The 264,040-nt window shown below is 39.7% G+C and overlaps 2 protein-coding genes and 1 long non-coding RNA gene across 3 annotated transcripts; all 3 read right to left on the bottom strand.

Moving 5' to 3' along the window:
* Positions 1 to 20,635: 20,635 nt before the first annotated feature.
* Positions 20,636 to 24,373, bottom strand: FAM110B (family with sequence similarity 110 member B). The gene has a single exon (XM_064387036.1). It carries the CDS (start codon positions 24,208 to 24,210, stop codon positions 23,098 to 23,100), a length of 1,113 nt encoding a protein of 370 aa, XP_064243106.1. The 5' UTR covers positions 24,211 to 24,373; the 3' UTR covers positions 20,636 to 23,097.
* Positions 24,374 to 24,381: 8 nt separating this feature from the next.
* On the bottom strand, positions 24,382 to 148,071 carry LOC135304222 (uncharacterized). Its single transcript, XM_064426801.1, has 5 exons — positions 148,025 to 148,071; positions 135,171 to 135,670; positions 103,832 to 103,959; positions 39,758 to 39,826; positions 24,382 to 24,516 (listed from the first exon to the last, which is right to left on the bottom strand). The coding sequence occupies exons 1-5, from the start codon at positions 148,069 to 148,071 to the stop codon at positions 24,382 to 24,384; spliced, it is 879 nt and encodes a 292-aa protein (XP_064282871.1).
* On the bottom strand, positions 120,508 to 135,163 carry LOC135279574 (uncharacterized). Its single transcript, XR_010346789.1, has 4 exons — positions 134,658 to 135,163; positions 125,047 to 125,126; positions 124,233 to 124,362; positions 120,508 to 121,019 (listed from the first exon to the last, which is right to left on the bottom strand). It is a non-coding gene; the product is annotated as an uncharacterized LOC135279574 (long non-coding RNA).
* Positions 148,072 to 264,040: the final 115,969 nt, after the last annotated feature.

Below are 264,040 nucleotides of genomic sequence, written 5' to 3'. Positions count from 1 at the left end.
ACATTTCCCCAAAGATAAACATCAGTGGTCTCCAGCTGTTCGGTGCTGCAGTAGTTCTCATGAGTGCAGCCCACTGTTTTTGTTCCAAGTCTGGCTCTCCCTTTACCATGACCTGGCTATTGTCATGTGTGGGAGAAGGAAAACAGGTCGTGCTGCCAGCAGCTTCCCCCACCATTCTGTCCCTGGACAGGTTCCAGGGGTTTCACACACACCACCATGCCAGCTGGGCTGGCCAGGCTCCAGCTGTGGCTGCTTCTCTGCCTTTCTTCATGTCTGGTGTATTCTCACAAGAATTTCTGGCAAGCAAGAGGCACAGAGAGTCTAAATTCATCACAGAAGTTGTTTGCAGAGAGCAGCTTGGAGATCTACATCTTCTCATGCAACTCAGCTGCTGAGAAGAAATACAGACCTTTGAGGAAGACCTGGCTTTAGCCATTCTCCCTCTTTCTTGTCTGGTATTGCACATTCATTCCCAAAATGCTGTCTGCCCTCCCACATGGTGGGGAAGAGAGCCACAGCAGTCAGTGCCATGCAAGGATGTGGGCACAGGTGACACAGCTGGGGAGAGACATCCATGCTCACCAGACATGCTGCTCCCCAAGGCTGTCAGCAGAGCAGGGACCTGCAGGCAATGGCTCTTGGAGACATCTTCAGAAAGAGAGGAGACTGTAATTTATAAAGATTGTGGGCCTTAGTGAGAGGAGGGGGACATCCAGCTTACACCAACCTTCCCCAGGAAAGTAGTGCACAAGTAAGTTTATAACGTAATAGTGCATTTTATGTTTCCTGTCTTGACTGGGCCATAAAAAAGAATAAATACAAGATAGAAGAAGGTGTGTATTTTGTCTTCACTTTACAAGCTATATATTGGTCTAAGGCAGCCACTATTCAATTTCAACTCAGAATTCAATTGATAAGAAACAACCTTTTAAAACCTTGTCATCTACAGAGGCATATTTTACCTTAGGAAAAATATTCTGTAGTGTCTTTAAGCCATCTGCAGGCAGACAAGAAAGCAAGATGAAGGACTTCCTCCTGAAATGAGAGGTCTGCTCAGACCTTGCAGTGGGAGTGAGACCTGTTCCTCTGAGCTGGCAGAGGCATACTATATTCCACTTCTATTTAAAACCCCAACATAATATCCACCCAGTGATAATCTCTTGGATATTATACAGATGTGACTCTGCTAAATCTTCTAAGCACTGATGCAGTTCTCCCATCCTCTGAAACCACAGCAAATTAGTACTACCTCAGCCTCTTACAGGTGAAACATGGTCCTCCCCATTTCAGATATAAAGCACAGAGACAATGAGTGGCTTCACATCCACAAAATAATCTCTGTCACACACCTAGACTTTGAACCCAAATTAAAGGTGTCCCAGGTGAAAGCCTCTCCCCAGAATGAGATACTGGTGAAATAGTTCCTATGCACATATCCTGAAGCTGGATGCTGTGCTATTAAGGGCAGTTCATTGCTCAGAGGGATGGTAAGGACTGCTGCAAAAATACTCTCCTGGGGTTCAGAATAACCAGACTAACAACTATTACTTTCTACACTAGAGTTGTTCAAGAGTAAGGGACCCTGAGGCCAAACCCATGAAAAACATGGAAAAAGGAAAACAAAGACCTGGGAAGAGCTGTTTGCATTCATACTAAATATCATGAAGGTGTCTCAAATTCTTGGGGTTTATACACGCTGAAGAACCATTGCAGATCTTACTCTCCCCTCCCCCTTAGTAAAAGCCCAATGTAAAAAATATAATTGAGAGATTAAAAAGACCTCACCTTACATTTTCTCATGCATCTGTACTAGGCTTTGGCTAACTTAAGCTGTCTCTTAACAAATATCTTAGCTCCAGCTGATCAGAGGCTCTCTGTGAGCTCAGTGGGATGGCAGAACAATGCTTTTTCTTAAGAGCAAAACCTTTTCACGTCTGGATGCTGGCTTTACTGTAAAGCCTTTCAAGAAGGTTTACAGCTGTGCCATGGCACTTCTGCTCTGAGAGGTTTGTGCTCATTTGATGGCAATCTGATAGGTTTGGTACCTGTTCCCAAGGCTGACCTCTCCTTGTTTAATTTAGAACACATGCTGGCATGCATGGAAGGTCCATAGTCACTTGGACCACGTGGTTTTTTTTGGGAATAAGGCTATCTGCCTCCCCTAAACAACCTTTTGGAAAAGAAGAACTTACCTGACCTCAGCTCTGGTGTCCTCAGTGGTCTCCATCCCACTTTCTTGACAATCACCAGTGTGGAGCAAAAGGTGATTGAAGGAGCAGTAGTTCAGCTTCTCTGCTTTCCAGTCTTTGGAAATCCTACTTTTGTTCTCTAGGATATAGTTATTCATCAATCTAGCTCTGAAAAGATGTGAGGATTAATTTAGATGTGTTCTCTTTCACATACCAAAAGCAAAGTTGTGGGGATTTTGTTATTTCACAGTTAGTTTCCCAGACAAAATTATGATTGAAATCTTTTGGGTTTATTACAGTTATGATAATAATGCAGTGTATTTCTTTAAAGAAAGAATTCTTTTAAACAAATGTCTTTCTGCCAACACCTAATTCTAGAAGTGGTACACTGCTATTAATCTTATCCTCATGCTACCAAGCTTTGGTTAATTCAGACTTTGCTTTAGAAAAAGGTTTTCCTTTGATGAGTCATTATCCCTGGAGGTATTTAGAAGATGTGTAGTTATGGCACTTGGGGACATGATTTAGTGGTGACTTGGCAGTGCTGGGTTTATGGTTGGACTCAAGGATTTTAAAGGTCTTTTCCAACATGAATGATTTTATGGGTCTTCTGATGCTGCTTCACTTCAACTGCCACATTGTGTGAGCTGCAGTGACCTGAATATACCTAATTCCCAGGGTTAGCCAGCAGGTTTTCTCAGTGTGTTTCTTCTAGCTCTTTTCCTTCCCAATACAGCTTAGAAGTCTAACAACAGACAAGGCAGGAGTAAGAAGTAGATAAAGGGACTGGAAGAGGACAGAGCTGATCTGGCATTGTCTTGTGGCAGAGCTCAGCAGGGGGAGAAGGGAAGAGCACTGCAGTCTCTCCATCCATCTTCTACTTTGCTGCCTTCCCAGCAGTTTTAGGAAACTCTCCTGGAGGAGGTCAGAAAGTTTCTGCAGTAGGAAGAAATAAAAATATTTATAAATTTTACTTCATTAATATGTACTTTCTCTCCCTCTTTTTTTTTTTTAAATGTAATCTGTTGCCTAAACATTTCTGTGCCTTTGTCTCCGGTTTCTATTCTCTTACTTGAAGGCAGCAATTTTGCTCAAGAGATTCATAACAATGGAAAATAGAAGACAGAAATCTCATTGATATTTTACACAACAAAGGAAAAACTGAACAAGAAGGTAATTAAAGTAAAATCATGAAAGCTCTTCATTCTGCAAAATAAAAAATTGTCTCTAAATCCCAGTTTAATTTTTCTTGTCGTGTTGACTATCCAGCTCCAATGAGCAGACAAAATGTTCTAGTGTATCTTTCTTTATGTACATATTTTAAATTCTTTTTCCTGTACTTATATTACAAAAGGTTGAGAAGCTGGAAGTCATTATGTACACAAAAGAAGAGTATTTGCTCTGCAGTCTGATGCTTATTAGGTTTTAAATCTGTTTGAAATAGTGAATTGCAATCTACTGTAATTAAATATAAAACATTTAGTGTTATTAACTAAGCAAACCAAGAACAATTTGTAAAGTTTGTATTTTTTTCCACAGATATTTCCCTGCAAAGAAGAACTCTAACCCTTAAACACTCTATGTCAATCAGAAAAGACATTTTTCATTTTCAGATGGGAGATGGGAGAATTTCATTTTTTAATTCAAAGTAACATTATATTATTTGAAGTTCAGAATTATTGTATGAAAAGCTTATGCAATAATTTTAGCAGTAAGCTCCATATTTCTCTCATTGGAGATATTTTGCTCTGCATCAGTTCCAGCAGAAAGATTAATATTGATGGTATCATTGAATTACTTGAATACACAGAATATACATTGCTTGATAATTTGGCTCTGAAAAGTCACACCACAGACTATTATCTTGAGCACTCTGACACTAAGGAGATTCCTACTTACATCAAATAGTCCATACAGGAGCAAGTAGTTGAATTTATTTCATGTAGCTCAGATTCTAATCCTTAAGAGTTAATTGATTCTGTCCCATATATTACTTTAAAGGGCAGTTGATGAAAATTCCTTTGGGGAAGAAGGTGCCGGCCTTTGGGAGACCTCAATGAACCTAAAGGCTTCTTCAAATTGGAGAAGCACAACATTGCCCAGGATAGGGGTATTATAGCAGATGATTACATAAGCAAAACATCTTTGGTTGCATGGCATTATGTACCTCCTTTTTTTTTTTTTTTTTTTTTCTTTTTTGCTATCTCCCCGGATACCTGCTCACTCCAATATATCACTGAGTTGCATGATGTGCCTTGCAGGATCCAGCAAGGTACAAACCCAGGTAAAATTTCTCTTTCCCTTTTTACTCACATTAAAGGCAAACAGTTTCCCAGCACACCAAAGGAAATAAAACAGTTCCTGAAAACTCAGTAGCTGCTGGGCTTTTGAAAGAAAAACATTGTGAGGGAAAATTTTCCTTCCAGGCTCTGAGGGGAGAGAATGGCTGCAGTGTACAATGGGGATTTGCCTTCAGCAGCATCCAGATGCCAGTATTTCACCATCAGTGCAAACCTTTCCTGCAACTTGAGACAAGCCCAAGCTAATTGTTAAAGTAGGTATTTTTATCAGGACTTGTGACAGCACACCCTGTAAAAGTAAGGAGGCTCCACAGCCTCCAGCTTGCTGAGAGAGCAGCACCAGCTGTACTCTACCTAGCTGTATGCAGAATGAGGTCCTTTACTCCCTCCCAAGGAGGGTTTTTACAGGATTTCCTCCCCTTGTTAGTTTTAATTCTGTGACATGGATTAGGAGTAAAGCTGAAGCTCTGCAATCCCTTTAGCCCATTACCTCCCAGCTTCTCAAGACCCAGTGTCAGTAAAAGATAGATGGGTTCAGGTTTACGTCTTCAGCTCCCTGTCCTTCTAAGTGCAGGGGAGTGTTTGCATGGGTTTTGTGTAGCTATCCTTAACCAAACCTCAGTGTTCAACCTGGTTAATCCTCGTGACTTCTCTGTGCACTCATAATCCAAACAGCCATCTTTCCCAATATTTTACTTTCTTATTTTCTGTTTGTATAACTCCTGTGAGATTTGCAGGCTGCATCTAGTTCCCTCGGGGAGGTGGCAAAATCACAGCAAATCAGGCTCTTTGCTCTAAAATTTCCCAAAGATCAAAGTTTAGTTATCATTAGAATGTAAATGTCACAATATTATGGAACTGGTGCATCAAGAAAGAACATATCTTCCTCTTTGAAAATGTTTCTATGTGATGTGACATTTTGGTAACATTTGAGGTTGGACTTTTTTTGCTTTTAATGATCTTTTCCTTTTTTTTTTTTTTTTTTTTGGCCGTTATAAGTATGCTGCTCCCACCTGCTAAAATAACATTTAAAATACAGTATTTCACAAAACCTTTCTCTCTTTCAAACTGGCTCCAACATGCACCTTATTGTTTTATTTAATGATTTTTTCAAGGCTAGTGAAATACAAATGAATTCATAAATATTAAGAAAGCATGACTCCTAATCTTTTCATAAATATACTCAGCTTAACAATATACCACAGCAAGAAATGAGTTGCTGGGTGTTTGGGAGCAGGGCACTCACTTGAAAAAATATTGATGAAGAAACAGAAAACGTGAGATGATAACATGCTATCTCTCACACTGGAGGTGCTCTATGCCAGTCAGGATTGTAGCATCTCACAAAAGCAGCCATCAAAGTCACTAAACTAATGGGACAGAGATTTCCAAGGATGTATTGCATAAAGCAATAATACGTGTGTATCTGTAGGAACTGTGCAGTGATTATATGAGGAAATGTTGATACATCAAGTCATTACTTTATGCCAGTAGCCTGAAAATATTCATCCACACAGCATCCAGCTTTAATAAATTACTAGTGATGTTAGTCAGTTCAGCCTGAAATCAGCATTTATTACTAATATTATTTTATCTCAGGCCCTGGAGGTGCTGGTCAGCCAGTGCTGGGCTGCAGAGGGACATCTCACCTGCCAGTCCCTTCAAGGTGCCATGGGTCCCCCTCCAGAGCACAGCCAGACACCTCTCACCTAGCATGGCCTTCATGTGTGCAGGGAGAGGTGGAAGCAGCTCCCAACTACTTTCTAGTGCATTAAGTTCAAGTAAATAATTGTTAACTGGTGGATTTCTCCAGTCATAATAAATATGAAAGCAAAAATTGAGAAGGTCAGTGCAAGTGGTTTGGTTGACTGATGATTTTCTTTATTCCACAAGCATTAAAAACCATCTCTATTTTGAATTATACCCTTTTGAAGATCAAAACTTGCAACTGTTGAGTCTTGGCCTGGAAGTTTTAGTGGAGTTGCCCCTGAAAGATTCTAACTCCTGAAGACCAACAGCACATTTTGGTTTTTAACTTTACCACTCAGAGACTTCTGCAAGTCAGGAGACATTCCATAGCTGTTTTAATACAAAAACCTTTAATGGAAATGGTAATGGCTATTAAAGAAAAATTTATTAGAGAGTGGATCTTGTAAAGAAGAAAACAAGCCCAGACTATATTTATTTGTACGTTTCAGCTTGGACATCTTAAGGAATACTTGCACTCTTAACTGGCTTAGGTGTTTCATTGTTTGATTTGGTTTTTTTGTTTGGTTTTTTTTATTTTTTTATTTTAGTGCAGCCAGAATTATACCCTGTAACAACTCTGATAAGACTTGGAAGGGAAACATATATTCAAAGAGTTTTATTTTGGCTTGCTTTATTTTCCCTTTTCAAAAATAGCATTTTTCAGATTATGCTTATATTTCTAGGGGTTTTTTCCCCTCTCTAGATAAACACTATCAGCTTACACCATCATATCATTTTTAGGGTGCAGCAGGCTACTTAAGTAAATTCTGTTTTTCAGCCTCTGTTGTTACAAACCCATTTTTGTTTTAATATGACTAAATTGGCGTGCAAAGGTAGGAATATTGCCTGTTATTGCAATGCTGTAAATACATTGTGTATGGAAAACCTAAGTGATAAAGAGCTTAATTAACTGTGATTTATATGGATCTATATGATCATGAAATCACCAGAGTTTGCAGCATCTTAATTTATTTTTAATAAGTGTTGCCTGAAAGACTAGTAATTACAGTCATAAACCAATTACTGAAATAAAGCATAATAAATTTAAAAAACAAAAGCAGTCACAAGATATTTCATTAGGAATCCTACTAAGTTAAAACAAAAGTTACTTCATGTTTATATGGAACTGCAGTAGTACCTGTGATAGGTGAATTTTCAAGCAGTTTCCCACTCTAAATTTACATTTTTGAGGTTTACAGAAGTATTTATGCTTGACTTAACAGTTGTAAGCATAGTCCCAAAGCTGTCTTGTTGATTTAAGTGGATGCTGTTATTATTATTTCTGTGCTGTGTGTGAGTAAGAAGCCCTGAGTAGACCCAGAAGTTGGCAAGCTGGGTGAGGCCACAGTGAAGGACTCTGGAGAGCAAGCTTGTGGATTAACAGAGCAAGAGTCGCCCTTGGCAAAGCCAATTGTTGACTGATATATGAGCTAGACTAGTAAGAAGCAAAGCCATTATTTTCACTCTTTCAAGTCAAATACAGTTCAGCAGGAATAAACCAACATGCAGAGGTCAGGCTGTCTGAGAGATGATGGCAGCCCCACCCTCAGCAACTGGACACTTACACACATGTAGCACTGTGTTTCATCTCTCTTCTGCTGAAAATAACTTCTTTTTTAAATTAACATATTTCTAAGGAACCTGAGAGGAAGCTTAAAGTGTGATGGCAAAAGGATAATGAAGACACAACCGTACTAAAATTTCCCCTGTGGTGACACTTCATGGTGCCTGTTGTAAGAATCAGTTGCTAGAGGAGACACAAGTCCTTCTGAAAGCTTGTGCTCCAGGCACAAGCTCCAGACACTGGGGCTCCATGTCGGAGGGAATGGAAGAGAAAAGGGAGTCACCAGGAGAAAGTAACTGCTCCACGTGGTGAATGGAGACTGATGAACACTGCAGCTGTCTTTATGTGATCTCTGAAGACAACATTGAGGGTTATATGTCAGCAACCCTCACAGGTTCCCACAAGTGTGTCAGTGGGGTTCCTCATTAAAATTTGGCAAGGACTTACAACAATAACTCACTGAAAGAGAAAACTATAAAACATTATTAGTAATAGATCATCAATCTTGAGAACTGCAACTGCTTAAGAGCTTTGAAGAACCGTAGCCTTTTTATTTTACAGATAAAAGAATTAATGAAATTTGGAAATGGAGCAAAATTGTTTGGTTATGCCAGAGCAAGCAAAGAGCCTGACAAATGCTGCACACTCTAACACAGTGAGGTGCCTGCTCAGAACGATGTCTGGTGAGCTTAACCATCAGCAAATACAAGGCCATGAGTATTGAAGGGTCAGGGCACAGCTGGGTACTAAGATAGGTGTAAATATTCCAGAAAAAGTGGGTCCTGAGAAGGGCTGTTCAATGGAATGTGCAGGTGACCCAGGGCAGCTGCTGATGCAATCGCTCCCCAGCCCCATTCTGTCACTGGGATCTGGGTTAGCCTCAACACTTAGGGCAATGTGCTGCTTTTTTCCTGTTGGTTTATGAATTGTTTCTTTGACATGGACCATTGCAGCTGAAGTGGGTTAGGGAGAAATGGCATGAGGTGTTGTTCTAGCAGGTCTGGTGACTTTCTGCTTTGTGAATGGCAGGAAGGGGGAAGGCTCTGATCAAGCAGGGAGGGGTAACTTCAGACACGGCCTGTGAAGCTCAGCCATCGCTCCAACACGAGCAAAGAATGCACAAAGACAAGAGAATATCAGTAACACTAGATCCTTGGTGCATGCAGGGTTTTCTTGGCTGTGCTAGTCACTTCTGCTAGGACACCTTGGAATAGGTAGGATGAAAATTTCTTCATCTGACAGCTGTTTAGTGTACCCAAGAAAAAGTTAAAGGCAGACACACTCACAATCTCTGTGCAGTGAGCAAAGCTGTGGTAGTGGGCTCTTCAACCTCAGCAGCAAATGTACTGCACTATCTTGGGGCTGCTCTTTGGAGCTGGACAAATTCAGACTGCAAAGGAAATTACAATTTATCTAAGCAGGGGGTTATTAACCACTGAAATGATTTAGTAAAGGCTGTTGTGGGTTCTCCATCACTGCCTTTGTTCAAATCAAAATAGGATTTCTCAACTGAAATACTGTGTAATTCAAATGGGAAATAATTCATGCCTGGATATAATTGGTATTAGAGAGAAAGGCAAAACAATTAAAGTGATCTCATCTGGCCTAAAAATTGATGAGTCTGTTTAAAAGGGGAAAAAAACCCAAACCAAGTGCAGCAAAACTGACTCACAGGGAATTAATTTCTAGAGGCTGCATTTCACAATGGAGCATCTCTTTCCACCAGCACAAATCCATACCTTGGGTGATAGTGCTGCATTTATTAAAAAAACTGTTTAAGGAAACAAGTTACTTCTTAAAGGAAGTCACAGTTGCAATTCTTGGGTGAAATGAGAGCCTCAGTGACAGAAATAACAGGAGTTTCATTTCTACAGGAGGTCAGAATTTTATCTGCTTTTTCCCTCCTTTCACAGCCATAAGCGTGTCTCATTCTGAAGGATTTTATAGAAGGATACAGGGGATTTTCTGCTCTGCAAGTTGTGGTATTTCTTTTGGAAATAAAGAAAACCCAGCATACGCTGGCTGAGTGGTTTGCTTTGATCTGATGATGTCTTGAAATCAAGGATTAGACGACTAGAAGAATGTCACTGTTATTTTTCAGCTATAGAGGGTTGCATTTATATCAGTGTGGCATCCTTAGAAGTAATGATCTGGTGGCTTTTATAGTTTATTGTTAGGAAGGTCTCAAAATCAAAGTGAAAATGCAGCATACATGCCAAGAATCACTGTTTAGCAGCCCAGAAATTTAACTACAAATGAAAATGCAAAGGATGCATTTTAAACACATTGAAAAAAAGCCAGATTAGGTGAAAGAGATAATGGACAAAGTTTCCAAAACAAAGGAAAGACAATAACCCTCTTTAGAGCAAGGCTACCAGGAGAGGAGAGGTCGGGAAAATGTTGGATCCTCAATGCAAAACCTGTTGCATTTTGATATGCTGACATGTTATCTCTGTGCACAAACTGAATTGTCAGAGACATTTCACTCAGTGTCCAAGGACTCCAAAGAAGCCTCCTGTTCAAATTCTGACCAGGGCTGACTGCCAAGCTGAAATGCAGCATTTTGTTTCTCACGTTTTCATTCTGAGGTGGCACTTTGTTTGAGAAGGCAGCCAATCCAATCCCACCTCTCAGTGGTTGCCAACTTGCAGCTGTTTTGCAGTCTGTAACCCAATCTGCATAAAGAAAAACCTGTAGCCTCTGTTTATTTAGGTTTTCAGTGGTTTACATGTGACAAATGTACATATTTTAGAATATTTGGTATGAGCACAGACCCTTTTCATGAACACTATTGGAAAGCCTCAGAAAAGGAGGTTTTATTCCTACATTTTCCTACAGAGAACACATCTCTATGTTTTTTCACATTTGTTTTGGAAAGAACTGGAAAAAGGAGGGACTGTAATTGCCATAAATGCCTGCTTCACCCTACAAATTAGCCTGAAAAAACACCTGGCAGACGTGCCGACAAAAGCAACGCTGTCTCAGGGAAGAATTCTCTCCAGAAAAGACTGAGATCTCAAAATTCAATTTCCAAATAATTTTAAAAGCTCACAAAGAGCAGAAAACATCAGCCTTTGTGGTACAGAAGAGTAGGGTCTCAGAGCAGAGGTGACTTGACCAAAGGACACATTGATTTTGATGTCTGTGAATTCTCCATACTCTAAAGGTCCTCCCAGTTTAGACATGAGTTGCCAGATGTGAGCTGGTACATCGTGGGACACCAGCTGCCTCGCTGTCCATCACCAGTTGTGATGTGATGTTGTGAAAATACCTTCACACCATGCCAAGTGTGTGCTCTTACAGTGCATGTTAAACAATCCATGGTGGTGCAAGGGCTGCTCATGTTTTTTGAAGGAAATCAATCTTTGGGAAGCAGGGCAGAGAGAACTTGGTAAAGCCACTGGCATCTTAGAGCAGCATCTCAGACAATAAACTCACTCAGCTTAAAGCTGGAGCCAGCTCCACGTGTGAGCAGCAGCCTCTGAGCACTGGGGTGGGCTGAGGGCAGGGCCCTTCCACTGCTTAAAGTCCACACATCCCTGGGAGCAGAGGTTTACTGCTCTTTCATGGCTCACTTGTCAATCAAATTCTTTGCTAGAAATAACGCAGAACTGTTTCAACTGAATTATTTGATTTGGAGTTCCTACAACTTGAAGGTGGCTTTTTTATTTCCCCTGTTCCACATAAAATTTTCTCAATGTCAGCTCTATTATACACTTTTGAAAAATAAGCAGGGCTCAAAATGAGCTATTTCTTATGGGAAAATGGTCTGTTGGGAACACATTACACATTCCATTTACTAATCAGAATCTTCTGATAATTTTTACTGTGCATTGCAAATGCAGACAGCCTGCATTACATCTGCAGTGCTCAGATAGACTGGAACTGCTCCAAACTGCTCCTCAAAAATTTATTTTTAAAATTTTCCATGAACTTGCTGTTCCTTCATCCTGGTCACAAATGCATATTTATGCAATGGAGTAACTACATGCATGAAATAGTTTAGCAAAGTAACATGTACCATAGTGTTAAAAAATAGACTCTCTCTCAAAGAATGTAGAAACTATTGCCTAAAGAAATAAATGCTTCAACCTGAGGAAGCTGAAAGACTGAAAACATGAGCAAGAAAGATAAATGGCTTTATCTCAAAGTAAAAAAAAAAAAAGCAACAGGAAAACTAAAATTTTAGTGATATGCTTCACGAAACAGTTTCATATGGCTGGTCATAAATAAAGTGGAGACCCAGGTTGTTGTCAGAAAAATTTCAAGGATAAGCCAAACAGTTGCAGCCCTGGCTTCTGGTTTCACCACTCAACATCAGAATAATAAGGTCCAGGAGCAAGGATTCAGCTCCTGGGTAGAACTATCCTTAGAAATAATGATCTGGTGGCTTTTATAGTTTATTGTTAGGAAGGTCTCAAAATCAAGATGAAAATGCAGAGTACATGCCAAGAATCACTGCTAGCAGCCCAGAAATTGTAGAACCAAGATGTGGAAATATGGGGCTGGGAAAGAAACAGCAGTGGTGAAATGCAGGGCAAACAGAGACTGCCGGGGTCGGCTGTTGCTTGTCTCTGCCCCAGCACGGGAAAAAGTGGTTCTGGGTAGGCCGCGCTCTCGAAGAAGGAGTCTGGACTCTTGCTTTCGGTCTTCAGTCGAGTTTATTATTTCTTATCTACAAAGATTTTCTGTCTGTCCAGCCGAGGTCTGATCAGCAAGACAGCCAAAGGCACTCTCTCCCGCCCACGAGGCGGTTGTCTCTTTTATAATGAAAATTACGTATTCAATATTTACCTTTACTTCCCAATACTTTCTGCCCTTGTTGGCAAGTGCACTCTCTCTATGAACCAATCCACACATGCCAACATCATCCTGAACATGGATGCCAAGGAGAAGAAAGAAGAAGGACAGGGCACGCCCAAATTCCTCCATCTTGGGACTCCTGATCCATGTACAGAATTCTAGACCCCCCTGTACAATACATAAAACCCCCCTGTACAGTGCATTCTAACTTAAGTTCTAACAAGTGAATAACATCCCCTCACCATTTAGACATGAAATTCTCTCATCTCCTCATCTTCAGGTGTCATTTCTTTAAAAGGATCAAAGTCAAGCCACCAGGTACTTTTGGCAACATTCCAGGGCCTCCGAGCCCCCCAAGGGTTGTCTCGGTAGCTCTGGACATCCGGAGTGATGTACTGAGCTCCCACAAGAGACAAGCAGCATTGCTCTGCAGAAGGATGACTTCCTACACCATGGTGGGAAGGGACATGTGAGCCTGAGTGTGTCATTTCTCCCCACACCTACTAAATCACTGTAGAAATGCTGCTTATTTGTGGCAGCAAAAATGTGGTGGCGTGCAGGGCAGGACTGAAAACAGTTGCAATTTGTTTTCAGCAGAAGCTCTGAGGGTGCCTGGATTTAGCACCTTGTTCAACGAGGTGGGCAATTCCTTTCCAAAACCTTTAAAGGCTGCAGCTCCTGCCTCCACTGTTGCAGTGCCTCCCCCAAAGGAGGCGGGTTCTGAAGGGAACCAACTGAGGAAAACGTCCCGGTCCTTTCCTATTGCTCTTTTCTCTCTGTTCTTCACTGCTGAGAGTATGAAGACCTCCAGTATTCTTATCCTGGTATTCCCCACTTAGAGGAATGAGAGAAGCATTACAAATGAGTCTGTAGGGATGTATTGTGAAAGCAGTAATAAAAACTAAAAAGCCAGCATCGGTGGCCGTAGCCAGTCAGATCCTTTGGGAGCCCTGGGCAGTGAAACTGTTCCACACCCCTGCTCTGAAATGCCTGGCATTTAAACCTGGTGACAAGCTCTGCTCCTGCAGACTGTTCATGAAGAAGATCTTATGGTCAGACTGTCACAGTTAATATTATTTTCAGGTCACATTTCTATTCTCCCTTCTACTCTCCTGCAGTCCATGTGCTAAAGCAGCCATCTCTTCCCTTGCTGTCCCCCCATACCAGACACAACATGATCAGCATACACTAACATCAAGGTTGCTCTAAAAATTCATGCTCTCTTTCCTACTTTCTCATTTAATGGTTTTAAAGACAGCAAGACAATCTACATTTTTGGAGCCTTATAACTTGTAGCTGTTGGGAAAGACACATGCAATAGTCAGCATCAGTCAGGAAAATAGTCTCTATGTTTTATTTTTAACATTTTTCTGAAGTGGTTAATCTTCATAACTTATCTATTCATCACTTACTAACACCCCACATTATTATCTACATGACCTGCTCTCATCTGGCCCAGTAAAAAAAAGGTCCTGTGTGTCAATAACTGCCAGGGGTTCATATTGAACTACTCCTTTAACTTAATATAAAAAACCAAAAAAGCACCACTATTCACAAATACATTTAGAAAATGGATTAGATTTACGGCATGTTAATGTGAGCTTATAAATTATTCTTTAAAATACTTTTTTTAAAACATAATTAATTGGCTAAGCCTGGCTGGTGGCATGGCTTTGTAGAGCTAATCCTTCCTTCCAGTGCTCTCTCTTCCCCATACAAAGCATGTTGTGCTGCATCACAGAAGGGGTTGATGCAGCTGCAGGACTTCATCACTCCTGAAGTCACATGAGCTCTGCCCTTCAGTAAGCCCATCAGACCACTGACTTTTGCCCAGTATCTACTGAATGAGTGCTCTGCTAAGATTTCAACCATGGGAAATGCCATTTTTTACTCAGCAAAACATGGTCAGGAAACCCCTTTCCATAAGTTTTCAACACATTGCACAATTTCATGGCATTACACATCTGCTCACTCAGCACCCCCTGAACACATGACCCTAAGCATCAGGTCTGTGTGGAACTGGTGTGGGAATGAGCCCATGAGAAAAATCTTCAATTTCACACCACAGCTGCTTTTGGGTATCACACCATCCATGTCTCTGAGCGATGACAGCACATGGATGTCCTGCACATGGTGGGAGAATAGCCAGAACAGAGTTCTTCTCGCTTGCTGTTGTGTAGCAGAGCTGGAAATAGGATAATGACAAAAGTAAATGCTTTTCCGTGGTGACCTCCAAGGAACAGGGTTCATCCCATAAAATTAATAAATTATCTCTCAAATAAATAATGGCCCATAAAGGTTTTTGACATCACAGCTGACTACATAAATGTGGTTTGGAGTAGAGCAAATTTGTTTTCAAATAGCAGTGGTCATACACTGATCCTGTAAGACCTCTTTGGTGGTTAGAGATGAGCAGCAGGGGCACCCCTGAGGCTTGATATGAATATTCATGATGGCTTATTAGTTTGTAGGTTTCCCATAATCTGCTCATTAGCTGTTCAGTAAAAATTCAGAAAACAAATATGTGCTACTTATGTGTAGAGACACACCCTGTGCTGGACGGGTAGGTCCTGACCTTCTCCTCACACCAGTACTGTGCTTCACCAAACCTTTGTGCTTCACCAAACCTTTTATTTGCCTCGTCTCTGCAAGGTTTTGCTCCTCCCATGGCTCCTCCATGCTCCTCCCACCTGCAGTGTCTGGAGGGATTTCCCCCTTGTACTTTTTGAGATGACAGAATAATGGAGAGAAAGTGATAGAAAAATAGTGTATGATATTCACAACAGAGAGAAAGAAACCCCATCCCCATGTAGGCCAAAATATTAAGTTCTCACAGTGGGTGAAATGCTGTCTGCCCCACTAAAGATCAGTAAAGTTCCCACTGACTTCAATGGGGCTAAAATTTGGGTATTCATTTTTCCATGGTCTTCCCAGATAAAGTGTCCAGAGATGTTTCAAGGTTTCCTTATGCCAAACAAATTTTAAGGTTTCCTGTGGGGAAAACCCAGAATCATGGAATGACTTGGGTTACAAGAGACCTTCAGAGGCCATCTCGTCCAATCCCCCTGCAATGAGCAGGGACATCTTCAGCTAGACCAGGCTGCTCACAGCCTAGTCCAATCTGTCTCTATGTACGGGGCATCCACTGCCTCTCTGGGCAACCCTTTCCAATATTTTAGCACATACAGCAAAAAATTTCCTCCAAATATCTAGTCTGACTCTACCTTCTTTCAGCTTAAAACCATTATACCTTGTCCTATTGCTGCTGGCCCTGTGATATGTTTTTGCACTTTATAAGTGCAAACACACACACACACTTTATTAGCTTCCTTGGCTGTTTGACTGTACAGCATCTTGGAGGAAAAAAAAAAACCACCAAACCTGTAATTTCATTACAAAAAAACAAAACCAACAAAAAAATTTGTTTTATGCTTTGGCTCAATACCTGTTCTCTACCTCCTGAATTCAATACCAGAGAATACATATACTGATAAAAAGCTCCTATTTTCACTCCATCTGTAGGAGAGGAGGAGGATGAACATGCTAGAAACAAAACCAGGTGAAATTGAAAGAATTTTGACAGCTCTTTGTTCAGAGGCATTAAACACAAAACAATCACAGAATCTATTATGTTGGAAAAGACCTTTAGGATCACCCAGTGCAACCATTAACTCAGCACACAAGAACAAAAAACCAAGCCCCTGAGTGCCACATGTTCACATCTTTTAGATACCTCCAGGGGTGGTGACTCTACCATACAAGGCCTTTTCCCCTTATTTCCCCTTATCCTGTCACTTGTTATTTAGGAAAAGTTAGTGACTCCCACCTGGCTACAACCTCCTTCCAGGCAGTCCTAGAGAGCAATAAGGTCTCCCCCCAAGCCTCCTTTTCTCCAGGCTAAACAGACCCAGCTCCCTCAGCTGCTCCTCACGAGACTTGTGCTCCAGACCCTTCACCAGCTCCATTGCCCTTCTCTAGAAATGTTCCAGCACCTCAGTGTCTGTCTTGGAGAAAATACACCAGGTGGACACAAACCCATAAGTTTTCAGATGGGATGATTGAGTTTTGTGCCAGTTTTGTGTAAGCTGATACGCTGCGAGGTGTGCAAAACAATGATGAAAATCAAGTCTCTGCCAAAACCTAATACTGTAATTTTCATGCAGACACATTAATCTGTACTTCACAGCCTTATTTGCAGGAGGTTAATAAATAAGACTGTGTTACTTTTCTATTGCCCCTACAAGAATTTTAAAATTAAGAAGAAAACCCCCACCATCCAAAATTTTAGTAAAATGAGGTTCACATTCAGCTAAGCACCCTGTTATTTTAGTCACTCCAAATCACTGTTGGTACATTTCTAAATGCTGTGTGCTGAGAGTAGCAAAGCTTTTGCAGTTCAGAATGGCAAGACAGACTTCATAAAAAATTAATATACTTGAAAAGCAGGTCATTTATTAAAAGATCTTTTAAAAGCTTCCTTTCTTAAAAAGCAAAACTATCTGCCCACCTCCGCATCTCGTCTGAAAGCATTTGCATACACAGCTGTTCTCCAAATTTCAACCATGTTCCTTTTTCGTCTTCATGTTTTAAGACACGAATAACAGGCATTTAGTGAAACAGTAGCATGCTTCAGCAAGTGCCTTCTGCTTCCACACACTGATTTATCCTGTCTCCCAGACACTCAGGTACCCTTCTCTCATACACAGGATTGAAGTCTCAGACCTTTAGCCCCAGGGCTGCGTGAGATGGCAGTTTGGGGACTTCACCTTCTCTTACCACAGCTGAAAGTTTTCCATAATAGTCAGGGTGAGGAGAGACTTTGTTCCTCATGGATCTTCCATTGCCCTTTGGTTTTACAAGTCCTTTTAGGCAGTGCTCTCTGACCAGCTGCCTGGGAACTCCACATGCAGCACAAGTGGTCTGGATGCCAAAGGTGCAAGACACACAGGTACCCTGTTACCAAACAGCAGAAGGCAAAACAATAAATATTTCTTGGACAGTGGGCCCATAGCATTCTGCTCACTGGAAACTGTACCACCTTTGCACACTGCTGTCCTCAAGCCAGCAGTTTATTTGGAGTCAAAGAGATAGCAGGACTATGCATGGAGTGAGATATGACAGAGAAAAAAAATTTGGACCAAGAAGTCGATACTTGTGAGATACGTTTGACATCCTGCTCTTCATGAGTGTTTTCAATCCCTGCATCTGCCTGAAGAGGCACTTCTCACTGTTTCATCTTGCCTGCAAATAACACCCCAGAAAATTAAAAAGAATCTATTAAAAAAGATTGCTATCTTTTCAGGACATGGCAGCTCAACTGTGGCCACAGAGTTACTCTCTTGGGAACAGGCTGTCATAAATACAGTGGTTATAAAAGACAGAACAAGTTGCGGGAAAGTTGCTTTGAAAGGAGGTTAAGCGAGGAGAATATGATGACCTTGGTCGTAAGTTTCAAAGAAGAGATGATGTAAAAGTCAGACACCACAAGGGAAGACACAGAAAACAAGAAGAAAGCTGAGAAAACTCAGAAAGGGCAAGATACCAAGAAGGTGGAGACGACTTGCTGTGCCAAAAGCAAGAAACAGTAATAGCACAGATACTAACACTCTCTTACTCTTGTCATAAGATCATTATGAAAATGACTTTAAATTTAGAAGAATGACATTCAAGAGACTACTTTTTTGATCTAATCTATAAATGATTGTTTTTCGTGATTTTTTTTAAAGTCACTGGTTATTATTAATCAGTTTTGATGGGCAGCCACAACCAAGTTCCTAAGTAATCAAATGTAGAATATGTTTGAAGGCTGTTCATACCTACCAGGGCAAGACAGATGGTGTAGTGTAGGTGTCTCCACTTTAGATTGCACTGCAGCCCAATGGGTATCAACTGAGTATTGAGCAATAATGTAGTAACTGTAACAAATGGTAGGACTCAGCTATTGATCATGATTTGGGCTTTCGGGGAGAAAAATAAAATGCATTTATGGGTTAATACTTCTGACTGAAATATGCTTATTTAGAGGTTCACTTAATAGATGCCATCATCAGGAGATAAAACTCCTTACACTGAACAGACAATTTTAATGGCCTTTCCCATTAAGCTATGGATGACATATTTCAAAGGGCAGGTTATTGCAGTCTTTCCGCTGACAGCAAGGAATGTCAAATGAATTCAGAATATCAGTGAATATTGAAGCCTTGGTAACAAGGATTTTAATATAGAGCTATCTTATAATTCAGGACAAAACACCTTGACCAATTTATTCTCCTGTATAGCACATTTATATCCACATTTATATTAAAATAGGCAATGGATCCCTTACTGTTCATGGGAACAAAACTCCAGATGCTCTTATATTCTAAGCTTAATGTGTTCAGTTAGTGGTCTAGCAGCATTAATCACAATGAACAAGAGTGTTATGGCCTTGGAAAAATGAAACCTCACAGATTTGTTAAGACTACTTTGCTCAATAAAAGGTTTCCTATAAACAAATGAGCTCTGAATATAATGTACTAAACATTATCACCCCATAATCAATAGGTATCAGGAAGACTGTTTTTAAGGTTTAGTTCCCTTTCCGTTCTCCTGCAGACTGCAATTATTCAGCTCTGTACTGCAGAGCTCCATTAAGCACTTTGTTTTTCATTCAATGACTAGAATCAAGTGCGTATGGCCTCCACGGATGGATAAAGTGCTGTAAAAAGAGATAAGTCAGCACTACTGATTGGCTCTGTTGCCTGAGCATGCCTTTTGATTTTTGAATTACTGCCAAAAGCATCATCATTCTGTGTTTCCCCTTCAAAAGCCCTCGGTCACTTAGATGGTGCATACACTCACAGCACAGAGCTCTCCTTTGCAGAAACAGTATTCATAAAAAACAAGACAATTTCTGTACTTGTATTTGTTGAATGTAAATTTGTGGCACAGATGTTTTATCTCTGATCTTTCATGACATTGTTACTATATAATATGAAGTGATCTAAAGACCAGTTTTACATTGATGCCCACCTCTTTGACTCAGATAAATGGTTTACCTCTGTGCAAAGCTGTAGGTAGCTTTCAAAGTGTAATTGGTCACACTGTTTTTCCTCTTCCCTTCCCTCTCTGGCAAGTCAAAGTAACAGAACCACCATAAACCTCTGTGGTGGTTTCTTTTGTCTGTCTGTATGTGTGTATGTATGAGTTCACCCCAATCACTGAAGACACACTGCATTTTTCTTCACTGCTGTGCCCAGTGCTGTCAGTACAGGCTATCACAGGACAGGCTTGCATTTTCCTCCAGAGCTGCAACAAGTTCTGTTGTTTAGCTGTGAACGCCTGCTGTGCACTTTGTACCAGGGTAAATGCCTGCTGGACACAGCAGGAACATGACCAGAACAGATCCCTGGTGAAGCATTTCAGCTGGTTACAACTCTTTGTGAATTCAGCATTCAGCACTGAGGAATCTAAGCCAGAGACAAGTAATGCACTCTTGACATGACAGGATTACCTGTCTGCAAAGGCATGTAATATATAATATTATATTGTATAGAATGGTTATTCCCATTTGAATACAAAACCAATCAGACACCAACGATTTGGATTTTATGCAAGTGTACAGGTAAAAACAAGACCATTGGTCCTGGGGTGACTAATAATTAAATAATATCTGCCTAAATGGCAATAAAGCAACAAATAAAGGCAATTGTTACCTGCTTGTTCAAAGCCTTGTGAACATTCTGCAATCCCTTGATTTCTATTACTGCAATCTCACCACAGTTGCAAGTCCAGCTGACTGTGAAGTTCTAGGCCCTGTAAAATCTTACCCATGTGCACATGGTAGGAAGCAGGGACAGCGAAAGCACATCAGCATCTGTGCTGTTCCAAAGGTGCTGCCTAAGATTTTGGGTGAGGAAAGCCCCCTCTTACAGATAGCTTGCAACCCCTATTGTGATTAAAAGGCAATGAATTTGATTTCTCAAGAGCTTATGGCTTCCATAACAAACCTTGGGAAACAAATTCAGAATACTAGCATATGCTCTAATCCATTTTCTAGTTATAAAAGCTTCTTTATTACTGTTTTTGGCTGACAACACTTGAGATAGCATGTTTATCATCATTTTTAAAACACTTGAGAGAGAACAATGTGGGTGCATTTTTTATTTCAGTTTTAACTTCTTTATTTCATTGCTGTACAGCTGCATTACACTTGGCTTTAATCCCTCAAGCATTATTTTCCTTGGCAAAACAGTCACTGAACTGAGTAGAACTTACTATTGGAAAAATATGCTTGAAAAACCAGTGTGATGTCAATGCCAACTGAAACCCATGGAGCTTAAAATGTCACAAATGGGCCTGTAGCTGAAATACAGAGCTCCTCTTTTTTTTTTTTGTTTTTTTCTGTCTGAGCTAGGAATGTTGTACGTCTTAGGTTGTGAAGTCAACTGTAAAAATCACAAAGTAGCCTCCTGAAGCTGAATGTGTGCTGAAACTGAATGTGTGCTTCCCTCCCTCCATAAACAAACATTTAGAGAACAATTATATAAAACTGGATGTAGGATAATTCCATAGGAAACAAATGATCGCATGGCTCCGCTTCCAGTCTTGCCTGCATTAACTGTAGCTATCTGTTATAAGTTGGGCTACAGGCTTCTCAGAGAAAAGAGAGAACCCGACTTTGTAAAACATCTTTAATATTCAAATATATAAATATGCACTACTGAAGAATAATTCAGAAGACTGCGGTGATTCATTACGAACAGATGCTATAAACGGGAACAGTAACATTGCTAGGTAAGGAAGAAGCAAGCTATTTTAGGAGTCTTGAAAATCTCTTCTAGTTCTTCAGACAGATCATGCTGCTATAGTTATTTTATAAAAAATTATATTCTGAAAAGCACTTTAGTAAAAGAAACCTTTTACTGGAACTATTATTTAACCAAGACCTTCTACAGCACTAAAACACACTGCAATTGAGTTCCTGATACAGTTTTAAGAATGGGAGGGGTGAAAATAAGAACGAAAAAACCCTACCATACCTGCACCAGGAGCTATTTATTAGCATAACACTCTTCCTTTTAAAGATTTTGTAACAACTGAAGTATATACAAAGTCTTACAGCATTTACACAATAAAAAAGTTTCCTATTAGCTGATGTAGTATAAGGTAGTGCTGCAATTTACTTCAAAGCATGAATACAATAATAATGAAGCAGACCACTGTACTTTCAACTTCTCCACAGCCACACCACCACTGTCAGTTGAAATGACAGGTAATTAAACCACTGGGAAGACAGATTGTTGAAAGATTTGTAACAGGTTGATTCGCAGCACTAACCATCTTGAGGAAAAAAAAAAAGAAAAGAAAAGCTACATACTGTCATGTTTCTACACTTTCCTAGAGCTGGAACAAACTTTCACAGCCTTAGATATAACATATGCAAGACAACATAATCACATTTTTTCAGATATAGTTTAGCTACTGAGTGTATTTACTTCTGAATAGGAGGCGTTATATTGATATGGCTGTGTGTTTCCATTTTTGTTCATTAATTCTTCAAATAGGTCTACAAAAAAAAATTAAGACAGCATGGAGTTTGTAGTCATGATGTGTTTTGACTAATAAAGGCATTCAATATCAGCTATAGGATCTAATTATTCCTGTCAAAAGTTTAAGACCAGGAATCTTTGAGTAAAAATCAAACCCACAAAATCCTGCACCTGCGCCATTTTCATCTGTTGACTCCAACCTTCTTTAAGCTTTTCCAACTGGTATAATACAAAACCATTAAAATGCTTACACCAACCCAAATGCAAGACTCATTTAGTTTATGAGAGGTCAAGCAGATTCACTAGACTACTTCTGCTGTAAAACAGAGGGAGCTTACCTAGGAAAAATAAACTTTTACTGAACAGTGCCTTACTACAAGTAGGGATATATAGTTTAACAATGATACATAATTTAAGAACATAGCATTCTTTGCCTTTTAGAAATAGCTTTCATGTGCCAATAATGCACTTTCTACAAGTGATAAGGCTGTTTTGCCTATCGTTGTATGCCTAAACATCATATTTCGGCCAATTCCACTTTTCTTCCCCACAAAGGGATTCTGTTTCAACTTGGAAACGAGTAACGTCAGTTGACAATATCTGTATTAAGACAAAAAGTGACATATATAAAATCCACAAGGAACCACATAAATACCAAAGAAGTCATATAACCTTTCCATGTAAACACTTTGATTATACTGAAGCCCTAATCAGATTCTTGTCTTAAACTTTTGGCAGATAATGTGTATGCTCAGCCAGGCTTTGTAGTTAGTTACTGTTCAAGTGGAAGCCAGGTCAGCTCACATGTTGACAGGCATGCAACTTGGAAACATTGCACAACAAGCAACACAAAGAGATTTGAGAAGGGTACAAGACTTCAAGTAGACTTCACAACCCTTCACAAACTGAATATTCACAGACAAAGATACAGTCCTTGCTTTTTTCTACGGTGGATTTCTCTCTCACACATGGGACACTTTCTGTGACTCTCTAGCTTGCTTGATGCTATATAACCACTTGATGATTCTGGCATTCCTTTCAATGGCAGAAATGCCGTATGGCACACGGTCATTGGCACTGTCATCATTTCTAAGGTCACTGTTGCTGTCCTGAGACTGTTCACAGTCTGAGCTAATCATACTTGCACTGCGAAAGTTGAGGGATATAATATCAGAGTTAGCCCTTGCAAAGTTTTCCATCCCAAGGTTTTCAAGCTCTTCAGGATCCAGTCCGCAGTAGTTAAAGAATCGTTCAACATCTGCATCAACACGAAAGTACCTGTCGCTTAAGTCTGATTTTGATCGCTGTAGGGAGGGTCTTCTACTAACTCCGCATCCAGACTCGACTGCCTCAATCTCTGGGGATTTCAGGGTGGCAATGGCAGCGATTTTGGGCTTTGGAGGCAGAGGTGGGGCTGAACTACTGCAGGGTATTGCTTTTAAGGGCTTTGCGCTATTTACTTTCCTAATGTCTGAAGAGCTGTGAGAGACATGCAAGAAAGTCTCTGCTGACTGATCTAGGAGCCTTCTGCTGACATTGGAGCTGCTCTCCTGTGGGCTGCTCCGGCCCTGCGTGGGGTAAACCTTCAAGGATTCGGCAAACGAGTGTCGGTTCAGCTCTGTCGAATCGGCCCTGTGGGGTGGCCAGTTTCGGGGACCGTGCTTATGCCCTGAACCTGAGCTGGAGCCTTCAGAGCTGTTGATGATGTTCTTCAAAATCTCAAGTTTTAGATTTTCTCTCTGGACTCCACTCTCAGTCTTTGCATTGTTGCTGAAGACTTTCAAGGTGGGGCTCCCCAGCGCTCGCTTGGCTGCAGGACAGACCGGCGGCTTCGCCAGCACCGCCGGCTTCACAGGCTCCTGCTTGGCATTGATGACCTCCTGGCTCTTGACATATTTCGCCTTGTCGGCTTCGAGCCTCTCCACTGCACTCAGTCTTTTTGGATTAGGCTCCGCCTGCCTGCGAAAATAGTCAGGTCCTTTGTTCAGGATGCGGAGAGGAACGGCAGATGTGAAAGTCACGGCAGGGCTGACCGGCTTCACCATGCTACCTGTCGGTAATGTTTCTGTAGGCATGTTTGGTGGTCTTTCCCCCGCAGCCGTTTTGGATTCTTCTCTGGGATCTCCTAAATGCACGGTGCAGAAACATGTACATTAAGCACAATGAATAGCCGATGAATCCTGGGATCTGAGCGTTAGCAGCAGTGCCTCATCTCACAGCTCATTAAATAGCACTGCGTTTCTCTTTTAAAGGCAGCCTTTGTAGGGCAAGGGCACCCGACACAAGTCCCTATTAGTCTGCTCCGCTGGCTCCTTTCTTCTCGCTGAAAGATGTGGGAGTCTCGCCGTCCCCTCTGCGCTCCACGAGCGAGCGGCAGCGATCTGAAAGGCAGAATAACCAACCACACGTTAGCGGGAGCGCCTGACATCAGAGCGATAGCAACAGCCGCCTCCCGGCCCTCCTCTCCACCGCCGCCCGCCCGGGAGGCTGCCGCTCACGGTGCCACTGCCCCGCTCCTGCCCAGCACCCCTCTGCGTCTCACAAGTCGTGTATCGTTTGATATTTACGCTCTGAGCTTGGATTTTACAAAATTACATTGGGGAAAAAAAATTTCTAAAAAAATTAAGCCTCATCACAATACAGCCATGCATTTCTAGAGGGAGAAAGGGAAGCGAATGAAACAATTCAGAGACTTGAAGCCACACATCTCCCAGTAAAAAAGCACTTCCTATTAGTATATTTGGCTTAGTTAAGTATATTTGTGAACATGTTTTATCTCTAACCCCCAAAGATTTTTCTCCGTACAGGCAACATACTGTGTAAATCTCAGCAATCAAGTGTATTTTCCTTGCTCATTAAATTGTCCAGAAAACAATCTGGTCTAAAAAGCACAGAGTAAACAGAGACATGTAGTGTTTTAAGTGCAACGCACATCTTTCATTGCTAATCAAATATAGAATCAACAAAGAAAACCAGGAGATGTCACTAAATCCACCAATTCCAATTCCTAGTCTGTTTGAACATTAGTATCCATAGCACTGGTGCTCCAGCAATAAAAGAAGGCCTTCCAAGCTCTCATGATCACCTTACAGGCTTAACAGAACAACAAAAAAGTCTGGTTTTTTATGTAAGATTTTGGGAACAGGAAAAACCATTGTGACTGGGTTTGAAAAAGAAGAACTTGTCTTCAACATGTAGATAAAATAACTCAGGTTTTCCATCAAGCAGTAAGTACAAATAAAAATTATCTTCCTTGAAATTATTTTAAGGTTTTATCACTGAGATTGTCACAACAGTCTAAAATCCAACACTATGGATGATATTACAAGTGCTGAAACAATTTTTCCTAAACGAGGCTCTGAAGGGCACTTACCATGGAATCTACTTTTCAAGCAGTGATTTCGCTAATGGGTCTCATTTGTTTTATTACTGCCCCATTAATCTATGCTGCCCTCTTTAATATCCCATTTCTATTATCACTGTGATCTTCAGGGACAGAAAGAAAAGCAGCTACTGCTTCTTCACTCTATCCTAAAGAACACAGAGCAGCATCCTTCCCTGGGATGATTTGCTTTCATGTTGCTGTCATTCTATGTGTTCTCATCTATCAATACTCAACTTGAAATTCCAGCTGAAGTTACATTAACAGTAAAAACAAAACAACCTCAATCACTGATGACCAGAAACATGTGATCTATATACATTAAATACTTTCTACATATTATCCAAGGTCAAAGCAAGTAAATAAAATATACAAATGCTATAATGAGATTACAGGAAAAAGCTGAGCTTTCTCCTGAAGGCTCACTGTCACAAGCATTCTTCAAATACAAACTAACGTATTTAGGTGGGTGATAAACCAGACACAAATTCAGTGCAATTGAAAGGGTAGTGAAATGTTAATTAAGCTTCTCTTCCAATGCTGTTTCATAAATCCTAGTGTTAACTCCTCAGCAGTTTGACTTCCTGAATTTAAACTAAGTCCCCCTGAAAGAGAAAAAGCTTTCCTCATTTGAATCAACATATTTATTGGTACTGTTTTAAAATTAAGTATGAAACTTCCAAATGTGCAGAAGGCAATTCCAACTTGCATCTGCACACACGTTTCTCTTCCGTACACACAAAGCAAAGCTTTCCACATTGCCAGCTCAGAGCTGGATGGCTAAGTGCCCAAATAAATACCCCATTGATGCACATATTTAATACTTGTGTGCGGAAATCAAATCTGCGTGAGAGCAGGAGGTTTGTCAAGAGGAAGAAAACCGCACAAACAACCGAGCTCTTTGTACTTAACACTGTCACCCAACTGAGTTAATACTACTTGAGTAAGCAAGACAGCTCTCCTGCTTGACCACTGTCATTAAAGGTGACCATGGTCCTGCCCCTGAGGACAGCTGCCAGCTCCATTCTCCTCCTGGTGAGTGGCTCTGCACACTGCTACAGATCAGAGCTACGGGAACTGAGGCCTCCAGCTTGAGGCTGCTGTTGGAAGTCTTTTCCCGGCATTTAACCACTTCCTCACTTTGGATAGCCTTCATCAATGTCAGCAAGCATTGCCCAGTAGGCTGAGCATCCACATTAGCTTCAACACCATACTTAAAAGGAAAAACAAAGAAGAAAAATAAATCCCACCATGCATGCGTGTTTATCTGAGAGAACAAGTGTGCTTGTTTGCAAGCACGTATGGAGCCAAGTGCCCCGGAGTCAATGGAAATATGCTACAACTAGTAACGTGCTTCAGGCACGTCTAGAAACAAAAGCAAGGACCTGCTGAGGAGCCAGGACAGAAATGTCCACCTGAGCCAGCACAGGGTGCCTGAGGGGTAACAGCCAAGAGGTTACGTGCCAGCCACAGAGGCTTTGTACCTGTGGGGCTGCTGCTATAAATTAAGGAACACTATGAAAAGGGACCAACTTTCTGTGTATTGTTTAAATTGCTCCATTTCACTGAAGCGCTGCATTTGAATATCACCAGAAAACTTATTCAGTATTCTCATCTCAGAGAGATAAAAATTACAGATTTAGCCAGATACAGTTAAAAAAGAAAGTGTGATGAAAGAAAGGTGGATGAATGTAAAATCTAATGAAACTTCTGCCTGTGCTGATGATGGCTGCAGCCCGATCCTACTGCTAACTGGGAAAATGAGTTCTATTCCTACCAGCCTCTCTTCTGTCCATGGGCACCTGAAGCACCACAGTGACAGTACAGAACCTTGCTACTTATTAATTTTATTGTTAAGGATACAGGCTGAGAGCAGCAGTAGAGTGCAGTCTCAGGAAGACTTAAATTCCAGTTGGAAAATCATCATCGCAGCAGCCAGGACATAGAAATGGCTTTTTTTTGGCTTAAACTCCAAAGAAACTAATGGCTTAGGCATCTGAATTCCCTGTTGGGTACATCTCTAGTAACAGCAACACCCTCAAAGGCAAACAGGTTTTCTTCACCCACTCCCAGAAAATGTGTGAAATATACCTAGGGACCCAAGAAATGTTCCTCTCTCTTTGTTAACATCCAGAAGTGTAATCATATAGGTGTAATCCTTTTATGGACTGAACTGTGTTTTTCAGGATTTACTCTGGATTGCCATTACTGCTCTTCCTTACTAAAACTACTAGACTTCAGAAATTATTTCAAGAAAAACAAAGACAAAAAACGTTATCCACGCAGTCAAACATAGTTCTATTTAATATCATTTACACATTAATAAAACCTTTCTGAAAGGCCTTACTGAGCTCCTCTAATAGCCCACAAATATTGCATACCTGCTGAATAGAATAAAAAATGCACAAAGTTTTGGGTTTTTAAAGCTGCATTTTCAGCCAGACACTTCAACCCAGGATTCCTTTGTGGCAGAGGCAGAGATTCAAAGCACTTAATTCATTCTAGGCATCATAGTTTAATCACTCTTGAGTCTGTAATAGGTTTGTCAGATATTCATATTTAAATAACCAATGCACTATCTGCATGATTTAGGGGAACACAACACAGCCTAGAGCAGCAATAGCTACATGACTAACATTAACTACAAATAAATCTCCTATAAAATATTCTTTCCTTACTTTAAAACCAAAGCAGTAGGAAGAGATAAACTATGCAGAAACTTTGGAATCCCAGGTTCATATATTCTAAATATGCAGTTTCTTGAAATGTATGAGAAATTTATGAACAGGCCCCATTGTGACAAGTATTTATTTCTAGCACTATTATGAACACAATAGTATTGTACAATAACAGAGCTCATTTTTTCCTCTCATACCTAAAACTGCATTCTAAACACAGACTGAATGGTGCTAACTGACAGCAAATGACACACTTCCCTCCTCGGTTCTGTGGTGTCCTGTAGCTCCTACGCATTTGGCCATGTTTCACCCAGTCTTTGTCTAAAAGTATCCACAGAAAGGCATGACATATTTTAGCAGTGTTCAAGTTACAGAAAAAGCAGCAAAAAAGCCATGTGAAAATGTGGTCCAAATGAAATGAGTGAAATTTCTGTCCTTGACTTTGGTGAGGACATTGCTTCACCTGACAAAGTCACAATGAAGCTCATTCTCCTAATTCATCCCTCTGGGACAGCAGATGAAGGGATTGCACAGAAGGGAGGATGATGTACAGTGGATAAATATAATAAAGGCTGGCAGCCTTTACTCTGCCTTCCTTGATATTTAAAGGCCTGTGTCAATTTTTTTTTTCCAGGTGATAAAATATAACTACCACTACCTCAAGATGAACCATAAACATGACATAAATTCCAGTATAAGTAATCAAGAAGTGGCTGCAACAGGACTCACTCAAAGAGATCACAAAACAAAACCTACACAGAAGATGTTCAGGACAAATGTCAGGTTCCTCTAACACCTGGGTGTACTTCAGAGCTGCAGACCCCATTATGAAGATACTGTTTATTTAACAGTCACTGCAAAGCCTACAAATGACAGCTTCACTGAGAATGACCTGCTACAGGTCTGTGTGCTAAGTTACACTAATATGTATGCCTACAACTGATACAAGTTATTCTGTGGATAATTGTCACTGTAAACCTCACATACATATGTAACTAAGTTTAAAAAAACAGGCAAAGCCTAAGTAAACTTGGCTGAAATTGATAAAAAGGTCATCCATATCAAGAATGGCAGCAGTATTTAATTTTTTAAACCAATTTTAGATAAAGATGTGCATGCTGTGTAGTCTTGGTCTCATATAATATTAACTGTCAAGATAAAGCATGAGGAGATTAAATAGTCTTTCAGATCTACCATGACTCAAAATACTAATGAAAGTGCCTATTTTCTACTCTGTTCTTCCCTAAAACATGATACAGTGAACAGTAAGAGCAATATGCATCTGTTCAAATATACATTTAAAACTTCAAAAGGTCATGAATAATGTGAACTACAGTGACCTGAAACTAAAAGTGGCAGAATTATGTAGGCAAGAGAAATTTCCACCAAGTGGGAAGGTAGTAACTTTGGCAAAGGCAGTCACTTTTCACTGCTGATGTGTTACTTCCAACCAAAAAAACCCAAACTACAACTAGCATTGTTTGCAACAGCTTCCATAGCTGAGCATAATACAGGCTGATAAATTTATGCTAATTCTGCTTTGCCTTACATCAAAGGCTTTTAAGACAAAACTCTCCATAAATACAACAGTGTCACCACTGAGCATTCTTTCTTTCTCAATGTGCAGTGAAAATGATGAGGCTTAAAGCAGGACGTTGTCATAACCAGAAATGCTAACACTGTTAAGCTGAAATTGCTGCTGGGAAATCCATGGAGGTGTAAACATCTGGAAAGCAGGAAAGCAACCTAGCAGCTGTACTTACATACTAACCCTGTGATGTATGCCTAGATCTCACTGGGAGCTGGATAGAGATGCCTCTTTGAAAGAAAAAACTTTGGAAACTATTTTGCTTCTTTTTAGTTCTGAAATCCATCACTGTTACATCTCCTACCCAGTAGCAGTAATCCACTCTCTGATGCTTCTGGGTTAAACACTGCCCTATACATACCTCACAATGATGAAAACTCTGATTTCTTTCAACAGGCTGCATAGATGCAGAAGAAAGCCCAGAAATGAAATTCCCCTTTCTTCCAATGAGACAATACAAACCAAAATAAAATGTCTTATTATTTGGAGCAATACTACAGGCTGTGTTTAGAAAAGCTGTGTTTTAAATCAGTTTTGTTTTCTTTGGACCCCTATGTTGCTTAGACAGCACTGTGTTCTTTGCAATAATTTCAGTTGCTCATTAAAAAAAAATAAACAAAACAGAGAAGGGTCTAAAAAATTATAAGGAATATTTTACTGGATTTATAGCCTTATGTGAATATTTCTATTTCAGTGCGCATTTTATGAGAATGATACTCTAAACACTTCAAAAAGTTTTAGAAAACACCCTTACTGCTTGTTCATCAGCCAGTGTCAATGGTATCAAATCTAAACTGCTGTTATACTTTTAATTCTACATCTATCCGTCACCATCATGTTTTAAATTTACATCCTCCTCCTGACAGCAAGGCCACATTTCCCAGTTCATCTTGTGGTCTCCTGAGCCTACACAGTTTTCCTAGGATCTTTTATGCACTTTTAGAGATCAACACAATCCCCTTCTTCAATACAGGATACTTGGTTCTGGTGTTCAGTTACATTTCAGAGGTTCATCAAACCCTGATATAGGTTTGGTTGCTGTACCAAGTCCCACCTGTTTGGTCCCTCTTCTCTGGAAAAAGGGAGGTTTTTACTTCTCTCCTGCTTCTGCAAAATGCAGTAACTCCTTGTCTGCTTTGATGGAAGGAGCAGTGCTATCTGCACTACATTTTTCCTTTTTTCTACTGATAGGAAAAGGTAGCATCTCATCTTCTTGCTCCTGGTAGATGTCTTTCACAGCCAGGTTTAGATTTGGCATCCTGGTAAACCACCTTTTTCACTTTTTTTTCCTGGTGGTAGTGCTTCCAATGTATGGGGGAAAAAAAAAAAGTTAATTGGGGAGTTCACTGCTGCAAAGTGGGGGAAAACAGAGGGAGGCAGAACAACAAAATAATTTCAATTATGCAGCTCAGCAAAAATGTTTTAAATAGAAAACCTTTCATTTTAGTTCTATCTCAAGTCCATGGTAATTCTTAACAATCCCAATTTCAGAGTGAGACATATTTTAAGCTACCAAAATCTTTATGGCAGTTTCTGTAGAAATCATATGCGCTTGCAAAGAAGGAAATAAAAATCTATCTGCAAAAATGTGGAGATACATCTGCAAAACACCCTCCTTGTAATATTACCACAGACACATCACCTCACTAGCAGGATTCTCAGGCTCCATCACCCATGTGGTCTGCCCAACAACACTACCAAGCCTGGTCCTCAACAAGAGAAGCACAAGTCTCATCAGCAATCAGGCAGCTGGGAAACTGATCAGTAACTTCTGCAGCCTCCCTCACCAAAAAAATTATAGTTATTAACTCACCTACAGAACATACATCTTGATAGCAGTATTTTCAAAATGTCAATTCTGAGCAATTTGTCACACTGGGATAAATTAAACATAGTCCTAAATCCTTTAAATGTTTGAAAACTTGTATGAATGTTAAAGCACTCTACTGTGGCATAGCAGTGCAGCTATGGGATTAGACTAGATTAGGCCTATGGAGTACACCCTAAAACATAAACCACTTTGGCTTCGAAGAACTTTTTATCCTGGAAATACCAACAAATCAAGCCAGATTTAAATGGGTAAAGTGCAAGTATAGATTTTCAAAATGTATGTTTATATTAAATGTGCAGTGTGCCTAGCAACACAGCCTTGCAGTCAAAGACTTAAGGACCCGTGACCAGAAGACTTCTGTAGGATCATCTCCTTCATAGCTACTGCTGCACAACAACATCAAGCTGAGCACTGAAACACACAGACCTAAAATGGCATATTCTGTGGGGAAACAGTCTATGCACCATTTAAATGACAGCAGTAGTCATAATATCTTGGGTAGCTGATATTTAAGCTTGGATCTCGCCACAAAGCATGTGCTCCTCTGCCAGTACTTTTCTTCCTCAACTAATACACTGAGAATCACTTCTGAGCTCTTCTGCCTGCCTGCAAGGCCTCAGCTACATCCTGAATATCAAACCAAGTCAAAACCTGGACACTTTCCCCATCTCCCATATGACTTCTATGGCTGCCCATCTCTCCTACTTCACTTCTATGGAAGGGAGCTGTGAAAAACCTGGAATGATCATGAGCATGTAGGACAGAAGGCATGTTCAAGGCAAGAGGCCCCATGGGCATGCCCTGAGCACCCATGCCACCTAGCATAAGTGAAGTTCTTATTTCTACTAAAAGACATACAAGCAACTAAACCTAATGATAATTCCCAAACTCCAGAAAAACCAGGGATCTCCTCTCCTTACTCATCCACACTGTCTCATCCAGCAGGTACCTGCCAGACCTCAAAACACAGTCAGAGCTGAGGAGGATGACAAAGAAAACACTTTTTCCACTAGATCTGGAGTCCAGACTGGAAGCAGCCTTCCAGGGCAGATACTCATAGTACCAGGCTATACTTTGTATTATACAAATGTCTCAAATGTGGCTGTCAAGGGTGCTAGACTCTTTCCAGTGGTGCCAGTGGATAAGGAGCGATGGCCATAAACAGAAACAGAGGAAGAACTTCTCTACGTTGAGGGTGGCAGAGCACTGGAACAGGCTGCCCAGGGAGGTTGTGAAGTCTCTCCCTCTGGAGACATTCAAAACCCACCAGGACACCTTCTTGTGTCACCTGCTCCAGGTGACCCTGCCTTAGCAGGTGGGTTGGATGAGGTGCTCTCCAGGTGCCTTCCAACTCTAACAAATTTGTAATTCAGTATGTAGAGATACATCCTTTTCCAGCACTTTCTTTCAAAGGCTTCCACTTTAAAACAAACAAACAAAAAAAGTACTTACAAGTTTTCTTTAAATAAAGAAAAGAGCAAAAAAAGACCACATATGGTACTTGACAAGGAAATTGGGTTACTAACCCTGCTCCAGTGCAATTAAATAATTTCTAGCAAGTAGGACATTTCAGCTGAAATAGGAAGATCAACTCGGTTCTTCCTCAGGAGGTCAGAAACTTGCCCCAGTTTGGGGACTGGGGATTTGATCCAATCTCTCATTTCTCAAAAGAGCTCAGCAATCTCTGATTTTATGTACATAAACACTGCTGCCAGCTTGTTCATGTGGGAATGGCAAAAATCTACCCAACTGTCATAAAAGGCCTGAGGCCCTGAAACATAAAGTTGTCATGTTTAGACTCTTAGTTATTGATTTAAGTTCTCTAAAACTGTTTACAATGAGAAATACATTAAAGGAACATAGTATCATAGGTATGAACAGATTTTATGTGAGAAATAACCATAAACCCACAATGAAAACAGCTTCAGTTAGACACTCCCTTGCAGTTACTCATCCTGCAAAACTCCAGAAATGTTCAAATACATGAAAATCCAAAGTAAACAAATAGAGCCCAAAAAAGAAAAATAATTCCAACAATTTATACAGTGAAAAAATCAGAAACCATAAAGAGCTATTATAAATGGAAAAAGACATCATACTTAAAATTTCCTTTCCTTTAGAGATGTACATAGTAAACGAATCTTTTGAAAATGCCTATTTTCAAAGTTTCAAAACAAAGCTTAATAGCACCTTCCTGAAGTTCCTTACATGTTGTGAAAATATATTTGAAAGAAACAGTCTAAGCATACAGAATATTTCTTATAATACTTGTCAAGATTTTAAAAACAAGAACCCAGAAAGCCACCTAATTATTTATATTTAAATATTTTCTTACTTTAACAGGTTGTTATATGGAAAATTCTTTTTTAATAAATTCTATACATAAACACAAGCATTTAATCTTTAGAAATAAATATTAAAATAAAGCTAATTAACATCTGCTACTGATATTAAAAACTTGCAAGACCACCTTTAAGAGGTAATACAGTAGGCAAAATTAAAAATGAGCATGGGAAAACCAGTACCATTAGAAAAATGATAATTTTCAGCCAGGGGGATGCAATAGAGCGGCCTAATTCTGACAACTGCGGACTTTGAGCTGATTAGCTGTGGGGTCCTGTTTGTCAAAACTCTTTGCATTAAACAGCCTTTTCTGTAACATGAGATATTACTGCAGCAAGGTCAGCATGGCTATTTAAAAATAAAGTCCACAAATGAATTGCCCCGAGTTAACCATTTCTAAGCATTGCAAGTCTACACACATGAAATATTGCCTACGTTTTTTCTTAAATAAACACATTATAAAAGTTATATGCAAAAGCAAATTGAGTCTTTTTAAAATTATATTTGGGGAAAAAAAACCAGCAAAAACACACCATACATGACTTACAGCAGTGTTCAAGGGCACTGCAACCTTCAGAGCAACTCCATGAATCATTTCTTTCACTTTTGAAGGGTAAAATTATGTTTTTCTCCGGATAAGAGAACATTTTCCCATACCACAGCACAGTTCATTCCCTTTTTCTCCAAATTCATGTCTAAAGATGCATGTTGTTAGAAGTCAAGAAAGAAAACTGAAGGCGTGCATAACATTATGTCTTGAAGATGTATCTATGTATTACAGAGTTCTTCAAGCAGATGGTTAAACATACCAGTTTTGGCACTGGAATACAATACAATTTAGGTCATTGTTTCATTGTTATGATGATGTTGCAATTAATGATTACAGCTGTATAACTCAACACAAGTGCTACACTTGTGCATGGTCACACACTTGTGTGTGTAACCCCTCAGACTATACCAGCACTGGCTACGGTTGTTGAGGTGTTTGCTGTTAGAATACACTGAGCATATTTTCTTCTTGTTTGCTCTATAAATATGTGCCACAGATCTTCAGAAACTGTTCACAACCTATTTAACTGGAGATGAACATCCAGCTAGCTACTTGTCAATAAGCATCCAAACTCTTGTTTAATATGCAAATTTGACAGTGGGGCTTTGTATTACTGTTTAATTTAATGACCCTTCATGAAAACAATATTCTTGAAAAGCCCCATTTTAGAAATCAGACTGTCCGGATTCTTTTGAATGGTTTTTGCCTATCTGAGGGGTTAGGTGAAGTTAAGATGATGATGCTGGAAATTCTTCCTGACCTCTGATTTTAAGAAACCATAAAATCCTCACCATCTTAAGGAAAACAAAAGCTGTATTGAGTCATGACCACTGCATTTAATTAAATGGAGAGAGGAAGGCAGTGCAGGGACTCCAAGAAAACAAACAAACAAAGAAACCCAAAACCTGGAATTGTGAGTGTAGGGACAGACAAACAAAAGTGAGAAATGACAAGACACAAAGAGGTAGAAGAGAAATGCTATTAACCAAGCAAAGAGTAGAGAGGAGAAGGTGTTGGGAATAGAGAAGGAGGCACTGAAGAGTGAGTTGGGAAGCAGGAGTAGATTACAAGGACAGAGAAGGATTATAGGGAAAAGGAAGAGACAGCCCAAGTTCTCTTCCTCATCTCCTCTCTTGCAGCTCCTACATCCTGCAGAAGGAACAGAGCTGGCATAAGGCCATTGTGGAGAAAGGTGAAGCTCTCAGTGAAGCTCCTCCTGAAGCAAAGCTCCTGCTAACCCAGACCATTTTTGGTTTGCAGGAGAGACATACATCTTCTCTCCTGCAGCCTCTGTGCCTGGGGCACTCTGTCTGCTGAGCTTAGAAGGCTGGGGGCAAAGGAGCTGGCATGGGGTGGTTGGCAGGAGCATATCACAGAGGGATACCAGGCTCAGAGCATCACGCACTTTCAGGATGAAAATGCATAGTGGAGTAAATCCAGGAACCAGAAATACTGACCAGTCAATTGAATGAGTGCTGAGGTTTGCTGCACTCCTCAGTAAATCCAGTTCTTTTTGTCAATGCTTCAGACCCCTTTCATGTGCTGATTGCATGACCAGATACACAACAGGCTTGTCCCTGGGGAGTCCTGAACTAGGGATGCTCCCCACCCTGTCCTCACAGGTGCCATAGACTATTGCTTAGAAAGTCTGCTTAAACTACTCCTCCATTCCTGCCCTCCCTGAGAGCATCAGACCACCCCAAGATTGCTACATATCCACTCTCATCTAAGATATGTGATACACAGGCACACTAACAGATTTCCCCTTTTCTGTAAACAAAAGAAAATCTCCAAACTGGAAGTTAAATACAGAATTGATATTGGCTGCCCAAAGTAACATTAGAAATTTATCCCAAACCCAGAATTTGGATATAGGTATGTCAATCTTGTAACTACTGCTTTATCTTCATTAAGAGATGAGTATCAGTGAAGTTTTTAAGTAGTTGACTGAAACTACTTAACCCTGCATGGTAGAGTTAAGATGCCTAAAGCAGACAAATAATGGGACACGGAAACCAAGGTGCCAAACCTCAAATGAGGACACATGGTGTCTCTTTTTTATCTGCTCATGCCTGCTTCATAAAGGTGCCCAGCTGCTCTGCCAGCATACCATCCCCACCACTGCTGGGGAACTGAGTCCCTCCACTGAAGATGTTCCTCAGTCCCAGCTCCAGCTCATCACTGATCTGGACTGGTTTCAAGGCAGTCTTTAAAAGTTAATGTGAAGGGAAGGCTGGCTGTGTCACCCCAGCCAGTATCGAATGCTGCTTTCATCATAAATCACAAATCCAATTTTTTCTGTTGACAAAATGAGCAATATATTTCCAACAAAACTACAGACCTACTGGGGCATCTGTATGAACACAAAACATTGAATCCCATTTCTAAGATGGCAGAAATAAATCCCATGCAGCATGACATGAGGGAGGTAAAAATATGAAATGTGACTGTAAAATTAGTGTAGGTTAACTTTTGATCATAAAAATTAACACAGAATGTTCCTGGTGTCAGTCCATGGCACAGCTAAAATGGTTTTGCTGCCTTAATTTCATACTATGTCTGAAACATATCTGGAATTTCAAGTTCCCAATTCCTCAGCCGATAGAAATGGCTTCTGAGATGATTTTCACATTCTGGGAACAGATTTTTACCCTTAAATAAGCCATGTGTACTCTCAGACTTAACATTTTGTCTTGAAATAAAACAGCAGTGATAATTGTTAATTTAAGACCCCACACAATGCAAATTTATGTTCTGGAGCCAAATATGCTGATTGGAAACAGATGAACATGAAATGTCTTTTACTGAGCAGAATTAAAACTAAGTATTAGTGAAGTGTGTTGCTAATTTGACACATGACACATCAGACATTGATTACTGACTTTTTTCTTTGCTACAGTGAAATACCAGAAGTACCTTATTAATCTTTCAAGAATTTTACAACCGCTGTTACGAAGTGCCACATGTTCAGCTCCTGTCCTCTCCTGTCCTTGTGGGTTTCAGCAGGTTTACTAGTACTCACCAAGGATGAAGTTACTCTTTCCATTATTCCTGACATCTTTTGTTTTGGAGCTTTAGTGGCAAAAATAAAGATATTAAGCTTTAATGCTCATCTTCTGCTCAGACCTTGAGATCAAGCTCAGAGTGTTGTGCATGGACTTGTGCCTGAGGACTGGAAAAAAGCACTCCAGCTTTCAAAATGGGCAGGAAAGGGGATACAGGGAACCAGGGAACCAGCCAGCCAGCCTCACCTTCCTCCCTGGAAAGGTGATGGAGTGGCCCATTCTGGAGGCCATCTCTATCCACATGGATGATGGGAAGGTGCTCAGGAGTACCAGTTTATTACCGCAGTAGTATCAGTTTAATACATCACTAAAAGCAAATCATGCTTGACCAACTTGATTGCCTCCTGTGATGAAACAACTACTGGGATGCTTGGAGGGAGAGCAGTGGATACTGCCTACCTTGACTTCAGTACTCAGTAAGGCTTTTGACCCTGTCTTTCACAAAATCCTCATAAGCAAACTCAGGAAATGTGGGCTGGTGCCTGGACAGTGAGGTGGATTGAGAAGAGGTTAAACAGCAGATCCCAAGGGTCATTATCAGGGGCACAGGGTCTAGTCAGAGGCCTGTCACCAACGGTGTTCCCCAGAGTTCTATACTAGGCCCAGTACTGCTTAACTTGTCCATCAGTGGTTTGGATGAAAGGGCAGATGCCTCCTCAGCAAGTTCACTGATGACACCAAGCTGGGAGCAGTGGTCAATCCCGCAGAGGGCTGTGTGGTCCTTCAGAAGGACCTCGACAGTCTGGAGAGATGGACAGAGAAGAATCTTCTTAAGTTTAACGAGGGCAAATGTAGGGCCCTGCACCTGGGGAGGAACAACTGCATGCACCAGCACAGGCTGGGCATTGACCTTCTGGAAAGCAGCTCTACAGAGAAGGACCAGGGTGTGCTGGTGGACAACATCTGTCCATGAGCCAGCAGTGTGTCCTTGTGGCCAAGAGGCCAAAGCTGTGTCCTGGGCTTAGGAAGGACATTGCCAGCAGATCAAGGGAGGTAATCCTGCCCCTCTCCTCAGTCCTGGTGAGGCCACATCTGGAGTGCTGTGTCAGTTCTGAGCTCCTCAGCACAAGAGAGACATGGAGCTCCTGGAGCAGGTCCAGCAAAGGACAATAAAGATGATTAAGGGACTGGAGCATCTCTCTTATGAGGAAAGACTGAGAGAGTTGTGCCTGTTCAGCCTTGAGAAGAAATGACAGAGGGGACCTTATCAATGTCTATCAGTATCTGAAGGGAAGGTGCCAAGAGAAGATCCAGGCTCTTCTTGGAGGTGTGAAGCAACTGAACAAGAGGCAACAGGCAGAATCTGATCCACAGAAAGTTCCACCTGTATAGGAGGATAAGTACCAGCAGAACTTCTTTACCGAGCACCGGAACAGATTGCCCAGAAAGGATGTAGAGTCTCCCTCACCGGAGATATTCAGGAACTGTCTGGACAAAATTCTGTGCCATGTACTTTAGGATGATGCTGTTTAAGCAGTGAGGTTGAACCAGATGACCCACTGTGGTCCCTTCCAACCTCAGCCATTCTCTGATTCTATGTGACTCAGTATTTGGAAAGCAGCAGTAATAACCAAATAAGCTCTGAAGTGCTGAGGCTACCAGTGCTTGTTTGCACTGAAGGTCTCTGTTACAAAAAGCTAACACAATCTACTGAATGGAAAAACAGTAACCAAAGTACAGGCTGGGAATAAAGGATGGTAAAAAGCCTGGAACTGCTGGAATACTTCCAAAAAGGAGTCAGGTAAGTAACAGAAATAAATAAAAAGCTCTGGAGGACTAAGGCAAGAAGTGTTCACTTGTACTGGAGGTCTCCATTGTAAAAGCTAAAACAAATTTACTGAATGGAGTGACTGTAACCAAAGTACAGGTTGGGAATAAAGGGTGAGAAAAAGCCTGAAACTACTGGAGTACTTCCAAAAGGGATTCTGCAGCACATACATGGCTGCATGACTGAGGCCAGCAAGAGAAGAGAAAGCCTGAATCTTTCTGAAATGGCATTCAACTATATACTTGCAACTAATGAATCTGCCAATCCAATGGACTAGTAAAGGTGGAGGAAGAGAAACTCATTATCACAACACACCTCCCAAGACAGCAGAGGAGGACATAGTAAAATCATTCTGGAATTTGTCTGTTTTTATCAACCCCTGGGAAAAAAGAAGTGCATTTTAATTTAAAAAGGTACCTGTAAAAGCAGAATGCCAAACTCTTGTCTGCACTCCAAACAGGGGAGAATGTAATGCTCCAGAGGATTCTGAAAAAAAAAAAAGGACAAAACAAGAATATATGAAGAAGGCATTAAAAACCCCAAAACACAAAATAGCAGTAACACTTCAGTGTTGTATGTCAGTATTGAAGGTCATGGAAACAGGACACCAAGGCCAGTCCATGCCAGGAGAAGGGAGGAGAAGTACAAGACAGCCACAGCAGCAATTGGGACTATTTCACATGAAAGGTGAGCTAAATGATGACATCAACATGGCTGAAGCCTGTGAGCTGTGTAATAACAACTAATTAAAAGGTCATTAGGAAAGCCTTAGACCACAAGCTTGCGAACGACGCAGCATCTGATGTGTGAGATGAAATGCATCTGTGCTGGGGATCAATGAATAAATGCAAACAGGGTCAAAATGCAATTTTTAATTCACTGATGAAGGACAAAAAAAAAAAAGTGTGCCTTTTAAGTTCTTGTTATAGATAAACAATCTCCTTTTTTTTTGTGTTTTTGGCTATTTCCAAATAAAGAAGAGAGAAAATACTGCAAAGAAATACCACAACTATGTTTCCATGATAAAAATTTAGTAGGGCATGGAATCAATGTCAGCTACTTTACAAGTAACTGAGGAAAAAATATCAATATGTAAATGTTAGTGTTATTTCAGGGCAGCTGCTGGTTGATTTTGACATGAAAATATGGAATCTACAGCGATTATCTGTTTTCCCATACTCAAAGTCAAGGTCAAAGAGCAAATTATTTGTGTGCTCAAAAACCTTTCACACCACCCTGGCTGGGAGGGATAACAGGATATGTCCCTTGCTAACAACAAAAGAGCACAAAAAAATCCACTTTAATTTTTATATGTCTACATGTAAAAATTTTGCCTTTTTTTTTTCTCAGTCTCTTTCCCATTTCTAAAACATTTATTTTAGACAATACTTTTTAAAACCATGGTAGTATTGTATTTAGAAAACACTACTCCTGTCTAGTCAATCAATACATCTTTCGTTTAATTTGCAACACCTTCTCCTTTTTCTCCACAAAATTATATTACCTACTTTTTGGAGCTTTAAACCAGTTATCAAAGTCCACATAGAAAAAAAAAATCCAAACTTTTGTATTTTGTGTCACCTGCTAAAAATAATTGCAAGTATCTTCATAATAAATTGGCTGACAGAAAAGCACATACTTTTGAAACTTTGATAAAATTTTCCTGTAATTAAGCATTTGTGTATGCAACAGGTAAGGTAAAAATAAGTCAGTGTATTTCTTAGGGAGGAAAACACCTCTGCTGTGGGATGCAGCTTTCTACACATCTTTTTATGTGGAAAAAAGGCAGTGATGGAGGAAGGAGAGGAGCAGTTTTCCTCTCTGCTGTGTGGCTGGTGACACCCAGCAGAAAGGGAGAAATGCCAAGCTGAGGAAGACTCACTATCATAATGGCTTGTAAGAGAGCTCCAGAACACAGTTACCACATAAGTGCACACACAAAGGAGTTCTTATCTTCCTGTACCAGCAAGAATACACTTTTACTTTCTAAATGATACTAGTATATAGACATAATGACTAACATACGTGTGGTTTATTCCAATAGTAGTAATTCAAACAAACACATTTATGATATGTCAGTGTGAACTATATAGTGAAATATGTTGTTTAGTGAACACCAGTGTACACTATGTTAAGAATGTATAGCCTATTTTATCTTCTAAGTGTTTATAAAGAGGTCACAGAAATAAAAAGTGGAAGTATTAATACTGGAGTAGTTACTATACAGTGAGTTGCTAGAATCCTCTGGTGCCACAATAAACACAGTGCTCTAGGTCTCAAAGATTTCCCAAAGGGTCTCCATTAAATTGTGAAACCACCAGGAAAGCACACACCACATGGGCTTCACTGAGCCTGGCTCTGGACCCAGGACAGAAATGACTGAAGAAGATATACATACAAAACTCAAACAGGTAAATGGTCTGTGGAACTTTTAGCACATGACTGGTTTCATCACTCATGCCATGGAATAAAACCCCAATGATGCTATTTAGCAGTGTGCACTGACAAAACTGTCAATGGATAAAGCTTATAAGTAATGTGGAGGCAGACCAAGTTCTGAACTAAGTTACAGACTGTGTAAGTTCTGCAGTGTAACACACAATATTCTCATGCATGGGACTGTGAAGCAGCAGTGTGGACAACCCTCTGTGAGGACTCATGTCTCTGCCAGCAGGACAGTAGGACATGTTTCTGCCTCAGACAGGCAGCAGTGGTAGATGCAGGATGAACAGCCCAAGGCAGAACTATGTACTAATTGCCCTGTTTGAGCAGATGAACTGTTCTGGTAATAGATGTCCAGTAGCACTCTATCAGTCCAAAATAGTGCCCTTCAGCAACACATTTCAGACAAATCTTTTAATCAACACAGCACCCTTAACACAGCTGAGAAGGGCCACATACACCACAGTGAGTATTTTTAATCATTAACATGTAACTGCAAGAAAAAGTAGAGAAAATTAAGAATACAGCACAAATTTCAGTAGAATTTATGAACAAGGACTTATCAGGATAGCTAAAAGCACCAGATCCTCCTTTCCCAGTTTAATATACTGTTTATCATAAGAGGTCTCACATGAACATTTTTCAAGTTCCAATTACTCATGCAAGTGCAATTCTTATGTGTTTAGCAAGCACCATGACAGACCCCTGTCCCCAAATTTCGGTTACTCCTGCTACCTCCCTGAATGGCCCAGTTCTAATGCAGAAGAACCCAGAAAGGCCACTAACAAGTTACATGCACTTGTTTTTCTCCATGAAAATATGAAGACTATAAATAGACAAGAAATAAACAGACTCTTCTTGTCCCACTCCTTCCATGGAATTTGCAGTAGAATACCAGGCCAGCCCTGCATTGGAAGAACCAACCTACTTGTGATAAACCAATACCAAATGCTTGGCCTCCAAGAAGGCAACTTATGTCTGACAGCCACTATAGTTGATTCTTAGGCACTTTTTAATTCTTTCTTGCATTCTTCCTGGACCTAGAGGCCCAGGATTTCATTTCTCCTGCAGTTGTATGACTCAGATGAAAATACAGCAGTATATGTTGCTGTACAGCTGGATGCACAGTAGAGTTTGAAAATGTTTACCATTGAGAGCTCAGTGCTTCTTCCTGGTGATGGACAGACCTGCTTCCTGCAGGCAGGCACAGTGGGGCACAGCTGCCATGGTGTGCAGTCACCATTCCATTCCTTCCTCACTGACAACCTTTCTTAGGTATTTTTTTTCCTTTAAGTAACTTAACAAGGCCTGTGCAAGCAGATTTGTATCACAGAATCAGAGAAGCGTTTGGGTTCAAAGGGACCTTAAAGCTCATTTGGTTCCATCATCCCCACCATGGCCAGGGACACCTTCCACTAGACCAAGCTGGCTCAAAGCCCCATCCAGCCTGGTTCACTCCAACAGGAAAGACTGATCTCTGCAATACTTTCTCCTAGGAACATTAGGTGCCCCCAGAGTACTTCTCTTAAAAATCAATAATAGATATGATGATGTAGTGCCAAACACACAGTAGCTGAGATATGTGCAGAGAACTGATTGGTCACAGGCTCCTACTAGACTGGTGGAAATGGCCTCAACATGAATATTTAAAGCAACTGTCCTTATCTTTTCAGTTCTCTTTGGAGGTAAAAAAAAGAGAGAAAAGAAAGAGAGAGAAAGAAAAAACAAAAAATACTCTAAACCATCTGAGATCCAGAACAGCTAATATCAGACTTGTCAAAATCATAAAAAAATCACAACACTGAATGGCACACACAAAGCTGGTTTCCCTTCTGAGCTTCAGCTAAGATTTAATCTCCTCTCTAAGGGCAGAAAAAGCCTCACCTAGACAGGGAGCACCCAAACCAAGATAAGAAATTCTGGGCTAGACTCAGACTGCAAAAAAATATTAACTAATTTAATTATATGGGTGTGAGCCTACCACTTTCACCTCTGAACTGATATTTTTCTGTAGCTTTTTGCTCTATAAAATCCCACACTCATTCAAATTTCTTTCAAAAAAAAATCCTCCTGGGATGCCTAGAAAAACAGTCCACAATGGCTGGGCAGCTGGCATACTGCAATGGCTCATTATCCTGATTTCAACAGGAAATTTTTTTGCTGCTGAAATCAAGGTCAAGTGGAAAATTTTAACAACCAATATATGAGGAGATCTGTGCATCTACAGTTAAGTTTGTAACTAGATAAATTCCAATAATTTTTACCATTTTTTAGATTTTTTTTTTGACCATTTGGTAGGCAAAAAGATATGCAAATTGTTCAGGCAGGAGTGATGCTCCTTTTCAAGACAGACTGACTGACTTGGGGACAGCCACACCCAGGCCGGGTACTGGCAGAACAGAAACTCTCCTGTCATTTGTGGTGCCAGGCCACTCCAGTAATACAACACATTTAGAAGACTCATTAAATAATATCTTCACAATGAGGTTGAGACCTTTAGAACTAAGAGTCATTGAAACATGAACATAACATACAAAACTACAGAAAACTCCACCTTGTTCTACCAGGGATCCCTTTAGTTGGTCCCTTGCCAGTTCAATATTCTTGAAATAAAAAGCACCCATGATATGAGAAAAACAAAACTCAGAGTCCTGTGACTGGCATTGCATATTTAAAATTGAAAAACCCCAGAGGAAGGAATGGCCAAAGTGTTTGCCATGTAAGCAAGAGCCCAGTGAGGATTTTAAAATGGAGAAAGAGGCCAGCCTAACATCTGGATTTCTTGTTTGAGATACATCTGAAGAATGGAAGAGACATCTGTCCCTGGATATTATCAGCAGAGGGACACATCTCATAACAAACTCTCAAAGGCATTGTCAAGGATGTATCTTCTTCAGCATCTCTTAACTCAAAAGCATGGTGTGCCCCGTGCCTGGGGTAAGCATGCAGGCACTGTAGTGAGGACTCAGGGAGTATAGTTGATTTTTCCTACTTTTCCTTGCTGGAAAACAGGGAGTTTTATTCCTCAGCCTGACTCCTCTTTAGACAACCACAACCTGAGGATTGCCAAAACTTATCAGTTTAATCTCAGAGATATGAATCTTAATGAAGAATAATTAAAGCAAAGACTGTTTTGCCTTGCTGATGGAAACTGAAAAAAATGGGATGAAATTATTATAAAACAATTTTCAGATAGGCAACATCATGCCAACTAAATGCATCTTATGAAAAACTAAAAAATTACCTAAATATACTTTCTACAGCTGCTCTCCTTTTTGCCTTCATACAAGGTCAGAGAAGTCTCATCCTTGAACACTAAAATAATTGAAACACCACAACAGGAAAAGTGAAAACCACACACGAAACTTTATTTGAACTACCTGGATGACTACAAATCTGAATTAGGACACCACACACCAACATGTGCAGACACACAGAGAGGAATGCCCTGTGCCCAAGCTGGCCAGGCTGTAAATGAATGCAGAGGGAGCTCCAAGCTGCTGCCCATGCTCTGCTGAGGAGCACACAGTGCATTAAATTCATCAGGAGGTGGGAGCCACAAGTTGCACGACACAGAAAAGCTTCCTTCCAACATGTTTTCCATGAGTAAAAAAAAAAAAAAAAAAGTTAAAACACCTCCTAAACATCTTTCTTTGCAAAAATATTAATCTCACCGCTTTTTGGGAAAAAAAAGTAATAGAAGGGAAAAACAAAACAAAACCTCAAACAATCAAGGCAGTGACACAGTCACAAAAAAGAAATGGAAATGTTTAAGAGAATGAAATTCAATTCATCACTGACCTTTGCCTGAATGAAACATTGGGAAATTTTGCTGGTTTTGGTAAACTGCCAGAAAAAAGTGATTTTAAAAGTGTCATGATGTATATGAAATATTCATATTTGGATGTGTCAGTGATCTTGCTCAGAAAGTGTACCTGGTGTTTCCCTTAATGGAATCTTCTATTTCTTCACTTGCATGGTGGTTTTTTGTATTGGTCTCTTTTCTAACCTAGTTTATTCTGTGATTCTGTGTTTTGTTGGCTTTTTTTTATGAGTCTCACATAATTATGATTTACAAATATTGCAGGTAGCCTCTCATTCTGAGAGTTAACATTCAACAGATTTGTTGACAAACATTTTATTTGGTATTGCCTAACCTACCAAGAAAGAAAACCAATTTTTTGAAATAAATAACTTAAATTGGAGAGATACAACTGGAGCACATTTGAAGCTTACCATCTTTCCCAACAGTCAGTCCACATTATAGATATAAAAAGGTTTTTAGAAACAGATATACTTTTTTTTGTAATTTTTACCAAAAAAAGAAAGATGAATTCAGGTACTGAAAAAGCTAGGCTTGTATCTTTCAGGGAAATGCTAAGTTAAGGCTAAATTCAGAAATATTGTTTATACTTTCAAGAGGTACTTAGCATCCAAAAGTCAAACAGTGTCCATGAAATAGGTGCTTGGTGTTTGTGGAGACCAAATTTAGCAAATCAAATTGGAACATACAAAGATGAAGACTGCCTTTTGAAATATTAGACTTTGTGCACTTTAGCTACTTGACGAAGGCACCATGCAAGGTGGAAGGAATATAGTCCATTCCTCCTCACATCCCTGGCCCATCACCCTTGGCAGCAGATCATACACATCTATTATTGACACCTCTTGCTGAAGAGGAGGAGATGAAAACAGGACTTAGCTGCATATGTGCTGGAAGTACCAAAAGGGGATTCTTGCTTCCTGTCTACAAAAGAATCCCTTTGATTTTATGCAGTTGCCTAATTAAATTTCACTGTGCATATTAAGTTTTCAGATGTCTAGCTATTTTAAGCTCAGCCCTAAATCAAAAGTGCACATATTCATTAACTGACCCTTTCACTAAAAGGAAGAAAACCAAAACCTCAGATAAGGTTTGTTGTACGTAAAGATATCCCCCACTCCAGATGATTCCTTGGTTCAACCAAGGAGAAGAGATCATGCACATAACTTTTAACTAGGTCACAAACTCTACCTGTCTAATATTTTATTCATGCACCTTGTAAAGGGATGCACATTATTTGAAGTTCCAAGAGGAGCATCATGCTATGAGCAACAGCTCTTCACAAGTGCTTCAATATTGTGTTGGGATTACTTTATTTTAGGGATGGAGAGACAGATCCAATTTCTTCAGTCACTGAGAAATAACAACATAAAATCAAGTTGTCAATCTCTTGACATACTATTTGCTTTAACTTATACGCAATAGTTCCTTGATGAGTTGGTGGATTACTCTAGAGGAATTCTCAAATATACTTGTAAGAAGAAATTAATCGTCCAAAGTCTACATTAGCCATGCAGAATTTATACATATATTAGACAATATTTAATGGTCACAGTGTTTTTAGAACATATATACAGAATAACTGTGTGAATTTTCAGCTGGGAGATAGTAGATACCTTTAAAAATTATGTGAGAATTCATCAAGTGCCATAGCTCTCTGCTCATTAACCTGGGTGTTAAAACATGTCTGATCCTGCTTCTTAGGATCTTTACAATCTGATCTTCTTTAGGCCAGTATTTGTTACACCCAATTCACTAAGATTCAGAAATTCTATCTTGAAATTTTCTTTTTTCTCCTGTAGCTAGGAAATGTTGGATATCTACACCACACTCAGTGCTGCTGAGAAAGACAAGGGCCTTTGCAGAGGTTAAAAGCAGGCTCTGGGCACTGAGCCGCTTTGCCCTGCTAAACTGTGTTTGGATTTGCTGTGAGAGTATACAATACCTGGATAGAAACTCTTGAAATACCAGGGGCAACCTAATATAAAAAAACAGGGAAGCAGCAGAATAAACTATTTATGAGCCATTTTTCCACTTCATTTGCTAACTTAATATGACTTACACATAGGTACTGGACGTGGAGCATCTACCTTTTTGGGTTGGATGTTTGCATTTGACTGCAGAATATTTAATTTCACACTGGACAACACATTTTAAGTTCTTCAAGAAAAGAAGTCAGGATCAAGTCTTGCTGGATGAGTATAGTTGTAAAAATTAACACGATGAGAGATAAAAGCAACTGAGTTAAGACTTAACAGTTGCTTTTTTTCTTTTCTACTATCACACATAAGAGTTTGGTAACATCATACCATACGATGATGAAAGTTATAGCTTGAAAATGCTACTGTTTTGGAGATGTCATGCAAAAAGTTTGAAAAAGGAAAGAAATTAAGGTCAGGTGACATGAAAAGAGAAACCAGTCTCAGGGTACTCATGGGATGCAGCATAGAAAAGAGTTTATCCTGTAGACATGATGTCAGGAGTAGCACAGGCTCCATTCCAGAGCCAATTGAGGAGCTGGAACACAGGAGGAGAAGGTGAGTGCTCTGTGTTTGCTCAATCATGAGAAGAGAGGGCTACAGGGAGACCTACCCACTACCTGCTACTGCCTGATGGGAGGGGACACAGACTGTCCTCAAAGGGACACAAGGAGGAAGGGAAGCATCAACCAGAGCTGCAGCATGGGATATTACAGCCTTATATGGGGGAGAAAACTTTTTATTTTCAGGGAAGTGAAGCACTGATACAGAAATCCAGAGAGTCTGCTGGACTTTTATCCTTGGAGATACTGGAAAGTGTCCTGTGCATGGCCTTGAGCAACTTGATCAGATGGGATTCAGGCTGGTCAGCAGGATGGACTAGGTGACCTCTGCAAGTCCTCTCCAACCTATACAATTCTCTGATCTCATCTTGCCAATTCATTTTAGGGATGCCAAAAATCAAGTGTTTCTTTGTCTCACCCTCTCCTCAACAGCCAGAGATCCAGACATGGAAGACAGAGTAATAAACAAGTACATGTTTAAATTCATCACCATCTATATCCACCTCTTTCCATTTATCCATGCTTGAAAGACTGGAATATTTGCTTCTCAGTATGCACCGGGCATTTCCTCTGCTCTTTTGCTTTCTGCATCTCTCAGTGATTTACTTGCCAACAGCAAACAAAACAGGATGACTTGAGAAAATCAAGAAAACATGAGGAAGAGAACAAGAACCACGTAGAGAAAGAAAAGCATCATCTTCCTTTTTAGCAGCAGGCACCTGTAATTTATTCAGCTAGGCAGCGACTTAATGGCAGTGCTGTGCAGGACTGCTTTGTGTACAGCATTAAGGAATCAGTTCAGGAAAGGGGGTGAGAAGGATAAAAAGCTGCTAATTCCAGTGTTTAACTGTGAGTAGAGGCTAAACAGAGGGCTGATGGGCTGTGCCAGTCTGCGCAAGCCTGGCTGCCATGCTGAAAACATGCCCCAAATTCCCTGTATTGGTGCTACAGATATGCAGGGATACACAGGGACACACATGATCTACTGGGACAAAAATCAAGTGACAGGTGTAACAAATGCTGCTATTTAGAAACTGTCTAATCAAAGATGTTCTGATGCCCCAAAACACGTGTTAGGCAGGGAAATTGCCTGGAATCCAGGAAAATGGAAGTACTCCATAAAGTTCTATGGCACATATCACATGGACTGAACTAGCCCAGTTCAACTATGATGTGATCTGCTCCTTGCAGCTCACAGAAGACCACATTGAGGCAGAACCATGCAATGACTTTTGTCAAAAGAAAGTAGAAGATATGTAATCAATATTGAGTTAGGCTGTTTGACTCTCCCCAGTGTTTCTGCCAACAGTACAAGCAAGAACATACCAATATTTGCAGTGATACAACTCAGTACCAGTATTCCCGGCAGACACTGAGCAACAGAGATCACTGAATTAATTTTTTCTCTTTAGTGAAAGTAAATAATAGCATTAGTAGAGACTGACAGAGGACAAACAAACTAAAGCAACTCAGCAAACCCACACAAAACCTGGGTAATTAAACTCTCATTTTTCACAGCAAGGATGCCTGGAATCTCAACACTGCAAAACATGTGACACTTCCCCCATTCAATTTTCCTTAAATCAGCTCTTTTTCTTCACTATCCCCAGCAAACTCAAACTACATTTTGAAAGGATCCATTTTAAGAGATAAGCACAACTCCATAATGAAGCTACTGAAATCAAAGCCCAGCCCTCTGGTACTTTGTCACATGGCTCCCAGGAAAGGCTGCTGGGAGTCATTAAAAAAGCAAGTACTCAGTGAATTCTCATCTTAAGGATGTTCAGAGTGAATCCAGAGCCTGGATTCAAGCTATCTTATCTGCTAGTAACTAATGCAGAGAGCAAACTTTGTGCTCACCACCAGTGAGCCTCCAATTGGCTTTCCAAAGCAGATGCTGTCCACCCTGGATGGAAGCCATGATACTACAAATGTGGTTTATGGTTGGTGAGATTTCCAGCCAGTGTCTCTGCACAGCCAACAGTCTCTTTTTCAGTTCATTTTCTCATCTTATTGTCTATGCTGTCATTATCCAATCTGACTATTACACCAGCAAACCAGGAACCTGCTGCAAAGGAGTACTTATGAGGGTAGAAATGTTTTACTTTAAATAATTGCTATGAAAGAATAAATGCATACAGCTCCCACCTCTGCATCTTTGCTTTCAGGATCCAAGCATTATTAACAACTCTTTTGATAAAGAAACTATTATTGTTTTTACACAATAGGAGGTGGTGTTAAGGATTAGTAATATACATGCAATGTTTATTAATTTCATAATGAACAACTTATTTGCATTTATAACCTACACCTCAGATACAAAGTACAGCTTTGTAGCTGTACAGCTGCCCTCTCTTTGTCACCACAGTCACATTGGTTTCATCCCACAATCCCTCCACCAAAGAAATGCACAACCAATATAAACAGCATCACTTCCGTATCACTGCTTTGTGAGTTATGGGAATGCCATAGCAGCCACAATGTATTAACTGCAAAACACTACACCTATCCCAAATTCTCCTTCAGCAAACTGCTGGGACCAAGCACCAGAGCAGTGATAGGTGGGGGGCAGCCAAAGAAGTGCTGGCCCTTTCCACCCCTTTCAGCTGGCCAAGATAGCTCACCTGTTGGATGAAAGCAGCTTAGAGTAAGATCATCCTGGGAAGGGGCAGGGTTACAACAGCTCTCAGCAGAGCCAACTGCTGCAGTGCTGGCTTTGCAGAGGTGCTCACAGCTGTGTCAGACTCTGGAGCAGGTTCCTGGAAGCAGGAGCAGAGAGGGGCAGGACACCCAGCCCAGCGGAAGCAGACGGCACTGTTTGCACTGCAGGCCAGCTCCTGTTCCCCTGTCTGACAATGGCAAATCTCTTTGTCCCTTGGCAGTTCTGGGAACAGAATATTGTCTTGTGAAATTCCAATGCTGTTTTAATGCTATCATTATTAGCATTGTCTTCAGACAATAAAATGTTCTGTCGCAGTCGCTGTGGGCTCGCAGCAGTGAATACACACTGAGTCACCCCACATTAACTTAAATAGCACAACTGTGTGAATACATGTTCTTCAGTTAAATCTACACACACTTGAAAGTAAAAATAAGCAGATCTCCAAGGAAGAACTCACTTTCTACATAATGCAAAAGAACCCTCGCTGTGTGCTTCCACAACCTCAACAAACATGTGGCGAAAGGCTTAGTAAGACTGCTCCTATTTTCTGATCTGGTAGTAGGTGAGTACACAAAGCCACCCCCAAAGGGTTATGAAATTAAAAAATGTGCATGCCTAAACCTGTCTTTATCTGTCCCGGGACCTCCAAAACACCAGCAGAGGTGGTACCCACAAGCAGCCACTTGCACCATGATGCCAACACAGAGCAGCTTCTGCCCCCCTCCTTTCCCTTCAAATCAGCACCTCTCAAGAAGAATAACTGCCCAGATGCTTTCTCACCATCTGTAAGAACACACCCCCCACGTTCTGTTCAACACCATTCAGAGCAGGAGATACCCAGAGGATTTCAAGGTGGAGCACAGGGACAGTCTAAGGCCCAGACATTCACTCTTGTCACAGGCTGTGCTGCCAATTCATCATGCACTGCTGACACCAAAGCACATAAAAGCAAAGCAAACAACTGATCTGTGCTCAGACTTGTCTGTGCTTCTGTCCCTTAACTAAACCCTCATTAGGAATAGAAACTGCACGAAGTAAGAGATTCCGTACTTTGAAACGAAACTACAGGAGGCACCAAGGGATAAAATGAGTGCACTTTTTTTTTGTTTTACACCTCTGAAACCATCCAGCACAGTCCTCCTCACACCAAAGCTTCACAGCTGCCTGCAGGCACATTATTTTACACTTCCTAAAACAAAGCCTCCCACGTCTAACAGTTCTAACACACAACCAGATATACTCCAACTAAGTATCGTCATTTCAAAATGGTTTTGCTATTGTGTGTGCTCAAAATATTGGGCACTTCAACAACTGTCATGATAGAGCATGACTTCTGTACGGTATGAATTCAAAGGATGCAAACTGAGGCAAATAAAGCATTCATACCATCAAAGATCCTTAATTCTCTTTCTGTAGGAAGAGTTCTGATGTGCTCACCTGAAGCTCCTGTTCTTGCCTTACTTTTTGCAGGAATTTCTCCTTCTTCCTGTCCCATAATTCCTTGTGGACAAGAACTAGGGAAAGGAAGTCCCCAGCTGCCTGGAAGTTTTAAGCCCAAGTCAGAAAACATGAATAAAGAATATAGCACACAAAAGTGTTCAAGTGAAAATCTAGCTATAAGAAAAATGATACCACTGAAAAGCCCTTGTTTTTTTACCTCACAACTCCCCTAAATTTTCCATCTCTCCCTCTCTATCCTGAAGCAACAGTGTCTAAAGTAAAGAAATGCTACTTTCTTGCCTAACTGTGAGGAAAGCTGTGGACCATAGCTTCTTACATATGCAAAATGAAGGCAATACATAAAAATCTGAAGAAACAATCTTTTTTGCACCCATGTATGAATCATTAATTTCTGCAATTGCCTGTGCAGAACAATGAACAGTATTAGATAAACAGCCAGCAGTCTTAAACTTAATTTAAGCCCACATTGAAGCTGTCTGGGAGGAGCTGGCAGCTGGCCACCTTGCCAGAGACCAAGGTGACAGGACACACTGTCTTTTGGAGCTGCTTTTATCCTACACTGATTTCCCCTTTTATCCCTGGCAGGTCTCTTGTGCACCTGTGCAATGCAAGCCTGGTTATCTCTGCCAGCCCAAAAGAGCACAGCCCAGCCCACGGGGTACCTCCCAGTGGCTGAATTACAGACGAAACAACAGTGTGCCCTTGCCCAAAGCATACACTGTATGCCACAGGTTTTGTGACTCCTGGGGCTCCCTGCAGCACAGTTTTATGTGGTGGGCAGAGTCACCAGCTTCCCCAGTTCTCTCTCCTTCACCCAACAGCAAAAAAATGCAGCATGGCCTGTGAATGGAAACCACTGGAACCGCTGGAAACAGCTGGAATAGCAATGCAAAGAGATACTTGAGAGACCACAATGTGGTGAAGAGGGGTAGCACGCTACTGTCACCAAACACTGAAGAAAGCTTACCATACCAATGGAAAATCAACGGAGGAAACCAATGACTTGAACCCCACGGACACAGGGAAAGGAGTAGGGATGTGAGAAATTTGCAGGTGTTTGCTCCCAGGCCCTTCCTGGTCTTAGGTTTATGGTCCTGCATGGATTTCCCAGACGAGGCCATTGAAAGCCTTGCACGTCATGGTTGGGCTGGTGTCACCCTTGCATGTGACAGTCCTCTCCTTCCAGATTAGACAAGGCAGCCAGAAACAACAACTCCAGTACTGAATACAACTGGCATAAATGACAAAGTACCACAGGGATTGAGGGAAATGTTAACACAGTATTCCTGGCCTAAAGTTTTCACTGTTCTCACATCACTACCACTACAGGAAGGGAGCGAGGTTTCTGGGGCAGGTTGTTATGGCAGCCCTGCACTGCCTTGCACCAAGATTGCCTAAATGGCAAAGTGCAGCATGCTTGGTTGAGGGCTAACTCCTCCTGTGAGCACTGCTGCTTATGTGGAATTGAGATGGATATTTGTAATCACACTTCCTAACTGTTGGCATTTTCATAGTATTTGCCGAGCAGGTGAATCCTTCAAACAATACCATGCAAAAGCTACATAAACCCTCAAAATTTCAGGTCAGACAATTTCCTCTCCTTCTTAGCACCCCAGATGTTTCAAACAAGGAGAGATGTGCAGTGCACAGGGGTAGTCTTCCAGAAAAGCTGACTTTTGGGGCTTACAGCTTATCCTCTGTCCTGAAAGGCTTATACTCCAACAATGTGAAAATGCTATCACTTATTATTACACTATATTTCATGCTCAATATTTATGCCCTTTTCTCCAGTGCCAAAAGCTCACATTGATACCTTAAACTTTACTGTGCAAATGCAAGACTTCTATTTTTGGGATGCCTTTTTATTTTTTTCCTTTTCTTTCTTGCCTCTCCTCCCTCAGACATGAAGGTAAGCTTTAAGATTTATTCAAAAATCCAAGAGCAATGCAATCTTGGCAAAACACAATCAAAGATGACAAAATACCCTGAGCATTAAAAACATTAAAAACACCACTTTTTTTATTTCACACATTCAATCCTAGAGTGATTTTTATTAGCCTACAGAACATTAAAGCCTTGTAAAGTCAGATTTACAACAGAACTTGAAACAGCCCCATCTATAGCCTATGAAGTGCTGTTATAACACAAATTCTAAGTGTCAAACTTTAGTGAATTATGTAACTCAGCACTTCCCCTCTTTTTTAGCTGTAATCTTATATGAAAAGCTGCTATCACAAAAACTGCCTGACCTTGTGTTGTAAATATCTCATTATTTTATTTATCTTACAGCTGTTACGAAAGTAAAAGTGACAAACCATGCATTAAATTGCTGATTTTGTGAACTGTTTTGAAAGCTTGAATGTCATTATGAGTTCTGGATTAAAATACATGGATAAAAAGCAAAAGGATAAGATAAAACAGGAATGAGTAGGTAGATCAAAAAATCAGATTTTTTAGCTTTATCTGTAAAATGTATGGGAGGCAACAGTCAACAAGAAATATCTGTCAAAACCACCAATTTGGGAAGTATTTAAAATAAAGAATTGCATATTCCTTCTTCTTAGATTCTCTTTGTTTCTTTTAATTGCTCCAGGACTTCAGCACAAACACAGAGTATTCTGATTTTTGGGCACACTCTTTGGGTAAATCTTCTTTGTTTTCTTCTCAGTAGCGAAAAATAAAATTTAATAAGTATGAACATTTACCTAATTTCCACAGTTCACAAAGTGAACTACTGCTCTTTCTTAAGAAATTTATGTCAGTAAATATGTAAGACCTACATGAATATATAAGTGCATTTCTCTTGAAATACATAAAAGCACAATAACTTGGAGTAAAAACCACACAAAATTGCTAAATAAATCTGAAAGTGCTGCATTTTCACAGTGAAGCACCACATTCTATCAATGTTACACCTTTTTCATGTGATGCCATTCATGCACTGAAAAGATAAATACCTATCATGCTGATAGTGAAAACTTCTATACCAGATCATGAATTTTTTTACATTACCCTACTAATAAATAAAACTGTTTTTTTCCCCACACTTGAATTCAGTTATTCAACTTCCATTCATCATCAGCAGAAAACAAGTAACTGAAATGTCAAATGTCACCATTAATACCAGTGCTGCAGGAGAAAGCTTGAAACCTGAAGCAATAATTAGGATTATAGAATCATTAAGGTTGGAAAAGGCCTCTAAGATCATTGAGCCAACCTTTAACCCAGCACCACCATCTTTATCACTAAGCCATATCTCCACGTGCCACATCTCCACACCACACTACCAGGAATGGTGATCCCACCACTGCCCTGGGCAGCCTAGATCAAAATACTGAAGAAGAAGAAGAATAGATGATCACCATCCCCCCAGATCACTCAGATTCAGAGGGAGGAGAAAAAAAAATCACTTCTAGACTAACAAAAACTACAGGATATCAAATGTAGTCATCACATCTTGTGAAAACTCTTCAGATTTTCCTCATGATGCAAATTAAATCTCCTTCTCCCCCCCCACAAAACCTTCTCTTTCAAGATATTTTCTGGATTTGCTCCAGGGGAATTGAGAAGCACAGATGAGCTAAAACAAGTAACCCAGCTTATCAAACACACTGCAAAGCTGGATGCATATGGAAATGAAATATATTCACAAGCAGATAGACTAGATATGTCAGTATGTTTTTGCCATCTCTGATATAAAAATAGGTGTCAGCAGAAACCCAGTATAAATTCTTGCAAGCCCCTGCAGGAATGCTGTTGTTTTCCTCTGGATGGTTCAACCCGCACAATCACTCAGAAACTTCTCATAATTAAGGAAAAAAAGGGCTGGGAGGGGATCCACCCCAAACCCTCTCTCCTGTTGTGTTCAAAACCCCTACCAAAAACCCCCACATTTTTCACATTAATTGTAGAAAGTACTCCTGGGTCATCACCACTGACCCAGGGTTTGTCCCTTGTCCAAGAAGGAACGACAGGATTCCCTTCCTGTGATACTGGTGCCATCACCGGAGGTCAGGAAAGAAGTCAGGAGCATTTAGTGGCCTCGAAGCCACTAAAAATGCATCTGCTTTTAACAGCAAAAGCAATGCCAGGCATGCTCCTACAAGCTTCACCTCAGAGGAAAACCTCCCTGGCTTTTTCTGTTCTGTTTTTCTGCGAGCAGGCATCGCAGCCGGCATGTGCGGGGGCTGATGCCAAGCACTCCTCAAACTCGCACTCCCACATCTTGGATGTGTTTGCCCGTGCTCATGCACGCATAAAAGAGCATGGCAAACTGTGGCAGCCGTGACCTGAAGGAAGCACCAAGCACGGTCAGCTACCCTCTGAATCAATTTATGCAGGCTGCACACATGCTCTCCTCCAGCACCAGTGTGGGCAACAGCAGTGCACACAATGAGAAAGGAGCTCTCTCTCAAAACAATTTAAACAAAAAGAAATTAAAAAAGGGAATTAGAAATGTTTCGCCTTCAGGCAGCTCTTGGTTTCTCCTCCCACCCAAAAAAAGCTAATGTGTTGCTTTTGTAAGCTATTATTAATTCCTATATAGATAAATATAGCGATTTCATGCCTGTTCTAGAAAATTAACAAATTGAACTGCCAAAACACACCCCACTGTATGACCAAAATGTTGTGTTTCACTCAAGCTTCTCAATTACAACTTGTCTTTTTCTGCATTTTTTTTCTCTTGCTTTCTCTTTTCCTCTCCCTTTTGCCCCAGATTTCCAAACTTCAAATTTCAGCAGATTAAATTGGTGGAAATCTTGCTCCTGAACAAAAATCACTTCTTGGTCTGCAACTGCAGCAGACAGGCAGGCTGCAGCCTGAGGATGCTGGATCAGCCACAGAGTATGGAGCATTTCAAATTTAGGTCACTTGTGCTGCTCTGACCCCAGTGAACAGCGACAGTGTGTTTTTCCACACTTGCCTGTTCTCCTGCTGACCTGCGTCTCGAACAAGACAAGTCCCAATGCAATTTAAAAAACAAGGTCAGCACAGGAGATATTGAATGCTAAATATGCCAGGAAAGGGGCAAAGTGACTGGGAAGAAGAGTTCACTTCCCCAAAGTTTGCTGATGGAGACTGAAGGTGCAAACACTAGAATTGCAAGGACACACATCCTTTGGCCGTTTTTGCCGCCTGCACGACTGGGATCCAAAGGGGGGACTGATGGCAGGCAGAAATTGTCACCATGCGAGGCAAAGCGGAGCTGAGCCAGCAGCACACACGATAAGAATTATCTCTGCTGGAGGCTGCTGGCTGCCACGCCGGCACCTCGACTCAGTGCTGACAAATGCCGGGGGGAGCCGGCGCCGAGGCCAGATGATAAATGCGGCACCTCGGGCGCTGGGGCTGTCAAACCAGCAGAGTACCCACCTCGCTGCAAATGAGCCAACCCCGCCACATTCAAGAGACTGAAACTCCTTGAGGAAGTAGCTGCTTGCTGTAGGAAGGTGGGAAATGTAGCCAGGTCCCATGGTAGTGAAGGTGAAAGGGAGAAAACCCCAATTCTCTTCCCTTGGGGCTCTGCTATTCGCTGGAGGGTTGGAGCAGGAGGCAGGGCAAGCTGCAACTGCACCTTTGTAACAACACCTACTCACACTGCTTTCCACTTGTTGGACTCAACATTCGTGTTTATTCTCCTGTAGTTCTTAAAAAACAAACCAAAACTATACACTTTGCACAACACAACAACTGTTTATGCAGAAGAATGGTTCCTGCACAACTGTGGTGTTTAACTACACCTGAATCCAAAGGGGAAAAGCTTAATGGACAGCAATATGAGATATTTTAGCTTGCCCCTAACTCTTATCATACTGGTTCAAAACTGCAACACGCCCCTGTGGACATCCTCAAGCACAAGCAGCATGGGCAGTCCAAAGGAAGGTAACCTGGAAGGAACTTTGCCCAGTGGCCATAGGCTTAGACAAAGATTAACAGAGGGATCAACCAGAGAAGCAATACTCACCAGCAAATAAAGCAGCCAAGCTTGTCACTGGCCACTGTAAAAGACTCCTAAAGGGGAAAACCAATCTGGACAGGCTCTAATAGGAAGAAGAACATTGTTTTAATGAGTTTTGGATAAATGCATTTACTGATGTTTTACTGATGTTTTACCCGTGTTTGCTGATGTTTTAAGCTGAAATAGTGTGGCCAGCAAGACTAGAACAGTATCTCCTGCCCTTGGCACTAGTGAGGCTGAATCTTGAATCCTGTGTCCAATTTTAGGGCCCTTCACTACAAGAAAGATTCTGAGACGTTGGAGTGTGTCCAGAGAAGGGCAAAGGAGCTGGTGAAGGGTGTGAAACACAAGTATTATGAGGAACAGCTGAGGCAAGTAGGGCTGTTCATTCTGGAGAAAAAGAGACTTAGGGGAGACCTTATCCTTCTCTACAACCACCTGACAGGATCTTGTAGTGAGGTGGGGTCAGTCTCTTCTCGCAGGTAACAAGCAATAGGACAAGAGCAAATGGCCTCAAGTTGTGCCATGGAAGGTTGAGATTGGATACTAGGAAAAAAAATTCATGGAAAGCACTGGAACAAGCTGTCCACGGAAAGGGTTGAGCAGAGTTATGTAAAACATGAGGAGATGTGGTGCTTAGGGACATGATTTAATGGTGGCCTTGGCAGTGCTGGGTTAATGGTTGAACTTGGTGACACTGTATGTTCCTTTCCAACCTAAATTATTATTTGATTCTCAGTTTTAAAGAATAGAACAAGAAGATGTGCCAGAATAGATCCAACTTGGGGGAAAGAAACCCCCACACTTTATGTAGATGGAGATAGGTTACATGAAAGAGCTGAGAATGAAATTATAAAGGGATGAAAAGTCAATATCATCTCTATATTATGACAACACAAAGCAGATCTGTCATAATAAGTAAAGTTCGTATTGCCTAATTTAGTTAACACGTTTTTAGAGAAACAGCAAAGTTCATTCACAGGGTACAATTTTTTTTTTCACTGCTGGGATATTTGCAGGAGAATCAGAAACAGGCATTGTTCTTATAACTTTCACACATCTAAAAGACTAATAAGCAATTAGGAATTATAGACGTTAGGAAAAGGGACTGATCTTTTCCCCAATCCTGCCAACTGAAGATTATTCTCTACCATCTCTTAGCTAATGGCTTGTAAGACTTAGAACTAGAAACCACAGGTGGTAGAACTTTTTCCCAGTTTCTGTAGCAGACCATTCTCTGGATATATGCATCTACAAAACAAGTACTTTTACGTTATTCTCTGTTAATTCCTGATTATTGTTGCATCACCTATATTGACAATTTCTTCAATTCTTTCTTCAATTTTATTTCGCCCTCAATTTTATTTCACACATTTGTTCTTTTCTTTCTTGAAATACTTCAAATTTTGTTGACAGTATCCCCCAAGGTATAAAGCATCCACACCTGACTGCCTAGATGAGGTGTCCACACAGGAGAAACAGAGTTTGATGCAATGCCAACCAACATCAACAGGGATCCAACTTCAGTGGCGTGAGAATCAAACCTTCAGAGCCACTACTCTCCCTGCAGTTGAGCATCTTTAAATGGCCAGCCATTGTGAGGCTCCTTCCCACTGTATTTCAGGCCCTTCATGGTATTATTCCCAAGTATTTTATGGCATTACCCTTTTTGAAGTTTCTCCACAACATGCAATAGTTTAATTTGGAATACACTTCTATAAAGTTAATTGCAGTTTTGCATTTTGTTTTATGTTTCTGACCTCTTTAGGTTCTTTTGAACTTCGAATATTTGTCCAGACACGTATTTTCAGCTCTTCATAATCTGAATGTCATTTATATAGCATCTGAATCCTCTTCATATGATTAGTTTAGTTTAGAAAGGACAAAAATTAAGCCTTTTGGAGAGACAAAGCAGGACAAAGTTTCTAAAGAAACGCACAGATAAATCCTGTTTTATCACACTCACCATCAGATTATTTTGCTGAAGTAATTTAGACTGGAAGTCCTAAAATACTGGCAGAAATGAAATAGAACCTATTTTGAAGGAAAAAAACACAGACAACCCAGAATTAAAGTTATATAAGCTTAGACTGACTTCTTTAATAAAGCAATGGGAAGCTGCAAACTGAGCAGAAGACAACAGCAACAGATTCCTGGATCAGAGATTATATTGCTGTATTAGAGAAAACCAGACATGACAGAGATGCCCACCCACTAAATAACATTGCTGCTTAAAAAGTAAGAAATTGCAGAATATAATTCTTTGTAGAGTTACAGCTAGGTTATTTTTAGCACCTGAGGAGTTTTTTTATTTGCTAGTCTAAGAACAACAACAGTGCCTCTGCAAACAAAACACAGGAAGCTGAGGAAGAAAAAGAAACAGTTTGAAGACTTGAGTTTGGAAATGGATGACTGTTTTCAATAATTTTTCTGCCGTAGACAAATACAGAAAAGAGAGGTGATGTAGGGACCATATGGTGTGTTAATTCCAGTTGTGACAACAGCTCTGTTGTCTATCCCTTTGCTAGAGTGTGAGAAAACGTGCAACTTGTGTCACTGATACCAGGAGCAAAGCCCAGTCTCATCAGATATGACAAATATTAATGTATAGGCAAATAAAAGCTTGGAACTGGGAACAAAAATTGAACGACCAGCCCTGCAAGCCATCTCTTTCCTGATGGGAAGAATTCCTGAGTGCACAAAGAAGTAACAACTTCCAAGGTGTTCAGGGAAGGTAGGATATTAGGATAAATAACCCTGGAGTGAGGATGAAGCATGCAGCTTTTGAAAAAGAGCATACAACAAAAAAACCCAAACAAACCACCAAAAAAAACCACCAACAACCCATACAATGTGCTTGGAAAAGAAGTCTGGAACACTCTCCTATAAATCCAACCAGTCTGTACTGTACTAGCACAAAACCTGAGTGTCAAACAGGACACTGGCACAGGCACTGTGGGTAAGAGCACACCACCTTTGTGGAAGAGACAGCCCCAAGAGCTGGGCGGTGATGCACCCACGTCTTCCTTCCAGGTGAAGGAATGAGGAGAGGACAGGGCTGTCTTGTACTGCCAGTCCACAAGCTGGCCCACAAACAGCCTGCATCAGGATGCTGGAAGCGGGTGTTTGGATTTGGGGCATGGAAAGAAACAAAGCAGCCTCTGCTTTCACATTCTGTACCACAGCATGGCAGCGGGTGGCTGCTGCTGTTGGAGGGATTCAGTTTGTCCTCCCCGCATTAGTCCCCTCATCTGGCAAGCAGACAAATAGTACACTTAGAGAAAACAAAACAAGACAAACAAATAAAATAACTAACCCTCCAAAACCCTCCCAAGCCAGAACCACAGCCCAAACAAAAATCCCCTAACCAAATCAAACAAGTCAACATAACAAAAGAATAAAAGAAGGAAACCACCACCATTGTACCTCCCCCACCCCCCAACAAGTCCTCTGAAGTCAATTAAATTATGGTTATAAAAAAATCACCCTAATCTATTTCAAGCTTGAGAAGCTATAAGATACTGATTTTCCAGCAAGTGGAGATGAGAACAGCCTCTCAGACATCCAGAAAAAAACATTTAGTAGCAATGGGATATGGAACCGGACAAACTAAACAGGGTGCTTAGGCAGGACACAAATTCTTAAACTAAATTACTGTTGTCAAAATGTATTTTTAGTAGGCAAATCCAGACAGACTTACAATTTTTTTTTGTCTCTAGATAATTCCCCAATGTAATTGCTGCTGCTAGTAAGCTCTAAGGAGCAAAGCACATGAAAAAAGCACATGAAAAAAGGAAATTGTTCTTGCTTGATAATGTAATTCAAACTCTAAATATTTATTTACTCTTGCAGGGGAAAGGGAGCAGCTGAAGCACAGCTGGGATAACTCAGCAGCACGAGCTGCCACGCGCTCCCCCATGCCATGGCCTCTGGCTGGGCCAGGAGGCTGCAGGGGAAGGGGAGCAGAGCCAGGCTGGAACACACTGCTGTGGTCTCAGCAGCTCCAGCTTGCACTCTCCACCCAGCACGCAAACTCAGCCTTAAGACATGCTCTGCCTTTCACCCATACTGATGAGAAGAGGCTGGGTTCCCACCCACTCCATCCCCACTAGTGCTCCTCTCCGTGCTACATCCAGCACCAGTGTCCTTGGAAGGCTCCCATGGATGTGTGCACCAACCTCATCCTAAGATCTAGTCAGGAGCCCATCCCACTCTGAGACCAGCTTCCTCAGGTACCATTCCAGCACTGGTAAGTTATCTCTCTGACCTAAAATGAGACCATTTTGGCCCAGCAGCACATCACCAGGATGCTGAAGACTGTGTCTGGGCAGGGACAGGCTACCAGAAGAAGAGGCTTGGTGATGAGGATGGCTGCAGACACTCTCTGAAATTGAATAAGGCTGCTGGGATCTGTACTCCAGCCACGGAAACATGGCTCTGCCTGCCTCTTGTGTGGCAGCAAGACCTTTCCCTCTCCTCTGAAAAACCCTTGAGTTACACTGGCGCAACTGCTTGTAGAGGGGCAACAAAATCAAAATAAAGAAGTGATCCAGGATAAAAATGTCATCTCCTCAAAAGGAGGTAGGGAAGACAGGGAGGAAAAGCATACTTTGTAGCTGAGCTAAATTGTGAATAGATTTATAACTGTGAGAAACATGCATGACTTCTGTTAGCTTAGTTCAGTTTTTCTTTAAAAATCTTAACTTTAACTACTTCGTTAAACACATATGACATGCTCTGTTCACAGCACTGGTTACTCCTCATAAATTCATACCTGCACAGCATTAATCATGGTGGGGAAGCCTGAAATCCTGGCATGAACACAGCACCACCTTGTTTTGGTGTGGGGTGTTCCTCCCCTGGAGCTGCAGAGGAGCCCTGCACACAGGAGCACTCCCTGCATGCTCAGATGAGAAGATACAGCAGACACAGGCTGATGCTGTTCTGCTCCAGAGCCAACACCTCTGGGGCTGGTGTGGCACATGAACCATCTCCACAGCACAGAGACACCTGAGAATCTGTCAGCTGCATTCTGCTCACAGATTTAACAGTAATCCTTGTGACCAGAAGGACTCAAAATGCCTTTCACATTTTTCCTTTTATTATTTTAAATAAAAGCTCAGAATCCAGAACAACCTCATTTTGCCCAAGCTGATGTTACAACCTAATCCTGCCTGTTGATTTTCAGATCTGTCAATTTAGTATCACCAAAAAATTAAGATTAAAACCTACCTCCACTCCCAAAAAGAGATTTAAGAAATTATCATGAAACAAGAAGTACAGCAAGTTGCTACAAAGCAGACTTGGTAAAGAGATTACTGTTTAGCCAATTCTGTTTTAACTCTACTTCTTGATATTCTAATCTTTTTGCCACTTATTTTCAGGCAAAAGTCTTCTTTAGTTAGACTCCAGAATCAGTTCAATTGTGATCTAATAAATAATGCTTATTTCCCATGCTAAGATTTGTTTTGCTTAACTTAACTGAGTTAGGTAAAGAAGTAACAAATCTAGTTGTGTGCATGTATATATTGATATGAAACAGAAAAAAACATTGTACTTTCTACTGTGAGTGAAGAATTGTTGCCAAAACTCCACTGTAATGAAAAACACCATAGCTTAGCAGCACCCAGGCATGTTCAGGCCTTGCTAATCCCACATAACTCCAGTTTTTGCCAACCTCAGCCAGAAACAAGGGCTCATGGCAGCCTTTGAGGGTGTTATGAGCACAGGTTCATGGAACTGAGCCTACAAATTTCTCTGCCACATAGGAAGTCACCGACAACAGGAAGTGAAACAGGCAAGATCCCTACTTCTGGCAACTTTTTTGGTTGTTTATAAATTGAGTATCACAGTGCTAGTTACATAGCACTTCAACAGAACTATTATTTTTCAAATATGCAGTTAAATGGCAACAAACTCACTGGTCCAGCTGACACAATTCAATGCCACGGCAAAAAATCTGTGACCACACACAAGATGATGCAGAACCTGTTAGCACCCAGCACTTGAAGTGGAATTTTCAGTCCATGTGCCAGGAGAATGAAGCAATTACTCTTAATAACAGCCCCCTGCAGCTGGGGGACAAAGGAGCTGCACCTAACATGGCCTTCACAATGGGACCCCAAGGTCCAATTCCAAGAAGAAAACAAAAGGATTTAATAAGGAACACTGTAAAACCATTGAGATAAATCTGGTTCAGATATTTTTAACAGTATAAGCAAATGTGGATCCTAATAGAAATTTTGAGGGCGGGGGAAAAAGTCCACACGTATCTAAAGGGTTCATCCTAAACATTTAGCAGTCATTTTCACAATAAGTCTTTTCATGTTTTGGTATACTAGTGCAATGTTCATGTTCTCAAAGCTAGCCTGAAGGGTTTCTAAATTAGTATGTCAATGTTACCATGGTAACATAATGCACTACCAAAATGGACCACTTTTTATACAGCCACTATAATCGAGTTAGTGACCAAGCAAGTTATAAAAACTCTTGTGTTTTGGGAGGTTGGGGTTTTATTGGGCTTTTTCCTTTTGTTTGTATTTCGTTCTTTTAACTTCATGATTATTTTTACTATTCCTACACCTTTTTAGAATATTGTTAAGAATTTGTTTTGTTTATCAAGCAGGAGAAAATAACAGAAATAGTATCACCACCACCAGCAAAAAAATCAGTTCTCAGGACTTGCTAAGAGTAGTCATAGTTTCAGTTCCCAGGCATGCAAAGTTTTAACACCCCACCTCTGGTTTAACTTGTGCAGACTGCTCACAAACAGAAGACATTCTTTCCTTGTCACAACACTATTTAAAACATAGCAGCATCTCCCTCTCAGAGCTCCTTACACACCAAGATCCTGCCCAACGCTGTCTCTGATACCCTGGGGCATGTTAAATGGCACTGGATGCCCTAAAAGTCAACCTGCCATCCTTGATCAGACGATCTTCAAACTGAGAATACTCAAGTTAAAAACATTCTCATGTAAAGTTCAGTGTTCAAAAGACATCATCTTCACGGTCATCACATCCACACAGACCAGAGTATCTGTCCTACATTTACACAAATTTGTTAAACACATGAGTTTCTTTGTATCTCCAAAAGAAAACCAGCACCATAAATGCTCTCTGTACAGTCAGCCCTCACCAACAAGGGCCACTACAGGATCCCATGTGGACAAGGAGCCACATCCATCCAGCAAGTCTTCAAGCAATGGTCTTTATTCAAACAGCCTCAAGTATTTGAATTGAAATCCTGAAGACTTGTTTTTGGATATTTTTGATTAAGAGATAGTATCTAATTGTATATTTTTTGTATCATAAGACTACTGCAACGACCTCCTTGGGGCATTCCTGGTCTTGCTCTTTATAAAGAGAAAAATTTAAAAAATATTGAGATTATATGAACTTATTTCTGACTCTTGTTGTGTTGAAATGAAAGAGGAAAATAAAAGTCATTGATTTATGGTTGTGTCAATAAGAGCTTGATGTATTGGTTTACAGTATCACTTGCCAATAGCACTGACGTTCTAAGTCGATCTCTCAGTTCAATAATTTGTCAAGTTAGATACACTTTTGTTATGCAAATTAATAAGAATGCTTACTCCATTTATTAGTGTGAGAATATATCAAATATCCAACTTCCCTACTTTTGGTCTGGCTGACTAGTTTTTATTCTCCTAGATGATACTGTCTTTTATAGTTGAGAGATAATGCCTAAGCATATCTGATTAATCTACTGAAACAACATGATGTAATTTGTATTCCTTTTAGAAAGCTGAAGGAAAAGGAAGAAACAGTGTCCAAAGACACTGTGCAAATCCTTCCAAGAAGACTTATAAGAGCCCACAATTGCTCCTTATCTTCTTTGCCTCATGAAACAACAGTAAAGAGTACCATGGGATTCCCATCCCACTCCACATCCAGCTTTCCAAAAAATCACATCTGGAAGATATAAAGGAAAACAACAGTCAAAATATACTACATGTATGAGTCTAGTGGCATATATACATATGTAAATACATACAATTTCTCTGTGTGTGTATATATATATATATATATATATACATACATACACAGTGCAACAGTTTAACTCCTGTGATTTCCAGTGTGGATGCACTTAGAGATGAGTGACTTTCTGCTGCATGGATAGAGTTTGGGGAATGGTTGTACTACAATCTTTTCAAAAACAAATAAGCATGAATGAGCCACCAAAGTGAAATTACACATAAGTTCAAATCATTGTTCACCATCAGCCTGCTTGACTTCCTAACTTGAAATGGCTTGTTTAACAGAATTGTCCAGTCTGCGATACACTGCAATGATTTGTGTGTGTGGCTTCCTCTTCTGCTGATTACAGCTTTTAGGCTATAGCTAAAACAATATTTCATATACAGCACTGAACACATACCTGAGCAAAAAAGTTAAAATACCACAATCTTATGTTTACTCCCTTAAAAGTACAAAAGCACTATATCTGCAAGTGCTCCGAATGTCACACAAAAAAAAAAGTTCAAAGGCATTAGCAATTGTACATTCCCCTATTATGTAGTAAAAGATGCAGTGTGGAAAATCCTTTAGGATAATCTTCTCCAAATCATTAATTCCCTTCCATTTACATAAGAAAAGAAACACTAGATCTTTTTATGCAGTTTGTCACAAAAATCACAGCCCGGGGTACTTCTCACTAAACACTGAGGCCTCACAACCTGGTCTTTTCCCAGCTGTTTTGAAGGACAGATCCTTATTTTAGGATTTTTCCATTTACATCATTAGATAAAATAATCCTCCCTCACTCCAGAAGTCATAACAGCTTTATCTTAATTGGAAAGAAAAACCAATAAAGACTAGAACCAACAACTGTTACTGCAAACTAGTGGCTCTGAATGCCAAGCAGCTGCCTTTCTGCCAAAAAACAATACATGACTTGTAAAAGTAAGGTGCTTGAAAATAAATCAAATACCAAAACTAAGCTACTGCCAATGAGGACATTGTATTTTGGTGATAAAAATGCATGAGACACCAGCCAATTTCAAGCTGCAATCACTTGAACATAATCCTTACACGTAAGACATCATTTATAGGAAATAATTGGAAATACCAACTGTAGAACTTATGACTTAATAGATGGGATGCCAAATGCTAAAATAATTCACACACCTGGTTGTTTTTATAGTGTGTGAACTGATGGAGTCGTGTAAAACTTAAAGTTATTTTCAACGATGACTGCACTGAGAGCATTCCTGTCCTTTAAGGGTGGAGAGCACTTCTGGATCATCATCATCACATCATACCTCTCATGTTATGTCCCTTTCCTGCACAACTGTCTTCCTTAAAGCACCAAAGTTTTACTGGAAAATTTCGCTGTTTGTCAGAGGAATGTTTAAAATACAGCATCTTCTCTTGTTGAGAGCAATATTTATGTACATGGCAAAAAAAAAAAAGAAACTGCTGTAACAGAGTGGAAGAGTTGTGAATTTGCAAGGGGAGCACAGTACAAGCCTGGGTCCTTCTCCATCGCCTTGGCCATCAAATGTGGAAAGAAGGAGAGGGGCTTCTGGGCAGCCACCCTACAGTGCTCCTCACTCCCCCTCTCCTCTACCTACCGCAAAAACAGCCTGTGGGTGAGGAAGAAAATTGAAGTGGTTTGCAGTTGCTTAGCAACTAGCACCAAACCTTATGAGATTTCAGTCAATGGACTGGCACACCCACCTCTCAACACACAGACAGGCACATGAGGAGCACACCGGCTCAGCCCCGGGATGGCCCCAGCCCCAACAGCAGCGTGTCCCTCCTGCTTCCTTACACATTCCAAAACCCCCAGAAGCACAGAGAGGCACAGCAAAGCACCCATGTGCTGGCAATGGGATGATTTTAAATGGTGAAGATGCCAGCTACACCCTTTCCTCAGTTACCACACACATACAAACCACGACTGCCTTAAAAAGCAATTGAGATTGAAAAGCTGTCCCTGAACTTGCCCTCCTGTGGTAGAGACCCGGTTTCTTCCCAAGCCACGAATTGCATAGGCAGTGACCATTACAGGCAATTCCCACACCTGTTACAAGTTTCGGTGGGAAGCACTGGCCAAATTGCACAAAATTTTTGGCCTCTGTGATCAGACAACATTGTCATGCCAAATGCTTTCAGATTTTAAAACTTTATATATAGATCGATACAGATATATGTATGTGAGGACACACAGATTTTGATGTGGAACAAAGGTTCTTCCATCACTCCTTTGTAAACTGCCACTAGATGCATACAATACATACAAACTGTGCTGGAAAAAAAATTATTTTTTGAAATACAATTTTATTTTTAAAAAAAAACATTTTATTTTTTTAAAAATGCTTCACTCCACAGAAGAGTATGTATGGAGAAAAAAAAAAAAACCAAAAAAACCACATCACACTGCAGTGCAACAAGTTTGACGTTATCAGTAGAGGAAACACTGCTAACTAAAAGTAAAAATTTATGCTGGAAACTAAACCATTTGTAACCAGTACAGGAGTTACGTTCAGAAACAGTTTTCCAAGTACAGCAATGGAGTCAACAAACTGCAGCCACATAAAAGCCATGCATCCTGTGTCTTCCACAGCTGCCAGGGGAGAAGGACCCTCTCCACCTCCCAAGGTGTTGGAGAAGCCAGACCCACACCTGCCCTTTTCTCTTCACTGACAGCACTGGCACTGTGGGAACAGGATTGTCAAAGGGATTCCACCCTGGAGGTGAACTGTCCCAGGGTGAGGGGCTGTAAGAGCCATTCAAGGATCCCTGCTTGTTCCAGCTTCCCCCACTGCAGTCCAGGCCAGAGCTGGGAATTGCCCACCCCCAGTGGTTTTGTTCATTTTTGTGATCCTTGGTGGCAACTGTGAACTTCTCTCATATGTTACCTTTACACTGAAATAACTTCAACAAAATGCTGACCCTGTGGTAAACCTAGAAGAAACAGACCATCATATTTCTAAGACAGAGAAAGGTTCAGAGTCCATCTGAATTTCAACGTGCATCTTGTTTCCTGTACTTACTTCAATACTCAAACCAGGAAATTCCTCAGTTTTATTCTGTTCACTCCCTCCTTTAAACTAGTACCCAGTTCTTTTTGAAAACTTATCTGCCCTAATTTATCACCAGTAACTTTCACTTATGAAAGTGTGGTGCTAACAAGTGGACCTCTGCGACGGCATTTCACAAACAACTCACTTGGCACCTCCAGGGGACCTCTTACATTCTTTATGCTTGTAATTCTCAGTATAACAAAACCAAATAATACTTTCTTAATTCTTAAGAAAGGCACTATTTGCAAAAAAAAATCTCCTAAATATCAGTAACAGTGAATGTTCAGAAGCTTTTTTGAGTCCTTTCAACAGTGCCCCAGTGATTTTAATAGCACTGCACTTCCAGGTGTTTTTCCAGGTGAATAATGGAAACAGAGGTAAAGATCTCAATAAATAGGTTGGGTTGTGGGTTCTTTAGTGGTGGGTGGTTTTCTTTTTCCCTTTGGTTGTTGTTCTCTTTTTGTTAACAGTGACCTCACATTAGCATTGCCAATTGCCTCCACTGGGAGCATGCAGCACAGTTTTGAATAATCTGACAAACAAAACTGGCCTTAAGACTTTCAGGTATCTTTTTAAAAAACCCACCACCAAACCTGAAAGGACAACGATAAAACCCCCACTGGTTTTCCAGAACAGTTTTAAAGAGAGTTAATTAATGCTTGGAACCATGACATGGGTTTGACCATGTCACATCCGTTTTGTACATAAAGAAAAGCACTCAGTCAGTGGGAAAGAAGTGCAATAATTATTGCAATTCCTGGCTCCTGAAGGTAGTTTGCATCCCTTCTCCTGGCCACAATGCAACCCTCAAGTTTTCCAGAATGACATGGTCTCCCTTTGCTCCCACAGCCACCAGACATACACAAATCATTTTGGGAAGACCCAGAAAACACATACTGAATTTCTTTAGTACCTTCAATACCAAATAGCTCCATGAAAAATTGTATTTTGTTTCATTATTTTTTAGTATTTCATTTCTCTTGTATTAACATTATACTTTATCTTGCTTCCCAGGACAATTTGCTTTTGTAACTGATGGTATTTCTCATTGCAGACAAATCCATTCACCTAGAAATGCCACTAGACTAGACTTGCTCTCTGCCATCATTGACACCACAGCAAGTTTCTGTTGCATTACAAGCCTTTGCCTCTCATCTGCACAGAAAACTCTTCCCGGCAGATATGAGTCTGCAGATGCAATGCAAACACAAACAAAGGTCCTTCTGAAAAGATCTTTTTCTAGGTCTTAATTGAAATGTTACTAATACTCATTTTGCAAGACTGGCTGTTGATACTAGGTAAATTAAAAGAACAGTGGAGCACACTGAATTTATTTAAACAGTATTAGCTCTTCCCAGGTGGAAAGGATGTAAAACAAAGCACAAAGATTAGTGTTTGAAAGTGTAACAACAAGGTGACTTAGGATGGCATTACGGAGACTAGAAACCAAAAATTTTGGTAATTAATAGAAGATGACGGATAAGGTTAGGATATCTTACCATGAGTTTCAGTACTGGGTACAACAGAGAAGAAGGAACCAACAGAAGATGTAAAGCCAGATGATATGATCAAAGCCACAGGCTCTGGGAAATGCTTTTTCAAGCAATATTCAGAACTGATGTAAGTGGGACAAGGCTGCTTTCATCCAGACTAGGAAAGTGACAACAGAGTACTTCAGTAGCAGGATAAGACACATGGCAGATTTCATAGCATGGGCAGATAGAGAAGCCGGCATCTCAGACATGTGGCAATAGGATTTTCCTAGTAACCTACATCCTGGTGTACCAGGAAAATCTTCAATATATGGGCTTTCCCTGCTTGTGAAGGTCTTTAAAGAAATAAAACAGGGGTAGGAAGGACTAGTCTGTTTTTATTCCACCGCTATGGTATGTGGTGATGACTGTTTTTGTTTACATCTCCATTATTCATTATTATTATTTTTATTATTAAATATTAACATGTTTAAGACACAAAGAAAAATATATTTCTGATTCAACAGGACTGCAGAATATTTACTTTATGGAGAAACTATGAAAGTGGTTTAAGTGCTGCTTTGTCTGGAAAGATCATCACAAAGGCTCCTTTAAGGCACAAGGCTCTCTGTAGACTAACTTGACAGAAATTGCACTTCCTACACAAGATAAGTGACCTTTATTGACAAGAAATATTGGGACACTTCAGGGGTTTAAAAGGCTCTGAAAGCAAATTAAAGATTCCAGCTGAGCAGAGGACAACTTAGAAGGGAGATTAATGCTAACCCTGTTTTCATGTACTTAAAAATTATACAGACAAACCCCACATCTATACAGAAATAAAAGTTTTAACCCAACTATATCAAAGGCAATACAAGCATTCAAAACTTAGATAGACTATTTAAGGACTTCAGTTTCAAGGGAGAGTACATTTAAAGAAGTACAAATCACCTCAGGTGACACCTTATGCGAAATAAGGAAATCCCCCTGGATTCCAAAACCAAGCTAAAATCATGCTAGATACAATAGGGACTGAAACAAAATTACACTTAGTATGGCTTTTCTCTTTGAGAAGGAAAAATGCAATTACTTTTTTTGAGGCTGTATCAGTTCTGCAATAGTAACTGGGCCACCTGACTTCTCCCACAAGTATAAAAAATTGAAATCAAACAGTAAAAATTGAAATAAATTAGTAAAAATTAACCTCATCCACCTGCTTCTTATTCTTAACTACTTATTTTCTAAATGCAATAAACAATTTCATTTTGAAGACAAAACTCAAATGGAGTCCCCAAAGGCATCACCATAGCTGGGTTTCTCTCCTCTTCACAAAAACACTCAGAGCTTCCAAATTTTTCCATAGCAGAGCAAGGGCATTGATGCAGTAGTGCAAAGTACAGAGCCATGGCTGATAGAAACCAAACATTGCAACAATCTCAAGAAGTCCCACCTCTGTCACAGTGCTCTACACAAAAGCCCCTGGTGCAAGTCTAGCTTGGTGGAACTTACAGTTGTTTCACCACCACTGGGCTTGGTGTGACAGAATCCTCAAACTGGCAGGCTTCAGGAAGAAACATCCTAAAAACAGGGCTCATCCAACACCTTCACACTTAAAGAAAAGTTCTTTCCAGCTGTGAGGAAAAGCAGGAAACACACCCTGGTACAAGTTGAAGGCACTATTGCTAATCCCATTTTGAAGGTCTGATACCAAGCTCCTAAAGAAAACCCAGTAAACTCCAAGCAAACCCTTCCTCACGGAACACCATGGAAATGCTCCAAGTAGCTGAACAGGAACTTCTGAGAATTCCATTGTCTCTTCCCTGTGGAGTTTGGAAGGGCAGAACCATGCAAAAAGGCAATAGTCACACGGCTGACAGCCTGGGCCCATTCACTCCTGGCAGCCGCCTCTGACTTGCAGGACAGCTTCAATCACAGGCAGGTCCCACTTTTACTGAAGAATGTCACATCATACATGTGAACATTTCCAGATATATCATGAAAAGGAAATGAAAAGCGAGTTTCACACTTTAAAACATGAACAGAACTTTTTCTTGCTTCAAATGGCCTAACAGTCCTTGAAACTGAAAATCATAGCAAACATAAGCACTACAGATTTGGGAAGAAAAGGGGCTGGGGGACAGAGAGAGGAAGGGATGATCAAAAACACACAGGCAAGGAGGTAAAGAAAATCAGGGAAGGGAGACTGGAGCTGTCAGTGCAAACCCATTCATTTTTCCTGCATGTTTGTGATACCTGACAAGACAACTTCATTATCAGTGGATAACTCTAAATGATTTTCAAAAGACAACTGCACTGACCCAAGAAAGTAATCTATTCAAGTGTAAAAGTCATAACTGCTAAACTAAAATGAATGGTACAGTTCATAAGGATTAAAAGGTTTATCAGATTAATTTTTGAAAATTCAACAGCAAAAAAAGAATTCCAAACTTTCTAGTAGCTGTGATTGAAGCTGGTGGTTAAACATGGAGCTAAGCAAGCTCTTAGTACCAGAGTTTTGTTTTCTTTCATCATCAAAACAGATTTTATTATTGCTGTTGTTATTTTTGCAAGTGGATTTCTAAGAAGTTATTTCAAGACCTATGAACAAGCAGGAAAAACTAAACCCCACACCATATTTGACCAGAAGGAGTTGGAGAGAGAACTTGGCATTGCCATTTACTTGAATAAAAATCCAAATGCTTATGGGAAGAAAGATAATGTTTTTCTCAACTTTCTATATAAACCTCAAGTCTGAATGCTTTGTCACCTATCTTGGCCAAGATGCATATATAAACAACCAATAATGGTCATCATTTAAAGAAGGGGAAGATTGACTTTAATGTGGGTTGAAAAGGAGGAAGAAAATGCATTAATACTAAAAGGCAAGATTCACAGCTTTGAAGGGACATGATGAAGAACTGTGCAATTGTCTCCTTTTCCCAAAAAGTGTCCAATTCATGCTACAAAGGATGCTCTCAGACAGCTTCCTCCAACACTACCCCCCAGGATCACCTATATGCCAAGATACTACATGTAATTTTAGCAGCCTTGTCCAGCTTTCTAGTTTTCAAGAGCACCATAAGACACCCAAACACAGCTGTGGGCTGCAGAAACAGGACTGAATACCAGCAAAGCCATAATTATGCACATGTAAGTCTTCAGAAAATATTTTAAAAAATCCAAAGTATTGAGTACTCTATATAGACACATAAACTCAGGCCAATTTTTATTGCTTAATTTGGAGATACCTTTTCAAGAAAGAGGAGTCTAGCTGAGGGTGAACCTCCCTCTGAGGGTGAACCTCCCTCTTCTGACCCAGAGCCTTTTGCTCTCTGCTTTCTCTCCTCCAGCTCTCCTCCTGGACGATTTGTGCCCACTTACACTCAAATGCGCACCGGAACAAAGACGCAATTACATATAAGTAGTGCTCAAGAGAAATCATTGAATAAAAATAAAGCTTTCTTTAAAGCAATTTCATCCAGCTTTTTTTTACTATACACATGTAGCATATATATGGGGAAGGGGAAAAAAACCTCAATGTCTGCATAAAGCATGTATGGCCTATATGAAATGACATTAGATAATTAAAAAAAAATATATATATAAACATTCTACTCCTACCTTTTCCATCTCTGATATTCTCCAGCTTGTCCTAGTTTTCAAGTATGTTTGCACTGGAGAGAGAAATAGGTAGGTGTATATATACACCTGTACATGTGTACACTCATATCTAGGGTATACCCAGCTATGAAATGTTATACTATTTGGATTGCAGAATTAATATATTTTTTAAAAAAACCAACAACTTGCCTAGAGTTCCAAGGCCTGCTTGGTCTGCTGTTGGGAGACTTCTAGTTACAGAATCACAGACCAGCTGAGGCTGGAAGGCACCTCTGGAGCCTGCCTAGTTCAAGCCCTTGCTCACAACAGGGCCACCTGGAACAGGTTGCCCAGGACCACATCGCAGCTGGGTCCTGAAAATCTCCAAGGGTGAAGACTTCACCATCTCTTGGGTAACCTGTGCCAGCATTTGACCATCCTCAAAGTATAAAAGCGTTTGCTTACATTTAAATGGAATTGCCTGTATTTCAGTTTGTGCTCATTGCTTCCAGCCCTGTCATGGAAAACCACTAAGAAGGCTCCATGTTCTTTACTCCCCCCAGTCAGGTATTGATACACACTGAAAATTCCATAATTAATTTTAGTGAAAAGCACAGAAAGAAAGAAAGAGAAAAAAAAAAAAAAAAGCACTGTATAGGATTCTAATGCTTCCAGAACTATTTTCCACAAAGCCAGAAGTAAGAGTAGTTATAAAAAATCAATGGTAATTCAACACCAGATGGATTTAGTATCTGTAATGTTTTCTAAGAATGGATGTATTTTAAGAGTTAGTTATAGACAAGTTTTCGTCGCAAATTTAGGCTTCAGAGTTGCAAATTTAGGCTTCGGTACTTCATGCTGAAATAAAATATGAAAGTATAGGTTGTTTTGTAGCATAAGGAAAGAGAAAATACTTGCAAAAACTCTGTCTCTTTAGGGAGCTCAAAATCAGAGTTGATAGTAAAAAAGCATCCCAGTTTTCTACACATACCATAGTTCTCATCAAGTCACACTACAGATGAAGAACCCAAATCCTGCATACTTTACCACAGGATAGCAGCACCACTTGCTTGGCTGTTTTTCTGTGAGGATTTAATGAAGGCAGTCTGAAAAACCTCTTCCCAGTGGACAGCCTGTGGCAGGATCCTTTAGGCACCCAGTGTGGCAAACATGCCAAGTGCCAGCAAAAGAAGAAGAGTAAAATAAATGAGACTTTAAGTAAGTTAAGCACCCACACATCTTGGAGCCCTGCAGGCACCAGTGAAGCTGTCAAAATTCAGGTCAGTAAAGTGCCACAACTGTCTGAGACACCTTTGAAGAGCAGGAGGAGCAGAAGCAGCTCCTTGGGTCAAGCTCTTACAAAAACACAGCTGGTGTGAGGTACCTGCATGAAGGCATGACAAGAAAAGAGCCCTGTTTGCAGAAAGTGGTCAGCAAAGCTCATAAATCACTCGAGAAAGGCCTGATCTAGAGATGACAGGAAGATGAACAGAGATGCTTGCTTTCAGTAAAGAGGTAACTGGCTGAGAGAAAAAAAGCAGATCTGTCAGACTTGAAAAGGTCAGGGGCACAATTTGTATTTGTCAGAATGAGCTTTCCAAGCGGGAGTCAAGGACATCTTGCTCCAACAAATAAATACATAATAACTTAAAAAATCAAGGATCTTTGGTAAGAGAACTTACATTCTTCACCTGTGTGCTGCCCTTGGGCACCTCTGCGTAAGTGATGTTTTTGGATATTGTTGTGGTTTAACTCCAGTCAGCAGCCACTTTCTCACTCTCCCAATCAGCAGGATAAGAGAGAGAATAGGAAGGGTAAAAGCTAGAAAACTCATGGGTTGAGGTAAGGACAGTTAAATAGGGAAAATAAACCAAGGAATCACTTTGCTGCTTCCCATGGGCGGGCAGGCAGGTGTTCAGCCAACTCCTGGCAGAGCAGAGCCCCATCACATCCAGCAGCGACTTGGAAAGCTCCAACATCCACTTTTCCTTCTTCTTCCCTGCCTTTCTATACTGAACATGATGCCATAAGGTCTGGAATATCCCTTTGGTCAGCTGGGGTCACCTGTCCTGGCTGTGTCTCCTCCCACCCTCCCATGCACCCCCAGCCCCTCACCAGCACGGCAGCACAAAAAGCAGGAAAGGCCTTGGCTCTGTGCATGCCCTGCTCAGTGATAACAGAAACATCTCTGTGTTATCAGCTCTGTGTTCAGCACAAATCCGAAACACAGCCCCATACCAGCCACTGGAAAGAAATTCAATTACCCCATTTGAAAGCAGCACAGATATTCACCTCCCAAAAAGGGGGAGCTGGCTGCCAAGATGTCAAAGAGCCCAAGGCTGAATGATAGCTAAAAACTGAATTCCAGAAAGAAGGATTGGAGAAAGTGGGAAAAAGAGAAGAGTAGATTTAAATGGGAAAATGGAGCAGACAAATTTAGAAAGGTGGTGGCAGCAAGGAGAGGAGAATTGTGGTGAAGAGAAAGAAGGAGCAGCAAAACACTGGAGGGTAATGACATCATCATATTCCTCTTCTGCTGCACCCTCCATAGTACCTGTGTCTCACAGAAAATTTACAGCAATTGCACAACTCCTTCCAGACTTCACCCAGTCCCTGGAGAGCTAGGGGCCAAAATAGCAACCTCTGTACTCCACAATACAGTAAAGAAAAATAGGGGACACCACATGGCACAGAACCATGGATTACTAGTAGAGCTGATGTAACAATAATGGAAAAGGAAGGGATATAATTTATCACATCACTCATACATCTTCTGACTAGACTGCTGTTGTAATGTCACAGTAGAAATACAAAGCTGCACACTCATTTCCAGATGACTGCAATGCCCAAAATATCCAATGACAATTATGACATTGAGACAGAGGAAATCATCCTTACCCCAGGAAGTTTGTCCTGTATAGACAGGAATAGTTACACTGATCTTATATTTTTCACTCTTTGTAAAGACATTTGCAGTGATGGTTTATAATCCTAAAGCACAGACTGTTCAGTCTACCTTGCAACTCCAGTTTGTGGTCACATAAAAGATAATTCATCTTTATTGTCTCTGTTTCTCCCTTCCACTCTAGTCTTTTTCTGCCTAGATTATCTAGGCAGGAAACATTTTGGCATAGACACTGTATCATCATATTGTGCTTTGGTATTATAGGCCAACACACCACATTGTATTAACATCTCTCCTTCAGTAACATTATATACTAAACCAGACCTTAAAAAAACCACTTATATCCATGGACTCTAGAGGACCCAAAACAGATGAAAGAGCCAAATGTTGACAAACTGGTGAAAATGTGCATACCACTGCAAATTTAGGTATTCACATTTCTCTCTAGTTAAACAGCACTAATAACACGTACAAGTCTTCTCACACATTGCATTACTTTCTTAAGCATTGTTTTTATAGACTTCCTAATCAGGAAGTAGAAAAACCTTTGGTTTAGTCTACCAACTTTCATAATGTTAAGCTTTCTTAAAAAAAAACAAAACAAAAAACACGAATTTAATATCCTTCTTTGCCATTAATTGAGAATTTTTATTACAGAGATTAAGGAAAGTATGGATGATACAGTAAAATTATTCTACAATACCCAACAGATAAGCAGCCAAATATGTAGATGGCCATAGGATCATCATCATCAATGTATAAATATTATTTCAATTAATAAACCAATATACTACAGAAATATGAAATAGCTACACAAGAGGGCACAAACCCAAATAACATTTGTTATGGAACAGACAATTAATGCTTAAAAATGACGTATATACAAAGTGAGGATTGGGGTTGGAAGCCCCAGGTGCTTCTTGGAAAGATGCAGCAAATATTTGTGTCTGCAAGTGGCTGAAGCACATCCATGAAAGACAACGTGAAATTAAGACAGGAATCTCATTACCAGGATTATGCAGACAATAGCATCCAGGATTACTATTTGCTGACTGTATGCTGTATTTAATCTATCAAGTCACACTTAATACTGCAGGTAATACATTTAAGAACAATTTAAATTAATCACAACAGGAGATTAATTGTAAAAAAAAAATTTAAAAAATCCATTTTGCTTTTAATTCACCATACCATTGAGAGAACTGCAAAATAGAGCCACTTTCACTTCCTGCTCTATAAAACACAATTCTGCTCTTAACATTGCAAATGTCTGACACACAGCTGCCCAAAGCTAGACATATTTCATTCATTCAGTTTCTAAATCCACATGGTTGGTCCCCAGGGTTAACTTGTGCTAGGCAAAGAGCCCTGCAGGAGAGGAAGGCAGGGCAGGGCAGACGTTCCCTGCCACCAGTCCCAGGGCACAGGAGGACACATGTCCCTGAACTGGAGCAACAGCTGTCTGCATACAAGGAACATTTTGGACTCCATTAAACAGTGCTGCTGCATCAGTGTGGGAGGAGTGTCACAACAATAAGGCCTTCCCAAGCTGATGCACTGAGAGGACTCATCCTGCATCTTCACCTAGCCCAACAGTCTTCAGATTTGAAGAATGAAATGATCTTCACTCAACAAAATACAGAAAACAGGCTATTGATTTCCTGTGAACTCTCAAAGTGTTATAATAAGCATTTATAGATGGGCTATTGAATGTCTCGACCATTTAAGCAGACAGTCATTTCATCAGCAAAGTAAAAACTGGAGTTGGCTCCAAAAACAAAGGAAAAGCAAAAAGGAGATTTAGGGCACAATGTCACTTTTCTTAGTCTAATATAAACCTTTATGCATATATCACTGGCTGTTACTCGATTTAAAAACTGTAAGGCATGTAAGTACAAATCCTGCAAAATAAACACTGTGGTAATACTTTAAATCCTTACGACTTTTTCTGGAGTATCTCTTTCATTGCTAACAAGCTACAAAAAAAATGCATTAACCTTAGGTATCATCTTTCCCCTTTAGACTTGGTAAGGGTTTAAGTAATGCAAAATTCACTTATATGCATAGCAGTAAAAGGACATAATATCTTAAAAGGGAAGAGCTAGTGCAGCACTGTTTATTACAGCCACTCTGTTTACTGCATATATCCCATCTCCAGTCAGCAGCCAAATCTGGTACTTCTAACATTACTCTTCCAGGAGTATTTCTATTGGATTATTATGACAATACTGGTACGACATTGAAAGTGTTTTCTACACAAACATATGTTAGAGTTATATGGTAGAAAATATGTATGTATTTATACATGTTTACCTGCATAGATAAATTAAACAGTTGAGATCTTGAATTTCACAACATACTTTTGTGTCTTTACCACACATCTGTATATACACATACATACTATATTCCTGTTAGGAAAAAAGTTGCCTTTTCACGTAAAAAAGGAAGAGATTTAACTACAGGTAACACATCAGAAATGACAACAGCTCACAGAGGCATATAACAAACATGCAATGCATACATCTCCTAACAAAAGAGTAATTAAAAACTTTTACATCAAGTAAATCTGTGACAAAGCTTGAATACAAATTCTCATTGATAATAATCTGAAATGTGTTGAAATTTCCTGGAGCAATACACTGGTTATAGTTAAAATATGCTTATAGCAACAAGGATGTCAACTTTTTATAGAGTAATCACACAAACTGTTGCTTCAATTTTTTTTCTTAGTTTACCGAGAAGAAAAATGAGGTTGTTACAAAATGGAGCAATAACAAAGTGGCATATTCCTTGCTGTTAAGCTATTGCAAAGTTAAATTACAAGGTTACCAGTTCTAGTTTCATTTCTGTCATGTTTACTTGTGATGCTTGTATAGATCATCACAGCCCTTTCTGGAGGCAAAATAGCTGAATAGCTGCTGGTATCACTTCATTTCCAGTGGGTGGTGGTATTACCTGTATCCACCACCAAAATGTGATAACTTTTACAGCGTTTTTCCAGACATACTTTATGCTGCTTACAAATGAGAATAGCCTAATATATGGAGTAGAAAACATCAGGCTCTCCTCTCTCAGAAACCCACTGGTCTGCATATGGTAAATATGTGATTCAGATGAGGATATTTACCTTCTACGTTTCACTATTACTAACATTGATTTCAGTCACTCCTTCATGGAATGCTGTTGCAAAGGTTATAAAAACATAGAAAAATTACTTAAGGTGATCCTCTGTAAAATAAGGCAGAAGGCATAAATCACCTTAGAGCATCTTTAAAACACTTTTGGTTGGTAACTTGGGGCAATGAGGGAATATGGAACAGATCAAAAATAACATACCTTCACATCCTGAGTCCTCCCTGTCCAGCCTTAACTGTCACAATGCAAAAATGCCATTTTCCAAGTCTACCTAAAGGAAAACAACTTCAAAACCAGCTCCTGGAATATGAAAAAACAACTTGCTCTTGACTAAAATAGACACCAAGTTACCTGTTTTAGTCAACAGCAAAACTTCAAACCAACTATTATGCATCAGCTGTAATTAAACCTCCCAAATACTCTTCTGTCTGAATATGCAATCACAAATAACAAGGAATGTGTCTTTGCTGTACCCACTGCCATATAAAGTTGGCAACTAAGTAAATGCTCACATTTGAGGGCATCTACTCAGAAGGCAACACAGTTTCACACCACATGCTTTAAAAGGGAGCAACCTAAATTTTACTTTGGCTTACACAGTAGAAAAAACCTCTTCAAGGATAAGTGCAGAGGGAAGAATGAAGACTAATACCAAAATAGCTCCTGTTCCTAACACCTTTCTGATCCTGGCTGAGACAATCTACTCGTACCTCGGACGCATGGTGGCAGCCAGCCAGCCAGATGACTGGTGACTTAATACACAAGTTCATGTGGGCTCTGGAGTCTGACACAGACAAGGGCATTAACTCTGAAGTCTCACCAGTCAGCCTTAATATTCAAAACTCATCAAATGAGTCATGCCTGCATTATGAGACTTTTAAAAAATACTTTATGCTCGCTTTCTTTTGTTCTGAACAGCTTTCACTGTAGAATGTTTTCATTAAATATGCATGCTTTTTATAGGAAAAGTTGTGATCAATTGGTGCGTAGGTCAAGTATGAAAAAAACTCAAATGAGTATGACGCTATGATAAATACTGTAATAGTCTCAGAATCACAGATTAAAAGATTGGCATATATATATCTTGTTTCTTTCTACTGCTGAAGGCAGTTCTCACAATAAACAAGGCTTTGGGCCAAAATTCAGCCTTCGAGAACAATAAATACGTACAAAATACATGTATGTGCAAGCAAAGGATATATTGAAATCTACCAGGCTGAAGAGCTTCACTTTCATTTTGAAGGCCACTTAAAATAAAAGCCAGTAGATGAAACAAAGAATCCACCCAAACATGAAGGCTCCAGCATCTTTGTTGAAAGAACAATAGCATAATACTCCTCATCCCTCTACCTTGTTGCAAGAGAACCATCAAGATAGTTATTACTGTGATCATATTAAAGAATACTTTGCAAAATTATTATTTATACTGATCAATATTTACAGATTTATCTTCATATGCTAATAGTTATAAATGCTCTAATTCAATTGCTCGGCAGAAAACATTCCAATAAAAGAAATATTTCTATTAGCATAACAAAAGGCACCCAGTAAAATCACTCTCATGCACAGGCTCAAAATTTCAAATGAAAGCAATATTCTCATATAAATATGCTCTATTTTTGAACTGAACCCACTCCAATGATATGTTTTGTAATCTGATGGCTCTCCCACCGGAGTATACATGACATTAACGAAAGCAAGATCAAATTAAACAGATGACATGATTAACAGTATTCATTTCATGCATGACTGTTTTACCGGAGAGATAAAGACCTGAAAGTAATTACCACCAAGTAAAACTCCTTCACTGACCTCTCCGCTCCCAGCTAGCAGTCCTTAAGTACTGATGCTTTGCAACAAAGAGCAGTGCCTTTCATCTGTGGGCTTTCTTTTACGCTACAAGCTGAGCACCTCTCCCGCTGCATGCACGCAGTACCTCTGTATCTATGTCTGTAATGCAGCATAAAGATTACTGGGGAAACCTATCAAACCGGCAGGCAGCAACGCCGGCCGCCAATAAGCGGGAGGCACATGCAGAATCCAGCACATGCTCGCTGAGGCTCGCAGGCTGGCACCGCTGCTGAGCAGGCTGCTAATCTAATTATAGCCCTCCGCCGAGCACAGGGCTGCCGAGGCACCCGCGGAAACACGGCCCGGCCGAGCACACCTCGCAGCCCGCAGCATCAGCGTCTGGGACTGCTGCTTGTCGGGGTGCGTCACCATGAAACCCCGGGATGGCGTTTTGTGGTGCTGCTGTTGTTGTTGTTTTGCTGAGTGATTCACCTATGAGGGGGCTTGTCTCCATCTCTGAAAAGCAGGATCTATTTAGGTGTGCCCTTTGAGAAGCTGACCACTTGTAGTTTGCTAGGTCTGTTTTAAGGAGACCATAAAACGAGGCTGTTTGTTCAGCCAGCAGGAATTCTTGTTTTGAATGTACACATTGCCAGCACCACGCAGAGCAATCTCAGCTTTTGTGCATTACTGCCCAGGCTGCAACGTGGACCTCAGATCAGCGAGGCACCACACACATACTTCCAGTGCACAGCAGCCCTACAGAAGTGAACAGGACCCCCTCTGTCCTTTACATTTACCCGTGGGCGGACACCCAGATGATCAGAGGGCTTCTGTGTGCCTTGGCACATAAAGCCCTAACTAAGCTTTCACGAGGCTAGGGTGCAAATGCCAAGGAAATTTTTGCCATTATACAAAACAATTTAAGTCATTTGGGAAACACTTATCATGAGCAAAGACTAAGATGTATGGGGAACTAACACAACCAAGTCCTTACTTATGCTTATTTTATAAATAAGTCCACAAAACAAAGCAATGTTATGATTCAAGAGAACATTGTGTATTTGAAAGATGCTGGGAACTTTTACAACATCAGGTAAATAATCACGACAAAAAGATACAGATGCTTGTTTAGTCTTTGGTAGTACACTTTGATTAATCCTCACTCTGTTTAGCACAAACAGAAAAAAACACGCTTCAGATGTTTCCTCCTCCCACATGGTTCATATAATCACCTAAGCTCTACACTGACCAAAGAGTTTTCAAACATCAGTGACAAGATGGAAATACACAGCCTGACTATCAGAAAAACCAGTTGTGGTGCCAGCTCTCTCTTGTGAGATACAGTACATTTTTCATGACCAGTATTACAAAAATATCATAATGCTACAGCATTATGCATATACAAACTACATATGCTATATTATGCATATACAAACTACAATGCATTTTTAAGATGTTTCACTAAGTGACACATAAACCATATCCATAAACATCACACTAGCAAGGTCTTGAACCCCACTGAAATAATGAATTCCACTGTGCCCACATTGGCATTTTTCCTAATTCTTTACTCTTATCACCAGCACCATACAGTATCAGGCACAGTCCAAGAGCATGATATTAAAGGCTGCCTATAAACACTTTCTAGCTATTGTACTTATTCAGTACAAAAATTATTTTTGGTACTATATAAAATTTTGCTAATGGAAAAAGATCTCAATGTGGTAACAGTGCAAGACCATATTTACTGGCAATATGTAAATAGCTATGTCATAGTTTTCTTAAACTGCCAGTGAAAATTGCTCATAAAGAGTTGCTCTGTGCTAGAAGTAGACTTCATTGCTGTAAGAATAATATTCACAAAGCTATATATGGCTAGAAATAAAAAAGAAATGCAGGAATACTGACATTTTACTCTTTGATTCAATGGTCAGTCAACATTAAGTTTTATGTTTCAATAAAAGAAGGTTGTTTTATTAAGTCTATTTTTAGAAGCTTATCAATGTTTTATCAATGTTTATAAACTATGCTTCTTTAAAATACTGTGGAATAGTCCAAGTTTCTCAGCCTTGAGAAATACTCCTTGAAACCAGGAAACTATGTATTTCATAAATAAAGGCAGGAGAGGGGTTAAAAACTTAATTGAAAGTTCAAGAGGCGTGTGCAAAAGATGCACAATGATTTGATTATCAGATCCAAAATGCTATTTTTCTAACAACGTTTTGCCAAAGGTAGCAACAGGGGAATAAGACCAATAAAAGTCTTTACCTAGTCCTCTGATTATTTGGAAAGCTAAGAAAAAGATGCACAACACAGACAAAAACTAAAGTCAAAGAGACTCAAACCATTCTTTTAATCTAATCCCCATTCACAAACCACCAAGGCATGTATGACACTTGAAAAAATGACCAAAAAAACTGAAACAGGAACTAACCAGGCTTCAACTGCTATGGGACTCTCAGTTTTGCCTCCCTCCCGTGCAAGCTGCTAAGCCTATATGTGTGTCCCTCCTCTGCCCAGCAGCTCCCCAAGCCCTCGCTGCTTCACCCTGTTCAGCTCCAGCACAGCTCCCTGTTAGCCAGCCTCTGCCTCCTCCCACAGAGCTGCTGGCTCCAAGGGCATTCACCCACAGCCCCAGTAAGGGCTGTCCTGGCAGCACACTCTCAACATACCATTGCAGCAGGGTTTTATTCCAGGAGTTGCTTCCTTTTTTAAAACATCATGGTAGCAGCGGTAGTTGAAGGACACAGAAATAGCTGCAAAGGTGCATTTCAAGAAACACCTATTTGTCTCTGCAGCAGAATCAATACTCACTAAACCTCTGTGCTTAGCTCTGCAGATCAGCCAGAAGAGTGCCGATGCCTATGGCAATTTTTACACTCGCTTTTAACCATCGTGACGAGATGCTGGGTCAGGAAGATTTGGGGAACTGCACAGTGGGGCTAACATTTAGAGTCAGTGGTCATTCACAAGAACCCACGTTTGGCAATGGCAGATGGCTAAAACTCCAGCTGAGGACGATGCAGAGCTCCACCAGCCTGCCCTGCCACCCATGGTGATGGCACATGAGCACCTGGACCACACACTGGACCTGTGACAGGATAGAGCCATCTATAGATGCGCCAGCAAGAGAAGCCAAGAGAGGTTTCATAAGGACACAGTCACGGGACACTCATCAGATCCCAGAGAACACAGGTTTCACGAGGACACAGTCACAAGAGACTCCAGCAAGTCTCTGTTGGAAATGAAGAAACTGTGAAAGGTACACAAGTTGGCCAATACTCGGCAGACTTTCATCGAAAGCAAAAGCCTGTCCCTGGCACAAGCTACCCGCCTGCGCTAAGCTTCAAGTTCCTGCTCCTCCGCATGGAAACAGAAGGTCTCTACAACATTTTTAGCAATTATAAGCAAGTTAGGCTTTCTCTAGCTCAGCTCCTTGACAGAAGAATTTCAATTAAAATTTTCCAAAACCATATGGTCGGAGGCAGATGCCCATCACAGAGGGGAGGAGAGAGGAAAACCTATGAGGGTATGATAAATTCATCATATGACACTAAAACCAGCTTCCTACAGTGAAAACTGTCTAGCTAGCACATTAATGAATTTTACACTTCATTTAGGCATATCTCAGTGAATTAACAAACAGATTACTATGTTGGAAGAAATAACTTTTTATTACATTATTATCACTTGTGTAAGTATTTCCATATCCAATTATTTTAATACAAGAATATCTTAAAAATTTCTGATACATCTTGCAACTGAACAGGTTTTACTCTGGATACCACTTAAACTTTGGCTTAAGAATGTATCAAATATTGCTTGCAAACTGCTACCTCAGTTACTTAATTAGATTTTGCAAAGTATAGTAAGCATATGGAATGAAAATGAGTTGAGCAAAATGGCTGGTGAATCAACATGCTGCATTTCTAAAGGCAATAGTGTGTGTATTTCCAAGCTGTAGCCTTGAGAGGTTGAACTGAACCAATTACTCTAATGAATATTTTACTTGGCTTGATGCATTCATTAGACTTTTAGAAGTAAGTTAAACCATCCCATGGTTATGTTTACATAACAACAAAATCTCAAGATTTTGGTACTTCTGACATTCACACAATTTAAAATATAAGGGGACAATTTTTATTTCCACTAATTTTTCTACATTCCAGCTTTCCTTCCCAAATAAATTTATCTAGCATTATTTTCTTTTTCTTTTGAAAATAACCTTTGATTTCACAATAGCTATTTGCTGAGCTCTTTCCTTTCCTAGCAAGTATATGGGAAGTCTGCCAATTGGTGGCAAACTCATCATTCATCATCATCATTTATGGAGGAAAATAAAACATGGTCCTAGTGTTTGCTGCATAAACTTTTCCCTGGAAGTCACAAATGCCTTGAGGTTGGCATTTAGCATGAACAAACTTATTTTTATTTTGTGTAGCACAAGACCATTTTTTTGGATTGCCCCAATTGTGATTGGTAAGCAAGCAGTTGCCTGTCCACATGTGTGCATTTGTCAATGCTCTCAATCATGTTTTGAAGTTGGACAGATAACCTGGAACTTCAAGTTTTTTGTTTTTTTTTTTTTCAAATATGCTCATTGTATCCATAAAGGCCCCAGATATACAACTCCTCTGTAAGCTTAATAACAGGCAGAGATGACTCTATATTAATGCCAGAGACTCACTACAGGATGGCACAAAGATTGATCCCTACAAACTATTTGCTAAAGGATTCTTACTCACTTGTATCTCAGAATCATAGTAAAACCAAACAAAAAAATCCCCCACACCCACATTCTAAGGTACATTACCATCCCTCACCTCCAGAGACCTACATGCTAGCAGTACCTTCACTGCAGCCCTAACTGACTGGAATGATGACACCAGTCCATCACTGCCACCTCAGAGAGCCAGGGGAGGAGCAGGTCAGCTGTCAGTGAGATGTGTTTCATCCTACTCCTGGTGCATGTGGCATAAAAGGATCTAAAGTGAAGCGTGCAAGACGTTTGCTATGCTGAGCACTTGCACTTCAGACACAAAACCAAAAGTGGAATAATAGCAAAGTATTACTCTATTCTTAAGAACACACAAGTCCCAAACAAAAGGTCATGTAAAAGACTTCACATCACCCTGAAACATGCCACCCAACACATCTTCATGCCAATGCCAACTTTCCATTCCTCCTCAAGTTCCATCCATTTTTCTTCCAGTGCAAGGTCTTCTTCAAATCTATACCATATTTCAGTAGTCACCTCAAACTATACCAATATGCTTCGTGCCCTCCTGTATTTCCACCTTACTTATTCTTCTCTCCACTTCCTTTCCTCACAGCTACCAGCAGAGATGCGGTATGAACTGTCCAAAAGGAGTAACACCTGTCAGCACAACCGAGGCCTTCTCAAGACCAAAACGTGTCCCCTGTAGCCGCCGTTTCACAGCCTCTGGCTGACCAGCCAGATGGCCCCAAAAGTTGGTGAACCACAGAAAGGGACCACACTGTTTACAATAAGAACAGAAATAGCTTTAAACAGTGCATCCAGAACATGGACCCCATGTAATGCATGATGGACTCACACAGAACCAATGATCACGACCCTAGCGAGTCAAAGATTGGAAAAGATATTATAGAAAAACAGCCTCTGCTTCTAAATGGTTAAGTGAGAAAGACACATTTGCAGACCAGAACAAACAGGTTTAAAAAAAAGAGCACAATAAAAAAACCCCAAAAAACCAAAAATAAACCAAAAAACCCAAACCAAAACAAAACCACACCCCATGACCGATGTAAGATGTTGAAGTCCTAACACAAGGTGTAACAGAAGCAAAAATTAACTGCTTAAAATCAAGAACACAGAAGGTTAAAACTACACTGGAACAAGCCACAAAAGGGCTTCATAAGTGGAGACACATTTTTTGTAGTTGTTGGTGGAAAATAAGAACCCCAAGAGCATCACTCAATCCTAAAAGCTGATCGACAAATACTGATTTCCCTAGTGGAAAAGCAGAAAAAGAGCTTGCAATACAGTAAGTAAACTTCCAGCACCTCCACATTATTAATCTTCATCACCCTGGTGACATTTTCTTCTTCTCTATTTAGTAGCGTGCTCACTAGGATCACCTTGCTGAAATGGGTGACGCAACCTGAAGCTGAATATACCCAAGACTGGCCTGGGAATACTTTAAATACAAGTCTTCCATTAGAGGACAGGTGTAATTTTTCAAAAATGCTATGCTGCAAAGAGTGCAAAGGCTGAAAGATGAAGTATAGCATTCTTCCCTTTGAAGAAAAAACTCTGTCAGACCTGCTCACTTCTGTAATTAAGAATGTTATTTCCAATTCTGAGTAGAAAGAGCAGCTCCAAGGTTTTCTTTGATCTTCTGTGATGACAATGAAGACCCATCAGTCTCTCTAAACCCCATTGTTTTTTTATTCTTCAAAGACTGTTTTTCACTCTCTTACATCTCTCTATGCAAGGAGGTGTTTATATTGAGCTGCAAGATGCAACTAGAAAGCAATGTTCCAACATTCAAGGTGCGACTGTTGGAACATGAAGTGGTTCTTTGCAAACACTAATGCATACAGGCACTTGCACAAAACCCTCCTTGCTGCCAGGCAGCTCTCTGGGAGCTCAGAGATTGCAAACCTTTGAGACTTCAAGTCTCCACTCCACACCCATAATTCAGGGTTTCAGAGCAACTCTAAGATCTTATTACTTTACACCAGAATTGAAGATATTTAGCACAATGAATTCCAGAAGAAAACTATGCAATGGCTTTGGTTACCTCAGAAATCAAGGCTAACGAGTTTGAAGACAGCCTATTAAATGTCAAGCCCTTATAGCCAAAAGTAAAATAAATTTAGATTCTAATCTTAGAAAGATTATAATTAAATTTCTAGAAATTGTGTCCATATAAAACCAGCAGCCGTGCCTCACCATACTGGAACCCAGTCTCACGGTCTTCTTACAAGAAGCCAGAAGCATTTTGCTGGCACAGATGAAAAGCCTCTCCAGGAAGAGAGATTTAATTATTTAATAGAGCAAGCCAAAAGCTCTTTTATGAAAGAGTCATCAGGACTCTTATTCCATATAATGTTCCTAAAGAAGAGCACACTTTCATCTTGGTCAGCTTGTACATCTAGCAAGTTAAATTTTGCTGAACTGATAAGATCCTCTTACCCTTCTTTCAAGAACTGCTTGATGCTTTTGTCCAATCCTCTAATGCAAAATGAGCACTAAAGTCACATAAGAAGGGCTATAAAAACTTAGCATAAATGGAGAAAAATGAGTAGTTATTCCTCAAGCCAAGTGGTTCCCACCCCTTCCTTTCCATCCTTCTCTGAACATTTGAGCAGACACTTCCCTCCCTGCATGGTGCTCCAACTAAGGTGAAGGGGAGAGTGATGATCCTACCAAAATTAGGACGAGCACTGAGAAATGCTCTGAAGAAGACAGGAAACGTGCACGAGGGGAATTCTGCCACATTCCAGGGACAAATGGCTTACTGTTCTGCCTTTCTTGGGCAAAGTAGCAGGCCATTTTTTCATCCTCCTTTCCTAGTCCTGGGAGGGGAAAAAAAAAGTGCCCAGTTTCCCAGAAGCACATGCATGTATGGCACAGTAGCGCCACATGAACCACCACTTGTAATACTACTGGTGTCAATTACCAGAATTTCTTCAGGTGGCAATTCTTATGAAGCGCTCAAACCGGATGGAACCTTTCAGACCTTTGTCCTAGATGCAACTCCACTGCACTTCCAGAACAAGTTTCCAAAAGAACAAGCATTAGAATTTTCAGTTTTAAATTAAGCAAATTGGAAATACGTAACAGCTTTCATCTCACAGGCACTGTAATTTAACACTGCTTACACACACATCATGTTAGTGGGCATTTATTATTTTGTCAAGAATTTGTATCAACATAAGATTAGGAAAAATCAGGCTAACAGTTACAGGCCTGAATCTAGTCTTCATTGTAAACTCACATACCATTTGTGAGCACCAACATACAGCAAGTATAATTCAGCTTTTTTGAGATCATTGATTTCTCACTACATCAAGTGGATGACTCTCAGCAGCGAGTCTTAAAAGTCCTAAACATATCAGAGGCAGGATGGGAAATAAGTAATGCTGTACAACATAACCTTAATAGCATTACAGGAACCCTTTCTGGCCCTACAGAAAGTAGGCACAAACAGGGGAAGGTAAGATCAAAAGGTGAGCATTCAAAACTAAGTGAAGTCAGAATTAGACATTTCAGTCAGTATTAGACATTTCAGTCAGTCTCAAATATTTATCTCCTGAATGTTCTACAACAATGCAGTCTTTACTGACATGACCTACGAAAATCTCTTCTTGCCTGAATCAGGATTTATAAAAGAAGCTGCTCCAAAAGTAATCCTCAAATAAAACACTGATATTTTCAAAGCAAATTCCAGTAGTCTGTAGTCAAAACATAAGCAGCATAACCACAGTAAAAGGGCTGCTAGAAAAATGAAACATTAGCAAGTTTCAGAGTTACCTAAGCGTTTAACACTGTAGGCATTACTTGTATTCTATAACAGAAACTGCATAAGTATGAAAAATTGCAGAACTTGAAAAATGTTATAATTTCTATACTCAGTTGGACTGCTGCTGGCAATCCCACCATATCCCACTCACTAGCATGAATAGTCCTATTTGGAAGGACTGAGTGGAAGCAACATGGATAACCCTGCACACAGGACTGAGTTCTCATGCTGATCAGTTCAGCACATGGGCTGCAGCATCTGCACGGCTAACTTCCAAAAATCTAATCATTTATCTCACAGTGTTCAAGCTGGTCAGAGTACATACAACTTCCCCATTTATATAATTCCATATCTGTTTCATTTAAAACCAACTTAAACAGTTTTGACATATTGATGTTGGAAGAATTTAGAAGGCTCACTTTCTCTTGAGGTACTCCACATATAATAAACTCTTGTGGTAAACTAGTACACTACATCAGGTAAAAGTAGCTTCTACTACTGTTTTGCATCACATCAATGAAATGAGGCTAAAAACCAACCAAATTAGATATACTATTTCTCTTTTAAAATCCTACACTCTATGTTGGAGCAAAAAAACTATTTCAGAAGTCTGTATTCATTCAGAACTTGGGATTAAAATTTACTTTCTCAGAACTAAGAGTGCATAAAGGAAATGTCTGAAAATTACCTATCATGTTTTTCAGTATTCACATAATTTTTTGGGTCTCTGTATACTTACTATTTCAATTCCCAAAACTAGTGGAAGAAAAAATTTGGAATAAAACCAGGGTTTAAGTCTTCCCAATTATATCATATATTAGAACATCTCATGTCTCCCAGCCCATAACACTCCCCTAGCCTTACTGCAGCTGAGTCTGAGTTAATGTTTGGCAGAACTTACAGGTAACTTTGTCAAGTAAATAAAAATACAAAACTAACTAACTGGGGATAAGCGATCTGGCTTGGATATTAAAAATATAAACTCTAAAATCTGTAGAAGCTGCTAATGGTGAAGGAGATGCATGTCTGCACTTGAGAAGTACAGAAAAAGCCTAAACACAACAAAACCAAAGGAAATCAGAAAAGCATGTATCAAAGAAGAAAAAAGCAACAAAAATACACATAAAAGGTATGAAGAGGCAGAGAACTCCAGAAAACAAAGGATGCCTCCCAGGTGGCAATATATCTTGACTCACCTCATCAACTTGCAAAGCCTGCTGCAGGCAGATCTACAAACTTGTGAGGAAAACAGTAGAATTGTCATTGTTGTATAGATTATTTGCATCTCACTATTACAAAGCTCAGGGGAACTTACCAATAACCACTTTGAAAACAAAATTATCCAGGCAAGATCCTTCCCAGCAGCAACACAAGCAACAGCTCATACTTGCCAACTGTATTTCTTGTAGTGTAGACATAACTTTTTTTACAGACAGACAGACAGATTTAATTTACATAGTCTTCGAGGCAATCAGATGGAAAAAGAGTATTGATTTCTTGTCTGAACCCCTGCAATTCAGCACTTTGATAGGATTAGCTAGAAGGGCTGACCCCCCCACTGTGGTTAAACACCACGCTCTGTGGCACACAGCAATGCCTCAGTGGAGGGGGAATTGTAGCTAAGGACAGGGTCATACCTTGGCAAAAACCAACCACCAAAATGAAGGCACCACTGCAAGTATCAGAGAGGAGACATCTCTTCTTAAAAATAGTATCATCTCCCACTGAGAAGTGCAGCCTATTGGCAGGTTGGGGTGAAGTTATGTGGTGTTTGAAGGTACTGTGTAAGGAGACCTCCACATGTCTTGACCATCCCCAGAGAAAGCCTGCAGAGGCTGTATTCGTGAGAACACTTGGGAACACTTCCCACATTGTTTTGGGTTTTTGTTTTTCTAAACATTAATTAAACTCACTGTAGCCTACCACTGAGAAAATGAAGATAGAAACAAGGATAAGAAGATAGAACAAAGCTAAAGATTGGTAGTTACCTGATGCTTCAGATAACTGGTGAGTCATTTATGTACCTGCACTAGAATTAAAGCAGTCAAAAATTAAAGGCTGCTGTCATGCAATCTATAAAATAATGAAAGACTACACTATGTGCATATCCAGGTTCATCTCATAGATCCCTTCTGCCCTACACCCCTTGCCAAGATTACCTGCATTTTTTGTTACAAGACAAATCAATTTCCTTTTTTCTACAATGTTCTTTAATACAAGGAGTATCATTAATTTGAAGAGACTCAAAATATTAAGTTAACAAGATATGTAGCAATCATCATTTAGGACACCTTCTCTTGCTTCTCTTAACACTGATATTTAAAACGTTGACTGTGACTTAAATAGGTGAGTGCAGTAACTTAGTATAATCAAAAGCAATTGTCCAAGGGAATGTGATCTAATACTTGTAATTTAAAATTATCTTGCAATCTGATTTAGAGAATAAAGAAAACAGAGACATCATTCAGGTGAGTCAACATTTTCATTACAGGCTGCCTACTGCAGTGAAAAAAGTGAACGAGCAATGCAAAAGACGTTGTAGAAATGAGTTATTAAGATGCAACTTGAAACACCTGCAAAGTAAGCATTGTTTATATAGATTTATTAATTTCTTTGAACCTGTTCTTGTTAGTAGAACACAGAGAAGAGAGATGACAAACAGAAAGCTCTACAGAAGACACAACCCAACAGGAACAATGCACAGTCAAGACAAGACTTCATTTACAACTGATGTGAATATAGTGAGCTTGGAAATCTGACTGATTACACTTTAATGCCAAACAGTTCCAGATAAAGACAACTTAAATCACATTGAAATTACTGTGTTTTTTGCTGAGGTCGTGTATTTTGGTCTTTCTTTATTTGAGTGGTTCACTCTTTGGTGCTTCTGATCAAATACTGTTTGTATGACATAGGAGAAAATACTTCACTTCTTTGAAAGCTTAGAGCACCTAACCTAGTATGAATTACAAATTGTGGCTGCAACAGGCAGCAGCAATAAAAGAGACACAGTGATATTATTTTTAAACTTTTTTTTTGTTAAACAGTATAAAACAGATCTATGCAAAACCAGGTTTCTTTCTGGAAAATACTTTACAGATCAGAAAATTATTTTGAATATGTCAACACACACAAATTAGGGAAGGCTGACTTAGCTCCCAAATTGTGTATTTATCTAGCACATAAATTGTGTATTTATCTATCAGTCTATTAAGAAGTCTGTTAATAAGAAACTTGCTAATTGTTGGGAGTAACAAGCTCTTCTCATTACATTGTGTCATTGCAGGAGGACTCAGGGACAACAGTGGAAAAATAAAATCAGCTGCAAAAGAGTTCACAGAGAATTTGTTTCCTATTCTTTGTACTCTTCGGACTTCAAGAGATCACAAAGCCTAGTACCAGTTCCTCTGGAAAAAAATAAATAGGGATTATTTTCTTTCAACAAAACTTCTAACAAACAGGCCTAGGTGGAAGCATTTAATTTTATTGCAGAGCAGGTAATTCTGGATCACCCACTATCACCACCATGACATTAGCTGCCCTTGTGGAAGGATAAAGACTATCTTGAAAAACTACATTTGGTACTTCTGGAGAGCTGGGAGACAACTCCAGAATGGGCAATGACAGTGAGGAAATTCCAGGGCTGAGGTCCTCCACTGGAAATTCACTTTGGAAATTCACTTATGGCTCACTGCCTTGCAGATAAAGAGAGCTGCTTCCTGAACGAAGAAGCAGTGCAGGAGTTCTTGGTGCAGAAAACATGTAGCCACTGCCTTCTGAACAACTCAATGCCCCATATCACTACTGGTCAGCACTAACCAGGCTTCAGCAAACAATCCACAGTGGGCACTCAATGCTCAAGATCAGCAATCAATTGATTAATTTGATCAACCGGCCACATTTGGTACATCAAGTCCCTTATGCAACCATATCTAGTGGATGCAACAGAAGGGTTATCCCACCCAATGCCTCAATTCTGTTCTCAAAAATTCATTTCTCAATTCTTCCTCAAAACTTTCTCACTTGGACAGGGCCCCAAAAAACTTTTTGGTTTAATAAAAATTAAATTCACCAAAGGAGTTACATTTTTTTTAACATAGAGAGAATATCCATTGTAATTAGAACAAAGAAAACAACCTCTCTCATATATGACAGGTTTTCGGAATATCCTTCACAAATTTAACTTTAATTTTCCTTATAAAAATTTTACAAGGCCAGAATTTGGTTGTTTTTAGGTTTTATGGCTCTTTCAGGAAAGTAATAAGATCACATACCTTGTATTTTGACAGTGTACCTCTGGTAATTGATACAGCTGAAAATGTCATTATCTCTGAATATGTATCGACCAAAGAAATAGCAGGAACACCTAGTCAGTTCATTTACTAGGGGTGAGGTTGGAAGATCTGAGCATCTCCTAGGACAATAACTTTACAACTGTCACAGCTAAAGGAAAAGCTTCCAAAAGAACAAAGCTTGCAACTCATATCAACTCATACTTCTGCATATCAAAACTGCCTAGCAGCTGGGATCTTCTAGAACTGTTGATTGTTGGCTTTTTGTAACCATTTAACATTAAAAAATAATCAGAAGAAAAGGGACAGGCGATCCATACACCTCTGCCCTTCAAGTCATCTCCTCTTGAGAAGCCAGCTGCAGAACTCCTGGCTGACATGAGACAATGCAAAAGCCACACAACTCCTTTAGGTATCTGTGTGGTTTCCAGCAGTGACTGCCAGAGCCACCTGGGAGACAAAGAACAGGGACCACACAGGTTGTGACAATGAGTGCTTCACTGGATACTGTGCTGCAGTGTGAATGTCACTATTCTGTGGGCAGCCAAACAAAACATTGACTCTGATCCCTGGACACTCATAAATGTGCTCAAATATTCTCCTTCCCATAAGCATTTTCTTCACTGTATTGGCTTGGAGAAGACTACTGTAAGGTGAGACCTGAGTGCTTTTTTATCTTGATGAATACTCATCTTCCTTCTCTACTAGGTCAGAACTTCAACATTGTATGATGGAAAAGGCTAAATTATAAGGGGATCCTCCTAGCAGTTAGGGACACCGTAAGGTTTGAAAGCCACATACAAAGCAGACAAAACAGTGCTGAAAAAGACAACTTATTTCTCTTTCTGCAACTGATGACCTTCACGTGACTAATTTTCTGAGAAAATGCAAAACGCTGAATAACGGAATTCCATCAAGGACCAAGTAAAGCCCAGAAATATCACAAGCAGCAAGAAATGGTGACTTGCTGTTTATAAAAGTTTGTGTAAACTGAATAAAATTCTAAGATTAAGAAGGACAGAGTTCCCTGGGTATGACTTTATGGTAAAGAGACTTTCTTGGAGTCTTTGGAGTGCAACTGTATAGAGCTATACATAGGGATGTGATTCTCATTCACTGACACCTCTCAGTATCACATCAAGTTTTGTGGTCCTCTTTTTCCCCTTCAGCAATTTCAGATATTGTTCACCAAAATCACAATAATATGGCTGGGTTTGAAATACTCTGAGAAGTGTGAAATGAGCTGACACCAATCAAAAGAAAAGAGGCAAAAGTAGAGATGGAGGGCATAGCACGCAGAGCATGTGGATGGAAAGCCATGGAGGGAGATATGGCCCTATGACCCTAGTGGTGAAAGAACAATTCATCTTACAAGATCTCGTCCCCTCTTCTCTCTGCCTCTTGCAACTTTACATTTCTTCACATGTTGGCACACCAACTCTTGGTAAAACCAACAACTTTGGGTAATTCTTTCATGGCCAGAAATACCCTGCCAGACTCTCTCATGTCATTGCTTCTCTCATAAGCAGTCTGCAGATCTGTATCCCTCTTCTTTTCTGGACTTTGAAACACTAACCCTACTTCAAACACACAGGTCATAGGGCCATATCTCCCTCCATGGCTTTCCATCTCTACTTTTGCCTCTCCATCAGTGTGTCTGCAATGCTTTCTTCCAGGCAAGCTTTGTGTCCCTCCTTCATTTCTGTGAATACCAGTGACCCCTTCCCTCCCCACCTACCCTGTGCCTGTTCCTCCTTCCCCAAGTCTTCCCATGTACGCCAACCCACTTGCCCCAGCCTCTCACTAACACAAATCTTTTCACTAAGCAGCTTTCAAACACGGCTCAGCAATGCTGCTGGGCAGCACAGCAACTTCAGTCTCACCAGCAGCCACCTTCTACCTCCACTGAGCCTCATTCTTCTAGATAGTGGCAATGCATATACCTAATCTCTAAACTCTACTATTCCAATTCTTATGAACTAGAGCAGCAGAAATGGAAGGAGTAGTAGCAGCAAAGTGCAAATTCAATAATAAAAAACTGCTAAAAATGCAGTCATCAGCCAAAAACCAGGGAAGAATAAAGACCATAGTCTTAACTACGAACTGTTGTTATGAAACCACGTGCGATGGGGTTCTTGAGCAAAAGGTATCCCTGGAAGTGAAAAACCTACTACAAATGATGAACTTTCACTAAGCTGGAGATGTGCAGCCTTGTCATCTGAGAAACTGAGTTAAAAGAACAGCAGAACACTTGAACCAATTGAAGAAAGAAAACCACATTTTTAGCTACTTCGGCAGGCAAACAAAACGAGATCTTGCATTTTCCAGAGGTGCTCACTGGAAAACCACAATGGTGAGAAAATGTAGTTTGTTCACTCACATTTCCCTGTGAACCACCAGGGACATAACTGTTCAAGATACATATTGAAGGAAACAACCATTCCTTTAGAGGAACAAGGTCATGGAAAGCAGACATCAGGCCTATCACATGGAACACGTGATGTCCCATGTATTACCTGCGGCATAACCAGTAAGATGAGCACACTCCTGTGAATTCATCCATCGCCGCTCTTTCATACAGGAGTACAGTTGTATTTTTATATCATGCAGCAGAGCTGTAGCACAGCGTAAGAAAACCTGGTGCCAGCAGAGGGAGGCAGTTGCTCTCCAGGACATGCATCTTCACATTCCCCGATGCACAGTAGGAAGCCAACAAGTTTGTTTTTGTGGAAGTGAACTCACCCCTCAGCCATTGTGTAAATGTGGCTTTAAATCAAGCTGTAATTAGATTTTGCTGTATTTAACAAAACCCCTCTTGTGCTCCTCTTTTCCAGCTCTAGACAGGAAAGAAATGTATTTGTGAAAGAAAAAAGGAAAAAAGTTTATGCCTCTTCCCAGAGCATGTCCTGGCATGCATGCAAAAGCAAGTACAAAACATAAAACAATAAGCTTACAGGACACTCAATCTTCACATTACGTAGGAACAGAAGGATCTCTCAGCTGGTCCACTGTTAAATGTCAGCTCATTATTACCAATATTCTGCTTCACCACATTAACCTTGTCAAAAGATACTAACAGTCCAACCCTTGGAGTTTAGCTTCTCTTCACAAATTTAATTTGCTTGGCAGAAACAGAAGTGGAAAACCTCTGCTAAAGACTCAGGCAAATTAAGACTGCCACGTAGCCCTTCTAGAATAGATTTTTTTTCCCCTCTCAACTTTTATAGTCCTAGCATTCCCATTTTTAACCAAACAGCTTTATCCCCCACTAGCAGTATTTCTATACTCTGGTAAATCCAAAATAAAACTCCGTGTGTTTTGGTTTGTTTTTAGGGTTTGTTTTTTTTTTCAAAACTATTTTACTCTAATACAGGTTGTACAAGGTGGTTTTATTTTGTGTAAGTTCTTTATAGATTAAACTGCATAATTCCACTGTGCTTTACACTGCCATATGCAGAACCGCATAGCAAATGAAGTTGAGTACACTGAGAATAACAATCAGCTTCAACTGTATTTTGATTACAGGCTTACAAAGAACTTTATGGTGGTGACAACAGCAGTGGATACAATGGTAAAGTGGTGCAAGGAAGTCAAGAGGACATGCCCAAGGGCACACATCAAGTCAGCTGCTGTTTTAACAACAAAAAGTTTCTACTCTTAATCAAGATCTTCCCAGTGAGTCAAAACCTACAGATAACTATCTGGTCTTATAAAAGTTTCAGGTCCTTTAGAAGAAAGGAGCAGAGACAACTGCTAATTACCCACACCCAGACATCTAACCACTGCCTAGGATTAAATGATTTACAGAGTAACTAATTTTTAGGAGAGCCTGGAAAGGGTGCCTTTTCTAAACCAACTTATTTCAAAGAACATATACTCGATCAGCCTAATTCTCTACAAATCATCTGTTATGCTGCAAGTTTTAAGAAACCTAAGGTTGATTTAGACAACTCAAAAGATAACCTCATTCTGAAGTAATTTTGCAGTTTAATCTCTAAATGCAAAAGATCAAGGTAAGAAGATATATTGGAAGTAGATTACCCTGCTACACCTGTAGGAGAATTATTATATTTGGTTGTTGTTGGTTGTTTTTTTTGTTGTTTTTGTTGTTTTGTTTTTTTTTTTAATAGCCAATACTACCTCTTCCTGAAGCAGGATAATGAAGTTTGGTTCAACACCAATCCAAAATGACAATACAAAAATTCTTACTATGTGCAAAGTGTTTCTGGTTTTGAAATTTATAAATCATGTCAGCAAAAGCTCACAGGTATTAAGTATCCTAATCCTTACTCTATGTCTACTGATACATAAATAAAACAATTTAACATTCTGTATAAAAGAAACCTAAATTGGGTACAATCAAAGAGACTATAGGTAAATTTATTTTCTCTCACCTTCTTCGACTTGTAGAAAACAAGAGCAGGTTTATTTTTCTCTAAGTCTGAAAGTTGGTACAGTATAATGCCATCTACAACTGTGTGAAACATTTTGAATGTTAATGTCCACCCAAACCAGCAATTCAGAAGAAAAAAGGGAGAGAAATCCCATAAAGCAGGTAGTGAATGGTATGGTGCCCTAGCTAGGAAAGGCAAGTTTCTACACTACCTCCGAAAGTAGAAGCATACAATAGGATAGCCTTATCTTATTTAAGTTTCTTAACAGCAAGACTGCAGCCTCCTGACAATATTGTTTCCAGTAGGACTCAAATTCCAAGTAAGAACAATTCTTAAAATAAAGTAGCTATGTCTGGCAGAGCTGGAACCAACACAAACACTCAAACCAGTTTATTCAGGTTTGACTCAAGAGCAAAAACTACATTTCAGGCTAGACAAAAATAAGATCCACACACCTAAAGAAGCTTCCAGACTACCATTTTTAGGTCATGCCCTGTACTTTTTCCTGCTTTTCAATTCATATGTAGGAAGGTCAGATCATAAAGTGGATTCCACTGTGGCATTTCAAACCAGATTATTCTCTACATAATAATTAGTGCTGTTCTTCTCACCACTTGCATACTGTTTTGCTAGTCTGAGAATGTTATTTGTGTTTATTTCTGAGAAGGTTTTTTAATCCCTTCAAAGTATCAGCATCCTAAGCGCAGCTATCTCATGCTCCATGAACTTTAGTGCAAATGCTCTAAGTGTTTCCTTTCTTCTTAACAACTTCATTACAGTGTTTACACAGGAATACAGTGCTTGTACTGTAACCATGCAAAGCAAATATTCTGCAGTAAATGTAAGCTTTATTCAAAGTGTAGCTTTAGAAGTCTTTATGGCATACTCCAGCCTGGACTGCCAGTGCTAGGAAGATGGCAAAAGGAAAACTATAATGACAAACCTTTCATGCTCACAAGCACTTTGGAACAGAAAACCTATGGGCCAAACGTATTTCCAAAATGTGTCTGTACCTCTTTGCTAACCCATGACATCCTGAGCCATCCCTGCAAAAAGGACCTCAATTCCTCTACACTTCTCAAGCTGTTTACTCACCATGGGTTTGTTAAGTACATGAGAAGAAAATGGATGGAGGACTAAAAAAACCTGGACCACAGTTGCATGAGAAATTGAGGTAGAACTTTTCTTCTTAAAAAGAAGATGAAATGTCCTTTTGGCAAGCTAGCAATCAAATTGTGATTTTTCTTCTGATAGAACTGTGTCTGGTATGACCAGGACACAGACCGCCAGGGACAGACTTCCCAAAGAAACACAGCATTCAGGGAGAAAAGCAGTGTCAAGGATCCCCAAGGGCCATTCTAGAGAAGACCTTCTGCCAGAAGTAAAGCTTTTAAGCAAGACTGAAATCCCATTAAGGAAAAAAAATAAGGACAGGAACATCAACAGCCTCTTATAGTGGAGAGTTTAAATAAAGCCAAAGCTATTAGTGGAGACAGTGAGGAATCAGAAAGGAAACAAAGGCAAAGTAGTTGGTGTACTATGAAAATCTGCACTGTTGGTTTCACTTTCTCCTCTGAAAACTTTTTTTGGGCTCACAAAGAACTCTTGCATTTTACCTCTTCTAGCAGGAGAGAAATCGAACAACATTTAACATTCAGGGCTTATTCTGTGCAAAGTAGAAAATGCTTATGCTAGCCCTTAATGCTCACACTGAATGAGGGCCTGCTTTTTGGTGTTGCCCCTTCTTTTGTTTGTTTTTTTGGGGGGGGAAGACTCCACTGAAAGGCACACATGGCCATGTATGTAGATCTGCTTTTGCTGATATCACTACCACAGACCTAAGTACTGCAATTCAGGCAACAGAAAATCACTGAATGATTTCATGAAGAAAAATCATAAGCCCGCTGAACCTGCTATTTTGAAATCCCATCTAGTATTAACAGCAATAAAGCAAAGAATAAAATCCAACACCACAATCTCAGAGATACGGTGATGCCTGAATAAATCAAAATCACCAGTTCTGGTTTGTGGTACAGAAGTTTACATTTGAATGCAGCTGGACTGCAGTCAGCTAGCCAGCTCCCACAGCAGCCCCTCCAAGCCGTATTGATTTCTAGGGAAGAAAAGGCACTGTAAATCTGCCTGAGCAGCATTGCGTCATACTTTTGGTTGGCTTGAAAAAAGCAAATTAAATGTTTTCCATTAGCATGGTAAAGAAGCTATACAATTTTGTTTTTATTTCAAATAGAGTCTCAAGTTACAGAACACTTTAGCTAACTCTGTGGCAAGGACTACATGCTCCGTGTTTGTGAAGCCAGCAATTCATGCTTATGTGAAACCAGATGTGTGCACTGCACAGTTCCCAGGGCTGGAAAGGGCTTTAAAAATGTGTTGCTGTCTATTAAAAAGGACTCTGCTTTTTACTTAGATCACAGAATATATTGAAGCAGAAAGAACACATTTTTGCAGAGAAGGGGAAAGATGGGAAGAGCAAAGGGTCAGAAGCAGAAGAAAACTTTAAGGCTATAAAAACCACACACACAGAACAGCATAGGAGCAATGCTGTAGTAAAACATAGAGCAGTACAGTTTTAAAAAGCAATAACCATAACATGGATTTGAGGTAACAAGAACTCCTTGATCAATTATTCATATAATTTACAACACTTACAGCTGCATCAATGAGGAAAAGGAAAGGAAAAAAAATCTAGGGCAAATATAAAATCTTCACAGCTATGAAGTGTCCTTGATTTTCACCAGAACATTTGGCTGTCTCATATCATGTGTTTCTAGTTAGCAACAAACCCCTCCAACAAAGGAAAACGAGACAGAGAGGCACAGAACAAGCTGCCTTGTTGGAAGCAGTGAGAGTGTTCAAGGCTGCATTTCACTCATGGATGCTGCATATCACCAAAATCCAACACTACACTAACACTGCTGTGTTTGAAACCCAACCACCATCCCACCTAGACACATCCATGCATCCCATGGGGTTATGAGGATAGCTTCTGTGAAGTATTTACTCTCTCAATGCACAAAACTGCACTTCAAAAATAAATAAATGTTTAAATAACTCCCAGAAGAAATGCTGTGTCTTTGTAATGTATGGTTATCTCAACTTGTACTGCTTTGTGTACTCCTAAGGCAAATGTAACAAAGGGAAACGTTACAGAGATAAGTACTTCTGGATGGGTTTTTTTCCTTCAGTTTGAAATAACTTTGTAATCATCAGCAGCAGCTTTTCTGCTCTGTTAGGGTTTGAATACAGTGTCCTCAGTTGTTCAAGATGACCTTGCTAGTGGACTGGAGAAACATGAGTGCAGCTGAAATCCAAGAAATATGAAGCAAAGAGAGAGGGCATGGTGCAGCAAAGGGGGCCTAACTGTGCCTACTGCACTCACCCCCAGATGTGTACAGCAGATCATGAGGGAAGGTTATGAGCTGAAGCACTGACCCTGCTAATGGGAGAACTCAACACCAATTTTGATTTTATTCCATGGATGGAAGGACAATGAATTTAGGTCTAGTTCAGAGCTCTAATTTCAGTTTAAATTAAGATCAATAAAGGCTTAACTAGAAAAATCTGCAGTTCTTCTCAGGTGAGTCAAGAAATATTCATTTAGGAAGCTTTCCAACAACAAAGGTAGCACCTTGCAACAGGTAGTATTTAAAAATTGAGAAGTTGACAGAACTTTAGAAGCACCTGTGTTCAATCCTAAATAAATCTGTAGGAAACATTTCCACTGCTACTCACTTTTTTCAGCCAACTCTATACACTTAGTTCAATTAATCTTGTCAGTATGAAGGAAAGATTCTGCATATATCATCACTACATTCAAAATTTTGGCAAAAAAACCCCCATAGCATAGTCAAATCTCCCTAAGTGTGTGCAACTGTAACATTGATAAGTTCAACAATGTTCTTGGGGTCACATGTCCTTTTCTCCCATCAGTATTTATCCTGTACAAGCAAGAATGGGTTGTGGATGCTAAGAAATTACCACAGTGCTGATAAACAGAAAATCATCATATACAAACCTCATTCTTCTCCCGTTGCTGAAGATACCAGAGAGTGTTTCCATATTTTTGTGGCCACTCAAAGCGAGCTCTGAATGTGGCATTTAAGTGGGATATGTTTCTAAAAACAGAGCATGCTGTAGAGCTCAGAAACAGCCTGTTCCCTTGCCAACAAAGAACTGTAGATGTATCTTCTTACTAATAATCTAAGGAATTACTTCTGGCACTAACCTACAATGCATATTATGCTGTTTTCCTCTCCCCTCCCCCAGAATTTGCTATTACAACATTTGTATCAGGTAGCAAGGAGCTATACACACAAAAGAAGGAGAATGCTCAGAGATGCACCTGAGTGTTTATTACACAAGAAGAAAAATACTTATTTTGAGAATTGTATCAGACAATTCAATTTGCTTGAAAAATGAACCACTTTACCTTGGTGTAAGACTTCTGAACTCCTGCTAAGGCTGTCTGGCCTGTTAAGTCTCCACCTTTAGCAGAGGCCTCCAGATGAAGGCAGATCTCTTCACCTTGGAACTCCCAGAGGCTCCCTGCAGCAATGCCTGGAGACACAGCAACAGGGAAGGCATTCAGCTTCATCATCAAAGCCACAGTTTGAGAACGGATAAGAGAACCGTGTCATTAAAGGCTGCATCTTGGTTTAAACAATGTAAATTTCCAAAATTAGAACTCTACATCTTCTTTTGGAGTTAAAGGTTTCAAAAGGTGTTAGCAATACTGGACAAGCATTCAGTCAGCTATAGATGGTCTCTAGCCTTCATAATGCCAGTCCCAACAGCATAATCTCCAAGCTCTGAAATTTAACAGGTAACCTACAGGTATCAATTCTATATTTCTTTCATGTCATTATTTTCCCCACACTGAAACTGCTCAGAAACATGCAATGGAAATGCTTCAGGGCAAAGAGCATGAGTGGGACACATCATCTTCTTAAGGGACTCACATACTCCTGCGGCCCTGCAGGCAAGAAACACCACCTAGCCCTCCTGAAGATGACCTCCACACAGCTGACAAAGCAGTCCTTGTTAAAAGTCCACTCTAAAACACTGTCTTATGCTCAGAAAAAATAAAAATCCTTAAATTCTGCCATCAGAAGGGGAGGATAACAACATTGCCCTCCTGAAATGAATGTGTTTCACCACTGCTTTTTACATGCTAAACAACCATACAGAATTTGGTAGCTTACAAGCTGTGACCTAAATCCCTGTTTATATTCTTTTTCTCAAAATGCCACCTGAGGTAAGACCAGCTCTAATCACACAGAAAAGTACTTGGGTACATGAGATTTCTGTGGTTTGGTTTTATTTGACAGTATGTGGTCCAGCACCCTTACTGGCACAAGCAGATGGCACAGCAGCTTCCTTTAAGCTAACAATTCTGAGTGGTTTCAAATTACTTTAATTTTCTAATCAGCTATTCAGTCTGGAAACAGGACTGGAGTCAGGTAACAGACCATGAGATGAAACACAGGGCTCCTTTAACAAAAATCTCAAAATACATCCAGAAACAGCTTAAGCACAAGTTCAAGAAAACCATTTTTGGTCTCATACTGTTAACAAACCAAACAGGCAGCAATATTCATCAGATTCCAATTACTTTGGGCATCTTCACTCAGTCTTTGGATCTTAACATCAAATCTGAGTGAGTTTGGGTCTTGACAATAGTACACTGAAGACAAGAGTTTGTTTGTGTTGGGTGGGTGGATGAAGTCTCATCTTGGGAGACTGCCTTTGAAATAGTTGTACAACAGAAACAAGTAACAACAGGGGGATTTCAGACAGATTGGTATCTGCATGTAAATATTTAAAATTAGAAAAAAAAACAAGAGGAAGATGAAGGCATAAGCATATTCAGAGTGGCATAGCATTACAGCTACTCAGCTATTATGAGCCTGCTGTAGTATTGTTATTCTGGTATTTGGTAAAAGATAAAAAAAATTTAAAACATGGCAATAAAAAAAATTTTCAACCTTTCCTTGTTCAGTACAATAAAGCACAACAACAGATAATCAGCCAGAAACACACTCTTGTACTATTACAAGTTATTCTGATATCCAAATTATTGTATTTTAAGCAGCAATTCTGAATTATGGTCATTTCAGTCTAAAAACCAAAGCAACTGTGTAAGCAAAAGGATCCCTTTAAGTTCATACTTGACAAGTCAAAGGAAAAAACGTGAACATGGTCATTAGCTGCAGCTAGTAAATCTGTTCCAGCCATGTCGCTTGGCCAACAGCCTGAGCAAGTTCAAGTACAAACACTTCTATTTTCAAGTTGAGTGACAAATTTTAACAGCTATCAGCTGGTCAGGATAGAAGACACTCCCAAAATCCCCAGAAGACTGCTACATGTACTGTTTAAAAACAAAAAACTTGTGACAAAATACTGTAGGGAAAGAAGGTTGTGACTTTTTGTGCAGGTAAATATTCAGCTTCACAAATTCCTTCCCTTTTGCCTGTTGAAATTAGAGTCCATTTTCTTCTGTTTCTCCACTAAATTGCTGGTTTAGAATCTGCAAAAAAATATGGTCCCAAATTTACATCTGGTGTTAGCAATGTTACCAGTCTCATAAGGGAAATAAACATCATTGAGTTGAATATATTAATGTTTAAAGATTAAAATATTGTATTGAGTGTGTGTATGCATCTGCACAAATATATTTATATCAAACAGCTGAACAGTTATCAGTCAGCTTCTCTAAAGTGCTCAGAACTGCACCTTTAAAATATTTTTATGAACCTGTTTTGTATTTATAGACTACATCCTGAGTTTCAGCCTTTATCCAACATGCTGGAGCCTTTTATGATACATGTAGTTTCCTGCTTTGCTGTCCAGTATCAACAAGTCTTTAGGCTTTTTTTTTCTGAAAGGACTTTTCATCCTCAATTGCTATGTTCTTCCTCTCTTGCTAAGTATAAAATCAAAGTTTTAATACTTACAAAAATACACATCTTATGGAAGAGAAGCCAAACATAATTTAGAAGGATTTATGAATCAATGAATGAATGAATGGCACTCTTATTCTAATAATCCCAAAGGCATCAATCTAAACCTTCAAACCTGACTCAAGTCTACCATGAGGTTTCCATATTCCAAACTAAAGTCTTTAAAAATGTAGGATTTCCTTAGAAAGAAATAAGCTGATATGGAAGCTCAGCAGCATGTGATTAATAAGCATTTGATAACTTGCTGCTTTGGTAAGGCGTTACCTTAACCTCTGTCATGGAGGAGAAGCATAAGTCAGGGAACTGAAACCAGGCAGCTGCAGGAACCTAGCTACTCAAATAAGTAAGATATACTTTCTATGTCAAAAAAAAGACATGAATGCTGCAGCCAAACCTCTGTGAGAGAATAAAGTTATTTAACAAAGCAGAAGAGGCAGAGAAGACCTCGGCTTTATATGTAATTAGAAACAAGGAAGTATCTAGCAATGAGTATTGTTGAAAACCGTTCAACCTTTTTAATGCAGACCCTACATTTTCACAGGCTGCATGTACAGACTCACTATTCTCACATCTCTCTATAATTTTCAAATAAAAATCTCACATCAAGCATAAATTAAAAGGTATAGTCAATTTAGAGAACACAATTTTCAGAAATATTAGTGTTTTGTTAGAAAGAGTCCATATCCTCTAACTCTGGCAGTTCCTACACCTGTAGACTGACTTATTTTCATTTACATCAATAATAAGACTAAGTGGTAATCTGTTCCCATATTCAACATTAAGCCCCTGAAAAGATGGAGGAATCAAATTTAAGATTAATACATTCATACTTCACACACCACTACTTTAATTATTACTTTATATTGCTTTTGATGGCTAGTAAAAAGTATCTTCAGTACTGAAGGTTTTCCTTCTGAGGTAGAAAAACATTCATTTTTTTTCTGATGTGATACCCAGCTGTTGGAAATATTCACCCCAATTCAGATCAAGACTAGTAAATTTCATTGCAAAGTAAGACACCTATAAGATACTAAGAGGAGCTTTACTCCCTGCAAATTTTGATGAAAATACTGCTAATTTTCCCAAGCAGAAGTTACATCCACTGGACAACCGGAAGGTAGCAATATCTTTAAAAGTTTCAAGGTTTTGCTACCACCATTCTTGCAGCCATGAGCATCTCACTAGGAGACTGGTTCAGCACAGCTATCTAGCCACTGTCAGGGAAAGTCACAGTACATTTGCAGAAGTATAAAAGTGCACTAATCTTCTAAGCATTAATTATACTGAAACAAAGCTTCAATTAGAAGCAGATCTCTAAGTCCAACACACTAATACTTTGTTTTTGAGAAATATATTTGCAAGAAGATACAAAAAGCAGATATTCATTTTACCTTTATTAGTCTTCTGCCCACATTCTCAGCTACTCTCTTTTCTACTCTCCAACACCAAGGGTTTCATTTACAGTTTGTATCAGTTATGAAAACATAATAGGAACAAAAAAAATAAGAACACAGAAAACCAGGTTTTCTGGCCAGCCCATTACCTGGTTTTACAGGATAGGATTTGTTTTTCTAAAGTTAAAAAATAAATGAAAATACGTATAGACATCATGACAGAGTAATTAGAGTGCTTGAGCATCAGTAGGCAGCCTAGTAAAACAGGGCTCCAAAGATGAGCAAAAAGATGGTGTGTTTTCTGAGGAAGAAATTGTTGTAGAGGGGAATGAAGGGCAAAGAAATTACAGTACTTGAACAAAGCAGCAGCATGGATGGACCTGATGGGTTTCCATGCTGTCACTTTCTTTGTGCACCTGAGAAACAACAGTCAGATGCCAAACAAACAAAAAAGGAATCAGAATTAGGTCTGCTAAGACAGGTGGCTATTAAGAGGATAAACACAATTCTTATAGAAAACCATTCCTTCAAGAAACTGCACAGAAAAGCAGCAGATGATGGAAAGTACAGGTGGGGACCTGAAAGCACAGTTCAAGGGGTACCAACTAAAAACTGCAACTGGGAATTTATGAACCGTGTTTATATGCTAATGTACCACTTCCTACCCTCTTCAGTCTTTGTGAACACAGACCTCTTGCCAAAGGACTTGAAAGAAGAAAGCCTGTAAGCTTGTGAACGTTCCTGAGTTTGGTGGCAACAGCCAACTAAGGGTTCAAAGAAAGGTTCCAAAAAGAGGAAAATGAGGCACATGATGAAAAGCAATAATGATTCAAGAGTGGGGTGTTGTGAGAAGCAGAAAAGGCCTTGACACTGTGCAAGCTCTGCTTAGGAATAAGAAAAACATCTCTGTATTATCAACACTGATTTCAGCACAAATCCAAAACATGTCTCCAGACCAGCTACTATGAAGAAAATTTACTCCGTCCCAGCCAAAACCAGCATAAAGTGACACCAGAAGAAGGGGCCTGGTACCATGATTAATTGTAAGTAAATAAGACCAGAAAATTTATTCAAAACAATTTGGTTTCTTAAGTTTTCACTGTGAAAGGGAATAGGAAAATGCCACAGTGCCTTATTACTGCAAACACTACAGAGAACCATAAAATAGGGAATAGAAGCTGAAATTAAGACAAAATAACACCTTTTGTAAGAGTTTTCAGTGAATTCTCTATCAGTTAAAAAGTCAATGAAGCTACTAAAAAGGATATAATTAAAATAGTTAATTTTTAAATTTTCAAAAAATAATGTACTCTCTGAGACATTATTGATGATCCAGGGAAGATGTCAGTATACTCTGTCTCTCAAAGTTACTTCCTAAATATAATGGTTTCTGAATGACAGCCTGGGTATAACCCCACAAATAATCCAAATTCTGAACTGTCCTGCTTTTCAGTTTGCCATTTAGCTTTACTAATTTTTCATAGTCCCCATGAAATCATAACCACTTTGTTGTTCATAAGATGCAAGATAAGTAATTGGTTTGACTTTGGAACAAACATTAGAAGCAACCATATGCTATCACCATCTTTGCCTGCTATTTGGAAAAATCTGAAGACAAGACATTGATGCAAATATACATGAGAGCAATTAATTATTTGCAGCTCAAAGGGGAAACACGTATGTCACACTGCCTGCCTGAATTCTAACAAACAACAAGCTTTCTGAAAATCAGCAGCACTTAATGGGCAGAATTAGAAATCTACTAAGCATAAGAAAAGCATAGAAATATAAGCAAAACTATGCATGAGACAGACTTTAGATCTAACAGGGGTGACACCCCTCTCTAGCTTTTAACAGTGATGCCATTATCATCTTAAGAATGATAGTCTAGAATACATAGACACTTTCAAATGTCTTTGCAACATCAAAGTTACATAAATGTTCCTTAATGACTTCAGATTTGGACTTGTGATTGTTTTTGTTGCAAATCCAGCCATAGTAGAAGTAGGATTTTTATACAAAGTATAAAACAAATTTTCTGTAGCCTCTAATCTATCCATCATCTTGGATCTGCATAAAATAAGCTGTGCAAGAGACATGAGAATCCTAACCTTCCCTGGTAGTGAAACCCCATCTGAGATGCATTCCTTCTCCCTTGGGTGTGTCCAAGGGACAATGACCAACATTCAAAGCAATAAAAGTGACACCCAATTCCATTAAATAATCAGATCAAGGCAGCTCTCAGATTTTCAACCCACAGTCAGATGCTGAAGCAAAACCTGCCCAAACAATTTTGCCAGGGAATGATGCCAGGGAATTGCAAGAGTGGTTCTCCAAAGTACCTGTATGACTAGAGGCAGTACGACACTTCCATCAGGCCTACGGGAAATCACGAAGTAAGAAAGTGCCAAATGGCTACAGAAAACCAAGCCATGCATATATTTTGGAAGAGTTTTAGGTCACCTTTATTTGCTCACTGGCCAACACAAGAGCTGAATTTATTACATAAGCTTCAGAACTAGAACAAACACAAGTATTAATAATGAGACAGCTGCAAATGCAGAGGAAACCCCACCAGCCCATCCCCTAGCCACCCAAAAAATTCCCACCAAAAAAAACCCCAAACAAAACACTTCGGAAGTGTTAGGCCCAAAAAGGTTAGGCACTTCATAAGAAGTAAGAGACAACTAGCAGGAGAAATCAGCTGAGGTAAACAGTCATTGATTTATCAATTCATTACACATGACAAACACAGATGGACATTACAGCCTGGAAAGATGAATTTGCCTCTGGCATGAAAGATTCTCCAGCCCACATTTCTACATTCAAGTTTCCAAGTGAAGATTTTTCATCAGCAAGTTATTAAAACCCCAAAGTAGCAAGAATTCACTTTAATCTTTATTCTATCTCTGCTTGAGGACATCCACTTGCTTACCCTGCTTCATACTCAGACTGTTAGTTATTTCTTCACAACTCAGTACAACCAGGAAGAATAACTTGGTTCCTGATTATTCAACTGTAATTGTTTCTCTTTGGATGTTTTACAGCTGGAGGAGGAAAAGATACAAACAGGTGACCTCAGTTTTGACTTTAAATCAATCAACAAATGAAATGTTAGTAATAAGAGACATGAAACAGACACATTACCCATGATAGGAAATACTAAATCTACAGCTGGGCTTCAAAACAAAACCCTACAGTCCACTTTGCTGGGAATGAGAAGATATACAAAGCTTTGACTTAGGGTCAGGCCACAGGGTCAAAAATACAAAGAGGATATAAATCAGACATTATTTCTAAAACTTACTTGCCAAAAGACAAGACAGTGAATACGGAAGTATTTATGAAAACATATCAACACTGAAAAAAAGGCAAGTACAAGGGCATGCAGATGTCAGCCAGTCACAGATGTGCTGCCTGCTTTACCAGCCAGACCTAATCCCTATCCCCAGCCAAGCTGTGGGACCTGGCTCTCACACCCAGGAAGCAGGACAGTGTACAACTGGGGAGTACCCCAGGACCCACACTACTGACCAGGCTGGGGATTCAGGAAGGCTCAAGTCAAGACACCTCAGAGAACACAATTAAAAACTTTTCCTAGAAACTACATTAAGCCAATACTGTTGTTTATTAAATATACCTAATACTGGACTACAACAAAGTACAAGGAGTTTGTTGCTTCCCCTTGCGATCTGTTCCAATACTGCACTATCATCATTGATAGGAACAGTAAAACAGTACCACACTTGCAGGAAAAAGTGCTGGCTATAGGATATCGATGATTTAACTTTAATGAGGCTGTGGAAAGAGTCCTTGCATCATGCCTGGCACACCATGGAAAAGGGATGTCTTACCAAAAGCCTTCCTCCCTGGACAGCAAGAAGTGGAGCCCATCTCCAGGCCATGGGCTCAGCGTGTAGGATTACTCAGCAGATGGTCATGAAAACAGGAATTAAGTGTAACGTGCCAGCTCTGCAAAATCCTACCTTCATCAGAGGTACTTGATAACAACATTTCTGCCCTGCACACCACAATTTTGAGAAACAGAGAAGCAAACAGCAATATAGTTACTGATACAACTCCAGCTTAGAGACAGGCCCTTTGAGGCAATTCTGTACAGAAGGAAAAAAAATATATAAGATGCCACAAATGATTACTTTTCTTTGTTTAAAGCTAGTTATAAAAAAATTATTCCTTGTTTATGCAAATTATTACTAACCAGAATTTCGGTGCAATGGCAAAGCATTTCCATACCCCAGAGAAAGCAAATCCAGGACCCTGTTCATCTCCAAGTAGCAGGAAGCTGGCAAACAAGCAAGGGGCAAGCAGCCAAACCAACCACTACTGCTAAGAGCAGCATAAATCAACAGTTTGAATCAGAAGGCTTTATGCTTCCTTTCTGAGGACTCAGCCATTTATTGCTTCTTTTAGAAACATTTATCAACCTTGTATCAGGTCACTATGGAAAAGCATGAAAGGGGCAACAGTTGCAGAGTACCTCCACGGGTTTGAGCTTGATTTGAGCCTCCCGAAGTCAAAGTCAAACCGAGTCAAAACAGGAGTAAAATTTAAGAGACTACAATCTCATAGTGTTCTAAAAAAACCCCAAAACTCATCACAGCATTAGGTAACATAGAACTTTGACACTTTTCTTATACTTGAAAAAGATCAAGCAGTCACATCATGTCACCAGATGCAGGACAAAAAGCCATGGACAGCCACAGGCATAGTCTTCCTTTGACAGCTCACCCTCATTTAACAGCAGAGTCCAGGGAAGAAGGAAAGAGCAGAGCATTTTAAAAAAAAAACCTCAGCTTTACAAAATGGAAACAGAATTCACAAAGCAGATAGCCCCTTCAAAGCACCAGTCATAAAAGGAAAGGTGCATGGGAGCTTGCTGCTAGTGAGTCTATGTCATCAGCCCATGAAACAAGGATGCTGCTCTGCCCTGAAGCCAAAGGGCAACTGAGACTGTCCTATCCTGTCACTCATCCTGAAACTACCCCGAAGTTCCTTTTTAATAATGAGATGGACTACTAACACTTACACTGGTTAACCTTTGGAATCTCAAAAGAACCCACAGCTAAGAAAATTATGCTGGTCATTAGGGTAACAAAAATATCTCCAAAAAAACCCCAACATTTTTCTACATCAAAACAGGTTTTTTTCACTGCAGGCACCCACATATCCCTAAAGATGTTTATTTTGATGATTCCAACAGGCTAATAAAGTGTTGACATGGCATTCTTCCTTGTGAAAGTTGACAATATGATGATCCTGCAGAAAATTCTGTGCAAGTTATTTATGAAGACACCCAAGCAAGTACTAAATCCCAAACATCCAATATGAACATTCTGAAGGACAGTATGAGGCATCTAAGCAGATGCTTGTGGAATACACAAAATTAATCAAATTATCAAAAGCACTATAAACAGAAGGAACAAGCTTTAAAAATAAGTTCAACATCTAAAGAGGTATCTATCTTAATTTTTATTGCAGTATTATAATTTCTACTCCTAGCTTCAGATAGTGTACAAACAATGCATTTAAATGACCAGTTATCACCAGAGAATCAGAAGAGTTTGCACTGGAAGAGACCTTCAAAGACCACCCACTTCCACCCCTCTGCAATGAGTAAAGACACTTTCAACTAGATCAGATTGCTCAGACATTCAACCTGACCTTGAATGCTTCCAGAGATGTGGCATCTACCACTGCTCTGTGATCATAAAAAGGAGATAAATTTTCAGAAGCATGCTTCCTCAGACCCTGCTGAGAAAATGTTTCATATGATGCAATTCAAGCAGAATATATTTCAATCTGCTTGACAAAGGCCAGAGTATTATTATATTTTCAAGAAAAAGCAGTGTCCCAAAAGTCACCATTTGATCACTAACTAAAAAAAGTTAAAATAAAATATGTGGGATGTGAACAGAATTTGACAGGTATTCCTAAAACACATTTTACATTATTCTTTCATGTGTTTTGTTTTTAATGATCCTGATAATCTTAGCTCATTTTACATGCAAATAACCTAACTATGCAAGTAAACTTTTTAATCCAGCAAATTTCAAGTCAATTTCAACACTTTAAGAGTTCTTGGGAACAAACTTTCTTTGTATTGACAATACTTGAGCATTTACACTGCATAGCAATTTAATCAGGATGTTATAATTTGGTTCTGTGTGGGTGTCAACTGACTTGCTTCAAAGTCTGCCTCACATCTATAGAAGTTATTCACAAAGAAGATGCAATTATATTAATCACATGGTCTGACTACAATGTCTAAGGCTTCAGCACATCTCCCTTTGGGAAGTTAGGAGTTGCAACTCCACATATGGAAAGATTTCCCCTGAAAGCAGCAAATCTATTTCTTGACTTGTTGCACAAACCCAGTTTTGCGGGTCCTGTAGCAGCACATAAACAGTTTCCTGTCCAATCTCTTCTACATCCACAAGATCTTGGGCAGGAACAGGAGAAAGGGAAAGTCAATACAGGAATCCTTAACACAAACATTTTAACTAAAAATTACCTTTTGTCCCTTAAGTCTGCCCTCTTTCATACAGTGCCAGACATCAAAACACAAACTGAAGTTCTAAATCCTAATATTTGAAGGAACTAACCCAGAAACAACTTTAAAATGCCAACACAAAGGGCATCTAAATTAACCTTTTTCTTGTCCATAGCTTGCAAACAGAATGTTTACGAGAAGACTCTTATCTTGATTTACATAACTTGCAAATTGATGGAAAATTCATTACATTCCCCTCTGTAAGTTATTCCATGATTAATTATCCTTATTTAACTACCTTTGCTTTCAGGTCTAGGGTGACACAAAAGATTAAGATAAAATTAAAGGCCTCATAAAATTATTTTCCCCAAGTTTGTTTAAGCCTCTAATACAGTAGATTACTCTATCTGTAAGAGCCAAGAATTCATCTATTCTTCCAGTTTAACAGCACTCTTCCCAGTGTTTCCAGTTTAGATATGTAATACCAGGCTAAGTCACTGGTGCTGTGCAGCTAAACACACAGGGCAGTAGCTGCTGAGGAAGAGGAACAGGAAAGCTAGACAAGGCCAAATGAGAGATTTCACATTTTAGCATCTCCCAATGAACTACAAGAATTGGCAATCTTCCATATTCATTTGTTTATTTTGCTGATGGGGATGTATGTTTTCAGGAAAGCAAAACAATTCAGTCCTGTGACCCATTTGTTTATATCAATACCATAAGACCTCTTTTGGGTAGAGTGTGGTCACACATGGGTCAGGAGGCTGGCGACATGGCATGGAGCTGAACAGCAGGCAAGGGGAAATGCCAAGGATCCCCAGCCCCAAGCTTGGCCCTGCACTGACAGACCCACAAAGAACAGGTTCCTGTGAGGTTCTCAGATGGTGTTCAACGTTACACAGGGGAAGGAAGATATTGGGGTGCTGGAGCACATCCAGAGGAAGGCAACAAGGCTGGTGAAGGGTCTGGAGCACAGGTCTTATGAGGAGCTGCTGAGGGAGCTGGGGGCATTTAGTCTGGAGAAAAAAGAACACTCATGGGGGACCTCACTGCTGCCTACAACTACTGAGAAGAGTTGTAGCCAGGCAGGGGTCAGTCTCTTCTACCAAGTAACAGGACAAGAAGAAATGGCCTCAAGATGTGTGAAGGAAGGTTTAGACTGGATAATAGAAAAAAATCTTCACCAACAGAGCTGTCAAGCATTGGAACAGTCTGCCCAAGGAAGCGATGGAGTCACAATACCTCTGTGTAGATGTGGTGCTCAGGGACACAGTTTAGCAGTGGACTCGGAAGACAGTGTTGGGTTAACAGCTGGACTCAATGACCTTGGAGGTCTTTTGAAAACCACATGACTCTGTGATTCTCAGGTGAACATCTTACCACCCTAACAGAAAGGAAAATGCTCCCATCTGTGTTTGAGAGCAACAGCGCTCGGTGCTCACTTCCCCAGCGAGGAAGCTTTCTAGCCATGGAGGATAATTTTTGAGGAATAAAGCTTTAAGTTATTAATAAGAATGAAATCTCTTGACCTAGATTTTCTCCAGCTTAAATAAAAAAGCATATACACACATAACACAGCCTTCCTCTACAAACACAAACATATTACACTCATCATACAGCAGAGCACTTCAGATATTTCAGAGTGAAAACAAGAAAAGGCTTTTTGTAGTCCTCCCTCACCCAGCTTTGTCTTAAGAACATGAATACAGATGATGTTTGATTAAAACAGAAACCCGAACCCCAAGTTGCATGCATTTACTTTTCAAAAGCATTTTACAATTTGATTTTCTTCTTGCCTGCTGTGATAATTGATGAAAACTACACAGGGATTAAAATGAGCACAGGTGCGTGTCTACATAGTTCAAAGAGATTTGATCTCAAATGAAAATAATAATAATATAAAAAAGCTTGAGTATTTTTAGGAGTGGACTTAACATAGCCTAACCAAATAAGCCTAGATTAAAAGTAGGATTTTACAGTCCAGATTTTATGTTATTGAAATTTAAAATGTGTATTTCATAACGTATCAGAAACTCTTCTGAGCAGTACCTGATTTACTTGCGTTTACAGCCCTCCATATCATAGGTGTTAGAGCAGATCCAGAGAAAAATAAAGGCACTAAAAACAGTAAAGAGCACTAAAATATAATAAAAGGGCATGTCTTACAAAAGACATTTGGCACTAAATCAACCTTATTTTTAAATTTGTGAGAGGTAAAAGGAAACTCTACAAGCTGAGAATATCTTTCTGCCAATGCACAAATCAGCACAAAACCCATGCTTATTTTCTTTGCCAAATTTATCCTGCTACAGCTGAATCACAACTTCCTTGCACCCATGAGGTCAGGAACCATTTGAAAAGAAATGCACGATACAGCTAATCTTTGTGTCAGCTCATCATACCTAATGCAAAAAGCATGATTTTCCCCATTTTTCGGTCCCAGCTTCCTCCAGCAAAGCTAACTAGCATGTTGTTAATCCCAAATTTGTTGCACTACTTTGTTAAACAGATTTAAAAGACAAATGTACACAAATCACAACGGATAAAGAATTTATTCTGTGGTCAAGGCTTACTGCTCAGCCTCTATTAAGAATTGAAAAAAACCAACAGCACTCAATTGTATAGAAAACAAATTTATTCGTCTCAAAGGAAGACTCTACACTTATATAGACATTTTTACATAACAGCTGCTTTTTTGCCTAAACTATCTAAAACACTGCTCCTACAATAACATGTATTCAATCTTCTTTCTGAAGCAGAATCCAATATATTTTTAGGCCTCTGAAAAAATAACAGCAGGAGATTACAAATATATGGATCAGAGATGGAAGAATTCCCTATCCTCCCTTCCCTCCCCACGCAGGGGGGCAGGCTCCTGATGCAATCATATGGGACACAGGAGCTAATCAGCACTTCCTCCCAACAGGCTTAATTTTTACTTAAGCACCTATTTGAGTCGTGAGAATGAGGGAACACTGGCAATCATTTCACAGAAACACATCAGTGAAACTGTCAACATCTGACATTTTCCCCAGTGCCCCCCCCCCCCAACAACTTTATTTACCTCCATACACTTTCCTGTACACCTTAGCCACGGATTTATACTTCTGTAGACCCAAATATAAATTAACTCCATGTCAAATACCTTATTGACTTAGTGGTTTTGAAATCCCTGAAATTTTGACTTTAGATTTTCACACAACCCTCAGAGGATTCACCAGGGCACCAAGCCCATTTTTGCAATAGACTGGTAAAGAAACAAATTAAGACATGAAAACCTGGGGAAAAAAAATTAACCCACCACATACACATATTTCTAGTATGTTTTCTTTAAACAAAAACCCATCCTATGCCATTACTACACAATTCAAAATATTTATTTTAAATCTGTTAGAACACCAAGAAACTAATTTTCCTGTTGCTTAAACCATCTTGTAAGCTTGCTGTTGATTTAACTAATAAAGACAGATGATTTAAATAGCTCCCTAAATGCAAAACTTTCAAGGATAAACAAAAGACTGCATAACAAGAAAACCGTCTTTTACCAACTTCTTGTCAATTAAACATATTGCTAAAGAAATTTAGTTGCAAGATCTTGTCCTGGTCAATATTAAATCTTAGATGCAGTTCAATTTCTGCACATCACATTTAAAACTGCAAAGATCATAAAAACACAAAAAAGCAAGGCCACTAAAAAAAGTGAACAATTATTTTTCACATTTCACAAAATTCTGCAGGTCAGGTCAAGCCCTGAAGAAGACAAACACTGGGTGTTTTGGGTTTTTTTTTTTTAATTATGACATATAATTCTGTACATAAGAAACCCTATATATTTACTATAGAATTTGAAAGTAACAAAGAGAAGACTAAGGCATGCATTGAAAAACACTTAAAACTTCAAATCCAAAATAATTTAGGCACTTTAAAGTAACCTAAATATAAAATTGCTGTCATTTAGTTTTAATTAACACATAACCAATTTGTTTTCTGCATGAATTTGCATAGCACATGGCTAATTACTACCTTGTGAAGAGTCTGAGTGGGGGGAAGGCATAAATCCTTACACAGTTCATCAACAATAAAAACCAAAATACCACAGTGAGAGCCTTTTTTTTGTGACAGCAAGTATAAATAAAAACATGCTTTTTAACACACAGGCAACTAAACAGGAATAAGGCTGTAAAGCAAATCAGTGCAGGAAACCCAGGATTAAGGCTGAAACTTTATTCTAATCCTGTTCACAGAAGTAGCGGTCACCAGGCAGCATGTGGTCTGGGCATGCACCTGCAATACACAGCAAGGATTTAAAAGTACTTACAAAGAGATCAAGTTTTCTCTGAGAAAAGTTTCTCTTTGGCTTAGGAAGTGGAGTATCTGCCTTCTCCAAAAAACAAACAATAACCACGAACATCAGCTTGTCAGTGATTTTGCCAGAATGATATCCTGGATGGGACACACGCACAATCCATCATTCCTAGGGATTGACTTGACAGTAAGAAAAAGCTCAAGAAAAGACAAAAAACCCCCCAAAACAAAAACCCCCTTGATGTGAACATATTAAACAGTTCAAACTGACAGCCATACCACACTAGTACTCTGTGAACTTTGCATCACCTTTATGTAAATTCCTGTATTAACTGATGAAGTCTACCCACTTTGTAAAGGAGGAGCAGAGGAAGAATCCTTCAAACACAATGGAATTCCCCTTACAATTAAATAAAATTATAATTTATCTGGTGCTGCAAAATGACTAGTAGAAGGCTCATCTTTAAATATCATCTCCTTTTGCCTCACACAACCTTTTGTGATACTTCTGTACTACTACATTAGGTGCTGCAGGAGGAACCTTCCAGCTCGGCTTGGCACCTCAGGAATTCCAGGTGTGTCTATCTGGGAGCTAAATGAACATTCTCAGGTCCACAGATCCATTTTGTATCATGGAAAGATTGGGTCACTACTAAAAAGTGCATGGGGAGGGGTTTCTAAATCCTGTGATTACAAGTTTAGCATCGAGTACAATAAAAAGAGAGCGGGAGACAAATATATTTTCCAGTGCAGCAGCTTTGGGAAGCATCTGTTTGCCTCTTAGATTGAAGCTGCTGCTTTAAGTCCTAAGTAATTTTGTTACAAAAGTTTAAATATTAACAGAGCTAGAGACATTTTGCTTATATTTGATGCTGTTTCTCTTGGAGTAGAATTGGATTTGGTGAACTATACCCATAAACTGGGTTCAACTCCTACCCCATTATGAGCCAAATACTAACAATAATAAACCACAATTCAACACTGTGAAGGGGAAATGCTTGGAGGCTACTTTCTGACCCTTTCCCACAAGCTGATTGCCATCAGGAGTGGTTTCATGCCACTTCATACTCTACCACTAGGCTCTTCTATTGCCTGGAGAGTCAGCTGCAGTCCTGCAACAGGTATCACCACACAGCAAGGGACAACTCACTTATTCCCATACACCATATGGATGCTTGTTCATTTGAAATCAAGCTACAGAATCCCATCACTAAGCAAACAAAGAATTTTGTGGCATTCATTATTATTTTAAAGCTCTCAGACATCAGCTGCCACATCTGACTATGAAGAAACTGTCAGAGGCAAGTTAACAAGCTCTTAAAGACTGGAATTCACAGAGCCGATACTAAAAGATACTTGGAGAAATAAAATAGCAGTTTCAAACTGTAAACAGTTATGTTTACATAATTAAGATATGCAAATAAGGATAAACAAAAAGGAAGAGGAAAAAAATCTTTAAAAGCTCTGACTATATCTGCAACCATTTTCCTACTTACAAAGCCACAGCCTTGACTGACAATCAAGTACTAATACTGATTGTTATTTAAAAGTTCATGGTAATTATATAACTTATCCTTTTAAACAGTTTACTGTATTAAATACTAAACAGCTTTATCCGGCATAAAATCAAGCCAAGATACTACAGAGCCCCTTCACTGCAATTCTCAGTTTTTCCTTTGAAAAGCAAACTCATTATGTTCTATAAAGAGAATAAAGTCTCTAAAAGAAGACTAAATTCTTTCTCAAAGGCAGGCTCTGAAGAGATTGCATAAAAAGAGATTTTATTCTTGGCTCAAATATGAACATTTGGGAATCACTACTTTTGAGAAAGGACTCACCCACTTAAAGGCAGAAGAATTTATTTTGAAAAGTGGTGTGAAATTTCAGGGAAAAAAAAAAAAACACACATGCATTTTGCACTTCCCAGCTTTTGGTACTTTTCCAGTTAAGACAAAAAATCTCAAAACAACCTCTTCCCCATGTAACTGTTTTCCCATAGATGCTGCCAAGCTATCTTATACCACCAGCAAGAACTTCTACAAGAAAGTAACTATTTCCAGACAATCCAACTAAGAGGACTGATAGGAAGATAACAGTAAGAGTATTTCAGATATTTTAGGAGAGAACCTGGGAGAGGGACCTGGGGAATACATTTCACTGGGTGCCCACCTCAGTCTGCCTTGTCACCAGTCTGTTCAGCATCCTTCAGAAGATGTGGGGAAGCACTGCTGTAGCTCGGAATTCATGGACAACCTCTCAAAGCACAGGGCAGGGCAAGAGTTTCAGCCCAGCCCTCCTGCTAAGGACTACATTCCTACTATAGCTAACAGTCCTCAGAGGTGCAATGCTTTCCTTTGGATGCAGACCATGTACTGGAACTGCTTCCCCAGATTCAGTCCAAACCAGCTGCAGGAAGGGAAATGTCATCTAGAAGATTACATCAGGTCCCTAAAGAAAAATTTAAGACTTTTAATTTAAACAAAGAATATTATTTGTGTGTGGACACATGTGGACACCATAATGTTAAGAGAAAGAATACCAAGGGATTGAGAGGAGAATTCAGTCTTCTGTCTCCAAGATGACTCAAGATCACCTGCAGACATCCACAAAATGTTTCTCTACTGTCGAGGAACATTGTAGATCTCACAGCTAATGGCACAAATCAGAAACCAGATCAACTCCTTTTCCCCATCTCACGCACGCATGCTTGCCTGAAAACGTTTTTTTTTTTTTGGGTATTCTCATCCTGTTTAATGTGAAGGATTTGTTATTTCTCTCCATCTAAGATGCAAAATCTCACTTATGACCTGCAAGCACTCTGTACGGCTGAACTCCTGGCACAGTATCCAAGGAATCATCTGTCATTCTCCTGTTAAGTGCCTGTCACAGAACTAGAGACACCAAAGGGTTCAGGAGGGATAGCCAGGTAGATCCTATGGTCCAACCCAGAGGCCAGCCATGCCCTAATCCAGAGGAGAGGCAGGGCAGGCAGTGTCCCATGGGCTCCTGCAGGAAGCCTGAACTCGGGGCACAGCAGGGAGGCTCTGTGCTTTCCAGGAGCTGCCTCTTCCCAAGACCATTGGGAAGCACAGCTGCAAGGTACACCCTGCTGTTGCTGTCCTATTGTAAAGGTTTCATACCTTCTCGATGATATCTCACATGCAGCTCCTCACAGCACTGCTCACAGCACTCCTTCTTCTCAGCACAGCCAACAAACTCCATCTCCCCTCTAGACCAGCCAACCTGCTCTTTTATAATACCCCTCTTAATTGGATCCAGCTGTGTCCTATTAAGGGCAGGCTTGTTCTTCATTCTTGATAATTAGCACAGCTGTAACTCCTTAGGGGCCAGATTACCTTCACCACTGTCTCTATTCTCCTACCTTCTATCTATCCACAATTCCCCCTTTTCTTTTAATTACAAAGTTACTTTGATTCATTGCCCAAACTTGCATTACAGACCATCAGAAACTCTTCTACTGATTCATTACCCAAACTTACATTACATGTAATCAGAAACCATTATATTTATATCTCTAGAATATTGACAACATCTACATCTGTACAACTTATGCTTATGGAATATCACAGTTTGGGGTGGTTTTTCTGGGTTTTTTTTTTTTTGTGTTTTTTTTCTTTTTCTCTTTTTTTTTTTCTCTTTTTTTCCTTTCCACGCATATCAAACAAACAATCCGTTCAGCATTCGATATGTTATTTCTCATTGTGTCCCCAGAGGCTCACCTGTACCTCAGGTGTCGAAATCTGTCAGGTCCAGATCAGGCAGCTTCCCCTGCTGCTCTCAATGCTACGCTGGGCTCCATCTCCAGCTGCACCTTGCCCTGCAGCCCACTCCCAATCACGTTGGGTTACTGTGGAGATGGTCACTATACAATTTTTGAAGGCTTCTCTTAGATGTTGTCTGTGCAGCTCTGACTCTGCCTCTCAGAGCTCCATATTACTGTTGTTCCAGTGCTCATGTTGCAGTGACTTAGCAAACCTCCCCCTGTACTCCTCGGGGGCCATGCTATTGCTGAGGCACCCCCTGCTGCTGTGGCTATGCCAACTGCCACTTCTATCACACAGCTCGTATCCTGCTGCACACACTGCCATTCAGGGGGAACCCAGCACCATCCTGGGTCCTTGATCACGTCGGGGTCACCAATTATTGCTGTCCTATTGTAAAGGTTTCATACCTTCTCGATGATATCTCACACGCAGCTCCTCACAGCACTGACTCCTTCTTCTCAGCACAGCCAACAAACACCATCTCCCTTCTAGACCAGCCAACCTGCTCTTTTATAATACCCCTCTTAATTGGATCCAGCTGTGGCCTATTAAGGGCAGGCTTGTTCTTCATTCTTGATAATTAGCACAGCTGTAACTCCTTAGGGGCCAGATTACCTTCACCACTGTCTCTATTCTCCTACCTTCTATCTATCCACACCCTGCTGCCAGGACAAGCCCAGCACGTGCATCCTGCCTTCAAGATGGAACAGAGGACTGAGGAATGACTCTCCCCAAGCAGGTCCTTGGCCTCTGCCTGACTGCAGATGTGTCTCCATGAGCTGCCTTTACAGCAGGAATGGGGAAAAAATGGCGTCAGAGGGTGGATATTTTGATAACTGCCCTCCTATCACAAGCATCAGTCTCCAGCTAGAATTACTGTACCAGGCACCAGCTCATCCTTTCCCTTTTTATTAAAATACCCACACCCTGGAATGTACATAGGAGTAAATTAAGACACTTGTATTATATAGGTCAAGTCCTGGCCTGTTCATCTCCATACATTAGCATACAGGTAAAAGTACTACAGACATCAAAAATGAAGCATTAATGGTTAGCTCAAATACACATCCTGGGCACTGTTAGAAGGGGAAAAAAAAACAACTAAAGACATTTAAGACAACAGAAAAGTAACAACAGAGACAGTGAGGCAGTACTTCATTTGAATTTTTTTCCCAATAAAGGTTTCCCTTGTGAACACTTAAATGTATTTTATGAGTAGACAACATAATAAACCAGACATCTTAATTTTATTTCACTTTACATTTTGTTCATGGTCAGGCTGAAGACCAAATATATAAATCAAGACAACTCTGATCAGTCTTGAAATGTGCTTTTAAATCATCTGAAAACTATGTACATGATTTCCATGTAGAATACATCTTTTCATGAGAACATATCCACTTTCTTCCCAAGTCAGAAAAGAACTGGTTAAAACAAAAACCATGATGTAATTCAGAACACATAGGCAGGTATGTTCTGTAATTTACCATCAAGGAAAGTTCTCCTATTCTTTAAGCTCCCAAAGTCTGTGAATTTGTGATCAGAGATATCACAATATTTAAAAAAGGGAAACTTGGCAACAACCCAATGGCACATTCCTTTCACTGTCAGAGCCTTCAGAGGTACAAGGCACAGAAGCCACAATTAACTCAGCCATACTCTAGCACTGTAAATCTCCCCTCCATACCCAAGCTCTGCCTCTTCTTTACCCCTGGAGAACACTTACTATAGGTGCCAGTGAAACTTATAGGACAGTGACCACAGAGTTTCTGACATTCTCATTTACACTTTCATTAATTGCCATGTCAAAGAGTTAGTTGATCATGTAAAAAAAACTGTAAGAGCTGTTCAACTTGGTGAACAAGATGTACCTCACCTGTTCTGTTTATCTTGTTGTGAGAGACCACAATCTTTGCGATTATGAAAAAAGTGAGTTCTGACATTGACTTGAGAAAAATCCCAGCCTAGGAAAAATCTCTGCTGTTCTGTGTAACTCTGCAAAACAACTTCAAAGAAAGAAAGAAAAAAAGAATTTGTGCCAATGTGACTGCTCTACAGAGGAACAAGAGGCCATTATCTCCACCCCAATATATCAGTTATTCTAATAACACTTAAAGTGAATTTTAGGAGTTTGATATTCTATATATTGCCTATTAAGAAGAGAAAGGTATTAAGGAAACAATGGGAAATCCACAGTTGCAACTCCAGAACTATAATGCAAAAGGACTACATGGAGGACTATTTTATTGCTTCTTTCAGCTCAGGACGTTATGGTACTAAATTACACTTCATTGAAGCCAGACTTCATGGGGATGTTCAGCACTTTTCTGCCTGGTTCAATGTCAAGTACAGCTGACATAATTTTCAAACATAAAAACATGGCTTTCACAATTTGCACTAAGCTGAATGAAGTATTCCATGAAAGCAAATCACACTGATTAAGGAACAGGTTTTTTTGCTTCTCATTAGAAATTCAGCTTTAAATTAGTAAAAGTTCAAGACATGGGAAAGACGTAGGAGAAAGACTGAAACCTCACAGCAGGCAGCTTCACATTAGACAGTGTCTGTGTCCCAACTACCACAATACAAGCTGCCTCCTTCCTTCATGTCCAACTCAACCAGCAATTCCTTCAGGCTTGAACCTGCAGCAACACGTGACAGCCTCTGGCCAGCAGAGCTGCAATACTAACCACATCCACAGCAGGGGCTTTTTGTACAGCAGTCTCTGTCCTTCCAGTCTGCACCTTGTTGCCCAGCTCAGCTGCAGCACCTACAGGGAACAGCATTTTCAGGGAAAGTGTTCTGGGCACACAGCAAACTGAAACAAAGGGTACTGCAAGAGTGAGCATGGGTCTGTTGGGTGGGCAGCTCTTCTACTCAGCATCTGTGCTGATCCCCTCTGAGCAAAATACACAATACCACCAGTAAAGCAAGCCTTACTGTCACTAGTAGCATTTTATTAGCCTTGACCACAACAACAGCACAGGAGGCAAATGCTCCTCTCTGCTCCCTGGCTCAGTAGCACAGCCCACACAATCTAGCAATGTATACGCAGGAGGTGGAGTGTGAGGATCTGATTTCATACTGGGGCAAGGCACCTTGTAAAAAAATCTTTTCAGCAACAGTCAACCAGAAGTAATATGGAAATCAAATTAGTTGATTGCAACAATCTAAACAGGATCATTTGATACATTCATAGAGGTTCTTGGATAATGAAAGTTTAGAAGAAGAAATCCTATATTTTATTAAATTCAGCATAGCTGGGGGACAGGGCCTCTCCCTACAGCTTTTGCCTACTGCATTTTAGGGCAAGTAATGAAAACATTAATGCAGCTTAGCCAGCAAAGCACAAGTTAATTCAGCCTCTATCTCTCCAAAGCCTATAATTCTCTGGTCTAGTCTTCATGAAGAGCACTTTAAAATGTTTCAGATATAAGATGAACATCCAGATAATCATCTCTGCACATGCCTGATTATGAGAAGTATGGATGCTGCTCCAGAAGGCACTGCAGAGCACACAGTTCTCTTCCCAGGCACTGGAAGCACAAGCAGGTGTACCTGCAAGGTTAGGATATAAAAGTAAGCCCAGGAAATGGCATGCAGGTTTCACCAGGACACCATGGAGAAGCCAGTCATGAGGACACAGCTGTTTCACAGCTGCACACGCATGGAAGCCCAGCATGAGCTGTAAAGTTGACACAGCATGGGCTTTGGGGACAGAAGGGGCAGGACACCAACAAAGGGAATGTCAAGCAAAATTCAAGAGCTGCTGAAGATGCAAGGTGCCACTGGAACCCAGGGAAGCCTCCATACTCCTAATTCTCCATACAGGGCTTACAAAGGGGTCCTCTACGACAGTCCTGTACCAGTTCTTTTAACCCAGTGTCTGATTTCTCACTCTTCAGCAGATAAGCCCTTACCTCCTGGTGTTAAGGGAGGCCTCCTTATTTTTTCATTCACCTTCAGCATTTACTCAGAAAAATTTTCTTCATCCTTGATCCCTCCAGCCTGCATAATAATACAGGTGATCAAGAATAGTAGGCCACTGACTCAATTTTGCATTTTTATTACATATGGGAGAAAGTCTGCTGCAATAATTTTGTTCTAGCTCATCAGCACCTCTGTTCTTTAGTATATATTCTGGATAAAGCCCATGTAGGCAAACTAGCAGGGTGATACTTCACATAATTCTTTGTCTTCCTGGTCCAATCTCTCATTTAACTCATGTTTGCTGCCAGTTTCCAGATTCCTAGGTCAGGAGACAGTGTTTCACACAACTGCCTAGTCTGCCAGGATGGATGGCTTCACAGCTGGGGCCACAACATCAGAACAGCATGAAGGTGTGCAACCAAGAGACTTTTAGGAATACACAGTATCAAAAAATAAAATCAGATAGGCCACAGGGCAGTCGATGGTCACACCTCTCAGAGCTACAAAATACTCATTTAAAATTCCACTCCCCAATGCAAAGAAGCTCCCAGAAGGGTGTGCAGCAAATTATTGTCCTGAATACTACCAATTTTACATTTGCTGAGTGAAAACCATTTGTATATTTGTGTGCATTTCTGCAATTGCACTTTTCATTCATTAAGATGAGAAATTGCTTTTTTTATGCAATCTGCTACTACTCAGATAGCAAAACAGAGTAATGTCTGGAAGCAGGCTTGCTGTTTTTGGCTTTAGAAGGGTGGGGGGTTTTTCCCCTCTCTTCCTGTGAGAGGAAAGCTTTTCCCAAAGGAATCAAGCAATTTCATAAAACAAATGTAAAAACAAAGACACTTTTGTTTAAGGACTGAAGCGTTTGTTTTGTTTTAAGGGAGATTGAGAGGGAAGGAAGAGAGAAATGATACTGATCATCTTTCAATTAAACGGGGGGGGGAAAGTTCTCAGTCTTAAAAGAAATGTGTGTGATAGCACAAATTTGCTATAATAAACAGGTCATCAGAAAAAAAATCAAAATTTATTTTTTAAATAAATTTATTTTAGTCACAAGTGAACACCTCAAATGACTACAGCAAAGATCAGAGGAAAACAACATTTATCTTCAAATAAAGAGCACATTGTGCATTCCTGTATGGTGTGTTTCATTGGAGTCAGTGTCTCTTTTTCCTCACAGTCTATCAAACAGAAAGAAAGGGGCGCGAGAGGGAAAGACCTAAAATCCGTGGTTTTAAATACACAAAGATCGGGGGGATTCACTTCAGCTAGAAGTTCTGAAGCTCAACCTAATAAGCATCATTTCATTTGCAGGGAATAGGACCCAGTATTACAACAGGAGTAAAGCCCAAACTTGCACAGAAAACAGTGCAAGATGGAGACAGCACAGCAGCAATAAATAAAGACAAAATTAACTAGAACACCTGAAACCCTTCAGTAAAGCATGGATGGAGGCCTTGCAGGAAATCTGAATAAGCAGGCATTCCCATCTGCAATGCTCCCCAAACCTTTGTACAAACACACTGCAAAAATCACACATTATGGAACTGCAATTCTAGTTTCTGATTAGCAGATACTAATTAATAAAATTAACTGATTTATCAGTAAGTCCCCACATACTGTATCAAGTTTTACTATGTAGAGAGAGGATCACAAGTGATCTTCAGTGACAAAATAACATCTATCCAAATAGAACAAAAGCACACCATGAAGTTCCATTCACACTGCCTAGCATTTAAATTCATTCAGGATTGACACTCACTGCAATTATCATTGAACACCCAAACTAACACACTGGGACAACCCAACAGTAATAAAATTCACTGAAATATTGCAGCTCAGAAAGGTAAAACAACACAGATAATAAAAATCTTAATATTAAATGCAATTAAATACAACATGCACATGGAATGTATCACATTATTTGTACTTACATGAGCAATTTACAAATGTTAGAAATAAATATCAATTTTTCAAAATATAATCTTGAAGTATGTGGCTGCATGTGACAAAAGTGACAAAAGGTTCTTAAGTAAGATTTAAAAAAACGGTCTAAACCCACTGGAGTTAGACAGGAAGACAAGTAACAGATTGACAAACATATCACAGCAACATTAAGTTTTATAGATACGAAATAAAGTACAAATAAAATTCATATTAGCATCATCACTATCATCTCAAAAGTGTTCTACCCAAGCATTACTCAAATTATTGTTCTCCATCCTAACTTAAACTGCATATATCTATATATACACATGCATACATGAGAAACAGTTTCCTTGTGGTTGCCTGGCCTCCCAAGTAGTAGCATGCACAGATTAACTTGTCAAATAGAGAGAGACAACATACAAAGGTCATTACAAATCCAAAGGTCTGGGTCCACTCATGAATTTGGGTAGTTACTTCAAACAGACTTGTCTGGTACTGTGGAGAGGCACAGAAGATGAAGAAGACAACTCAGACAATGCTCGACTCCATTATCTTCCCTGTCCGGTAAAGTCTTAAAACATTTCCTCCCATTTCTTAATGCAGACTTTTCCAAGACCTCAAGTTGTAACAGGAAATTATTTGAGTGATTTTTGTTTTTGAAGAACACAGCAAAGCATCAAGAGACAAGTGCTCTGCTCTTTGATTTACTAAAGACGGTTTGAATTTAGGTTGAATCTTTCCCTTGTAAACATGAAATAACTTTTCCACCACATCCATTAATATTTGGGACTTGAAGGACGTCAAGTGAAAGAAGTTATAATGCCCACCACAACCCTAGTCCCATCTTTTTAAACTATACACCCAACACTTGTATAATAGGGCAATAGCAGTAAATGAAAAATAACAGTAAGCAAACAGTCTATTAATGCATGCTAAAAGCTACCAGGACAATACATTCAATTTTCCCTGGGATTGTTTAATTATTCTTCTGATGGCTCAACACAATCTTTTCACAATTACTTCCTATGGGGCATGCTGACACAGAGTTCATTACATAGCTCCTCTTTAAAGCAAAAAATACACAGGCATTTAGAGCAAACACCTAAAATTCAATGGTTCAGATTTTTAATAAACTACACTGAAAGGGAGTTTGCAACTGGATTATTTCTAAGGAAGTAAGACACCTGCCTTATAAATTCAAAACAAACAGTCATAAAGCAGTATCAAGATATTCATCTTGCTTTGATGTACAAACACATTCAAAGCACCTTATTTTTCCAGTGGTTCTTCTCAGAATACATTCACACAGGTGCCATATTGTTTATTCTTTTTCAAGTCATCTCAAAACTTCCAGAAGTTTCACTGGGCATACCCAGACCAACCACAGGACAGTTCATAAACCAAGAGAGACGCTATGGCAAAGATCACACAAAGTAAACACGGCATAGCCTTCAAACCACACATGCCATCTTTACCCTTTCAATGGGGCACACGTCTCTTCACTGTGAACCAGCCAAGTCTTCAACACTGCCACTAGAGAAATTGTGTCTCACTGGCACACCTCATACCCCAATTTCTTCCCAGTGGTTAGGCTGCACTGGCCTTTGCATAGCTGAGCACCAACACCTGGGTCAGGTGCTGCAAAATGAAACCGCAGACAAGCACACGTCCCCCCAGCTGAGAGCCCCCACCATGGTTTTCAGCAGCTCTGCACTTTATCCACCCCACAAGGCTCTGCCCAAGTCTTGCCCCAGGCAGCCTCTTACTCCCAGGAGCACAGTCCCCAAAAAGAGGATGCAGCCAGTGCCATGAAACACTCGTAAGACCAGAGTATGAAATCAGGCAGAGGATAAACACAGGCACTCATTCGACAGGAGAACCCTTTTATTTATTTATGGGTGCAAGTCAGCCAACCTGACCTCCAGCCTGCATGTCCATTTACGCATTTTCTGTCCCACACATATTAATTTGTGGTTATCTTAAATATTTTATGAGTTAAGCTTCATTCCACTCCATTATGCACTAAAAAGAGAACAAAACAGCTACTAATGCCATAGATAAGTGTTTTTACTTGTTATAAATTCTATCCACCATCATGTGACTAGACAACATATGCTCCCCAGAAATAAGTGCTTCTGCTCATCACACCTCCTTTACTGAAGTGACTTCTATTTCTGTTAACTCTGAACACCAAAGCATAAAATATGGCAATTTCAGTTACCTGAACTGCTCCACTCCTGAACAGTCACATGCAAACTTCAATACTTAGCTGGGACTCAGGATACATACAGCTAGGAAGGCATCCAAAATCTGACAGTAAGGAAACTCCTTTCAAATTCCCCACGTGCATTATTCTTGTACTCACCCATCAAGTTACCCCTCTGTACATCAAGTGTTTAACCCAAAATCACAGATGAATCTTCAGTGTATGACCCTTCCTTTCCTCCAAGAATTTGCCCCAGGGAATTTCTAAGCAGCTGCTATCTCCCATCTCTGCCATTACTAAGACACAAAAGCCAGAGTAGTTCAAGTTTTGGTCTCTCATCTAACTCCAGACTGTTCACAGTACATGATCTTTGTGGCTTGGATGTCCATCTACATGTTCCACTAGGATTTAATATTTTCTGTACACAAGTGTCCAGAATTATGTACTGTATTTGACACAAAGTCACCCTAATGCCTTGCCTAATAACTTGTCTATCTTCACTGAAGAGCTCTTCCAGAGCATCATGTTTACGCCCATTTCATGGTCAGTATCAAATAGGAGTCTTCTCCATTTGACTATGGCTGTCAGGCCTTTTCTTCCAAACCTGTTTTAAGGGATGACTTGCCAGCTGATAGCAGATGTGTTGTTAATAATCAAACAGTAGATAACTTTGCTTTTAGAGCTATTCAACTTCCTGACATTCCTATTGTTTCAGTCATCACAGACATTCAATTCTTCCTGTGCAACAATCCAACCCACTTAGGTGCTGACTACGTTTCCCAACTTTGCCTCATCAGCAACTTTCCTTCTCATACAGTTATTTCAGCCAGTATGGTGAAGTAAAGAGACCAGTTCCCCACTAATATTGATGCAGAGCATGAATAATTCCTTTATTCAGGCAAACTCATAATTTCTCCTTCAGAAGACACCTTTAGCTAAGCCACACACTTTCAATTTAGTTATTTTTGGTGTATATACATGGAACTGAAGCCGTCTCCTCCTATTGTGTAGGACATTCAGTATTTAACCAGTAATAATATGACTTTAGTCTCCCATGACCTAATTGTGGCAAATATATGATGCTCTTTATCCTGTTTTCCACTTAGCTTTGTATACTTAATTACTTTTTACATTCCAAATTTATTCTAAATCCTTAAATTCTATTGTCACCAGAGTAAAAGGTGTGAAGATATACTTCTCTTCTCCTTTTAAAAGAAATGGAACTATACATCTTTTGCTATCTTGCTATCACAACTGCTACCTTCAGCCTAACTGATAACACACAATTCTATTTTTCAACCTGGCTCCAGTGCCCTGCCCCAGCTCTTTGAGAGCACAAAAGCAGAGACCCTTAGACTCAGTTTAACTGGGAGCAGACATAAGACATTTGTTCCAGTCATTTCCATTTGGCACCCTATCTTTCGCCCATGTTCAAATCCTCATATCTAAAACTAAACAACTAAAACAAGTGCTAATTTTAGAGGCATCAAGCATTTTTCATACAGCCTGGTCCTCACAACATCATAGCCAAATTCTCTTCTGCTCTTTTTCTTTTTTTCCCCACTCTCTTCATCTTAAATTTCTTCATCCTCTAGCGTTTGGCAGTTCACATGCTATCCCTGCAGTTTCTGCTCTCCAACAATCAATTCCCTCCTTTACTTCATTCCTTTTACGTTTTCTGGTAACTTGCAGTATCTTATTCTCACAGCAAGGTCCACAGCCCAACTTGGCAAGCTTTTCCCTCTCCTTAAAATGCAGTTTCCAAGCAGCTATTGTACTTTACACTTAAGACAGGCCAAGCTTTTTTTTTTTTTCCAATTTAAACCTCCAACTCCTACAGGCCTTTAGCTCCATAGACAACACAAACTAGTTCTTCTAACTTCTCAAACTTGCCCTACTAAAATAAAGCTTCCTTGAAAGAAAAACACTTTGTAGTTGACATATACTTACTCTTCAGTTTAATTCAAAATTATTCACTTGTGGCTGATCAGCACATGTGCTTAAGGCCTTATGGAAGGGAGCCGTAATCTAGCAGCAGAAAACAAGACATACTGTTAGCCAGTGAGCGACCAGAGATGTTCCAGAATTTAAAGATACACCCTCTAGTTCTGGGCAAGCTGTAAACATAAGCCTTCATTTAGTCTGCATTCCACTACAATTAATGGCCAAAATCTACCCTATGATAATTCAGTGTACTGACTTCTAACTTAACTAGTCAGCACTGGGAAACACACTTACAAAAGCACATTTGAGAAACACCTTCCCTTTATACACTAGCACTATCCAAAATGAGCTCTGTAGCTCTGATCAATCAAAAAATATTTCCAAAGTTGGGTCCTACAGTTTGATTCCATTCTGCCTCAGTAAATCAACCTCAGACCTCCAGATTTTGAAACAGAAGCATGAACCTTTAACAGAACCTTCAACAGAACAGACACTTCCCATCCAGTGGAAGACTGCACCTATATTAAGTAAGGCAGCAACAACAGGATCTTCAGCATGGTCACCACAAGCCTAAGAGGGCAGACAAGAAGGGTGCAGGTGGCCAACCACTACAACACAACACAGAAAGAGCCTCTTTAGAAAAATGACAGTACATGATCACCACAACAACCTGGAAAACATGTTTTCCCTCTTAACTTTAGCTTGTGATACAATTTGCTTAACGTGGATGCACTGGCATGAAGGCAGTCCAGGCCTTCTGTGCAGCAGAGTGAACTTGCTGGCACAGGCTATCAGTCCCATCCATCGAGGCAGTAAATCACACTTAGCACCACATTCCTGGTATGCCTGCACCTACACAGCAGCGCTCAGGCACTTGCCTGCTGCCTCCTGAAAGCCAGAGGGAAACTCAGTACCGCAGCACAAAATATCAACTGACATGCTAAGTTACCAACAACCCACACAAAACGGGGGCCCTGAGAGGGCACACAGCTCTGCCAGCTCCAACAGCCCCACAGCACGGCGAGGGCTGCCCACCGTCCATGAAGGATTGATGGTGGTCCCTGCATCCACCTCCCTTGGTCACCAACACCATCGTGTTCATGTCCCTGTGGAGCACCTCCAGGCTGCTACCGCCTTCTGCTGTCATGACCAGTCTCACCAGTTTAAGCCAAACAGCAGGGTGGGTGTTCTGCCATCCTCCAAAGGGGGGAACATGGCACTGGACACCTTGAAAAAGCAAGTCATTGTTGGCCATGCACGAGGAAACAGCATCCTACCTTTCACTCCAGAAGCACTTAAAAGTGTTTTATCCTGTTAATTCTAGGTCAGTTGAGCACATGTGTGGTATGGATTACACTGACCCTTTTAGAGCTCTCAACATTTTTAAATAAGTAGGACACTTAACATTAGATGCCTATAAAGCTGCACACCTCCTGTACACCACACATCAAGATGTGCCAGTAGGCTTTAAGGAACAACTAAGGAATAGTTGCTTTATAAAGCATGGCTCTTATAGCACACAAGAACAAATGTGAAATAATTTATAAATGCCAAGTCTGACCCTGTACCACATTAAATCAATACAGGCGTTTTACAAAAAATGCCTGTATTGCATGAACTGAAGTGACCTTTGCAAAGCCACCCAACAAATCAGCACCAGATTTACAAACACTACAAGTGTTTAGCACAGTTCAGTACAGCTGAGCGAAAGAAGGATCTACATTAAAGATAAAAGTTGTCCTGATGTTTACAAAATGCAAAAACATTGTCAATGCAAGCACAAAGAATATGTTTTATCCTTAAATACCTGAGTATCTAGAGACTTTAAACACGAGGAACAATCAACATGCAAAGGACCATCAAATTCAAGCTTAAAAAGTTAACACTACGACTCACTGGAGATGTTAATTTGCCAGTGCCAAGTCTTTGCAAGTTTTAACCTTCTTCTCTGCACTATCAGCAGCCATACGTATTGGACCCCTAGACACAGATAATCCCATTGCTTTCGCCCCTTCTCACAGATGTCTCCCTGACCGAGGGAAGGAAGACGAGCAGGGAAAAAACCCAACACGTTTAAGTAAATTACCTTTTGGAGCAGCCTCCTTCCCTCGCCCAGCTAAAGTTTTCTTGGGGTCAGATTAGCACTCCGAAAGGAGAGCAGGCGCCGGCAGGCCCCTTGGCAGGCGGTGCTGTGACAGACGCGGGGCAGACCCAGGGGAGGCAGCCATGTGCTCAGCCCCGCATCCCCCCGAAAGGGCATCCCGGGAGGAAGTTCTCACTACGCACCGACTCGGGGAAATGACTCGGAGGAGCCCAACAGCTATCGCTTGCAGCGGCTTTCTCCTGGGCCGTATGCCTTCCCCTGCCATTTAGCGAGGCACTTCAGACGAGCCAAACCGCCCTACCCGCTCCGCCGCGAACCCGCCCGCGGGCTGGGGGTCGGAGCCGCCGCCCCGCAGGCAGGGGGCGAAGCCGGCTCTGCCGCTGGGCACCCACCCGCGGGGCTGAGCTCCGTCCCCACCGGGAGCCGCCCGCCCGCCGACCCCCGGCAGCCTGGCTGGGCAGGGCAGGGCTGGGCTGGGCGGCTCCTGCTGCAGCCCCCGGCGGGGGCGAGCCCCCCGCCCGGCCCCGGGGCAGCGCGGCGCCCCAGCCCCGCTGCAGCCCCTCCGCCAGACACCCGCCGGGGCTGGCAGCGCGGGGTCCCGCCCGCCCCCGCTCCCGGGGCCGCCCCGAGCCAGCGGGGGAGCCGCGGGACGGAGCCACTTTCGGGCCCGAGCCGGCGCCGCGCCTCGCCCTTACCGTCCTGGGCAGCGCGGCGCGGGAGCCCCGGAGAGCAGCGAGGCGAAGCCGCGGAGAACCGCGAGGAGCCGGGGCCGAGCGAGCCGCCGCCGCCGCTGCGAGGGGAAGGCGGAGGGGGCGGAGGATGGCGGCCGAGGGGAGGAGACGGGGGCGGGGAGGGCCGGGGCCGCTGGCAGCCGCCCGCCCGCCGCGCAGCCAGCGCTTCCTCCCGCTGACCCGCTGCCGAGCCGGGCCGGGTCGGGTCGGGCCGGGAGCCCGGGGCAGGCGCTGGGCTCGGCCCTTGCCCGGCCCGCGGCGCGCAAAGGGGACCCGCCGCCGCTGCCGCCTTTGTTCGGCCGAGCGGCGCCGGGAGGGGAGGGCGGCGGGCGCTTCTCCCACACGGAGATTGCTCCTCCGGCACTGGCAGGCGCGGAACAACTTCACCGGAGTTAATCTGGGTCTGTGATGAAAACTCCTCCACCTGTGCCAAACGCTGCTCGGCATCCAGCACTAAAGTCAGCCTACGCGCGGTGCTTCAGCTGCGTGTTTATGCCTCAGGAGCTGACTGGTGACTCCTGTTAAATTAAGGGTGGGTTTTTTTTATTGCTCAGGGTAGATGGCATCGCGAAGATTGGTATCTTAGTGGTCTGTGTTTGGCAGCAACCAAGAAGCATTGAAAAACGAATTTCAGATATACATTTGCCACATTGTCTGTGGTAGGTCACAGATCTTTCAAACGTAGCTACTTATATTGATCTACATGTTCAATTAATGTACCTTTCTCAAAGCTTTTCTTTCTTTCTTTTTCACCGTATTTTAGTGCTCATCCTATAAATCTCCTCCAGGCTTACTGATTTAGTTATTCAATTGAGGTACCTGAGGTTAACACATGCAGTCCTGTCACTACAGTTAAAACAGTAGAAGGGGGAGAATTTCCCCTCATTCACATCTAACTTAGAAGAAACAGACAGAAATACCCCCTTTCTGAAAGATAGACTTTAGTCCTTTGTATAGAGATGGAATGAGCAATCACTGTATATCCACAAGTGGACTCTTAAGAAGGCAGCAACAAAAGTAGACTACCCTAAGGTTGTTATAACCAGGAGTAAACTCTAAGCAGCCTCTTTTAAAAGGTCTTTTCACATAATGCTCATTAAGCCCCAGCAGTTAAAAGATTCCACCTGGGAGTTCTCACTATGCAGGTTCTGCTTCCCAGACTGAGAGGGGCAGAGTAGCACAGGGCTTTAGATGCTCAGCCAGCTCCTCAGGTTTAGTACTAGGCCATGTTGCATTTTTGTGCTCCAAAGAAGCAGATGACTTATCAGTTTCCTAGCTAATTAGCTAGAAAATTTTCTGCATGGTCTATGAGGTATGTGAGGAAGGAGGGGAACCCATGGCATGTGAGCTTTTCTGCATTACCCACACAGACCTTCTTCTTCCTGCATGTGTTAGTGTGGCTGCATCAGAAAAAGGGAATGAAAAGAATGTGAATTTGAACCTTTACTCCTGTAGCTGTGTTGTGGAGAGAATAATTTTTTGTTTTATCTTAAAATTTAAAAATTATGTGCTTGGGGGTAAAAAGTCTGAAAATGCAAAACAGTGTAGTAAGCATGAAGAAGCCTGCCTAAGACATCCCTCAGCCTTAAATACAGCCAGTGTGCTAGAGGTTTAAGATATGTCCTAGGTGCTGTTGAGATCTGCTTGCTGCATTATGCACTAAGGCCAGAAGCCAACCATCAGCCCTGCAGCGTGTGCTGAATGGAGCCTCTGCCACACAATGGCATAGTCATTTGTCACGTGTCCAGTCCACAGGCATCCCACCTCTTGTGGCCAACTTTTACAGGATGTGCATTGTGCCCTTCATTCTTTGGGCTAGATGTAAGTAGTAAGGGGAGGAGTAAGTAAATGCAACTGTAATGTGAAATTAAATGACCTGTTCTGGCCAGAAAATGTCCCAATTCCTAGTCAAAACAGAGGCTTATTAATATTTTAACTTCAGATCAATATGCAGCCTAGGTGTGAGTATAGCAGTTCTGTTGTGCCCTTTCTGACAAAAAAAGAACTATGGAGTTGTTCCTTACACTACTGCCTGGTAAGTTTTTCACACCCAGGAATCAGATGATGAACATCTTTATTAAATTATGTCACACTGTGCAGCTGCTGCCTCTGGGAAGAAGTATGGAATAATACAATTAATGCCTCACCTTTTAATATAGCTACTAAAATAGGATCTTTGTTCTCACTGCCAAGACTAGTGACAGAAGCCTCAGACAGATGACCAACCCATTGAAGCACTGGGGAGAGGTCCTCCCACTGTAAGGCAAGCTGCAGCCTTGAGCTCATCATGAACACCCATGGACTTTGTCACATGCCAGATCCCTTTAATGAAACCAGCACCCTGGCCCTAAGATGACACTTAAGGGTGCATTAAATGATTATCCTCCTACACAAATCTTTGTATTTTAAAACACTGTAACCCCGGATTTATAAATCATATCTAAGACAGGAAACTAAATTTATAGACATGCATGTACCCAATTAAACTTGTTCAGTAAGGCTGCTAAATAGGAGTAAAAATTGTGCATAAGAAATTGTGCTGTCTGGAACTAAGTCAAGAACCCCTGGAAATGAACATAAAACTATCACATTCCGGACTGATTTCTTCTTTGTGCTTTCCAAATAACAGATTATTAAAAAATGCATTAATCCTCTCAGTCCATAAAAATATTTCACAACTTTCAAAAGGTTTTGAGATAAAAAAATTAAAACCCTGCCTATTGATCATAACTCTCTTCCTAAATCCATATTCTTGTAAGACCAAGAATAAAGCATTTATTGCTCTAATCAATTGGTTTACTCAGAAACAGCTGACAGCACTTAAAATTGTGTTAATTAACACAGGTTTTCAAGGTCCAGTTCTAATGCAGACAAGCTGTGTCCACCTTAAACAGAGCCTCGTTATTGTTCACGCTGCTTGAATCTGCCATTAATAGTAAGTCTCCATCTCACAGCTGCTGCTAAACCTAAGGCCTGCTTGCATTCAAAGAGGATTTCAGTTCTAGTTTGGCACAGTATATGCTATTCACAAAGTCACCTGTAACTGTAAGAATGACTGAGAACAAAGCCACTCATTTTCCACTTGTTAGCTCTAAAATCCCTGCTGTGGAAAGTCTGGGGTTTCGATATGTCTTCCTTGTGTAGACTTATGTGTAATGCTCAAATACATTAAAAAATGAAGACTGCTGCCTGAATTACTGCAGCATTCAGGCTGAATAAGCCACAGCAACTCAAGTACTGAGTGGTTCAGCCTTCCTAGCTGCCCCTACCCCTGTAAGGGTATATAATATTTATCCTTGTAAATATTCTCTCCAGTCTCCTGACCAGGAGGTGTGAGCTGGAGTCAGCCACAAGCTCAGCTTGTTACAGGAACAGGTTACAAGCTGTAACCTGCAGCAGCTACCCCCTCACACCCCTCACCAAGTATTTTAATGTACCCAGCATTGGTTAAATCCATTAGTGAGGCATGTGCACGACCTCTGATGGTCTGCCTGCTCAGACTGTCCAGCCGTCACCTCAGCTGTGCCTGCTGAAGTGGGAGTGAGCTGGCCAGACAAAACACTACTTTAGCTGTCACAGCTGGATCAGTCCTTGTGTGCACATTACTGAGTTGCATGCACACATTCAACAAAGCTCAGTGAGCAATATTTCACAAAAAACATGGCTGGGTTCTCCAGTCCTGTATTTGCTCTGGATGGTGTTATATAAGTTTGAGGGTTTTTTACTTTGATCATAAGCTTTGTAAGAAACCATGTGAGCAACATGTTACTCAGGCTATAAATGGTGCAGGTATTTAGGAGTGCTGGAAAAGTGTTTTCTCAATATTGTCTGAAGCAGGGGGCTGATGACACAGGAAAGGTGTTAGTCATGCTGACCCATTCTTCTCGTGCTCAGTAAGAGGGAGAAACAAGAGAGAAACCTCCTCCTCAGCTTCTTGAAGGTCTCAGCACTACTTGGAATGGTTTATGTTGGAAGAGACCCTTAAGGTCATCCAATTCCAGCCCCACTGCCATAAGCAGGGACACCTTCCAGTAGATGAGATTGCTCAGATCCCAGTCCAACCTGGCCTTGAAAATTTTCAGGGATAGGTACCTGTTCCAGTGTTTCACCACCCTCATAGTGAAGAATTTCTTCCTTATCTAATCTAAACCTACCCTCTTTCAGTTTAAAGTCATTACCCTTGTCCTATCTTTAGGACTGTTTATTTTCCAGTTTTGGAAGGTGTGTGGAGGTAACGCCAGCCAAAATGAAGGAACTGAAAGATGTGAGGCCGTGACTGTGTCACTTGACATCCTGCCTCAACCCATGCAAGCAGAGAAATAAAGACACGTCTGCTCCTGTTTCCTACATACACCTACTTAGAGTACACAGACCCATTAAAGCTGAGCCAGACAGATATCTTTTCTTTAATTAGCTTGTCCTTTTAAGAGTCCCAAGAAAATTATTATAAGAAATGCCATATGATTGCCTAAGAACAAATGAGATATGCTTTTAAACACCCTTTATTACTAACATTGCATAAGCATTCCAACAATCAAATCTAACAGTTTGTTATCACAGTTGCAATCCCTTTGGCTTAGTAGCAGCAAGATGAATAGCATGTCATATCTCTTATCAGCAAATAGCTGCCTGCCTTTGTAAACAAAACTGTCAAGACTGATTCTCCATACACATTTGCAAATTATACTCATTGGTTATGTGTCTTGCGGCATATTTAGTGTGCTGCCAAGGGAATGCTACCCTCTCATCAGTTTTATATGTTACCAAAATCATAATATTGTCAAGGAACAGGTAGGTACCTTGCCAAATGTGGCTTGATTTCACCAATGTATCCTACAGATCCCTGAAGAAAAATCTACTTATTATCTCATTTAGAAATATTCAAACCTAGCATGTAAATGAAAAATAAATGTGATAGTCTGCTATTCAGCCTGCTCCAAAGAGCCCTGTGTCCTCATCCCAGCACCAGCATTTTACTTACTGCCTGGCCAGAAGGAATTCAGTGCAGTTTCATTGTACACAATATGATAATAACATCACTTATTCACTGGTGGAAGAGAGTAAATTAGTTATAGTGTGTACCCTCTGCTCTAAGGATATGAGCAAAATATTAACTTATAGTGTAAGTTCAACCCCCCCCCACCTTTGACATTTAATGTTTTTTTAATTTTATTTAATCTGCATAATAAATGCAGAGGACAAAATTGATAGTCACTGACATTTTTTAAAGGAAGATTCTCTTTTTGTGATTTTTATATAGAAAAACCTCTGACCTTGCTACATAAACTCTAATATATAATATATTAAAACACTGATACTAAAATTGCTGTAATTTTCTTGCTTTCACTTACAGAAGTAGGCTCATTTTTTGTATGAAAGCAACTATCATGCTAGTTTTGACATTTTATGTTAATGATGTATAATAAAGTAATGCCATTTCAACAGAGAATTCTAATTAGTTGCCAGTAACACGATATAGTCTTGTATAATTACAAATTTTGTGTGTGAGTAGAACTGCCTTGTTCTCATTACAGGAACTAAAACCACAGAGCATCACATTTCTCAGTATTGTACCAGAGGAATGCAGGAACACACTCATGACCACATTAGGGAATGGCACTAACAAGAGAATCAGTAACAGATAGCAAATGTGATGACACAAAGCTGCGGATCATAATTCATCCATGGAAAAAGCCCCCACCCTGCCCCTGTGCTCACATCAGCCTGCAGCACTCTGGCTGTTGCACAGCTCTCAGACACTGGGGCAGGCGTTTCTTCTCTTCAGCTCATCAAGCCAGCATGGGAAGCGATGCTATCAGGGAAGTCTGGATCAGCAGGGGAGATGAGAAAGATCTAGCAGATCTTATAGCACACAGTAAACACTAGGAGAGAGTGATTCCAGGAGCCATTGCAGGTTGCATGGCTTTCTCCCTTAAATCCCAGGAGCTAGAAAAGTTGAGAGGGGTCAAAATTGCAGAGTGTGACTGAGTATTATCTGAGCCAAATGACTTGCATTGTAGGTATTTGAGTATGAATAAATCAAAAGAGCAGCGAGGTCTGATTTTAGAGTCTCTCCATTATTTAAGTGTTGTGTGAGGTACAAAACTAGCTCAGAATAGCAGGAGGAAAATGGCAAAACAACATACCAAGTTCTCAAGAGCTAAACAGAATTTGGATTGGTAAATCATTAATCCAGAAAGTGGTGTTTGAAAGAAAGCTTGATTTAGCCTTTTTTAAAGATGTAGTTACTTGTTGTTTTCCTCAGAAAAGAGGGTTAGCTCAAGGATCTTGAAAACAGTTAAAGAAAAATAGAAGAAATATTAAAAGATGCATGAGCATGAACTGAGCTATATGTAGAGATTAATAACTTGTTATTTAAACAACTATAATATATCAAAATAAAGATAAATTAATGAAAATGTTTATTTCATGGTATCTATTCTATCTGTACAATTTTGTAAGTATAAGGGCAGTCTGCTTGTAATGAAGTACTTTGCAAATACACTAACACACTAATGTGACAAGCAAAAATCTTAGCCAAAGTCTGGTATTTTGATTAGCACATGAAACCTTGTATGCCTTTACTGTTATGTGCATGGTTTTTTTCCTCTTCAGTAAAGCTCTATGCTTGAAGAAACAGATGCATCTTTCTCAAGAACTTCAGCTGCAAGAATTGCTTCCCTGAACAGGCTGGTTTCCATTTTTTTTCCCAGTCTTCATCCAGAGGGGTCCAGAAGACTGATGGCTTTAAGTTGCATGAGAGGTTTCACTTCCCCTTTGGCTTAGAGCTGGCAGCAATGCTCTCTCCCTACCTCTGCACCTCAGCTGGTGTGGGATCCTACCAGGGCACAGACTGAGTTGCATCAATGTCCCTCTGTGGTGTGGTGTCAGAGAGGGGTTATTTAAAGGAGCTCTGCAGAGCACGAAACTACCCCAGTCTCCAAGCCTTGCTTGTTCTTTCTCTCATGGCTTCAGCAAGCAGCACAATAGGCAGCTCACCATGGCCTTATACATTGTCTGACCCCAAATATGCAATGCCACCCTGGCACTCACCTGCAGCGTTCCTCCAGCAGAGCTGCAGCTGCATCCCAGGCCCTGCTTTGATGAATGTATCAAATACCCTGGCAAGGGCAGATTGGGGGAAAAAAAGGAAAAAAATCAATCCATCTTTCTGCATTTGAGGTGCTCAGAAAGGCCTTGCCACCCCCCCCCAGAGTTATCAGCTCTTGCTGCTAATAGGTATTTGATCATACTTATATTGTGTGTGGGGGTAGTGACTGTGTCTATGCTGGCTATTCCAAGAGCTTCTTTTGACAGCTCAAACATGAAAAGATTTGTTATTTTTTGGAAATGTAATGGTAGAGGTTTTATACTTTGGGCCAGAGTGTCAGTGGAGGCTCTTTGGTGATGTGTGCATTTGAAGTGACAAGCAGTGAATAACTGACATCAGGCATAAGTAATATTTGTAGTCTGACTTTGATATGTTATTCTTTAAAAAATCCAGTCTGTAAATACAGTCTACATTTGTTAGCTTGAAAGGAAGGAAAGAGGATGAGTGCAAATACAGAGGAGAGAAATGAATAACCATGACAAGGAGAAAAAGCAAGCAGAAATAAGCTGATAAAGATAAAAAGGAGTAGAATTATTAAAAGAGAAAATATATGGATCAAATGGATCAAAACTAATATAAAATTTCTAAAAAGGAGGAGAAAAATTGAAGATGAAAGGAAACACAGTGTAACAAGTCAGAAAAAAAGAAGGAAGTATTTATAAACTCAAATCTGAATTCCTATACACAGCCAGTAATGACTTCAGTACCCTATTAAATAAATGTAGTTTTTGTAAAACAGATATGTAATGAAGTCTCATTGATTGAGAGACACTGGTTTGCAAGTAAGAAAGTTTCTGTAAAGGTATTCAAAATATATAGCAGGATCAGGAGGGATGATGGTTATGTGTAGTGTAGAAGCAATTTGCATGGTGATGAAGTCACACCATAAAACAAATATTATAATTAACCCCAGTAAGAACAATGCAGTTTTTCAGCAAGAAATGATTTATTCCAGGGAAGACATTTGAATGAACTTGTGGGGCTCTTTCAGAGACTCCAGTGAAGGCCATGATTGTATTTTCATTCAACCTTTTGCTCTTCTTTGATAATTATCTGTAGGCTGGAAATGGCAATGAGACCAATAAGCTATAAAATGGTATGTACTTTTCCTGAGTTCTTTATTCAACACTGCCAATTATTTTCTTCGAAAGCAGGAGCAGGTAAAATCCAGCAGGAAACAAATCTTTGGAGTCATTGAAGTATCTTCCAAAAGGAAACATTTTGCATCAGAAAAACAGAAGACAGAGACATGCAGAGCTTCCAGAACGGGTCAATGGCTGAAGCAGAGTATCAGCTCCCATGTGGCAGTGCTCTCATTATCACTTCCAAACAACATTTTAACATAGAAGAGTTGTCAGATAAAACTTTACATCAGTCAGCACACTTTTTCAATTTACTGAACCCAATAACAGGAAAAGTATGCAAATGAGCATGTTAAATGGCATAAATCAGGGAAGAGACACATATATCCACATAAAGAAAGATAACAACGACAGTATTTTAATATTGTGTTAAGAAGGTGGAGCTTTAACTGCATCTTTTCTTGGCTGTTTATAAGACATAGTTGCAGCAGAAAAGCCATGCATTAAGCTTTTAAAAAGGGATGGAGGAAAGACTGGGTATGGCGGGGTAGGGACTGCATTCAGCTCTACTTCCAGAGCAGCTGCTGGTGCTAAACAGCCTCCAAATGTTTGCTTTTCCATAGCTGGGAACAGAGATGCCACTTTTGAAAACATCCTTTCTGTGTTTCTGTTCCAGGAACTGAATGAATATTTGTTATTTCCTCATTTCACAGGCCCTCTGCAAAATTATATTATAAAGTGTATAAATTGTCAGGAAGTCTTGGCTGGAAGGCACTACACAAAGCTAGGCATGTAACACCTTATTATTTAATAATTAAGTAAAGGAGTATTTATTGCTTACTTAACAAAATATGGCAATGTCTTCTAAATTTATTTTTTAAAGGGTCTGTAAAATAACTATAAAAGACTGGGGTATCTTGTGAGGAAAACAGCACTCTGAAAAGATACAGTGTAGCATTATAGTTACACTACAGAATCTGAAAATATAATTTGCAACAAAAACTTGTCCATAATTTTTTTATTTATTCTTCAAATAAATTTATTTAATTTTCAAAAAAATTTTACTTATTTTTTCTTTTACAGAAATCCTGAAATTACTCCTGAAGTCATTCCCAGTTGTTCAAATGACAGTTGTTTTATTAAAGGTACCATATACTGGGATATATCCTACTTTACTCATCAGCCATTTTTCACTAGCAACAAGGAGATTTTATGTGAATGAAGTGATGGAAACTATTGGTGCATGCGAAGAAAGATTGGATTCTTGTGTTTTATACCCCATTAAAAGAGGCCTAATACAATTCACAACTGCAGGAAAACCACTGTGCAATATTTAATGGTATATTGTCACAAACTATATGTGGAATTTTACTTGCAATCATAATTCCTAATTTTACAATGTTTAATAGAGATGAAAAGCACAACCTGAGTTCAGAAAGATAAACCACCCTTTTTCAGGCATGCCTCCAACTTAATTTGTGCTTAGTTCACATTTTCAGTAATAGACTTCAACTACCCCTCAAGCCTTTTCCTGATTCTTGACCAGGTGAATTTAATATTCATAATCTGTTAAAAAAACCTGGAGACAACACTATTAATCTTTAGAGAAATATTTATCTGTTGTTAATGCTTCAGATTTAAATTTAAGCATATATTCAAGACGTATATTCCGCTTCAAATAGGTTCAGTTCCACATTAAATGAAGTTTCTTCAGAGATATGTAAAAGAGTTAAGAAGGCTGCATACAGCTGATTTCAAGGAGAAACATAAATGAATATTCTTGTCTACTAAAATTTCCAACTTTTATTAATTGTCTGCCTCAGAACATTATGCTTTACCTAACTTGGTTTTGCAAAGCTATTATTAATGTGTTTTATTCATTAAAGAAAGTGACAAAGCCATGTTGCTAATCCTCTTGACTCCATAATAAATCATTGCTTGTTTTCTGTACTCTAATACGTATTTTCAATAATGCAGAAGCAAGCTTAGGTCCTTAGGTAACAAAAATACCCATGTAAAGCAAGTTCTCTTTCACAAAAAAGAAACCCAAACTCATCTCTCTAAAATCCCTTGCACATTGAAGTCGTTTGGGACTTTCATGTGTGAAGTTTTCAGGTGTCAAGCTGTTTCCCTTCATATTCTGTGCATTGTCATTAAACCAGCCAGGGACAACTTGGTTTTGTACCCATAGAGTGAAGGATGGAGGAGAAAATATATGCTGTCCTTTGCCTTTTTGCTAAATTTGATGTTGATTTGTAGCAATATCTACTTCCTTTTGCTGCGAGTAATTTAAATATACCAGGCAGGGAAGATTGTATTGTTGAGTATATTGTGCCTAGCCCCCTTCATAGGAAGCATGAAACACGTTTTAATAGGTGGATAATAGGCTAAGTCTTCCTCTTTTTTAAAATTTTGGGGTTTTTTTAATTTTTTTTTTTTTTGTTATTGTACATATGGAGCATGTTAAACTCAATGTGTACCCTTTCTAAAGATACCCAAAGTTCAAAACATGATCTCAAGTTAGAACTGTTCATGTCTGAATCACTGTCCTATGTTATGCTACAAATTGTTACCGTTCATAAGAAACCTTGTATTATAAACAACTATCTTCCTAGGCCTCAGGTGACTTTTAATGAAAACATGAATTCCCTTTGTGTATTTCCTCAAATTTCTTGCCAGGTGTTAATCCTGACATTTTGAAAGATTTTGTTTTTTAAAACTTCAAAGTATTTTGCAACATTGGCTGTATAAGAATGCTTGCTAACTTTAAATATTCCCTATTTCTAATATTAAGTCTTTGTCATTACATGTGCCACTAGTAGAAGGAGTAATGGAAACTCTCTCCACCTGAATTAAGTACAATCACAAGAAGGAGCTAAATCTCACTTGACCAAAATGGCTACAGAGTACATTTTCCTGCACAAGTCCAGGTCTGCCTTGCCATATCACCTGAGTTTTTCCTGAGGAAAGGCACAGAACAAACATCTCTAGGAATACAGTGAATCAGATATAAACTGACTCTGCCCTCAAGGGAGTCACGTTCTGTAATTACCAGCAAGATTTCCAATGCTAAAAAGACTTTTACAGCTGAAACTGTTGTCATTTTGCATTTTACACAGGCAGCGCCTAGGGTAGCAATATGGATGTAACAGTTTCTACTTCTTCAGTCAAGTCCACTAGAAACACTGTAGATACTTTGATTTCCTCTTCTTTGTTTCCTCTCTCTTAAGAGTGTCCCCTTTAAGAAAACCTACAAGGAGCTTCCCACATTCCCCCAGGAGCAGAGCACATCTGCAGTGGCTAACCCTGTGTCCTCAAGAATCTGCTTGCACCAGTCCTTTGCAATTTATGGTGTGGTTGAACAAAGTGACACTTCAAAACCAGCTGCTGGCCCCACCAGAGACCTTGTTGCTGTGACACCCCACAAAAAAGGAAAAACAATGAAAGGGAAAAAAAGAGTTTTCATTCACCATTCCTCCACAGAGATACTGGGAAGGTGACACCTGTGGTTAAGGCAAGAGAAACCACCAAAACAATACATTTTTCCTTCTGAAAAATCACAATTGTACCACAGCAGAAAAATCAGAGAATGAGAGAAGTGCTCCATTGTGTATCTTTTCTCCATACAGAATTTATTGTCTTTCAAAACATGAAGATTTTTTTTTGTTGTTTTAGAAGGTGCTATGTGAACCCAAGTCTCATCAACTTCTTGGTGCTTAAGCTATTTTTGAAAAGGAGACTACGTAATAAATCTTTTACTTGGGGATTAAAAAATGGTTATTAGGAGATATGCATCTGAGTAACATAACAACTTCTGAAAAATTTACCATGAAACAAAGAATACATATTTATGAGATTAGTTCAATTCTCTTAACATACCATAGTTGTCCTGGAATATCATAAGAAATATGAATGCCATAAACTTGTAAACAACAGAAACTGCAATTACTGTAGAACTTAATAAATTCTTCATATGTGTGTTTACTTCCAACATAATATGCAGTATAGCTGGTTTGTAAGTAAACAAAACTGATGCATGTGCGTGCAGTGATTCATATCTACAGCTATATTAAAAGACATATGAAATATGCTAATACTGCAGGAAAATATTTGCCAACGGGAATTATTTTTTTTCTTGTCTATGGGCTAGATGTATTGTATATTGATCATCATTAATCATTCACCATTAAATAATGTAAAACAAAAGCACCCAAAACAAGCAAAAAAAAAAACCAGAAAAGAAAAAAAGAAAAAGAAAAATCAACATATCATAACAAAACTATACTTGCTTGTTTCATTTGAGGCTTTTATTTCAATAGACAAGCCTGGGAGTTAATGAATATACTTTCTTCTTATCTGAAACATTAATCTGATACTTGTTTTAGAAGTATTTGGGGGGAAATTACTCTATAATAATAAAGCTGTTGCTAGGAGGCCTGGAGAAACCTAAACCAATTTGGCTTGGAGAAACAGATAATCAGTGTCTTAGTGCTTTCTTTCTAACGTGCCCCTCGTGCTTTTACCCGAGAGCAGGAGATCAGTGAGTGGAGAATAAATCTCCATTCTGATTGTTTACAAAGCATAATGAGGGCCTGGAGCAAAGAAATGCATCATTTGCTTTGTACCTGCAGCTGAACTGCAACGCATCCCATTTAATACCCGCGGATACCATGCCGGATGTGGAACAAAAAGCCATCATTTTAGATGGACACATCATGACTCTGCAAGGGCATAATTATTTGGAGGAAAGTTTAAAATAGCCTATCCCAGAAAGTGGTTCTGGTCCTTTCAGATTTTATAGCAGCGGCCTCAAATTTCAGTTCTCTCATTTTCATTTCTCTCATTTTCTTCCTCATTAACATCTGATCCTGACATAATTTGCTGTCTTTATTTCATTTGTCTCCCCTTTTCCCAAATCCTGCTTCTTTTTCTTTTTCTTCAATGCATGTCTCATTCTGTAGAGGAAGACTGAGATTTTGACAGCATTCTCCTCCCTCTCCACACCATAAAAAATATACTTCCTGTCTTTTCAGCTGTGATCACTCAATGGCTGCATTTTCCAAGTTAAAGCCTCTCTGGGGTCTTCAGTGACTCCCTGGGCATCTCCAGATTCCCACCCTGTATTGCTCACCATGTCTTGCCTGTAGCATGGCTTATTCTCATTCTCTTTCTCGCCTCAGTACCTCTGACCCTCAAATCCAAAACCTCTTTTTTCTCTCTGAGCATGCTGTGTCTGTTTCTCCAGTACTCTCTCTTGGATCTCCCGTGGTTTCTCAAGGTCAAGCAGGTCTAAAATGGAACTTCTCTTACTTCTTCCTGAAACGCCTTCCGTCCTCCAGTGCTCTATCACCAGTATTAGGTTCCACCTTTCTCACTTCATTCTCTTCACATTAAGACTTTGCTAATTATTTTTGCTTAATCTGTAATATTCATAACAGCAGCCCTTTTTTAGTGGGTGTGTGATAAAAAATAACATTATTCCTCTCATAGTTGGCATTAATTTCTTCCTATTACCCTTCTTTATCAATCTTTATAATGGATGCCATTCCAAATAAACTTTACCCAGCCTAAGGCTCACACACCACAGTCCCCATAGATCTTGCTCACAGAATTCAGATTTTCTCACCCTCATTTTTAAGATTCTTTGCAGCTTCTATCTGACAATATCTCATCTGACAATACCTCATTCCCTCTACTGTCCTCATCTCTCTCTAGATAATACTTAAGATTTCTCTTAATCCCTTTTTTTCACGATAGTCTTCCTTCTCCAAGCAAGTTTACTTTTCCTTCCTTTCTTGTTGTATTCCTTTTTTCACCTCAATCCTCTAAAGACATAAAAAATACTTTATATTAGAATCAACTATTAAGAACAAAACCCCCCAAAACAACACCAAAACTGGTCAGAGGATGCTTTTGACTTCTGATATTTTCAAGTCAAAAGGAGGGCAAGAAGGACATTTGTTGCACTTCAAAGCAAGAAGAAAATACATTGCTTTTTGTCTGTCATTGTATGAGGTACCACAAAGGGTTTCTGCAAGTGGCATTACCTATGCTAAATTTCCTGCAGTCAAACCCCAGCAGGGAGGCTTTAATTTTTCTGTTGCAACACTAATTTTCTGAAAGACTTGATCCAACAAAGTACTTCAACACTTGTTTGTGTTCAGACTTGTGAGTGACCTCACTGTAGATACTGGAACTGCGCACCTCATATATTGCAATTAACGAGACAAACAATTGTTCTACTCAAATTGGGCTTCAAGATAGCTTAGTGGTTTATTACATTTATTTTGCTCTCAGGACACAAAAGAAATCACTTAAAGAAACATGTCTTGCAAGATGATGTATTTAAGCAGAATTTTCAGGTTTTAAAATAATATTAGCTGAGGCATTAACTTTATTCTACAGACAGACAGTCTTCTGACTTTTATGGAATTTCACTGATAAAATAAAGAGTATGTTAAAAAATGAAATCTCCTTATACTAACACCTATGAATGGAAATTATTGTAATTTCTTCTCTACCTCACATGAAAAATGCCTTACCATAATGATACATTTTAACAGTGTGTTCCTTTTAAGGAATACTGATTTCCTCAGAAATAAAGATATGGATAAATGGATATTGAAATGTAGAAACATCTGCCATTGAGCATTTATTGATAAAAAAAAAATGCTTGGTGTTCTTTCACAGAAACTACTGCAAGCTATTATAGCATTAACAGTGGTTCAAACCCTTCAAAGTCTAATTGCATTGTGTCTGGTGCCAAACCAAAAGGTCCAACTGCATGCAGAAGAGAAAATAAGACATAATATATGTTTGGTACTAAAAAATTTATATATCCTTAAAATACCAGACAGCATAGGAGGAGTACTTGGAATATTGAGTAGCATTTATATAACACATAATAAATTTTAAACTTCCAAAGGAAAGAAACTTTTCTTTATAGTTAAAAGCAACTTTTTTAGTCTTTGGAACATTTGCAAGTCAGTATTTCCCCTAATAGTGAATAAACATTCAAAATTTTGTTGTGATGATAAATACTTATCCCTTCCTTAGGGAAAGGCAGTTTCATGAGTTGATCATAAAATGAGTGTTCAACAAACTCACTGAGAAGCTGTGAATGCAGCTGAAGCGGCTTGGCTCAGTCTTCTGGATTTTAACCATATTTTTTCCTCCCAGAAATTACCCCTTTTTGGATACCTTCCTCCAACAAATGCCATCCTTTCAGATCTTCACTACCCTTCCACATATCCTTTTCCAGAAATTACTGCATTAAAGCATCAGAATCACCCACTGCTTCAAAATATATATTACACTGAGACAATAGCTCTCAAGGTCACTTCCCAGAATCTTTTCTATTGATTAGCATTAAAAACTATTAGATGTCTGGCTGGGTGAGTGCCTGTTAGGCTGCTGCTAGCAGCTTCTGAGGTTTTAGTCTGTTTTATGGAAGAGCATATATAAGTTTGGATCTTTTTCTTCCAGGTATCCCATTGCTACATTTAAATATTACATAAGGTATGGGCTGGGAGCAAACCAGGGGATTTTCTCTTGTGGTGCACTGTTGATGAAGAGCACAAAGAGCTGAGCTCTGCATACCCTGAGTGTGCTGGATGGTATTCAGCTCTGTGCAGCAGAGATGGTCCCTTTCATCTGTGAGATCAGAGCTTCAGCCTCTGCGCCGACCAGACCACTGCAGCTTTTAGCAGGGAATTTTTGATTTATGTGCCCATTTTTAAGTATCGTGATCTGTGCTTGCTGCCAGCTCAGGAGCATCTCTGGGCATGGGGAGGATGACTGTCAAGAAAAGGTGTTGATTTCTCACACGTGGGGAGAGTTGCTGGTGTGTCTTCTGCCCTGTGCAGGGGAAAGCACTGGGGACAGTGTTCTAAGATCAGCCTCCTGGGAGCAGCCTCCCTGGCCAAATGCCATCTGCCTAGAGATCCTCTTCTTCCAAAACTGTTATGAAACCATTTTCCCTTTTGCTGTGGTGGTGGATAGTGTGCTGCTTGGAATTTCTCATTTTTTGTCACAGCAGATATTTCTGTGGTGTTACTGTTTCAGGCTTTGGGTAGCTCACATTTCTGGAGAAGAACTGTGCATGATTCCAAAGTTCTTTTCTGTTCCTATCACATAGGGGGGGAAAAATACCATGCAGCTAGATTTTCAATGCAAGGGTTAAAAGCTGCTGACTCTGTTTTCTGAGCTGGGGCCCCTGTTCCATCCATACACGTGCAAGTGACACTCATACTCACGAAATTCACTTAATTGTGGGCTGAGTCATTCCCTCCTACATTCAAATCCATGCTCCCAACAGCTGGTACACAGAGTATTTTGCAGCTTTTAGAGTTTTGGGAGGGTTTTGGTGGAATTTTCTTGTGTATACGCTATATATTTCTTGTTAAATCATGGTCCCACTCTTCTCTAACCCTGACATTTCCAGTTTCTACTGGCACAGCATCGATAGCTTTCTTTGCTGTTGTCAGTTCTGCAACTGTTGCTCTTATAAAGATGCTTCTGGGAGTTTTGAGAGGTTTGATTCCTTTAGACAAAGATGCCAGCATCAGCCTGGTTCCCATGGCTACAGCTCCTCAGTCTCTACTCAATACAGACTTTTCAGCCACTCTCATTCAAAAAAAAACCAAAAAAAAAACCCAAAAAAAAAAAAAAACCCAAAAAAAACCCCGGAGTAAAATAAAAATAATTCCCTTATATCTGGACACCGCAAGTTGATTAGCAGCTTCCTCCTCCTGTTATTCACACTGGCAGCAAGAAACTCTAAAGAGAAACCTTAAAGAAACACGTGAGTGTAAAGACTCACTGTGACTGTTCCATTCAAGGCTACTGCTGTCACAAACACATCATACAATCCTGTACATAAATCTGCCAGGATCCATCAGGAAATAATTTCTAGAGGGGTTTTTTTTCTCATCTTTTTCAGCTAGAGGATTGAGTGGATAACTATTTTTTCTGGTTTCCTTGAATAAATTTAGTTAATTTTTTTGCATTCTCAAGTCAAATGAGTAAAATGAACTGTTTTAACCAAAATGAGAGAATTTTGTTCCTTGTTTTCACACTGAAGAACAAGGCAAGCCAAAATAAAAACATTTAATTTTCAATGATGGCAATTTTAACAAATGTAAGTAATAGAAAATGCTAAAAAATAGAAAAAAAGATATAGCTTTGAGAACCATATACAGAATAAAGTGAGAAATTTAATTACTGTTCTCTTTTTTTTCAGGCAAGCCAAGGTCCACTTCCCTGACTGAACAAGAGTTTTTTTGCCTTATTTCAATAAGTCTTTAGGGACTTTGCACAAAACCTAACTTAGCTTTAACAGTTTTCTTCCTGCATCATATCATATTCTCTAATGGAGTAGTTAAAGCTCCTGAAGTGCCGTTACACTGGGAGAAAATATCAGATTCAGGCTTTTCAGGTCCAGAAAATGTCCCAACCCATTAGGTAGTCAGTGAGGATTTCTTTACTTCTCATTTCTAAGTCTAGTCATACACATGGGCAACATTCACTGAAATGTACAACTGTCTTTAGGATAAAGAAGCTTGCACTGCTATAATTTAATAAACTGTTTATAAAACTCTCTAGTCTGCTAGAGTTTTGCCAAAACAGCATGTAGAATTTCAGAGGAGAACCAATTAATATCTTAGAGTCATGCATTAACATGCCATACAACATCTGATGGTCCAAAATACTTGATTTGGGTATAATTTAAGCAAGAACAAGTCTAGAATGTCTGCAGGTTTCACACCATTGTATACATTGCCCAAACTGCACAAAACTCTAGAAAACAGAAAATCTTCTCATAGCACAATGGCAGTGACAGCTGGTTGAAACATTGCTTGAAATGATAGTGCTGTATATAAAATATCATGCCTTGATTTATTTTTCTCGGAACTGATGAAAAATATTAGCTGAACCAAGGAAAAGCAGCCAGATTTAGATACTAAAAATTTATTACCTAACAGAAAATACATTTTAATTCAATTATATTGGCAGACCTTTCTAAAGACATGGTTGCTTTTGCGACAAATATGAGGTGAAATTTCAATGTGTAGGATTCCTACACAATTTTCAGTTTGTTCTTTGCTGGGATCCTGGATTAAATTGACCCTCAAAGTACTTCTCATGCAATGACACAACTCTGCTCCACCAAGTGTCTGCCCTCATGGTGGTTTAGCACTGATCCCTCTGAGGGATCCCTCTGTTTTCCTGGTGACAGGAATGATAGGGCTGTCTAGTGTCTGGGTTCCCCCAGATGCCTCGCCTTGGCTCGTGGCATGTAAGGAATGTATACATTTGACTGGGATTTACAGAAAACAAAGGACCAAGCTGGAATAGTTTCTTCCTCACAGGTTCCTGCTATGTGAGGATCAACTTTTCACCATGTGTGTGACAAGGCTGATGTTTTTCAAATCTCCTGCATATGCGTGGTACAAGTGGTCTCTGTGCACATTAAATACACAATCGGGGTCACTGTGAACCATCTGTGCACCACACATGGGGAACCTGACACTTTCTATCATCATTAAGCATGATATTCATGCAATACAAAGCACAGGCTTAAATAATGATCAGAGCAACTAAAATGAAATCAACCCACAGCCATCCACATTCCTTCCATGCTGGGATCCACCTCAGAAATCTCTTCTTCCCAAAGCTGTGAATAAAAGTAGGTTTCACTTGACCATTTGACAAATTTATCTGACCAGAAATATGCACTTCTGGGCAATTCAACCCCTCCTCAGCAGCACATTAAAATAGGTCAGATGAACTGCTGCTTAAGACTGCCTATTTCTCTCTCTTTTTTTGACAGAGAGCCTAAAATGAAAACCTAAGCAATGAACACCCACCTGCCAAGGGCCATTACAGCTGGGTGAGAGGCATCAAACTAAGTGTCCTTCAAAAACTTTTAGCTGAATCTAGGTCCTTTTAAACTGCCCTGTGCCTTTCCAGGGCTGCCTGCCACTGCACCTGTCCTGCCTTCCATCTGCTTGCCACTTGCAGCAGCACCTTCGGGCAAGCCCGAGGCCAAGAGCAGGAGCTAACTCCACTTCCACAGTTTTCTTACACATCCACCATCTGGCTCATGGACGTCTGTGGGTATATACCGAGACCTCGTGTACATCTGCAAGGTCTCCTCATCAAGTCTTCCCTCCCTAGATCTAATTGCTTAATTAGCAGTTCACTTCCAAGCCCTGCTACCAGCATCTTGAACAGTCTGCTTGGGCACTGGCATTAAAGGAGAGTGAATGCAGTAAGAAGTCAGATGATATGATGAGACTGCATTTTGCACTTGAAACAGGGAAACCAAAGACATTTCTAATGATGAAATACATCCGACATTCATTTTAAACTACTACTGGTGATGCTATTATTTTTTTCTTAAATTAAAAGGAATTTTTCTTGGGGGAACTATTTTGCCTACTGTCAACTCATGGATCTGGACCTTGGTTTGAGAGTAAAAATTGTGCCAGGGGCTCCTCCACCAGCTTTTCATCTGGGAGAAGTGGAATTTCTCTCAAAAGTCAAGTTTGCATTTTTATGCAACTTAGAACTTAACTACTCTCTCAAAATGAGCATTTACACTTTTCAAATCATTAACATCCCCTTGGATACCAATTGCAGTAAACATTTAAAATTACAGCTTTTCTCAGAATTTTCATTGCTATAAGATGTAACTCAAAGTGAAACTGCCTGTAATTTCAGGCAGATCAATGAAATCCACCTTATGCCAATCTATTCAAGAATGTACTCATTGAGTACAATTTAGGAAAAAACCTGTTAATTCTCCAGAATTAGGCTTCTTAAATACTTCCAGGTACTGCAAGTTAAATGTTGTTTCGTGCTGAAGAGCAGACCTGTTTTCTGCTACATTTTTGAAACTCTACAATAGCCTTTCATCTCACATCTGTGTAACTGAAGATACAGTTTGGGCTATTATACATGGCCTAATCTCTGTACAACACAACAGGAACTTTTCAATGAACTCCATGGCAAAAGAAATACTAAGAAATCAGCACAAGAACTACTCCCTACATTTCTGAAGAATCTTTTGCTATCAAAGGTATGTTAAACATAGTCTGTTAAATCTGTTAACAATTTACTTCCCATTTAATTGTTCCCTCGAGAGTCATTGTTCTTTGATATGGTCTCTTTATAAAAATAATATACCAATAAAGTAATTAACATATGTAATATAATGTTTATGCATAAGATGTTCCTCTACAGTTAGCCTGTACATATTCTGACATACTCCCCTCACTGAAGGTCTCATGAATTAGTAATTAAGAGGGCTTATTTTTGGAGTTTTTCATTTGAACAACACTTGCAGACATGTAGTGTGATTCTTGGTGTGTCTTACACAGGACCAGGAGTTGGATTTGATGATTCTGATGGGTCTCTTCCAACTCGGTCTATTCTGTGATTCTGTACCGATAATTTTCCCTCATCTCACAAGCTTCAGAAACTAAGCTTAAGAAGATGCCAGCTTCAAGGGGAGAATTCTTTCCTTTCACTGACAAATGGGAAGTCAAGGCTGCTCCCCATCTTGGTCAGCAAAGCTGAACACACGTGCATGAAGAGCAAAGAAAACAGTCCAAGGGCTGAGGTGACTCTCCATGCTCTTCAGTAGATACAGATGCTCTAGGAGACATTTTGTTTTCTGTCTTCCAGCTGCCTCTATCTTTCATGGGGACAAGCAATCCTTGCTTATTCTTGAATCCTGTTCACCCCTTAATATCATGTCACTTTGGCTGGAGTGAACACTTTCCTTCTGTGACTGCCTTGGGTCAAAGTGGAAGGGTTCATAAGCGCTTGGTTGGTACTCTGATATTTTTCTGGTTCCCAGTCTATTCCTCTGTACAATATTGAGAGCTCTCCTACATATTCAGAAACCATTTATGCGCTCAAATGTTTAGTCTTCAATTAAGTGAGCCATATCAGCAAGTTTAATATGCCAACTTTGAGGAATCCACTTTTTTCCCAAACCTTTTTCTTTATAAACCTGGCATATATCACTCATCTATATTATCCCACAGCTCCATGGTGTTTTGTACATTTACTATATCACATCCTAATTTAAGATCAACATCCTGTATTGAAGTTTTGCCTTAGAAGAGAATTGACACAAAAGTGTTGAACCTTGCTACTGCCTGGATTGCAAACACCAGAATTTATGGGGTTTCTGTGGTATAGAGATTGACTCTTTCTCCACTGGAAGCATGTGCCCATTTTACTTTGATGGGTTGAAAAAAGGTGGGATTGCTCAAGAGATTTGTAAATGGCAGGTAACACCTCCAGAATTGAGTTTACCTTGCTAGCGACCACCACCTCGCAGCTCTAGCATTGTTCTACAGGCATTCACACCTTTTCTTTCTCTATTCACCATGCTTCCATGCCGGCCTATTGGTTTGTTTAGCCAATGAAAACCACATTCAATTTCAAAACTGAAAAAATTCTGGGTGGATAACTCTTGTTTTGATCAAACTTTTCCAGACTCCAAGAATACAGGAGATTAAATCGGTTAAGGTAGTGGTGGGAAAGGATTTTGAATCTCTCACATTTTGAAGATTTTTGTCATGGTTACTTTTTATTAGAATTCAGGTGTTATAAAAATGTTGTTGAAAAAGCATTTTTCCTTCTGCCTCATTGCTCTGATAGTACCTTCCACTGTGTAAAGTTGCGTTATATCCACTGAAAGACATAAATGGAGCATAAAATAATATAGCAATTGCTAAAGAGCCAGGATGTGGAGGTTTGAGAGATCCCATCACATATGCCCTTCTAGAGTCACTGACACGGTTACAGTCAGGCAGATGCTGATATTTGACCTCCATTTCATAGGACAGGGTGAACTGCTGACAGATGTTGACCTTACAGGCTTGCACGTCTGCAGTGCTTCCCTGCCATTTGTGCACAATAGCTTTGATTAGCTCGTTTTCAGATTGTGCTTCAGTGCCCATTTGTTTTGCCTCTTTCCTGACAAAACACAGTACAATCAATCTGAGTACAAAAAATGTGGTCAGTTTTTGGTTGAGGAATTGGGAAACTATTGGATTTTACACAATCTTTAACGTAGTATGTCAGAATAAGAAAAACAAACACATCATAATGTTATTTTGTATATATTCTGCATTTTTAATAATCTTTGAAATTGAGGCTCCCTCTTTTATTCCATTATTGTAATCTGGATTTATTTTGTTCCTGGTAATGAAAGGAAATTGTGTGCAAATTCTATTCCCAAACCAGCCAGATTAACAACTGTAAAACCCTTCAGCCCTCTAGTTGGCAAATGATTTATTGACATGACATTCAAATGTGTTTTGCTTCAGCATTAATGACAGGAGTTCCAGAACTTGTCACTAAGGTGATAAATGGATCCTTATAAGTACAGCCTTGAAAAACTGGGAATGGTGCCATTTCCCCCCTTCAATTTATTGAAAATCACCTCTCTTTACATTTACAGGAAGTATCAACTTTTTTTTTTTCCATGCTGTAGTTATAATAGATCACCATTTTGTTTATGAACAGTTAATTACTTTATTCGACCTTATGTTATTGGGAGGGTATGGGTTAGTACACAGGAAAAACACTCTGAAAACAGCTGTTACTGGACTGATTTTTTTTTTTTTTGACCTTGAAGAAGATAATTGGAATTAATAAAGCAGCCTAATGAAATATAATAGTAGTAAAACTGCTATGGTCATGAAATGCACTGACAGCACATGTCCTAATGTGTCTGGTTTAAGCATATCTATACAAGCTTATAAAAATAAGGAAAAGAGGTTCCTCTATTTAAGGAAAAGTTGTTCCTCTACTGAGAAAAAACATTGACACTGCAGCCTATAGCAGTTGCTGAAATATTTATGCATATTAAAAATAACAGATTTAAACATGTTATAAAAGTTGGAGCTCTCTGATATTTGCAAAAGAAGGATGTGAGAAACGGTAAGTTTCACTCTTACTCAAAGTGCAGAAAGGAATTCCATTTATTTTCTATCAAAAGATTTTACTCTGAAGATTCATATGTATTTGTGAAAAAGAACCGATTTTAGTGAATTTGATATTTGGGATTTGGTTTCACAAAAATATTATGAATCTGAAAAAATGAGTTCAAATTCCAAACCAAAGAATTCAGAATGTTCATTCTATGATGGCTGTCATTTCAGCAAACTGATTTAACTTGTAGAAAAGAGAAAATAATTTGACAATGTTCAAAACAAAAAGAAACACTTTTGTGCTGAAAGGTTTAAATAATTTCCATTCTTTCTTATTAGTAACAGTGACCAAGTTGAGAAAATTTTCCTGATTGACTGTTTGACCTGGTTTGGGTGATAACAATTACTTTTAAAAAAAACTCAGCAGTTTCCCGGGACACGGAAACCATTTTCATTCTTGTGTATTAACAAAACTTTGTAATAAACTCAATCTGTTAATATGGGTCATTTGGTATTTTGAAAATGCTCTGCATTCAGATGTCCCTGATAGGTTCATACTGTGCGGGTGTGGGTAGGCAGCGTGACACCGATTGGGTATTTCACAGCTCAGACACTGCACAGCTATCCAGGCATGCTGGAAAGACCCAGGTGTCAGACTGCAAGGGAGGGAGAAGGCAGGAGTGAGAATCAGTGATGATTGCCCCAAATTCACTTCCTTGCAGCAGGGATCATGCCAGCCTCCTCCACTCGCTGCCTTAAGGTGCCTAAACTGAGCTGCTGTTATTCAGATGAAAATTAGGGCTTCTCTGCCAAAGAAAGCAGGGGTAAACTCAGTGAGAGTGGATCAATTGCTGTGATGTAAAGCTCAGCACAAAATGCCACCCAGACTGAGAACAGCTTCTGCATCTCTAGCACAGACCATCCATTACAAACCCAACAGCCCAGGCACTGTAATTAATGCAGTGCCAGTAGCCTTTAAATGCAACTGTACTTCGTCAGAACTTTAATGTGAAAAATTGGATTGAAACTCCTGGGAGAACAAGCTTCCCTTCTCCAGTGAATCTGCAGCTCTTGTGCATAGCAATCCTCCAAAATTCATGCATCTGGAAAAAGGCTAAGATGAAAGCAGAAAGTGACCTTGTATGTAAAAAGCTTAAAAGTAACAGGGAAATTACTGAACTTTGATGTACACTGAAAATGTTTAAATATTTAAATGTCTATTTTTATTAAACTTTTTTTTCCCCCATCCATCATAACAGTAGTAGAGCAATAGCTCTATTATTGACTGTTCTATAAAGATTTATCTTCATCTTGGACAAACTCATCAGATTCATAGCTGGTATATTTCTGAATATTGTTTGTTCTGGAAAATGAGGCCTGTTCCTTAGCTAATTTGATTTCCATGTAAAACTATCTTCTATGATTCCCAGAAGCTTTATTCCATGTGAAAGGTTAAAGGTATGTTTCCCAAGTCTTATAGGAAACACTCCTACTGTTCAATAGTGCAGGATGCAATTTAAGGTCAGCATTAGTTAAGAGGAAAATATGAGCTGTTTCATACAGAACAGAAACCACAGGCCTTGCAAAATACCACTAAAGTTTCAGTACTGTGAGAAAAATAGTGATGCATTTTTTATTGTTATGAAATTCCTGATAAAGGTTGAAATAGCTTTCATAGCAGAGATTTAAATAAAGTTTCTATTACACTACTTCCTGGCATTTTATCAAATCAGATGGATGCAGACAACATAAAATATTATCAACATCAATCCCATATTCTGACTCTCCAAAGCATCTGAAGACATCTTTGGGAGTGCATGGGGTTTTTTTTGCTTATTTGTCAATACCTGTGGTGTGAACTGGAGACATAATGGTGGCATGAAGTAGCTCATTCTGATAACAGGTAACACCTCACATTGCTTTTAGTCTGTGTTGCTCATTGTTGGCTCCTTTCAGGCTGACTTGCCTTGAGGTGTCTGTGAAGTGCTGGTGACTCGGTGTGGTCCCCAGCAAAGTTGGCTGTTGTCTTCTGTAGCCTCCTGTGACCTGTTTTCAGAAAGAAGGGCAGGTGCAGAAGCTGCGATAAAGAGAATGGTTAAGATTAGGATATGATACATCAGCTTGTTTAGGTATGTAGTGCTTATTATATGCACTCACATATGACTTGGAAGGAAGGGTGATCGCTGTGGAAAAGATGAGTCAAGGCAACTTAGAAGAACCAGAGGGCTGAGGAGGAATTCAGACCTCAGTTACCCAGACGAATGATGGTAAGTGAATTTCATGCCTGTTGATGAGAAAAGTATGAGCTACCCAAACATTAGAGAATTCTCAATTAACACATTAGAGAATTCTCAATTAACCTTATCAGGCCAGCAGAGAGTACAGGTTCTCACCACAGAGCCATTAAGGCTCTGCTGAAAGCAGTCAATAAAAACAGGATATGCTCCAGAGATAAGAGTGGGATGATAAACTCTGCAGAAGGTATAATGCTGTAACCAAGTGTGCCCCCTCATCTAAAACACAAAAAACAGCACCAGAGAGAGGAAAACAGCAGGTTCAGGAAAGAATGGTGGAAAAATCGCCCTGCAAATCGGAACTCCCTACAACAGAAAGTCAGTGGAATCAGGAATTTAAAAATAATTTTAATGTGATTATAAACAATGACGACAATTTTAGAAAATAGATAGAAAATCTCTTGCATGGGCTAATCTTTATTGGAGCAGGAGGAGACACAATGATGAGAGATAACTAATCCACTTGCACTTACTGAGAAGTTATTAAATCCTACATTGAAACATCTACAGGGTACAGGTTGAGAGTAGAGGTTGAGGATGGCATTTTTACTGTAACAATTCCTGAACTCATATATTGCTTGAATATTGAAGAGGAAAGAATGATACAGAGTCAGTAATATATTGCTCATAACTTTACCCCTAAAACACCTAAAATTTATTTTTCAACATTCCCTTGAATTTGTATGAAAAGTTACTCTTAGCATGACTTCTTTGTGCTTGTTAAGACATAAATCAAAAAAGAATCTTTCCATCGAAAGATCAGCATGAGACCAACCTCTGAATGCTGACCTCAGAAAAGTAGTCTTGTGCTGCTACAAAATTAGACACTTCTGTGTCTCTGCTCTGAATAAGTTGTTAACCTTCACCCTTTTCCCAGCATTAGCAGAAATAGTCATTGCTACTTATCATTGTTACTCATTGTTTTCAAAACACGTGTTTTGAAATCTTTGCCTTGAGAAGATTTTGCAAAAATTGCATATGTACAATTAAAACTAATGGGATATGAATAAACTGTAATTAACAAGCCACAAAGACCCATTTGAAACAGGACTTTAAAGATGTGATTTGAACACTATGATAGAGAGCACCTGATGAGTGAAAATCCTAGACTGAAGAAAAGGCATGAAATGATAGATGATTAGAGAGGAAGGACAGATGCATTTGTTCTACAGATGTACTTTAAAAATTACTTATCTTTTAATTCTACTCCCATGGTAAGCCAAAGCCAAACTTGAGATATTTCCAATTAATTTTCCTTTTCATGGTCCACTAGACTTGTCACACCTGGTATTCAGTGCAAGTTTTGGAAAGTGCTGACATTCACAGTGTTATCTATTGTCTAAACCAGGCTGGGTTTGACCCCATGTTCCAGGATATGGATACCTGTGCGTGGCCAAGTGTCCTCTGACAGGGAATTACTGAAGGTGAGCAGAACTGACAGTTTCTTTGGTTTTAAGGGCCAGGATGGCCCTAGCTTTCTAATTTAAGAGCAGGTTTTGTTCTCTGAGTGCAGAGGTAGCACTGCTTTCTCCCTTGCATCTCAAAACTAGACTGAACAGAGAGAAAAATAAACATGTCTTTCACCATTTTCTAAGAGCAAGTTTAGATTTCTGCCCACTTGGTGTGCTGCCTGTTCTGAATCTCACCTGAGGCAGCTGGCACTTCTTGTGCACTGCAGGGTGAGCTGCAGTGTCCAAACCAGGGCAGCAGATTCCTCCTGGGGAGGCAGGGGACACTGGGCATTGCAACACCCCCTGGGAGCCACAGTTGCATTCCACCCTCTAATTCAGCTGTGGAGAGCCTGAGGGCATTCTGGCACTTACTCAGACCTTTGAGAACCCTCTTAATAAATAGCAACAAAAGTAGAACAAAGAGTCAACATAGCATCACTTGCATGTTTTCACCAATCTGGTATACAAAGATCATGTAGTCCATAAATAGCCTGATAGAACAGAAGGAATTATAAAAGTCATGTGGTCCAATGTTGAGGATAACACATGTCAGAAAAACCTCTGTCATTTCTGCATAGAGACTAAAACTTGTGTTTGGAGAGAGGAGACAGATCTGACCTTGCTGTGAAGTCTTAATGTCTTCACCACATACAGTGGCACACTGTTCCAGTGGCTAATTATCCACCCTTGCTGCTGGGAATGTGCTATTTCTGGTTTGATTTTGTTTAGCTTCTGCTCCTATTTTTTTTTTTTGCTTGTTTGTTTGCCTTTCTTTTATTTTTTCTTTGCAAAATTAAAGTGACAGCCACAGCCAGTAATCTTTTTCTTGTATTGGCACCATTACACTGTAACTGAATCACTGCTTAGCTAAATTCAGGCTGAGCACCTCAGATTTCATGTTATCTACGTTAGACTTTCCATGGCACAAATGATTTCTGTTGTTCTTTCTGATTCTCCTTTTGTTTGCCCTTTTCTCTTTGACATCAGGATCTAACTGTTCCTGTGCCAGACTTTATTGTCTTGTACACAGAGCTCATACCTCTCTCTCTGCTCTAGTTGCCTATCAAGCCAAAGATACCACCTGGCAGGATGAATATTTCTCTTTAGCCTGTGCTGAGTTTGTTGGACTGGTGCAACTCTGGAAAGGGAGGGAAGGGATGGAAATTTCTTCAGAGCAGTACAGAAAAATGAGATGCTGCTCCTTCTGGAATAAGATTGGGGTAATCTATATGGATGGGGCAAGGAAATTTATTGCCAGTGTGGCTGGGCACTTACTGTTACTGTGCCACAGGATCTGCTGCCTGTGGAAACCTGGGGCAAGAGATCAAGACAGCACTGAGGCTGCAGCCAGCCAGCTTTTCACTGGACAAATGTCAGTGAACTTTGATAATTCTACTGAATTGTGAATGTCAGGGTTGTAAAATATGTACAGTGTTTTAAGTATGTGCCTCTGGGTTTGTACCTAAAACAGTTTTCTATCAGAATTGAGAGATCCTTTATGGTTATAGTCCTTTCACTTTCTGTACATTATGCTAGCTATATTTTTTAAGAAGTGTATTCAAAATTGTTCAACAGACATTTTCTTCACATATATTTCAAACTAATGCTTATCTAAAAGAGAATTTTAAAAATGAGATACGTGTTGTCACTTATCTGCAGGTTACTTAAGTAACCAGCTATTACTTCTATTCCAGGAGTGAATGAATCACATTTTTATAAGCAGAAGGAAACATAACCAAAAGATTTCCAGATAGTCTCTGTGGTCATTAGATCTAAGTACCTGGTAGCATTAGTAATTTCACTGTGTGTTATCTGAATCTTAAGGCTTTGAATCATCTCTCAGTTTGACTGTATGTTCCTAAGCCAATTTTGAAAAAGGAAATTAGGCTCCTAATTTTGAAAGCTGGATGGCATCAGAGTGAATTAGGCTCTAAAATCTGGCACTATCTGTGCCATGACTGCAAGGCACTATAAGGCAGTCATGCCTTTGCAAGAATTTGTGTTTTCTTATTTTACACCGAAAAAGTTATCCTAAATAAACAATATATTCAGCCATGAAATTTGCTAATGTATTTATATGCTGTTATGACTAACACAGGCATCCTTAATTAATAAGTCACAATTTCTTATTAGGTCCCTACTCACTAAGTGGCATGTGACTCAGTTAAAGGAAATCATCAGGCAAAGCTCTGGTGAGTGCTTTAGAAATACTGTAATGGCTGCACTGCAATTAATGAAGTGTTAGAGATAATCCATTGCCATCTGTCTTTATTTTGCTAAGCCACTCAAGCAGAGACCATATTTGAAGGGAGAAAAGAAAATCCAGATCTAGAAGAATACTGCAAATGAGTATTCACCAACATTTGTTCCAGCTCTGAGCAGCTGTTCAGTGTGATCGTGTTCATACCTCCTTTTATTCTCTATTCATGATCATTCTCACAAATGAGGTTTTTCTTCACACAAATACCTAATTGCGAAGGAGCACGTTGCTATTCTTCTATTCACAGTGCTTTTGCCTCTCAGCCAGGGACCCAAATCAAACTGTCTGACTCTGCTGGTCGACAGCCGGCTGCTCACAACGACCTGGGAGCAGTTCTGAGGTGAGACTTGCACAAAGGGCTTTGGTACAAAAGTCCCCAGGACTCCCCGTTTCTGAACCTCAAGTGAAAGAGAGAACAAATGCAGAAATGACTGAGACTGTCAGGAATATGGCTCACTAAACCTTTTGGCCAGCTGCAGTTTCCTAAGCTCTAAGCTGGGCTGTAGCCCCAGGGGCTTGGAAAGGCTGGTCTGAAGGTAGGAAGCTCTTTTTCTTCTTTTTTAACACTGAGATACAATGAGAGCAACAATCCTTTCAAATGGCCCTACTCATATGCATACTTATATGAACATATGTGAGAGCAGTACTGCTTGGGGATGCAGATGGAATTCCCTTGTATCTGCACATCTCAGGAATCTTAAATGATTTTTTGTTCTGGTTCTGGTTCTGGTTCTGCTTTCCCACTTCGTCATGAAGACTCACCTCCCTGTCCTACTCACCCACCTTGTGTTCATCAAACGCAGATACATTTCAGTCATTAGTATACTTGCACCACTCTGAAGACAACCAAGTCTCTTTTTAAAAAGTTTAATTAGTCTTTGTCTGGAACAATGACCTACCAGTTGGTCCTATTAAACCAAACAGAAATTCATGCTGGTAATTATAAATCTACAGCTCTCTCCAGGCGATGATTTTTGTGATAATGAAGGAAAAAACTGCAGTAAAATCAGAAAATGGTCGGTGAGCACCTTTAAAACAGTGTGAAAAGCACTGACCTTTATGACTGTTTATTCCACTCAGTAAAATTGTCCAAATGAAACACTGACAGTTTTATTACCTAGTGGACTGTAATAAACCAAAATTCAATATTCTTTTTTCACTACAACTCTTATTTTGGAGCATCTTGAAAGATTATGTTCTTCATGTCCAGAAACATAAAATACAGTAATTCAAGATACACCAAACAGTTTGCCAAATAGATTTTGACAAAGGTTCTTCATCAATATTTTACTGAGAATGAAAAATGAACATCTCCTTTTTATTTATTCTCTCAGGAGCCTAGCAACCTCTCACTGTGAGTCAAGGGAAAACTCAGTGCTTCTGAAATGATGAAGTCTTTCATGCAATCTTTTAAGAAGGCTGCAATGCCACATGTCCAGAACTTCTCATTTACTTTTTAATGGGATCTTTTTCTCAAATTCATATCTGGCATACTTTTGAGTAGTATTCACAGCAAAGCAACACCTTGTCTGCATAGGTATTTATTCCTGCAGAGATCTCTGTTTTGATTTTATCTGTGTGTGAAATGAATTCTGACAGCTCAGCTTATCAGTAAAAATGAAGGCTGCTTTTACAAAATCAGTCTGCTCATGCAGACTGCTAAACATGCCCTGCTAAACAGGCTACAAAAGTCTAGCAGTTTCATCAGGGTGAGGAAGCCTCTGAGCCTGTTGGTTTCCACTTCATGACATAATTATAATGCTTTGTAGGGTGAAGTAGTTCAAAAAGCTGAACACAGATTGATGACCTCTCCTTACTTGTTGATAGCCAAATATTCCCACCTTTGCCATTCATAAGCATTTTATCCATGTTTGATTCCACTAAGGGAAATATGCACGCGCGGCCAGGGGACAGACATCACCTTTTACAGGCCATTGCAGAATTGTAACCTAAGTGCTCTAATGGCTCCTTGGCAATTCCTGCCTCCTTTTGTTGAGAACCTGGGGGAGAGGACTCATCTCTCATTTTATTGAAATTGGGTGTTCCTAAAGGAAACGGGGTGGAAACTTTCTGCAGCACCATGAAATGGGTCCTTCTTTGGAAAGCCCATGCCTGCCTACAGAGAGAATGCCAGGGCAATGAGTTCTTCTCTTCCTTACTGGCATGGCTCTCTTGGAGAAGGTACCAGTGTGGACAGACAATCACACTTTCTCAGCTGACAGAGCCTTTGGCTGTCAAGTGACCCATGTCACTGCCTTGGGTGCCAGCTAGAGCTGGTTATGTTATTTTGGGCTCTGTGATGGCAGAAAGTAGAACTTACAGTGTACCTTCCTTTCTGATGGCCAGAAAATATCCTTTGACTGGCCTCAGTCCTGTTACTGTGAGTGATTTGAATTATAATGATATGTCTAATATTCTTCATAGAAAAATGTGCAGTATGCCATGGACCTCTGGAAAGAATGAACAAACCCGTGGCTTATAATGATCAAAAGCAGCTTTTGGTGCATCATTCTGCAATGGACATTTGCCTGCAGCCTCTTTTTCTGCAGAATTTCTCTTTAAACATTTTCTAAGCATCAATCTGTTGGTCATTCTGTTACAGAAAAGAATCCTCCTTTGCAACGCGTGATAAAGCTGCAAGCACACATAAAACATCTTAGATCATAGAGATTTTCTCAGAAGTGACTGATAATCAGAGAGATAAACTGACAGGGAGATAGTCGATGTAGAAGTAAGGCCTTGACATAAATCTTTTAAAGGAAAGGGAATAGCTAGTAAAGAAAATGAAAAATAGAATTTCAAATATTCAGGAGGCTGGATGGAAGTCTAGGGCACAGTGCACTTGCACATCCACAATACCTACTCTGACAGGAGAGTAAAAGTAAATCAGAGCATCTGTTCTCCCAGCATTCATGTTTCAGTATTGTTTTGGTGTATGTCCCTGGTTTGACAGGGTCAGCAGTTCATTGCATTTAAATGCATGTTTGTCTCCTTAAATGATCTTTCAGATCATGTTTACTTGTTTACTTCGGTCGTCAGATGGGGATGTACCCAGTGAAAACTGGCTGCTGTGCATTTTGATGTTACAAGATGCAGAGCACTGCACATCCCTGTATCTGAGGGCACAGTTAAGCCCTCAGAACAGCTGAATTGTGTCTTTGTACAACAGGGGATTTGATAATTGGGCAGATGAAGCATGAAGGAATGAAGCTCGAGAGCTGGTGGCCCAAATTCCAGGCTGAATCCAATAAATTGCATTGTAAGAATGATTTTTTGTTTTTAGAACATCTTTATAGCGGGGCTGTAATGGAGATAAAGCAAATGCTATTTACTGCTGTAGTATCATTCAAATGTCATTCTTTCAGAAGCATGCTATGCTGCTCATAAGCAGGCACAGGGCTGCAGTAGAATCATTGTGCTGTCTGCATTTGTAACTGTTCCCACTGAGCAAAATCCTAAGGCCATTCAGTGCCTGCATGACATGGAGCAGGGGCATGTCAGAAACATATCCTATTATGTTTGGGGTGCAGTTAGAGATAATAATAAGTTGGCTTATAGTTTTAATCAACAATGATTAGATCCATCTATGCCAGATATGTAGAAAAAAATCTGTAATGTTCATGTCAGTGTTGCATCCAGATTCCTTAGTCAGTTGTGCCTGAGAAAAGGAAATATTTTGAAATATTGCCAACACATGGATATTCGGTTATTACTTTAATTGACTGCATCAGCAAATGCACAGAGGTATCACTTACCAGACAAGTTTCTCTTGGTTAGTCTCTGATAGTGGATTTCTGTTCACATAAATGGAGTTTCTTGAGCTTCCTAAGGAAAGAAATATGAAGAAAGACATCCCATTTATCATCCTCAGGCCAGTGGGGACACTGACTATTTTAACTGTTTCGACAAATTCTGTGTAAGTTGGTGATCTAGGAATGAAGTTCTGGAAACTATTGGCTATACATTTGCAAAAACAAGTAAGAAATTTAATATGTTAGGAGCCAGAGGGAAGGAATATGCCAGTGTCATGCAGAGAGAAACTTACACTTGAGACGGGGAATAAGCTATAGTTATAGTTACCAAAAAAAGTTTGACTGCACTGAACGATGTTTTGTCATTGATTTCAGAAAGAATAGAATTTCATCCAGAGCATGTAGGAGTGAACAGTATTTGTTAGGATCATATCTTTAAGACAGATGCAGGTATAAACTAAAGGACAGATGCCCCAGGGAGAGCAGTAACAGTTAGGAATAAAATTACTTTTGTCCCTGAACAATGAACTTGGTGTATGGTTTTGTAATGGCATTTTTTTGCTCTGCAGGGCAATTTGAGAAAATATGTTTTGTTCCTTCTCCTTCTTTAAATTTGATGCTTTCAAGCTGGTCTATGTGAAAGGGAAAAAGAATGCAATCCTTAGGTAAGCACTCTCTGCTCCAGGAGAAAATTTTTTGACATTTGCCTTCTGCATAAATGTAGAGGCACTGAGTGCCAATCCCTAGAAAAGAAGTTTCACATCAGCACAGAGATTGACAGTACTGTGTATGTTGATGCCAGCTTTGTGCAGGGCTGTGATCTCTCACTGGCTCTATACAAGTGCCACACTGCCCCTTCTTTCCAGACATGTCAGCAGGTCCTAAGAGCACATTTCTGTTAGCTGAGCATTCCCATGGCACGCTGCTAAAAAAAGCTGCTATTAGTTCCTGACCTGAGATCTCAATGCAATACAAAATGCTTTCTCACAATACCTCTGGTTTAAAACCTGTAGGAAGCATTCTTATTTTACTTCTTGTGCAGAGCTGTTGTGCAGAAAGCAAGGCTGCAAGAGGAAGTATGTGGACACAGAACATATTCTGCCAGTGGCAAAACAGGCATTATGAACTTCACTGAAGTATAAACCAAAGTTTGTTTTTAGCAGTAGGGAAAGCACTAAGGGTACATTCTATTCATTCCAGATCTACCTGGGGTCCCAGACCTTCACAGAGATGAAATTACAAAGTTCTGTGATGGCAGTGTTTAAGGGACTGTCTTTGCCCTGGGTAAAGAGGATGTTATCTTAGCTGGACATCATCAGCCGTATAAACTCAATATTTATTAAAAAATTCCCTCTTCTAAGTGCATAATTGAAAATTAAAGAAATCTGGCTTTTCCTGAAACACTTTGGCAAGTCTGCAAAGTTTTTAACTTCCCTGCTTCCATTTCCATGCTGGAAAATCAAGAGTGGGGAAAAGATTTTTGCTTTTTTTTTTTCACTTGATATTCTAGTGTTTTGAATGCAGAGTTCAAGGACCATGGAATATAAATGTGCAACGAAGGAACTGATCTGACTGCCAGAACCTCAGCCAAGATTCAGTGCAGCTGTGGCTCAGCAAGGGGAGATAGGTCAGGAAGTGTCTGTATCATCCATATTGGTCTGGCTGTTCACAATGTCAATTCTGCTCATTGCTGTTGGATTATACACTGAGGAGCAGAGGAAAATTAACTTGCTCTCTGGAATGCAAGATGAGAAATAGTTTTGCTGCCCAGCCTCACATTTTTGAACTATGATTCTGCTGATATCAGCAGTTGTCTGCTGAATCATCTTTCTCTTTTGCTGTTGCTTTGGTCATTTTAAAGGAAGAATAACCATGGTCAAATAAGATGGAGTAAAATACAGCTGAACTTCAAAGAGATTACTGCAGCAGGGACTGGAGATCCACAAAAAGGCACAGTAAATATAAAATGAACATAAACAGATTCTGCTGTTTCCAAATGTGAATTTCAATTGTTTTGATACAAATATTCCAACCAAATATAGAAAGGGAAGCTCCAGAATGGCACAAAAATGATAACACACTTGCAAAGACACACACATAAATACTTCCAAGCTTTCTGTTACAGTGCCAGACCTTGGCAGCAGGAGATTATTAGCCTGTTTTTCAGAATTTCAGGTCTAATTTTTGTCTCTTTTCTAAAGGAATAATTTCACTGACTTCAAGAGATACGTTCCTCACTTTTGCAAGGATATAGGCTGGAGAAATACATGTAACTTAACCAGACAAATAAATTTCCAGATGCTTTTCTGCTTTCAGTGAAATACTGGGGGTTTAATCTTGCCTGTCTAAACATAACAGTAAAGATTTGTTTGCTTTCACAAATGAATAATATTCCAGATTATCTTCTGTGCATTTCAGTTGCTATTTCTGCAAATATACACATATTTTTATTTGTCCTAAATTTTCTACTTTTCCAATAAATAGCAAACTCCAATAAATATTACTGGCACTGTTTATTAAAGTATACAACAGGGTTTGATCCATATAATAGTTTTAAGACAAATTTTCCACTTAGAATTACTATAGTACAACTGAAAGCTCATGACAAAGTATAATGTCTAGAGCTGTTATGTATTTATCACAACTGAGGAAGTGCACTTCCATATGATCCCTTCAATGAATTACCACTTCTCCTAATGGAAAATTCAATTAAAAAAAAAAAGTCTTCTCTTAGCTTGTTTTTTGTTTGAATGTTTTGCTTCATTTTGGTTTGTGTTTAGTTTGGTTGGGATTTTGTTGTTTTTGTTGGGGTTTTTTTTTGTGGGTTATTTTAGATAAAAATGTCTCAGTTTTAGGATTTTGGATCCAATCATCTTCCCCAGCTTTTGATGGTACCACTTGGGTGGCAGGAGAAGTGCTTATAACTGGGGTTTGTTTAGTACTGTGCATGAGCACTTAGCCCTGAGCCTCCTGGGATGTATGTTTCTCCAAAAGCTGATTGAGGAAGGCAAAGTTGGACTTCTGCTCTGAATCTCTCTCCCCAAAGCCCATCCTCCTCTGCTGATTCCAAGATAATTTCAGCTGCACTTTCCAGGGGACTATTACCAAATGGATAAGGAAATGGAGAAGCTGTTTAATATTCATGTGCTTCAGGGTGGTGTCTTGGTCAGCTTCTGGAATGTAATAAGGTGCTGCACAAAAGCTCTAGAAAGCCCTGGCTGATGACTGCAGGACTGAGAGGAACAATTCTAGTGGGATGGCCCCAGAGTGACCTAGGGCAGATCACTAAGCCAGCAAAACCCTACCCTGTTTTTTCCCTTAGTCTTCTGCTGATTCAGGGAGTTGAATCATCTCCCTGAGAGGTCAAAGCAAGGTGAGAACGGAGAGGAGAAGGAAGAAGAGGAAGCGCCTGGCCTCTTCAGCAACACCAGTCTTCCAAAGGAGCTCAGCCCAGTTCAGATGAACACTTTTGGCTCAATTCACATGAAATATTGAGATAAATTTAGAAAAACTGCTTGACACTCAAGACCTACTCATCCACAACCTCCATGTATCAGTGAAGAACAGTTTATGCATGCAAAATTTGCAATAATTTTATATGTATTTCAACAATAATATTCATGTGTCTGCATCTTGGGTTTAGCCCTGCTCAACAAGAAACAGATTCTCAGTCCCTGTCAGGTATGCAATTTTCTGTGTGGGTATGCTGTTCAGTGTGGTCCATTCAACAGGAACTAGTTAATTTACTTGTGAGTTAATCCGGAAAACCTCTGTGGCAGTCTGAAACAAAGAAGGATTGATGAAAAAACAGACACAGCAGTCATTTATTTGGTGATGTGGTCTGAATAAGAGACGAACAGTAATGGGTTATTTAAACAAGCCTGCTTTATTGTCTTTGTGCTAACAAGATTCTGTGACATTACAGAAGGGGATCATCAAAAGGTCCAGTAAAGTTCCCTGCCCTTTAGTGTAAAATTTCTCCAACTTCCTCCAGGCAGAAACAATCTGCTGACTAGTGGCATCTGCCCTGTGCTGCACAGGCTCTTTTAGGGTGAATGAAGTTGTGCTTCCTTCCACATTTAACTAGGGGAAGTGAAGGAAGAATTGCTTGCCGGATGTATACACATGTGTTTATACATAACACGACATATACATGCACGTAAATATACTGGGATATGTGTATGTGTGTGTGATTTTGTGCATTACATATGTATATATATTTTTATATATATATATATATATATATATATATATATATATATATATATAGAGAGAGAGAGAGAGAGAGAGAGAGAGAGAGAGAGAGAAATGCTTATAGATACATATAGGCAAAAAAGGCCTAGAATTTTAAACTAGACCTGCAAAAATATGATTTAGAGTTGACCAAAACAGCAAGGCAGGAAGTGAGTTGGTGCATTTCTGCTCCTGTAATTTATCTTTAGGTCAAATACACTGGCAGTAGGAAAAGCAATTGCTTTGTCAGCCTGTATCTGCAAAAAGCAAATGCATTCTGGTCAATGCCATCTGCCCCTTTAACGTGACTTGGGGACATAGGGTGGGTAATGCCAGAATGTTTTAGAGGGGCTGCCCAGTCTAAGGCAAGTGAAGATGTTCAGCATTTGATATGTAGAACAGTTGGAAATATGGCAGGCTGGACCAACAGAGATCCAGAAAACATGACCTATGAGGAAAGATTAAAAGACTTGAACTTGTATATCCTAAAGAAGAAAAGATTAAGGAGAAGACAGAATAATCGCTTTCGAGTAAAGATGAAAAGACAAAATGAATAAATTGTCTCTAGAACCATGATGAATCAGATAAGGGGAAATAAAATCAGATAGTATCAAGGAAGATTTAGGTCAGAGACTATGAAAAATTTCTGCAGGGAGCAAGTACATATGTACACACAGAGGAGATGTGACTGCCAGCACAGAGGTCTTCAAGAATAGAGCAGAATAGAAACTGTGTTGAGGGGCCTGGATTATTGTTTTCTGCAGAGGGCTGGAATTCTTAAGGCTCCTGCCAGGCTCATTTTCTGACTTTTTGGTAATTTTCAAGCTATTTTATCTGGTCCAGTGATTTCTGACTAGAAAATTGAATCAGTATGTATCAGGGACCCTTGGGATATGCTAGGGAAAGACTGAGACATCTGAAGATCATGCATCTGCTACCCAAGTGTGATATGCCCAGGCAAGGAGAACACAGACTGTGAATGAATCTTTTTGGTATATTAGATATGAAAGCTAGAGACACTGAAATTGGCTTTGTGTGCACATGCAAGGGAGACAAATGCTCCTTTATTTCCCAAAACACAGAGAAATTCATTAAAACAAATGTTCTGGGTTAGGATTAATCTTGACAAATCCAGGAAACTGAGAGTTAAACTTCTCACTCTTTCCCACAACTGAAAGCTGTTGTGCTTGGTCCTTGATGCATAGCTTGAATTTTTGCATAGTTTAGTTAATTTAGAGGATTTAGGAAGGCTTGCTATAAATATTACATAACAGTAACATTCTGTTGTATTAAGGATGAATACCAAGGACTTTATCAGAGACAGGAGATGAAGTTTGAATCACGGCAAGGGAGTATGTAGAAAATGATGTTAAAATAGATGTAGAAGCAGTTCAAGCATACTAATATATGCTAATTTTTTTTATCTTCAATTCAGCTTGCTTTCTCCTGACCCCATTTTCCAAAGGACCAAACTATGTTGCAAAACCAGAAAACCAAGTACTGCATAATACTTTTTGGACTTTCTTGGATGCATTAACTCTAGGACTGCTTATGACTTCAGTGGATTTGAATCTTATGAATGCCTGATTGCAACGTGTGGTGATAATATAACCAGAAACATAATTTATGTTCGTAGTTTTGGAGGAGGGATTGAAATCATAGAATATGCTACTTTGAATAGCTGTACATTATTATATCATAGCATTTTACCCTTTCAGCACCACCATCTGTCATGGTTTGAAAAACCCAGATAAAGGAGAGTAGGGGATGAGGCTTATACACACAAATGGCAATATCCATCAACTCTTTTCCCCAGCATGCCCACAGATTGCTCATGAGATTGAACTGCTACTCCTGCAACTTTCCAGTCAGAAATTTTGCAGAAAAAAAATCATTAGAAATAAAAACAAGGAATGTGAACAGACAGAAAGGGAGCAAGGGAGAAAATGATCCTTTAAGAGCAAGACTGCTAGCAGCAGGACAGGTGGAAGGCAGAGAGTATTACAAATGCTCTCCACACACAGAGCAGTATTTGCAGATTGTCAGTGGCACTGATTGTGTGACCCAGGCTCGAGATGCTACAGGTGTTAACCCGTAGGGAAGGAATGGTTTGCCATCAGCAGAGGATCACCCAGAAGCTGAGACCAACACCAAAGTACACAGTGTCCTCTCTGACTGTCCTCTGGCAGGCAGAGCTCGGTGCTGGTAACAGGGTCCATCAACAGCACCCCCCCACTCAATAAATGAAAATCCAGGATCCATCCAGGGACTACAGCTGGGAGCAGTAGAAGAAGGGACCAAAGACAAGACTGGAAACAAGGCTGGTGTACAGATCCAAGGCCTGTCCATGAGTCTGTGTGAAAGGCAAGACCAAGCCTGAGCTGAAATAGGGTTCTTGGACCCAAGGAAAGAAATGGGATAGTATCTTAATGGTCACAAATCCAGAGTACTGTGAAATGGCAACCAAAATTTAGGGATTTGTACAGCATTGTCCTGCACAACCAGAGGGATTTATAGCCCAGTCTTGAGGAAAGTTAGCAAAATGGAAATTGGTCAATTTGGAATAATACAATTTTCAGGTGGACTTTATTAGTTATTTGATTATCCATCATTTCAAACCACTTCCTTTCCTAAGGAGCACACTTTCAATGATCATGTTAGATAATGTCACTTACTGGATCCTCCTGGAACTCAAATCTTGCCCAATTACCAAAACAGACAAGTTTGTATTGGCAGAAGTCTGTTACTGTGCAGTGTAGAAAGGGAGGGCATGGAATACCGGAAAGGTTAATATGTAAGTAAGAAGCAGTCCCTGCTGCTTCAAATTGCTTGCCCCAGTTCTGACCTGACAGAATGGTAGAGAAAGGAAAATATCATTAAAAAGCTACAGGTACTGGATTTTGAGTTGCATCTGGACTAAACATAGCCAGACAATGTTTTCTTAGCTCTTTCCACTTGTTTGAAGCAAGCTGTGTTCCTGTGAACTTTTCTGAGCATCAAATGTCAAGCCAAATCCAAGATTATTAAGTGATATGCATATCCTTTAACCTGACAGAGCAAAATTAGGTTTGGATTGGCTACTTAACACTGAGAATCAAGCTAAAACAAGCATTGCTTTGTTTCCTAGTCTCAGAAGTCAGATGGTAGCACATGTCCTTGAACAGAAAGTCTAGAGAGGGCTTTGCACCAGTCCTGCCTTTGTGTTTCTGGAACCAGCTGATGCTAAGCAGGCACTGGCCCTTACCCCTGAAAAATTCACATCTTGGTGAAAATCTATAAGACATTTCAAGAGCCATTCTCCTGTGGTTGCAAGAATAACAAAAGTGATTCTCCAAATGTTGGATAAGTTGGTGGAAAAAAGGTCATCCGAATTGTGAGTAAAAAGAGCTGAGCTGGTGTTTGGTACATCCTATGCAATAAATATTTATATAGCTCATTCTGTTTCCATCCAGGAAGTTGAATGCTGTGGCCCAAGTTGTTGGCTTTTGGGTTTTTTTACAGCAACAAAACACCAGCAGAGTGGGTTTGATGACAATTTTGGGCACTGCTGAAACCCCAGCAATCTGCCAAAGTTCTTGCTGAAGGCATGAGTTCAGCAGTTGGAAATTCTAAAGAATTCTATATATTATAGCTCTGGCTGGTATAAACCTTCTATCTCCTGTGAAATGTGGCTAACAATATAAAATTAGATGGGAAATCTTGTGTTGTCAACATTCCATGGAGAAGGTTTAGCGGGGCTGTAGCTCCCGGTTCTGCAATCTCCTTGTGTCTCTAATGCCATAGTAAAAACCTTCTGCCATGTCACAGAGCCTAACTGTGCTCATCACAGCCTTGAGGACCATGAAGAGACATAGGTAAGGGAATTATAGGGGATCTAGACCCTCAGACATTCCCTTCTGGTGGAATTCCCCAGAGGGCCAAATGGGAACAGCAGATGGGAATCTGGTCCTCCTCCACATCCAAGCCTTCCTCTGCTTTAGTCAGAAGGCAGAACAATGGAGTCCTGTTGTAGTATAAAAACAATATTTCAGGAATAGCTGAGCCATTTTTATTTCAAAGGAAAATCTGTAGGGAGGAAAGTTTCTTTCAACACACAGGACTGGATGTTGCATTTCTGGCATTTACAGATAAATATTTTTGATTCAGCTAAAAGTGTCCAGTACATATTTCACCAGAATTCTGTCATAAATAAATCACAGGAAGAAAACCTCGGAAGAACAAGCATAAACTGTCAGCACATATCTAACACTGAGACACTACTACATGTTCCACACTTTCCTGTCCATAGTAGACTGTGAATGGATAAGGAGCAAGCATTTGGAGCAGGTTCAGAAGTAAGCCTTGAAAAATAAGGTCCCTGTAAAATCATAGGTCTCTTGTTTGTTTGTGCTGAAGGAGATGGAAACAACACGTCTCTGTAAGAAAGCAAGAAATCTGTTTCACACCAGTGGCAACAGCTGTCACCTCCACAAGTAGGTGAGAGCACCTAGAGATGTTGCAGGACAGCAGCCTGTTCACACCTCCTGGGCTGGAGCTCTACCCTGGTGACAGAGTGCTTGCTGGAAAATTCAGCAGCTCCCACTGTCTGTTTTCATGCTGATTTTCCTCACTGCTTGTTCCTTGGCTTTTCAGCAGGCTCCATGGGCATCAGAGCACATGCTTGCTGGCACTCACCAACAGTGAGTGCAAACAGGGCACTGATCTATGGCCTGCTTGCTGGCTGCTGGACTCGGTTGCCACTGCCACTGTACTCCAAGCTTCCTGGCCCTCAATCCTCACCTGGATGGGATTATGCACAGTGCTCCCAGTACTTCACTTATTGCTCTCTGGGTTGTGTCTCTAGGTCTTCTGATAGCAGCTGAAGAATTTGCTGACAGGAAGGCTGGGGTGACAGAAGGGGCAGGGAGAAATGGTGTTTATTTCCAGTGTCCCAGGCCATTCTCCTCTTTCTTTCTTAACCTCATGCTCAGCATACCTTTTGTGGCCAAGTGTAGTATTTTTTATCATCCCTTGTTTTAATTTCTTATTGGGCTGGGGTTGAAGTCACCTCGTCTCCAGACATTTCCTATTTCTGCATTTCTGCAGTGGCTCTAAGGAGGCACCTTTTGCTATTACCACCATCAGATACCCTGGGGAAAACTTTCAAGTCTTAAAATTCTTGAGGCAAGCATGATTATTTTATAATTAGAGAGTAAGTGGTGCAGTCCAGAGTATAAAGTATTGACAGAGACTATGACTCAAGGCTTAAATTTGAAGCTCACTTTGATGACCTGGAGCAAGTCTCTGGCCCCATTTTTTTCACCTCTTGAGATGTGTAAACTTAGTAGTCTCTTACAGTGTGTTTGCCCAGACAGACTCTACTAGATCCCTTTTTCTCTTTGGGAAACAATCTAAGTATCTTTGTAATGCAAAACCAAACAGTTTTATAAAGCCAGAAGAGACCCTAGAAATCAACAGGTTACCATACACAGTAATAAAGAAAAGAATAAATATTTGAAGAAGGTGAAAAATGTTACGTTTAATTTGCCTCCATTTGTACTTCACCCCTTGGACTGTGTGAGATGAAACTCTTGTTCCTTTCTTAAAGAGGTAGAATACTTTAGGAGTTTGAATGCAAAAAGCTGACTGACTGGTACTATACTTCAAATGCCACCTCGGAATCTGACACTGTGCAGCCATGAGTAGTTACAGCTGGAATATTTCACAGCACAGCAGTCATAAAGTTATTCCTTAATGCTGGAAAGTTGGATGAATGAAAACATTTAAAAATATTAATGTGCCTGCATATTGTGGATCTCTGTCTCCTATGGCTGAAGGCAAGTTGAGAACAAATAAGAACGTGTGCTAGTATTTCTCCTTTGAATTAATTTTACCTTGTTTTAAATGTCCTTTAAAAATCCTAGTCATTTCCAAGAAGGACTTAGATGGAACTCAGGACAAAGATCAAAATTGCTTTGACATTTTAGAAAAATCCTTTTGAAGTATCCAATTTTCCCTATGTTTTTAAAGCTGTTTTCACAGTTCTTTACAAGTCTTATAACCTTGTGGTACCTTGATGACCTCTCCATCAAGAAGAGATCATTCAAAGGCCATCAAGATCTCATTGGCTGTGACTGACAGATGTCTTTTTAAACACATGGTTGCTGGGTAACAAGACCTTACACTGCATTCCTTCCTTGAAATATTTGTCCTATTTTTTATATATTCCTGTCAGTAAGTGTGTTGGCATTCAGCCTGTGTGCTGGAGGGCAAAATGCTAGCCTGAGCTTTTTTTGTATCATGTGGTGCTCCCTAAAAGGAAAAATAGCCAGAACAGAAGAGCTTGCATACATTGTGTGGTGAAGGGTTATATTGACTTGACTTTCACTTTCATACCATATTTTGCTGGCTGAATTATTCTTTGAATGGAAATGCTTAAGGACTTCACTCCCATTTAGCAGTTTGTGCTCTTGAAAAACCACTGAAATCTAAAGCACAAGTGGGTATACAATGATGTGGCCCAACATGTCTGAATGACCTTTTGGATCATAATAAAAGATACTTAAAAGTTCCAATTTCTTGTGATGGTGACCAATGTATTGTGAAAAAAAAAAGAAAAAAAGAAAGAAAGGTGAAATCAAACGGCAACTGTGCAGAGTTTAGCAAGGATTCTGCAAAGACTGCTTAAAGTCTCTTGGGTACACTCCAAAAGCCCTTGAAATACCCCCAAATCCCCCCACTCCACCTTAATAGCCTGCTGTAGTGCTCTTTGTGTGTATATGTTATGATAGCCTCTATTTGGCTGACTTTTCAGGAAACTTTGGTCCACTTACTGAAAAATAAGAACAAACAAGCAAGCACAGAGAAAACTGAAAAAGCCCAGATAGTAAAAGGCATCTGGGGACAGACTCTGGACTTTTTCAAATAATCAGGATTTTTAAAAAAAATAAAAAGAGGTAGAGCTTTGTCATGAGATGCTGTACTTACAAGGATTAAGCAGCTGACTGTACATCTTTATACCAGTAAAGAAGAGAGAGAAAGAAGCACAGTATTTGTTCCAGTAATTCCCCCAGGACTTTGTCTTTTTCATAGTTGTTTTGCTCTCAAGGATTGTTTTTCTCTTTTTTGCTCTACCACTCAGCCACTAAATGAATTTGTGAGAACAAACTCAACAGTGAATAAAGGCTGAGTATTGAATCTGTTAAAGCATCTAGCAGATAACAGGATGGGATAGAGTTTCAGTTTCAACTACGTCATGAAAAGCCTAGCAAAGTGGCAGCTTGTTTCTGGCATTTTCTGTTTTAGAGGAGCTCAACTTTGTGACTTTGATGCTAACAGTCTATTTGATTTAAATAATAATATGGAAATAAACATCATATTGAGAGGGAGAATGGATAGGAGATCAAATGCATTTGCATACAAGGCGTATCTAGCGTACCCATCATCATTTAATATATACTGTGAGCTAAATTCTCTCCTCAGCTACAATGGCACAAAAGCAGATCAATTTTATTGACTCTGATAGAAGTAATCTGGATTCACCATAACAAATGAGGGGAAGGAGGATATTTCTACGCAACAGCCTCTGATGAAAATTGCTGCTAAGTTTGTGTTATTTAATCAACATCTTCAGTGAACGAACAAATTTCAAGCCATTTCTGTCAAAAGCCTTTAAAAGACTTGTTGCTTATTTGCTTGTAATCAAATAATTTGTCAGGAAAGCAGCAGATAATGAGAAAACCTACTGCAGGAGGAAAACATGTTTTACAGCATTAATTAATAGATTTGGGGAATATATCTTACTGATGACTGCTACCCTGCTCCTGCTCTGAAGAATACTTGCCATGACCCTCAGGGACTGTTGCTCTAGAGCTGAGTATTGTGTACTACTCAGAGGAACACGTTCTTCCTCCATATTTACGGGGTTTTTTTTCTCTCCCTCCCCATGAAACTGGTCTCAGATATCATTTGTGATGCTTCAAGTGCTTCAAACACAGCTCAGGCCTTTCTCTGACCTTTCAAGGAGGGCTCTTCCAACATATGGCAATAATTTTAGTCCTCCAGATGTTCTCAGGCCCAGATGAGCATGCAGGCAGCTCTTGCCTAGTACTGGCTGATAGGGGCTGCAGGATGGCTGCCTGGAATAGGGAGAGCAGATACCAACCTTCACAGCTGCTCTCCAGATCCAGGGTGAGGAAAGTGACGGATGAACAAGGCAGATGAGATGAGGGAGGTGCTGAAACCAACCATTCTGCTCTGATATGTTGCAGTCTGAATTCAAACACTGATTGTCTTTCATAATTTCTGCATCTCTTGGTCACCATGGAAAAGTTTGCACATCAAAATGCAGTTTACTAGGATTTGCAAAGGACTTCAGATTAGTAAATGGACTCTGAACGGGCTTATTTAATTAATGTCACAAACATGAATTAAGAGATGATGTTTAGAGAAACAGTAATTAGTGTTGTGGGTATATGGGCAAATGATGTGATTGATTCCAGATTAAGTTTTTCAAGTGAAAATTTCAGTGTTTATGAACAGACCCTCTGCTTCCTCATATAGCTCTGGTTAGGAAAAGATTGGATGAGGGAATAAACTATCTTTGTAGTTACTAAGACTGAGCTGATTTTACCTTCTGCTGACCCAGGGCGAAAAGAAACCAATTTAAATTCTCTCTCAGCTTTAAGGGAAGTGAGTTCGTATCTCTTATAAAAGTGACCTAATCCCAGAATTACTGGTGTTTTGCTGAGAAATTCCCTGGGCTGTCATAATTTCTGTTCCTAAGGCTGCTCAAATAACCCGAGAATTGTGCTACTGTTGTAACCCAGCAAAAAGAGAAGCAGAATAGAAGTGAGGTTGCAGAGTAGAATTTGATGATGGTCCACCATTGGAGCAGTGGTTTGGGGTTTTTTTTTACTAAATAAGTAAAAATCTTCAGAACACTAGATGATTTCTTCATATTAAAAAGGCCAGACTTTAAGTTCTCAGTCTAAAATACAGAGATGGAGGTTGTAATGTACCCTGTTTATACACCCAGGCTTTGTTAGGAATTAAAGGCTGGCTGCAACCTGAAAAAATGCTAATTGTTTTGAGAGTTTTGGCTTGCAATTAATTTTTTTTTTCCTGTGTGAAAAATGACCCTTCTAAGAAAAAGATTTTCAATCTTTTTCTTCCTGGATTTACTTTGCCAATTAACTGAACAAAAGGTTCTAAAATCAGCAGGAGACACAGCCAAAGTCTCTCCTCTGGTAACTGGTTTTTTCCCTTCTGCTGGCAAGGAAAACCAATGAATTTTTCCTTTTTCCCCTTTCATTCTTGTCCTCACTTGCCCTCTTTTGCCCCTTTCTTGGTTCTCCCCTTCATCTCTGTTGTTTGAGGGTTATTCACCCTCTATTTTCCTTGCTCAGTAAGAGTCTTCATGCTTTCTGGGCTGCCAACATCAAAGAGGTTGTAGCAGCTCAGCAGAGCCTTGGGAGAGCAGAACAAAGACATTAGGGCTACAAGGATGCCACATGCAATGATGTTGGGCCAGCTCCACTGCAGCAAGCATGGGAGCAGAGATGAAAAGGACAGTTGCTTCCCAGGGACCAACCAGGGCTCAGTGTGCACCTGAGTAAAATACACAATTATTCTGAGAATAAAATATTTACACGATTGTCTTACTTTTGTTTTCTTTCTTGTTCTTCCCCTTATAGATTATCTTCCAATTACTGCCTTGAAAGCTTTTCTCACGTTCTACTTCTACTGTTAGTGGAAAACAAGGTAATAAACATTTGTTATTGGATAACATAATAAACTGTTGGTTTGACTCCATTGTGTTTATTTAATGATGTGACTCCAAATGATCTGGTTCTTTGGCGTGGGCTTTAAGAGATTCATGTCTCTGCAGAAAAGTTACTGATTTCATTTTCTGCCCTTCCTATGGAAAAATGGGGACTGCTTCCACAGGAAATGAGCTGTGTCCCAAATGATGGTGTGTAACAGAAGAACGCCTTAAGGACAATGCCTTCTACTCTGCATCAGGCATAAGAAGACCCTGGGTGGTTCTTTAAGATTTATCATGAAGATCTGCAGAAGTACAGGCTCATCATTATGAAAAGCTTCAAAAGGGGACAGATGGCAGGAATTTCATAACTCTGTGTCTCTCTCTTTCCATGTTGCTGTAGTTGTGGCTCGTCCTTGGGGGGAAAAAATCACTGAAATTTCATTGTCTCCTATATGTATAATATCAATAGGCCTACAAGAGCCAAAAGGAGCTCCTGCTTTCTCCTCAGACTTCTGTTTGACTCAACAGGTTGTAGTTCTCCAAGGTGGGTGTGCTAAGACCTCAATGGGAGCAGGCAAAGGAAATGAAGTTCTGTGTCCCACATTCTCCTTATTAGGGCCATGCGAAGGATTTGTGCCTAAGAGCTCTCCATGAGAGAAGGAGAAGAAGGTGGGAATCTAGTCAGATAAAACAGAGAAGAACTGTGTTTTAAACAACTCCTTATTTGACCATCGTCCAGCATAAATCTTGGGTATAACCTGGGAATATTATATTTTGGAATAAACAGGACTGGAAACATTTCTGCAGAGAAAATGAGATTAAATCTTTCTTCTTTTAAGAATTAATAGAAAAGAAAGAATTTTCAGAGATTTAGTGAACTTGACAAAATTGAGGAACCTTTATGCAATTACAATATTCCTTCACTGTATGCTGTTCTGCAACTTTCCTTTTTCATATTTGACCCAGAAAACCTTAGAGATATATAATTCAGTGGGTGTTTCCTGTGGTGTTCTAGATGCAAACACAATGCAGAACTGTGGCAAAGTAAGAGGCTGTAGGGTTTAATAGGAGTTAAGAGATTCATTTAAGTTGACAAGGATACAAGTAACCCAGATTCAATCTGGCCTGTATACAGATTCAGCCTCTCAGAAGATAAGATATCTACATTTTTTCAGATAATAATCACTAAAAAAAGAACAGTTAATGGCTGTATTCCTCACTCTTCCTTACAAGAAAATGCCGTGAAATCTGACCATAAACGCGAGAGTATAAAATGTGTACAGATATAATAACAAAATAGTAAAGATAACAGGAAAAACTCAAATTTCTGATTATTAGGTAATAATATTTTATTTGGTGTACAGATAGAAGTGTGCTCAGCTGTGGGCACATGCAGCCCTTCACTGGACTCTCTCCAGTATATATCTCTTGCATAAGAGATATACTGGAGAGAATCCAGTGAAGGGCTGCAAAGAAATTTAAGGGACTGAAGCATCTCCCCTGTGAGGAAAGGTTGAGAGAACTGGGACTGTTCAGCCTTGAGAAGAGATGGGTCAGGGGGTTCTCATCAATGTCTGTAATCACTGACAAAGGGATGAAAGGAGGATGGAGCCACACTCTTCTCAGTGGTGCCCAGTGACAGGACCAGAGGTGATGGGCACAAATGGAAGCTTAGGAGAGTCTCTCTGAATGCCAGGAAATGCTTTTTCACTCTGAGTGTGACTGAGCACTGGCATAGGTTGTCCAGGCAGACTATGGAACCTCTCATCCTTGGAGGGAGTTGAAACCTGCATGAACATGGTCCTGGGAACTGCCTGTAGGAGCCCCTGCTTGATCAGAGAGATTGGACCAGATGCCTCCAGAGGTGCCATCCAAGCTGAACCCTTCTGTGGTTCTGTGAAGGGAATTATAGTTCTGCAGCTCATTGGAGCTGAACTGCAGACAGAGTGCTGGTTCAATGAATGAGTGGAATGCCGTGAAAAATACAAGGCTCTTTTTCCAGTGAAGTCAAGCACGTCTTTTTCAGCCTTTTCTTCACTGGAACTAAGATTGTTTAGTAAAGACCAATCTGCAGAGCACTTTTTTCCCCAAAACTGAAGAGTAACGTGACAGATGAGAATCGCACTACTTGAAGAAGATTATAGTTCATACAGATGACAAATTTTCCACCCTGGAACATCATATTTTGTCTTCAAAGTAATATGTATCATTATTGCTTTCATAGTGAAGGATTTGCAAGGGAAATGTCGAAGCTGAACATTTACAATTTTGCAATGTATCCTGAAAAAAGATCCCGAGCAATGGCTCCCAGCTCTGCCTTTGCACATGGAAAACACTTCAACCATTCTTCCTGCTCTCAGGGGTGCCATTTGCATAACCATTGGTTTCACTGCATTAACTTACTCCTGCAATCTGCAGATGATAAAATTCTGTAAGTGGAGGTGGAAACCCTGTAGATAAGGGAAAATGGTGGGATTTTCTTTAGAAGCATTGATTCCCCCATAAAAGAGAGACACAGGCCATACATACTCTGAGCTGTCTGAGGGTGGTCATGATCCAGTCTTCTCTGAGTGTCTGCTGGGAAAGCACCATCCAAACAACCCATAAACTATACTGAGTTTTCCTCCTATTTTTGAACATTTGTTTATTGTGCAGGATAACACTTCAAAGATTTCCTCAGTCTCCATGTGCTGTATTCCTGCAGCAATATAAAAGACAATTATTCCAAACTCAGGATGGGACAGGGGCCTGGGTAAAGGGGCCTGGATGAAGGTTGGTGATGCACTCTCTACAGGAAAAAGCAGAATCCAAACTTCTGTTCACTCTGATCATCTAACCCCACTATGGGGGTGCCAGTATCTCGGTCTGCTAGTACCTGCTTCATGGGTTTCATAAGGAATGCCAGAATACTAAGGATAATTACATTTGTTGAGTACTGGATAATCACAGCAAGAAGAAAGAACAAGCTGAAATTTTAAATGAAATTTTAAACACAAGATTCCCAAGTTCTTTAAAAATCAGATTTTTATTTTCATCCAGCTGTCTGCTGGAGTTTGCCTTTATTTGAATTGGAAGCGGCAGAAGTGTGATTCCCTACACTGTGGGATTGCAGTTGTGGGATGCTGTGGAATGAAACCCTATGGCCAAGAACAGACTGTGCTGTGGGAAGGACTGAGGATGTTGGCAGCTCTCACAAATGAAGAAATTGTGACTCGATTTCAATGAGGTGGTGCGTGGCTTTGGTAATAATTTTAGTGTGGTGCTTTAAACAGAAACCTACAGGCTTTTACCTGGAGTGAACTAAAAATTTATACGTTGAAAAACAAATAATTTGTCTTGTACCAAGACAAAAGACAAAAAGAAGCAGTGTCAAGCCTTTGACATTTTGGGCAATATTTTGCCCTTAAATTACTGTCCAAGGGTGCTCCTCCTGCCTCTACAAGAGCACCAACTGGCACATTAAAAAGTGCATATTATGGATTTTTTTTTTCACGGAAGCCTTTTTTTAACTAGATCACAAAAGGAGGTTTAAGAAACATAACACCACACAAGAGAAAAAGGCATCTTATGAGAAGCCCCTGGAAACTGAACATAGGCAAGGGAGAGTAGACACACAAGGATATTGAGTGGGGTATATAATACCTGATAGTGTACAGCCTAAAGGTAAATTTTATATTCTGAACATAAGCTGTTTTGAAATATGTGAATTAAAATCACACAAACAATCCAAAATTTAAAAAAAAACCTAACAAAAAAAATAACAAACCACCCCAAAACAAACAAACCAAAACAAATCCCCCTAGTTCAATAATGGTCAGATAACAGATTTTGTTATCAATGTGATTAAATAAAATGTTGTTTTCATTCATTTTCTCTGTCTGGTTTCCACCTGACATACCAGCACATTTGCCACAGAAGCTCTGATAGCACAAGTTGGTCTCATTTGATGTGTTGGTTTGGATTATGGCAGACTTCAAATCAGTTCCTGATACAGTTCTAGTTTTCCACAGTCAGGGCATGCCTGAGTTCTCCAAAGGATGCTTTGAAGTGATAGTACAATAACACTGCCTTTGTCTGATGTGTCTGACAGTATCTGGCACTCTTCTCTATCTCACACACAGTCTGGTCTTGCTAATAAAAATAACAGCCAACAATTCTATCATGTTCTTAATGTTGATGAAGAAAATCTCTAAGATGCCATTGTAACTGAAGATAAATTATGATCATTATAAAGAAGTGGAACAGAATTCCCACCTGCTTCCCCTGCTCCCAACAAAATGCATTTTAGATTCACCACAGCTTCATTTCAGTGGATCACAATATAGAGTCCATTCAGTCTGGAATGATGTTTGCTGCACATCCTCTAAAGCTCCAGACTGACATTTACCCTGCAGGCAAAGTCTGTGGACTTCAGAGACAATGCAGGCCCTATAGTGGCATTTGCTAAAATAATAGGCTATCCATCAGAACAGTAATTTTCCTCACTCCAGGGTCCCAAGCAGAGAAAAGGTTAGTCCTACAGGCCTAAGGGAAACTGCAGAGCACAATAGAGCTCACATCGCCTCATGATTGTTATAATTCCATGAGCTGATAAACACTGTTGTTGTTGATAACCATCTTGGTTTCTGAAGAAATATTATAAAGTGAACTCAAGGCTTGGCGCTGAAAAAGTTATTTATTTTTGCAGAGGTACTACATAGCTTTATCTGTTTTGCTTTTACAAGTGCTAAATTAAACATGATAAAGGCAGAATCTTGAACCCTCAGGCATCTATGACAAAATGCAAATTTCCTGCTGCTAAGCTACAGCACCACAAACTCTTTGTTGGGAGCTCTTCATTCTGCAGAGAATACAAAACATTTGATTCTCTTTCCCTTGATGTCAATAGGGCTTTAACTTCACAGAGAGCAGAGGCAGGCCCATAATAACCTTGTTTGATCAAGCTATTCCTAACAAATTTTAGCATGGTGTGATGAGGTTTCTCTGCCCCTGGAATATCTCAGATTTTCAGGAGCTCTTCCCAAGGCCAAGACAGTGGTTATGGCCAGAACTGCAAGGCTGGTCAATGAGATGCATAACAAACAGCTTGAACTCCAGGAGCAGCACATTAAATTACTCTTACACTCCAAGCGCCTCATCATCACTTCTTCTTGCATTTGCTTTAGCTGCTTTTTCTCTGTCCTCAGAAGAGAACAGAGGGTAAAAGGAGTGAGTTTGGCAGTGAAGTCACAAATTTACAGTCTTAAGTATAGAAAGATGAGAGCAATTTCCTTCTTTTCTATCAAAACTGAATGTTCAGGTCATGTCTTTCATCATGGCCAAGTGGCACTACAGGATATGAAGCCCAACGGTTTTTGGTTTATTTTTTTCCAAAATTTATTCATTATCTTTATGATGTTTAAATTACTTATCTTACTTATAGAGCTGCATGAATTCTGGGCATCTTTTCTAATTACTCATGTACTGAAACATTTGGAATTAAATTTTTTTTCCTTTGGGTTTAAAAGTTATATTTGGGCAGTATTCCAATAACAGCATTTACTAATAAAACTCATAACCCTTTGAGTTCTAAAACAATTTGGCTATCATTATCTGCTGAGTTGACATCAGTTTGCAAAAACTCTAGCTCCAGTGAGACAGGCTCTTTGCTTATTTGGAATGACTGTGGCTTGTATATTTGTTCTGGGCAGCTCTATTTCCTGAAAGTTTAGACCCAATAGATTTATACTGGTCTATTTGGTAAAGCTGGTGAAATGAAAAAGATGCATTTTTTGTTCAAAGGTTTTTTCTTTTTTGCTCCACTTTCTTGCTTCTTTTATGACTCTTATTATGTGATTTACGAGCTCATCAGCATCATATGGCCATAAATGTGTTCAGCAAATCCATGTCTTCTGTGTTTCATGATTGCTGAACTGTGGCAGATGTTTATGCAAAGCAAATACTGAGAACATGAAGACATATCACAAACAAGAAGTTATTTGTGCTGCAGAATGTGTCTTTTTTATTTTACTCCAATACATTGGAGGAGATACAGACACACTAAACCAGAATGTAATTGGTCAGCAAAGGTGATGAAAACATTTGCTGTCCATTCCTGTTTAGCTCCAATAGTTTCCACCATGCTAAGTGCATTAAAGAACATCTGTTTCAGTGTTCACTGGAATTCCAGTGCATGTTGGTTATCTGTGATTCTATAGGCTTTCCAATAATAATACAGTAGACTGATTTTTTTTTGTTTGCTTTTGTTCGTTTTGTGTCTTTCTATTTGTCAATACTTTGATGAAAACAAATTTTGGGTGTGCAATTATTTGGATTAGTCTAGTTTGCTTTCCAAACTTAGCAGTTACTTTCCAATGTGTGCATCCAGGATAAATACTCTTTGTATTTAGGAGCAGCACAGAATGCAACCACTGCAAAAAGCAAGAAACTGTACCTAAACCTGATGTGTGAGCATTTACTGTATATGCTGTTAGAGCACGGGCTGAATATTCAGAGCTTCCCTTGATAATGATGTCACCTTTTGCAGAAGGGGAAGGAGAACACGACTTTCACACCTGAGGTGGCTTCTTCCTGTGACCTCCTGTGGTCAACCCCCTTGAGTTCACAGCCAAGTTTTCCACAGCAAGTCCTGCCAATCAAATCCCAGCTTATGCAATTGTGTATTCAAGAGGCCTTCATCTTTCTTTGAAAACCAAATATTTCTAGTCTGGCCTGCTAAAGAGAAATTCAAATCTCAATGCTGCTTGAATTGTTGAAGTTTTAAAGCTGGAAAGCAAGTTTAAAAATAGTACCAAAGAATTTGCCTCATGGTTATTTGGAATTGGTAGTATTTACAGCTTTTTACTAATCTTTTGAAAATAATGATGTCTAAAGAAATAGCTGAACTCCTCAAGATTCTGGAACTAGAAAGGTTTGCACAACTATGTATCCCCCTTTTGTTGTGTAGATTTCAATGCCTTCAGCTTCAGCTTGGAGACTCATTTACATTTCTGGTTGCTCCTTGGTCTCCTGCCACATTGTCCTAAACCACAACAGTCTTTACTGCAGTCATGAATGTTCACATAAATGCCACAGGTCTCCTCATGCTAAGAGTACAAGGAAGGAGATATGCAAACATAGGAACTGCCTCAAAATAACCAGTAGGACTTCTACAGTTTCCTTTCAGTATCTAGAAGCTCTTGGCCAAGCACAGATTGAAAAGCAATAGGAGTGTGGCTATTGCATCATAAAATGTGTTTTCTGGCCTATTTCCCCTATTTAGTCTACCAACCACAAGAAGGCTTGAAATTATATATTTATATTATAAATAATAATTCTTGTTCACACTTTCAGTTTTTAAGGAGGAATTCAGTGGCATCTTTCTTACAAGAAGTCAAAAGGACAAGGGAGGGAATGCAAGTGATGCCAGCAAAGGAGCCACCAATAATCAGGGGAAATGATCTTGCAAAGAGATTGTCTCCTGTCTATCACCACTATCTGTGAGGAAGAAAGCAGCACTAGCAGAAAATTACCTGCTAGATTGTTTCTGCTTCTAGATCAATAAATAAAGACTCTGCAGTTCCCCTGGAAGATATCCCGCTGTCATTGCGGTCTGACTCTAACACATTCAAGTCAAAGTGAGATTAATATCTAACAGCAGCTACTTAATCATGAGCAACAACAACAGTCACCCTGGCTACCTTTGCATCAGGTTTTTAAATCACAGAGCAGATAGAGCTGCTGAGCTTTTCACCCAGAATGCAAATTAAAGGTAATTTATTAACATGGAGTCAGTTCTAGAAAAACAAAGAATTATCTGATTTTTTTCCATTGTAGTGTAGAAGATATCCGCTTAACAGAGATTCTTCATTGCACAAGGTAGGGAAAGGTAATTGCTTAATGCCCTGAGCGTAGAATCAAATGCAGTAAAAGCCACAATTAAAAGAAATCCTAAAACTCTTCACACAACTGATGATTTCTGTTGACGTTGGTTGCTTACTCCCTCAAAGAACTTCCTGTGCAGCAAATCATGTCTTGGTGGAAGAAAAAAGGAAGGAGGCAGGGAGAGAGGAAGGAAGGAAGGGAGGGAGGGAGGGAGGGAGGGAGGGAGGGAGGAAGGAAGGAAGGAAGGAAGGAAGGAAGGAAGGAAGGAAGGAAGGAAGGAAGGAAGGAAGGAAGGAAGGAAGGAAGGAAGGAAGGAAGGAAGGAAGGAAGGAAGGAAGGAAGGAAGGAAGGAAGGAAGGAAGGAAGGAAGGAAGGAAGGAAGGAAGGAAGGAAGGAAGGAAGGAAGGAAGGAAGGAAGGAAGGAAGGAAGGAAGGAAGGAAGGAAGGAAGGAAGGAAGGAAGGAAGGAAGGAAGGAAGGAAGGAAGGAAGGAAGGAAGGAAGGAAAATGACTGAAATCTGCAGGCAATCAGGATTTTGCATATGTGGTTGCACATGTGGAAAAAACAGTTTCTAGCTGTTGACTTTTGTTTATTTGTTTAAGGTTTGAATAAATAAGTCAGAGAGATCTGAGATTCTTTGGTATCTCAAATCTTATTAATGCAGAATTTCCAGGAGAGTTGATCTGACAGTTTTGTAGGATTATTTAAATTTAAAAAGCTGAGAAGTTGTCTTTTTAAGCTTGTGGAGAGATTTGTATCTTTCAGCGCTGAAGAAGGTTGATGCCAAGTGAACACAGACTAGGCTCCACAAACACAATTTAAATCACACTGGGGAGTATGAATATTTGGCACCAAGTTTGGTCAAGATATCTATTTCTGGTTCCTCCTAAGAGGGATTCAAATCTTCAAAGTCACAAGTTTACTCTGACTCACTCTATGAACCCTCTCTTTCCACTGCATTGGAAGGTCACCAATAGAGAATAACCTAATTTTTGCATCCAAGTCATGTGCCCAACATGAGGACATTCAGATGATGCACTTCTTCTCTTTCTTAATGTCCATTAAATTAATTTTTTAAATTTTAACCTTTGTAATGGTTGGGTGATATTATAACCACTTTTCAAACAGATAATGGGTGGCCTATTTGAACTTGTCCTGTTGCCCAGTAATCTACCTTTATTTTCGGTGGAAAAATGACAGTTTGCACACATGCAAGCATCTGGACCATCACTGCATCAAGTAGAGACATCAGAGAAAGGCTGTAGAAGAATTTACCAAATAAATGATTGCTAAGGATACTGTCATTTTTCTAAGTGATGTAAATTATCTGGAAGCTTTTTTTTTTTTTTGTCTTCACTCTTAGGATTTACTTGGCAATGAATTGTTTAGTATATTCTTTCACATCTTATTCTGTTTTTGTGGTTCTTTGGCAAGTGATTAAGCCCTTTTTACACCCAGCACAAGTTTCAGTTGCCACCTACCCCATCAGCTGAGTTTATGGAAACGATAGCTGGAGAATTTGGTATGATACTCATAGACTGTAAAAAGCATTACATCAAGCTGGCAGTTCAGTACAAAATCAAGGAATTTGAGATGCTTTCACAGACTGAGGAGAATTAAAAACTGAAAAAAAAAACTGATTAGGGCGCAAATCGTAATCAGAATGTTCTAAGACAAATGCTAGCATTAAAATTCAGTATGGGGTGGACTCAGATTTAGAATTGATCCCAGACAGGGCAAGATTATTCATAATAATCTTCTAATATAGAGTGCTCTCTAAATCTGGACAGATTCCATGCATTGCTGCAACTCCAGAAATCCAACTAATAAAAGAGGCACAATGTTTAATTGGAGTTGGCAGTTAAACAAAACGTAGCAATGCTGTCACATTTAAATTGATGTCATATTAAATGATTACATGGTAAAAGATTTCCCACTGTTTATCTGCAGATATTCTGCAAAAATAAAGAAAAATAATGACTCCCATGACCATGGGGCATAGATTGCTATTTTTTCCTTCTATTTACAGCACAGACCATGGGAGGGAAATTATGCAAGAAAAGCAGCTCATCAGTTTTCAAACCAGGGGTTTCAATTGCAAATGCAGTGTGACAGCAGACATTTTCCTCTGTCAAAAAGTAACAAAGTAACTGAAGGGGAAGGAAAATGGGGCCTGCAAACAAATTGGTGATTCAGGAAATAAAAACAAATGACAGAAGTAGAATTCAGTGACCGGGAAGCCTGAGGTGCTGCTTTGTGAGATGAACACATACAAAATAAGAGGGCTTGGCCAATGCCATGCTTTTGGTTTTAATTTGTTGTCCAAATGGATGTTTGGGGGGGTAGTACAGATTTCTGTCTGCATCCATCCACTCCACATCCCTTCTAATTGCTCTTACAGGTGATGCAGACTTTTAGAGACATAAGAGCTTCAAACTATCAGGGTGCCAGAAGGGAAGGGCAGCTCCTCATCTGCACTGACATGCCAGGATTGTGTATATAACACTTGCCTGGCAGAAGGACTGTCTGGGAATAATACTCTGAAATTCGATCTTCTATCTCAAATTACTCCTCAAGGGTTTCTTAAAATGTTTTCATGAAGTTATAGAATCTCCTCAGTAATGTTTGCGGTCTCTTGGCTTGCTTTCTTATTTGTGAATAATACATGGCTCACCAGCGGTATAAGTAATTACCTGGGAGTCTGAAACAACTATTTCTACCCAGATTATCTATTAGTTTCATTTTTTCTTTTCCTTAGCATCCTGCATACATTTGAGATGTTTATACGCAGGCAGAAAAACTTTTGAGACAATTATGATACAAATAATTGTTACTGGGTTGAGCAAACTCATGATCCAGACAGCCACAGGAAAAAAGGGAAATATCTTCCCTATTATTCATTTTCATATAGCGAGTAACAGCATTATAATGTCTTTTCAATGAAGATAATTAAGTTCTAAGTTCTCCTTCAACAACATACAGTCAAAATGTCCCTCTGAAACATAATTCTCATCAAGAAGCTTGAATGCATCAGAGAGTAACTAGATTTCAGTCCAGGTAAACAACGACACTTCTAGAACTTGACACCTGATGCCCAGCTGATTTGTACTTCAAAACATTTGCACAGTGCAGTAACACTGGCAAAGCCAAACATCTGATCAACTCCATGGTTTTTTTCAATCACAGAACTAAAAAAAAGCTTATCAAGAGCTGCTTGTCCTTGCCAATGGATAAGTTACTCAGTTACCAGATTTTTTGAAAGAGCTGGTTATTCCCAAAGATCTGAGGAGGGGAAAGTCATCAAGGAAGAGGTCACAGTTTTATCCTTATCTACCTAGACAGGGCTGTGGCTGGGTAAGTAAGCTCCCTGCCTTGCTCTGTTGCCCTGACTACCTGGTACAGGACAACATTCAGCAAGCATATATTCAACATTCAACAAACTTATGTTGTAATGTCACACTAATATTCCAGCTGGTCTTTTGACAAGTTACACAGGAAGAAGGTAAACGTCAAGCCTTTCCCCTGTCTGTGACAAAATTAGAAGTGTTCTGTAAGGGTTTACAAACAAAGTGTGTTGACCTAGTTCTCGCCTTGCTCACTGTGAGACTGCAGTGGCTTAATTTACCTGAATATGTGAAAAGAAAAAGGAAAAAAAAAAGAACAAACAAAAAAAAACAAACCCCAAAAAAACCCCCAAAAAACAAGCAGAAAGACAAGAATGGACTGAGATAAGCCACTTCTCCACAAACACTTAACAGTTGTTAAAAGACAATGCCAGGACAGGAAAATGCCTGGGGATTCAAAGATCTAAAAAATAAAGTTAAAAGAAAAATCTGGCAGACTTTAAAAGAAGGATTTTTTTTCCAAAATAAATAATCTTTGGTTTTAAAAAAGCTTTTTTAGTTATTGAATACCCCTTACTTCTAACTTTCAAAAGAAGAACGTCCAGGGCAAACATGGTCCAATGTGCTGTGTAAACACAACAGATAAACAGGACACTGAAGTAGAAAGAGATCTGAGAATCTCATCTTGGCTTCAAATGTAAGTGCCTGGTAAAAGAGAGTCTAATAAGAAAGCAGAAAAGGTGCAAGTGAACAACAGTGACCTGTAAAAAACTGGATTTGTTGGTAAAGTACTTACTACTTTTCTAAGGAAGGCTCAGACATCTGTGTTAGTCAAGAGCGAAAAGGAATGACCTTTTACCTCATGATTTGTATCTGAAAAACTGGTATATACAAAGCAATAACAATATTTTACTGTCTAACAAAGAAATCTTTCTTACATTTAGTTTCTTCACTTTCTCACCAAAGTTAGTTATTTTATTATTTTTATCTTTATTTATAAGAATAAAAATAATACAACTTATTTTATTCTAGTACACAAGTATATAACATTTGCAACAAATTGAAAACATGTAGCTAAGTCTCAAATAGTAACAAAACAATTGCTTTTCTTTCACAATAGCCTTCCGACTAGGAATAATCATAATCACAACCTTCATCTCCCACCCAAGCAACCTCAGGATGACTCAGTCCAGTTTAACCCTCCTCCTCCTCTCCATTGTCTGCTCAAACAAAGGAGATTTACAGTGGGCAGTCATAAGAGCCTGAAATAACCTGATATCCCTCCTTTGCTGTCTATCTTCTCCTTGTACTCTATCTTGAAATGAAGTCATAGCGCTACATTTGTGACATCCCATTCATTTCCATGGAAACAGATTACCAGTTCACGGGCGTTTATGGCTTCACTGCCACATAAAGAGAAGGAACGGATCTCTGTGAAAGAAAGCTCTCCCTGAAAACAGTGGCAATAGACGTGGTTTCTGATAGAAATAGACGTATTATCACATTTCTCATTTCCTTTTAAATTCCAATTGACATGCCTGAGACTGGATGCATGGCTGCACTTACATCCTTGTAATTAGTGATGCATTATTCATAGCGATTCATACTCGCTCTGAAAGATGTTATTTCAAGGCTCCATTCTACCTTACTTCCTCTTACTTCTGGATTTTCATTTTTTCTTCTTACACAAGATATTCAAGTCAGAAAACAAGCATCCTTCCCCACCTTCCATCTTAATTTTTCTCCCATCTTAGCTTAGTCATCCATCTTAGCTTCCAGAATACACTCCAGCATTATTCATCCTTCATGTCTTTCAAGGATCCTTCACAGGTGTCCGTTTTAATTTTGCATCTTATGTCATTTATGCTGGTTTACTAAAAAGCAATAAGATATTCAGAAGGAGGTAGAGGCCTGCCACAGCAACCAAAATGAACTAGATTCTGCCTAGTTCAGTAGTTTGGAGTTTGACCTAAATCTTTTAGTCCTGGGGATTATCACCAGCATTTTCCTTGGATTTCTCTTTCCATCGCTTGGTTACATTGCTGTAAATTAGGGCTGCCCTCAGGCTGTTTTGAGCTGCACTCAAGCTGCCACTTGCCCATTGAGCTGTTTGGAAACGTTGATGTTGGCTGCAGCACAGGCTCACTCCAACTGTTCATCCACATCTTTTCATCTAGAAGCCACAGGACACTGAATGGGAACAAATGTGAGGTCATTTGTCTTCATAATTGCTTATAAAGGGCCTTGGTGGTCCTGTGCAATTGTTTCAAAAATATTTCCCCTTCCCGGGTGACTCCGAACCAAATGGCCTGGTGTGAGCTACACCTGTGCTCTCCTTGTGTGCTTCTGGGCTATAAGAAATTTTTTTCCTCCATTTTCCTTGCTGCAGCTAATGAGAAGTTCGTGCTGCTAATGAGAAGTTCAACAGGGCAGGACCTGCAGTTGTTTAAAAGCAGACTCTAAGTGATCTACCCTCACAGTCAGGCTGTAGACAGGATGAACAGTTTTTCTGAGATCTGACAGACACTGTGTTAGTTAGCAAGGGACAAGAAAGCATTGATCTAATGAGTCTTTCATCTGAGGAAAGCTGCCCGGTGGGGAGACAGTGTGGGATGACACAGAATCAAAGGAGTGCCTGAACTCCAGTTGAAGGCAAGGGAAAGGGGATGTTTATAAACCAGGAGAAGCTGCACAGCAGTCCCTCTGTCCTGGAGCTGAGCACACCTGCCCCTGAGTCATTCAGCAGGATGTAAAGCCAGGGTGATACTCTGGGACACTAAGTTCCAGGCAAGAGTGAAGTCTGGCTGTTGTGCTACCTGCTTTTCAGATGGCAACCTGCAAGCAGCTCACAGACACAGTGAATGCATCCAAAGAAAAGCAGTGAAGTGGACAAGGGGTGTCGAGTACAGGTCATATGAGGAATGGCTGGGTGAGCTGGGGTTGTTTTATCTGGAGAAAAAGAGACTCAGGTAGGACCTTATTGCTGTCTGCAACTACCTGAAAGGAGGTTACACTGAAGTTGGGATTGGTTTCTTCTCCCAGGTAAAAAGAAATGGTCTGTAGTCATACCAGGGAAGGTTTAGATTGGATATTAGGATAAAATTCTTCACTGAAAGGGTGGTCAAGCAGTGGAACAGGCTGCCCAGGGAAGTGGTTGAGTCATTATCCCCAGAGGTATTCAAAAGTCATGTATGCGTGGTGCTTAAGGACATGGTTGAGTGGTGACCTTGGCAGTGCTAGTTTAACTGCTGGGTTCAGTGATCTTAAAGATCCTTTCCTCCTGAATGATTCTATGATTGCATGAGATAGACTCAAGGGTAGGAGTAAGAACAGAAAAAGTGGAAGAGCAAAGAAAGTCAGATATGAATGATCCATGTAGCTCCATTAGTTTCTCTCAGGAACAGTATTTTAATGCACTCAGTACCAAAGATATGAAGATCTGCTCTAAGTCAGAACACATGAAAATATTACTATCTATAAATTTTGAAAAACAACTTTAAACAGAAGATAAAACATAAGATAAAAATTTATACTAAATTAATGTATAGGCAAAAAATATGATAAAAAGAGACCATTTTGTTGGTAGAGTATTTATTAATATATTGTCAAGTGGTCTTCAGTGTAAAAGAGTGGCCTCTGATCAAAAAAATGTTCCCAGGGAAGGCCATGACATTCCTTATCTATTTAATGATAGTAGGTTTGTGCTATACTTTGGTAAGCAGACTATCAGGAACCTGTGTTTGTTTTATCAACTAATTCATTATGATTTATTATCATAAATAATTCATAGATCTAACATGAAAAGTACATTTTCATTTTTCTGGGCATCATGGAAACTTCTCATGACACCTTTCACTTTGTATCTTTCATTAGATATTTCCATCAGCTGGTTTCACAAATATAATAAATAATATATGTGGCATTGGTTCACCATAAAGTACAATTTTGAGGCTGTATGCCTATGTTATATCCTATATACCTGTAGTTTCCCTATCTGAGGGGTTGGGTGAGTAGGGCAGAGTTTACACCACACCTAAAAGTACCTAACATGCAGGTTATACCAGTGTTCAGACCACTGTTGAAAGTCTCCTGGCACACATGACTTTTGGCATTATCTTATTTCTGAGAAAAAAAATCAGAGCTGTTGATGCTGTTAAGCAATTCCTTTACTGAATTTGCCTGGGGCAAACATTAACAGTGACACTACACTACACATTGACAGAAACACAAAGGTGTATATTTTAAAATAAATAATTGTCTACACTAAATTTGTCTCTTAACAGCAGCCTACAGCAGCATCAGAAAGTAACACAGAGTGAGTTAGCACTTGGCTCACCTGTACAGACAGGTTGGGCATTGCCATGCTCTTTTTAAAGCCAGGAGAAGCAAAGAGATCAAGACCAATGCTCTCAGTCAGTGTTAGCTCATGTACTTGCATTAGAAAAGACTAAACAAAGGTTGAACTCCGCATCTCTCCTACTGTACCTGCAATACTTTTCCAGAAACATGTTCCCGAGAACTTCTTGCAACTCAAAACACCTTGACTGTCCATCATAAATTATGGAAGACATCTGCTGTCACCAGAAACACCCTCTAAATGCTCTTCTGTAAGCAAAAGGGCTTGATTTGCTCTCTTGTCTGTATCACTCATTCAAGTTATCTTTCCTGACCCAGATTTTTTTTCTAATCCCTACAGTTCACTTCCTTGAACAAAAGCACCAACATAAACTACCTGCTTTAGGAAAATGTTGAGCATCTGTGATACCTTGTTTACCTTGGGTCTGCCTGAACAATCTCCTTTTCATCATTGGTGTCCCAGTTGAGGAAGTTTAGGAGTAAAGAGATGTCATAAAGGTGACTGAAACTACACAGAAGAGTAGAAGAAACGTGACCAGCTACAGCAGGGTATCCCTGGTAGGTGGAAGCCTTGCTGAAACAGGGTTCTTTGGACAAACAGCAAAGTCTGCTTTCTGCAGCCTACTGCAGTTTTGTTCTCCAAATCACACTGTCAATTCAAACTGGGAGATAAGTGCAACAGGCAAAATATGGGGCCAGGACTTTTCCCTTTATGGGAAGCATTACACTTAAAAAAGTGGTTTTTTTCATCAACATAAACACCTAAACAACAAAGACCCTTATGTTGGTAGAAATTAAGCTGTTCTAGCTGCAATCTCTGCCACTCTGTTGCTGTGGAGCTAATCCTCACATAGGAGAAAAGATCCTGTCTTTTTGCTTTATTCCCTGGACAACCATCCTATATAAACAAACTGCTACCTCATTCCCATTGATATAAAGTGGCCCTTACCAGTTGTGCCAGAAGGGTACAATTGAGCCTGTGCCAAAAGAACAAATGGTGTCAGCACATTTCTTAAGAATCCGGATGACAACATCACAACAACGCATTAGCCTTGATACAGAAACACAAAAACTTCATTATAATTGTCTGACAGAAATGTGCACAGAGGCGGATTTGGTTTCTGGGTCATGAGGGGCACAATACAACATGTCCATTGCACAGGCTGTTTTTAACCTGCTTGTCCTCTGCCCACAGCTTTCCTTCCCTTTGACCTAAGTATTTGTCTTGTTATTTTATCCTTTCCTCTCTGAGCTCCTCTTCTCTTTTACAGTTTCACCAGCTCTTCAGTTATTTTCATGATCTTCCTTTCCTTTAACTTGGATACATCTATTTGCCAGGTGAACAATGTCTTTCTGCTTCCTTTCATATTTACGATGACACTTATCTTTGTCCCCTTTTTTTTTTTTCTATCTTTGATTTTTTTCTCAAAACTACTTCTCTTCTTTTTGTAAAGTATCCCAACGCCAAGAGAAAAAATAGCAATACAACCTGATCTTTCTCATCTTATTTCCATTCCTATTCACAACTCTTTCCTGCCTCCCATCCTAAATTTCTCTTTGATTGTTTTCTCCTCATATCTGCACTGTCATAGGAGCTCTGTTCCGTGCATTGTCACAATCTCCTCAAAGTGTTTTTTCCCTTTTTTTATCATCAAGTGTGTTCACTTTCTTAGTGCTTTCCCCCACTCCTACTACAAGGTTTATTGTCTTTCCCATGTGAAAAGTACTCTTGATGCCCTCTTGTTCCTTCAGCTACTGTTCTGTCTTCTTCCTTCCTTTCATCTCCAAGCTCCCTGAATAATCTCAGGTCACACATTTCAGTTCCATCGAAGTTGTCTTCTTCTCCTTGCATTCATCTTCAGACACACTTAATGTGCAATGTCTTCTAATGAAAATTTGAAGGAAAATACTCCATCCTTAGATATGCTCCTCACTTTCAGTTCTAGTCTTTTTCTTAAAGTTGCAGTTCCTCTCACCAGCTGTTACTGTGGTGTTCCCTGGTCTTCCTACTCTCTCCAGCATCTCTGTCAGAAGCATGTCCTGGCCTTCCCTTAGCTCTCAATAGGGATCCCAAATGTGGCTGTCCTTGCTTCCATTCTCACTCATTTTTATAACTTACCTCTGTTTAATCTCATCAACAATGCACAAATTCAATTATCCTCTCAATACTGATGACCTACAAATCTCTTCCCCTGCCCAAGACCTCTCCTTTAAAATCTTACCTAAGTATCATTGTTGCACCAAAGTCTCATTAGCTGCAATACTGTTAATCCTGTTTGTGAGTTCTTCTCTGCCTCAGACATTAACTCTGTCCCCTGAAATCTCATCATGAGGTAGCACTTCCCCCTTTTTTCTTCAGTCAGTGCAATGTCTGTTAGCTCCCACTTCCAGCTGGTTCCTGGAATCACTCAGCAGCATTCATTTATTATTGGTTACACACACATTGCAATTTAATTTTGCTTGGAATTAAAAATCTGAGTATTTTTAGAACTAGATTTAAACTTGAACATGCTTAAGAGCTTACTTCCCAGCTGAGCTGCAAGCTATGTAGCATTTCAAAATAAATATGGTATATTTATTATAAGAGATATATTAAAAATACACATCCTCTGTCCTTTAAGATGCTATGTCTTACCAGCTATCCAGTACAATCACTTATCATCATATCTCAGCCAGTTCAATAAAACTTTCTTTAGCAAATACTTAATATTGTGCAGCCAAATCAGATGTCCATTTACCAAGTACAGAGCCCTTCCTTTGCAAACCCTGACCTTGCTGCCATCTCTGTCTTCCTCTTCAGATTCTCTCAGCCTATTGCCATTCTACCTGGTTTTGATTCTAATCAGACCTGAGCACTTGCCCTTTCATCATCTCCTTGCTCAGATTTGAAATTAACATTTCTATGCTGTCTTCTACACAGCCCCTTACACTCAAGGTAATCCACAAGTATGTGCAAAGGATATTAATTTTCTCTAAAAACTCTAAAGCATTCCTCTCCTAAGCAGTCTTGAGAAAAACCACTGTAAAGCAGAACTTCTGCTGTGATAAGGCTACTGGCATGGACCAATCCTGTTTCATTGTTTGTCAATTTGTTGTTCTATTTATTGTGTCATTAACCTATAACTGACTGAATTTTGTATTTGATCAGGGTTCATCTGTTCTGTCCTGGTACAGGCTGTTATAAAACAGCATAGACAGCTACCACTTACCATTTGTAGGAACAGCAATTTTAGCAGGTTGTCCTGAAACAAACTGTCAATTTCTACTAATATTATTCATCTTGTGTAGGGAAAATGAAGAGCAGGTCTTATAGCAAGTTAATTTGCAGCCTCTTTTAAAAGAAAATATGTTTAACTGATATTTCTGTGCTCTCAGCAGGCTCCCCAAGACGGCAATCCTGGGTGTGCAAACACTGTTGATTACAGGCTGGTGTCGCATCTCCAGTCTCTGCCTCATGATTCACTCAGAGGTGAGGAAGACAGATTTCTACCTATTTATTGTGCAATCAGAGGTCATAATTTAATCCATGAATCAAGTGATTTTCACTTGTAAAACAATAAATAGATATTTAGAGAGAGAAAGGCTGTTTGTAGCAATGAAATAGCTGGATATTTGCAGCAACATGGGAGTTTTTCCACAAGAGCAGCCAAGTGTAGCAGAGCCACCCAGAAATCGTTATGCTCAGTGCTTCTCATGGCATTCAGTCAGTGGTCTCCTGACATTCAGTTATTGGGGTCTGTTCCAATAACTTGGATGACAAATGGCATTTTTTCAAATGTGTGTACCACTATGATTTGGCAGTATGCCCAGCAGATTCCACCAAAGATAAGCTGAAGAATAGGAAAGATGGACCAGGATCTGTATTATATTTTCAGATAACAAGAAACATGATTCCTCTGAATCATTTCAAAGGATATCAAATAGCTTTTTTGGTTTTTTTCCATTTAACAGGAAAAAGAAAATAGATTACTGACCTGGGTTCCAAACACTATTTTCCACGTGGGACAGATATTTAGGGGATACACACTTCTTTCTTCTCTTCTCAAACTAGTACCAAAGAAGTACTAGTACCAAAAATGTGCTACCTCAAGTAAACACCCACAGCACGTATTTCTCCGAACAGGTGATGATTCAACAGTGGTTGATAAGAGGGCAGAGCTGTGATGGCTTCCCTGGCACATGTTGTCGAGCATCTCCTCTATGGGTTACAAGCTTTTGTTTGTATCAAATTAAAAATAATTTTAAAAAAAGAGTGTGAGAAAAGCTGTATATGTACCCATATACGAAATTAGATTCAAAGATGAGATTAGATCTATAAGATAAGTCTATTTTAGTAATTTGCCACTCAGGCCAACTTACTGACAAATCTAAGACAGTGGAGTTCCAGCTCAGTGCACAGACACACTGATAAATATTCTCCAGAGAGAAGAACAATGATAATTTGATATTTCATTGTATTATTCAAATCATGGTCTCAGTCCATCTTTTGCATTACCTTCCACCATAGCATATTTATAAATAATTCTGGTTTGCAGAATACATTTGATATTTTTTTATCTATCTATCTATCTATCTATCTATCTATCTATCTATCTATCTATCTGTCTATCTATCTCCTAATTAAACACTTGTCAAATATGTTTCTTAGGTTAACATTAGTTTAACACTAGCTAAAAAACTAGCGTTCATTTTGGTGCTTCTCTGCAAGAATTTCAGTATGAGATATTTGCTGCTTGGGATATCATTCACTTGACTTCACGCTAAGAAAGACAATAAAATTAAGTAGCAGCTGGTCATTAGAAGCTTATATATTTCATATTCAGTGCAGACATGCTTCTTAATCCTAAATAAATTATATTAATCACAATTTAATTGTGCGGCTGCCCTATTAAATTAGAATTTGGGGCTTGAGTCAACAACTAAACTAGTCAGAGTTTCACTGTCTGCAGATCAGGCTTTGCATGACCTACTGGGTATTTAAAAAATATTTTCACTTTAAAAGTAGTAATCACCTATGGATATTTAAAACACCTCTGAGCGCTGGCATTTTTCCATTATTAATGGATAACCAGGGCACTTGTCTGTGTAATTCAGCCATTTAGTGATAAATTGCACAAAAAAAAAATGTTTTGTTCATTGAGTAAAAATAAACAGTGGTAGTTTCTGATATGGCAAGATGCTGAAGACTCATATCTTGGCACTGTCCCACACAACAATCTTATCTCTACACTGGAGATATGCCAATTTGACAGATAGACCACTCAGTGGGTAAGGAATTGGCTGTGTTGTTGCACTCCAAGTGTTGCAGTCAATGGCTCATAATTCCAAGTGGAGGTTGGTGATGAGCAGCATGGCTCAGCTGGCACTGGGATCAATGATGTTCAACACCTCTGTTGGTGACATGGACCGTGGGGTCCAGGGCACCGTCAGCAAGTTTGATGACAGTACCAAGCTGTGGTGCAGTCAGCTTGCTGGAGCTAAGGGATGCCATCCAGAGGGACCTGGACAAGTTTGAGAGGTGAGCCTGTCTGAACCTCAAGAAGTTCAACAAGATCAAATGCAAGGTTCAGAACCTGAGGCAAGGCAATCCCTTGCTGGGCAGAGAAAGGACTGAGAGCAGCTCTGAGGAGAAGGACTTGGGGGTGTTGGTTGACAAGAAGCTCAACATGACTTGGCAACATGTCCTCACAGCCGAGAAAGCCAACCTTGTCCTGGGCTGCATCAGAAGTGAGGCCAGCAGGGTGGTTCCACCCCTCTCTGCTCTCGTGAGACCCCACCTGGAGTCCAGCTCTGGGGACATGGACCTTTTGGAGTGGGTCTAGAGGAGAGTGAGGAAGATGATTAGAGGTCTGGAGCACCTCTCTTACGACAACAGACTGAAGAGCTGGGGCTATCCAGCCTGGCAAAAAAGAAGTCTCTGGAGACACCTCCCAGGTACTTAATGTGGGCCTGCAAGAAAGCTGGAGAGGGAATTTTGACACGAGCATGTATGAATTGACAATTGACAAGGGGCAACAGCTTTAAACTGAAAGAAAGTGGGGTTAGATTAGATATAAGGCAGAAATTTTTTAAGATGAGGGTGGTGAGGAAGTAGAACAGTTTGTTAAGAAAGGTTGTGGATGGAACATCCATGGAAGTGTCCAAGGCCAGGTTGGATGGGACTTTGAGCAACCTTGTCTAGTGGAAGTTCTCACTCCCAGTGGCGGGTTTGAACTTGATGATCTCGAGGTGACTTCCAACGCAAACCATTCTTCAATTCTATGATCTTTCATTACAAACTTGAGATTTGCAAACATACAGGAGTTCACAAGCTATTTCTAGGCAATGTTCTGATGCCAAATGAAGTGGCAGGAGTGAGTATATGTTTTCGATATACTGAAGTTCTTATTCTGTCCTCAGACAAAATGCCCATTAATTTTCCTGACATTTTCCTGAAGTGAAATCTGAAGGACTAGGTCATGCCTCTTTGTGCAATACCTACATGATCCTTCCTTAGCTATGTGGCAATTTTGTGGCCAGTATGGGATTTTAGCTTCTGGAAATAGCCAGGGATCCATGTGGGAGTGGCAGGCATCACTCAGCATCCCATGGGGAAAATATGTCTTTCTGAAGTGGCAGCTAGTGATGAGATTGCACACCTTGAAGCACATCAGCTGGCAGTAATCACTTCAGATAACTTAAGCCAATTCATATTTTCCACCACGTATTCAAACAAGCACTTTGAAAGCGTAAAAATATGTAAAATAGATAAACCGTAGCCATTTCCCTTGTAAATTGCACCTTAAATGTTTCTGCTCAACTTCACATAGTCAGCTGTCCTTTTACAGAAGTTTTGCACAATTTTGCCCAAAGTTTATTCCAACATCCATTTGGAAGTGGAACTGAAACTCAGAAAAACTAAGTTATGTGTGAAATATTCTGCAAAATTTCAGTAATTCCTGGTAAGAAATGAACCTCACAGGTCAGGAGAAGAATTCTCTTTCCCTTCACTGTACACCATTATTTTTATTACCACTCCCTGCTGAGTTATTAATCTCCTTCTGAAAGCTTAACTGAACCTTAAATTAGCTTTAAATCATCTCTATCTCTAATGGGAGGATACTATTAAATTTCTGTATGGAGGGGAATATTCTCAATTCTCACAAACATGAAGGGGGAACCAAACATAAATATGGAGGGAAGTGGTACAGATGTTATTAGTCCATCTCTCTTTTTCCATTAATTACCCCGAGGATCTCCCTTAGGCCAGGCACAGCAACTTTAAGACCACCTAGTGACTGGAATAGGGAGGGAGAATACTAGTTAAAACAGCTGGAAACTAGGTACATGGGATCATCTTAATATAAAATAAAATGTGTGGGCACAAAACATTAAACTGTACAGCTGGGGATCAATAATCCTCAGCCTTAGGAACACAAAATAAATGGAGGTTATCAGCAGGGCTACAGCATCATTCAGGAAACACTTGGCAGCCATTTCCATTTGAGAGCCAGGATGAGATACTTGGGGAGCATTCCAGCTGCACGTGACTGCTTTTATTTGTATGGCTTTGGCACTACAGCTCCAGCAGTCTGCATCCCTCATTCCGCAGTTTGGTTGCTACTGCTTTGGTGGGTTTGTTAAGGAACTTGTTTACTACTTCCAAGCACTAGATGATCTGTTTTCAGTGAATGTCAAACCTCTCTTACTGTCACTTCTTCTTTTGTCCCTCATATATGTGACCATACAGTTGCCTGTGGCTGCTTACACTTACTTGTGCTCTTATGATCTGAACCAAATAAATACATTAAAGCACATCTAACTGGAAACATTGTTTTAAGCTGCTTACAGGGAATCCATGTTAGATAATGGTCAGGTCATTCTGAGGCAATGTTACCTGGCGTTAGCTTCTCAGAAAATTTGTTTATTAGTCTGCATCTAGCCAACAGGCAGATCAAAAGGAAAAAGGCAACCACATAAATGTACAGCCTAATAAGAGATTTGGCAGAACACTATCTTAAGGAAGAACACAATTTTCCTGGAAAGTCTGACACTGCAACTCAAAAAAAAACATGAGCTGCTAAATACATCATAAACCTTGCATGACCATGAGACCAAAACATGATACAATTGATATCTCTGGATCATGTGATATAGGGTACTTCCATGACTTTTCATCTTTCACTCCAGTTTGATGGACAGCCTCAGGAAATATTTCAGGGAACATGGAAGAGGACTTATGGTATATGTAGAAAAACATCCCTTGGATTTAAATACCTATTACAAGGTTGCAAAGGTTGAAGATCTCAGGTCTTTCAGTTTTGTGTAGTTAAGTGTTTTTGCAGAGTTTGGTGGGCATGCATTGGAACAGGAGCAGTTTGCAGTGGATGTAGACAAAATTTGTTTCCCTGTGAGGAGAAATGTGCATTGGAACACACTGCCAGCAAGGTTGTGTCGTCCCCATCACTGGAGACCCAGCTGCAAAAAATCCTGAGATACTGATGGCCTTACAAGGAACAGGAGGGTAGACTAGAGATTCTCTGAGTGCCTCCCAACCTGAGTCACCGTGTGACTCTTTGAGGTAATTGCTTCTTTGAGGTAATATTTTAGAAGAAAATCTCTTAGAAGGTTTTTCATAAGGTAACTGGAAAGACTTGGAGGAAAAGTAACATCAAAAAGCTGTTAGCTGAAACCAAAAAGTAGTCAGAGGTGAGAAAACTCTGTTTTTGTGAGGCAGCACCTCTTCTTCCTTCTTCTTCCAGTTCATGGTTACTCTTGCTTGCCATTTGAGTTACTAAGGGCTTTATCCTGTAGAGAAGTAGAGAAGTTTCATAACCATTAATTTAAAGGTGGAGCTCAAGAAAGAGGTACTTTCTCTTTGTATCAGTGTTCAAACAAAACAAAAGCATTTAAGACAGGGAAAAAAATGATGAAAACCCCAATCATTCTTCTACTGTTATTTTATAGAGTGTTGTAGTAATGATTTACAACAGCTATGATCTATGGGACGACGGTGAACACAATTGAAAGTTTGATGCCAAATTTTATTGTTATATGTAAAAGAATGTCCATGAATCTTAGCTCCAGCTTCAGTCATCTGATGGAGTAGAAACTCTTGTTTGGCTTTCTAACCCATTTCTCCAGGACCTGGATCTGTGCTGTAAGATGCCCAAATATCAGATCCATTCCCAGATAGGACATTAATTTAAGGAGCAGTCATTAATTTACCTGCTCACTTTATAATTTTTTTTTCTTATGTACATGTCCTTTTGAATTTTTATTAATTTTTTTATCTTATTATTACTCATCTCAGCATTATCCTTTTCAAAAGTGTTTTCAAAAGACACTGCCCCACAGCCTGTGTAACTCCATCCCCTGGAAGTAGAGGGAATTAGCTCAAATGATAGAGTGCTCACCCAGCAGATGAGAGATTGGAGTATTGATGCCTGCATCCTACATTTTCAACCACTCAGTGGGTAAAGAATTGGCTGGATAGTTATGCACAGAGAGTTGTGGTTCACAGCTTGATGAGCAGGGAGAGACCAGCAGCAAGTGTTTTCATCAGGGATTTGTACTGGCACCAACATTATTTAACATGAGAGTGACATTTTACAAGGTCATGTAGAGATAGGGTAAGGGGTAATGACTTTAAACTCAAAGAGAGTAGGTTTAACTTACAAGGAAGAAATTCTTTACTGAGGTTTTGGTGAGGCATTGGAATAGGTTGGCCAAAGAAGTTGTGGATGCCCCAGCCTTGACATTTTCAAGGCCAAGTTAGGTGTGACTTTGAGAAACCTGGTCTAGTGAAAGATGTGCCAGCCTATGCCAGGGCGAGTTGGAACGAGACGTTCTTGAAGTTCCCTTCCAACCCAAAACATTCTGTGATTCTATGATTCTGTGAATTGACTTTAAGATTGGGATATTTGCATGTCCATAAGCTTTATGAAAATGAGGAGATGTAAGACAGAGACTAGTTGAAAACCTTCTACAATGCACCCATCTACCTATTTTGAATATCAAGTAACACAAATGATTAAGAACTGTCTTCCTTGGTGTAAGAATCCTATGGACTAACTCATTTTTGGCTGCAGTGGGTATTACCTCTTGTGCAGTCTGGTCATCTTCTGTCTCTCTGATCTTGTGAATGTATTTTACATGAGTGCTTTTGGTTACTTCCTCATGTGAAGGATTTTCCACTTGCCTCACTTAATCAGTGCAAAGGATTATTGCTTTCCTGCTCCTTTGGTGTAAATCCATCACCTGAAGTATAACTTATATGTACCATCTTCTGTAGTCACAGAGAAAAGAGGAATTTAATTTCCCTGGACCAGTTTTTCCGACACTCCCTCAGGGACACCTCTGCTGAGCAATGCCAAATGTGTTCTGTGTCTAATACCTAAAGTGGAGATTTCCAGTCCATAGTCTGTGAGCACAGACAGACTTAGGATGAAAAAGGAAGGCTTTCTCAATATTCCTCCCTCTTTAAACTACCAACCACCCAGTTCTGCAAACAAATAAAGAGACAAGTTGCAGGACTATTTATGGATCTAGGGCTAATTTTTATGGATCTAACACACACTAGAAAGAATGGGAACATATGGAGAAATTAATATCTGCAGAAAGAAATCTGTGAATGCACAAATTGTTTGAAGTCTTTGAACTTTATGTGTGTAGTGCCCTTCCATCCACTAACTGAAATGGGAACCTGAGAAGAGTTAGATGTTAGAATCAAACCAGGAATTCCTAAAGGTACAATGGTTTTCCTACTTTAAACTTAAATATATTCCCAGCACAAACAAAGAATCATTGTTTTGCTTCCAGAAATAGCAATCATCTTATTAGTGAAGATGGTTATGCAAAAGACGTGCTTGCCTGAGACTGATGCACAGTAACTGTGCATAATGGAGCTGAGGAAGTTGCCATATGGGGAGAAATCACTGGAAGCCTGGCACTGGGTGTGAAGTTCTGCTGTCATATGATAACTGAGATGAATTACTTTTGGGAGAGAGAGTCTTGCAAGCAAAGGGTCAGAATTAATGATGCAAATAGCGGAACTCCTGGCAGGGGTTTAGCTCCTATTTAGAGAATTTGCTTTACTAAACCAGAGTTAAGCTAGTGTAAAATCTTACATAGCTGCTGACTTTTAATTAATTAAGGCATAGGTTTTTATGGTTATTAATAAAGTCTTATATATATATGCTCCGTCTCTACTTAATACTAAAATTGTTTTGAAGTGACAGGTTGTGACTATATAGCACACTTGCTGCTAAAATCACCAGTTTCAAATTCAAACTGAAGTAAAACACTTCACTTTTAGTATTTGTTATACTTTAATGGCAATACATTTCTAGAACAATACAATGCTAAAAAATATTGTTGATTTAGGCTTGATGCTGTTCATAGGCCTTGAATAATTTTCATAAATTTTTGTAACAGAAATAATTAATAAAACGTGCATAAATGTTGAGGTTTATAACCTTTCCCCAAGCAGAATTTCCTGGACAAATTGCATTTAATTACTTGAAATTGCTGGTCTCTAAATTTATTAAGCTACACATTCACATGTGGGAGTTAAGGATATGACCTTTCACGTAATGTTCTTCAGTGCTAAGCATTTACCAATGTGAGACATCCCAACAAAGTCCAACTGTAATTAGATCCAAATCTGTTGTAGAAAATAAAAATAATCTGAAAATAAACATCCCTTGCATTGAGACCCTTGATGAAACCCTGCTTCCAATGAAGCATATGTATAGTATAGATAAACTAAGCTTCCAGAGATCACACTGAGGTCAGGATTTCACCCTAGAATGATCTTTTGCCGAAACAACACATTTTCCAGTAGTATCTTCAGCCACAGAAATTTATTCATATTTTCAAGCAAAGGGCCTAACAGACTTTTTTCTCCCTCTGACATGCTCTCTCACTGTCTTTTTCACTGTCTCTCCATCTCTCTTTTTTTCTTTTTCAATGGCTTCAAATACACATCAGTGAACATTTCCTACTGATGCCCCAGAAGAATTCTTGGGATAGCAAATCAGAGAATGGAAATAAATGTATTTGCATTAAGCTAGCTAAGAACATGTATTTGCATTAAGCTAGCTAAGAACATGTATCTCTTGCTATACCAACCTCACCCCCATCCCATCCCAAAAAATCAACACCCCCTCCACATCCCTAAAACCTTTGATTTTATTGTTAGGAAAATCAGTGGGTTGAGTAAAAAAAGTATTTTTAAATAGAAATAATTTGGAGAAAGTGTATTGAAGTGCATTTGTTGTAAATCCAGAGTCCTGTATAACACTGAATCCTTACAGATTTCTGGAGTTCAGAAGTTAAATGAATCTCTATTAACATCTACCTCCTGGGAAAAAAGAATCAGATTGAAGCTACAGTCATTTGAAGCTTTTTCAGCAAAATGTTGGATCCAATTGAACTCAAGTATCCACTCATGTTTTCATACTTATCCAATACTTCAGTAAGGTTCCCCACAGTTTACAAAATTTTTAGTTAACTTGGATAAAGTTTCGAGTAAACCTGGGGTTAATTATGACTTCATGTAGAAATCATGATAAACACTGTGGTTTTGTAGAATTTTGATTCAAAACCAGGCAAGACTTGTGGGTTTTGGCTAAGCATCACTGAGTTTCAGTTGTGTGCTAACCCAAAACTGGAAACAAAAATTGCCTCTGGTAATATTTTAAAAAGCTAGGGCACTGAGACTGCATACAACTGAGTTTAATACACTGCTATTTGCAGCTTGGCAAATTGTCTCATGACTTTCTGTGAACATCTGGTGACAACTCTTCATGACAACAAATGAAGAGCAGTGGTGATAGAGGGTGGGTTTTTCACCTTGTGTCTCGAATATTGTGGGATTTTCCTGTTAATATCCAGACCTGTGACATACCATCACAACTTGTGTGTTTGTCTTTTTGTGATTGACATAGATACCTTTAGAAAAAAGTTTTCTCAAATTAAAGAGAAAAAACTTCTTTCCCTGCTCTATGACGTCTGTTAATTCTGAGGGAAAGGGGGAGGCAAACGCAAGGCAAGGCAAGGCAAGATCTCAACTTTTCCAGAACAGTTACTAATATCTGGTTTCACCACAACCATATCTAGAAGAATTTGCTCCAATATAGCTCCCAGCTGGAGTTGTAATCAAGTCCATCTTTGATAAACAGCCTGACTGACAAACTAACAAATAGCAAATGTTGGTGAGAGTGAGACTGGTGAAAGCTAAAGAAATTATCTAGCGCAAATAGAAAACTGAGATATTACTTGTGCATAGCAGTTGTCTAGAGGAATCTAGAAATACAGAAGTCACAGAGAAACCACCTCTTGAGCATATATTCAACTGGAATAAAATCCCATTTGGAATAATATGCCTGAGTTACATAAATCTTTATCTATTTAGTACCTCCACGTTCATATGATGGATGTTCTCCCTTCAATGAAAGGTCTGTGCTGTGCTTGTTTGCTTAAGATCCTTCATAACATTAGAATTTATTTAAATTTTACTTGGTGTTTTCATATCTACAGTAGCAACATCTGCTTAAAATGCTCTTTTTTTTTAATATGCACTGATATGTTCTCACTTTCTTCTTGCATAATGTTAAGAGCTGATTCACTTTGTTTTGCTCTTCACTTTTCCTGTAAAAACCATCAGTAGAGTTTTCTAGCAGGAAAATAAAAATGATAGGCTTTTGCAGGGTATTGTTTCAATCTCTGTGGCTATGACTTCATAGCATGTTCTCACCTGGGACAGCTATGAGGCATCTTTCTACGTACAAGTGACTCAATATAATGCCAGACTAGATCCTGAAATACTTGCACTAATATTAGTGTCATGGTCTGATACGGTTAGCAAGCTCTGAATTTTTGACAATTTGAACAATTTGAAGTTATTGCTCATGACCAGTTCAACTGGGTATCCCTGTACAGCTTTATATGACATTCCAGCTATATATGTCCTTCCAGCTTACAGGCATTAATTACCTCCTGTCATAACTGGTTTCACATCATTGACATTACTGTAACTCAGTATATTCTAAAGACTATAACAAAAATTGAGACCTGTTGACTGAAACGGTATTTTTATCAATTTAAGAAGTGCATTTGTCAGTTCTGGCTTTGACCAACACCAAAATGAACCATTCAGGGTCTAATAATTGTAGGAAAGTAAGTATTGATATAGATTTGACAAAAGTAATTAGTGGGTGACTTTTAGCGAAGATGTGGTCTCTTAATCTTGAGTTAGAAAAATTAACACATAATATTGGTGAGATATGGTATCAAAGGAAGGAAATTTATTTAAGAATGCTTCCAAGAATGTTTATTGCAGGATAATCCTCTTCCACCCTCTGACCTTATCACAAAACCCCTTTTTGTTCCACTTACAGCTTCATGCACAATCTTCCATCACTAGACAATAACAGAGTATTAGAAATGTGCTTTCTGGCTGCCTGGATGAGGACCATATACCATTTCCCTCCCTTGACACTTACATGTTTAAACAGTGACAAGCATTGGTGGTTTGGCTGTGATTGCACATCAATAATGGGTGTTTATGAAAAGTATCCAAGAAGAGGAGAAGATAAACAAAGGGAAAGCAAAATAAACAAAGTGGCAAAAACAATAGCAAAGACTTCATCCAGCTGAACTAGAGGCAAAGGATGTAAATATCCCAGCAGAGGAACTCTGCAAGGGCTTGAATCTGTAGGAGGGAGAAATTAATTTATTTATAAAAGGATGTGTAAAACATTAGATGCCGGAATCAACAGCTTTTTTTTCCCCCCATTGAAAAGAAAACTAACATGTTACGTGCCAAGGTTTTTATTTGTATGTGGATCTTAACCTTTTCCCGTGTGTGTGCTTCTTGATGAAGTTTTTTAAATAACAAAAAAATTCCCCCCAAACTCTAAACCAAACAACAACAAAAAGCTAACCAGGAATTAAAATGTTAGTCTTTCTGTACCCTCTATTTTCACTAGAGAAATAGGCTTGTCTCAAATTAAAAATATTCCTCAAAACTATCTAATAATGTTTATGAGATAACAAAGAAGAGTTGAATTCAGATGTTGCTCTACTCTCAAAGAGCGTTATCAGAAAAAAAAAAAAAAACAACAAAAAACAACAAAGCAAAACTCTAAGGCATATTGACCACCCACAACTGCAGCCTCTGATTCCAGAGACCTCACTCTCCTCCCTCCTCCTAACCACACGGAGGGGAGGCAAGTGGGCAAAACAGGACATGTTAGCTTTGTTCTAGTTAGCTCCTAGAGGTGGGTGGACAACTCAACTTCAGATCCTGAGCATTCATCCTCAGCTTTGCATCGATCATGGTTTTCAAGAGTAATCAATGCTCTTGGGATTTTGAGTCTTTGACCCAGTACAGCTTAAGGGTTTAAAGTCTCTGTAACTTCAGCCCAGAAATCGCTGTAGGTTCAGCCTATGTTTACTATAGCTGACCTCTGCCAACAGCAGCTGAAGGGAATTCAAAGAGGGCACCAATCTTGACTGCTTTCCCTGGCTCATTCCTCCTCACCCAGCACTCACAGTCATGACTTTATGGATGTCAAAAGATGCACTTTTGTCTGGTCCCTCACTGTCTCTTTATGTTACTCTGTCCCTTGTTGAACCTGCTGAAGAGTGTGCCTCTGTCTTACACTCTCTCAGGAATATGAAAATCAGATTTTATTTCAGAGTGACACAGTTCTCTGCTGAGAAAAACAAATACAAGACTCACCTAAAAGTTGTCAAGCTGGCATCCACAAATAAAGGGCCCCAAATTGTTTCTAGTTACTTAAACAGTGAAATAACATGAAATATACACTGGAAATAAAGTGCCTGAAGTCTGGGGTCAGTCCTTTTAAATTAATTTGTGAGCAGCTCAGCATAATGCTCAGGCCCACAAATCTCTTTTCTTCCTTCAATATAAATACCAAGACAGTTTTCTGGGCCCATGTCTCAAGCCAGACAAATAAATTCTCTTGAGGACTGAAGGACCAACAAAAGCCACCTTGCCTTTCCATGTGTTTTTCCTTTGTTATGCCTTCTAACATACGTACAGCAGTAATGTGTCATTTGTAATTAGACATTAATCCAAAAGATATAATGAAATGAAGGAATTGATTTAATCTATTTTTGGGAGATAAACAGGCAAAACAGACTTAAAACAGCAATTTTCAAAGCTGCATCTTCTGACTCCCCTTCTTTCTAGAGAGTGTGATGTGCTTGAGCCCTTCCCTCTCATCAAGTATGCGTATACCCCATGGCCTTTTCTGCTCCAGATCCTGCCTGTTCTAGCCCCTTGCAGACAACCTCTGCAACTCAAGCTCCAACAAAACCAACTGAGCCCATCCAGCCTAACTCTGTCAATTCCTACATTCCAGCTTAGCCTTTGCTGGCTGCCACATTAACCTTGAACTCCCTCTGCAACCATCGTCAGCTTTGCACAAAATATTAAAGAGAAAAATCTCTTTATCCTTCACCCCATCCCTGCTCCTCATAGCTTGGTTCCTGGCTTATTTTCCTTCCTACTGGAAGGGAAATGCAGTAATATTTTCCTACTGCCCAAGCTCAGTGTGGTTTACCATTTTACTGGGAATGAAAAAATTTGAGCTTGCAGGCAGCCAGCCACTGCCTCACAAGCCCAGCATGGTCCAGCCCAAGCCACTGTCTTCAACCATCCTCAATTCCCACCAGCATTGTGTCTGCTAGAATAAATATTATGTTCCCTATAAGGCTCCCAGGTAGGAGGGAACTGCTGGGTTGGAGGAGAAGAGAAAAGGTGAGCAAACAGAAGAGAGCGAAGAAAGACAAAAGACAGGTGAAATTTTTTCGTTAGAACTTGTCCCTCAGTTGAAGATATATTTTCAGTTCCCCCAGGAGGTTCTGACTTGTTTCACCAATCAGAAACCAGCTGGCTTGAAGTATGATTAGAAGGTAATTATCTACTAAAAGATGGTACAATAGCAAAGAACAAATCCTTAAGGAGCAAATCCAACCAAAAAGTTGAAAATCCTTAAACATAAATACTCAAAAATCTGACTAATTTAGACTTAAAGAAGATGGAAATCACTGTGACTCAGGCATGAATGAGAGAATATAAATAGTCTTGTTGGGAGATTTTTCATATGTACTATTATGAGCTATTTATGTTTCATTTGGTACATGAATGAGATGTATTATTTTATCATAATAGAATCCTTGATTGAATACATTTATCTTCAAGGATAAATGTGTACTAGAAAGCAAGAGGGTGATCAGTGCTCTTCAGCTTGGAGTCTTCTGCCATGATGGCTTGGGCTCCTTCACATCGAACAAAACAGCTGGCAAGGAGAATTGCCACGAGATCCGAGATGCTTCATGGCCAGAAGAATGCACACACCATGAGTTGAAGTCCAGCTACTGTTTAAGTTATCCTGCAACATCAGATATAACACTCATCCTCTCATTAAAATGACTGTGTTTTTGGAATTAATTTCCCTCATGGCAGAGTGCTCAAACAGGACAGAAGCCTGGCAGAACTAAATGATGTGGCTCAGCAGCAGCCAGGAGCAGATTATGAGAAAAAGGAGTAAAAAGATGGGAAGCAGTTGCAGTAGCAGTCCCAATACCCTCTCATATCTGCTGGCATGGTCTGCTTCAGAATGCAGCTGAATCTAAATCTGCAAATAGCTTTTGTGTGTGCAAGGATAACAGTGAACAAATGTTGCTTTTCTGTGGGTTAATCAAACATCACGGACACTCTGCTGAGAAGGAGGAGAGTTTTTCCTCATCCACAGCCAGACAAAGTTCATCATAGCACTCTTTATCTTCTGCTAAAGCTTTGAGTTTTAGCTGCTGTTACAAGACAGTTGGCAGGGGTTGGGCCATTTGGCTTTCTGTAAAAAATCTGATACCCTTTTCAGGGGAATTTTCCACACATGGAAGTGGTTGTTCTCAATGAGAAAGAACCAGACACACAGGAAGCTGTGTGAGTGCAAAGAGCTCATGTAGTGTTGCATGCCCAGAAAAACTCCCTCGGCATCTGGTGGTCTATAGCTCAGGCAGTCCTGGAGATGGAGGTCTTAGTATTCAGTAGTCTCCAGAAGCATTTCCTTACATAAGTGCCCCTAATCCTTTTTTGAACTAATGTGAGCTTTTACAGTCCACATCACAGAAAGGAGTTTCATAGTTCAACTGCTCATTTAATGACAAATATTCATCTTGACTTCTTGAGCTTGGCTCCTATCAGCTTTGTAAGACAACCACCAGTCCAAACAGAAGGAGACTGTGAGTCATTGTCTTCAGCTTTCCCAGCAGGTTTTATAGGTTTTGGTCATCTTTTCCCCAGGCTGAAGAGAAGAATCACACCATATCCTGACAATTTTGACCTTTTTTTTCCCCACCTCCATGTTTCTCCTCTAATATTGCTATTTTCCTTCCTAAAAGACTGAGCGAGCAGAGAGAAGCACACAGCATCTAAAACTTGAGTGTATCATGGAGTAATACAGTAACATACAGTTGTTTTCTAATTGCAACCTATTCATTTCATTCCCACCATTCTTTTTTGTTTGTTTTGCTTTGAGCTGCTAGTGTTTTTAACAAATTTATCTATTTATAACTTCAAATCTTGTTTATGCATTAGAACTGTCAGGTCAGACTCTTTTGCTGGATGAGTGGTGCTGGAGTTCTTCCTCCCCTCTGTGTACCACTTAAATTTCCTTTTATTCAAATAGTACAGGGCTCCATCTCTCAGGTGAACAAGTAATTTATTTTTAGACAAATTTTCTATAAAGGAAATTATGTGGAGTAATAAGAAGCACAATCAATCCTATGTAAATGAGTTCAAAGGGGAAGATTTAGGACTGTTGTCACTCCTCTTTGTGCCTCTCTAGGAAAATTAACCTTCAGGATCAAATTCCGATGCATAAAAACTATAAAATTGTTGCCCAAGGTAGCAGATGCCTTTCTTAAGCCAGCTCTTAAAAGGGCACTGCCTTTATATATATATCCCATATTATAAAACAGGACAGAATAAGGTGAGATGTTATTCTGTGAACTAAAGTCAACACAAATATAAGACAGGACTTTTTAAAGACACTGCTGGAAATTTCTACCAAGTTCCTGTACGGCCAAGAATGTTCTCAGAAGTACAGCACAGCAAATCCTAACTGCGCAAGAAGCCCCTAAATCAGGGCAACAGCTGCTCAGTTTAAGGTTGCATATCAATATTACAGGACTAAGTATAAGCATGAAATTCCTGTTGAAAAGGAGTAAAAATGAAAGAGGCATCCAGATGAATTTCAGCTATTTAGTGAATTTCTATCCTGCATCAATATTGTCTTTAATAGCAATTGATAGACTTGTCTTTCAGTATTTTGCTATCTCAAGTTGCAAAAAGGTTTCCCATTGTTTCAATTTTATGACATAGTGCTTCTCTTTTTCCAATCCAAGGAATATCATGTCATGGAGCATCTTCTATTTTTTTGTATTGAGTCCTTATACTCTCACACTTTCCTTACCACCCAGAAATTAGATGATTTGAGCAGCAAGAATGAATCAAGACACTGGTGTATCAGGGCTGTATTCTGTGGCAGCTGGACTGAAAGCTGAGATAAAGTGGTCTGATACACAAAAGTGTGAAGTATACCAGTAAATTACCAAAGAAATGAAAGCAAACTGGTACATGTGGAAGATGTCCCTGCCTATGGCAAAGAATTAGAATAAGGTGATCTTTTAGGTCTCTTCCTACCAAAGCCTTCTATGATTTTATGATTTCATGCTTGCTTTTTAGCAGAAGTTAAAAGCTCATTATTTTAGGAGCAGTATTTCAAAACACGTATTTAAAACTTAATCCAAGGACAGCAAGGAGAAACTAGTCTATATTCTGCTTCCAACATTAATAAAATAGTATGACTACTTTAATAGCAGTTCTCTTCACTTTCTCTTTTCTCTATTTCATTTTTTTAATATTCTCTAATGCATTTGCTTGGCTGAGGAAAAATATGCACCAAATTGAATACAGCAACCAAAAAAACTGTCAAGTGAGAGCCATGATAATTTCTGTCCAAAAACTTATTTTTCTCCTTCACACCATCTAAAGAGCATAAGGAACACCTGAGAGATCTTTATATGAGGAAGGTCTCAGGGAGATTTTGGAGGACAGGGAAAGGGGCCAAATGAAAATCTGTGCATCTGCCATCCATCTGAAACACGTGTTTCAGGTGGCCATAATAGATGCATCTAGAGAAATAATCTCGCCTCATAAACCCTCAAACTGAAAAGCTGCCTAAGATATAGAATAATTTGATACTGCTCTATGCATTTTTTACTGTCTAGAACTCATTGTAAATCATCATGCTGTGTGCACTGAGAAATGAATGGTGTTCAAGGTGAGAACTCATGGACATTAATTTGATACTGTATCTAAAATATTGCACCCTCATTGCCATTAAGTGATCTATAAAAGGATTGAGTAGTTCAGCCAAATAACCTTGATTAACTATCGCAAATTATTGTTCATTCACTCATATTATGGCCAAAGAATAAAGCTAGTATCTTGCTAAAGATCTTTAATTTGTAAGAAAAGTGCAGACCCTGTGCAAAAGGCCATTGCATGGTTCCCAGCAAATTACTTCTATGCTTGTGAAAAACTGCAAGATCACTTTTACCAGCATATGGATGGACTTTTATTTGGCCTCAACTAAAAGGCAATGTGAAGACATGGAGACAGATAACCATCAGCTCCTCAGTCTACAAAAGGTCTATTAGTCTATTTACTAGAGATAAAACCCATCAGCTTGGCTGGATATGTGGGACCGGACATTGTGCTGCTGACTTTCCATTTTGGCCTTTTCCATCACTAACATTCTTCCCCGTTAACAAACAAAATGGACAGCCAGTTTCCAGGCTGACAATCCCAACATCCAGGAGGCTTTGGGGTATGGCTTCCATCTCCACTCTCTATTTCTACTGGAAGGAGTAAAAACTGGACTTGGAACGGCAGTGCTTATTTACTACCTGTAGGCAACTCCTGGTGTCCACCAAAAATTTAAAAGGTCATGTTTAAACCACAAAATCATAGAAATGCTTGGGTTGGAAGGGATCTTCAAGATCATCTAGTTCCAAACACCCTGCCATGGGCAGGGACACCTTCCACTAGTCCAAGTTATTCAAAGCCCCATCCAGCTTGGCATGGAACACTTCCAGGGATGGGGCATCTGCAACTTCTTTGGCCAACCTCTTCCAGTGTCTTACCACTTTCACAGTATAGAATTGTTTCCTAATATCTAAGCTAAAGGTATTTTTGGTCAGTTTGAATCCCTTTCCCCTTGTCTTGTCATATAAATAACCTTTCCCCCAGTGGAGAAATATTTGGGGAGGGGGAAGGGGGAAATTAAAGGACTAATGGAGAACAGGTATTGAGCAACACATGTCATGACAGTAGGGATGGATGAAAGGGATAATTTATTTATTTATGTTTGTTTATGAATGCTGAGGTGAATAGAGTATTAGAAGAACAGTAGCACTTCCAAGATCTGCATCAGGACTTGTAGGACTATGAAATGAAATACTTAAAAGGACTTTTATAATTGCATCACACAGTAGATAGAGCACAACAGTTAAAGCTAGCAAAGGACAAGATGACTTACATGCTGCAGATCAAGAGAAGATAGTGAAACAAATGACAAGGTTTTGGCAAATACTTTTGATATTCAGAAAGCACAAAAATAGTAGTGTTGGAGGACAATTAGTGCATGTTGCTCTGAGTTCTAGCAAACAGTCACTGAACTATGAGCCAAGCTCACTGTGGTTAATAGCAATGAAGAATATGTTAAAGAGATTATACAGCATATCTAATATTAATAAACAATATTTGACATGGCCTCAAGAAAGGTCATCTATTTCAGAGAAATGTGACCAGCAACCTTAACAAAAAGATGTCTAACAATCATCCTAACAGGCAATGCAACAAGTTCAAGCCAAGACACAGAACTACTCTCTTTCTTTGAGTCAGATTTTAACCTGAGGCTGGAAGGGACCTCTGACAGTCATCCTGCCCCTTATCAAAGCAGGACAAACACTGAAAGTAAAAAAGATCCTTAAAGTTGTGTCCAGTCATGTTTTGGGTGTTGCCATGGGTTAAGATCTCATAGTTTATATGTATACTTGTTCCAGTGTTTGACCTCCTTTTCTGTCAAACACCAGTAATCAGGAAAACAGGCAATTTATTGAGGCTGGCTTTAAAGACATTTAACTGTGAAGAAATCAAGAAGAACTTAAGTCTTCAGGCTTCTGGCAGAAGGGATTGCCCAACAAAAAGACATAATCTTTTGTTGTTTACCAGTTTCCTGCCATTATATAGGAGACATCTGCAGTATTTTACTGTAGATTATAATCCACATCTGCAGTGTGGATTAAATGGCTGTCCTCTTCTGCTGATAACTGAAATAACTTGGTTTCCCCCATTTCATGTACCTCTTGCTCTTCTTATCCTCCCAGTAGAAAATCATATCCCCACAAAAAAATAGGATGTTTTTCACTGTCTTCCAGCACTGACACACCTGGAAAATAAACTGCCACACAAGCAAAAAACATAACAAAGAGACAGATCCAGATTCAGCAAAAGATTCCACAGAAAGCAGAACTGTGTGAAAGCACTTGCTTGGCTCAATTTTGTAACCAACATAAAGTTGTCCATCTTAGAAACTGAACTCATGAGAAATCCAGACCTTGCTTGGGACAGAATATTTCATGAAAATAAAAAAGGAATTCCCTCGTCAGAAAGTAATTTTGGCCTGGGGACTGGTTGACTGAAAACTGCAAACCTGAGCAAATCTGGTGGAATAAAGTCTGTACAAAGAGGAAGGCAGAAAGAAAATACACAAAAACATGTTGCATCCTAGGTCAGCAATTTTGTGAGCTGGGATGAAGCTGAATTCATGCCCTATATGCCTCTGTTATGCATGATCTATGGAGGGAGCAAATGTGCTGCATCCCTGACTGAGGCTTTTGTTGTACTTTTGCAGAAGCAACAGCTGCCCAATCTGCCAACCTTGCTGCTATGTGATTCTACCCCTGGGGACTCATGACAGTGGTAAAAAAATCAAAATAGTATGCCCTAGATTGCATTGTAAAGAAGGCATTGCTTGTGGGACTGAGTGCAGGATCACAAAACAGGGGACTCACTCTTTAGTGCATGGCAAATTATACAGCTGATCCCACCACAACTGGCAAAAAATTTGCACTTCTCTTTCCCTCCCCCTTCTTTGATACTACACAGATCCTCTGTTTGTCTGGTGTTAACAAAAACAAGACCCCAGGTCATCTGAGAACCCAAGTCCTTCATGTAATGGGAATGATAGATAAAGTCCTGGATATAAAATAAGCCAAATGAACACAGGACACAATTTTGTTTCAGTAAAAAATAGCAATTATTCTTTTGTTTCTTAACCACATGTTTATATCCTTCCTTTTTATTTATTTTTTTATTTTTTAAATTTTATTTAAAGTTAATTTCTATGCTAGTGGTTATTACTTTGCCAGTAATGTCTGGTTCTGCCTGATAACATCAAGCTTTGTAAAACAATGTAGTATTGTCTACAGTCCCTGCTATTATAGTAAGTTAACAGTTACTGTAAACAGAAGGGCTCTTCGCAGAGAAGATGAACCAAAGATATATTTTGAATTAAACACAAAGCAAACACTCCAGCTGGCAAACATTGCAGGAATAGTTCATTCTTTCAAAAAATTGCATTGGGTTTGCACTGCCAGTAGTATACACAGAGTCATTGTTTCAGTCTCAGCAAGAGGGTTATTTATACACTTTGAATGTGTACTGCTTTCTCTTAAACTTCACAAAAGCAGTCCATTAAAAACCATACCAAAAGTATGAGGGTTTGTCCTAATGTTTAAGGCTCATTTTCTCTGGTGGGTGTCACTAAAGCTCATTTTAAACAGGTCTTGAGGACAGAGGGGAATATTAGGTCACACAGTCTGATCTATTGTATCTCATAGTCCATAAAATTTATTCCAGTTACTTCTGTAAGGAGCCCAGTGGCTGACATTTGGCTAAAGTGTGTGCCTGGAAGGTTTGCAGCCTCGAATCTACCACTTTCTGATGTAACTGCTTCCAGCAGAAATCAGCCTCACTATTAAGCATTTGTATTGTACTTCCATTTGATTTTCTTTGGCTTTGATTTCCATGCTTAAGTTCCTATTGTGCTTTTCTCTGATCCTTTAAAAAGCCCTTTAATAACTGTTATTTCTTTAACATCCAAGAACCCTGAACCATCTGAATGCTGTGTATTTTTGGTTCATTGGTACTTCTGAATAAAGCCAGGAGACGAAAAGCAGAGAAGCAGTTTTAACTGGAAGAATCTAACTAAATTTTATTTGCTCTGTTTGGATTTTTTTTAAAGTTATTTCAGTTTAAATGGGAATGTCTTGCTCTTCAAATTTGTTGTTTCTAATTGAGAAAACTTTCAGCAACTTTGAACTTTGGCAAAAGGTGTCCAACTAGAAACACCTGCCCAAAATGACCCCCAAAACCCAGGAGAAAGTTCAGTAAAATTAATGTTAATTTTTTACCTTATCCAGTCTAAATTTTTTTGCTAGAATTATTCCATAAACTTATTTTAATCAGCATTTACGTGTAACAAGCACAATAATTTTTAGTATTATTTAGTATTATGATTACTCCCCCACAGTGTACCTGCTACAAAACTCCTGCCATTCTTCTTAACTGAATATATTTGATGTGGAGCATGAAATAACCATTACCATAACATAGAAACATTACCTGTCTTTACTGTTTCACCAGAACTAGATGTCTTTTAGTGCATCAGGAAGGGTTTCATGAGGATGTTAGCCTACATTTCTTAAATTAGGATTGTTTAAAGGTTAACTACATGTTCAATCCAAAAAACCTAATTAAGCAGTGGATCTTACAAAAATACACATGCATTTGAATATGTAGGAATGTCTGTCTTCTCTGTGTAGTCCTAATCACATAGTATCTATGCATCAATAACCAGGCAGAAAAATGTAAGATGAAATTTGCTATTAATTATCTCTAAAAAAATATCTCCATGTGATATGCAGACAGGACTACCATTAAGCAAATATTTATGTTCCAGAAGATATCAATTTTCCATGCTTCTGGTCTCATTTTCATACGTGCTGCACAAGCCACTATGAAAGTTCATCTTTGGCTTCCCATTCTTGCTTTCATCGAGGAGCACAAATCAGACTTGCATCATGGGTGTAATAAATAGCCTCTACAATTTTTTCAATGGCATATATGTAACTTTAATGGAAATATAAAGAGCAGTTGCCATCTTTTCTGCCTTCATTATACAAATAATAATATTTTCACCTCCACTGAGCTGTTAGTGTGCCTTGCTATTGGTGTTACACCCAACATTGGCATCCCTTCACTTGTGAAGGTGATGATGATACATGACTACTGAAACTCTCATTTTAGCCAGCATCAGCACATTGCAATCAATATAGTATTATGCCTTCTGTGAGCCTAATAATTTTACTACTGAACTTACTTGGTAATCAACAAAATTGGAACGGTCACTAGTCAGTAGGGATCCTCATACACTCTAAAATATTTGCTTTAGGATCAGTGAAAAAGTAGGAAACCTGCCATGAGTTTTCTGGCTGGCAAGTCCTTGGAGGCTTATGAAACTTCCCAGACTTCTCATTTTTCAAGAAAAAAAGGCGGCTTTGAAAAGTTTAAAAAGACTGCAGGCTTTATGGATCTTTGTGATAACTTTTACAGGGAGCAAGTTTTTATTGGGCAAAGTGGCACAGACAACTTACCAGGCAACTTTCCTAGGCCAGGTAAAAGTCTTCACTGTACCGATGTCAACTCTGCCATTCTCTGATGTATAAGTGGCCAAGTTCTCTTGTACTTCATTGTAGATGGACCCACCAGACTTACCCACCTGTGTTTCTCAGGAAAGACAGGCTTTGTCACCTGATGGAGGCATTAAGCAAGCCTACTGTTTCACCAGATTGGAGAATATTTTCGATGGTGAAGAAGATCTTAACAATTATGTTAAATCACATTCCTTAATTATGGACTTGTGCATGTAATCTCTTTTCTGTATGGAAATAAAACTGCTGAACAATGGAAAATGCTGATTCATGAAGGAGAATAGATATGTCAACGAAAACAAACAGGTGACTTTAAAAAGTAAGGAAACGATTACTTGCAAGCCTCACGCTTCTTAAAGTATCTACATATCTACACAATTTATGAACTCTCTCTGTAACAAAATAGATACCAATGAAACAGAATTCCCAAAACTCAGATGTACATTTTGGCTTTATTTAGCAGGTTACACGTAACATCATCTGTTTGCTTTTTTCCAACAGAATGAAGCACCTGAATACACTGTAAATTCTACCAGCCCTTGAATTATTAAATGTTTTTCTTATAGAGCCCTTGAATTATTAAATGTTTTTCTTATAGTATCATGAATTGCATGCAGTAATCCCTAGACCTGGAAAATTCCAAGACCTCATAGATGCCAAAGAGAGCTTGAAAAGATGAATCAGCTGAATGAAAAGATTTCAGCCACAGGAAGTGAAATAAGAACAAATTTACTTCCATCTCACCCTAAATAATCTTACTGAGAGAACTGTAGTAGTTTGTTTGGCTTTTTGGAATACTGGATGGCAGCAGTACAATGCAGCACTAGGAAATGCCTCTCTGCTCTTGCATCTGTATAAGGCAAGCAACTGAGCCGGCGAGCCAACATTTCTTCTATCTCTCACTTTAACTGAAACAAGAATCTGGCATGGCAAAATGAAGTACCATTGAAACAGAGCTGCTATGAAAACACAGAGGAAATCCAGTCTCAGACTAGTTCTGATACTGCAGAGCTTTCACTTTTTACGTAAGATTTTATAAAAAGTGTTTTTACCGTATGAATAGACAGGAAGAGACACAAGGGAGATGTGAGAACATTTTAGTTATTCCTAAATAGTTCCTTTTCCTCTTCTTTGTTTTCCTGATGCACTCCCCTGATACCAGGCTGTCAGTAAGACTCAGGCTTTGCTCTGCAGTCAGATATGCTGTGCAGCACCACAGTGCATGAAGGCTTTTGAATTAGCGCCTGAGTCGAGAGGTGACCCAGGAGCAAGCTGTTCAAGTCTAATGTCCCTTCCTTGCAAGGTGCTAGTCCTCCTGGACAAATTGCTTTCACAGTCCAAAAGTAATTTAGTCTATTAAGATCCAATTTCCCCTCTACTAAAGTCTTTTAAGTCTTTCACATGTGGTCCATTATGGCCTGCTAAGTATGATGGCAAAACTACCAAAGTCATTATCCACCCAGCAGCAAAAGCTGCATGGAAGGGCATTGTAAGGCAGTCTCCAGTGACCGTGTATGCTGTGCCAGGAGTTCCAGTGGGATGGGGCAAATTCCCCAGGAGCAGGTCACAAGCCTGTGTACCTTTCAGATCCGATAAATACAACTGCTATTTTCTCTCCTGGTCTTAACCAGTAAGAAATTGCTTTACTAGCAATAAATGCACCCAGTGAAACTATTTAAATAGTAGCAGTTGATAATTTACTAGAACAGATTCTTTTAAAAAGACAGAAAAAATCAATGGGGATATCTCTGGTGTATTGATCAGCAGATGGATATTCATATTATCAGAGATACAAAGCAATTTAAGCAAAGGAGTGAGAATTGAAAAGGAGTGGGAATTGAAATGGATTGGTATCATTAGTTAAGCTGGATAGCATGAAACAAAATTAATTCTGAGCTTTTTAAAGGAAGCAGCTATGAGTGTTCTAATTTCAAAGTAGAAATAAATGGAAATTTAAAAAAAAAAAAAAGTTTCAGTAAGTCTGTTTAAAGTTGCTTCAGCTTCCTGGAACAGAATTACTACAATGAATACAGAGACTGGATGCCTCAGGAAAAAATTATTTTATAGTGACAGCAATCAGTATCAGAGTGGCCCAAATATGCTGGGACTGTCTCTGGTGAGCCCCAGCTGGGATGCCCGGAGCAGGTGATGGGCTGACAAGCCAGGGGAGGTGAAGTTGGGGAGTGCAAACAGAAGGCAGCTGGCCTGTTCTGGGAGGGGTGCATGCTGCAGATGCTAGGTGCTGCATTCCTGCTGTGAGAAACTTTGCTTCCCCTGGTGAAGGAATCCACAAACCTCCACTTTAAAAGCCAAAAATTCTGAAACCCCCTCTCGAGGGGTTGCCCTGTAGAAATATGACAACCTAATAAACAGATCTCTGATGAAATATAGTCCACATCTGTAGTCATTTTATAGTTGACCAAATGTGCAGCCTGGAGTTTGTATTTGCTAGAGCTAAAATAATAACAGGCCTGAGAACTGCCAGTGGTTGTTTGCTTTGATTTGCAGAATATTTGTTACACCACATTATAATCAAAAATTGGGTACATCCGCTGGTTAAAATCACGAGTTACAAAAACAAATCTTCTGCCAATATTGCTTTATATTAAAATAAGAGGGAGTAAATTAATAGATTTATTATGAGACATTGAGGGTTTTGTTTTGTTGTTTTTTGGGGTTTTTTTTGCTGAGATATCATATGGCCTGTGCTAGAACTCAGTAAAAAAAAAAATCATTAAGACAATAATCTACAATATGCTTATCACCTTGTTATCTGTGCTTCAGGTCACTTAAAAATGTATCAAGAATGTATGTACTGCTTCCAGAAATTAAAGAAAAGTAATGCTGTGTGAAGTAAAGAGGAAAAGAAGAAAATCCATTCCACAGTGTAGGTTGAACAGAGGATCAAGGTATGAGCGCCAGGCAATTTCAGTGGCTGAAAGAGTCAATGCAAAAGAAAAGGGCAATGGGAGATTTACTTTTCCTAGCTATCCATCTGTTCAAAAAGTGACACTGACCCAACTGGCAAGGTGTTCACCCTGGTTTGTTTTAAAGAGGGTTTGGAAGTTGCTGTACTTACAGCAGGCATATTTGAAATTCAGTTAAGACTAGAGGAGGAGGCTGCAAATCTGATGGAGAAATGCAGGTAGAAGAGGCCTTAACAGGACTTAATTAGTATCAGAAAGAAACACATATAAACAGCAGAATAAGGAGCTGGTAGCCCAACAAAGTAGTCAAGGTGTCTGAAATGCCACTTGATGGCCATCCTTGTTTTGTATGTTCAAGAGGAGAAAAACAAACAAAGCAATAAGGGTAAACTGTTATGCTAGGCAATTCTTCCTCTGAGGAAAAATAAAAACCTAAGGTAAATGCCAAAAGCAAGGGTAAAAGTAGGGTATACAAGAAAGGATGCTTGTAAAGAAAACAGCATTTCAAAAATTTCACAAAAGATCTCAAACAAACAGAAAAGCTCAAGGGTTTTTGTTTTGCTTTTATTTTCTATTTTTTTTAGAATTCAATACACTAGAAACAGCAAGGCAACGAGGATTCAGAAAACGCAAGAAATAGAAAAAGAAGACGGAGAAAGACCTCAAAGAAAATCTATTACTTCACAAAAAAGCTCAGAAGTCAGGTAGTAAAGTGAAAGCTGAAGTATTGAGTGCCTGCTTTTTTTCAGGCTGCAGGAGGGAGATTAGTCTTCACCAGACACTGAAACAAAGTAAATAGGGAAATGGGGCAACACAGACCAGAGCAGGGTAAGGAGTAAATTAAAGAGTGTTTAGACCGAACAGATGTATTTGAGTCAGCAGTGCCTGACAAAATCCATGTCCGTGTACTTAAGGAACAAAGCAGCTGACAAAGATCTGAGATCCCACACAGACCAGGGGAGGTATGGGAGGACATAGTCTGAAAAGAAGGAAAGGACAGGAATTCTAGGGCAATCAGTCTAATTTTTTTTACCCAAGAGAATTGTTACCAAAATCCAATGCTTTTACAGACACCTAGGTAGTAACAAGGCACAAAGATGAAGATAAGAGACCTACAGTTCACTTCAAACTGCAAGGCACATCACAATGAGAGCTACAGGAGGTCTCTGCTTCTTAGCACTTACTTTACATTTTCTCTTTAAGAATTTACTGTTCCAACAGAGACTATGTATCTGAACTACCTGAGAAAAAGCAGGCTCAGGAGTACTGTCAGGATTCAAATTCAGTTCATTCTTGATGAATCCAGAGATGAGTGGTCTGGAATATTTCAGATTAAATTGAATGAAGATAGGTGCAGAAAGCTATACTGCTTGAAGAGAAATCAAAGACGCAAAATGTGGAATAATGAGCTGGGAAAAATCCTGCAGGGAAACAAAAAATAAAAAAAAAACAACAAACCTGTGGCACCTACAGGATATAAAATCATATCCCACAATGGAGAAGAATCCCAACCAGCCCAAGATCTTGTTAATGCCTTGCTAACATTTAATCATGTATGTAATTTAAGCATATATTTAAGGAGGAGATTGAAACTGTAGGCCAAGACAGTAGTACTGTGAAGAAATAGACGTCTCCATGCCACATGACCATGGAGGAATGGTACAGAGCTTTGTTGAAGAGATCTCTTGGGTGTGTCTAGAAGCACATCTCAGCTGGGTGTAGCAGCTCCTTTAGCCACTATTCAATCAATTCGGTAAGTACAGGTATTCTCTTCCATAACAGATTGAGAAAATTAAATTAAGTCATTGCACTGGAAATACTTCTGCATTGGAAACATTTTCTGAAAGGGCTAAAGAGCATAAAACACTGGCTTCAGGTAGTAAGCAGGTTAGATGCTGCAGCATGGGTGTTTCTCACAATCTGCTGTGACACTATACTATATATCCATGTAGTCAGACTCGGTGTCCACTAAGAGACCTCTGAATAGAAGACACTGGAATTATGTTGGTACCTAGGATGGAGATCTCAGTCCCCGTACACATTACCTGAGATTCAATATAAGGGCATGTGCAGGGAAAGAAAAGCCTGAACACTTTGGTCTGAGAGGTATTAGCAGAAGTGTCACTTGCAGGATCCCCAAAACAACTGTTCTGCTCTGCTGCCTGCTTTAGGAACCTGAGATGATTTGCAGGGTGCACTGCAGGTTGAGCACCACCTCTCAGCAAGTACCTAACAAATCAGAGAATAAGGAGGAGAGAAACAAGCAAGAAAAGGAGATTGGAGGAATGAAGTTTTGAGGGAAATAGAGATGTTTGGGAAAGCAGTTACACAATTTTCTTCCTGTGCACAAAATGCTTTTAAAAGGCAATGGAGATCAGTTGTTCTGGCAATAAAGGATAGGGCATGATTTTGCAGCAAGGTCTATTGAAGGTGATACAGGAGTAAGGTCACGAAAGCCATAGGATGACATCTCATGACAGTTCCCTGAAGAAGAAATAATTCAAAGGACCTGCTGTCATTTACAAACTCCCCTCTCCCACCCTGTGAGCCCTTGCCCGGATCAATGTCCACATACAGTGATAACTGAAGGGCTCCAAGTATTTGTCCATCCACTCCTTCTGTGTGTCAGTCCATAATGGTGCAGAGGGGGAAGAAGGGGGAGTGCAAGGTTTCCTGAGTGACTGACAGAGAGGGAGAAGAGGACAGTACAGCTTGGTGGTGAGACAGTCGGCAGTGATACATATGCCTCTTTTTCTGATGGTCACAGAATCTCTGCCACTTAATTGGTTTCCTTCACTTGGCATTTTTCCTAATTCATATTTCTACCTCCTTTATCCTTTTTCCTCTCCATCTGTTTCCCATAAACTTTTCTCTCTTGTCTTACAATTTTTTTCCAATTTTCCAATTTTCGTGGTTTTTTTCTTTTTCTTTTTTTTTTTTTTTAATTTTCTTCCCAGAATGAGACCATACATTTCCAAGTCACATTTCGATTGTCTATTTGTGGTAGATTTTCTCTTCCGTGGCTCTCTTCTATAGCTGGGCTCTGCAGATATTTTCACTGTGGAGCTCTTTTGCCAAGGAAAACACGGACTTCTCTGAACTGTGCAGCACAGCTGAACGTAGAAAAGACCAGGCTAAGGAGAAGCATGATGCTGAAAGGGAGAATGACGGGAAAGTGTTCCTTAACGTGTAATTATACCTGATTCAAGCAGGAAACTTGGCAGACCTGACCAAGGAAAAGCAGGACTAGACTGCCTAACATCTGCTCAGAATTACCTATGGGCCAGCAATCAAGAGGTGCTAACACCCAGCACAAACCCTTTTATTTCTTTTCAGCAAGAAATCTCTTCAAACCCTCTCATGGACACCCCTGGTGCTGTGTCTTCCCACCAAGTAAAACAACAAGTCACTAATTGGATCACCTTCTTGGAGGTCTGATGAATGCATTGATGTGACCATTTTAGGAATTTCAGCCTGGAGGAGAAATTTAACGAAAGAAAAAAATAATTTGAAAAGTGATGTTGCATCCACTGAGTCTCAGGGAAAAAAAAAGGAAAGTGAGCAAGAGGTACTATTAACAATGAAAGAAATCAGATATGCTATTACAGAACAGTTCAAATGGTCAGATAAAAGGCTGATTATGTGGCTCTCAGAATGTAATTTCGACCATTACCAGCCACTTTCTGTCACAGCAGATAATTACTACTTGTGAGATGTGACCAGAATACTTGGTGGCAAAGATATCTGCAGTCCAGACTTCAATTTCAATCTTAAAGTGGTCTGTTTTCAAAAGTCACACATCATTTCACAGAATGCTTGGACACAGGGAAGTCAGCCAGTTAGATGCCTCCAGTAAAGCTGCTCACTGCAACTCCAATTCTTTATGTAGAACTGCAGCTCATTTTACCATCGAGTGGCTGTCCTGCACACAACAAGGCAATCCATTCCTCGTTTGCAGGCACAAAAGTGATTGATGACCCAAAGGAGAGCTGAAAAAACACTTATGCCTTAAAATGCATAGTCTGAGGTGATCTCTGCACGCTGACCATGAATGTTTTCTTTGTTCTCTCACATTAAACAGATGCATAAACAAGTATCAGAAACAAGAAAGTTATTATATTAGCTTTTATATTAGTTATATTACATATATTACATAGTTAACTGAAAATAGACATTTATTAAGAAAGTTCCTTGGATATAAGATTAAAAGAATGATAATTGAAAATATGCATTAGGCTTATTTTCAGCCTTGAGACAGTGGAGATTCAGATTAGATATTAGAAATTTTTTTTCACTCTTAGGGTGGTCAGGCACCACAATAGGCTGCCTAGGGAGATGGTGGAATCACTATCCCTGGAGGCATTTAATAGGCATCTGGATCTGGCACTGGGTGATGAGGTTTAGTGGTTTAGGGGTTACAGTGGTAGTGCTGGGTTGATGGTCGGACTTGATAACCTTAAGGTATCTTCAGGCCTTGATGGTTCTATGAATAATGCAGGCATTTGTCAATAGACCACTATTTCTACTAGAGCATGAAAGGAAAAGGGGCAAGGAAAAAGTAAAACACACTCTGAGTGCATTTTGAATGCAGTGTTGATGTAGAAACAGGTCCTTTTAAGAGTAGTCTCTTTGTTTTCCATAAATCTGTTGGGCAACTTGAATCGATAGAGTCTTCTGGAACACCTGAAGGCTGTTAGAGCTCTTTTCCATCATATACTGTTTTATAACAGCCCAGTTTATTCAGGCTGAGTGTGTCCGTTTGCATATCTATCCTTAGAACTGATCTGAAATAATGATGTAATAATGGTTTTAAGGATAGGCCTCTTTGCCATATAAATCTTAGCTTTTAAATTATACAGAGAGGCCCAGTGGCCCTTTAGAGCTCTTGCACTCCCTGACTGATAAGATTTAAGTCCCTGAGGTCCAAAATTAACTGTGCTATAGCATGCATTATGGCTGCATCACAGAGCAATTTTATCAGCAGTAGGAGACAGCAGAACTGCACAAGTCTGGTGCTATCAATAGGAAGTGATGACTCACCCCGCTAGTGCTTTCAAAGTGGCAATATCCTATACACTAAAAATACCTTTTGAGGGTGATAAGTGACCCCATTGCCAGGAATAGGTGAAAGAATGTTAGCAGCAAGAAGAAGAAAAAAATAAGCTTTTACACATCTCACCCTTTACTTCTGATACCTGTGAAAAAAACTCATTTAGGTTGTGAGTTTGACCATTAAATTGAGTGAGTTTTTCAAGCTTTATTAAAGTGATTTTTGAACTGAGATGTCATCCTTATAAAACAAGTTCATGTCAGTGTTCACAGGGCCCACTGACAATAGTCTGATCATATAAACACTGGCAGATACAAGGCCTGGGACATGTTCAAATAGCGCTGCGATAAAAGAACAACCTGACTTGAATGAATGGTGGGTAATGTCTAGAACAATAGGTGAAAGGTGCTCAGGAAAGTTAAAATAAAGAGTTCTTAGTACTCAGAATGGATTCTGAAGAGGAACTACATGAGCTGGTTGTGTGCAAGCCTATATATTCTGCCATTCAAAGATTTTGAAGACCATTTTTATAGAGCTCCAGAAGCAGTGTCAGATAAGCTTAACAATCCATGTGGCACGCTTCCAAAACTGCATGAGGCAACACAAATTCAAGTTGCTTCCAGCTTTCTAGAGAATAGATTGGATGTTAAGTAGAGCAAAGCAAAGCAGGTTTCTGCTATATGTCTAGACATGGATGGTAAATGCCTTTTTTAAGGGTGCATTGATTAGAAAAAGGACTGCTTGCCCTTGAGTCACTGCCAAGATCAGACTTGCTCTATATCATTGATGAATACTGATGCAAGAGGAATGAATAAACTTTTGCAATAACATTCGGTCTACACTGTCACTGAGAACTTTTTGAAAGGAAGAATGTGGGTAAGAATGTACTTTACTTATGTAAAGGAAAAGCAAGAAAAAAAATGCATTTTAAGCTATCTTAATTTACAATATATAGTTCAGTGGGCTCTTGATTTAATGGCTTCCTATTTTATATAAAATCATGTATTTTATTTGTTAGTAGACTGATGTTGATTTCTAAAAGAATACAGATGCAGATTAAAGATTCTTGGGTTTTGTGCTCTTTACTAGGGTTTTGTCCTCTAAAGTTCCTCTGGTGTTTAGCAATCTGTGTGCTCCATAGGAGAAAACCTTCCCCTAACTAACATCCACTTTTCTTTATTACAGAGTCATTCTTCTTCTTCCATGAATCTCACAAGCATTTTTATGCTCTTTTTGAGAATTTCAGAATCTTCCATACTTGGCTGATGTTGGATAATGAGTTCAAATGTCGTCAAGTCCCTGGAAAGCCAAACACATAAATGCAGATTTAGAGCAAGTACCTTTTGTCTGTGTTAGAAGTCAGCAACAAAGGGACTCCCTGAAATGCTGGATTTGCCCCTGGCTTTTTGCTGAAACTGCCCCTCAGCCTCTGGATTTCTCTCTAGTGAATCAGAAAAATGATGTAAGAGAACTCTAAACTGCAAACGCCAAGTGAAATATATGTACAGGCTTTATGTTAGGCACCGATAAAGGTAGCAGACTTTTCTTTGGATTGGAGCTTTTACCAGCTTGCTTGTAATCCATTATGAAAAGGTCAGTAAAAATCTGCAGTGCTTATTCCAGACTCACAATTCAGATGTGTCTCCTTGGCCTCTTCTTGAAGGACACAGAAACAATAAGAGCAGAAGAAGTGGAAATCCAGGGAAAAGACAAATATATTTATTTAAGAAAGATAGTCAGAGAGTTCCAGCAAGATAACAGCAGTGCAACAAATCGAGATGAGGCAAATACTAGGTCCCAGCTCCTACTGAAACTCCCTAAAGAGCAGACTGGCACTGTCAGAGATATTCATGTCTCCTGATTATCTCCGGCTACACGTTCCCATCACCGGTCGTGTAGCCAGTGCCTTTGTGACATGAAAGAATCAGAAAACTAGTCGGGTCAGAAGCCTTTCACTTTTTATTTGTTTTGGACTGGTTTTCAGACAGATCAGTTTAGTGAACCAGTTCACTGGACATCAGGATGAATAGTAGAGGTGGCAAAAAAGGAGAATTGGGAATGTATGGCCAAGGTTAGGTGAGACAGGCTCCACTTCTGTTGACTTAGAGCCATCATAAAATCACAGCCTAAGCTGTAAATACTTGAAAAGCTGGTAGATATTTCTTTCAGAGTGCAGCTGTGCAAGACAATTCATAGGTAGTGAAACATATGGAGCTCTATGTCTCAAATAATTGTGTTCACAAGGCGGATATGATACTTTAGCTAAAGAAATTATCTTTGATATTAAACAATAAATTAACATAAATGTGATTTAAATGATTAGCAGCTGACTTGATTTGCACTAAGGAAAAAATATCCAGAATACACTCTATTCCCACACCTTGACAGAGCTGGTCTAAATTTTAAACTCTGTAGGGAAGGACAATAAACTCCCCAATTTAACTTCCTGGGTGGTCAGTAGTGCAGAATTCAGACATGGTTTTGTTCTGCAGTTTTAGCAAAACACTGCTTCCAGGGAGCTCCAGCTAGTGGGATAGCAAATGTGACCTGAAACCCAGTTTGTTTGGAAATGGCTGCATATATACAAGTCTCAGAGGGGTGAAATTAAGTAATTCCTTCCATCAAAAAAACAACAAAAATCTGCAAGGTAAGTTGCCCAAGCCATGTTACATCTTCTATATAACTGAGAAAAAGCTGCAGATGATGACAAATGGTTACATAGCAGAGCAATAATGCTACATTCTTTTTCTTTCTTTTAAGATAACCCAATATATGCACACACTTGATACTTTAAAACTGCTGTTTATAAGTAGCATGAAATTCTGAAACCAGGAAACAAAGGTAGTTCCTCTTTCAAGCTGCTTCTTCAGTGACATTGCTATACTAATAGCTCAATTTCCCTTTCTTTGACCACCAAGCATCCCTGACAAGGTAGTTTCATTGAACTTCTTATTTCTGAAGACTGCATTTTTTGAGAAACAAAGTGCAAGTTTCCTGGAGATATATCCATATTAGTAAATTCTGGCACCCCCTGAATAGTGTGAACTAAAAGGTAGTACTAGTAATTTCATGTCACCCATTTATTTCCTGTGTCTCTATATTTAGAAACAATTGTCAAAACAGGCTTAAGAATATTCTACATCCAAGCAGGATGAGAAACAATATTTAAAAACAAGGACCTTTCTGCTTTGGGGGAAATACAGATTATGCGATTCAATGTTTTTGCTTTTCACTTGTTTTTAATTTTAATTTTTGATTTTGCCGTTTGATTGAAATTATTCCTAATCAATAAGCTATTTTGAGTTGGTGTTTTCAGGGTGAGTTTGTTGATGTAGGTTTTACTTTTCTTCTTCTTCCTATATACCGTGTAATGTGTGTCTTAAAACATATGTTCTTCCAGGAAAGAACATCCTCAGAGACACAAATTCCATATTTAATATATATTGTATTTTGATGCCTCATCCACCTGGCTGATGATGGAGTTGAAATACTACTTCATGCACCAGCTTTTGATCTAAATATAATTTTTAGTACTATTTTTCCCCTTGAGAAGAAATAGAACAAAATAAAAAATTCATCAGTTCACCTTGAGGGGAGGTATGTTTTGTCTTGGGTTTTTTAAAACCAGTTGCATGACATGGACATTATCTTAGATTTTGTAGAAAGTTTTGTTTTGTTTTGTTTTGCTTTCTCTGCCTGCTATCACCATTTCCATTGCCTCCCATCTTTTACCTGAATCAACCCTTCTTTCTCTTTGATAATTAAACTTCCATTTAACATCTAGCCTTGTCATCTCTGTAGTTAAGTGAAATAAGCATAACAGTGCATGATGCCTCAAAAATAATGAACTCATAAATGAGCTACCTCTGCAAAAATAAATATATACATGAATAATGGTAGGGTGATCTTGTCTATGTACACAGGAATTACTTAATTCCAGATTGTTACACATTTGTCCAAACTTATTGATTGTTTTCAGTATCTAAGAAGTTGTGAGAGCTCAAGTTTCTCCATGTTTGAAAACTGATGAAGGCTTTGTCTTAGCTGAATTCTCAGGTGTGCAGAAAAGACCATTTTATGACCTTTTTTACATGTTAACACCTGGAGGGTCTTGCTTTAGGAATTAACATAAGAAATTGAACAGTTTTGATTCTCCCCCCGTGCTGCTTTATTCACAAATTGCAGATGAAGGTATTTGTCTTAGGCAGATATCTCTTGGGTCCTGGTGCTCCTTCATGAAAACTGGGATCTGGACTCAATCTCCTGGGGCATCCTTCTGCCCTTTTGCCTGGTCTCCTTCCAGAGGATACTGGGCTGCAGAAGGATATGATGTGCTTGGTTCTGAGCCGTGATTTCGAATGCATATTTTGGAATCTAGGCATGAATGTTAGCAATGCAGTGACAAAGTGGCAGATAGCTGCACAGGGAGACAGGCAGTGCTTTATGGAGAAGAGAATAAAGTCATAGCCTGGTTATGGTTTCTGCCTAAATCTGTATCACCAAAAAATGGCAGAGGTAAAAAACACAGCTTTCTTCCATTTCCCCAGGGAAGACCTGAACCATCAAAATATTTATCACTATCTGGTGAGGGAAAGGCAGGTTTTGTATGCTGACTTACATCTGTCATCTGAACATGACAGTCCTCACTCTCACTGGAGCATTGCTCTCCCAGGCATGCAGCAGCAGATGAAGCTGCATGCTCTGGCCTAACTCTGAATAGACAGTATGCATTGTAAAACCACATTGCCATAATTTTTTTGCCTTGGGTGCAATGCACACCCACTACTTCAGTTGTAGAGACTGCTCAAATGTAGGCTAATGTGTTTGTTTTATGTTCTTAGTGCTCTGTTTCTTGAACATCTCAAGATCTTGATCGTAAGAGACATTGTAACAAAAAATCTATTTCTTTTTAATGACTACAATTCTATCAAGAGACAGTAACATAACTCCAGGTCTCTGAAGTAACACATGAAAAAAATTACAAGAGAAAAATCTCAACAAACTTGGGATATGACTGGTTCAAACTAGTTCATATCCAAGTAGTTCAGGTGTTGGTCACAGCTAAAATATGAGGCATACTCTTAAAAACTTCTTTCACTATTGAAATAAAACTTTTTTAAGTTGAAAAATCTTTTAAATCCATCTACCTATAAATTTCTCAGCCTACTTGTGTATTTACCTACCTACTTACCAAACAGCCTGCCTATCAGTGAAACACATTATGCTGCAAAGGTCCCCCTTTGTTGATAAGGGAAAAAATGAGTGCTGTGTGATGTTCTGTGTCCCCCTTGGTTCACAGAGGTCTAATCAGAGATAGATTCAGAACTGAATAGCAAAAAAATGAGCTAGTGAAATCAGAGTGGCTTTGGTTGAATAACAGAATAAGAGAAGAGTCAACAAAGCTGGCTATGCAACTAAAATGTACATCAGCTTGTAATACTTGACACTTCTCAACAGGAAGAGTTCTGCTACAGTTATGGGTAAAGCTGTACTTGAGAGGCTTGAATTTCCAGACTCTGAATATATCAATCAGATTGTGCAGTTCACAAAAAGGACAAGTCTGAATATCATGTTTCATGAAGGTGAGACAGCTTTGATGTCAAGACTCTTGCTGCAAGATGTCTGGAACAGCAGTGCTTGGGAAAAAGTGCAACTGAAGGAGCCTGTAGGCTCTAGACAGCTTTTGGTATATTGCTGACCATCTGATGCCTCAAAAGCCTACCTAGAACAGAGACTAGACAGTGTTAAAGGAATAAGGTAGGTATTTATTAAAAAGGTCTTCCAAGGATACACCTTGGACAGTACAAGAGATCCACCCACGATGGACAAAAGGTCACGAGTTTTCACACTTTTATAAGTTTTGGTCCATTTACATACTGGGGTTAATTTTCCAATTACAGCTTCAGGTTATGAAGTCCTATCCTCCCAGACTGCTCTCCTCATTTCACTCTTGTTTACACTTGCTGGGCCTGAAGCTGCAATGTTGTCCTTGGTTCTCAGGCTGGAAAATGATTGTTTTGTCTAACTACCCTGTGAAGAGAACTTGCTGACACTTTATCTGAAGTTCAGAGTTATATGCTAATGCAGTACAGAATCTGGAAAATATGAAAGCTAAAGCTTTAGGCATCACATCAGATACAAAGTTGCAGGAATGACCTATTCCTTATTGAGACCAAGGACTGACAGAGGCAAGCGAGGCATAGATGGATTTCAGCAAAGAGTACTTCTGTCTGAAGTTCTTCCAGACTGATGGAGGTTCAAGTTAGGAAATGAGACACTAGAAAATGGAAGGTAAATTACAATGACAGTGGGTAAAGCAACAAAGAAAAGGAGCAGCAGTGACAGAAAAAAACAATTATGGTCTATGTATTTTATAGCTAGAGTGAGTAGGAGTGTTTCTCCCACCACACTGGCATGAAAGCAGGAAGAGCATCTCTTGCCAGGGGAGTAGCAGAAGGAGCAGCTATATTTCATGAGAACTTGTGTTCTGGGACTGTCAAGCTGCTGTGGGAGCTGCTCAAAATTTGCGTGTCAGCATTTGTGCAGCCCTTAACTTATATCCCAAGGACAAAAAAAATCATTTTGGGTTTTACTATTTACGGAACTACAGGTTGTCCTTTATTCTGTGTAAGTTGTTTTACTGCCTTCTTTATCCCATGTTTAAATACTTTCTGGAAGTGTTTTAACTAATCTCTGACACATGTGAGTCATGCTCACATCCAGTCTCCAGAATAAATTATGTGTGCAATACATAACAGTTTTCTGTTACGTATAGAAGGGTTGTCAAGGAAAAATTCCCCTTACATGACAAGAGGGATGTGAGATGTTCTGCAGCAGTTCCTGTGAGCTGGGGACTTTTGGAGATGTCCAGCTGTTGTGGTGCAACATTTCAGTCTGGCTGAGAAGTGTCTGTCACATTTGTAACATGACAGCTTTTTGGACAAAAAAAAATGGCAGACACTCATCTCCAAATGCCTTTTCCATGTGGCAAACTATGGTCTTTGAAAACTCCTGGACCTGTATGCTGAGTGATTGATGTGGGGATTTATACCTGCACACAGAGGAATGGTGTTAGAGCCACAGCTCTCTCCTTTACTTCCAGCATGAGCTGAAGCTTCATTGTAGACACCTGATCTCTTTTCATGGGCAGGCTGAACTTACCCAAGCAATGGGGCACACTGACTCTGTAGTAGCCCACATGTGATGTAGATGGCGAACCACTGCCTGCTTACTGGCTAATTTTGCTTAAGAACTGAATCGACATCATGCAGGATCTCCTAACATTCTATACAGTGCAGAGTGAAGGCACAGACTGCACCTAAGCACAGTGCAGAGTTGCAACTTTTTCAAGATTACTTGGAAAGACACATCTTACTTCTGCTGAGCTTTTCCTATTTCAGTGTTCAAAATGTCCAGGGAAAGAAAAACAGAATAAAATTCTTTTCAAGGTGGCAAGGATGCAAACAAAATATTTAAACTAAAAAATGTTTTCTAAAATACTGTCTGGATTTTAAGCCTAAATAGCTCACGGACAATTAACAGCTTTGTTAATTGCACAGGTCAATTAGCAGCTTCGGCCTATCCGTCAACTTGCTGAAGAGCAGTTTTCACATCCAGTTTTTTGATAGATTATCAAATTATTTTTTTTAAAGGAGGAATTTATGCATAATTATAATGGTTAGTCAAATGACATGAGCACAATTTATCAATGACTTTTTTTTTCTTCTTATAGGAGACAGTCTCAAAAGCCTACACATCTCCTGCAACAATTTCAGTTGAAAATTGAAAGCAGCTTGAAAATCCTGTCATCATCATCTTTCTGTGCTTTAGTTCAGCAGGAAGAAAGATGAAAAGTTATTAAAAAGTTAAAATATCATGGCGATCAGGAAGCAATTCTGTTTATTTAGCTCATTTTTTAGTATAAATATTTAGAAGAGAAATGTAGAGAGAACAGGATGAGATAAAATTCCCCATACAGCTTAAAAAAAATTAAGAGCAAGTAGCCAATGACAAAATAGCAGAGTAATAAGCAAGAAAAAACTTCTACAAAAGCATACAAAAAGCCTGGGCTGGATGTGATCATATTTCAGCCTTGGACACATGCTGTATTCTTAGAATACAGGAAGCTCCTCATCATGCCAGCTTTCAAACAAAGGCAACAAAAAGAGAAGCATTGCTTTAAAAAGCTAAAATATATTCTATTTAACAATACAAAGCCCTCAAAGAAGAAAAGACAGAAATATCTCAAGCTCACATTTGGCTAAAATTCCCTTTTCAGCAAAAACCCCTAAATTTCAAAGATCAGTTGAATTCATTTAAAGAAAAGCATTGATGTGGAGAATGATTTCACATTACTCTCATAACATTAATTCTATGAACAATAATTGTGCTTCATGGCCCACTAGACCTAGTAATGTAATTCAGCCCAGAAATTTGCAAATATATTATACATTAACATGAGAAAAATGAGATACTAGAACCAATTGTGAAAGCTGCAGATTTTTTTCAGGTTGACAAACTGAATATACTAATGCCATTTATATATATGTTTCACGGATCTTTTAAATATTTAAAGAACACAATCATTCTAAGAAGTATTGTTTATAAATGAGTGATTTAAAGAGCATTGAGCAGGTGAGTTCCTAATGCTCATTAGCCAGGCAGGGCTTTCCTCTGGTGAGCAGTGGACATCTTATTCTATAAACAGCTGGAGAATGTTTCAGAATCACCAGCCCTTGTTCTTGTAGGTGACTTCAACCAGACATCTGCTGGGAACATAATACAGCAGAAAAGAGGCAGTCCAGGAAGCTCTGAGTGTGTGGACGACAGCTTTTTGTGGCAGCTGGTAAGTCCACCAGGGGAGGGACTATGTTGGACCTGCTGTTTGCAAACAGAGATGGGCTGGTGCGAGATGTGGTGGTTGGAGGCCGCTTGGGGCAGAGTGATCTTGAAATTATAGAGTTCTTCATATTTGGTGAAACAAGGATGGGCATCAATAAGACTCTTACACTGGACTTCCAGAGGACAGACTTTGGCCTTCTTAGGAGACTTATTCAGAGACTTCTTTGGGAAGCAGACCTTAAAAACAAAGGAGTCCAGGAAAGGTGGACATGCTTCAAAACAGAGATCTTGAAAGCAAGGGAACAGACTGCCCTTGAGTGCTGAAAGATGAGTCAACGAGGCAAATGTCCAGCCTGGATGGGCAATGAGGTTTCAAAGGAATTTAGGATTAAAAAGAAAATATATTGTCTTTGGAAGGAGGGTGGGTCAGGAAGTATTTAAGGGGGTTGCTAGGCATGTAAGAAAAAATTAGGGAGGTCAAAGCTCAATTCAAACTTAATTTGGCAAATTTTGAAAAGAATAATAAAAAATGTATTTACAAATTTATTAATGGCAAAAGGAAGGGTAAGACCAACCTTCCCTCTCTACTGGATGTGGGAGAAACTTAGTAACTGCAGGTGAGGAGAAGGCAGAAGTACTTAAGGCCTTCTTTGCCTCAGTCTTTAGTGGGAAGATGGCTTGTCCTTGGGACAACTGTCCTCCTGGGCTGGTAGATGGTGTCAGGGAGCAGAATGGTCCCCCTGTTATCCAGGAGGAGACAGCCAGAGAGCTGCTGAGCCACCTGTATGTTTATAAATCTATGGCCCAGATGGGATCCATCCCAGGGTGATGAGGGAGCTGGCAGATGAGCTTGAGAAGCTGCTCTCTGTCATTTACCAGCAGTCCTGGCTCACTGGTGAGGTTCCAGATGACTGCAAGCTGGCCAGTGTGACACCCATCCACAGAAAAGATGGGAAGGAGGATCCTGGTAATTATAGGCCAGTTAGCCTGATACCAGTACCTGGTAAGGTTATGGAACAGTTTATATTGAGTGTCATCATACAGCACTTACAGGATGGCCAGGTATTAGATCCAGCCACCATGGGTTTAGGAGGGGCAGGTCGTGTTTGACCAAGCTGATCTCCTCTTATGACCACATCACCCACCTGGTGGATGCAGCAAAGGCTGTTGATGTCTATTTGGACTTCAGCAAGGCCTTTGGCACTGTCTCCCACAGCATCCTCCTGGAAAATCTGGCAGCCCATGGCTTGGACAGGAACAGTCTTTGCTGGGTTAGGAACTGGCTGGATGGCCAGGCGCAGAGAGTGCTGGTGAATGGTGCTGCATCCAGCTGGGGGCCAGTCACCAGCGGTGTCCCTCAGGGGTCTGTGCTGGGGCCAGCCATTGACAACATGGATAAGGGTGTTGAGTCTTTCATCAGTAAACTTGCAGATCACACTATGCTAGGAGCGTGTGTCAATCTCTTGGAAGGTAGGAGGGCTCTGCAGAGAGATCTGGAATGGTTGGATGGATGGGCAGAGTCCAATAGGATGACGTTTAACTCTTCCAAGTGCCAAGTCCTGCATTTTGGCCACAACAACCAACCAGTGCTACAGGCTGGGGACGGTGTGGCTGGACAGTGCCCAGGCAGAAAGGGACCTGGGGGTGCTGGTGACAGCTGGCTGAACATGAGCCAGCAGAGTGCCCTGGTGGCCAAGAAGGCCAAGAGCATCCTGGCCTGTGTCAGGAATAGAGTGGCCAGGAGCAGGGAGGTCATAGGAATAGTGTGGCCAGCAGGAGCAGGGAGGTCATCCTTCCCCTGTACTTGGCACTGGTGAGGGCACACCTTGAGTGCTGTGTCCAGCTCTGGCCCCTCAGTTTGGGAAGGATGTTGAGAGGCTTGAGCGCATCCAGAGGAGGCAACGAGGCTGGTGAGGGGCTGGGAACACAAACCCTGTGAGGAATGAGTGAGAGAGCTTAGGGTGTTTAGCCTGGAGAAAAGGAAACTCAGAAGTGATCTTATCACTCTCTACAACTCCCTGAAAGGTGGTTGCAGTCAGGTGTGGGCTGGTCTCTTTCTCCAGGCAGCAGCTGACAGAACCAGAAGACACAGCCTTAAGCTGTGCCAAGGGAAATATTGTTTGGATATTAGGAAAAAGTTTTTTAGAGAAAGAGTGGTAAAGTTCTGGAATTATCTACTCAGCAAGGTAGTGGAGTCACCATCCCTGGATGTGTTTAAAAAAAGACTGGGTGTGTCACTCAGTGCAATGACTTAGTTGAGGTGTTAGGGCATGGGTTGGACTCGATGATCTTGAAGGTCTCTTCCAACTTAGTGATTCTATGTGATTGTGTGATTTGGCATAAATGAACTCATATTCAGACCTGAGTATGAAATTACATATGAGTGTGATACAGTAAGGTCTATTTTATTTATTCCAGGCACCAAAAGAGTATGAAAGTCTTCATTATTTTACTCTTAAGAAAAAATCCATTTAAACTAGCAATGATGTGTAGAATAAGGATGAATTTTTCTCCAGGAAAGTAACTTAGGAAGCAATTTTGAGTTGATCCTCTTTTGACTCTGTGAATTTTAGATTAAGGCTTGCAAGTAAATAGTTTAAACAGCTATTGAAACAAAACCCACAACAAAACATAAAGAAGATTTTAATTTCTGAAACCCACAAGAAAATTATTGATATTTTCATCCTACTCACCTTGTTGGATATGTTTTTTTATTGTAATGTTAAGACTTGACAGTTGTCAGTACATCTCCAACCTTTTAACCATTTGTGATGTTCACAAAAATCTGTCAGGGGAGTCCTTTCATATGAAAATATTCTTAGTTATTTGATACTTTAACAGAAGTTTAGGGGTAAAAAAAGCCTGTCTAACATATTGAGTTTGGGTTTGAACCTTTGGCAACCTGTGCAATGGGAATAAAGATGTAGACAGTCAGGGCTGATGGCAGTGTGAAGTAGAAGCAGAAATCACTGTGCTGAAGGTGTGATTCCTGTTGAGACAGAGCAATGAGGCAGGCTCTGTACAACAAGCCACTTCAGATCCAAAATGTTGCACTTGCCTTTTCTGCTTATTTTTCCATTCATCAAGAGCTTAGGCATCCTTTTATATCCTATATATATTAGTTCATGCATACATTCTCTATTCGACACTTAGTGTTTTAAAAAACACTCCACCATGTTAGGAAAGTGAAGTAATTGTATTTAGGTTGCTTCGCATTAATGTCATACTTCTGCAATCTTACCAAAAGACAATGAGGAAAATGTCTGGAAACCAGGATGACTGAGTTGAATGGCTGTCTTCTGTGTATAGTACAGTATTTTGAATTGTTTGCACAATTTTCAGAGATTATTTTCTAAATTTCATTTAAAAGGCTGTATAGGGCTGAATCTTTGCATATTCCCCCTCTTGAGAACAGACCTTGAAAAGCTCATTTTAGGTTTTCCTGTTTTAGTATCTGATGGTCTGGGCAGTTTTTTAAAGCTTTGTTCTGAAATAATAAAGGAAAATACTGTTCCACATCCCTTGGATATTAATGTTGTTGACAGGACAGTATTTCAGAGTCAGAAGTGAATTAAAATTCAGAGTTCTAATTTATATGAGTTTGGTGTTTTGTTGTTGAACTTCAGTAGCAGATGCATTTGTGATGTAAAGTTAAAATTCATTTCCATTTATTCCTTTCACAATTGATCTAGAACTGCCAGTCCATTTTCTCTACAATCTCTTTAGTTTTGTCTTTGAAGTTACAGCTCTGTTAAAGAACTAATGGAATTTATTCATGTGTAGCATAATATTTAAAATAAATTACTATTTGGCATAGAGAAAATAGATGGGTTCTGAAAAATTGTCTTGAACGGGCTCATTTGAGAGGTTACATTATTGATATTTACTATTATTGTCTGCACTTTCTTGAATTCTTCATATGAAATTTAATCAACAAATGAATAAATAAAATGAAATTAAAACAAACTAAAATATAAATAGACCACTACCTGGCAGCTCATGTCAAAATGTAATAATAAAGTATGTTCTAAGTTTAAATATTTATACAAGGAGATTTTCTGAGACAACAAGTGTTCTTAAAAAAGGTCGATTTACAGCACATTTTTTTTCCACCTATAATGAGGATCCTAGGGCTTAAACAATTTTATAAATTCATTTATTTTGACATCTCAAGAAAGCAGTTAATAATGAAGAGATGTCCAAACAAATCCACCTACAATGAACTGAAGAAAGTGCTAGTCTGGGTTTGATTGAAGAGATAGGAGACTCTTTTCTTGTGTAAAAAGTCACTTTATTTTCATAAATATTCTTTGTGTGCAAGGAAAAGATCAACCACTTGGTTGAAGATCAGCACATCTTTCAACCCAGTTGAAATTAATAGCAAAATTTTTTCTGGCTTCAGTAAGAAAGAACCTATTTCAAGGACATCCAGTGATGTAAGATGGCTGAAATTATTTAGTCAATTAACAAAAATGGGGAATTTGTATATTGTGTCTCATCAAGACATGATACATTAATTTCCATGTAAACATATTACATCATAGTCCTTTAAGTACCTAAGTGAGAGCATATTTCTTGTGTATGCTAGAAAAAATTAAAATTGAAAATTATAAAATTATAATAATGGTCCAGAAATTACTCTCCTGCAGAAAATGGAAGCAGAGACTGTGTTCCTTTAAAAATGTTCCTCATACTTATAAGAATAAAATGCAAACACCTTGGCCTTAAAGACAGAATAATTCATAGTTATTCTTATTCCTCTTCCTTAAATTATATGTATGCTAAATATTTAAGTGATAATGATGTGGGACAGTTTTCCCCTTTGGAAACACAAAAACAGTTGGCACCAGTTGTCCTATCCCATTTTAGATATCGAAAATTTCAAGATTCTCCAAAATTTTTTATTAACAAGAGTAAATTAATTGGCTAGGAGAAGGTTGTGTATTGTAAATAAATGCAGATTTAATAGCATCATACTAAGGCACAGTTTATTTGGTATGTGTTTCATATGCTGTTGACAGCCCAAACAGACACAGCTGTCTGGTCCTTCCTTCTAATTTCAATTATACACAGGTCTCTCTCTGTGCTATGGGTTGTGCTATGCTTTGTGTTAATCTTGTTTTTTATTAAAACACATAAAAATTATAGGAAACTTTTCAGTATACAAGAAGCCACCAGCGATGATCCTTCCCTACATTCTGAGGTAATAAAAATCAGCATCTAGTCATTAATACATTGCAGACAAGGTCCTTCTCATTGCCTCAGGATGGTGAGCTGACCCTGTCACAACAACATGAAATGGATGGGAAAATAGCCACGTGCCATTGTCTGTACCAAAGATGGGGCATCACAAGGGACTCTGTGGGGTGCACTAGGCTTTGGAAGACAGACCAGGTGGATGCTTGTCCTAGGTTACAATATGAAGATGTATTCTATTCCCATCCTCAAGAGCTGCTGAAACCAGGAGGGGCATTGTTTTTCCTTACCTCCTGTTAATGGACCCATCATCAATGTCTTGCTACATGACTCAGAGATAACTCCCTCCAGGAGCCATTTCTGTTTAATGGACAATCAAGGACCCACCGCATGATTCACAGAATGACAACAGCCCATTGTGAGATGCTCTGCCCAAGGGGGAGGAGCTAAGCATCCTCACCTGGATATAATCTGGGGTTTGGGAGAGAGCAGTCAGTCTTTCCACTGGATTTCTGGAGGAAGAGCTGTTTTTTCCATTGCATCTTCAGAGGAAGACTACACCCTTTCTACAGTATCACTGGTCCAGCAGAACTACATCTGCCACTCCAGGAGGACTGGAGCCACTAATCCAACTGGACTGCTACCAACACCCTGACCAACAGGGTGTCAGGTTGCATTCTGACTTTGTCAGTGGTTTTTTTTTTTGGTTTTTTTTTTTTTTGTTTTTTTTTTTTTTTTGTATTATTGCATGTATTTTGGTTTTTTTTTCCTTATCCTAATAAATTGTATTTCTGACTTGGAATCTCTCACTGGTTTTACTTTCAGAATAATGCTGCCTCTCTGCTCCTTCTGAGCTCATGGGCAAGGGAAGATAAATGGCAAGTTATCTTGTAGAGTACTAGCAGAGATATGACTTTTCCTGTTGTTGTCCTGTTGGAACAAGAAGTCATTTTACTCAGGAGAAATCTCTTAGACAGGTAAGAGATGGAAGGAAGTGATGAAAATTTACCTTCTTGGGGAAAAAACCCCAGCCCATTAAGCCCCAGTACTAAAACCTTTGGAAAAACTCTATGCTCAAAATAAAAGTAAAACTTAACTTTTTTAGGAAGGACAGAGGAGGACAGAAAGGCAGAACAATGTTATGTGGAGCCTTCAACACACTGTTGTTTGCCCCAGAGTTATTAGCAATATGGAGGATATGGGACATTGAGCATTCACAGGTCACTTTTGGTTCAGTAACAAAACCTGTGGAATGTTCTGTAAGTTACAAACCAGAGCAAGTTGCTCAACAAGCACTTCCCAGTAGTATATGAAAAAGAAATGATGTTATTAATGTCATCAGTCAAGGAAACCTTTCCTGAAGGATTTGTGTGGGGTCCCATTACTCTCCCATGATGCTTAAGATGGGAAATTACAAAGCAAAGGAAAAAAAAAGTGCTTCTGCTAAAATGTAGGGTCTTCGAGACACTGGTAAACAATAATGCAGACAGGGAAGCTGCACAATAAAAGCTTTCTTAATAGATGGGATAGAACACAATGCAGAACTGTACCCTGGAAAGCAAAGGCTCTGTAAGGAATTAAAATTCACCGCAGGGGAAAAAACCTAATTAATGCCTCTCAGTGACATGTATTAGTGAAAAAGGACTATTTGGACCCTGTAATCCATGAAGTAAAAGTAATTTTATCCCTGTGTGAAACACAGGTGAGGCTAATACAGAAATACAGCATGCAGTTTTTGTAGCTGCATTTATAGTGGGGGTTTAGAAGTCTCAAGAGAGCTCCGATGATAACCACAGTACTTATTTTATTTTCTGGAGAAAACACCTTGCTGTTAAAAGCTTAATGCTTAAATCTGGTTAGCTTATTAAAAGGGAAGATTGAGGAGTGATTTGATTACAGAGTATAATGTCTTCACAAGGAGGAAACAGGAGGGAGTAAGTAGCCTTTTATTTAGTGAGAAAGATGTAAGAAAATTTAAGAAATTGAATCAGATAAATTCTAATGCAAATAAAGTACTAAACACAGTAACACTCCAAAAGATTATTTCCTGAAGTAAACTGCTTAGAAAATCCATCATCTCCTGAAATCTCCTCATCCTTAAATCAGAGCAGCACCATTTGCTTTGAAGATGTGCTATTGAAGCACAAAGATGTTGGATCCAGTAGAGTAGCATGTGCTGCAGGTGATCAGCCTAGCTGACTGAGGGCTTACATTACTGCCTGTTAGAAATCCTTTGAATTCAGCAAATAATCACTTTCTAAGCCTCTCAGTTTACATCTCCTCATTAGGTACTGAAGTAACTGGCAGGAGCACCCCTCTGGCAGTGAGTGGGCTCCATCCACACACAACCCATGAGTGGCATCCCATCCCTCATCCAGCTCTTGAGGAAGCCATTCCTTAGAACTGCAAAAGTGCAGTCTTTGGACAGCTCTTCAAATTGCTTCTTGACCTTGGAGAAAAATAAGGTGTGGGACAATGCTGTAAAAGAACGTGATCCTACACTCTCCTGCACTGCAGTATCTTGCCATGCTTTTTGCAGTGAAAAGCAGGAGGAACCAGCCCCTCAAGGCTGCAGGGTGTTACATGGGTATGTGCTAAGAGACCAGGGTGGATTGACAGGCAAACCTTGCAAAAGAGGATGAAAATGTCAGAGGAATAAAGATGAAAGCAAAACCAAATGTGAACATGAATAAATGCACTATGTGGAAACAGAGAAGGGAGTTAGAACACACATAGCTGGAAAGTGAGGAGCTAGAACTGCTGCATATGGAAAATGGGACATTTCCATGTTGAGCATTCGAACTGAAGCCACAATGCCTACTGAAATTCAGTGTTGGGAAGGTGGCAGGAAAATTGATAATCTGTACTAAAATAGTCCACAGAACTAGATATTAAAAGGCAATAAATGATAAAATTGTGATTTAAATATATGGAAACATAATTTTACGCAGAAACACTAGACTTATGAATTGCTAAATTCAGCAAATGAGAGCACAATTCCACGCAAGGATAAAAAAGAAAGGGAAATGCTTCATAAAATATATTTTATACATTCAGAAGGAACAGCCTCATTTCTACTGGAATAGTGAATGCTGCAAGATAGGGGTTCATCCATAGTCACAAAAATGAAGTTAGCAATGAGATTGCTATTGCCATGATTCCTATTGTTGTAGTTGCTACATGAGCAATAACTTTGCTATTAAATCTCCGAGAACAGAGGGAAGTTCTGAGCAGTGAGTAGTCATGGGGGGCTGAATGCTGCATTCTGCCTGGTTCATTTTATATTTAGACTCACTGCAAGTTTACAGGGGGAAAGGATCGCTTCATAAAAAGCCTGAAGCAAAGAGGAAATGAGAATGGAAAACCAGGTGCGGTGGAGACCTCTCCTGCCTCCAAAAACATCAGTGAGCAGTTTAAAATAATTCTTATGAGGCAATAAAAAAAGTAAATAGTACCTATATCCAGCAAAAGTTTGCCTTGCTTGTTAAAGCTAGGATGACTGCCCTTCCTAGTGCACGTACAGCTTCTGTGTTCAATTTTCACTTCTCAGTCAGTTTTTCCCTCTGTTCCTCAGATCACTTTACCTTCTGGTCTGCACTGCAAGGTACATTTCAGATGTCTAGGCCAGAATGTCAGTAATTTTGTTTGTGAAGTTGCTTACAGAGGCAATGGGCCTGTACTCTCTGTAGAACTCTTCAGTGCACGCTTTTAAGGCTTCGCTATTTTGTGGAGTTAGACTCCTAAAGCCATCAGCTTTAGGGCTAGGGTTAAAAAAAGGGTTAAAAAACAGCTGTTAGAACAAAACCTTAGAGGTACTTGGAAATCTGTAAAGAATCAGAATTGGTGAGTCATTATCTACGATATTTGAGGAACTGAAACACCTGAAAATGTGATATGAATCATATTTCTCTTTGTCACCACCATGACTCACTGTTTCCCACTTGAAATAAGATGTTCTTTAACTTTCTTTCTTTTACAAATCTGGCACATGGGAAATATCCCTCAGGTAACTGGGATGATTTTTCCTGAAAAGAGGTGATCATACTTCTTTCCTCATAAGGAAAACTCACACAGCAGCAAGTTCCAAGGTCAACATTCTTATGCATATCAAGTTGCATATTAATTTTTAAACAACTTAGAGCATAAGTGTATACAGCCTCATCTCAGGGGATGAGATACATGTGGCTTCAAAAATTGTAAGTAACAGGTGTGGAAATACTCCTAAAATCTTGTTGACAGCTCTGAAGAAACCACCTGCTCCCAGAAGCCGAAGAGCTGACTGTCACACCAACAATTTACAAAAGTTGTACTGAAACTCCCTTTAGACATTAAAAGAGAGGGCAAAAGAGAACATATGAAGACAACCAAGAGCTCTAGAATGGGAATACTGATGAGGGATGAAATATTGGGGATTCACCTAGAGATAACCACTGGAGGTAGAAGCAGAAGTCTGGATGCTCTGAAAAGCCCATCTTTCTCAGTTCCAGGCAGTCTCCTTAGAACAGTCTCCCTGGCCTGCACCCCAGTTCCACTGTGCCATGCTCCTCTCACTTCCTATGTAGAAGTATTTTCTTGCCATGAGTTCTTATGAAAGGTGAGATTTATCTAGGAAGGAATTCAAGCAGAAGTCTCAAGATAAAAACATCTCAGGTTACCATATACTCTGATAAATTCAATTTCTAAAATATTTCTTTTTCATCTTAGAAAGCTTTTCTCAGATATTGTCTCCAATTATCACTTTAAAGGCTTATTCACCTTCTTTGTATTTACACTTCTCTTTGGTTTCCAGACAGGATTGTTTGAACACAGCATTATTTCATTCAGCTCTGCTATCCATTCCTAGATAGTGTTTTCATTGGTATCTTGCCCTCCTTTCAATTTTCTCAAACTGAAAACACCTTTCTCTTTCACACTCTTGTCTTTGATTTATAACATAATACTTCTGTATTTTCTCTCCAGAAGAATTGTTTGCTGTTATCTAGGTCCTATATTACTTATTGGAGGACATTATATCCCCAGAGGCCAAACAGAGCAGCACCAATTTATCTAGCATCTTTTTCCCCAGAAACAAAATGAAGTCTGAAGTTTCTCCCAACAACTATGAGAAACATTTTCTTTCTGGAATGTCATCCCATCCATTAAGGGTATATTTCACTAAGCAATAGAAAGAAGTGTCATGTAAATAGAATTAGCAGTGAGCTAATAACCTAATAAAGCATTTCTCAAAGCTTGTGTCCTGATTACCTGATTAACAGCACTCCTGTACTAGGGTTGTATTATGAACTAAAATCTGGCACCAAGTGATATCTCATTAGTTTGTTATTCAAGACCCAGGAACCGGGGGCAGGGGGAATGGTGCCATAAGTCTTTTTTTCTAGCAAGGATGGGAGTTACTGGGTGTGTGGAGGCTGTTTCAGTACAGAGAGATGTTACAAGAGTGTTCTTGAGATTGCTGTTGAGGAAGTCAGTAAATGCTCCCCAGAACTTGCATCCTACCACACCAGCAGGGAGGAGAGCAGCTCTGGATACCCCAGGACACTTCCTTTCAATTGCCATAGGACAGACTGGATAGACATTTAACTCGGGTTATACAACATGGGGGTTTGGGTTTTGTTTTTTTGGGTTTTTTTCTGGAGGGAAGCAGGCTCCATCTTTCACAGAACTCCCTATTTTTATCTTCTTTTTCAATAATGTTATTCCATATTATTTGATTAGGTTGTTTTTCCATGTTATGGACTTCATAGCTCTATATCTGTTAGGAAGCATTTTTAAAAGTTCATTAAAAAATAAAAAGGTGTAGAAGAAATAGGAAACAAGAAAATTATCATGATTCCCAACTTACAAGATCTTTTAGTAAAATTTCAAAGTTTCAATGACAAGAGTTGCACAAACCTTAAATGATGGGATGTAGAACTTTTTCAGATATTCTCATCTCCTTTGGGATGCTTGTTTATACATCTTTGAATGAACTTTTGGAAGATAATTCAACCTGACAGGCCTGTGTCAGACAAATTTGTAACATGAGCAATAAATGAAAGTATGTATAAACCTAGTTTATTGATTGAGAAAATGGATAATTCTTATCAGCTTGCATTGCAAATGATGGGCTATTTTTTCTGCCTTAATTGTAGACTACAAGTAAGCAAGGAAATCACAACTTTCTTTTACTTTAACAAGCTCAGTTTACTATTAGGAAGATATACAAAATCTGTATAGATGATTTTTTAGGAAATAAGTCTTAGAATTGTCAAAGCAAATAAATTTAAAAATGGGACAGTCACACAAAGACTAAAAAATTGATCAGAGAGCCTGAAACTAAAGATCTGAATGCTCATTACCAGCTCAGATCTGTATATGGCAGTCTAAGAATTATTATTGTAAAATCTCAGAAAGTTTGTGAAATAGGTTTTCTGCCTTTATTTTAGGCTTCCACAATAGAAGTGATGATATGATTATCCTCCTTCTACAATTTAAATTTCATTTAAATAATTTACTAAAACTGCTTGAACATTATCTCAACCTCTGCTGACATTTATGTCTTCTGAAAATAAAAGAACTTAAAAATAGACTTTTCTACATTGGCGAGTAAGCACAATCTGACTATTTATGTGGAAGGTTGAGTTAAATAAGCCCCAGGAGGACTTGAAATGTAGCTTTGTTTCTTCCACAAGCCATCTGCTGTCCCTGTTTCCACAGAAAAGAAAGCAGACTTCACCTTATGGCTGTTTTGCAAAGAACTGCAGGCAATGAAACGCTGAGTCACTGTGGAAAAGGTTGGGTCATGCAGCCTGAGCTAACTCCTGCCAAATGCAATTTGAAGGTTGGGAGTAGGGAAGAAAGTTTCCTTTTGGGCAAAAGGTTTCATAATTGTTCACAACAAGTTTTTTCTAAACATTTTTTTCTCTCCAGAATCCTATATCTGATCTACAAGTGATGCTATGTTAGAAGGGTCAAGCAAAGCCAGGGATTCCTGGTAAATGAGAGATTTTTGTCTTCTTTCGTGACATAGTTTCCTGTGAGTTCTGGGGGCAACAAGATGGCTCAACTTCAAGAGATGGCTCTTAAACAGAGCTTAAAACTAGACTTAGCAGGGGAAAGGGATGGAATTCCAAGCACTCTAGAGAAATCAGGGGTTGCTGAGGCATTAGGAAGGAACAGGGAAACACCTGGGAATTGCCTCAAGGGAATTTGGAAGAATTCTAAAAAGAGGAGCCTCACTATTCCTTCAATTGTTAGCAATTCCACAATTGCTCACCAGATTTTTCAGTTGTCCAAGGATAAAGTTTGACACATGATGGATGAGGCAGAGTGCTTCATGAAGAACGTAAGTGTTTCTTATTCATGTCAAAGACTTTACCTCTTCTTTTCTTCTAGCGTCAGTTGCTCTAGTCACTGTTTCATATTGTTTTTTCCAGACTGATGCCTGGGAAGCTCTCAATGCTCAGATGTTTTACTTCAGAAAAAATATCAGCAAGAAATGTTTTAATGCAGAACAAGATTTTGACGCCTTTCTGATATACCTTGCTTTTCCTATGTACATATGAAAGGTTTCTTGCTGAAAAACAAGAGGCCCTGTGTTGGTATATCTTTCCTCTATTTATTAGAATTGATTTTACTAGCACCACATGGAGGTTTTGAGGTTCTTTTTTAGCAAACTCTCCTGTTGTGCACCACTGCTTGAGAATAGACTTTCCTTTTCCCCTTTTCTCCTGGCTTCACAGCTTGCTGTGAACATCAGAAACAAATGGTTATTCTAACTGTGAGTGGGCAGTATATAATGACAGAATTAAAATTTATTATTTTGCAGTGCAGGTGATCCATGCAGTACCTGGCACAAATGAGCTCAAATGGGTGCTCTTGATTATTTATCCTTAAAATAAATCCTTATTAAAGAAAATCACATTAATTGTGGTTCAAGAATCAACATTAAGTTCTTTCTAAGCATGTCAAGTCACTTCAACTTCAGAATGACTGACAGTAAAGTGAGAGCAGTCTCAGCCATAGTTTCCTTGGCAGACACATGAGCATCTCACAGCATTACCACAAGGGCAGTGAGACAGGAGGCCCAGAAAAGTTTTGAATGCCCAACCTTTGCAGGTATCCAAGGCCAGGTTGAATAGGGCCCAGAGTAACTGGTCTAGTGGATGGTGTCCCTGCCCATGAGAGGGTCAGAAGTGTGCTGTGGCAATCAGGAGGGCCAACCCTGTTCTGGGGTGTATCAGTCACAGCATTGCCAGCAAGGGAAGTGGCTCTCCTGCTCTCCTCTGCACTGGGGTGGCCTCACCTTGGGTGCTGTGTGCAATTTCAGACATTGCAATATTAGAAGGTTGTGAAGCTATTCTCTAATAGCTTTACAAAGCTACAGTGTCCAAAGGAGGGCTACAAAAATGGCAAAGATCCTTGAGGGGGAACCTTATAAGGAATGCCTGGGGTCACTTGGTCTATTCAGCTTGGAGGAGAGGAGATGGGGAGACTTCATTGCAGTCTACTAATTCTTCATGAGGGGAAGCAGAGGGGCAGGCACCCATCTCTTCTTTCTGATGACCACTGACAGGACTCAAGGGAAAGGCCTGGAGCTGTATCAGGGTAGGTTTATATCAGATATCCAGAAAAGATTCTTCATTCAGAGAGAGGCTGGGCACTGGAACAGGCACCCCAGGGAAGCAGTCACAGCTCCAAGCCTGACAGAGTTCAAGAAGAGTTTGGGCGACACTCTCAGGCATATGGTGTGACTCTGTAGTATATCCTGTACAGGGCCAGAAGATGGATGTCTGTGATCCTTGTGGGTGCATTCCAACTCAGGATATTCTGTGATTCTGTGATTCTAACTAGATAACCTTGAAAACCCCTTTAAATCCAAACCATTCTATGCTGACCTTGCTCATTACCCTGCCAAAAGTGATTTCAATGGGCAGTTGAGGTGATCTCATCATCATCATTACAATGTGCAGCAGCTAAATGAAGTCCACATGGCCACTTCGGTAAAATAAGGAATGGTTCTGGACATCTTCCTTCAAGCCTGTGCCTTTACCACCTGGAGAATGAAACATCATCTACAGCCAGCTCTGCATGGGTACAGAGAAACACAGTTACTGCATAAGAGTGGGGAAGATGCCAAATAGAAAAATCACCATTTTTTCTGAAACAGTTTCACCTTATTCAGAAAGCCTGGCTTATATATATATATATGTATATTTATTTATTTATTTATTTATTTTTAGAGATGGAACAAGGCAGATGTGATATATCCCAGTCCATGCACCTTAACCAGTTACTATTAGAGGGCTTTCCAGCAATAGAGGCAATATTTTGTGAAATGGGAACAGTCACTTAGGTCCCATTGCAACTTCTGCGATCCTGAGTAGAGGAAGGATAATCCAGGTAATCAGCATAATCCAGAACAGGATCTGAGCCCAATATGGTCTAATGTTTCTTGTCCCAGAATTACAGCAGGCAAGTCACAAAACTCTGCCACTCTTTAAAATGGGCATAATTATACTTCATAACTGCTATTGTAAAATTTCAATATGTTGTCTGAGCACACCACAAATATGCATGATACAATCATGTATGTTACATTTTTAGGTAAAGTAGCTGTCACAATCTTTAGAAAAAAAGCTAGTACATGTTGGTGGCAAAGAAGGAAACTGAGGCATGAATTGTTCTGGGCAGGAAGGGTTTTTTTTGTCTGTCCTGTGCTGTATCCCATTTTTTTGTTAATTTTAAGCATATTTGCAGTGCCTGAGTGTCTCCATCTTTTCTCACTGTTTCTAGAAACTTTAATATCCTGGCCTGAGGATATAGCCCTGGATGAAACCAGAAACCTTAGGGAGCTAGTTGAAAACAGACTAAACAGGGAAATAGGTTTCCCAAGCACATTTCCTTTGATTTAGCCACAAAAACTTCACTTTTAATAGCTTCCCTGAACGCACATATAACCCTCTCTTCATTTAGGCTGGACATAGAAGACCATAATTTGATTTGTTTAGCTAACATTTGTAACCTTCACTCCCTGTGGCTTGCTATAGGACGGGCTATAGAGCAACACTTCCTAGCCAGGGGAGGGATGAGTTCTTGTAACCAAAGGAAGGAGCAGGGTGAGCAACACGCTGCCTCCAGGGAAAAAGAGAGATGGGAATCTTCCTGGTCCACCCTTCAAAAACGAACAAAGTACAACATCCCTATTACAGTGGATTTCCTGAGTGAGGCTCTTGGGATAAAGCTGAAAGATTAACCCCCCACCTACCTGCCTGCTGAGAAACTGCTCTGAAGTGTAAATTATGTGCTACCCAGACCCATTGCACAGTTATACTATGTTATGTTAATCATTCAAGGAAAGAACTAGAATCCAACTTTCCTGAGATTCAGGTGATGCCTCCAATTTATAAGCCAAAAGATTGCTCTTTCCTCTGTAGAGAATATTTTTTCTCATTACCCGTGTGCAGGGTGCTGAGATTGCACCTGAGGATGCAGATCCTTCCTGGGGCTTAAGACTATTGCCAGAGGATGGAGCGTGGATTGCTGGGGTTCTATGCAAGAGCACTACTTATGCTAAAGATGGGCAAAAACCCTCTCCTTGCCTTTTAAAGTGATGGGAAATATTTTTTTTCCTTGAAACAAAAAATAAATCTAAGCCTTTAGTTTGGGTCTGAGTTCTAAGCAGGGAACCCTTAGTGGTGGTAAGCAAGTCTCTATCTCAGAATAAAGTACAGACATTTATAGAAAAAAATTCCTCTGGTTCATATAGTTTTCGGTCCCATCTCTGTCTCTGTTATTTGCTGTGTACCTCACAGGAAGCATTCTCATTAATTCTGAGCCCCATGCAAAGCCAAGGATGCTCTTATTGTCTCCTCCATGTCATATGCAAATACTCAAACTCTCAAGATGACCAGTTAGGGAGTTTCTTCCCCCTTGCAGAAGAGCTCCACCCTCTGTGGTGGACATATACCTCCATTTACAGATACAATATGGAAGATTTTTTCTTCATACATATCAGCAAGCACAGTATGAATATCCCACAGGATGTATGTGAGTTTTTCTGGTAGCAACATTAGGTCCAAAGGGCTTGACATAATTTTCCTTGTAATTGGGAAACATAAAAATTCAGAGAAATTACATATGTGCACATGAGAATGCAGAGGCAGCAATCATTCATGCATTGGAAAGTGGTCAGAAGAGGTTGTCCTCATTTCCTCCACACATTCCATTTCTAAACACAATTGCACATAGTCAAGTCCTTGCTGTAAAAAGCCTGGCACAAGCTGAAGTCAGAGAAATCAGAAGATGTTAGATTATTTATTTTTCTCCTCCACTTACAATAGTGGTGAAACCTAAGTGATGCTCAGGTCCTCCAGGCACAACCCTAATACTGTTTTCAATTGCACTATCAGACAACATAAGCATAAAGATGCTGAGTCTTCCTGTCTGTAGTATTCGCACTCCATTAATGCCCAAACATGCAGCAGTTTCAGCCTAGTAAAGAGACCCTGCCTGAGAAATTTTTAGTCTAAACAAGCAAAGATGGAGGAGCTATTTCAAGAGACCTTGCTGAGGGATTAAGGGATGTCAGACTTTCTGGCAGGAAGACTGTGGGAGGTCAGGGAACTGAACTGAGGGCTGCAAACCCCCAGCAGCATCAGTCTCCAAATTGCTCTTTACCTGGCAGCTGCCTGCCAGAGAGATGTGGTGGCTGCTAAATGAAAAGCAGATGGAGTTAAGTTTAGTTAAAGTAGACAGTCATAACAACAAAGAGCTCTCATCTAATCACCCAGCGGTAGTAGGGCTGAAAATGTAATCGAGTTGTTTTCTATAAATCATTTTCACAAGATAAGAGGCCTGGCTATACAGCATGGCTCACTAAGTATTTACACTGTAAACTTTCCTGCCCTCAGCACCACCCCTTTGCTCTGAATTATTGCTTTAATGAATTTAATCATGAAATGTAACAGTTGGATAATAAGAACCCTATAAACTTCCCCCTCCTTTCCTTTTAAATTAAATTATATAATGGTAGTAAAAACATGATTATTTGAAGGTTGCGTTTATGAGAATTCTTGCCCTCTGAGGAGGGTGGTGAGGAAAAAAAAAGAATTAAAGTTTTTACTTACAAGAGAAAACAGCTTGTGGAAATAATTGCACAACTTGTGAGCCCTGCACAGCATCTGTGTTTAACAACTTTATACTCAAGCCTTTAGGAACAGGCAAGTAGTCTGTCTTTCAGACAGTTGAATGTGTAAAATGTCTCAGTTATTGTACTATTTTACTAATGTAATACCAAGATAAAGTTATTGAATCTTCTGAAGAGGAGCGGGAGGACGCTGATAATGTCTATTGTAATGAGGAACAATAATGGGCATTAAAGTTTATTAGCTCCACAGGTCACTGCACAGCAACAGCAGAGGAGCAGTAAAAGGGAAATTCAGTCATGTTCTCTTTGAGCCCACAGCATGCACTGAACCTCCTCATTAGGGGGGTTCACAGGCCTCCAAACAGGAAAAGTCCCTGGGACTAGTGGATGGGAGAGGCAGGGAACAGAGCTTTGCTGCTTCAGCTGCACCCCAGCCTGTTTCTGGCATTCACACAGCTCTTCTAGTTTCCTCTGAATGGGGTTTTTAAAGATTTTCAAGATTAACATGTTTTGGTTTAAAGTCCATGTTCCTATTCACTTCTAGGTTCTCACAGGCTGGCCACGCCAACATCCTTTCCTGCAACTCCAATCCCTTACGCTGAAGGCAATTGAAAAGAATGATTCACCCCAATATTAAATAAACTCCTGTCCACTTAGGTCACTACTGTGACCTCCGAAGGATTTAAAGTAAATAGAGGAGTTGGATAACAGTGCATTTTTTACTTACTTTGTTTAAAGTTGTGCATTGTTTTGCTGAAAAGACAAAGCACTTTCCCTTATTTTGAGTTCTTGCATTTCAATTATGCTGGAAAACGGTGATGGTTGCCAGGCTGGCCTGTTTCCTGCTGCCAACATCTTCCTGACAATGTTTGAATGACTACAGGGACAGACATGTCCCAGAGCTGGTCTGCAAGCTCAGGTCTATCAGAAGACAGAAACAGGGCTGGTACTTGTATGAGCTCTCTCAGATGAGTTTTTCTTTCTAGCCCATACACTAATTTTAATGGTACAACTTGCTTGCATGCATACATTCAAGTGCTGGCAGCAGAAGCAAAACAGCAAAAGAAAGTGAGCTATTTTAACAGTGTATTTTCTGAGGATTTAGATGCTTGCCTCATTTGATATCTAGAATCTTACGCCTGTTTAAATAGTTGATTTGATAATAATACCTAAAAAGTCTTTGTTAAACCCATTAAAAAAATCTCTGCAATAATGAATTTCAGCCATTCAATAATGAATACAGCCTTACTTGGTGCAGTAGTTTCTATTTTCCTCTCCTACAGTTTGAAATCTGACAACACTGCAGCAAACAAACAGCAGATGGGATTGTAAGAGGGCTTTTAAAATAATGAATATCCATAATTCTGCACTAAGGCTCAGTCTCTGCCCTTGGATGGCATCTAGGGTGCTGGTAATGCCACTAAAAAAATAAGGCAGATTGCTGTTTGTCTCTCACACAAGTGAAATACTATCAGCACAGTGTGCAGGAGTGTGCTGATGTTGTACATCAAGGGCAGGCGTTTGAGATGGAGGCGAGGGGGAGAAAGGGAAGTTGCATGAAGACATCAGCACAGTGCTGGGCCAGAGTGTAAATCCTGGGGACGGGGTTTATGAGCTGTGGGGCTCTGTGGTGTGTTACACACTCCCAAGGCTCTGGGGCAGCCCATGGAGGGGCCTGAGAGAGGTCTTGAGTTAGCTTTGAGCCCTGAAAGAGTGAGCTTGCCTCTGTCCAAAATCTAATGAATCTCTGTCATCCCGCCAAGACGAAAGGAAGGAAATGTTAATAGATGCATCAAAGTCCAGTTCACACAAGCGTCCCCCTGGGATATCAGACCAGCTGTGAGAAACACTTCAATCAGTCATGTAGGGCTTTGCTCCCTCCTCACAGGGCTTCTTGTAGGTTTTATCCTAGGCAGATTTCATATGAAAGGGGTATTGTTCAAGCCAGCTAAAGTCAGGGTCTTGTTCCCAGTCCTCCAGACCCATAATAACAGGGTCACTCTCCCCGAGAAACTCTCTGAGTGATCTCCTGGGTCTTGCCTTCTTGACTGCTTCTGTGTTTCAACTTCCCAGCTGCCAGAACCTCAGCAGCACAGAGCACCTGTGCCCAGGCACCCAGCAGCCCTTGGGACACAGGGTCAGGTGCCCTCATGGCTGTACCTCCAGGGATGAGCCCTGGTGGGGTCTATCTGGGTCTGTCACCAGGAATGGGGGGCTGTCTTCCCAGGACCAGAAAATTGTCTGAATAAACAAGGGAAGCAACAAACTGGCCAAGGTGACTTTGCGGGCTTGCAGGCATACCTGTCTTGCCCTAGGGGGAATTTAAACAATTATACTCAGCAGTCTGGGTTGCTCAGCTAAAAATTCTCTGTGACCGTGTTAAGGCTGGCAGCTAAAATAGAGGGAATGCATCTCTCTGCATTATTAGAAGTAACAGACTACTTTGGATTTTTTTTAAATTTACTTTTACAGTTTCCTTTGCAAATTGGTAGGCACTTCTAAACACAAACCAGTTTTTGCCCTTTCAACTTTTCTCACATTACAGCCCGGCTAACTCCATTAGCAAATAAAGTAAATAGCCAGAGCACTCATGAAAGTCTAAATTCCCCGAAGGTAATAACTGTATAAAACACATGGGAGTTGTTATTTCAAGGCAAGGAAATGGAAAGCTTTTAGTTTATCATTAAGCCGGCTCAGTATTTTGGTAGGCCTTGGCAGTATTTATTAACAATTTATAAAGTCAAACTGGGGTGAATCTACGTAAGCGATACATATTTCTGTACTGAGATGAGGGACTTGTGCTATTTGTCCTGAACTCCATATAAACAGTGCTTAATAAGCTCTGACTTGGCTTTTCCTATTAAACAGTTTGCCTGTGTGAACTCGAGTCACTGCAAGTTCCTACAAGAATTATGCTTCAATGCAGTCCTGATGTCAGGAAGCATCTTTCCAGGCTGCCATTTGTTCAAAATTCAATATTTAGAAACAATATCAGTATAAGGAGCCTTTGAGCTCTCACAAAAGGATTAAAAAGTGTTATATCCTTATGCAGGAAGGGGCAGGGATGAATCAGTAAGAATGAAAAACACCCCACAAAGGAGAAGAAGAGAAGACATTGTCATAGATGTGATCCCTTGGGAACCTAAGTCCATCAGCTTATGTTGCAAGGATATGCAGGTTCCAGGTTTTGCCTGACATGTTTTCTGGCTCTAGCCTGACTTTTCTGGTCCCATCTTTTAGTCCTTCAAGTCTTTGCTCCCCTGAATCTTCTTTCCTTTGGCAGTTTTAGTGTCACTATATTAGACCAAGCCTATATTAGTTCTTCCAAGGTATTTGCAACGCTCAGCAAAACTGTGGAAATGTAAAAATAAAAAAACTCACGTACTAACTTTTGTCACAAGTTAGTAAGATGGGTACTTTCATTTAGAAAAACTCTGCTTATGAGGTGCCCACCTGAGGCCTCATTCACTCTGTTGTATACATGTGCTACCTCAGGGGAGGACACTGGACAGACAGCCAGATGTGCACAGTGGTTTTCTTCTGATATTCCTGCAGGGCTCATGTGCTTTCTATAAGCAGCCACAAACTGACTGGCATTGCTCAAAAATCCACCAATTTGCAAATGCTGACAAAACCAAGTTTCTAGCAGTGAAGATTGTTACATTAATGTTATTTAAGGTATAATCAGACTGGCATTTTAGCTCACTGTTTTGTTCTCACTAAACTCCCCTGATAGTCTAAGGGCATCCTAGCTCTTTGGTAATTTGGGCATTCATCATTTGTGGCAGCATGTAGCATCAGAGGCTCTGGGCTTAATTCTGTGGGCAGCCCTTCTCAGTTTTGCTGTCTGCAATACATGCTGTTTATACATGACCGATGCCATTCTTGAGACAATGTAAAGCAGAATTAAATTTTTGCAAAAAAATTTTTTTGTATGTTGTCAGTTTTCTGAGGCTCACGTCTGGATTTTGAAGGAAGCAGAGCCCTGGGAATGGATGCATTGATAGTGGGCCTGAGAGACAATACATAAAGTTATTTGGAATTACATACAGATTGAACTGAAAAAGGTAAATCAATGGCCGTAAAGCTTCCTGATTATTTAATTTCTTATGCTTTATACTCTGTGGATGGTGGGACTGTTCAAGCCTGAGATGACAATTATGGACAGCAATTAGTGGAGTATGCTGCCTGTTAACTTTGACACAGCTTCTGTTATGAAGTACACCCTTCATATATGAGGAAAAAAGTAATAATTTAGTGTCTTTTTTGTAGCAGGGTTTCTGCAGTAATCCATTTCAGAAACAAAAATGGAAATGGGATAAGTAGGGGGAGGGAAAAACCCAACCCTGTTTTTTCTTCCCTTCCCATGGGGCACAAGAAAGGCAAGAATTCTCATTATATTTATCTTTAGGTGTAATACAAAACTTCTTTTTGTATTATATTCTCTATTTCTCTGTTTTAAAAATCTGTTTTTAAAAATGAATTGCACTGTCTTCTACTGTTCTCTGTTACTGGCTGAACCAAGACTGTTCCACTAGGGCCTCCTGCTCACACTGAGAATTGGTGTAGTTTTGTTGATTTTTCCCTCCTTTTAAGAATCCACTTTGTAAAGTAAGTCTCAGTTTGCTTGTAAACAGGTTTATTCATGTTTTTATCAATACCTTCTATCAGATTGTACTCTCCTAAGGGAACAGAAATATAATTTCTTTTCCAATCTGCTGTGCAAAACAGACTTTTTCCTTTCCTTTACTCATTCAAGGTCAGTCTAGATCCAGACATCTGTTTTCAGCATCATATTTTGTATGATGCTTCTCAGATTACACTCTGTGGTAGCAAGAGTGGGTGGGACATGAGCACTTTACAGAGTATTTAAAGAATCAGTTGCATCTTTCTTGCATGTTGCTACAGCCAAGCTCCCAGAAATCTGTCCATTTCCAGCTTAAAGATCAGAAACCACTTTCTCTGGAAATGTTTGAACTATGGGTTACTTTGGTACTTTGCTCTTTGCTGCAAATGTTTTCCTGATAAAGTATCACAGACTTTCCATGAATGCACACAAACTAGTGAACTCAAAGCTTTCTTTAGTTCAGGAGCTCTATTATCATGATTGTTTGATGGCTTTACAACTTTGGACTAATAAATATGTAATTTGTGTTCACAGGAGATAAGTAGCTGTAGCTCTGTGTCTGATTGTGTTGTGAGCCAATATGACATGCCTACTTTTGGGTACAGATATGGCACACAAAAAAGGCCATAACCTTCCTCTTTGCTACCCCTCTACTAGTAAATACAAGACTGACCAGCTAAACCACATCAATACTGAGTTCTTTACAGTGCTCTGGTGTTTAGGGATGATACTTTGGTGTTCTAAACCCCATCAGAAAGAATACTAAGCCTCACATTAAAAGCCTGAAAATTATCTCAATCTGGATAAATAATTAACCCCAAATTTGACTTGATTTCTTTGTTCTACAAATGGTACCATTATCTCTTGACCTGCAGTTCTGCCTCCAGCCTGGCTCTCTGCTCTGTGAGGCTGGGCTTGATCCCCTCACTGTGGCCCTTCTGCAGCAGGGCACTGTACACTGTGCTGCACTCATTTGGCATTCATGCACCCCAATTCTCCTGCTGTGAGGGTCACATCACATCACATCATGATATTTCTATGTATTAATGACAAGGTAATGCTTCTGAAGTTTGTTGCACAAAAGAGGCAAAAGATACAAGCCTCAGTGCAGTATGGCAACACAAATATCCTATAGAACCTTTATGAGGGCTTAAAAACCCTGCAACGTGGACTCTGACTTACAATCCCCCTTTCCCATCCTGACATTTCCAGCCTGGCCACAGCAGTCATGAAATAATTATGAAGGGCAGAAGGACTCCTGTAAGAATTGATCTATATTTACATGAGATTCTGTTGCAGAAGAGGAGGTTTTACAGATTAGAAATCAACTGTACTCACAGTGAAAAAAAATCATTTATTATTTAACCCTGGAATGGCAGAGGGGAAGAAAGCTCATAATTATTATTTAGTTCTAAGCTAAGAAAAAAATATATGCTAATATTGGAATTTATTTTCTCCTCTGCTACATCTTTCCCCATTTGACTACCTTTTTTTAACATGCCTGTCTTGATGTCAGATCTTTTATCTTCCTGTCTATAACATCATTAACAATAACTGAATCAGAAAACCCCCACTTGCATATGCATATGCATATTTATTAATACATTATATACACTCTATATACAATAATACATTATATATGCATTATAGGCAATAATAATTGAGTGGCCTTCAGGGCTTATAAAGATGCCAAATTTTATGTCATTATTGGCAGCAGTATCTTTTTAATAAAAAAGTTATGATGCTGTTTTGCAGCATCTATTT

This window comes from Passer domesticus, chromosome 1, assembly GCF_036417665.1.
Source record: "Passer domesticus isolate bPasDom1 chromosome 1, bPasDom1.hap1, whole genome shotgun sequence".
In the NCBI taxonomy this organism is placed as follows: Eukaryota; Metazoa; Chordata; class Aves; order Passeriformes; family Passeridae; genus Passer; species Passer domesticus.
This window is presented reverse-complemented; position numbering and strand designations above follow the sequence as displayed.

Bases quoted from the DNA above. Each gene is read 5' to 3' on its own strand.
- LOC135304222 (XM_064426801.1), bottom strand. From the start codon at position 148,071: ATGGTATCCGCGGGTATTAAATGGGATGCGTTGCAGTTCAGCTGCAG. The intron at 135,671-148,024 runs GTACAAAGCAAA...CACCGCGCGTAG, and splicing joins GCGTTGCAGTTCAGCTGCAG to GCTGACTTTAGTGCTGGATG. The intron at 24,517-39,757 runs GTACCTTTTTAA...TCTGCCTTTCAG, and splicing joins TTGGCATTCTGCTTTTACAG to ATCGCTGCCGCTCGCTCGTG.
- FAM110B (XM_064387036.1), bottom strand. From the start codon at position 24,210: ATGCCTACAGAAACATTACCGACAGGTAGCATGGTGAAGCCGGTCAGC.